Source organism: Scomber japonicus, chromosome 20 (genome assembly GCF_027409825.1).
Source record: "Scomber japonicus isolate fScoJap1 chromosome 20, fScoJap1.pri, whole genome shotgun sequence".
Lineage (NCBI taxonomy): Eukaryota > Metazoa > Chordata > Actinopteri > Scombriformes > Scombridae > Scomber > Scomber japonicus.
This window is the reverse complement of record NC_070597.1, coordinates 6,973,407-7,223,779: the sequence shown is the minus strand read 5'-3', so window position 1 is coordinate 7,223,779 and position 250,373 is coordinate 6,973,407. Positions and strand designations below refer to the sequence as shown.

The 250,373-nt window shown below is 39.4% G+C and overlaps 14 protein-coding genes and 1 long non-coding RNA gene across 18 annotated transcripts; 8 read left to right on the top strand and 7 right to left on the bottom strand.

The window, feature by feature from the left end:
- Positions 1 to 23,234: 23,234 nt before the first annotated feature.
- fmnl1b (formin-like 1b) lies at positions 23,235 to 57,804 on the bottom strand. The gene is made up of 26 exons (XM_053341906.1): positions 57,727 to 57,804; positions 56,746 to 56,829; positions 55,940 to 56,013; positions 55,195 to 55,278; positions 54,832 to 54,975; positions 52,040 to 52,127; positions 51,055 to 51,131; positions 50,868 to 50,961; positions 46,302 to 46,376; positions 43,387 to 43,497; positions 42,324 to 42,473; positions 42,115 to 42,216; positions 41,121 to 41,364; positions 39,861 to 40,121; positions 38,925 to 39,049; positions 37,188 to 37,390; positions 36,504 to 36,738; positions 35,502 to 35,570; positions 34,294 to 34,374; positions 34,025 to 34,154; positions 30,739 to 30,902; positions 28,672 to 28,773; positions 28,357 to 28,449; positions 27,563 to 27,677; positions 26,772 to 26,858; positions 23,235 to 23,335 (listed from the first exon to the last, which is right to left on the bottom strand). The coding sequence occupies exons 1-26, from the start codon at positions 57,802 to 57,804 to the stop codon at positions 23,235 to 23,237; spliced, it is 3,171 nt and encodes a 1,056-aa protein (XP_053197881.1).
- Positions 57,805 to 80,612: 22,808 nt separating this feature from the next.
- On the bottom strand, positions 80,613 to 87,029 carry ccr10 (chemokine (C-C motif) receptor 10). The gene is given in 4 exon segments (XM_053341905.1): positions 80,613 to 81,754; positions 85,577 to 85,630; positions 85,633 to 85,735; positions 86,991 to 87,029. Coding segments are annotated over 4 exon segments (1,338 nt in total).
- A 16,176-nt stretch (positions 87,030 to 103,205) lies between these two features.
- Positions 103,206 to 108,811, top strand: LOC128381883 (C-type lectin domain family 10 member A-like). Its single transcript, XM_053341904.1, has 5 exons — positions 103,206 to 103,293; positions 105,719 to 106,480; positions 107,399 to 107,550; positions 107,639 to 107,763; positions 108,643 to 108,811. Exons 1-5 carry the CDS (start codon positions 103,206 to 103,208, stop codon positions 108,809 to 108,811), a joined length of 1,296 nt encoding a protein of 431 aa, XP_053197879.1.
- A 1,453-nt stretch (positions 108,812 to 110,264) lies between these two features.
- Positions 110,265 to 114,189, bottom strand: LOC128381214 (UDP-glucuronosyltransferase 1-2-like). Its single transcript, XM_053341163.1, has 2 exons — positions 114,086 to 114,189; positions 110,265 to 112,327 (listed from the first exon to the last, which is right to left on the bottom strand). The coding sequence occupies exons 1-2, from the start codon at positions 114,086 to 114,088 to the stop codon at positions 110,714 to 110,716; spliced, it is 1,617 nt and encodes a 538-aa protein (XP_053197138.1). The 5' UTR covers positions 114,089 to 114,189; the 3' UTR covers positions 110,265 to 110,713.
- Positions 114,190 to 115,216: 1,027 nt separating this feature from the next.
- LOC128381215 (endonuclease domain-containing 1 protein-like) lies at positions 115,217 to 118,445 on the top strand. Its single transcript, XM_053341165.1, has 2 exons — positions 115,217 to 115,552; positions 117,627 to 118,445. Exons 1-2 carry the CDS (start codon positions 115,277 to 115,279, stop codon positions 118,245 to 118,247), a joined length of 897 nt encoding a protein of 298 aa, XP_053197140.1. The 5' UTR covers positions 115,217 to 115,276; the 3' UTR covers positions 118,248 to 118,445.
- Positions 118,446 to 120,196: 1,751 nt separating this feature from the next.
- On the bottom strand, positions 120,197 to 121,191 carry LOC128381670 (DELTA-stichotoxin-Hmg2b-like). Its single transcript, XM_053341714.1, has 2 exons — positions 120,997 to 121,191; positions 120,197 to 120,824 (listed from the first exon to the last, which is right to left on the bottom strand). The coding sequence occupies exons 1-2, from the start codon at positions 121,098 to 121,100 to the stop codon at positions 120,374 to 120,376; spliced, it is 555 nt and encodes a 184-aa protein (XP_053197689.1). The 5' UTR covers positions 121,101 to 121,191; the 3' UTR covers positions 120,197 to 120,373.
- Positions 121,192 to 122,007: 816 nt separating this feature from the next.
- LOC128381712 (DELTA-sagatoxin-Srs1a-like) lies at positions 122,008 to 122,677 on the bottom strand. The gene is made up of 2 exons (XM_053341752.1): positions 122,574 to 122,677; positions 122,008 to 122,437 (listed from the first exon to the last, which is right to left on the bottom strand). Exons 1-2 carry the CDS (start codon positions 122,675 to 122,677, stop codon positions 122,008 to 122,010), a joined length of 534 nt encoding a protein of 177 aa, XP_053197727.1.
- Positions 122,678 to 127,192: 4,515 nt separating this feature from the next.
- On the bottom strand, positions 127,193 to 130,572 carry plaub (plasminogen activator, urokinase b). Its single transcript, XM_053341903.1, is given in 9 exon segments — positions 127,193 to 127,387; positions 127,477 to 127,625; positions 128,171 to 128,311; positions 128,394 to 128,542; positions 128,630 to 128,899; positions 129,024 to 129,125; positions 129,432 to 129,585; positions 129,666 to 129,770; positions 130,506 to 130,572. Coding segments are annotated over 9 exon segments (1,332 nt in total).
- A 2,017-nt stretch (positions 130,573 to 132,589) lies between these two features.
- On the top strand, positions 132,590 to 149,935 carry hid1b (HID1 domain containing b). The gene is made up of 19 exons (XM_053341534.1): positions 132,590 to 132,655; positions 135,176 to 135,325; positions 136,783 to 136,953; positions 139,961 to 140,083; positions 143,084 to 143,190; positions 143,810 to 143,926; positions 144,144 to 144,375; positions 144,463 to 144,519; positions 145,161 to 145,301; positions 145,519 to 145,609; positions 145,773 to 145,924; positions 146,400 to 146,478; positions 146,580 to 146,744; positions 146,837 to 147,064; positions 148,124 to 148,272; positions 148,360 to 148,443; positions 148,549 to 148,640; positions 149,484 to 149,642; positions 149,826 to 149,935. The coding sequence occupies exons 1-19, from the start codon at positions 132,590 to 132,592 to the stop codon at positions 149,887 to 149,889; spliced, it is 2,427 nt and encodes an 808-aa protein (XP_053197509.1). The 3' UTR covers positions 149,890 to 149,935.
- A 1,975-nt stretch (positions 149,936 to 151,910) lies between these two features.
- LOC128381881 (proton channel OTOP3-like) lies at positions 151,911 to 155,125 on the bottom strand. The gene is made up of 7 exons (XM_053341902.1): positions 154,744 to 155,125; positions 154,508 to 154,644; positions 153,730 to 153,788; positions 153,435 to 153,577; positions 152,425 to 153,107; positions 152,170 to 152,334; positions 151,911 to 152,081 (listed from the first exon to the last, which is right to left on the bottom strand). The coding sequence occupies exons 1-7, from the start codon at positions 155,123 to 155,125 to the stop codon at positions 151,911 to 151,913; spliced, it is 1,740 nt and encodes a 579-aa protein (XP_053197877.1).
- Positions 155,126 to 157,872: 2,747 nt separating this feature from the next.
- Positions 157,873 to 164,100, top strand: ush1gb (Usher syndrome 1Gb (autosomal recessive)). The gene is made up of 3 exons (XM_053341600.1): positions 157,873 to 158,036; positions 162,431 to 162,878; positions 163,285 to 164,100. The coding sequence occupies exons 1-3, from the start codon at positions 157,873 to 157,875 to the stop codon at positions 164,098 to 164,100; spliced, it is 1,428 nt and encodes a 475-aa protein (XP_053197575.1).
- A 2,946-nt stretch (positions 164,101 to 167,046) lies between these two features.
- Positions 167,047 to 181,002, top strand: fads6 (fatty acid desaturase 6). Its single transcript, XM_053341313.1, has 6 exons — positions 167,047 to 167,788; positions 172,185 to 172,351; positions 173,952 to 174,132; positions 174,343 to 174,530; positions 179,492 to 179,671; positions 180,843 to 181,002. The coding sequence occupies exons 1-6, from the start codon at positions 167,485 to 167,487 to the stop codon at positions 180,990 to 180,992; spliced, it is 1,170 nt and encodes a 389-aa protein (XP_053197288.1). The 5' UTR covers positions 167,047 to 167,484; the 3' UTR covers positions 180,993 to 181,002.
- Positions 181,003 to 185,347: 4,345 nt separating this feature from the next.
- On the top strand, positions 185,348 to 194,707 carry trim16 (tripartite motif containing 16). Of its 3 annotated transcripts, none has more exons than XM_053341265.1 (7): positions 185,348 to 185,510; positions 185,774 to 186,595; positions 189,923 to 190,018; positions 191,186 to 191,419; positions 191,552 to 191,723; positions 192,116 to 192,211; positions 193,846 to 194,707. In XM_053341265.1, exons 2-7 carry the CDS (start codon positions 185,900 to 185,902, stop codon positions 194,451 to 194,453), a joined length of 1,902 nt encoding a protein of 633 aa, XP_053197240.1. In that variant the 5' UTR covers positions 185,348 to 185,510; positions 185,774 to 185,899; the 3' UTR covers positions 194,454 to 194,707. The 3 variants fall into 3 exon arrangements, with proteins under 3 accessions (XP_053197240.1, XP_053197242.1, XP_053197241.1); XM_053341266.1 differs by having other exon boundaries at positions 185,479 to 185,528; XM_053341267.1 differs by lacking the exon at positions 185,774 to 186,595.
- A 1,563-nt stretch (positions 194,708 to 196,270) lies between these two features.
- tvp23b (trans-golgi network vesicle protein 23 homolog B (S. cerevisiae)) lies at positions 196,271 to 201,149 on the top strand. 2 transcript variants are annotated; one of them, XM_053341161.1, is made up of 7 exons: positions 196,271 to 196,343; positions 197,752 to 197,828; positions 198,519 to 198,663; positions 198,754 to 198,843; positions 198,998 to 199,123; positions 200,006 to 200,134; positions 200,238 to 201,149. In XM_053341161.1, exons 1-7 carry the CDS (start codon positions 196,332 to 196,334, stop codon positions 200,262 to 200,264), a joined length of 606 nt encoding a protein of 201 aa, XP_053197136.1. In that variant the 5' UTR covers positions 196,271 to 196,331; the 3' UTR covers positions 200,265 to 201,149. The 2 variants fall into 2 exon arrangements, with proteins under 2 accessions (XP_053197136.1, XP_053197137.1); XM_053341162.1 differs by having other exon boundaries at positions 196,277 to 196,344; positions 197,762 to 197,828.
- A 6,372-nt stretch (positions 201,150 to 207,521) lies between these two features.
- On the top strand, positions 207,522 to 208,586 carry LOC128381415 (uncharacterized). Its single transcript, XR_008323546.1, has 3 exons — positions 207,522 to 207,602; positions 207,804 to 207,943; positions 208,499 to 208,586. It is a non-coding gene; the product is annotated as an uncharacterized LOC128381415 (long non-coding RNA).
- Positions 208,587 to 250,373: the final 41,787 nt, after the last annotated feature.

Genomic DNA, 250,373 nt, shown 5'->3' with positions numbered 1-250,373 from the left:
GCTTGTATTCAAGGATCACATTCCAGCCAAGAGGCCAATCCATTAAGCTACTGTAGCTCTTAGAATTGCCTTTTAACAGCTCTGATGCTACAACCTTTATGCAAGATGACAAGAGTGAAGCACAGGTTGCAAGATTACCTGAAAAAGCAGGGTTTTTTTTCTGTGTACGTTAAACTCAATTTAATGGAAAAAAGACTCAGTTTGTGGATGGAAGAGGAAAAATAAAACGCACACGGAAGCAACGAAATGCACAAGAGTTGAATCTTTTAAGCAACTATGCTTCTTATTTTTTTAATTGTAGTTGTAGTTCAGTTCCCACATAGCTAGTATATTCACATATATTAACATATTTTGAAGTAGATTACATTAGATTAATCTATTTGGCTACAGAATTGAACAAAGAATATAAAAGTACCACTAAAGAAGAAATGAAAAAGAAAAAATATATATATTATGTACACATTGAAAAATATGTGCAAAAAACATATACATAGCAAATAAATCTCAAGGTATCAGTGTGAAGATATGTAATGTGCATAAGAAGACCAAAAATAACAGAATATTTCACTAAATTTCAAAGATTTATACCTAATTGTGCATTTTTATTATACTTTAGAGCTTACTGGGCTTACTAGCATTGAAATATTTAATATTTGTAAAATTTTAAAGCATCAATCTTAACTTCTTTGAAATTCACAGTATTTTTTAGGTTGTGCAATTTCAAAATAACTTTCTTTTTGGTTCACATATTGATGTACAAAATGTGATTGTCTGGGCTCTGAGGATAAATAATCAAGCCTGGATGTAATCGATCAATCCTCCGTTTATCAGATTATGTGTTTTCAGTCACACAGTATGAGTCAAATGACTGAATGAAACTTCCAACAGTAGTGATTTAAATTCAGTATTACGTATTCAGTTGCTTATAAAATTCAAATAATCTTTCTTTGCTTCCAAACTCATATCCATGCTTCCAAACTCAAACACAGGAGGTGCAACAGGATGCAATGTTTGTGGATTGAATCTTCTAGTATCTTGGTGCTAATGATATCGACTTGAGACACGTGGAAGTTGAGATTGAAGGCAAATGTTCTTCATGTTTTTTACATAAAAGTGCTTTAAACAAAATGAATTAAAAGCTGCTTCCATCTATATGAAACAACTTCAACAAGCTAGTAGGAAAATACATTAGAAATCACAAATGAACATCGCTCAGGAGGCAAAGTAGTTCTTTGTATGCTAGTCAAATCAATCAGAGCTCAGTATGTAAATGATCATCTCAGCTCTAAATGCCTGCAAGCTTCAGGCTCATGAGAGGCAGGAGAGAGTCTGTATATGTGAACAGGAGGTTAAAGTCAGTACTTTGCCGATGAACTCTGAAGCACAGCCTTTAAATGTGAAGCTCCACTCATCTTATCTGCTCCTGCAGACACTCCAAGCTGCCCCTGACCCATTGAGTGGAGCAGCCTTGACCCATCCTTGGCCACGGTCCTCTTAAAGAGAGCTTTCAGAAAATGATAACACAATCCAACCAGTCAGTCAGTCTCAGCCAGAGAGCACCTGAGCTGCTCTCACAACCTACATTTTCTCACCCTGTCTGTTACTTATCTCCAAGACTGCATTTAGGGCAGATGCAGGAATCTTTTTCTGATTAATTGATAAACTGAAAAGGTTGTTTTTTTCTTTACCCGTTAAAAATACATGACCTCATCTTTAAGAAATGCGTTTAAGAGTTTATCTTTTTCCTCTCACACTCCAATAAGCAGCTTCTCCACAGCCGCTCAGACATCTTTAGAGACTTCACTCTATATCAGGTTACGACTTCCCAGAGAGGACAGTGTCTTTGACAACACCTCCCATTAGCAGTTACAGCAATTAGCGCATGGCTAACATGGTTGACCTACACTTGACACGGCGAAGCAATCTGGGCGAACGTGGCACTCCCTCCACAAAGAGACGGCCAGTATTAGTATTCATGACCGGTTGTGTCTTGTGCTAAGTCTGCATATCAACTCTAATGTGCAATGTGATATTTTGCACCCTGTTTCCCTCGGTGCTGTTTAAAATTTAATTATGTTTTATATCTAGAGTTACAGAACCTGAAAACAAGCAGCATAAATTCCTTTTTTACACAGTCCGGAGCGACCTCATGGCTTGAGATAATGTCATCAAACATGGTGTTATTCTGTTAGGTATCATCAACATGGTGCAGAAATAGTCACAGTATCTATTGTAATTTAACATACAGATAAAGTGTTTTTTTCTTTCTTTTTTTGGTTCAGCATCAGTCGATGTAAATGCATCTGTTACCATGGTGAAGGATGCATTAAACTTCACACGATGCCTGTTTGAAAATCAGCAGAAGTGGTGCAATAGGTGAACTATACATGGATTGTGAAAGTGTGTGTTACCCAGATGCTATTAGACTAGAACCTCAATCGCTAAAAAAGCTGTCAAAATTATGTGTCCAAATGCGACATGTTCCATCTCAAAACCACACTTGTTTTTGACATGTGTAGGCATGTTTCTCCATCAATAAGCAGCATCAACCGTGCTGCATTCGCAACACGCCTACAGTTTACTCCTGCGGTTGATGGTAACGTAGCTGCTCTGCTGCATAAAAAGAGGCAGTGCGCTTTCTAATTCCTCTTCAAGCCTGGGTGGTGCACCTGTCTCTGCTAGTCCTTTAGTTCCTAGGAGCACTGAGAGTGCCACAGATGCACCAGTGTCCCCCCGAGGCACCGAGCAGCACCTCGGCACCACAAACTGTTTTCTTTTGTTGTTGAACTTAAGCTGTTGTCAGGCTTGGATTGTTCCCTCTTGTACACCCTGTTCTAACACAGTTACACACAATGTGAGCATTCATGAGAAGTGAAAAGCTTTTTAAGACTGTTTTATTACTCCTGGCATCGCAGGCGGGTGTTTATCCTCATGAGGAAGACTCTATATCTTCATCTGAAAACTGTGATTTTTTTACTTCAATTTTTGTCCTCTGAGGGTTCTGTACTTTTAAAGGATACGTCTGGTTTATGACAACTTCACTCTTATTTAGATAGCAATCCATCTAAACTGAATGACCCTAACCCTAACCTCATTGAATCTGCTTTAGTAAATGTATTTAGGTTAAACTTTTTAAACATTTTATATATTAAAAACAACATGGAAAGGAGCAAGAAGAGATAAGAAAGTAATTAGTGCTAAAAGCTACATTCATTCATTTTTTTGGACATTTTTGCAGCAAAAACAAGCTAAAAATACACAAGGCTAACATATACAACATACTGTAGGTTATAGAAAGTATATTAGCATACTGTTGCTTATTTACACATCTGGCATACACAGAATAATATTATCATTCATTCTGAATCATGGTTCTTTCCTCCTAATGGACATACATCCAATATTCACTCCTCTTTGAGCTCTGTTTTTGGTCTCCACCACCTCATGACAGAAATATTAGGCTCTTTAACTCCTTTAAAGCTTCTGTTTCTTCACCAGCTAGTCGCTAACTGTGTTTGTCTGCTGTTTGATGGTTTTATCAGAGCTTCTTCCACTAAAAAACAGCTGCATTTTGCCACTAGAAACACAGTTAATGAGAGCTGCGAGAATGAAAACCAACAAAACCAAAACAATGAGCTGAAAGACGCTAAAATAATGTGTACAGCTGCAGCAGATAAAACTACAAGCAGCTCCTTTCACATTATAACAGGCAGTTTAAGTTTGGATCAGTGCAGCTTTAATGAAGCGAAGTATTCTGTCAGCCTGGAAACTGGAGCTGTCACTGAGTTTCCAGATCTTAGTTTCAGTTTCATCATAACCGAGAGAAACGATGCACCAAACAAGTTGTAATAAACCAGATTTGTCCTTTAAGTTTTGCTGGCAGTGTTGCAGGCAGACATTCCCACAGCGGCAATTCTGTCTCTACATGCTCAGTGCAGCAAACACTCAGTCGGCCATTAATCTTCCTGAATGTAAGATGTCTGTTCTCACAAAACCCCCTTTTTGCCTCACTGAACATTTGGATGGACAAACAGTCACTAGCCATGTGTGATTGTGTGCCCCCTCACACACACACCCCCGTACACAACTCAAATCAGAGGGAAAACTTGTGGTCCACTAATGTGCAGAGTCATTCATTAACCCTGGCAGGGAAGGGGATGGGGAGCAGAGGGGGGAGCAGAGGGAGGCGGCCAAGTTTCGGTTGTTCTTTTCCAGTCGGTTTATTTATTTGGCACCTAAAGGAGCCTCGGAGACTCGTTGTGCTGCTGCTGAGCTGTTAAAGAAAGATCAGTTCAGATACAAGTAAATGTTTTCACAGCAACATCCAAACGAAAGAGCTGCAGTCAGAGAAACTCTCCTCTTCTCCTCTTTCTTCCTCCTGTCTTTCTCTGTCTTCCCATCGCTTCTCTTCTTCCTCCTTCCTCTTTCCTTTTCATCCTCTACATACTCTCCTTTCCTTGCCTCCTGTCCTGATTTTGTATGCTTCCCTTTTTTTGTTTCCTTGCTGTTCCTCTATTCCTCTCCTCTCCCTCTTCTTTTTGATTCCTCCTCACTTTTACATTTCTTGTCTCCTGTCCTCATTTTCTCCTTTCTTCTAGTCAAATTTCTTTTCTCTCCTTATCTCCACTCCTCTTTTCCCCTTAGCTTCCTCTAGCATCTTCTTTTCTTCTCTGTTTCCTCTTGTCCTCTTTACTTCCTCCTGCACTTCCTGCCCTGTCTTCTCTCCTCTTCTACGTCCTCCTCTTCCTTCTCCACCTCTTCTCCTTGATTCCTTTCCCAACCTTCACTTTCCTTGTCTCTCTCTCCTTTATCATTCCCTCTGTTTTCCTCTCCTCTTCCTCCTCATCTCCTACTCCATCACCTCTCCTTTCTATTCCACTTCCTCTCCTCTCTTCTTTCTACTCCTCCTTTTCTTTCCTCTTCACACCTCTTCCTCCTCCTCTTTCCTTGCCTCTGTTCCTCCTTCCTTCCTCTCCTTGATTCCTCCCTTTCTACTTTACTTTTTCTTGTTTTGTCTTTTATTCTCTTTTCTGCTTGTTTCCTCCCTTCCATTCTCATCGCTCCTTCCTTTTTGTCTCTTTCCTACTTTCATTGTTTCCTCCCGTCTCCTTATCTCCCTTTTCCTGTTTCCTCTCCTCATTTCCTATCCTCCCTTCCCTTCTCCTCTGCTATTGTCCTCTCACCTCACCTCTTTTTTCCCTCCTGTCCTTCTTTCCACACCTTCCATTTTCTTCCTTTCTCTTTTTTCTCATCCTCTCCTCATTTCTATATCCCCATCTCTCATTTCCTCTCCTCACCTCTCCTCCTATCAAACTTGTCCTCTGTCCTCTCAGATATCTCCTATTGTGCATTACATTATCCCACCTCTCCAGCCTTATATTTCATCCCTCTCTCCATCCACCCCCCCCCCCCCACCCCCCCACCCTCCTCCTCCCTGCGTCACACAGAGAAGGAGAAGGAGCTGAATAAGGACACATTTTCAGTCCCAGAGTCCTGACAGCAGAACAGCTCTGATCTCAGCGTCATGTCTGCTCGTGTGTGCGTCTCTCCTCGTTCTCTGATCTACACAAGAGCACGAGGACTGTCACGCCGATGCACCAAAACCTGACGTCCCCGGCGGCCAATCAGGAAATCGAAGCAGAGATTAGCGGTAGTGCGGGGGGGAGGGAGGGGGAGGGAGAGGAGAGTAGGGGGTGTACACACACACAGCTGATCACAGATGACAGATTTAAGTAAAAAAAAAACTTGAATTACATTTGTCTGTTTGTAAAATTTTGATTTTTTGTCTTTTTTTTCCCTCCTTTTCACTGCTTCTTGTTTCCATTCAAAAAAAATTCTCGTCTTGTTTTTTTTTTTTGGTGGTCTTTTTTTTTTTGCTCTTTAATCTTCTTCCCACTTCTTGCTTGCTTCGTTGGGGGCACAGCGCTGAGCTTTTGTGATTGACTCTGCTGCTTCTTGTGCTACAGCAGACAACGCTTGCTCATCCCTTCTGGCCAATCATCAACAAGCTTCTCTGACGTCCCACCCCCCCCCCCCCCAACCCCCCTCGCCCCCCCCCCCCCCCCGCCTCGCCTCTTGCCTCGCTGCTGCTTTTTTTCCTAACATCAGTTTGGTCTGTGAAAGCCAGTCTTTTCTTTCTGTTTTCGCTCTCTTCCTTTTGCTTTCTTTCCATTCTCTGTCTGCTTCTCAGGTCTCAGCTGGACTAATTACGTGAGGAGTGAGTACTCGGATCATTCTGGTTGTTTTTTGGACTAAATCCTAGTTGAGATTGTGAAGGCGTGAGATTGTTGTCATCTAAAACAATTTGTGCAGCTAGAGGTCACCAAAATTATTACACAAGGGACGTCATAACACACCAATGAGTCTGTTAAACATGAGATACAGGTTTATACATTTGGAGGTACATGCATAATCTGCTCTGGACCTGCAGTATGGAGATGATGTCACTAACCTAACGTCAATGTTGCAAATCCATCTTCCACCACATCTAACAACCAAACATGATATCTGTGTCCCGATTCCATATTACACACTAATTCTCAGCAGGTTTACAGTCTATCGTGTGTGAGAGAAAACATGGTTACACTAGTATTGATAAGCAGTATATAAATCTTTTAAAAAAGCACTATAATGTAGCTTTAAGCAGATATGAATAACATAGCTCCCTTTGGGCACCCATAGGTGGAGGCTGGTATGTTTACTGTACATTAAGATATATATCTGCTCATAATTACATTATAGAGTTATAGAGCATACATGAAATGTTTATATACGGCTTAAAATATCTAAATTGTGGGACTTAAAGTAAAGTGTTACTGAAGAAAGAGAGATATGATATTTTGAATGAAGCTGTGGTCAAGCTCCAAAAATGATTCCTATTTTTTGTTCCATCATTTTGGAAAATAAAGGGTAGAAATCCTGCGTTCATGTTCCAGTGTTATCGACCAGAAACTTAACGCGATTGCACATATTTGATTGGTCGACGCCAAATGATGTCACAGTGCGGTGTGACTCTGCATCTGAGGCAGCACAGAGGTCTAACTCAAATGAATAATGTTTTTTTTTTATTGGTGTGTTTATCTGTTTTTTTTTAATATGACTGGGCTCGTTACAACTATTAAACTGATCTCCACGTCTGAAACTGGGGGATTACTCCTTTAAATCTAATAGTGGATGGTGGTGAGTCAGTTTAAGAAAAACAGAAAAAGTATAAAATCTTTGAATGATTTGACTTTCTTTTTGTATTTTAATGTCTACTTAACAAAATCAGTCTGATTCCCTTGTATTTCATTATTTCTTGATTGTCCAAAATCATAGAGTACATTGATTTCTTGCGTACTGACAGTATTAACAGTATTAACAGTATTAACAGAAACATTATATTAATTATAAAGAACAGACTGTGTAGAATTACTGTGTTTTATGGAATTGGGACATTTGCTAATATTGAACCTATTTTCCGAGTTTTACCCCTCTATGATTGCTATGTTGAAGAATCAAAGCATCGAAGTGTCAAACCCTGATTTGAAATGTCACACAGGCTCAAATCTGACAAATGTGAGAAAAGAGTTTAGATGAAACTTTGGTGTGAAGCAAATCTAAAATGACTAATATAATAAATAACCCTGCACACAGGCTCTGGAAATCTGAATCTCACACTCAGAAATTAAATTCCAAGAAGATGTTTGAGTATATAATTAATACATTAATGGAATGTATTAGTAGTGTCAGAAATAGCATTAAAAGCTAGCACAAAAAGAGAAATACACAGTTAAATAAAATATAACCTAAACTTCAGATATATTGTATGTATATTATATGACCATTTAGTTTTTGGTTTGGAGAGATCGCTTTATTAACATGTAAAAAAGAAAAATTGTCATCTATGTTTTATATAATCAAGCTTTTTTTGTATTTTTATACTTGAAGAGGATTCATAAGCATGTAACACATTTGATTCTGTAAATTATTATTTTTCCTGTTTTGGAGATTTTTTTAATTTTTTTTTTTCTTCTGCTAACCATGACCACACTTTGTTGTAGAAATCACAGAGACCAAGTGCGCATTTGGAGATGATGGGGGGTAAGATACTCCAGATGGATGTGATGGACTGAACAGTGTAGTACCAACACATTTATTTAAAAAAAAAAAAATCAAACAACAGCAAACAAAAAAAAGCACATACCCTCCTTCCTCTAAAACAATCACCTCACTGATAGGACGCCCCATTTTGTAGCTGTTTTCCTCTATTATAACCAACAGTGTCCGTACACTCCACAGATTATACAGTTTAAACTCTATTGATGGTTTCTTGATGAATGTGTGATTGTTCAAACCATTTGTGGATGTTCAAATCATGTATATAAACCCAGATAATATATTACAAAATTGATTTTATGTGGATTTTTTTTTTAAACAGGAAAAAAATAATCCAAAAATGGCATGCATACTGTATACATTCCTGAAAATCTGCACGCTGGGTCAACAGAGGTCTCATTTTATTGTCAATAATTCTGTGTATACTTGTGAGTGTATGATAGAATAAACAAATTGTACAGTAACATAGATTTTTGTATTATGTTGAAAATGGGTAGGTAAAAAGCCCCTTTTACTGTCAGAATAAAGAAAAAAAAAGATTATTATAACTACTGAGAAAGATATTTGAATGATATTGTATATCAACTAAATCCTGTTTCTCCAGTCTGAGAGTGATGATGCTTGCTGTGTGGGGTAAGTGTTGTTTGTGACTCGTGAAGAAGAATGAATAACCTACTACAAAGTCAGTATAACTAAAGACCAAGTTAACAGTGCAAAAACAACACGCAACTTTGTGTATGGAAAGTAAAAGTTGCTGCTTCATGTGAGAAAAATCAACCAAACGAAAAAGGTTGCTGCTTTTGTACGTTCCTGTTGTGTTTTTGTGACAATAAAAGTGACCCTCTTATACATGACGGCTGTAAGCGCCTCCTCTGTTCATGACTCAGTTGCTTAACTACATTTTCTTCTCTGAATTTTCCTCCCTTCCTTTCTTCCTTCCTTCTTTCCTTCTTCCTCCCTTCCATCCTTCTTTCTCCCTTCCTTCCTTCCTCCCTCTTTTCCTTCCTTCTTCCTCCCTTCCTTCCTCCTTTCCTTCCATCCTTACTCCCTCTTTTCCTTCCTTCTTCCTCCCTTCCTTCCTCCTTTCCTTCCATCCTTCCTTCCTCCTTTCCTTCCGTCTTTCTCCCTTTCCTCCTCCTTTCCTTCCTTCCTTCCTTCCTTCTTCCCTCCTTTCCTCCCTTCCCTCTTTCCTTCCTTCTTCCTTTCCTTCCTTCTTCCTCCCTTCCTTCCTCCTTTCCTTCCATCCTTCCTCCCTTTTTTCCTTCCTTCTTCCTCCCTTCCTTCCTCCTTTCCTTCCATCCTTCCTTCCTCCTTTCCTTCCGTCTTTCTCCCTTTCCTCCTCCTTTCCTTCCCGCCTTCTTTCTTTCCTTCTTCCTCCCTTCCATCCTTCCTTCCTTCCTCCCTTCCTCCCTTCCTTCCCTCTTTCTTTCCTCCTTTCCTCCCTTCCTTCCTTCCCTCCTTCCTTCCTCCCTTCCTTCCTCCCTTCCATCCTTCATTCCTTCCTTCCTTCCTCCCTTCCTTCCTTTCTTCCTCCCAACAGGAGGGTTAATCCAGCAGTTCTTGTATGAGATCTATCATGTTTATTGAATGTGTGAGAGAGAATTGCTCTCCACATGGAAGCAGCCAGCATGAATGTATGAGGTTTACAACACTTAAAGAGTTGAATTGAGAAAATGTTTCAGCCTGTGGGTTTGACACTGGAGAAAGCAGCAATGCCTTATTTTTTTGTTGCTGTTTGTAAGTTTTCCAGGTCAGATTCACCAAAACTTAACCGCACAAACCTGTCATTAAGTTCTCATGTCAACTTGATCATTGGAATAATTAACATCCCCTAAATTATTATAAAAGCCTTTTTATACTGGCATTTAAAATGGTGATTGCTGGTTCTGCAGCAAATCAATTCATTTCAATGGATTTACTGCGATGAGGGAACAAGTAAATGCGTGCAACATTTTCCCAGCATGTTGCACTTTTGTGTCCTATAACAAATGAAATTGAAAGCCTTCTCTGCAGAGCTGAAGAGTTCACAATGGAGGAAGCTATCATTGTTGTGTAAGCTGTGTAATTACTCTATCCAGTTTTATTTAACCTCCTCTGCTGGAGAATAAACTGCTCCATAAAATAGACGTGTTGGAGACGTGGTTTGCAGTTATGAGACAAGAAGTGTCAGGAAATTATGAAAAATGATGTTTATTATTCTTTGAAACCCAAGTGAACATATTCATCTAACTTTGTTCTGTTGGACCAACAGTCAAATCTTCCCTCCCTCCTTCCTTCTTTCCTTCCTCCCTTCCTTCCTTCCTCCCTCTTTTCCTTCCTTCTTCCTCCCTTCCTTCCTCCTTTCCTTCCTTCCTTCCTTCCTTCCTTCCTTCCTTCCTTCCTTCCTTCCTTCCTTCCTTCCTTCCTTCCTTCCTCCCTCCCTCCCTTCCTCCCCTCATCCCTCCTTACTCCTTTCCTTACTCCTTTCCTTCCTTCTTTCTTTCTTTCTTTCCTTCTTCCTCCCTTCCATCCTTCCTTCCTCCTTTCCTTCCTTCTTCCTCCCTTCCCTCTTCCTTTCCTTCATTCCTTCCTCCCTTCCTCCCTTCCTTCCTTTCTTCCTCCCAACAGGAGGGTTAATCCAGCGGTTCTTGTATGAGATCCATTATGTTTATTGAATGTGTGAGAGAGAATTGCTCTCCACATGGAAGCAGCCAGCATGAATGTATGAGGTTTACAACACTTAAAGAGTTGAATTGAGAAAATGTTTCAGCCTGTGGGTTTGACACTGGAGAAAGCAGCGATGCCTTCTAACCCTCCTTAATGAATCAGGAATGTATCATCATTTAATATTGAGTGCAACAGTTTTAATCATGTTGACTCTAAAGACCTCCCAATGGACAAATAAATGTCACAGATTAGTTTGAACCCGGCAACGCCTGAAACTAACCAAATGTATGCTCAATTAGATTCAAACTGTGGTGTGATGAGGTCGGGCAACATTCATTTAGACGAGATGAAAGTTTAATGATTCATGAGGAGTCGTTGCATTAGCAGAAGGAAAGCGGGAGAAAGGTAACATGAATAAATGCAGACGTTTCCCTGCAGATAACGAGGACTCACTAAATGGTTTGATGAAATTTATGTCAATCATATATGCTCAGCGGCCTTTACAGTCAGCATACCTCAACCCAAACAAACACCTGTGGGAGATTTCTTCACTGCTATCATTAAAACACCAAATGAGGGAATGTATTTTGGATAAGAAATGTCACTTTACAGGAAAAGTTCTGTTTTCTGTTCTTTCTTTCTTTCTTTCTTTCTTTCTTACAGCTTTTTCCCTATCTTTCCATTACACAATTCCTGTGGATTTACAGATATTTGTAGTAATTTAATGTTACAGGTAATTAATCGTAATTTCAGTTTTCATGATTAGTTTTTTATTGCATTTGTATGGTTTCAAATGTAATTTTACATAAAATGTGAGTTGGTGCGTAGGTGGGCGAGTGGTTAGAGCGCATGCCATATATGCAGCCAACCCCAGTTCGAATCCCGATCAGAGGTCCTTTGCTGCATGTCACCCCCCTCTCTCTCCCATGTTTCCTGTCGATCTACTGATGAATAAAGGCGTCTATGCCAACAAAATCTTAAAAAAAAAAAAAAAATGTGAGTTAATACTTTACAGATTTGACCTGGTCATAATAATGAAGAAATGCATGTTAAATTACTGAAATTATTCATGATATATATATATATACTAACTATGGGTATAAATATTAAACAGATAGAGTTAGATAGAGGTTGTATTTCCTGACAAACAAGACATAACTCCTTGTAATATTCTGAACAGGTCGTATCTTGTTTGTGTAATGTAGTGAGCTGTAGAAGTGTTTGTTAGCATATATCTGAATTTTGGACAGACTCAGGCTTGCTGTTTATTTCCCTCTAGTTTCTATGCTTAGTGTAGAGGCAGATATGTGTGCATCATAGTAAAATGTGAGAACCATGAGAGAGATGAAAGGTCAACAGCTGAACCAGACGAGGATGTCACAACAAGCCTCTCAGGGTGTTGTTTCTACCATATCGATATCCCAGAAGGAGATCAGGAAGCCAGCGCTCATGACAAAAGTTGTTTAGGCTTCCAGGAAATCGAATCTTGGCTGAACACGTCGGGTCAGGTTGACCTGGCACACACACACACTAACAAATGACACCCACATGCAAAACAATAGTTTAAAAGTGTTCGGAAGGGCGTAGGTCGGGGCTGTTTTTCACTGTTCTACTGATGTCACAGGTTCGTTGGTGTCTGTTGTGTTTGCTGCATCATCAATAAAGTCCCAGTTGGCTGTTGAAGGCTTTTGTTCTCAGTCTCTTATCTTTAGGTTTACTGAAGCTCTGCACTTAACTAGAGACATGATCATGTGGTACTGATCTTCTCATCTTCCTCTTGGAAAATCAATATGTGTATTTTCCAAAGAAAACAAGTATGGTATTAGTGTATTATAATTAGCCTTTATTCAAACTAGTTTGCATTACTATAACTTTCAGCATAGTTGTTGTATTTATGCATGCAGCTCAGTATCAATAGCAATCAGGCATCAGTAACAATTGGTTGCCAGTTGACTTTGAGGGTTTTTAGTGTTCCTAACCATTAATTATGAAGAGCTGTTGTATTTTGCACACAAGCCTAATGAAGTCTATACATATTGTATGAATATCTGTACACTTGAATATGGAAAAATGTTATATGCAACAAGAAGTCAAACTGCAAATGTCTATCATTGGTCACCTTTTTACAGTACCTCCGTTAGTGGGTTTTACAAACATTTAACCACTGAAATCTCACTACTGCATTAGATCCATTGGATATTTTCCATTTCCGGTTTCGGACCCGATGGTGACAGTATAAAGATGGACATAGTGATGAGTGACGCCAACCGACTGAGTTTGGACTCATAGTTGCAGAAATGCCCACCAGTACACTTTTACAAGGCTAAAAGTTGATCGACCGATTGAGACCAGTACAACTGGTTTAAAAAAAACACTGAATTAGTATTTCTATAGAGAAGTTGAGGCTTTATGAATGAGAATCAGTCAGGGCATTTAGTGGCAGACACCACTTCTGCAATGACTTCAGTCTCAAGCTGTGGTAGCTGACACACATCCTCCATATCACTGAGTTACAAAAACTGAGTGAAGTGATAATAAACAGCCAGCACACTCAGAGCATTCAAGATAGGAGCAGGGAAAAGAATAACTATCTGTACTGATGGTGCATATGCCTTTAATACCTTACATGTTTTCTCACAACAGTGGAAAAATAGAGGTATGATTACATCCATTGGAAAGTCAATTTTGCACACAAATTTGATTTTAGCCTTATTAAAAGCTGTACAATTGCCACTCGAAATTGCAGTATGCAAGTGTGCAGCTCACACAACAGGGACAGATTTAGTTACACAAGGTAACCGCAAAGCAGACGAGGAAGTGAAAGCAGCTGCTGCCAGACAAGACTATCAAGACATATACACAGCTGAGGAAGTCACACACATAGACCACGACATATTAAAAGAGCTCACCTGAATCAGAAAAGCAATTTTGGGCAAATAAGGACAAAGCAACATTGTCTGAGAATGAGTTGTAGAAGTGACCAGAGGGCAAGTACTGTACATACTTCCGAAGAATTTATTTCAATTTGCAGCAGTATTGACGCATGGGTTAACCCATACGCCAACAGGGGGATGTATGAACTAATAAATAAATAAGTTATGGATTCCAAAACTACTCAAAACTGTTTTTGTGCATCATGTCTAGTGTGTGGGAAACAGAATGTCCAAGGTAGATTAAGACCAAGATACTTAATGCTCAATATCCATTCCATACAATATGCATGGATTTTATTAAATAAATTCAACTTAAACTTTGATATTTCTAATCCAGTCTCCTTTATTAAAGGTAAATCATTAATTTCATATAACAAGATGCTACTAAATTCTACACACTGCACCTTTGAATAATCTTACATCAAATGTTCCCAATTTATAAACCTGCTCATATACTAGAAGGATATGTTTAAATCATTCCCCAGGATGAAGATGAGATGAGGACATGTGGACAGATCGTTGTAATGATGAGCGAACTACAACCAGACATCAGCAGCTCTATAATTAACTGAGGTTTAGATCACTGTGGAAATGGACACTAATGAGTGTTAAAGTGCTCCCTCGTTTACCTCGGGAGGATAAGCCAGAGGCTAAAGGTGATCCGCGACTGAATCAGCGCTTTAAAGGACGAGTGTTAGTTGTTATGCAGAGTGGATTTCAGTTCGACCCTTAGCCTCTCCTCTGCTCTGAACCTCTGTTACCTTTTATTAGCAGATTGCTCTACTTCCTTAAAGCTGAATTGATTGTTTTTTGGCCACTAGGGGGCAGAGAAACATCACGACCACAAACTGTGACTGTATTGCGCAGAAACTTCATATATCCATATTTCATTATTGTACTTCTGTTTCATAAATGAGTGCTATTGGTCACCTTTTTACATCCGTTAGTGGGTTTTACAAACATTTAACCACTGAAATCTCACTACTGCATTAGATCAATTGGATATTTTCCATTTCCTGAAAAGTAATGGTTTCGGACCCGATGGTGACAGTACTGTATAAAGATGGACGTAGTGATGAGTGACGTCAACCGATAGTTTGGACTCATAGTTGCAGAAATGCCCACCAGTACACTGTTAGATCGATTGAGACCATCACGACTCGTTTTTTTTAAAAAAAAGACTGAATTAAGTATTTCTAGAGAGAAGTTGAGGCTTTTTGAATGAGAATCAGCCGGGGCATTTAGTGGCAGTCACCACTTCTGCAATGACTTCAGTCTCAAGCTGTGGTCGCTGACACACATCCTCCATATCACTGAGTTATAAAAACTGAGTGAAGTGATAATAGACGTCCAGCACACTCAGAGCAATATCATATACTGTATAAATATACTTGTAGAGAACTAGCAGGATTAGAGTTAGCCTACCAGTAATCCTAACCCTAACCCTAGGATAAATCAAAATTGTAAAAACCATTCCTACTCATATATATATATATATATATATATATATATATATATATATATATATACAGATTCTCGAAGTCATTTACCATAAAATCTAAATCTTTTTAAGCCAAATTTAACCTTCTTAACATCACTATAGTTTATCTTTATTGGTCAAATCAAGCACTGACAAAGTAAACCCCCCTGTTTACCGCCCAATAAGGATCTCACTTTGGCTAGTTGCTAGGTAGAAAAATCCCACATCTATTATGTCAGTGAGGTCTGTGACTTGGGGTCTCTGTGTAAACTTAAATAACTAAAGTCCTTGCCATCACTGTACAACAAAATGGCAGAAATCAAAATCACGATTAATTGAACTTTTAACCTCGATTATGATTAATGGATGATTATCTCCAATTATGTATTTTCAGTTTCTTTTTCTTTTGTATTTTACACTGCCCTCACACATTATTTTGTGATATTTTGGCACGAGTATCTTTAGGGAGTGAAAATAAAGATGTTTTAAGACGCTGTGGTTAATGTCTAGTTTACTTGATCAGAACTATGTAAAGATCATAGTTTGGGTTAAAATGATCACTGGAGACAAGTTTTCAAATTCCTTAAAGATATGCAACCTTTGTTGTCATGGCAACAGTGAACACCACGATTAATTGGCATGAGCAAGATTAAGTCAATTGGACTTTCTAAATGTCAGTTTCAATTATTTTTCGATTAATTGCCCTACCTAAAATCCCTAGTGATGTTAAAACTAATCAATCACGTCACCCCTTGAAGAAAGAGGGTTGATTTATCAGATAATAGCAACAATTAAAACCAGTTGGAAGACGTTTCAGAGGCTGTTTGAACTGAGGAATTCAGTAGTTTATTGTAATCGATGCCAGCTTGTATTTGTCTTTTCGAGGTGTGACGATCCCGCCTTCTGTGCTTGTGCCTCTTTGATTCCTTTGTTTTCTTTGTAGGGAGGCAGTCAGAGTGGTTTTAGGGAGGATGAGCCACACCTGAATCGGATCATCCTGACTGCTGTGTAAGAGGGTTGAACATGTCCTGCCACTCTTTTTCTTATCTTATCCCTGCAGACACCTGTTCTAGGTTTGATTCAGTTATGCTGTCTTAAATTTATCTTTACGCCTTTCTTTCACACCTTACAACACACACACACACACACATATTTATCAGTTCATGTATACTTACACCACTGCCCCATAGTGTAATAAACAACCTCTATTCAAATCAAATGGCACGTTCCTTTTTTAATTTATTTTGGCTTCATAAAATATGTTTGGAATGATGTGTCTCCTGTTTGTTGTGGTTAAAGAGAGCTAAAGATACTATCAGCCCATAAATCATGTATAATTAATCCAAAAGTCACAGTTTGCCCCTGATGTGTTTTATGTTGTATATATGTTGTTGAAAATCTAATATACATTCTTTCTTTCTGATTGTATAAAGGTGAAAAAATAAACTTTGGAAATTTAGTTTTACTATCAAAGTCCAACATTTGCTGTGAAAGTCCTGCTTTCCATGAAGCATGTAGTTTTAGCAGTTTGGCATGGACAGCAGATGGAAATTCCTTAAATGGCTTAAATCAGGTACTTTCCAACTTGTAATTCCATTACAAATCAGGTCATTTTACAGATGTCCGATTCACTTTTTTCCCCTCAAGGAATCTAGAAGTGAAACTGAGGTTCACAGTAAGAAGCCTCGCCTCCCCATTGTTCCACTTCCTGCTCTTTGCCCACCAAACATATAAGCCTCAGACTCTACAGATGACACAAATTACAACCACTTCTGTGTGAACCTCAACCATCTACAGAGAAAGTAAGACCAAAGCCATTCAAACAAAGTAAGTACAAATGAAATTTCAGACTCTGAATCTGCTGCAACAAGTTCAAACAGCAACTTAACTTATTTTTAGCAAACTAAGAATCTATTTGATATTGTGTTTTTAATGATATGATCTTTTACTACTGCAAAATGATTGCATTATACTCCTTGCAAGACAAGACAGTAATATTACAGCAGCTTATCATTGCCTCACTGCTACAGGTTGAAACAGAAACAGATTTTAATATCATCTGTATGTTGGAACTTGTTACAGCAAAGAGAGCAGACTTACAGTAGTTAAAGGAAATGAATGCTGCAGTCTTTATTTAGGATTGCAACATACACACATTAGAGCTACAGGTGGCTGCAAGTAAATATTTAATGCAGCAACACCCATTTAAAACCTGCTCTACTGCAAATTGTATGGAGTCTCAAGTGTGCCAAAAATGTTTAAATTGATTAAGTTTAATTGCTGACTATAAAATTAATCAAAACCTCTTAAATGTGTGTCTATACTATGTTGTATTCGTGCCAAAAGATGAGTTTTGAGATGTTTCCTGTTTTAGCCCTTATCTTATTGTCGCTTATCAAACCTCACTCTTTAATCTAGCCTTGATTTCCTGTTCTCTATCATGCCCTAAGGTGTATTTCTGTACATACCTTGTTCCTTAACTTTTCACCAGTTTTTAACCTTTGCAACACCATACTGTTCACTTTCTTAATATTTTCCTATTCCCACTGCTTCACACACATTCAACTGGCGAATCATTACAGAAAAAAAAACTTATTGTAGGTCTAATTTTACAGTTTAATCAAATTAAATTGATATGTTTAAATGACCTTTTTTTAAAGTATATTCTTTGGGGCTTTTTGCCTTTAATGTACAGGTTAGTAGAGAGAGACAGGAAACTGGAGGCTGTAGCCTCAACACATAGGGTGGGTGCTCTACCCACTGAGCTAAACACCACCTAAATTACCTTTTTAAAATAGGCATTGTGTTTTTTACTTCTTCAATATAAAAGTGACAAATAGGGAATGCACAATGTTTTATTTAATGTACATTTATTACATTTTTGACTTTTGGCAGAATGCCCTCAGCATGTTTTAAATCTTTTGTTGTTCATTCATAGGAGGAAACATAAGAACCTGTTCAAGGACAAGCACTCCTGGTTTCCTGTTTGGAGCTTCTCCGTTGATTCATAGATCTCAATCTACTTCAAACACTTCAATGCTCAACCTTCAAGCAGACTTCCTTCGAAGAAAAAAACAAAAAATGGAAAATGTATTTGGTTTTAAAGTAGGCTCTGTTGACAACACACTACCTACCATTCCTACTGATGGAAAAGATGAACTGATCACACACTCAGCATCTTTCATCCAGCTCTACAATCAATACCAAGACGCTCTACGAGGAAGTTCAATGAGCTCCACAAAGGCAGATGTCCAAATTGATGAAAAGGACAAAGACACCGCGGCACTCCAGGTTCTGCTCGGTTTGTTTGGAGGAGTGCTTGGTTCAGCCAGTGGAACTCTTATCGGTGGCGTCTGTGGGGCCTTGGGGACAGTCGCTGCATCAACCTTTATGAGAATTTGCGGAGATATCAATGCAGTCGATGCAACTGTCGGCTTTATTGGTGGTGTATTCGGTGGTGCAGTTGGGGGAGCATTTTCTGGCACTGTTGGTGGTACAGTCTGTGCTGCAGCTATAGCGGCAAGATGTTCATTTAAAGGTGTAGTCAGTGATGTAATATGGTTCAGCATGGGCTTTGCAAGTGGAGGTGCAATCGGAGGTATATTTGGTGGGGAAGTTGGAGCAGCAGGCGGTGCAATGGGTGGTGCCTATGGTGCAATGTACGCTGCAGGATTTGCAGTTGATATAGTCGAAATCATAGTTCCTTTATTCAGCGACACCAAAGAATCAAAAGAGCAGAAAAAGGATATGAAGAAAGAGGAGAAAGATTTCCATAAAATGATCCAACCGCTGGTGGAAGAGCTGAAAACAATTCAAATGATTAGTGACACAATGGCCCCCAGTGTTGCTGTTCTCAGTGTGGCTGAACAAACAGCGACAACTCTGGCGGCTGTGACTGTGATGGAGACAAAGATCAACGAGTCTACCGAAGAGCTGACAAACTGTGTGTCCCGAGCTGATGAGGCAGCGACGCAAGGCATACAAGTCACTGAGGAACTGGAGAAGATGAGAGCAGAAGTGGGAGAACTTTTGGTTTCATTGAGGAAACCTTGATGTGGACAAAACTGATGATACCTCAGAACCGTTAAAAAGGGGATTTAAGGGGTACTTTCACATTTGGAATTTGTGAAATATGCTTATTCATTTCCTGCCCAGAGAATGACATTTATGTGTCTAAAGAAACGATATACTACATGTAAACTACTGAGCTTTAGGGGTAAATGTATGTGGATTTTGTTACTGTTGGAAACAACCAGGCTGGCTGCTTCCTCCTGTTTCTAGTATTTATCCTAAAATAAGCCAACTGTAAGAATGTGATACTGAGGAACTGGAGAAGATGAGAGCAGAAGTGGGAGAACTTTTGGTTTCATTGAGGAAACCTTGAGTCGTCTTAATGTGGATGAAACTGGTGATATCTCAGAACCGCTAAAAAGGGGATTTAAGGGGTACTTTCACATTTGGAATTTGGAAAATAAGCTGATTCGTTTCCTGCCCAGAGAATGACATTTATGTGTCGAAATAGTGCTCAAATAGTTTGGCACATAACATCCCATTGTTGTTTTTGCACTTAATCTTTTATATGACTAAAGAAACGATATACTACATGTAAACTACTGAGCTCTAGGGGTGATTGTAGGTGGATTTTGTTACTGTTGGAAAGAACCAGGCTAGCTGTTTCTTCCTGTTTCTAGTATTTATCCTAAAATAAGCCAACTGTAAGAATGTGATACAGTACATATAAGCATATTCTTCTAATTGTTGAAATGTTTCTCAAATAATTCATAGAACAGGCAGTAATCATTTATGAGGCTGGATGGATGTTAATGAGGGTATTTGATTGATAGTTACTCCAGTAATATTGATATAATTTACATAAGTTGATTACCATTAATACTTTTGTTTTTCTATGTAAAACTTCCTTTTTTACATTTATGAATTGTATCAGAGAAAAGCAACATTTTAACTGTTAATTATCTTCCTTTAAGTGTTTTTATAATCAGTGAGTCAAACCAATTAACTGTATTAATCAAATCTGGTTCTGGTCTGTGTTGTAGATCATTATCTGCATGCATGAGATTATTTGCTGGGCAGAAAAAACGATTGAACTATTTATTGTACTACTTTGTGTGTGATCTCTTTAGATGTGCTATCTTTTTAATAGTGTTATCTCAAGATCAAAAATAAAGTTTCTCATTATCTCATCTTAACAGGAAATGAAACTTTTTGGGTCAGTTTCTTTTTTTAAATTGCATTACATCACATACATTCAGCATGTTTATCCAAACTGATTTACATTTGGTGGTAATTTGGGGTTCGGTGTGTAGTTTTAGGACTCTGCAGTGTGTGGACTGGAGGAATTCAAGGATAAAAACCTGCTTAGCAATAATCCTGATTTCTGATTCTGAACAAGCCCTTGAGGAAAATATAATAAGTAGTAACAGTAGAACCATATTTTCATTATCCATTGTCACAAAGTTCACATAACAGTCTTTGTTTTAATGTTTAATGTCTCTTAACTATAATATATAACTAAGAAAAGCAGCAAACTATCACATTTAAGAAGCTATAATCAGTTATTTGTGGGCTTTTTTTGCTTGAAATTGAGTGAAATGATTGATTATCATAATAATTCTCCTCCTTTTTAATCATTTTGTGATAACTTTCAAGTCAGATTTGAGTAGCTGAGGGAAAAATATCTTTAGTACAAACTGATGAAGCAAATACTCAGCGTCCAGAGTTTAACAATAAGCGGTTGGATAAACCAGAGTAATTGGCCACATAAGAGCAGCGCGCAGGAGAAAATCTCAAGAGGCCTTCTGTCTTCTGTTGTTTTCTTTTTTTTCATCATTGATCGATCTGCAGGGAGCAAAGGTCGAGAGTAGAGAAGCACACACTGTTTTCCTGCCACATTATCTAACAGCTACTCTCCCTGAAGTCGAGAGCATCACATCAAACCTTTTATATTCTGTGTGTGCTCTCAGAAAAGACTTCCTCTCCTCTCCTCCTCTGCATCTGTTACACTCCATTTAATCATCTGCTACAGATTTAACGTTATGGAAGTGTCGTAGCTTCACCGCTGCAGTTCTAGTGTTTGTTGCCCGTGTGCTCGACTGCATCTGTTGTCTTTTATTTGAAGAAAAATGTAAATTTATGCTGCTTTCAACAAACCGTAGCATCTGGTAAACAGTTTCAGACACTCTCAGTGAAATTAACTTTTAAACTGGACGTTGCTGCAACAGATGGCTGTTTAAAACACAAACAGGAGAATATCACAGAAACTACAGAAAGTCATACTTCAGCAGGCCAACGCTGCACAGTTTCTATACTCCCTTCTTTTAGTGTGATTGTAAACTATATTAGGCCCACTGTGGGATTCATTTTTTAAGAACAGGAAGAAGATCAAATTGTGTTTTGTTGAGAATAAGGCAACAGTTAAATCATAAAGTTGTAATATTATATAAAAAAAGTAAAATTAAGAATCAATTATTGAAGTAAAGAAAAAAAGTACCACATTATGGGAAAGTAAGATTTAACATCTTACGAAAATATTTGCAATTTTATTTAAAAATATGCAATTGTGATGAAAAAAAGTCATTTTATAAGAAAAAATTGTTTTAATTTTAAGTTAAGAAGTAATATTTTAAGTTCATTTTACAAGTTAAAAAAAGTGATAATACTGTAATTCTCATAATATAGACAAAAAATGAACTTTATTGGAAAGGATTATAATTACACAAGCAAGTAAAAATTAAAAAAGTAAAGTTCTAACACATTTAATAGAAATTAGTAATTCTCATGAAAAAAGATATGTTGTAGGATAAAGCCATAATGTTATGAGATAAATGTTACTGTACAGAAGTATATCAAGTTTTTTTGTTATTACAAGACATTTTTCTTGTTTTAATGATACTTTTCAAGTTATAATAAGATTTTTATTACTAGTATAATCACCATAATGTTCAGTTTTTACAAGGAATTTGTAACAATACTTTTTCGTGTTTTACATGTTTTATACAAAACTTGACAAAAGACAAAACTTAATTTAAACAAACTTCTCTTTATAACATGATGGTGGTGATGTGAGTTGACTTCAATATGTTGTTGAAACAAGAAAACTGTTAATCTAAACTGACCATAAGAGTGAAAATGACAGCGTTCTTGGGAACAGATAGCGGCAGCAGTGTGATTCAGTCAGGAGAAACCTTTAAGTCTCTTATTTTGAAACATCCTGAGACCTTTACACTCTGCAAGAACACACTTAATCAAGAATGGTATAAAATGCTTTATTTGTTGAAATGCAGAAGCAAAGTAGAAGTTACTCATTCGTACACTTCAGTATTAAAAATAATTTAAATATATTACAAATTTTGTAATTGTTGAGAGCTACTACAGTAAAAGAGAAAGATGGACGTAGGCAATTAATGTTCTATTTAAAACGTAACCAATTAAAAATCACGTCTGCAGCATTTTTTAAGAAAACTATCAAAATGATTTATGCGCTGTGTGTGTGTGTGTGTGTGTGTGTGTGTGTGTGTGTGTGTGTGTGTGTGTGTGTCAGGGTTTCTTTTAATGCCTCTGAAGAGTCATTTTTAGCACAGACCCTGATGTCTGAGCAGCATTAAATGAAGAGCTCTTGTTTCATATTATCTGAATGGCTCACTCTTCCGTGTAATCATTTTAATTAGCTCATGACATCCAGTGTCATTAGCATCAAGTACAGCTAATATTAACTCTCTTAAACATTTTCTTAGTCAAATCACAGAACAGCCCTCAAATCATTCAGGTTGTCTTATTCAGAAAGGTCTTACTGTAATAAAATAGTGTGTGTATATCGCATGATGTATGAAATGATGCAAATGTTTAGTGTTACAGAATATGTTTGTGCTGCCAATCTCTCTCTCTCTCTCTCTCTCTCTCTCTCTCTGGGAAAACATGCAACTTTCACCTCTCTGCATTCTTGAACATGCATGAATGAGAGAGAATAAGATTGTGGCCAACGTTATAAAGTAATAAATCTGATCTTTTGTGCGTGGTGTGTAGCTGGAGCGTTCAGTCCGCAGTCTTTAGTGTGTTTTTTTTCAGAGGGAGATGTCTGAGGATACGTGGAGCTGTTGTCCTGGTTTCCACTTGGCGCTCCGCCGGCCGCTCTCCGCCCGTCTGTAAGGCTGATTCCTCAAGTCTGAGGAGGAGGAACAAGCAAATTAAGGAAGCACCAAAGACAATTCTGGTAAGCATTTGATAAAAAAGTTGCTCCATGTGAATATCAGATCACAATCTCTACAGTTACAGCATCTAATATTTGTCCCTACTGTGTATAAAGTTTATAAAGTGGAGACATTGTTTATTTAAAAGGATCTAAACTGATACGGCAAACCCAGAGATATTATCTTATTTTATGCCATGCATTCTTCTCTTACCCACAATGCAACTCAACAGCTCAAACTTTGGTTGAAATTTGGCATTGTTACTGTATGCTTAATAGCGGCTAATATCGTACTGCTGCTATCTCACAAAAACACAAATAACATGAAGTGATATGGCAAAACTTCACAAAACTAAAATTTCATCTCTTTGGGCACTGAGTGGATAGTTTTCTTGACTGATTAATAGTTTTGGCTATAAGATGTCAGAAACTAGTGAAATTTTTTTTGTAATTTCTTAGATATAATTAGATATAATTTCATGGTGATGCCTTTAAATCTCTTGCTTTGTGTGATCAACAGTCCAAAATCCAGATATTTAGTTTATCATCATGTTTGACATATAAAAGCTTTAGATTCTGACATTTAAGAAGCTGCAACAAGCAAATATTAAACATTTCTCCTCAAAAAAAAGAACTAAAATGATAGTTAGTTCTGTCAATTAATAAAATCAGCTAATCAGACTCGTTTAAATGAGGCAAAGTTCATCCTGAAAAATAAAGAAGGAAATGAATAATAATAAAAACAAAAACCTCAGCAAATATTTCTTTGTCATGTTGGCAGCATTAAACTTCCGCATGCTACAGAGTTTTGAGTCTTTCTAACTCCACACCCTGAAGTTTTCAAATTCTTCAACCCCAAGTGACACCGACTCAAGTGTCTTGGGGGAATTTATCCGACTTCAAACGGCTTCCTCTGGAGACAGAAAAAAGCTTTATACTAGTTTTCACACATATGCAGTAGTCTCAATAGTACTCTCTTTCTCTATGGAGCTGCACTTTAAGGCCTCCATAAAGTGTGATAATCTTACAGGTTCTTTTTGCTGTGAGAGATGGGTCAAATAAAACTGTACAATATCAGTTCGGAGTCAGTTTTGAGGATCTGAGTGATGATGATAAATCCCATCTGCTGCATTTTAAAAGGGGGATAAAAGCAGCTTGGAGCTTCAAATAGGCCAAAAAAGAGTCTACTGTAAAATCTCTGAAGGAAACTCAGAGTTGGAAGGTATAAATATTGTAAACAGCCCCACGCAATATTCTTTCAAGGGCAGACAATGTCCTGTTTTAAGGTTTAAATTTAAATATATCTTTCAGGAGGCGATGAAATCCTTGCCTGTGAGTTAAAAGACAAACTCTGTGCAACTCTATTTAATAGAGACGTGCTGGTTTTATTTCATACTACGGTAAAACTTTCAGATGATAACAATACAGCTAACCTTTAAAGTCTTTATTAGTAGTTTGATTTTGATAAACCACCTTTAATAAATCCCCCTCTTATCAGTCAAACAGCAATACTGGAGAACCAGCCTCCTCCTCATTTGATATGCTAACACGCTATCTACATAGCTAACATGCTACCTACAAAGCTATGATGCTAACATGCTACCTACAAAGCTATGATGCTAACATGCTACCTACATAGCTTACATACATGCTACCTACATAGCTATGATGCTAACATGCTACCTACATAGCATGTTAGCATCATAGCAGGATTTTTGTGCACATTCACAATTATTAATATTAAAAACAAATCAGAATATGCAAATAATCTGCATTAAGAGCCACTGAGCTGCATTTAACCCTTACATACTGTTCATTTTTACATCTAAGATCAGTAAAAAAAAATACTTTTGTTCCTTTTAGCCTGAAATTTGATAACTTAACATACAAAGAAGGAAACATATTCAACACATATTTACCCAAAATGTCAAAAAATGTTAATTCTTCACATTTAATATAATTTGTTGAAATAGTATCTCCTATTTTATGAAGCATTGAACCATTTTATAGTGTTTCTTTTCTCATAAAAGTAAAAATAATTAACTCTTTCTGCTCTCTGAAAGCTTCCTTAAGGACTAATCTCTTTATGAATGATTTGTGGTCAGCTGTCTTAATAAACCTGCTTTTGTTTGTGGCTTGTTTAGCGTTTAGCTTTAGGCAGGATTTAGGATTGTTGAGATTCTTTTGCATTGTTCAGTTTAATTAAAACTGAGGCGTGATGGCATGATGTGAAGGATAGTATTTCAGAAACATTTGATGATTACTATTATAATACAGTAGTACCAATTAACTGATAATTACTGTAATATTTTGGGCCACAATATTCCCAGCATGAAAATATGAGACCAGCACACCCCTAGTGTTATCTATAACTAAGTACATTTTATCATATTAAAATGTTTTCATTATTACTTCTGTGTTTCCTGTAATATTGTTTTTAACCTTTGTGTCGTCCTCCCGAGTCTGTTTTGACTGTTCCTTCTTTCCTCCCTTCCTTCCTTCCCTCCCTCCTCCTCTCTTTCTTTCCTAACCCTTCCTCCCTCCTACCTTCCTTCCTTCCTTTCCTTCCTCCCTTCCATCCTTCTTTCCTCCCTCCCTCCTTCTCTCTTTCTTCCCCCCCACCTTCCTTCTTTCCTCTGTTCTTCTTTACTTCCTTCCTCCTTTCCTTTCTCCCTCCCTCCTTCCTTCCTCTTTTCCTTTCTCCCTTTCTCCCTCCATCCTTCCTTCTTTCCTCCCTCCCTCCTACCTTCCTTCCTTCTTTCCTCCATCCCTCCTACCTTCCTTCCTTCTTTCCTCCATCCTTCCTTCCTTTCCTTCCTACCTTCCTTCCTCCCTCCTACCTTCCTTCCTTCCTTCCTTCTTTCCTCCCTCCCTCCATCCTTCCTTCTTTCCTCCCTCCCTCCTACCTTCCTTCCTTCTTTCCTCCATCCTTCCTTCCTTTCCTTTCCTCCCTCCCTCCTACCTTCCTTCTTTCCTCCTTTCTTTCACTCGAGGACAACAGGAGGGTTAAAGTGATTAAAAGGCAGCATTCAGTCATTTCTGTGTAAATGTAAAAACTACTGCACTACAACTGACATTATTAATCATATCTTATGCTTCATAACACTTTTTTTTCTAACCAGAGCAGGTCATATTCTTTGCATAAATTACATTATAAAACTGTGAAGGTCTCAGCCTGTAATATCAAATTAACACAGCCGGTGAGTTTTATTAATAACCTCTATAATAAAAGCAGCACTGATGTGAGATCCCCCCCTCCCTCCCCCATAAAAGATGAAGCATATGTTATAGGAGCACTGAGAGGAGAAGAGTTGTTTATCGAGCTTCTGTTCCTGCTTAGAAAAACACAACATTAGCACGAGCAGCCGAGCGGAAGAGAAACACAGACCCACAGAGCACCGGGGGATCTAACAGGGACTGTCGTCACTGAAGACGGAGTCGCAGAGGAGACGAGAGGAGCGCTTGCCAGAGCGAGCCGTGAAGGGCACGGACTTTAGAGCTGAAGAGACCAGAGAGACCGAGAGGAGAGGAGAGGAGAGGAAGGGAAGAGAGGAGGGACAAACATGTGAAAGAGAAAAGAGCAAGGACAAATAAAAGTGAGATAAGCCCTTTAAAGAAAGTGTCACATTGAGAACAAAAGCAGCTGATTCTTTTAAAAGAGGGTGAAAGGTTTTAGTAATGCAAATGTATAAAATTTACTGTAGTTTGAATATGAAAGAGTGAAAAGACTGAGTCAGGAAGATTAAGGTGCAACACAGATAATAAACATTTAGTTTGCAGGTAAAATTATTGAAAAAGTGTTGAACTTGGAAAAATGGCAACAACTCTCTTCGTTTTCATCTTAAAGGAATAGTTCAACATTTTGGTCAGTGAAAAAAAGTGAGATGAGAAAATCGATACATCTCATGACTTTGCTTTTAAGTCTGTCTTGAAACAAATTCCCTTCAAGACGTGATTTCAATGTAAATGATGGCGGCCAAAATCCACAGTCCTCATTTCACGAAAAAAGTTTATCTGAAGCTAATATTAAGAAACCGTCCAAATTAGTCAAATCAAGTGGATATCTTCCAAATTTAAAAACCCCTCTTTTAGTGACTATACTTCCACTATAGCTCAACATAAAGCACAACCATAAAGACTATTAAAGCTAAATGCTACAGTGTTTAATTTATTTAGTATTTGTGTCTCCCAGGTGTTGTGTACCTGTGATGATGTCTTCAATGGCTCCGTCCTTCCCCTCCCTCACCAGAGGAGACACCTGCCTCTTCTTCAGCTCCGCTATCAGGTCCACCTGTTGCATTTTGGGTGTCATGGGAACCTGGAACACGATATGTAGGTTAAACATCGATCAATAAATAGATTAATTAGTATTAGTATTTTTTTGTTGTATGGGGTGTTAACAAAGCTGTTTTACCACTATCAAGTTTTTTTTCTTAGTTGTGAGCAGTGCATCGTAGGCAAAGTGTCTTTCAGTCTGCATACATAGAGTTTTTTGATAATATTTCTCCAGTGTCAACTTTATTTAGTTATGTTTCCTGTCAGTCTCTCTTCCACTGACTGTCTAACAATAAAGGCCCAAAAAATTATATTTAAAAAAATAAGCAAAAAACCATTTCCACTATTATTGCTGAGATCTGGGAACATGGTGACATTAACGGAAAATCACCCACATTGTTTGCTGTGTTTATCCATCACAGTTTGTAAATAGTTACTGCACCTTTAAATTTTGGGTTTTTACCTTCAAATAAAGTAGTTTCAATAAATTGCAATAACTTTTTCCTCATTTATCATCTTCCTGCTCACCATATTCCCAGATTCCACCAATCAAATTGATGAGTACAAAGTTACCTAAACTGATATGATGGTCAAACTACAAAAGTACGACCTGTACTAAATCTGAATTATCCTCTGATATAGTCTGTGGGTGGGAGTCGCCCCCTCAGAGAACGAGAGGCTGGCTGTATATATTATATTAAGGAGGACAGTTGGATAATTACCTTGTTCCCTGTGAGTTCAGACTTGGGCGGAGTTGATGGAGCTTCACAGTTCAGCAGCTGTGTCCTCCTCTGCTCATTCTCCTGCTCAGCTTGCTGCCAGAGAACAAAAAACAAGTATTTTAATGGAGTGTACTGTACTAAATAATACTGCTGTGTATCATGAGAGTCCATTTACATCTGAAGGTCAAATAACATCAGCTCACTGTATATAGCAGACTGATGGGACCGTAAGTCTACAGTAATATCTGCTTACTGCTGATAATGAAAAAAAAGAGCTATTTGCAATGTCAGTTCATTCATTAGTTTTTATCTGACCTTGTATGCTTTGATGAATCTGACAAAAACAGGGAAGAACATGGAGGGTGGAGTGATTTTAGGGTTCTCTCCAAAGTACTCCACAGCTGAGTCATACACATCCTGTAAAACAGACACAAGAAAAACAAGCAGCTTCACATCAGCTCATGACCCAAATACTTCTGTGGATACTATAAATATATAAATATATGGCAATCAGGGTTTCAGCAGAGTTTACTGAGTTTAATTTAAGAGTTTTTACTGACACATTTCTCTTATTTAACTACTTTATATACACACTATACAATACTCCCTAGTACAATAATTCATCAATGAACTAGAGATGGAATTAAGGCTTAATGGTAGATTAATTTAAAGGACCAGTGTGCAGAATTTAGTGACATCTAGTGGTGAGGTTGAAGATTGCAATTAATTGAAAGGGACCATTGATGTATGAAGAGAACTGGATACAGGAAGAGCGCCAGGTTTTAAAGCACATTTGACATAGAGATTACAGTCACATGATGTCATTGGGTGCAAAAACACTTTTCCTCATAGACTTACATTGTAAAAGAAACATGTAACGTGTCACAGTGACTCTTAATTATCAGGATGTGTTCCATTTGGGCGCATTGGGACCATAGAGCGTGTGCTGTATGTTTTCAGGAAATGCCATTCATCTCAGCAGCTTTCATAGGAATGAACAGACCCCCCCCCCCCCCCCACCCCCCACCCCCCGACGCTGTCTTTATACATTCATGAAGAGTGAAGAGGATCTGCTCCCTGTCTATATATAAAAGGCTCATTCTAAGGTAAACCACAACAATTCTTATTTTCAGGTGATTATACACTAATTAAAACATTATTATGAATATTATATTCCATTTCTGCCCAGTGTGTTCCATTAGATGCCAATAAACTCTACAGACTGCACCTTTAACCTTTTGCTTAAAGGGAAAGGTTGCGCCCTGGTTCCCAACATCACTATTGATTTATGTTAAATCCACTAATTTCAATCTAGTATCAGTAATGTTACACAAATAATTGAATTCTTAATCCAGTTGTTTCATAGTGTTATATTATCTGTTGAAGAGCTTTAATCCGGCTGTGATGTTTGGTTTTGGTGAGAGTTTTGTGATGGAGGGAAAGATCGCCTACTTAATCAGTGCTATAGTGACAACAGCTGTGCATCATTAGCTGCATGAAGCAGTGAGTCACAGCTCTGTCAGGTTGAGGGAGGAAGGATGAAACTGTTGGGTATTAAATGGCCTTCTGTATAATTTGGTGCACTCATGGATGACTGTAGGAAACTGTGATTGTCAGCAGCAACAGAGAAATTCTGTATTCATGTTGTTCTATATGTTTTGAAAGCTTTGTATCGGTCCATCTCACCCTGTTGTCACTTGAGTAGATGGTACGTTCCACTTAAATGAAAGGTTCAGTCACTGGAAAGTTGTGATAAGCAAGCGAAGAGAGTTGGTTGCAGTAGACTTTATCTGTTTGTTGCTTCAGTTAAAGTTATTTTTTATTAAATTTCCACTTTGGTTCATGTTCAATATTTTTCGGTAATAAATATCCCCTTTTTTTGTACACACTCCCGCCTGTTGACCTGCTTCTTTATCGTCCCTTTAAAGTTTTCTGTTGCCATGCAGACACTTGCCCATTATGAGATGATGAGCTTCGTAGCTCCTGTAGCTAGCGATAGTGACAGTGTTTGCTACAGATCTAATGATGCTGACTGAAACTCAACCAAAAAAAAGGATAAAAGTGTTTCCTGCAGCACAGTCAAATCAATCACTGTCAAAACAATCCAGCTTTAACAACAAACGGAGACATTTTCTATCCAGACTGAACCAAACACTGTAAAGTTGCAGCCGGACAGCTAAACAATGAGCTGAAACTCTATAAAGCTCCTTAAAGCCGAGTGGAGGCTGCAGCCTGATGATAATTCTCTGTAGGTTCATCACGACGAGCCACGACCAACACATTACACACTGAGCAGCTCAGACTTTATTATATATATATGTATAAAAAGAAAAAAGTCATTAAAACCACTTTAAGCTTTATTTTGGGGTAATTAAAGCAGACCTGTGCAGTTTTTCCGTCAGCTATAACAGAGTTGAGCAGCTCGGCGTTGTTGGTGAGGAACGTCTGCAGAACGGGATTATCTTTTTCCACAGAGAACTCCCTCCTGGTCAGCTCCATGCCTCGCTCCAGAGCTCGCACATCCTGCAGGATGCTGTCAAGAGAAACTGGGAGACACGAGAGACTAAGATAAAGCACGACAGAGAGTTCATTCAGTTTTAAGTCAGGACTTTAAATTTTACGTTGGTATCATCGCTGACAGTATGGCAATTAGATTATATGGTATTAACGCTGATTTAGGGGTCAAACTGTGGTGTCAGGGTGAGCGGAAAGATAAAATGATGAATAATGGGATCATAGACTAAAAACAGTCAAACTGCCATTACTACCTATTAAAGATGACATTTAACACTCAAATCTGTTGAAGTGTTTCACTGCCTTTTAATTTAGAATTTATAAACCACTGATCCATTTGTCTCAACACAGAAATATTAGGGGTAAAATAAGCTCGCTGTTACACCCTCTGAAGGGAAATATATGTAATATTAATATTCTGAAAAATGATCAGTTAATCAGATCAAATGAGGAAACATGTTTTAAAATCATATCATGCTCTAACCCAGGGGAGTCAAACTCATTTTCATTCAAGGGCCACATACAGCCCAATTTGATCTCATGTGGGCCGGACCACTTAAAGGAAGGTAGGACGGAAGGAAAAGAAGGAAGAGAAGGAAGAGAATACAGGAAGGAAAGATGGAAGGACGAAAGGGAGGGAGCAAGGACAGATGGAAGGAAGAGAAGAGAAGACAAGAAGGAAGGAAGGAAGGAAGGAAGGAAGGAAGACAAGAAGGAAGGAAGGAAGGAAGGAAGGAAGGAAGGAAGAAAGGAAGGGAGGGAGGGAGGGAAGGGAAGAAGGACAGATGGGAGGGAAGGGAAGAAGGACAGATGGAAGGAAGGAAGGAATAGAAGATCGGAAGGAAGGAAGAAATAAAGAAAGGAAGGAAGGACAGACAGAAGGAAGGAAAAGAGGAAGAAGGAAACTGGGCCGGATTGGACCTCTCGGCGGGCCGGTTCTGGCCCACGGGCCGCATGTTTGACACCCCTGCTCTAACCTCAACAGACTGATCACACCTGCACCATAATAATGTTTAAGAGAAATTAAACCCTAAATTTCCCCAAAACACAAAGACAAAATGTTTTTTCTGTGTTTTAAGCATTTGAGTTTTATGCCAATATAAAACTAAAAGCATGTAAATCTGGGCTTAACAAGGAATAATCACATCTATTTTCATCTTCTTCTATTTTAAAGATTAAATGTATAAATGATAGGCTAGTATGTGTTAAAATGCTGATGTTACAGGATATATACACTATGATTACCAACATCATATTTTACTTTTTGATATTTTAGACTAGGTTCTTGCCTCATGAATATGTCATTCTTTTAAGCCCAAAACAAAATTCCTCATATAATCCATTAAAAGCTGGTGTTATCTTTTTCTACAACAACCAACAATACAATGTATCTCCTAACAAATATTGTGTGTGTATCCAAAGCCTGATATATATCTTCATTCTTTGTGCTATAGAGCTCCATTATTGTCCAAAACCTATTAAAAACAACAAACGCTGCAGACGCTTCATGCACAGCAGGGTCTCGTTGCTGGGCGCCTGCTGATTCAGGGAAAACACAATCATCAGCACACACCAGGATACCAGGACTTTCCTCATAATGAAATATACTGTTACATTTTATTATATATATTTTCTTATTCTTTTCTTTACTGTATTTCATTATAAGAAAATGTGTGCATTTTGTCCTCTGATATTTGTTGTATCTCATTGTCTTGTGGAAATGTACATCCAATTTTGTAAAGTAAAATTATAATAGTTGTTATCTATAGTTTTCTTTTTAAGTGCATTTTTATTGGAAAATGAAATGCTGCATGTGAATCTGTTGATCAGCACCGTACTATTTAAAAGCACAGAGTGACTCTAATGAGAAACATGTAGTTCTCCTCCTTTGTTTTTTTAATATAATTCTTTAATAAAATAGTATTATGATGTCCACTAGTATTCTTCTTGATGAGCCACACTTTAACAATGGGTGACATGTTCTGCTTCTCACTAGAGAATGAAATGTAGATCCTTCCACCGCTGAAAATAGTGCCCAACAAATGCAGTGTCCTCCTATTTGAGTAACATTTTCTAAATACTACAGTGACCAGCTGTTTTAGTAAAATACTGACTTAACCTTCCTGTCGTCCTCCTGGGTCAAATTGACCCTGTCTGTTTTGACTGTTCCTTCCTTCCTTCCTTCCTTCCTTCCTTCCTTCCTTCCTTCCTTCCTTCCTTCCTTCCTTCCTTCCTTCCTTTCCTCCCTCCTGTCATTCCTTCCTCCCTCCTTTCCTTCCTCTCCCTTCTTGCCTCCTTTCCTTCTTTCTTTCCTCCGTCCTTCCTTCTTTCCTTCCTTCCTTTCCTCCCTCCTTTCCTTCCTTCCTCCCTTCCTCCCTCCTGTCCTTCCTTCCTCCCTCCTTTCCTTCCTCTCCCTTCCTCCCTCCTTTCCTTCTTTCTTTCCTCCGTCCTTCCATCCTCCCTCTTTTCTTTCCTCCTTTCTTCCCTCCTTCCTTTCCTCCCTCCTTTCCTTCCTTCCTCCCTTCCTTCCTTGACTCGAGGACAACAGGTGGGTTAAAAATAAGAAGCTATACATTTATGAGCTGTTTTTAAAGATTTACAAACCAAAGAGCTTTGAGAGGAGAGACACTGACAGGGTAGAGAAATCATACATTTTTCAGCTTTTCATGAGGTTTGGTGATAATAAGATTAGATTTATCATTTATTTCCTTCTTATAAGAGTTCTGCTAACATGGAGACAGGTTGAAAATCCAGACATATGCAGAGTAGGTAGAATAAAAGGGATTTAAATCACTGATCGGCACACAGTCTTACAGTCAAACAGGGCAACAAAGCCAACAGAGCGAAGGCAGGAAGATGATGTGAATGACTGACAAGTGTGAGAAACTCTCTGAGGGCGACTGATGGACTGAAATGAGGAGTTCAGGGACTTGAGGGAAGAAGAAAGTCTGTTCAGTGAGGCTGAATGAGGAGATGTTGTTATGATGACAACCTCCTGCTAGAAACTACTGCTGCTACATCCCCGATCACTTCATTTGTCTTCTTCATGTACTTTAAACTCTCATTGCACTTGGTCAGCTACTTGAGACTCAATGTTCTCGCACACTTGATGACAAAATGTAAATGTGAAGTGTTTAAATCATAGTGTGCATACCGAGTGCTGCTTTATCCAGGAAGTGAAGCTCTGTGTAGAAAGTCTGGATCTCTGGATATTTCTCCTGGATGATGTTGACGATGAAGTGGAGCAACGTCTGCTTGCGGTCTGTAGATTTAGTGTCCAAGAGCTTAAAGAAAGGGAAAAATGAGATTGATAATCGTAGGTTGTACAAAAGTATCTTGGATTATTTACAGAGAAATCTAAAGTGAATGATTTTCTTGAAATACTGTTTGATCGTAGGGTTTTATTAAATGTGTTAAACTCACCAAATCTAAACTCTGCAGGCGGAAGCCGTACGCTGCCCCTCGCTTGCCGCTGTTCATGTAGTTTCCAAACGCTAAGATGATCTTTACACCAGAAACAAAGACACAAATTATACTGTCAGATGTGCAACAGTCAAATAATTTATAACAAGGCGACAATGACAAGCAGTGAATCATCAGGATCTGATCTCACTGGATGTCTTTATAGTAATTCATGTCTGGCTGCAGATGTTTTGACTGACTGTTTGATCCTTGATGTTAATGACTTGCAACAACTACTGATTTTATGATTTTGTAATGTATTCTTTATTTTCTTTGTATTGTATTGTTCTATGTTTTTTAATGTCTGCAGTGCTGTTAATTGTGCAGGCTAGGACGCTCTTGTAAAATAGACTTAGACTTTTCCTGGTTAAATAAAAGTTAAAATTGTTTTGTCAATTAAGAGCCCACATGAACTTAAAATAAAATGCTGTTACAGTTGGAAGTGGTGAAATCTTGTAATATAGAAATTATTTAAATTGTAACTAAAGAATTTGTCTCAAGATCTATAAATAAAATCAGCTCAAAAATGTACTTTTCCTTAAAATAAGTAAATAAATCTCCAGTCTTTTAAAATCTTCCAACTAAAAGTCATTAAACAGGAATCCCATTTTCAAAAAAGTACATTAATTAAATTATTATATAATGAAGAATAAAGGACTTCAGTCTCTTTTACATCAGATATCAGAGAATCATTACATCTAGCTGATTTTACAGTTTTAGTTTTTATATTATGTGACTTTTGGTCAAATCTTTTATCTCACAATGTGTTCATGATTTAGATTTAACATTTACAGACTATGTTTCCTTATACATGATAAATAACAATTGAAATATATATAATAATATTTACTTTTAAAGAAAATGAATTCCAAACATTTTATGTGTCAGGACTGAAAACAACAATGTGAAACTAACATCTTGTTACAATTCAATTTTCTGCTTTGAGTTTCCTGTTAAAAAAGATATTCAACTTCAAGAAGAGGCAATTAATATCCAACTGTGCAACTCTATCTTCCATGAATAACTCTTTCTTTCTCCTGCTCAGACATAAACGTAAAAGTCAAGAAACCGAATGAATTGCAAAGGAGAGAGAGACATTACAGCAGCTGTCATGAATGTTGATCATTACTCGCTCGTTCTCTGGCGTTCTCCACTTAAAAGGAACTCACCTCAAGGATTTTCTTCAGCTTGCTGGAGGATTTGATTGACATGGAGGCAGCGATGATGGCATTGAGTTGCTGTCAGAAACAATGTTGTAAAGATTATTCATTTCCAAAGTCTGAGTTGTACAGGACTTCACCCTTACAATATCCTGCCACAATGATTTTCACCCTCTGTTTATTTTACATTATAGGAAATATTCTTATTCTCTTTCTAGCAGCGATGACAGGATTGACACCACTCTTATGTCTGTACGATAAATATGAAGCTTAAAGCCAGAAGCCAATTAGCTTAGCTTAGCATAGAGACTTGAAACAAAGGGAAACAGTTAGCCTGGCAGTTTGACAGTAGCGTGTCAGTCTTCACATCTAACTCTCGACAACTTTTCGCAACAAAATGTCAAACTATTCCTTCATAGTATGAAATAAATAAATAAATGCAGTAATTATTGTCAAAACATGCAGCTTTAAAAAAAAGTAGGCATCCGAATTCGTCTAAGAATCATCACATTTTAAAGTTTTCTTCAATTTTAAAGTAATGCAGTGATAGTTATATCTGTATATATGGCTGCATTGTAAACAGGAGCTGTTAATAGCTAATTCTGTTTACTTTTAATAGGGGCCAATTTGCCACAATGTATAATACAGACAAGTTGAGGCCCATAGTTAACTCACTGAATCCATGGCAACTGTGTATTTCTGTTCACAAACATTATAGGAGCTGCATTTCCAAGACTGACAACATGATTATCTCCCCAAAATAAACTAAAATGAGGAAAATAGAGATAATAATAGAGTCACGATCAATATTTTAATGATGATACTGATCAGATGTCATATTTCCTGAGCACTATCATCCTCTTCTATCGTTTCATATACAGATATTTGTCCTTTGTTGGAATGCCAGAGGTCTTACAGAGTGTCTAACTCACTGTTAGCTTCCTGCAGTCTCAGTTTCTGAAATACAGTTCAGGTTATATAAAGCCACAGATCCCTCCCTTGTGAACTCACAGGCTGTATTAGCTGGACACTCTCGGGGAAATTGCCCATGAAGGTGAGAGTGCTGATACGCTGGGAAAGCCGCGGGATCTTGCTGAAGCGCACCATGAAGCGGTCCTCCTCGCTGAGCTCGTCCAGGGGCCTGCCCTCACATTCATAGTTGTGGATGAGCTTCATTTCATACTCTGTGGGGATGAAACGCTCCAGGAGCTCGAGGAAGTCCAGGCTCAGCGCTTTCCGGTCATACCTGAGGGGATGGCAACCAGTTCAAATGAAAGTATGTCACTTTTGTAACATGATATAAATCATTTTGATATATTATCCTGTTTGTACCGTCACTTTATTCAACCCTCCTGTTGTCCTCCCGGGTCAAATTGTCAAATTGACCCCATCTCTTTTGACTGTTCCTTCTTTCCTTCCTTCTTACCTCTTACTTTAAATTTACCTTCCTTCTTCCCCATCTCCCCTTTTTCTTTGCTCCCTCCTCCTTCCATCCTACCTTGCTTCCTCCTTTCCTCCCTCCCTCCCTCTTTACTCCTTTCTTTCTTTCCTTCCTTCCTTCCTTCCTTCCTTCCTCCCTCCCTCCTTCCTCCTTTCCTTCCTTCCTCCTGTCCTTCCTTCTGTCCTTCCTTGACCTGAGGACAACAGGAGGGTTAAATAAGGTGTAAAACATCAGACTACAGGTTTGATACATACGTCTCAATGGTGCAGCAAATCTCAAATGCAGCCATTCCTTCTTTGCGCAGGGTGATAGCCAGGTTTTTGGCCCTGTTGGGCTCCATTAGGAACACTTTACTGGGGGTCTTGTGGGCCAGTTTCATTTTGAGGGTACCCAGTTCTAGAGGGGCAGATTGGGCCTTCGTCTTGAACCTTTCCTCAAACGCAGCCATGTTTAGTTCCTGATAAGAAATGACCAATGAAGAAATAAAGAGAAATAAACAGAGGGGAATTAAACTGATGGATGAAAACTGGGGAACTGTTTGTTTTAGACTAACAAACATTAGATAAACAAAGTGTGAAGTGAAATAAAAGCTCTTTCTTGCAAACTGCTTTTGAAGCCTTGCTGTCCTTCCACTGAACAATAAACTTATAATTCCCCTGCACGAAAGAGATTCATTATTATTAATTATTATGTTTTGATGATGTAATACAAACAGGTTGTGAAGAAAACTCTCTTTGTTATGATTAGTCTGTCACAGTAGGTTGCTGAGGAGTTGTATTACACCTGTTTAATTACACCACTTTAATCCCAATATTCATGATAACTGTATTAAATGTAATAAAGAAATTAGAGTCAGAGGCTTCAAATGTTTTTGCAAAGATGTTTTAAAGCTAATTTCCAAATAAACAAATCTTTTTGAGGTTTATTACATGTTTCCTGTATACAGATAATCTTACAGTAAATAGAAGGAAATTAACAGATCCAATATGGAACAATTTTGAAAGTCCTAACTCTGATTTAATGAAGCATGAAGCATAGCGTTAGTTCATACAAGACATGGAAGTCATAAGCTATGATCAGCTGACAGCCACTGATTGATCAGCACACCAATCACAGCCATTCTCACCACAAGGCGGCCCCTTTAACCTTTGTGCTGTCCTCCCGGGTCAAATTGACCCCGTCTGTTTTAACTGTTGCTTCCTTCCTTCCCTCCTTCCTTCTCTCTTTCTTTCCTTCCTCTCTCTTTCCTTCCTTCCTTCTTTCCTTCCTCCATTCCCCTTCTTTCCTTCCTTACTTCCTTCCTCCCTTCCATCCTCCCTCTTTTCCTTCCTTCTTTCCTTTCCTTTCCTTTCCTTTCCTCCCTTCCTTCCTTCCCTCCTCCCTTCCTTCCTTGACTCGAGTACAACAGGAGGGTTAAATATTACTTATTACTTTCAGCCCACTTCAGGGGGTTTTGCATTAGGGCTCCCTGTCTACTCCAAGTAACACTGCATTACCATGTGTTGCAATAAATGGTTTAATCTATGACGAGAGTGTTCTTGACTGAACTGTACATACTAAAAGGAATAGTTGAGGATTTCTTTTAAAATTTCATTTCACAAACTCGATGGTGTAGATGCTTACGATCTGTTGGAGCTGCTGCTTTTATTCCAAACTTAAAAATCACTAATGAAGCCAGAGGAACGTGGTTTCAGCTAATGAGAAGAATGAGAACAAAGCTGTACCTTTTTTGTCCTGAACATGTTGTATTATTGGGGAAGAAAGGATTTTTTTGGTTGTTGAACATAGTGTTAAAAAAGTAAATAAATGCATTATTACATTTGGAGACTAAACTGATCTACTAGGAGATATTCATGTGCAGTGGATACTTAGATTACAGGCTCACTGTATGTAATTGAAACAGAGACATCTAGAGGCGGTGATGTAAACTAACACCAGCTGTAGATGAGGATGAGGAGGAACATTTAGAAAAGAACATAAACCGCTCAAACCTCCAACACGTGTTCGTCGTCCAGCTCGTTGAAGATGGTTCCTGTCACCTGGTTGGATTTTAGAGCCTGCCAGTTGAGCAGAGGCATACGGTACTTTGTCTGAATGGGCTTCTTTTTTTTAAAACCTAGAAGAAAAAAATAGAAAAAAACAATTTTACTTTGTTGACATGGATTTCCTCCTGTTTATTGTGACTCATTATTACTGCAAAATATCAAGAGAGAGGTCTTGCTTTTTTGTTCTGAGAGAAAAATAGTAGTAGTTGTAGCACAGTGAACAGTAGCTTAGTTAACTTGAAAAAATTCACATTACGATTTGATTTAAAAAACTATATTTGTGTTGAGGAGGAAAATAAAGGCACACATTTAACTAAGAGTTGGTGTGATGCTAAACTTTATATTTATTGTCACAGTAAACTATCAGCTGAGCCAGGCCAAGTTTCTTACTAGCATGAGTTAGAACAACAGAGGTAAAGTGAATATATATAAAGTATTCAGCTTGAGACAGTCTCATTGGCGGTGCAGACCTGACTAAACCTACTGAAAACCTAAAACCAATCCTACCTCACAAAACACCAGCAAAAATGTTTTAGGCTTTGTTCGAATCTTTTGCTTTATTTTGTGAACAGTGTATGTTTAGTTGCATTTCTTCATGCTTCTAAAATTATTTAAAGAGGAAATAATATGAGTTTTGTTATTTTCTGTAACCTATATAAAGTTATAATATTGAATGTCTGTGTTAAACAATTAAAAAGTTTGAAAAGATAAGGTTAATGTATGTAAGAATGTCCTCCTCAAGTCCAAAGCCAGGGCTTCAGCCTGCTCTGAATGCTTCATTTGCAGAGTTGCTTCTATTTCCCCACCGACCAGCACCAGAAATATGCCTGATTTGCACATTTCCAGGTGTTAGTGCTCAGCCTGATCTGCTTTTGAACTCACCTGAGCTCCCATCAGACACATTCCCCAAAGGCATTGATGTTCCACCTCCAGGAGGCAGCAGGAGCGGTGGAGCTGCTGGAGGTGGAGGAGGAGGAGGAGGAGGTGCTCCAGTTGTGCCTGGAGGTAGAGGTGGAGGTGGAGGTGGAGGAGGAGGAGGAGGTGGAGGAGGAGGTGCTTGTACCAGCTGCACAGGAGCCTCAGAAGGTTTAGAGAGGGACTTTGAGGCCTCATTGTCTCCACTGGTGTCTACTTCATCTTTAACTATCAGGGAAAGAATGATAGAATTAGTTTACTGCAGTTTCTCAAATGTTTTCTTTTCTTTGTACGATCATTTTTTGACTCAGATAGACATGCATTTGTATTTTCACTGTTTTTTACTCTCTACCGACTCCTGAGGGAAATATCTGGCTCTTTAGCTGCTAAATGATCCACTGTGCTCACCAGCTAGTCTACAGCTAACTGTGTCTGTTTGCTGTTTGGTGCTGAGCAGGTAGTGTACAGAAGGTTTTTGGAGCATTGTCTCTGAAAGCAGATGCCTGCTGCGGCCGGAAAATGACACAATGAGACTGATGAGAGGGAACCAAAACAGCAAAGTAGAAGCTAGACAGCTAAACAACGAGCTGAAACTCACTATAAAGCTCTGTAAAGCTGAGAGGAGCTGCAGAGTCACTGATAATACTCTGTATGTTCATCACTACGAACCACAACCAACACATTACACACTGTCAGCTCAGGCATTGTTATTATAAAAAATATTGATTATAGCTGCTTCAAACAACCAGCAGTGATGTCACAGAGCACTCACATATCCTGGACTACATTTCTCCATCACTGCTTTAAGGTGAGTTTACCAAAAACATGATTCTGAGCTGATGTTAAATTCAATCTGTGCTGAATGCTAAGAAATTAGAGTTATCCTGAATACTTTTAGCCAGTTGATGAAACTTAATTTTATTGATCATAGTCGAGACAGGTTGTGAGGTGCAGATGATAAATGATGATAAACTGCTCAGGGTGCAGTATAGTTTTATAAGGCTACGGACACATTAAGAATATACTGTAGTGTTAAATCCTGCTTGCAATATTTCTTCTTTCCCATTGAGATTTTTCCCGGTCAATATCACTCAAATCTCCAGCAAGGCTGTAAAATTAACTTTTTATTTCACATTTAATATTTAACAAGAAGAGTGCTAAAACTGGTCTGGTGGAGTTTGAGACCTCTGCTGTAATTTAGACGCATCACAAGATAACAGCTCTGACCTTCCTGTATTCCCTGCTGGATGACGGGGACCACCTGAACGTCCAGTTGTCCAGAGGAGGAGCGCTCCATTCGGACTAGACCCTGCTCCACCAGAGCCTGAACTTTGACCTCGAGCTCCTTCAGGGCTTGAGTGGATTTCTCTCTGTCTCTCTCTCTTTCTCTCTCCCTCTCTCGTTCTAGCTCGTTCTCTCGTTCTCGCTGTTGCAGCAGAGCCACCTGGGAGCAGGATTCACGTAGACTCTCCTACAACACGGAAACAACCAGGAAACATGAGCGTGAGACAATCCCGTGAGCAGAAACTCTGTCTAATTCTATCTAATCATCACATTATGCTGTATGTATATGCTTCATACATAAATACTGAATAAAAGAAATCATTTTACTCATCTTAAAGTACATTTTTGTGCCCAATATGCTCATCAGGCCTTGATGTCTATTATATTTAGTGTTGTGAGGGGTTCTAAGTATATTCATCACTGGTCTTGCCTTTTTCTAAATGCTGTGTCAGGTTCATGCACAAATGTAACCTGCTAAATATGTGCATTTTTTTGACTGCAATTACCTCTTGGCAACTGTAGGATCTATTTATAGAGACCTACTTAATTTAATATATGCAGTCTTGATAGGGTGGAGGTAAATCTGATTATTGTTATTCAATGTGTATGTATTGATTGAAATTCTGTGAAGCCTTGTTGTGTTTATAATGAAGGATTCTATTTATTTATTGATGCTGTAAATGTCTCCATACAGGTTCATCTACAAATGTGAGGTGCAATATTTGGATATATGCGTCTATTTGAGAACATAGTTAAGCATTTGGGGGCTTTAGAGTAATCTACCCATTTAATGTAAGTATTTATAAGGTACATGTACCATTTGTTACTATACAGAAACAGTGGGTTGATTGCAAGGTACATGATAGCAGATAGGGTTATTTGCACTGATTCACGTTTCAGTAGAAAATAATGTAATGAGGAAAATGTTGGACTTCACCTTTAGCAGCTCCACTTCTTTGGTGGTCTGAATCAGCTTCGTTTCCAGCCCTGAGACTTTCTCTATCGTTTCCTTCTCATTCTCCTGCAGCCTGTTGCTCAGCTGTCACACCAAAAACACAAAAAGACTTCATGAAATACTTTTTTCCCCACATGTGTGTGCATGGTTAGGTGGTTAGGTGGTTAGGTGGAGCATGTTGTTCTTTGCACCTGTGTGTTGTGCTCCTGCAGCTCCTCCATGTGCTCCAGCAGAGCGTTCTTGGTCTCTGCGTCCTCCAGCAGAGCTCCAACATCAAACACATTGTCCAGATACGCCTGAATCTGCACCAGCAGCCTGTCGCTCTCTGTGAACTTCAGCTGCTACACACACACAGTTTTAAAACATCAATCATCATCTTTCAACTCATAAATATGTTAGAACATCCTCAATTGAATGTAACATTTAGTCAAATTTAGTTTTCACTCTTCTTAATTGTATACTGAGTCTAAACATGCATAATAGTTACTCTCATCTGTATACTCCATACTTATAGCATGTCATACTTTTACTCTAATGTCAATCGTTTATGTATTTATAATAATAATAATAATAATAATAATAATGCCTTTCAAAGCACTCAAGGTCACTTTACAAGGCACATATAACACAACAATAGTACATATTTATATACGAAGCACCACAAAGGTCATTAATTTATACCTAATTGTACAATTAAAAAGAGGAATTATATAAAAGGATTTTAAAGGATTTTTAAAAAGTCAATACAAACAGAATTTAAAAATATATGAATGAATTCCCAAATAATTAATCGAATTGCAAATTTGAAAATGCAATGTTAAATGCCTTTTCCATGTGAGTTTCTATTTTGCTTTTTCTTATCATACTAGCGTTATGTCCCAACATCACTGCCCCTCAACTGACTGAATGCACACAGCACTTTGACTGTCACTGAAATACTGCCTATAGCACTTTATGATTTATATTGTTGATATTCTATTTGTCCTTTTTTTTTTTTTTTAATGATGCTGCTCCTCATGCCTTTTAAATTGCCCCTCGGGGACAAATAAAGTGTTTTGAATTGAATCGAATGTCTTTTTCTGTGACCCATGTGGTCCTCCAGATTTATACACTGGTTCCTTTATCTGAAGCACTTTTTCTGTCTTTTATTAAAAACTGTATCATATTGCTGTTGAGTATAATTAGTTTTTCCTGCATTTCATTGTACAGACTAACTGTGGGGGTCAAAGTTTATAATATCATGTCAGAGTTTACCTCCAGGTAGTCGTCCAGCCCGTGACGAGTGAACTCATACTGCAGGTGGACTCTGAAGTTCATGTTTTCTACCGAGTGGACCACGATGTTGATGAACTGCATACAGGCCACCTGGAAGTCAAACAGATACAAACTTTATTCATTTTTACATGCAGCTGTGCAGAGGCTGCTGTCTGATGAGAAGGACATCTCTACGTCTCGTCTACAAGAGGAACAAGAAGTGTCCAACTGATTATTATGACTGGTGATTATTCTGTGAGTCAGATCTGGATGTGTGGGCTAGCTGAGAGGGATGAATAAAACATAAAGAACCAGACTATCATTACTACTTTAAACATAAAAAAAGAAACAGTGAATTTGTTAGAATCGAATTATTTAACTTTATCTCTTTTGACTGTTCCTTCCTTCCTTCCTTCCTTCCTTCCTTCCTTCCTTCCTTCCTTCCTTCTTCCCTCTTTCTTTAATTTTCCCTTCCTTCTTCCCCTCCTCCCCTCTTTCTTTGCTCCCTCCTCCTTCCATCCTTCCTTGCTTCCTTGCCTCCTTCCTTCCTTCTTTCCTTCCTTCCTCCTTACTCCTTTCTTTCTTTCTTTCCTTCCTTCTCTCCTAAATTCCTTCCTCTTTTCATCCTTACTCCTTCCTTCCTTCCTTCCTTCCTTCCTTCCTTCCTTCCTTCCTTCTCTCCTTCCTTCCTTCCTCTTTTCCTCCTCACTCCTTTCCTTCCTTCCTTCTGTCCTTCCTTGACCAGAGGACAACAGGAGGGTTAATGGTCATTTCTCCTTCTATGTCACCTAAGCAGCTTCACTTCTTCTGTACTGTAGCTGTACATTTACTCTTCATTTAACATCATAATTATTGTTTGAATTGACTCGAAAACTCAACAACAACAACAAGTTAGAAACACATTCAGAGTCAGAAGTTCATGCTGGCTAGAAACCATTAAGTGTAATGCTGTAAGCTTTCTGTGAACGTTGGTTTATTATGATTATTATTTCTAAGCTTCTTCACACAGAAACACATCTGCTTGCAGCTGTGATCTCATGAGTAAAAGCTACAGGCGTTAGAAACATTCAGTTGTGTGTCTCTTATTCACTGCACTCTGCACATTTTACATAATTGTGCACAATCTGCTTAATTAAAAGGAAGACTGCCATTTTGTTAATGGCGCTGCCTAAGTGTTTTCTATTATGAGGACTAATTACTCCCATTCTTTTCTCTTTGCTCTTTTTTTTTTGAAGGCATGTTAAAATGTTCATGCATCATTTTTAACAGCAGAACTAATTATTTCCAGACAAGAATCATGAACATACAGCAGTCATATGGTACATATCCACTCTTTTAAATAGTAGCTAAGTCGGTAATTTAAGAATTTCTCATCTAAAGCTCTATAATGATAATTACAATATGATTTCACTGGTGATTATTAGTATTAGATGACCAGTATCAAGTGGAGCACCAATTTATAAAACTCCTCAGTATAAATTATTCATACGAAAGCATTCTTATTGGATGGTTGGCCTGAATAAAGATATGTCTACTAGCATCACAACTCCGTAACACTTTATTTAAACCTTCCCCTGTTTAATATTTATAAACAGTATATAAATATATATCTAGAAGAACACATTATAATACTAATGCAGTTGTAAGAAGATATCAGTATTTCCTTAGCATATTAGCATATAACACATTTATAAATAGTTTAGAAACCTGCAAATGATTTGTAATCAATCAATAAATGCTATATAGCACACTGTAAAATGTGTTGTGTGTGTGTTATCCATTTAGTAACTGTTTGTACTCCAGTTACAGATGCCAGGAGTTGACATATATATGTTATTAAACACATGAAAATGTATTCAAATGTATTTATATTCACTTACAACTATATTCTACTGTATTATAAACCATGAATGCCGATTAAGTGGTTATCCCTCCTGTTGTCCTCGAGTCAAGGAAGGAAGGGAGGAAGAAAGAAGGAAAGGAGGGAGTGAGGAAGGAAAGGAAGGAAGGAAGAAAGGAAGGAAGAAGGAAAGTAGGGAAGAAGGGAGGAAAGGATGGAGTGAGGAAGGAAGGAAGGAAAGTAGGGAATAAGGAAGAAGGGAGGAAGGAAGGGAGGAAGGAGGGAGGGAGGAAGAAGGAAGGAAGGAAGGTAGGAGGGAGGGAGGAAGGAAAGAAGTAGAGAGAAGGAAGGAGGCAAGGAGGGAGGAAGGAAGGAAGAAGGAAGACAAGGAAAGAGGGAGGGAGGAAGGAAGAAGGAAGGAAAGGAAAGGAAAGAAGGAAGGAAAGAAGGAAAGGAAGGAAAGGAAGGAAGGACGGACAGACGGCGGAAAGAAGGAAGGAAGGTAGGAGGGAGCTAGGAAGAAGGAAGGAAAGGAGGGAGGGAGGAAGGAAGAAGGAAGGACAGAGGGAGGAAGGAAGGGAGGAAAGAAGGACAGACAGAACAGTCAAATCAGACACGGTCAATTTGACTCTGGAGGACGACAGGAAGGTTAAACATGTTAAATTGGGAGTGTTGAATTGGATTAAAAGGAGTTTCACATCTCTTATAACCAACCAACACAGACAGAGGATATTAATATATTCAAGGCTCTTTATAAAATATACACTATGTGACCAACAGTAGGCAGACAGGATGTAATTATGGTCTGGGGTGATTTTTATATGGTCATACATTTAGTTTTTATGGTAGATCTTGACTGACCTGACTTCAACTCAATACAATGCATTAGAGATTAACTGTGGCTGCATTTAGAGCAAATCTCTGCAGTCACAGATTCATGCACATATTGTCAGAATGAGGATGCTTAACAATCACATGTGGTTTAGTTGTCCACATACTTCTGGTCATGTGTAACTGGAGACACAATGAGGGTTATTTTCCCTGCATACATCAGGACACACAGTCACAGCTTTACCATATAGTCGATGCTGCTGTCTTCATTGCGGAAATACTCCATGAGCTTCTCAAATCGACTTTTCTCTCCACAAACCTGAAGAAAAAAAAAACACATTAACAGAGGTGAGAAAAGATTAAAGCAGGCACCCAGCATTGTTATGATTGATGCAGATGATTATTGCTTCTGGTCTATTTTATTATTATGTTTTGGGATTAATTGCTGCTCAGTTAAATGTAGGTGAAGGCCTTGGAGACGAGCCTCTGATGAAGGGATAAATAGACTTGTTATTCTTTGAAATATGCCTGCACCACATGCACACACATGGGGGCAGTGTGCTCACACTCAAATGGATCCATCCATCTCAATTTGCAATTGACTTTGCATTCTATTAAATTCATTATGCATTCATCTATGACTCTATGTATAAATGTTCATCTATAAACTCTGAAAACATTCACTCCAAACATATAGTGGTGTACTACTACCTACTACCTGCACAGATAGACTACTTTATTAATCCTAAGGGGAAATCACAGTGTTACAGAAGAAACATAACATTAACCACTAAATACAAAAAATAATGAGATAAATTAGATAAAATAATGAGGCAAAACAAATAAAGAAATACAATTAAAGGCTAAATTATATTCAATAACTCAAATACACAAAAAAGATAAAAATAGAAGTGAGACAAGAGATAGAACTAAACTATAATATGTGCTGAATATACACTGTTAAATTATATTAATATATTATAATAGACTGTACATTAATACACCAGGTGGATATTGCTAAGATAATGATCTATTATGGTTTTTTTGACCAGGATTTAAGACCATTGCATTACTGTATTTGCACATATACTGTACATTTATGTTCAGCATTCCAGGTAATATACTGTATATGTTCTAATTTGATCTTTTTTTGTTATATAGACTGGTACGATATATATTGTTATTATTATGACTTATTTCTCTCTTTATCTGTATCTTTGTGCTCCTATCTACAGTACCTCTCTAATTTCCTCTTGTGCTGTCGTCATGCTAAATTTCCCTCCCGGGATCAATAAAATTCAATATGATCTTATCTTATTATTCTGCACACAAACCATGCAGAGTGTTAGTTATCTGTAATCCTGCCATCTAATTAAACAGTACGAGTCTGAGTGTGAATTGACTGAGGAGGAGAACTCGGCTAGAGGATGTGGAGAATCTGTGTGGGGGTGGTTTGTCTTCAGCTCAGTTTGGGACAAACAACTGAATAATGGAAATACTAAAACCAGTGTGAGGCTTTGCATTGTGCAGGATAATAGTTATACACCCAGTCTACTGCTGTACTCGCTGCTCCACGGGGAAACTATTATACACACAAGGCCTGACTGTGTGTGTGTGTGTGTGTGTGTGTGTGTGTGTGTGTGTGTGTGTGTGTGTGTTGCATGTTTGTTTGGAAGGCAAAGAGAGAAAAAAATGGCCAAATTATTATTGTGTTTCCTTACAGCTCAGCGGATTCCTCGTCTTGTCCATTAGCAGCACCCTGTGTGTGTGTGTGTGTGTGTGTGTGTGTGTGTGTGTGTGTGTGTGTGTGTGTGTGTGTATGTGTGTCTTTAACCCTGCATGCCTCCTCCTTTTTTTTTACCCACTCATGTCTGCTAAATAATGCAGCACACCAACCTGACAGCACCGCACAACCCAAAACAAAGCCCACGTTATGCCATTAAGGGACACACAAGCCAGCTCCTGGCTCTGTGCCCACCTGCCTCTACTTTACAACTACAAGCGCTCTATCGTTTCCTCCATCTTCCTCCGTCTAACCTCCCCCCCGACCCCCCTTCTCTCTCTCTCTCGTTCTCACCCACACACACGCCGGCGCTGCTGTTGCGACAACAAAACAAAGTGCCACTCACTGCGATACTCGAGTCACCGCTGTGGAAACTGATGCTGCACTAATCAGCCAGGTGGGAAGAAGGGATGATGTTGACAGAGGATTTTACAAATTGACAATTTTTTAATTTGTCATTTGATTATGTTCTTTTTCTCTGCTAAACAATACATCTGGTGATCTTCAAAATGTTCTTATTGTCAGTAAATCCCATCAAAGGACTAAAAAAGCCACTAACAAAGTATCGTGTGTGTAGGGCTTATTTAACACTTATTTTCATTATCTATTAATCTGCCAGTTAGTTTCCTGTTTAATCAACATTTTAAACACTGTTTTCCAAACCTTAAACGTCTTGTTTTATCCATAACCAACATTTCATATATCAGTTTACTGTCACAGAGGACTAAAGACAGCAGAAGATACCAGAATTTTAGCTTCTTTTTTTTTTTTTAACAAGGACTCCAAACGATTAATCGATTATCAACATAGTGGCTGATGAATCTCCTGATGATTGTTTATTCGTTGCAGCTTTAACCCTCCTGTTGTCCTCGAGTCAAGGAAGGAGAAAGGAAATGAGGGAGGAAGGGAGGAAGGAAGGAAAGGAGGGAGGAAGGAAGGAAGGAAGGAAGGAAGAAGGAAGTAAAGGAGGGAGGGAGGAAGGAAGAAGAAAGGGAGGTAGGAGGGAGGGAGGAAACAAGGAAGGAGGGAGGGAGAAAGGAAAAGAGGAAGGGAGGAAGGAAGGAAGGAAGGACAGAGGAAAGAAGGAAGGAAAGAAGGAGGGAAGGAAAGAAGGAACAGTCAAAACAGACAGGGTCAATTTGACCCGGGAGGATGACACAAAGGTTAACTGTATGCGTATCATTGCCTGATATATCTTATTCCTCTGAGCCGTAGACCTCTGTTGTTGTCCAAAAACTATTAAAAACATGTCAGTGAGCCACATTTCTGTATTCGGTGACATAATCCTTCATTACAAAGAACACACACACTTTAGTTTATCTTGACTCAATCACTCTCACACCCTTCTGCTGCCAGAAATACTGACTAAAGCACCAAATGTGTATTAACCCTCCCGTTGTCCTCAAATCAAGGAAGGAAGGAAAGATGGAAGGAAGGAAGAAGGAAGGATGGAAGGGAGGAAGGAAGGGAGGAAAGGAAAGAAGGAAGGAAGGGAGGAAGAGAGGAAGGAAGGAAAGGAGGAAGGAAGGAAGGAAGGAAGGAAGGAAGGGATGAAAGGAAAGAAGGACAGAGGAAAGAAGGAAGGAAGGAAGGTAGGAGGGAGGGAGGGAGAAAGGAATAGAGGAAGGGAGGAAGGAGAGAAAGAGAGAAAGAAGGAAGGAAGGGATGAAGGAAGGGAGGAAGGAAGGAACAGTCAAAACAGACGGAGCCAATTTGACCCTGTCTGACAGGAGGGTTAATCCGCCACTGAAAATAGTCCCCAAACATGCACCATTTCCTCCTGTTTAAGAAACTTTCTCTAAAACCTACAGTGCTCACATTAACATCTGTCAGCTTGTTGCAGGGCAGGTTTCTACCATCCATCAAATTCACTAATAATAGACTCTCCTAGTTCAGGTTCACACTCCTTCCTGTCTGCGTTGTTGTAGCCACAGGAGGCGATATCTATGGGCAACAGTTGCTGCTTTCTCAGGCGAAGATGAGAGAAGGCCAAGGGGAGGTCAGAGGCAACTCAACAAGTGTTTCACATATTTACGCCTCTTCAATCAGTTTCGTCTGGCGGTGGGACAACTGGGCAAAGCAGCTGCCAGGGGGGAGGGGAGGGGGCAGGTGGGTTTGGGGTTCCTCTTAACCTGCTTTTCAAAGCAGTAAAGGACAGACTGGTATGTGGGTGCTGAAACACTAACACCGCCTCTATGTTGAGCTTGAGATCAGTTTAAAATTATATCTGAATGTGGGTTGAGTCATCCCTGCTGATGCTTTAAAAATTTAGGTCAGGCTCAGAAACTGAAGCAAAAAAAAAAGGAAATAGTGAACTTTGAGGATGATGATGTTGAATCTGTTACATTTAATGTTTGCAAGGATCCTTCCTGGTTAGAGCTTTGTGTTGAAGACTTTTTTGATACTGACTAATTCATTTCACACCAACTGATGAAATTCTTACTTTTCAGTCTGTCTGCATTGCCATTAGAGAGATATAATATCAGTATCTTGCAATCACTGCTAAAGAAGTTTGAAAGCAATAATAGCAAGTAATAAAGATGTATTCAAACTGTTCAGGCTGATATGAGCAAAGGAAGAGTGATTTGTGCAAACCAACAGCGGATATAACTTGTGTAGGATGATGAGATGATTTCTGTCATCTGAGCTTTTTTTCAGGATTATTTAGCAGTTAGTATAACAGTTAACAGTTAAGTGAGATATAGAACAACAATGTTTGTATAATTGAGTTGGCATTGAATGTATGAGTAGATTAATTTTGTATTTATCTGATCTTCTTTTTTTGTTTTTTTGGATTTAATATTGCCTCCTTCTGAGAGAAAATGTGCCAATTTTTCACAATTTTATGTAAAAATTCTTGTATGGCTAATTGTATTTAACATTTGACAGCTTTGCTTTCATTTTGTTCAGGAGTTAGTGAGAAAAACATTGACTTTATCTCTCAAAGTAAACTATTAAAAATGGTTTCAGTAACATAAAAAATGTAATATTTGTATTAGGGCTGTAAAGGGCTGTGACCCATCTGACCTCTTTGAAGTTGTCAAATGCAGAGAGGATGATGTCATGGCCTCCTCTCACCAAACATACAGCCGCCAGAAGCTCCAGCACCAGAGCTTTAGTCCTGAGAAGAAGAATACACACAATTATTATTTATGTATTAGTAGCATATATTAAGGTTCTCTTAACAAATGATGTGACAGGTATGATGTCATACCTTGGGTTTCTGTTGTTGAGGCTGAGCGTGATCTCGTTGACACAGCAGGGATGCTTCATCACCAGGTTGAACCCGGACTGAGACACACACACATACACACACACACACACACACACACACACACACACACACACACACACACTTTGAACTACAAGACTGACTGTAATCACTATAAACATTTTAAAACGAACTCCATCAAATTTCCTCTTCTTATCATTATCAATTTAACCTCATCAAATGTTTTTGTATTATATGGAAGCCGTTTCTACCACAAAAGGAAAACATGAAATGTTACAAAAAGACAGAAAAGTATGAGACACAACATCAAATTGTTGACTTACTTAAATGTTTTGTTTTTTTTTTACTTTTGAAGTCAGAATTCTGAGCTAAAATTTTGATCTCAGAACTTCTCTTAATGTTAATCGAATACTGAATTTGTATCTGATAATCTTGACTTGATTGACTTGACTGAATTTTGATTTAGTATCTCTTAATTTCTGTCTTAGTTTCTCAAAGAAAAAAAGACAGTTAACACATGATTACATGTTTATAAAAAACACTATAATGTTGTTAAAAGCAGATATGAGAACATTTTTTGAGGGTTTATTAATGTATATCTTTGTGTGTGTGTGTGTGTGTGTGTGTGTGTGTGTGTGTGTGTGTATGTGTGTGTGTGTGTGTGTGTGTGTGTGTGTGTGTGTGTGTGTGTGTGTATGTGTGTGTGTGTGTGTTGTGTTTCACTTTATTTTCTTTCATGTTTATACATCAGCCTTTACTATGGAAGCCCACACGAGGAACAAATATATTAATGAAAATGCTAAAAGTGTTCCCGAAAGTCTCTCAATACTACATTTCCATTTTTTTCTTTTCCTGGCAGTAATTGGCTTTCATACATTTCTGTCAAACATGAGGAATAAATTATAAGCCATGACCATAAAACATTAAAATAAAAAAGATGACATAATAAGTAGGTGGTTGCAAATACCTGATAGTTCATGATGGCACGTAAACACATGATGCAGAGATGAACGTCGTCTTTCTGGCTTACAGCACGAGAGTGTCTCAGTGCTCTCCTGTTTGGGACGTTAACAGTCAGTTACAGTCTGGAAATCTACAGTATTAACCTTTCAGTAGGCTGGCACATTATCTCTATAACAATATATTTCAAGTGTTGCAATGTTGCAATCATTGTATGTGCTTAGATTGTATTACATAAATAATCAGTGGTGTGCACTGGGGGGGGGGGGGGGGGGGGGGGGGGGGGGGGGCTAAAGTGCCTTCTTGGGAGCCAGAACGTGTGCTAGGGTGCCCTCTTGGTAGCCAGAACATGTGCTAAGGTGCTCTCTTGGTAGCCAGAACGCGTGCTAGGGTGCCCTCTTGGTAGCCAGAAAGCGTCCTGGGGTGCCCTCTTGGGAGCCAGAATGCGTGCTAAGGTGCCCCCTGGTTGGCAAAACACACGAAACTGCCCTCTTGGGTGGCAAAAACATGTGCGCTGTTCAGTGGCGAGAACGTGCTGTATGTGCCCTTTTTTTTCTTTTCGCCCCTGCCCTTCAAAAAGTCTGTGCACGCCACTGTAAATAATCCATGTATCAATCATCAATTTCCAAAAATAAACCAGGTAAAGCAAATAAGAGCCACAGGCTAAATGTTCATGCCAAGGTGTGTAATGATAGGTTCAAGTGTCTGTTGATTTATTTCACTCAGACATTTCCCACATTCACGCCTAAACATGTCATACTGTACCTAAACACATGTCACACACACACACACACACACACACACACACACACACACACACACACACACACACACACACACATAGTCTCTGAGCATCGTGTTACCGAACAAGAGGCCAATACACACACACACACAGATATATTCACTATGACAAGAATGCAGCTGCTTCAGATGAACGATTAAATGTCTGGGACTCATACGTTATGTGTTTATATGCAGTGTGACATCTACACAAGAGCACTATTTGTTTTTTCCTCGAGAGTTCATTTCAACCCCGCTGCATTTTCTTAAGCGTATCTTGACAACTGTCACAAGTTATTAAATGATAGTCAGACTGAACGCAGAGCTCCAGGGCTAAACAGCTCTGCAAAGCACATGTTTTTTTGACAGTCGAGACTTCGAACTATGACAATAACTTGACGCGATGTACTGAAATAACTATATATTAACATGAGGGCACCAATATTATCAATTGCATATGTAAATCTCATAAAATTGTACTATATTTTAAATAATTTCTTCATTATTATTTGATCTAATGCATATTAATATTTTTCAGCTTCTAAACATATGTGTTTTAAAATTAAATAAAAGTTATAAATAAAGTTATATACCTGATTTTTGTTTATTTTGTTGATTATTTGATGACTGGACAATACTAGAAGAAAACCTCCTCTAGTTAATTAAAAAATGTGTGTATGTGTGTGTGTGTGTGTGTGTGTGTGTGTGTGTGAGAGAGAGAGAGAGAGAGAGAGAGAGAGAGAGAGAGAGAGAGAGAGAGAGAGAGAGAGAGAGAAAGAGAGTAAGATGAGCCTCTGCTTTGCCTGTGTGTGTGTGTGTGTGTGTGTGTGTGTGTGTGTGTGTGTGTGTGTGTGTGTGTGTGTGTGTGTGTGTGTGTGTGTGTGTGTGTGTGTGTGTGTGTGTGTGTGTGTGTGTGTGAGAGAGAGAGCCTGCTTTCGGTATTGATCTGACTGTATTTGGATATCAAACACAAACCCTGTAACACTTTACAGCTGTGTCATCTGTCCAGAGAGATGGAGAGTGATTTATCAGGAACAATGTTTGTTTGAGCAGAGTTTAATATTTGCTGCAGAGGAAGGATTTATGTGTGTGTGTGTGTGCACAGATGTCTGTGTGCTTTTGTGAAACAACATTTATGATATGTAAGCTGAGTGAAGACAGAATATGTCTGTATATGCATTAAATATTTAATATCTTAATTGTGCTGCCTTATCTAGCATCCTCCCCCTGTAAGGGTTTTCTGCCCAGTTGGTGCATGTACATTGTTTTGTGTACTGAAAAAAATAAAAAATAAAAAGTTAATTACAAAAAAAAAATCCATCATTATCTTACATGATGGTACCAGCTTTATTAAAGGTTAAAATCCTTTAATAATGTTTTTTTGTCTGCTTAACACCATTTTATGTATTGGCCTATCAGTAATTGTATGTTTTTATGCCTGACATCATAGTTTTAAACACTGTACATGTTATTAATGGCTGATTTTATTTTCATGTGAAGCACTTTGTACCATTTTGGATAGATCTAACAAATAAACTTAAAGGGGACATATTATGATGTTGGATGTTAAACATTGTCAAAGTGCCAAATGTATAGAAATGCTGCCTGCAAGTCAAGACCCGGGGCACTTTTTTCGTTTGTCTGTTTTGCTGACAAGCTGACGTTGGTTCATCGTGCATGCCTATAACTTACTGAGGTTGCTGCTCAAGTTTTTCCATGTGTTACTTGTGCTGTACACTCTCATATTTCAGCTCGAACATGTACGGATGCATCTGAGAAGTTGACATTTCAAGTATAGAACGAGGGGGAGGGGCTTAAATGAATGAATGAAGGGCCAGTATAAGATAAATAGGACATTTTTAAACTGTAAATCATTATTAAAAGGTGAATAACATTATACTTTATCTCACTTTTCCTTTTTCAACTTCTTCCTTGGAAAACCTGTAAATATCAATATGTGCAGTATGTGCATTGAAACATGAGTGGTCATTATCACGTTGGGACATTCAGTGTCCTCACCTGACTGTGAAGGCCTTGCTGGCCTTCGAGCTACCGTGAGTAGGTGAGTTGCTGGCACTTTTGCTCAGATCTTCCACCGACAACTCCAAAGTTCTGCTTTTGTCTGAGAGCAGTGTGCCGTTATCCAGACTGTCAGTATCAGACCTGAAAGTCACAGTCACGCAGGAGGAAATCAGAATCTAACCTTCTACAAACGTAATGAACTTCATGACTTTCTTGATACAGGCTCGGTTGTTGAATTGATTAAGCTCCATCACTTTATCAGCTGGTTGTATGAGAGAGATAAGACATACATTACATACCTAAGTTTTGATTAGTACAGGAATGAAAATACTGGTAATAGTATTTGAAGCTGAAACCTACATGACGGCACTGTGGGCAAAGGACAGATAATCCACAAGAACGTCTAAGCCTTGATTCTCCTCGTTTAGGAACTCCTGAGCCCAGCTGGAAGAAGGAAAATACATTGAAACCTTTTCACACTAATGTAAATGGTAACAGATTCCACACCTTTAATATTGTACCATTTCAAAGTTGTGCTAATATACAAGCAAAACAATAATACACATGAAGATAGAAAAAATAGACTGTCTGGTGATAGTAAGGAATAAAATGTTTTATTTTAACCCTCCTGTTGTCCTTGAGTCAAGGAAGGAAGGAAGGGAGGGAGGAAGAAGGAAGGAAAGGGGGAAAGGAAAGGAATGAAAGGAGGGAGGGAAGAAGGAAGGAAGGGAGGAAGAAGGAAGGAAAGTAGAAAAGGAGGAAGGAGGGAGGGAGGGAGGGAGGGAGGGAGGAAGGAAGGAAAGGAGGAAGGGAGGAAGGAAGATGGAAGGAAAGGAGGGAAGGAAGGAAAGAAGGAAGGAACGGAAGGAGAAGTAAGGAAAGAAGGGGGATAGAGGAAGTACAGACAGAAGGAAGGAAGAGAGGAAAGAAAAAACAGTCAAAACAGACGGGGTCAATTTGACCCGGGAGGACGACATGAAGGTTAAGCTTTTGTCAGAATTAATTGACTCAGGTTATTCCACTTCTGACTTTTAGGATATATTCTTCCATGATTTCATTAACACTAAACCTTTTTTCCTCACATGGGATCTGGAGTGAAACTCACCCGATATGATTGGTCCTCAGGGAGATCTCCAGCTCTCTGAGGACCTGCGTGGATTCCTGGACACGCCTCTTAAACTGACAAATCACATGCGAGCCGGTAAATGCTTAATTAGTTAGAAAATGTATAAAAAAAATAATTAAAAAAAAGCTATCAAACTGATGACACAGATATCCTTCATGGAAATGTAATAGTGCAACACATCCTAATGAAGTAATACTGATTTGATCTTTTAATTCACACCACAAACACGCACATGGATTAACTGAAGGGAGGGAACAGATCTGCTACTATCAAAATTTCCATCTGCAATGTATATGTATATAGTTAGAAGCATTTGAAGACTGTGGTGGTGCAAGAGGGCAACTGTATGGGAGTGTCTGTATTGGGAACAGTAAAAATATACAATATGGACCCCTGAATGACACATATATTTAGCTATTTATGCATATGATAAAGCAGTTGTGCATGTAGGATGGCTATTTCTATCAAATACTGGGGCATGTATCCACTTGATGAAGAGGAGGAATGATTACAGTGTCTTTCAGTGATGTTTTAAGACACCTATGAAAAATTGTGAACTTGTCCTTTAATCTCTTACAAATATTTGCGTGGACATGAAATCTCACAGATCAGATTTGAGAGAATCCAAAATATTTGTCGTACTGCCACAAAAAGCTGAAGAATTTTATCTACAACATTTTTCAGGAAATATGATAAGACTCTTTTTTTAAAAACAATTATTTACATACGTATCAAAACTTATCAAACTGATTGGATTGTCAGATGTGAGTTTGTTGGGTTTTTACCTTTCGACTGACCCCTCCGTGATCCAGGTGACTTTTCAGTTTCTCCAAATAAGCAGATGGAGGATTCTTCACTTGGAACCTCTCCTGAAGAAGCAGAGAAACACACACACACACATGCACATACACACACACGCACACACACACAGACCATTAATTATATTTGATTGCAGCACTGCAGTGTGGGGGAAAGTGGACCAGAGGGCAGAGTTTGATTACACAGCTTCTCTTATGCAAATGGATTTGATCTTAACAAGCCTCCAGAAATCATTCTACAGTGTGCAGCAGTCACACATACACACACTTACACACACACACACACACACACACACACACACACGCACTTCCGCTGTACCCATCCCACTCATGTGCTTTAATTAAGCTATCTGACAAATCTTTACATTAATATTCATAATTAACTGCATTTTATCAGTCTTTGAAAGTCTTCGCCTCCATTTTCTTGTGCAATTATAATTATCTTTCAGTTAAGCAAAGCTGTATGAGTCACTGTATGACAGAAACAGGTGTCCTCTGTCACTCTCCCATCAAGACACAGGTTGTGATGAACCTCCCTGTGGTTGCTAAGCGATGTACAATATTGATGAGCTTTCCCGTCGTGGGCGTGTGAGCATTGAGGTGCTTTTATATGTTTGTTGTTATATATTTATTTTATGTTTGATTAGCCGTAGAACTGCAATGATTAGTCAACTGATAAAAGTTCCAGCTTCTCAAATGTGATAACTTGTTGCTTTTCAGTAAACTGAATATCTTTGGGGTTTTGACCCGTTAATTGGACAAAATGAGACTTTTGCCTTGAGCTATAGGAAACTAAATAGACCAAATCATTAAACAAGGATTAAACAATGCAAATAATCATTAGTCACAGCCTTAATTAACTGCACTGACTCAATAGAACTAAAGAGAGGAACTTATTGACCAGCTGGGAAGCATCAGTAGTGTTGATGATCCAGAGAGCAGACCCACCTGGTCACAGATCAGGTCCCACTTCTTCTCGTTGTCATACTGGCCCAGGATCTTCACCTTGTCAGGAGGAAGGTTCATCGTGTTCTGGAGGAAGAAATGAAGACAAGTCAGAATCTGTCTGATGAAAAATGCCAAACTGCTGCATAAAAGTTAGCAATTAGCTTTTTTGCTGTTTCTGGAAAACTTCTTATCCTACTTTTTGTGGCCAAAACTATGTGGTCACCTTAGTATGTGGATTACACTGATATTGGATTGTTGAACATCTCCTTTCAAAAACTCCCTCCAGGTCCAACACTGAAGTTTGCTGATCAGATCTGAATCATAGTCGGTGTTGCAGTTCATCCCAAAGGTTGGATGGGGTCAGATTCAGGACTGGGTGCAGGCCAGTCAAGTTCTTCCAAACCAAACTGGGAAAACTATTTGTAACATTTTTTTTTATTTTTTTTTTTGCAAATTTTGTGAATATTTTAGTGCATTTTTTTTACAGAAAGTAAAAAGTGACAACTGTTTAACTGACAAAATAATTCACTTTCATTGTGTAGTTTTGTGTATCAAACTAGATATTAGCATATTAGATTATTCTAAAAAAAAAAAAAAAAAAAAAAAAAAAATAGAAGTAAAATAAAGTGCTGGTGAAATTGATCATAGATTCATTTTTGGAGGGAAATAAAAGTTAAAATATTTTTTGAAACACAATACAACAAACTTAAAGGTATGTTTTGAATCCACACATGAACATTTGTTGGACCAAATTACACCAACATTTTTGCAAAAATATCATAAAAAATTAACAATTACATATCAGCAAATTACTACCAGTAACAAAGTGTTTTTATGAACCTGGCTTTGTGTGCGGGGGCATTGTTGAAACATTAAAGTACCATCCCTAAAAGTTCCCCCACAAAGTTAAGAGAACACTTATTGTCTAAAATATCATTCTATGCTGTAACATTAAGATTTCCCTTCATTGAAACTAAATCAAACCATAAAAATAGAACCAGACCAACATGACAAGAGACCAGGAGACTCTGGGCCCCCTCGAGGCCCCTGGGCACTTCGTCAATCATTCATGGCTCTGATGTAAATGATTTGTCACTCAGACGGACATCACAATCCTCCTTGACTCACTAGTCCAGTAATTAGTGACTCTGTGAGTCAGGGATCATTGTCTGTGCTCTCTGCCGGCTCTTTATGACTGCTATGTTACTGCTATGTTACTGCTGTCACAACACAATCCTCTGCTAATAATGCACAAAGGCGTCATTCATTACCTTACTTATTTCAAAACTCTACATTAGGGATGTATAGCATTGTTGCAGGCTTTATCTCTAAATCTGTAATATATAGAGTAAGCTGATGCTGAACTGTGATAAGAATAACAAAGCAGTCATATGAAACTCTGTGTCAGCTGTTTTTCCACATAAACAAACTTGTCTTCACCCACATCAGCTCCATCTAAAACATTGCCCCGCTGTCAAAGTTTCATCCTTCGTCACTAAGTTTCTGAAGTGTCTCATTGCACCAGAAACACACACACACACACACACACACACACACACACACACACACACACACACACACACACACACAGCATTACACACACACACATTAATGCACTGGTGTCGTCCCATATAATAACCAGATTCCAGCTTGCAGACTAATTATAACTCTCACACACAAACACACATACACGAAACTGGGCTAGTCGACAGGAGACTCACACGGCTACAGTTCCTCCTCTCTTTGCTTAAATGCTTATTATCCCCCTCATACGACTTATCTGCTTCTTTTTGTTTCAACCTCACACCTCCCGTGTTCATGCTCAGTGACTTACGTTGAGCAACTATGAGCGTGTGTCACAAGGTCACTGAGAGTGTGGAGTCATCAGCACTGACTCAGTCTGCAGAGGAATGTCCAGCAGTGGTTACTTACTGGTGATTTGCTGCGTGCCTTTACAGCTCAGAGATAAGCTTCAGTTGCACCAGATTTACAGTTTGTGAATCTAAGTTTTGTTGTTTTATGGTATGGAAAAATTGGATTATCAACTGTTTGTGTATCATTGTTTCTTTTATATTTTTTTTATTGTCCACAAATCTGATGTGCAGAGCCAAACCAACAATGAATTTGTCTTCTAACAAGTATTTTGTGTGTATCCAAAGCCTGTTATATCTTATTCCTCTGTGCTGTAGACCTCTTTTACTATACAAAAATTATTAAAACACATCAGTGAGCCGTGTTCTTTCATTATGAAGAGTTTGGTCATGGTAGTTTGATTAGAAACGGTTTCAAACACTAATGACGGCCATCACGTTTTCAGTCTCGAGCGAGTTGCTTTTAGAAGTGTTTTTGATGTACGTCACTCACATGTTACAAAGCACAGATATGATCAATTTTATCAAATGTATCATTGACTCAGAGTGACGGGATTCCCCCCCATGGTTTCATGTTCTCATTTTTTTCTCCTCTGATGCGTTTAGTGAAGCATTTTCTACATAGTCAGCTGTTTAAATCACACAGATCTCCTGCTGTTTATATGTTCTAAACCTATGAGCCATACAGTATCTTTAATATATTAAATGATCTAGACTATGTACCAGTGTGACTACGAGTATGCCGATTTCACTATAAGTGGATTCTCTTCACCTGCTTTGCTATTATGAAATTGGTGATTTGTTCCCCTCGAGCAGACATGAAAACTATTTTTGTTCATTCAATTTCTGCTGTCAGTCGGCCAGCTGCTGTCCTCTCAGCTGCTCCTGTGCACAGAGGCGTCTGAATGCAGGTCGGTGGCATATATACGTGTCTCATTTTCTATGTGGATTCCCAGTTAGGCAGACGCCACGGAGCAAGGTGGTTATGTTTACAGAGCTTTGCTAGCTTATTGTGTGCCATAATCCAACCTTTTGACTTTGTACTACACTGTAAATTTCCAAAAGAAGTTGTGTGTAAAGGCAAGAGGTTGTGATTTGTAGCACAATAACCTAGCAAAGCAAACAAAAACCTTTTCTAAACTACCACACCCAAACTCTTTGAATGAACAAATCCTAGCGCAGCAGTGGATCATTGGCATGTTTTCAATAGACCTTTAGTTGACCTCTGTTTTTACAAAAGTGTTAATGAGCCAAACCACTCCATGATCATTCATTATAAAGAGTTTAGTCATGTTAATAAGTTGGAAATGGCTCTAGAGACTAATAACAGTGATCATGTTTTCAGTCGCCGAAGAGTAGTTCTGTGTAAGGTAGAAGCCACTGAGCATATGTGAAAATGCAACTCTATTTACTGTAACTTCACTAGCTTGTTGTGCTACATATCACAACCTCTTGCCTTTATATATACAACAAATTATAGTTACAATGTACAATATATTACAAAGTCGAAAGATTATGATATAACAAGGAATGACTCTCCAGAGACTGAAAATGAGATTGCCGTTAGCCGTTTCTACACAATTTAACATGACCCAATTCTAAACCCTGAAGTTTTTAATAGTTTTTGGACAATGGAGGTCTAAGTCTCAGAGGAATAAGATATACCAGGTTTTGTATGCCCACGCAACTCTATTTAATGAGCTTCACTAGCTTGTTGTGCTACATATCACAACCTCTTGCCTTTATATATATACAACAAATTATAATTACAATGTACAATATATTACAAAGTCGAAAGATTATGATATGCAGCCAGATATAACAAGCTATACCCTTACAAGGAATGACTCTCCAGAGACTGAAAATGTGATTGCTGTTAGCTGTTTCTACACAATCTAACTTTTTTTTTGACAATGCAGGTCTATGTCTCAGAGGAATAAGAAATACCAGGTTTTGTATGCCCACACAATACTTACTGGTTGGGCTCTGCATGTAAGATTTGTTGACGATTAAAGATAATATTGGGGATAAACAGACACATCCTGAGGTAAAAGCTGAAGCTGTTTACATGCAGGATAAAAACATGTGGAAAGCTACTGTGTAGACATCAATTGTGCCATGCTGAAAAACAGGGACACAGCAAACAGTACACAGTTAATCAATGGTGTTACGTGCTGGATGTGAATCTGATAAATCAGGCTTGATAAATGGAACTGCTGGGTCAATAAATGCTGGTTAGATTCATCTGTCTGGATCACTCTTAAACAGCAGAAAAATGGAAGAGAAAAACAACTTTAACAGTAAACAATATTACTGAAGATTTTTATTCTTTGTGTTGTTTAATTATTTGGATCTATGTACTAACAAACTTGCAAAGTAAGCATTCAATGTGCACACAGAGAGACAAGCAAGAGAAAAAAACACTAGCATCTAGTGAAGATATCACAAGGCTGAATCTCAATCCTGCAGCTTTGACCTTCACACTTAAACTAATTTGTTGCAGTTTAAAGTTTCTTTAAAGTTCAAAACTTGATAATCTGTATCATTAGTCACAATACTGGAGAGATTTGGGATATGATTTTTGAGTATCAGTTGGTTTATTTTTTCATTAAGCACAGAATGTTCCTCATGTTTATCCTAATTCTTAAAAGGGACGTATCATGCACACTTCCTGGTGGTCTATATTTATATTCTGGGGCTCCACTGGAATATCTTTGCATGATTTAAAATGTAAAAAACCTCCTTATTAAGCTCATACTGGTCCTTTATGCAGCTCTTCAGTTCAGCCTCTGACTCAAACAAGTCATTTTAAGCTCCTGTCTCTTTAAGGCTGCCCTCCTGTTGAGCCCACTTTGTATGATGTTCTAAAATCTATAGAGCAGGTGGAAGGAATTATATGTAGGATTTCACTTCTTTTTCCACTCTTCAAATACATCTACAGTATACATGTTGGAGCATGAATCAGTTCCAAAATATATGAAGGGACAACCCAAACAAGCAAAGGGAGACACCTTTGCAACAGAAGGTCATTTACGGTCATGTGAAAATAATCTACTGTCATCACGAGGAGGAAGCAGACGTTCATTTGCAAATGGAGCGTTCACAGCTGGCGGAGGTCCTGACTTTTATACTTCAGGAAGCATTTTTACATAAATTCACCCCAAGTTCTGGGTCATGTTTAGCATAGACATCCAACATAATAACAGTGTATAAATGACAGAAATTCACAAGGATCTCATTTAAACTTTTATCACTTGATTTGAGATAGTCAACACTAACTAATAGAGAATCAAATAAGGTCAACTTGTGTGCAGTATTTGTTTATTTCATCCCTCTCATTATAGAGTTTGGAGTATTTAATGTTAGATACTGTACCATTAAATTACCTGCTCGTGCTTTTACAGTGGAAAAACAAAAGTAAACTAGGAAATAATCCGTATTGAATATTCAGAAAGTGTTTCACGTTTATAAATAAACATGATGTGTAAATGTGCATCGTTTCTTCCTCAGAAAGCCACAGATGGACATACATATGTATGAAGAGTTTGACCATGAAAGCATTCTTTGAGAATATATCACATTATAAACAGTAGAGATCAAACTTCCTGCTCACATCCACCAACATGGAAGATTAACTTACTAACTTTCTTTGAAATATATGACTGATGTTATTCTGTGTTAGTCTTTTAGCCCACGTCAGTAAAAGACCAAACCAACAATGCTGTAGTTCGTCTCTCCGTACTTAAAGACCAGGCCTGTCAGATATTAAATATATATATTGTTGTTTTATTTTTTAAAACACAGTTTGGCGTTGTAGTTTTAATGTTACTGAAACAGAGGAATTAGTGGATTTGTTTTGTGGACTACTTTCAGTGGCGGATTAATACACACTCTGTTCTAGTGAGTTTTTCTGGCAGCAGGATGGTGTGTGTGGGATTGAGTCATAATTAACTTCAATGTGTGTGTGTGTGTTTGTGTATGTGTGTGTGTGTGTGTGTGTGTGTGTGTGTGTGTGTGTGTGTGTGTGTGTGTGTGTGTGTGTGGTGATGAAGACACATGTCACCCAGTGTGGCTCATTGTGTTTTTAAATAGTTTTTGGACAACAATGGAGCTCTATGGCACAGAGGAATAAGATACATGAATTTTTAGATTGATACACAACACTTAGTAGTAGATAGTAGCATCAATTTGTTGATGAGAAGAGAAAAAAGAAAAAAAAAACATTCAGTTTATTCAACAATATTAGAGATCAACCCAGCTGGGACTAAGCTCAGCTAGTTTGCTAGAAAAAATTGATTGTGAAAATGAATATTGCTGTTTGGGCTGCATTGAATGTTTTGGGTTTTTGTTATTAAGTGAACAATTACACAGTGAAAGCACCTTAACAGGAAGAGTATGCTTCAGAGTTAAATGTCAGTCAGCATCTAATCAGATAATCACATCATTCACTGCTCTGTTGAGGACAGGATCCACTCGACTGTGGTGTGGTCAGTGGGGACTTCTGTTATCATTGTGACGCTATAGGAAAACCACAGCTATCAAGTTTCAAATGATGCTGTAAGCAGCCTTAAATGACACAGGCTGCATGTCCTTTTCTTTTGGACCGTTTCCTCCACACTGCGTCGTGTTAGGTGTGAAAGTACGCAGCTGCTGTTGTCGCACTGAAATTGGCAAAACCTGCACATCGACTGCCTCACTAATTCCTGTGCTGAGTTATGCAGATTCAGGGGGCATTAATTAGTCAATTCAATGACCTTTACACCTGGTATTAGCATGCATGCTGACTGGACCGTATGAGGCATGAGGTTAATTTTTAACAGTAAGTATAATTTGATGCGTTTCTGAATCCATGTAAAAGAACAAACACTTAAAACAGGAGCAGGAGGAGCAACAGTGGGGTTAATCCAGCAAACAGAAAGTGGGTTTTATATGCAGCTGAATCATGCATGATGATTTATTCCTGAATTTGCTGATCACCTCAGAGCGACGGATCAATGGAATAATCATATTCAACAGAAGCAAGCTGTGCCTGCAGAATAAACACTGCTAAATCTATATTCTTCTGAACTGCCTTGTTTCCACTCTCTTACAGAAGGCTGCCATTGTTTCACATGTCATCTGATTACAAATGAATCATATGCAATCTCATAAAGCAGTGTGCATGACATGACAAGATCAATTCATTTATTTTAGAGGAAACAGTTTGGAATAATTAGTCACTTTGATGTCTATGATTCCCAATTGTAGCTAAATGCACATCAGCGTTTTTTGAAAGGAAAACCAGTGAGATGCTTTCTTCTTATTAAAATGGTATTAATGCAGTAAAAGGCCAAAAATACCTGCACCTATATATAATGTCCTAACCATGGGCATTTATGGCTGCTATAACAGGCTCCACTCTTCTGGTTTCACACTGTTGAATAAGAGGTGTCCACATACTTTAGGCCATATAGTTCACTCAGTGTGCAGGAGACATCAAATCCTAATAAATCATGCAATAAATACATAAATGTAGTGTCAAAATGTTGAGTGCAAAATGTCAAGAAGCAACTATAGTCCATATAATGTGAGTGGATTGTGTCTTTTATATTGTGTTCATTCAGACCAGGCTGAATAATTTAAAACCTGTTAAAATGTGAACCGGTTACAACCATAGAAGTGCTAAACAACCTTTTCTTTCTCTGTCTTTCTCCATCTCTGTCTGTAAATACAGTACACAAATCCACAGATGTACATTTACAATTCCACCCACTGCCGCATTCCCTGTTGGGAAATATGCAAAGTGTTATGTAAAACACGGAGGAACAAGTACTCGACGCAAATTTGGATAGGAGATATGAGTGGCGGCATTATCAGAATCACATGGTGTGCAGATTTCTGCAGCTTTAATATTGATTCTTTCTGTCTTTGAAAACACTGCAGTGACATCAGACACGAGCAGCATAATATGATGAATAAAGCATCAATAAAACACTGTCACTCCCTCTGGTCCCTTTGAGCCTCTACTAAATGAGACCAGTTAAGAGTTTGCAGCATCACTTTCTTCCTCGTCTCTCTCTCTCTCTCTCTCACACACACACACACACACACACACACACACACACACACACACACACACACACACACACACACACACACACACACACACACACACACACACACACACACACACACACACTGCATGAAGCCTACTGGTTTGTATGCAGACAGAGTATCTTCTCCAGTTAGCACACTCAGCAGAAGATATGGAGGGAGACTGGGTGAAACATAATCTATATTTGGTGTGATCCAAAAGCAAATGTGTTCAGCACAAAGAGGGGAGTGAAAGTCATTTTAGATTTTAGATGGAGCATACAGTAAACTGCTGCAGAGTGTTTTTGTTTTATTTCTCATGAAACATTGATACGAACACACACACTGCTGCTTTCAAATGCACCAGCAACAAACACCTGCAGCAGTTGTCGCATTAATTCATTGCTGTGGTCACTGAGAAACACCCAGCACACATTAATCCCTCCACACACCATATCTCCTGTAAATAACAATAAAGCATCACATGCAAACACCTGACTCCAGTCCATGCAAAACAAGTGCAGCCTGCGGTCTCTGGATTTGATTTAAAGATACACTACACAGTTCAGGTTAAGGAAAATACAGTTGATCACTTATTCAATGTGTCTAATAAACATGGTTTTTGGAATCACGTGTGGATGTAATGTTTTGGGCCTGAAATATAGGGCACTTCAGCTCCAGATGGCAAATTCATGCAAATAAATGCTTATTAGGCGTCCAATGACTCAACAGATCTCTACAGCAGAGGATTGCATGTGAGGTCTCACTTTCCAATGTGCTAAAAGCTTCCTGGTTTATTAATTTAGTTGTAATTCATGTGGAGTGCCTCTACAATTTCATATTCAACTTTTAATGATAACTGTAGATATTTCAGCATGCTGCTTTGAGAAAATTGTGATTTTAAGGAAAACTAGACATTCTACTTTCTCTCAAGTTGAAAAACAAGAAATGGAAAGTTGACTGTGGCCTGTCACCTGTGATCTACTACAATGTTAATGCACAACTACCTGTACATACAGAATGACTGGAATGAACTGTCACTGAAAGTATCCAGGTGGGTTTTCTGGAGAGAGCAAAAACAAAAAACCAGTATGTTCAGCTCTTATTATAACACTAAAATCTCTCTCTTGAAAAACATAAACCTCTAAATTATTCTCAGCCTCAACACTATAGGTTGAAAGTTTTGAGTGACAGATGCAACATAGCAGCCGCAATAATTATGACTTTGAGAAGTGACACAGCTCAGAGGTGACAAATTTCCATAATTGGAGGTGATGGGTTGGGTGGATGATGAGATACAGTAGATCGACGCAAAGAGGGGATTTAGCCACAGGCTTTTCACCTCTAAAAAATGAAACCATGATTGTCATGATGTATATTGAGGTAGTAAGTTTAACCATACCATGTTTTAAGTGATCATTTGAACCCAAACCATGATATTTCCCTAACTAGGTGGTTTCTGTGCCTAAACCTAATCAGAACTTAATAATAGCACCATAAAACTGAATTATTCTTGACCAGTGATTTTCACCAATAGAGGTGGAATAATCAAAAATGCTTGTGTGGGTCGTTCTCACTAGAAAAACAAGAGTATAGTCTAAGGTCTAAGTATTGATCTTTCCCTAATTCTAACCAAGTGTTTGTTGTGCCTAGGCCCAATTAGACCTTAACCATCAACATCATTATATTAGAAAAGGGTCCTTAACCCTCCTGTTGTCCTCAAGTCAAGGAAGGAAAGGAGGGAGGAAGGAAGGAAGGAAGGAAGGAAGGAAGGAAGGAAGGAAGGAAGGAAGGAAGGAAGGAAGGAAGGAAGGAAGGAAGGAAGGAAGGAAAGGAGGGAGGAAGAAGGCAGGAAAGGAGGGAGGAAGGAAGGAAGGAAGAAAGGGAGGGAGGTAAGGAGGAAGAAGGAAGGAAGGAAGGAAGGAAAGGAGGGAGGGAAGGAAGGAATGAAGGACAGAGGAAGGTAGGAGGGATGGAAGAAAGAAGGAAGGAGGGAGGGAGAACGAAAGGAAAAGAGAAAGGGATGAAGGAAGGAAAGGAGGGCAGAGGAAAGAAGGAAGGGGGGAAGGTAGGGGGAGGAAAGAAAGAGAAGGAGGGAGGTAGGAAAGAAGGAAAGGAAGGAAGGAGGGAAGGAAGGAAGAAAGGGGGATGAAGGAAGGGAAGAAAGAGAGAAGGAGGGAGGGAGGACCAGTCAAAACAGATGGGGTCAATTTGACCCGGGAGGATGACAGGAAGCTTAAAACAGTTGTTATTCTGAACCCCGTCCATTCCTAGAAGATGCTAAAAACACTCATAGAGGTCATTTGAGTATCATTGGAAACAAAGCTGTTGTGTTGTGTCAGTATGAGGATGCATTGTAGAAAACGCTCCCGTGAATCGTTCTGTACTGCCTGGTGCAACCGACCTATGTGGCTGTTAAATTATAAGGATGTGTGGAGTGATGGCACTGACATCATGTCCTTGGTGTCATGTTGGTTTGTAAAGTATTATTAACCTGAGGAGACATTAACAGCCCACAATTACTCAACAATTACACATATGAGTTTTTAGCGTAATTCACAATAACATTTTAAAATTTGAGTTATATTCCTCGTGATGTCGCCTTACAAAAATTTACAAAAAAACATTTACGCTGGTTCACATGTGGTTTCTAGCTTTCCAGCCAGATGTGACATATCTTAAATTATTAACTAGAACATTTTTAGGTAATTTTAGCGAGAGATACAAATACATGCATACAGGAAAAACACTGTAATATAACAGTCAAATGAATGATTAAACATAATGTGACCTTTTTGGTTGCAGGTTTGCTCAGTATTAGTAAAAATATACTAACTATTACTTGCTTATATATAGGTACAGTATTTATATTATTATACTTAGCAAACCCCAGCTGGCCCAGTATAAATCCTGGAAAGTGCTCTGCCCCAATTTGCTGATATAAATCCTAATATTACATTTTACAGTCAACTCATTGGATCATAATCTTAATAATTTCTTTCTGTTAGTTTTATTAAAATGGGTAAAAATCCATAATCATCCTGCAGATTCTAAAACCTAATCTTTAGTCCTATCAGCAAACATCATAAAACTCTGCACAGATGTTTTTTTACTGAAGAGAAAGAACAGAGTAAGTTAGGATTTACTCTTAGAGCCAGTCTTTTAAGCTCACACACATTGACTGGGCAGCTTCAGAGGAAGAGAAACGCATTCATCACGGCTTTAATCGATCACTCTTCACCTTCAATAGCCTAAAGAAGGAAGGCTGTTTCTCTAAGTATGCTCAATAACAACAAACCTTGGGCTGGTTTGTTCATGCTATCAAATTACAGATCAGCTCGACATGATGTCACATATCATTGTGCACCTCATAGATACAGATGATAAGACTGAGAGAAGAATAAACACAGGAATTCAGCTAATCATACAGCAAGTGGTCGGTCCACATATCCAACATAGCTACGTTGTCAGACTCAAAACTGTCTCTCCTTTGTTTTTTTGTTGTTTTGTGCGTGTGGCTGTCACTACATAGGCATGAGCTCAGCGTGTCACTGCTCGTGTTGTTGTAAACAGGAGACAACAAGCTCAGTGAAGGAAGTAATGAAGAGAAAATCAAGTTACAGATGGTCGAGGAATGCCGGTCGTCAAAGGAGCGGAGATAATGATTTTGTTATTGCGGCTTTGACTCTGACTGATTTCGAATGTCGGGCAATAAAAAGAAAGTCTATCCAGTTACACTACATGTCCATATGCAGACACCCAAATATCACCCTCATATGATTTGTTAAACCATTGCAAAACCATGAGCACCCATCTGCTGCAATTACAGCCTCTACTCTACTGGGAAGGTTTTCCACCAGAGAAGGTTTTTGGAGCCTGGCTGCAGGATTAACTCCCATTCAGCAACAATAGCGTCAGTGAGATCGGGCACGAGACTATCCTGTCCAGGAATAAGGCGTGACATTGTTATTGGCATTGCATTGACTTAGACACATGAGGCTGCTTTTCATTCCCTATTTTACGGTTGTTTTTGTTTTTTGTGCCGAAAACCAAACTTTAAAGGACAGGTTCACATATTTTTCTTCAGTCAAAGTGGTTTTCCTCGCTATAATCATTCCTCTTGTTCATACTGACTATTAAAAGATCTCCTTCAAATGTGCTTTCAGTGTAGCTAAGTGATAGAGGCAAAAATCCACAGTGTGTCCACGCAGTTATTTAAAAGTAGATGTGAAGCTTATATGAGGCTTCAGCAGTCTGAGTTAGTCATATTAAGTGGATATCTGATACATTTACAGTCTTTTTCAGCATAAAATGAGCTGCAGTGGTAGTATAGTAACAAAAAGAGGAACTTTGGCATTAAAAAGACTGTAACACTGAAACATATCTACTTGATTTGACTCATTTGGATGGCTGAAGCTTCATATTAGCTTCAGATAAACTTTTAAATACATTTTTACACAGAACAACTGTAGATTTTAACCCCATCATCAATAAATACATTATGAAGGGATGTTTAATTGGGAACTTATCCGTTAACCATCGCTGTAGAAGCTCTAGATTAAGAAGACACTGGCAGATTAAGTATTGGTGCTGACAGCAGCATCAGATTAGAAATCACTAGTGAGACTTGTGGCTGGTATTGAAAGACATAACATCCTTTTCATATTTTGTCAGTTAGTTTGAAGAACTAGTTTCTAGCCTCTGATGTTGGGTGATAAGGCCAGAGTCAAAGTCAACTTTCCAGTTCATGTCAAGCCTTGGTGGAGGTCATACTAGGACACAAGCAAAATGTCACAGTATCTTCACCAAACAGCTGTTAACACACTATTATCTAAAACATCTTTGAATGTTGTAGCATTAAGACTTAAGTTAACTGGAAAATTAAAGGTGCAGTGTGTACAATTTAATGGCTTCTAGTGGAACGGATTTGGCATTAGTCTAATATAATATTCATAAGTACGATTCAATATTAGTAGTATTGTGTCGTGTATGTTATAACTTGATGAAAATAAGAATTGTTGTGTTTCTGTTGCCGTAGACTGAGCCTTTTATATCTACATAGGGAGCTTGTCCTATTCCACGGAGGCCGCCATGTTGCACCGCCATATTTCTACAATAGCCCAGAATAAAACTGAACACTGACTCTAGAGAGTGACTTTTGTGTTTTTTGGCCACTTACACACTTGTAACGTGGGAGGCGAGGCGGATATTCATTTGGCTGCAATCTGCAACCTCACTAAATCCTAAATCCTACGCACTGGTCCTTTAATGACACTAAAGAGTGAGTCTTTGTAAATAAGGTCTTCTAAACTGTTTTGAATAAGCAATAATGACAAAGTTCAGTTTATTTGCATCTTTTATTAAACTGGAAACAGATCTGACTTCCTCCAGCAGAGCATGGAGTGAGCCTCATGCTGCAGTAAGCCCTAGTATAAAGGACCTCTTATGTATCTTTCCACAGTAGCATTGTGTACCTGGCACTGCGATAAGCTTGCACTGAGGACGTGCACATTTCCGACATATTCCAAATTCTTTGTTTCTTTGCATTGTTTGGCCTGCTGCTCACTACTGTGTGAAAGGTAACATGTAACCCTGACCTGCTGCTGCACCGAGCCATGCACATCTCAACTCACCAGCACTGCACTGAAGCGCTCCTCCAGCTCTTCTTCAGGTGGCATGGGAAGTTTCACACCAGCCGATTGTTTCGGAGCGGTCGTGCAGCCTGGAGGGGCCGACACCGTCTTGACCTCCTTCCCCTGCGGTGCCTCAGTGCTCCCTGCTGCATTTCCCATGATTTTATATCCAATTAGATCCAAAAGACACAAAAAAACCTGCTCTCCAAAATCTGCTACAGCAAAAGACAGTGAGAGCTGGTAATGAAACAAAAAACAGGTTGGATCTAGTTATTCAAAGTTATGTTCAAGGCTATGTGTGGCCTTAGACCTCTAGTTATTTCCATGACCCTCGTCTGTTGAATCATGCCATAGCAGCATTCATCACTCGTCCATATTCTCAAACAAGGATAAAAGATAGAGCAGTGGGATGAAATCCACCCCTGCCTCTGAATGAGAGTCAGACCTCGCACAGATCCCGATGCATTATGAAACCCTAGAAAGAGGGAAGGGGATATCCTGAGAGTGACAGATAGAGTGACAGCTGAGCCAGTGAAAGAGAAAAGGGGAGGGGAGAGAGAGAGAGAGAGAGAGAGTTCAGAAGCTGTAGCTGCCGCACGAGTCCAAGCTGCAGGAGGAAAATAAGTATCACTTCTGTACTTCCCCCTCCACACAGGTGAGGAGGAAACTACTCCAAAAGCTGCAGTGCTCACAGGTAAAGAGACTTAGTTTGGGCTTGCAGGTAATCTACTGAAGTCCTCCATCTGCTGTTGGATGCTGGGAGTCTCTGGGCCTTTGATGTCCATATCCAGAGAGGGAAAGAAAAAAAGGAAAAGAGGGGGGGAGGCAGAGATCCAGCAGGCAGCCACTCTGTCTATCTGAGACAGGGACACAGAGAGACGGACGGCAGCAGCGGCATTACTTCTAACAGCACGGCAGGAGGAGAGCACAGAGACCTCTGGGTCCTAATGCCTGCATATACAGGTTTTGTTGACACTGATGGGGGAAAAACAGGATTAAGGCTGCAACTAGCGATCATTTCCAACATTGATTTATTGTCTTTTTCCAATGTCATGTTCTGTCTGATCAGCTGTCCATAAATATATTCAGTTTACTGTAAGGTATGATATGTAAAAGCTTCAAATCCTCACATTTGAGAAGCATTTTAAAAAAATGATTTTAATTGATTAACATGACAATTATATGCTTTGTGAATTTATATTCCTCTATGATGCCCAAAGATTTTGAGTCGAGAGAAAGATAGAGTGGCAAACATTCAGGAGTTGAAAGTAAAACAAGGCTGAACATATCAAAATGGACAATGAATTGATCTACTAATAAGTATCATCCTGTATAGTTAGTAAAAGTAATGATGGCTGAATTCCATATAGCTCCATCAGTTTCAGGCCTTACTATCATGGCTTACTGGGACACTTAGAAAGAACACAGTAGAGTCCAAATGTCCTCCATGTAAAAGGCCTGTTACATTCATGTATTAAATATGGGATGTTGTAGGGCTGTAACTATTATTTTCATTATTGATGAATCACTTTGTCTAAAAAATGTCAGAAAATATTGAAAACTGTCCATCACATTTTTTCTTACGTCCAGGAGTTGACGCAACTAACTGTGACTGTTTTATTGGATTTTTTTTTTTTTTTTACTATTTTTTGTCATTTAATTGATACTGTAGATAATCATTGTTTGCTACTCTGTTTATGATGATATAAAACAAAGTAAAGACACTGGAGAAGCTGTAACCAAAGAATGTTTGATAAAAAACTATCCTTTAGGTCTGTGTATCTGTATCTTTAAGGTATCGACCAAAATAAGTCAGTACTAAGTAGTATCAAAACTTCTCCAGTCAAATGACATCAGCATTTTTGTACACAGAGCTTGAAAGAAATACTATTTATATGGTTTTGCTGGCAGCGAATCACCACAAACGTTCTTACAATTAAAACTACCCTTACCTTTGTTACATTTTTACACATTTTTTTGTTTAGGTTAAAATGCTATTAATAAGGTAATGACACTCTAAAATGTCCACCAGGCATAGAAACTCATCATTATTCCATTAAAAGAGCTACAGCTACAACCTCATACACTCTAACGCAATATTACTTCATTGTACAGTTTCATACAGTTATTTAATAATTATTTCAATAATTTGAACACTTTCAAAATGTATTTGTAAAATTAATTTGGATGGGGAGGAGTGGAGGCATTTTAGGCAGCTGAATGCTTTTATTCATGTGATTGAAATCAAATAAAGTAGAAAGATAAAAGTATCAGTATCACTTTAAAGGTTCTGTTGATGACTCAGCCCAATGAACAATTGCTGATTGACTTTAGAATATTGTTTGGACCCTTTCATCAAATGAAAGTTATTTTATACAGGTGTATTGATTATAATCAGCTTTAAATTAGAGATGCTTGTTCCTCTCAGTGACTCAAAAGTTAGTTTTATTGGCTGATGATCGTTTTGTGATTGTGATGTGAATCAAACGTCTTGTAACTAACTAACTAGCTAACTAACTAACTAACAAACTAATGAATTAACTAACTAATTAACTAACTATCTAACGAACTAATGAATTAACTAACTAATTAACTAACTAATGAATAAACTAACTAACTAACAAATTAACTAACTAACTAATTCATTAACTAACTAACTAACAAACAAACTAGCTAACAAACTAACAAATTAACTAACTAATTAACTAACTAACTAGCTAGATAACTAACTAACTAACTAACTATCTAACAAATTAACTAACTCGCTAACTAACTAACAAACAAATTAACTAACTAAGTAACTAACCAACCAATTAACTAACTAACAAACTAACAAACTAGCTAACTAACTAACTAACTAACTAACTGACAAACTAACTATTGTGATTTTCAAGTCAAACTAACTATTGTGATTTTCAAGTCAAACTAACTAAAGTGTCCTTGGGTTCTGATAAAAGCTAATCTTTCAGATGTCTCATTGTTATTATAACCTTTTTCAGCTCAACACACAAAGTTCTGGGCATGTATTTTCATTTAGTTACATTATAAAAAGCCCTGAGGTGCAGTTACAATGTGTGAATGAAAACTAAAAGTTGAAGTGGGTGTTTCACATTCTTCCAAAGAATTGCCTTTCCAAAAGAAACAAACAGGCAGCTCACTCAACCAGATCTCTGTGTGATTAAAGCCTCATTCATACAAACATGTTGCATCATCACAAACTCCCATAACACCCTGAATACTAACTAACAATAGTCCGTAATGCGGCTGCCAAAGAGGATCACACACTTAATCACAATCATAAGTTGTGCAGCAGCGATGACATAACTTTTCACTCAGACAGGGTCAAAGGACTTGGTTAATGAGCAAGTTGTTGGCTGAAATATTACTGGAAGGTGGAAGCAGGACGTTAATAAATGATGAGTGTCACATTGATACCTGTGTGTGTGTCTGGCCACACCTGGTCAGCAGCACACAGGACCGGAGGCACATGCCAGGGAACAAAGCGTGACGCGTTCAGGGGATGAACTTTGCTCACATTGAATACTGTGAGTTTAAAATGTAGCTAGAAGTATAGGGAGGTCTGTATAGTGAAGTTTATAAGAAGTGTTTGATTTCTATAAGGAACAAAATGAACAACAACCAACTACTTCTTCTGACTTCAATGCAATAATTTGACCTATGCTATTTTTATAATCATATTTGTAATAATTCAATCTTCTTTAATGCTGCTACTGTTTTTGCACTTTATGTCTGTTTAAATCTGTTTGTTACTTTATTTCTTCTTTTTCCATTGTTTCACATTTAGCTATGACATGCACTGTTTCGTTAATAAAGATTACTTGAACTTGATGTTTTCTGGTGTTTTTGAAAGTCACTGTGAGTGAACGCTCCTGATGCCTTGCATGCTCTTTTTTGGACTTCTATAAAAAAATAATAATAATAAAATATTTTATACACACATTAGGGAATTTTATTTTATATTCTGCAGAACCAAAAAGAAGATGCTGGATGCAAAAAACATCAAAGCATTAAGTAAAAAAAGGCCTTCATGTCATATATTTGATCACATTGATGCAGTCGACTGACATTCATAATTGCAAAGCCTAAAAGGATAGAATTAGGGCTGAAACATGAATCAATAAAAAAGAAAAATCAGCAACTTTTTTGTTATTTGTTGACCTCGTTACAGCCTTTTAAGTGTGAACATTTTCTGCTTTTCTTTGTCTGATATTCAATTGATTATCTTTGGCTGTTGGACTCAGTCAGATAAAACAAACAGCTCGGTGGTGTCACTTCAGAGTCTGGGAAACTGTGTTTGGACAAGACAAAGCATAAATTAATTGTGAGAACAATCAGCAGATGAATCAATAATGGAAATCATTATTTAATAGCAGTCCTATCTTAAATGTCTACTTAGCCTGATTCATTTTATTCTTTTGAATCACTGAACAAATTGTTGTTTCAGGCTTGTGCTCTGAGAGTGTGTGTTTGATGTGAGGCTGCTGTTTGCTCTGCTGCAACTGTAAAATTATTAAAAAGCACATTATAGATGTACAAATATTGCTGTGAAGCCAAACCATATTACAGTTTCTATCAGCTTCAAAGAATATATTCAGTATTGTAAGGCCGGACTAGTAAACAGGGCCTCTGCATCAGGCTGCCCTCTAGTGGTCAAAACATCACAATACAGCTGGAGAGCCCTGTCGTTTCATCCTGGGTTTTTGCATTTTAAAACAAGGTATATACAGGTTATATAATCCTTTAAAGTGTTTAAAATGTTATGATCATAAACTAAAAAACAAAACTTTTCTTGCTTTGAATGCATCTCACTTAGGCTGGTGAGTGAACCATACATCATATGTTGTATTTAAACAGTTGTGCTCAATGGTAGATTTTTTTTTGCACATTTACTACATCGGAAAACATCTGTTGACTGTGATGAATATGGGTACTATAGTGTACATTGGCTTTTTATGCAAATCTGTGTCTGCATTTTCATGTGCAGAGAGGCAGCAAGTGCAGGCCACATCACAGACTCGCTCCACATGACATATGCAGAAGTGAGACAAATGTTTTCTGAAATTTAAGTACCAAAAAGAGGATGTTCATTCCATCATTCTGTTAAGTAAAAGTTAAAATACCACAAAAGCAAAATTAAAAGTAAATTACATAAGTATTATGAGCTTGATGTAGTATGCAGTATTACAGTAAAAGTACTGCAGTATTATAAGTGATGTAGTATGCAGTATTACTGTAAAAGTACTGCAATATTATAAGTGATGTAGTATGCAGTATTACAGTAAAAGTAGTGATATATTATTATATATGACATCATTATATTATTAATAGTGAAGCATCAATGTTAGAGCAGCATGTTACTGTTGTAGCTGCTGGAGGTAGAGCTAGTTTACACTACTTTATATACAGTTAGCTAGTTTACACTACTTTATATACTTTATATACAGTTAGCTAGTTTACACTACTTTATATACAGTTAGCTAGTTTAGTCCAGTGGTTCCCAACCTAGGGGTGGGGCCCCTCCAAAGGGTCAGCAGATAAATGTGAGGGGTCGCGAGACGATTAATGGGAGAGGAAAGAAGAAAAAATAATGTTCTGATACACATCTGTTTTCAGGTTTTGTGAAATCATCTGAACTGTGAAACCACATGAGAAGTTTAGAGGGGAAATGTCTCTATGAGTTATTGACAGTTCCACAAACACCTGAAACATGACTAGAAAATTAAAAACTACATGTATTTTCTGTAAGATGCCATAGGAGTATTGTGGGTTTTTTTAAAAGCAGTATTTTTTTCCGAACTGTAGTGGAGCAGCATAGAAAGCCTAAAAACTTGAGTAGATGGACGTATACAGTAGTCACATTCCTCCACTGTATTCTTGACCTGGGAAACAACCGTTGAGAAAATCATATGACCTTAAAGTCCATTTAGAAACACTTGTGGGGTTTCACATTTTAAAACTGTCTTCAACAGCACACACATCATGTGATAGGATCAAAACACTTGAAACAGGAAGTAGAGGGACCTGGACGTGCAGCCGTAGGTGAGGTTGTTTTGTTAAGTGACAGGAACGGTTTGCTTTAGTGGTTAAGAAATGTGTCACATGCTCGTGTTGCTTGTTTGACATTTTTGTGGCCAACTGTTAGCCTACACGAGCTTTGAAGATGGGAGGGATAGTGTGTAGTGTGTATGTGGCTGTGTGTGTGTGTGTGTGTGTGTGTGTGTGTGTGTGTGGTAGCAGCAGGGTTTACGAAATGCACTTTAATCGCCTTGTGTCAGACAATAATCAAATGTCAAAATCAAATCTTAAGACAGAAGACAGCTTTAGAGAAAAACTGTATCAGATTGTATCTCATGTATTAGTGTGTTGGTCGGTTGAAAGATGAGTCTTTCAAATTTGCACCAAAGTTTCAAAATGATGAAGCTTCATATTAGTTTCAAAATCAGTGAGTGGATAAAAAAAAAAAAAGAAAAACAAACAATTATATTTAATGGTCTTTGAGAAACCAATAAATTAAACAAGAAATTAAACAATACTAGAAATGTAATGTATCTTCACATAATATAGTTTCAGGTGGTACAAAAGTGTGACGAGCAGTCTAGTTTTGTTTGTGGTTCAGGATTAAATTTAGGGTTTGATTAGAAATGAGGTCAGTTTATGGTTGTGGTTAAAAGACAGGTTCATAATTTTAGACCCAAATGAACATCAACCTGTTTTTCTAGCTGTAATCATTCCTCCTGTTCATACTGACCATTAGAAGAGGATCCTTTCATAATGTACTTACAATGTAAATGATGGAGGACAAAATCCACAGTCCTCCTTCTGTGCAAAAATGTATTCAAAAGTTTATCTGAAGCTAATATGAAGCTTCTGGCGTCCAAATGAGTCAAATCAAGTAGATATCTTTAATCATTACAATCATTTTTAGTGCTAAAGTCTCTCTTTTTGTTACTATTCTTCCACCACAGCTCAAAAGGGAAACAAAGAGGGAATTTGATGCTAAAAATACTGTAAATGTGTCAGATATCCACTTGATATGACTAACTCAGACTTGCTGAAGCTTCATGCAAGTTTCACATCTACTTTTAAATGACTGTGTGGACACTCTTGATTTTGGCCACCATCACTTGCAATGAAACAATACTTAAAGATATTTGAATTGTCAGCATGAACAGAAGGAATGATTACAGTGAAGAAAACCTCTTTCCCTGTTTATATAATTGGACTATTGATTTACGACAGACTTGAAAAATTGTGAACCTGTCCTTTAAAAGGTTTTCAAGTATAATTACTAGAAGTTTGAGATACGGCAGAAAGCTGTATGGAACATCTGTTGTTTATAAGCCGATGTACACACACACCAGTGAAAATCTTATAACTGTATTTGGTCATTCTGAGCCTCTCTACCTCTTATTCAAGGTGTCAATCTGACAGTAAAACGTCACCTAATTGTTGTTCAATAAAAGTCTATGGTGCGTTGCATTGTAGTCAGAAGTCTGGAATTTATGAGTTCCCAGGCGAAAAATTTAAACTTGAATGCCCCCTGAAGTAGGATTTCCAACTCGGGAAGGTTGGACGAATCTCATCAACCCCAAACTCAAAATCCAAGATGACTGACCTGTGCATCAACAGTGCAAACGTTGTAGGAATATTCTGTTTATTTGCACTTCAGTCTTATTTGTGTCTCATTAAATCAGTCGTACACACAGCACTGTCCAACTTCTATCTCTGGAAAATGCTGCTACGGTGTTTGTATGCACAGAATATAGTGAAATGTATTTTTATCAACCGGTATTGCTAACAATGGCTACAACCTGTTTTTCGAACTTCTTGAACGGGTACGCTTCAAACTTGGGTGTGATGTCATTCTCAGCTCTAGTTTCCAAAGCATATGAAACCTACCATCAGTTCCCTGAAATAAAAGTGCTGTCTTCATGACCACAAATGAAGTTGTGACAACAATTTTTTAGAGAAGCTGCAGAAAAGCTGACTTGACCATCTGCTTTTTGTCACCTGATATTTGAAAAACCCCCAGGACTTAAAAACGTGTGACCATTACTGCCAAATGAGACTATTTTTGGCTCTATTTGGCATTGTGACTATCAAACCTCAACACTTTTGAAAACCAACTAATCGTAGTCGTAGCAACACGAATTACAAACTGACAGATTACTTTTTTTATCCTGATATTTGCTGACATGTAAAGAGAAGATGACTGCACGATAGGCTCAAATTATTTTATTGTATAAACAACATTTTCACCACATTAATATCCACTTTGACAACAAGACACAACCAAACCATTGTACAAAGCCACAATACAGCATTTGCATATTTATTCAAACCTGACTTAACACCAGACTGACTTTTTGGACATTTTGTTTTACCATTAAAAAAATAAAATAATACAGTTAAAGTTAGAGAGCTGATGTTCATCTAATGCTAGAGGTGGCCATTGCAAGCCTTGGCTAAAGATAAATGTACTTTTTCCATTATAAAAATAAGAATCTGACTTTATTTAACCATTTGGAAAAAAAAGAAAACACTAAGTCATCAACACAGTCATCCAAAAGACCTTAACAGAGGATGCAGGTCCTGCCCAGCTCAAGAAGTTCAACCTGCCTCAGGAGCTGCTGATCCAGTTTTACACCGCGATCATCGAGTCTGTTCTCTGCACATCCATCACTATCTGGTTTGGAGCGAAACCAAACAGGACAGGAACAGACTACAACGAATAATCAGGTCTGCAGAAAAACAACTGGCACTGCGCATTAACCCTGTGCCTACAAATTATACATATATTTAATAAGCTTAAAATACAAAATATATACATTTCACTCATTACTGTATATTTGAACAGGCTGTATTTACTGTACATAACCACCTACTATGTCTCACTCCATGTTTAAGTCCCATAACTACTGAAGTACTTAATCATACTGAAGATATATATGGATTTTTTGGAGGTTGAATAATAAGCCTACAAGGCTTTACAACATATCACAGTTTGCCTGAAAACTCAAAACCCTTTTTTCCCCCTCAGCTTCACCTTTTTAAACATTACATTACAATACATTACATTACAGCAGTATACCTCTTAAAGTGAGGCTGAAAAATGTTTAAACGTCTCAAAAACCCAACTTAAAGAAGGCAATCTAGAAGCAAAGATATACAAACAGACCTGTATTCATTTAGCCATTCCAAGAAATATCCAGTAGGAGGGCCTGGCTTAACAAATCAATAATACAGAGACACAAAAATCAAAAAGGGGAAAGTTCATAGTCCTGAAATATTACTTGGTTACTGAAAACATCTCGTTGCTTGTGTAGATGCGGTCAGGGGATGTTGGCGGGGAAAGCACGGTGAGCATGGTGAGAGCAGGTGAAGAGGGGGTGATTGAGTTGGAGCTCAAAGTCAGTGCGACCAGATGCTTCTTACATGGGCAGCCTAAATCACGGATGAGCCTCTTCACGTCGTTCCTGAAGCGCACGCCTACCAGGGCGTACAGGATTGGGTTAAGGCAACAGCGGGTGTACGCCAAGGAGCATGTGATGTACTCCACCAGGAGGTCGCAGAACTGCCCCGCCATTTTACGTGACAGCACCACGGTGTACGGCAGCTGGAAGAGCAGAAATACCACCACCAGAGCCACCATCAGCTTCAAGGTACGCTGCCGGTGCCACTGCTTCCCCCGCCGATGTGCGTTCCCTTCCCACAGCACTCTAGCGATCGACGAGTAGCATGCCACCATCACTAAGAAGGACAGGCAGAAGACGACGACGATGGCAACATTGGTGATCCTTTTGACATTTCTGTCCGCTATCATTCCGCAGTAGGCATCTTTGCCTGATCCAGATACCCCAGAGAAGAGGATTTCAGGCAGGGTGAGGAGCACTGCAGAAAGCCACACGCAGACAGCAGCTATCTTCCCGGCTGTCAATATCTGGCTACGCAACCTGAGCATCTCTTGGGCTCGGGCCACCACCATGTAGCGGTCAACGCTGATGCAGGCTAGCAGCAGCAGGCCGCTATACGTGTTGATAGCGTAGCATGCACGCGTGGCCTTGCAGAGGGGCGTGAAGAAGATCCAACCCAGGTTAGTATCCACGGCCTGTAATGGGAGGGTGAGGAGCAAGAGGAGATCAGCCAGCGACAAGTGGAACAAGAAGACGTCAGTCATGGAGCGAAGCCGAAGGCGGCGGTAGCAAGCGAAGGTGGCGATCACCAGGCAGTTTCCCATCACGCCCACCAGGAAGATCAGGCAGAAAACACAAGTCTGGAACATTTTGATGGTCATCTCATGGTCACCAGCCTCACACCAGTATGAGTTGTGGTCGTAATCAGTAGGGTCTATGGAGTCGTTCCAATTTGAGTAGTTTGCATAGTCAACGGTGTCATCAGCATCATGAAAACCATGATCGTAGAACTCCATTGCTGGTGGAGAATAAATTAAGACAAATCAGGTTTATGTGTAAACAAGTGAGTGTGTTACAGCTAAGGTCAGCATTAAAGGATAAGTTCACAACTTTTCATATCTATGTTAAAACAAGTAATCATTCCTCCTATTAAAAATATCCCCTTAAAATGTGCTTTCAGTGTAAATGAAGGGGCCCAAAATGTGTCCACACAGTCATTTAAAAGTTTATGTGAAGCTTATATGAGGCTTCAGCAGTCTGAGTTAATCATATCAAGTGGACACATTTACAGTCTTTTTAGCATAAAATTCCCTCTTTGTGTTTCCCTGTTGAGCTGTGGTGGAAGTATAGTAACAAAAAGAGGAACTTTGGCTCTAAAAAGACAGTAATGATTAAAGATATCTACTTAATTTGACTCTTTTGGACGGCTGAAGCTTCATATTAGTTTTTTCAAATGTATAGTACATTTAAGAAGAGTCCAACTGAATTAAATGGTTGATAAAAAACATGGGCTTGTTTTTTAATAACTTTAAAACCCACTGTTATTAAAAGTTTGGGCTTAATAAAACCTATCCTGCACATTAAGAGCTTCTGTAATGTGTATCCGATGTTTTGCTGAGAACAGGGGTAAGCCAGTATAAAAGTAACACAGGATGAAAGCAATGAGGTAATTTTCTCCGAGCCTATATAAATTTGGCACATCTAACTGCGACAGCACGCACAGCACGCGTACTTAAAATAACTGTGAAAAACATCATACTAATATAATTATTGTAATGTTTTATCCAGATTTACTTATCCAGACTTTAAGTACATTCACTGAAGTTGTGTTTATTTTTTTATGAGTCATAATTAACTAAATGACTAAATATTCAGTCATTTAGTTAAATGACTAAATATTGATAAAGTATTTAGTCATTTAACACATCCTGTAGTTGGGTATGTTAGGGTTTTTCAGTATAGAAGTCAGACGTTTAACTGTGAGGAGTTTTTGTCAGGATGACAGTAACAGCTGTTTCTTTCTTCCCCGTCATTAATGTGGTCACATCGAGTGTGTTGCAGCATATTGAAAACATGTGTACGCCATATTGCACCGGCATGCCGAGTCAAGGTGAGAACAACAGAGAGAGCTGGTTAACCATGAAATGTATGAGTCTATCACCTAAAAGTCAGTATTAGAAGTGCAGCAGAAGCTTATCTAAACAGTGTTACTTTCATACATGCTCTCCTATTCTGAGTCACTCTACTAAATGCCACAGCCAGACACACTTGCGTGACAACCTCTTATTGTTAAAACCCCACGCTGTACTCTCAGACACAAAGCCTGGGTTGATTTTGGGCACAATACAGTAATTCTTTTCATTATATTAGGATGCAAATACCAGCTTTTTAGATTTTTTTACAATCAGATTGAAAGTGAGACATCTGCAGCTTTTGTTCCTCAGTTGAAAAGTTGCCGCTTCTGCACCAGGTTGCGTGACACTGGCACCAGGTTGTTGGCACAGGGGAAATTTGTGGGTAGCATAAAGGTCTACAGATCAGTCAGTGTCGCGTGCTAAGAGCCTTTATAGGCAGTTTCCTAATTCAATCTTTATCATTTCAGCTTTCACTGCGTTATTCTGTCACTTGCTGTGGCTGCTCACATGTTAAATTATGCTCTTTCCTTTCTGATATATATATTTTTTTTAATTCCTCTTTAACTTCTTTATTTAGCGGTGGATACAGACATTAAGGAGGTTCCCTTAAAAGGTAAGAGGAACAACAGTAAAGAGGAAAAAATTGTGTAGCTGTGTAGCAGATCAGTGTAGCGTGTTAGAGATATTTATTTCTTATTTTTATAAAGTATTGCTCTACTCTATGTACAGTAATAAAAGGTAAATGAGCAGCAATTTAGTTTAGACGCAGGTAAAATTAAAGCTATGTTATCCATGTTTTGTTGATTTCAAGTTATACTGAGAAGCTTTTCCAATTGAACAGTTAAGTTGAAAAAGGATGAATAGATCTATCAGAAACAACCGGAGGAAGGCCTGCTGGTATATTTTACAGGCAGCTGGAGGAAATGTCTCCTCACAGAGGATATATATATGTGAGTCAAGGTTGGGTTATGATTTCTGCTGAGCCAAATTAGAAAACAGTTCCTAATGTGATCATATGGATTACAGTTACTTCTTTGTGAGCATTAGGAGTTACAACAAGGCAATATTTTTACAGTGAAATTTCAAGTACTGAACAAAAACTACCAGAATCTTCAATTAGTTCACTACTCTGCACCTTTGCTCGCTCATATTTGTGTCAATAGTCAGGTTTTCGCCTTTGTGTTGCAGCTGCCATCTGTTTAATACGAGATATCATTTCCGAGCATAGCAACACAATCTTAACTTACATCTCAAAAGTTGAACCTCGCTCTCTTAAGATCTGTAACACCAGTGCCACCAGGGGTCTATTACTGGGCCATTATTGCTTACAACAAATGTGAATAAGCTTTAACTGTGACTAAAACAATGTATTTTAATGTCTATTGTTATGCTGATGACATTATCTTGTACATCCTGCGTCTCCTTTCCCTCTGACTCATCTTCAGACTGTTCAATCGTGCACTGAAATCCCAGCTCTTCTACTTTCGCACCTTCGCGTCTCCACTCAAGCTGTTAATTCATGCCTATTTATTATAAGTTTCGCTCTCCGTATGCAATACTGGATCTTATGATGTTTACCGTAAAAGGCTTTATTGGTTAGTGGTTAAAGGCTCCACTACTTTAAATCTTGTAATTATAATACACAATCTAATCATTATGCTCTAGCGGATATTCCTTATCATAGCAAGACTGGATGCGGCCTTCGTTCACTTTTTTTTTTTTTTTTTTTTTTACTTTTAATCTGCAAACGGCTCTGTGGTTAGACTTCTAAACTTTATCAGATTTCTTTTATACCGTAACTCTTCTAATAGTTTCTACTTATTCTTTTTTACATTTTTAATATTGGTTGTCTGACTTAATTAGATTGTCATTATTGTTAGTTGTTCTCAGGTTTCTTTTATACATTTTAAACCTGCCCCCCCCCCCCCCCCCCCTCATTTATTAACAACCACACTGTACATTATATCACAATGTTAGGAAATATTACTCTATTACAATCAATAGAAAGTGAAATTCAGTAGCCTTGCATGTATTTGTACAGTTTGAGTGGGTAGCAGCTACATATTTCAGTCATTTTTTCCCAATACAGTGGGGTAAGATGTGAGAAGTGTGTCACTACCACTTCTCATGACTGACAATATTGTATGTGACAAATATACATACCAGACACACCAGAGGAGAGTTTTGTTTAGCAGTCAGGAAATCATAATGGTTATGTCTGAAAGTTTGAGGTTTATTCTCAAACGTTCATTATTTTGTTTCAAAATAAATGTCATAATCATATTTTCTATTAACATTCAAAGTCAGCAAATCCCAGGTTGTACACTTAGACTAACTTGGAATAAATTGAAATAATTTGACAAACAGACTTTTTTTAGGTTTAGTGCTCAAATCATATGATTATTAGTCATATGTGATGATTCCCCAACCACACTGCCACACAGTTTTGCTTTTTGATTTGCTCTGTAGTGACAAAGAACAGATGCTATAATCTATAATGAGTTAATCATCTTATAATGATCAAACATGTACAAATGGAAATGTTACATTTAAGCTCAGTCATGATTATGAAGAGGCATAAAAAAAGTATTATCATAATTATTTTTAATTTTATCTATGTCTATATATTTAATTTCAATTTATAGCGGACATTTAAAAAAAAATTTAATTACATAACTGCCCATATTTTCCCATAAGTTACCTACCAGTGGTGCTTGAGATGTTAAACATGTCCCAGGTCCTCCTCCTTTGTCTGTAGTAGAGACTTGAGAGGCTGGCACTCTTAAAAACAAGCCTGTAGGCTCAGCCTGAACCACCTCCAACCAATGAAACCAGCTCTGTGTTTTGCTGACCGGGACATACCCCTGCGATAGTTGTTTGCATCATCAAGAAGTGTCTGAAACTTTGCTGCTCCATTAGCACTTTCATATCTATGAGACTAGCTCTGTGGGTAATGTCGTATCTAGTACCAAATCTAATCAAGAAACGCTTCAGCTGCATCCTGAAAATGTTGCAACCAGTCAACAGATATCTATCACCATCACTGCATGTATCTGGCATGCCTAAAACACTTACATTGACAGACTGTCTATTTGCCAGTGTTTGTCCTTTGTACAGGCATCAAGCTGTAGGTTCAACGGGCGGACAAAAAGTGCAACAACAAATCTGGGTGTGACTGGTAAACTCAGTTCACAACCGTTACCCGACCTCTTTTTGAGGTTTAGGGTATTTTGTGGAGTCGCCACATAAGGGGTCTAACCCACCAGCCAAACCCCTCCAGGCATCCAAGCATCCAGGCGTGCCCTCCCATAACCTGTGAGTGCACCCCTGACCTAAGAGTCTTTTTGAGTTCAAGCTTTATGTAGTTAGGAATTATTAAGATTAAGTTACAGGAGTCATCACTCATACAGAGAAACGATTGTATTGCTGTAACTTCTGTTTGTTTGTTTTATAATAAAAGGTGCACAGCCGGAAACCGGAAGTTCAGAGCTGACATGAGCAACTTTTGGCCTGCAGACGGCAAAGCAAACACATTCTGCCATCTGGTGTCGTGGTAGTTTTTTCACTTTAAACTCAAGCGAAGTTGTTAAATATGGCCACAGTTTATAAAAAAATGAAAAGGGAAGTATGTTAATGCTTTTTAGATGTCTTGTGTAAAGCATCGAATGGCACCATGGTTTCTATGGCAATGATGCAGCCTGACAAAGCAGTATATATATATCTCCATAATACAGTACAGACAGTGTTATGGACTGTGTAATGGGTTTTTTTTCTGTTTTGAAACGAGGATACAGTTTTTATTTTTGAGTAAGAGGTGTTCAGTGTGAGTTTTATGAAACAATCTACATAATCTAAATACATCCCCACACATTTATAATGAGAGCATAGATCAGAGTAGGAACATCCATGCTTTTTGCTTTAAAATTATCAGGAAGGAAATCTGGAAGTTTTTCAAAAGGCCAAAAGGTGTGCACGCTGGCAATGTTAACAGTAACATGGATATTGCACAAAAAAACGGCCTTTATTTTGAAACTATTGGCAGCAACGATTTGAACTATTGGAACTAACTTATAAGCAATAAGTAAGCATACTCAAATAAGCAATTGGAAAGCCTCTTACCGTATTTACAATAATGATGTGTTCAAAGGTTCTGGACATATCTACAGCGTCTGCAGCACAACTTTCCACTTAATTTAAAAGGGAAAGTTTTACAAAGACGATGACGATGACAATAATATGTTAATTAATGTCTGCGTTTGGTGAAAGTGTGGTTTCGTGCCTCATTAACCCAGACGCTAATTCACACACTGCATATGTGCAGTCTGATCACTGCAGAGATGTTAACGACAGTCAGCATCAAACCACAATGTTTGTTTCAGGGGTTGGCATCAGTGCAGAGGGCATGAGAAACACGAACGCTGACTTGATGTGAACTGATTCGGCTGATGGGAACCGTTTTCATGCTGACAGCTGGGCGGACGTGTTGATAATCCTTGATCCACTGTGTGGTTTTTCTTAACCTGTAGTTTTTACCCTCCTTGCTTGTTTGTATGTGTGGTTTCTGCAAACTGATGTGAAACCGGTGACCTACTACTCAACCTGTGAACACAACAAATCTGAGTTAAATAGTGATTGGCTCCCTGGAATGACTGGCATGACTGACTCCTACTCACATCTAGCGGATTACTTTGGTCCACTTATAAAAAACTAATTATTACTTAAAAAGTACTCGATTTTACAGATAAGTATTTCCTCCTTAAGGACACATAGTGAACGCATTTTAGATATATTTCTTTTCGTTAAGTACTCAATTTAGAAAAAAAGGTTTAAAAGGTTAATTAATGATTTGTGAATGCTTTACAGCTAGTTCAAAAGCAATTCATCACTTCTGAATCATTTATAAAAGGGTTATTTCACTACAATAATACAATAAATCCAAAGTTGTGTTCTTGAATTGTTAAAAATGTGTATGAATAGGTTAATGGAGTTGAATTTGGCATTTACCTTTCAATTCCCAAATCTGCAGATTAAAAGACAAGATGCATCAAAGCTCAAACTAAAATCTGACATTTTTGTGTAATTTTAATTAATTAATTGAAATGTTTTCTGCATATTTTGACCATTTAGTACATTATACACGGTTTAGGACATACTACAACACATTTTAATAACACAGATTAAATGTCTTATATAATATAGGGCTTGGCGACTTACATCTCATATCCTGATATAGGTAATTTCATATCCCAATAATGATACTTAGCCCATTTTAGTACATTTTAATTAATTGAATAAATCATCTGTCCATGATATAATATTACATTATGTAGTATAATACTGTGATATCATCATTATTATCTTATTATAATATCATTATAGTACTTGTTGTGTCAACAGTCTAAGCGTTGAGGTGTAATTGTGATGATATGGAGAGGTAGTGACTCTTAAATTAACTTTTACAAGGCTTATATAAGGCTTAACATGCTTCACTAATTAAAATCACTTCAGTGGCTCCCAGTAAAACACAGAATCACCATTAAAGCTTTTACTGGTTTGTCTCCCTGGTTCACTTTGGATCTGCTCACTTCTTAAGGTGCGGGTTTTCTAACTGTACCTAAAAACCCAGATCTGGTGAGGATGTTTCTAGTTGTGTTCTCTGTAGAGCTGCAATGACAACTTTATAAACCCATCACTTGACAGAAAATTAGTTGGTAACCATTCTGATAAAAGAACAGTTAAGTCAAAAATGCCATTACAAAGCTCTCAAATATGAGAAAGTGTTGCTTTTCTTGGTGTAAATTAAACATTTGGGGGTTTTGGACAGTTGGTTGGACAAAATAATACACTTTCGGATGTTCAGGATGTTTAATTGCAATGATCGTTCTCTTTGCAAACTGAAAACCTTTCTGTTGTCTCAGGTTTAATTTAGTTAGGATTAGTTGTGTGTGTGTGTGTGTGTGTGTGTGTGTGTGTGTGTGTGTGTGTGTGTGTGTGTGTGTGTGTGTGTGTGTGTGTGTGTGTGTGTGGTAGATGCATATTTGTCAATTTCTATTCCTCTTTTTTGATTTCTCTTTGTTGCCGTTTCTACTTCCCTGTATTGTGTTTATAGTATATTCTCCTCTACAAGTTATTTTCTGTTTTTTGTATTAATGAATTCCCTTTCAATATAAAAATGAGTATAAGCTATAGAGAGGGTCATATACTATTTATTTTCTAATAAATCTTAAAATGAAATAGTAATTCTAAAACATTCATAGCAATATATGTCATAATCTTTACTGATTTTAATTTTTTTGTAAAAATATGTAATTTAAAAAGTAAAAATGAGGTTTAAAAACAAAAACACAACAGCACTGAAGTAATGGTGGACTTTCCAACACATAGTCCAGGTGAACTGTAGATAAAGAGACATAGAGTTTATTCTATTCATTAAATCTAAAATAAATCAATCTTTCTTTCAGGGGCAGTTTGTCATCAGGAAGCTTCTTCAGAGCACTACGGCTGTTTTCATATGTTTGAAAGGAAACAACGAATAGGTGAGACAAGGCCAGACCAGAATAGACTTTACAATCCTTGCATCATCTCAATGTGGAGTTGTGAAAAAAGATTAGCTGAAGGTGTGAAGAGACGAGCACTGGCTTTGCTTTCAGACAGAGATGGTGTCATAGTTTAAAGATTTTGTGCAGTGACTATTTACAGCATTTTAGTTTCGGAGCTTAATTTATACCATTTGTCTGTGCTGATACAAAATCTGATTTTACTCTAGTCTAGTATGAAAACTATACATTTGTAAACCTTTCTTTAAGAAATATAAACAGATTTTTCTACAAAATATTCTTTTTTTAATGACCAAAGAAGTCACAATGTTAAATATTATCTAAATCAAGCTGTGTGACAACTGGACTTGATTAAATAAGTCTGATCAAAGAAATCTGACCATTTAATGACAGTTTTAGATCGATATTGGCTACACAGTATTAAGACTCGATACCTAGCCTTAGTAATTAGATATAAATACTAGGGCTGGGCCAAATAAATCGATTTTTATATTAATCATGATTTTTTTCTGGCGATTTTTATTTTTATTTATTTACATAGACAGTGCATTTAAAATAGGGCTGGGCCAAAAAAAAAATTTTTTATATTTATCGCGATTTTTTTCTGGCGATTTTTAAAAATCGATTTTTATTTATTTATTTATTTAATTTTTTATTTTTTTTCTAAAGAGCAGTTAAATGTAGCAGTTTAGTTTATTGTAAGATGTTGGCGGATGAGAATGTTTTTTGTGAGGGCAGGTGCACATTTTTAAAAATAAATCTCACAAACTGATGTGATGTGTGTATTATTGTGTTTAGTAAATATGACTTATGATGTTTTATCAAGTGTTTCGTTCAACCTGTTCTTGTTTAAGGAAAGAAAATCACAATCATTGAAATATAAAATCGCAACACTTGTTTAATCAGAATCGTAATTTAAATCGAACCAGGACCCAAAAATCGTTAGAGAATCGAATCGACACAAAAGCATATCGGCCCAGCCCTATAAAATACTAAAATATACACTGAAATACTTCATATTCAGTCATGTCTTTCATTTCTGTCACTCTTTATTGTGTTTTCTCTTGTAGTTTCAAATACACACACACACACACACACACACACACACACACACACACACACACACACACACACACACAGGTCTTTTAAAGAGGGTTTCTCTCTCAGTGAAACAAGGTTTGTTGTGGTTCATTTGATTAGACTTTGCATGTGTTAATGTTTAGTTTGTGTAATTCTCTCAATGTGTTATGAGTCAGCCATGTGTCAGCCTGTCTCTCTAAAGTCTCGTAAAGTCTATGTGTTCGTACAGTTTGTGGGTAATATTCTCCTTAATTTCATTCTAACTGGAAATGAGCTTACTGGAGTAATGAGTCACATGTCTAATGCTTGAAAAAACATATTAAAAGGAAGTTTTGAGACAAAGAGCTGTGTCTGTCCTGATTACGAATTTTAACACATTGACGTCTTACTTGTACAGGAATGCAAAAAACTGAATTGCTGAATTGAAATTTAATAGTTACTGTAAGAATCCATTGTTACTCTTGTATTTAGGGCAGCAACAATCTGACTCATTTCCATTATCGATTAAAGCTGCAGTTGGTAGTCTTGTCATATTTGCTAAGACTAGATGTAAAGACGGCATTACATGAAACTAGTAATCTGTAAAAAAACAAACAAACAACAGGCTCATTTAGCCCCGCCTACTGCTCCTACTGCAAATTGCCAGAATCCACTTCGACCGGACAAAAAGACCCAAATCAGAGCCAGGATTGTGTCTGATGGAGTGTCTGACAGCTGTCTATCACTGCTCACGCACACAGGCCCCTCCCCCTTCCTCCTCACAGGCCCCTCCCCCTTCCTCCTCAGCTCGGTCAAGCTCATATCTCAGAGTTTCTGGGTAAGGTATAGCCATGTGAAAGTCACTGTAAAGCGTTTTTTATCTAGCTGTGTGGAGTGTAGTTCATGTATTACCGATCACGTGCACACCCGTGGTCGCGTGCACGTCAGCCTCCTCTGGGGGCGGGACTTTGGAGGCAGGGCAGGAGTACAGTGGAGAGGGAGGGGGAGGGATCTGACAGTTGTACTTCTTCAAATTTGATGCTAAAGTCCTCTCTCTCCTCAAAGATACCAACTGCAGCTTTAATCATTGTGTTGTTTGGTCTATAAAATGTCAGAAAATGGTGTCGATCATTGTTTACTAAAGCCCAACGTGACGTGTTCGTGTCTGTAACCCAAAGATAAACAGAAATTATTCACATTTGAGAAGCTGGAATCACAGTTTTTGAACATTTATTTCTTAAAAGATTACTCAAAATAATAAATGATCAAGACAGCTGGCCATTGATTTAATAGGTGGCAACTTAAATCGATTAATTTGACTATTGTGACATCGTGACTATGACATTTTTTGGTCTCGTCCATACAGAAACAACAGGAAGTGTTGTAGAAAGCGTCACGGCTAGACATTATTTGATCATGATGCATTATCCTTTACTGGCAGCTCCGAATTCCAACAGAGTTCCTGAACATCTTTCAACAAGCAGCAAGCCCCCCAACCCCCTCCCCCCTCCCCTCTCCGAATACCAGAACGTGGCTTCCTGCCTCTGCGGGCCAAGGTGTAGACAGAAGCTATTACTAAAGGGCTCTTACTTCCTGTACATTAAAAACCACAAAAGCACAGGAAGTAGTTGCATTTTAGTGGTGTGTATGTGTGTGTGTGTCTGTGTGTCACATTTCTCACATCTTTTTTTTTTTTTTTTTTTTTACATTTTTTGCACAAAACATGGGAAAACCTGGATGTTTCAAGAGTCTATTTGGTGCGTGCATCATTATTTGCTGCAGACATGTCAGAGCTTTCAGTAAGCCAATTGAGATATTGTTTATGTGTTTGGGAAGCGTCTGGCCGTCTGCCTCGTCTCTGTCCGGGCGGCCGCCTTCGCTGCTACTACATGAAGGAGGAAATCCCTTAAGTGTTTTTTCTTCAACTATCTGAAGAACAGCAGGAAACTGGCCCCATTTGCTCACATCACCACCAACATCAGTACAGTCCCCCTCTCCAATTAGGAGATATATCACAGTGACAATATGTGTTTATGTCAGTGTCCACAAGAACAGAGTGAGGACATACCACTACTTCCCTTTATTTACTGAAAAACTGATAAAAATCATAGCTGTTTGTTGTACTGTTCAAAGTTTCGAAAAGTATCTCATTCCAGATGGTTTGGTTTATTTATATTTGGGTTGTGAACTGTTGGTCAGGACAAACATGATATACTAGTTTGTCAATTTGAACTTTGGGAAACAGTGATTGTTATTTTTCTCCATTTTTTATCAACACAAAAACAAATTGATTAATTAATAAAGAAAATAATTAGTAGTAGTAGTAGCTCTTCTAACCATGAAGCGCAACAAATCAGAGAAAAAGGACCAAAACTAACAATGTGTTCATTTGTCTACTTTCTGGTTTCTCACTGCCCCAGATACTGAAGACATTTTTACAAATGAGTCACAAATATAGCTTATTTCATAGAACAGCTGGCTACTGTATTTTAAATGGAAAAGAGGAAAACAGTTCATTTGTTGGGATTTTAAACTGCAGATTAATACACATTTGGTGCTCTTGTGTTTTATATTAGCTTCCTAAACAACTGATTACTATTATTATCAATTAATCTGCCTACAGCTGCAACATTTAGTTGACTAACTACAGCATGAAACTCATTTGAAAATACTTTGATAATCTTTTGATTCATTATTTTACCGTCTGGTTCCAGCTTCTGGAGGCATCGTTTTGGACGTTTCTCTCACTGTAATGAACTTTTCCCTCAGACAGGGCAAATATCAAGGGGCCTTTAAACAACAGAAGAGACAGAACAGACAGTTTTTACTTCAGCGGTTACACAATTAGCTATACGTGATCTAATCTGCTGCATGGCATTTTAGGCAGAAACAGTTGGCTAAGAATAAGAAGCTGGTGACTTTATGATTTCCACTGCTTTTGCTGATAAAAAGGAGTGGGAATAGATGGTTTGATAAGAGACTCATAAGTGTTAGCAACTACTTTGATGACATTTTAATTGTTTCCATCGTTTATCAAGTTTAAATAGCAAACATTGTTTAGCTTCCGTTTCTCAAATGGTCTCTATGAACTGATGTCGTCCACTAATAACAAAATCTGTTGAGTAACACGGAGGGAAGTTAATGGGGGAAGTTTCCACCTCAGTAGCAACAACCTTCTCGCAAGTGTTAGAGAAGATAAAATACAAATTGGTGTTGAGTAAAACATTAAAAAAGTAAAAAAAACAGATGTGATTGTAATGTAATGTACTTATTCCTCCATTTTCCTCCCTGTCTATCTCAATCTTCACATATTAACTCATGATCAGATGTAATTATCCCTCCTTCATCTGCTGTTCTTCTCTCGCTCTGTATCTGTCTGTATCAAGCATATTTCAGCACGACACACACACACACACACACACACACACACACACACACACATACACACACACACACGGTCAGCTGTGCTAAGATAAAGAGGGTTGGGCTTCTTTCTTAACCCCCTCAGCTCTCAGATGTTCAGCTCACAAATGGCACCTCAGGTCAGTGACGGGCCTCGCAGGTTACCGCTGCTCTCCAACATGATCCTGTACCTGCTCTTCCCCGTTCTGATCATCGGTATGTGTTCGACTTCACGCACACATTTAATTTCATGTTCTATGTGGGTTTTTAGGACAGTGAATGGTGTTTTACTCTATTGGTATTTCCTGTTTTTTTGGCTTTACAGCATGTTTCCACCAGTGTCTATTGTTTTCCCCGTGTGTGGGATTGATGGAGGAAAAGGCTGAAGACATTTTTTTGTTTTACAGGATGGTGTGACTGTGAGTGTATTTTAAAATGTGCAGGAATTCTTCTTGTGCTGTTTAAAAATGATTTGTTGAATCTGTGTTTGCAGGTGTCGTCGATTCACAAACAGTCAACAGGACGGAGGGAGCGTTCGGCAACGTTGAGGTGAACCAAACATTCACAGTGTCAACCAACAATCACAGTAAGACTTCATCTTTTTCACAGTTCAGAGCTAAAACTATTTCAATATTGATTAACCTGCTGAATTTTTTCTCTATGCAATGATGAATCACTAAAATGTTCAATGGTGTAAAGTTTCTCTGAACCCAAGTTGACAGCTTCAAACTATATTCAATGTATTATCAGAGAAGAAGAGAAATAGTCCCATTTACAACCAGAACAGAGACTAGAGACACTGATTTTTAGGCATTACTGCTTGAAAATGACAATCAAATCAAATCATGATATATTTAAAAATGTATAATGATCTGTTACTCTTATTGGTATTAATGTATAATTTTGACATGGCAGCAGTCTCAACACTAGTAGATGTAGATTTGACATAATTCACTCACTTATTCTGCATGAGGAAACTCCCCTTCTTATCAGCACTTGGTTTTGACATAATTCATTCAGTAAATGAGGACAATAATGCTAACATAAGAAAAATACAATGTTTGTCTGCAGGTGTGACTCAACCAGAAAATGTGACACGCAGCTTGGACACAGATAAGCTGAATGAATTTAGGGATGAACTTCAAAACAAAACTGTTATCACGGAGGATGATGGTGAGTTTTTCCACTTATTCTTTCACGAGGAAACTCCCGTTCTTATCATCGCCTTTAAAGTTCCTGTACTTGTGAAAACGCTTATTAACAAGTTGAAACATTAACAAACTATGTGGCAGGTTATCAGCAATCTAGTTTCACTTTTGGGTACGAACCAAGACAGAAAATCGCTCTACTGAGCTACTTTATGAGCTGGCAACTCTATGAAACTGGAGTGAATTCAAACAAAGAAGCTACACCAAAATTAATCTATGACTCATTTCATCTGTTTGAATGAAATACAATGCTGTCTCTGTGTATGTGTTACTGCTGTGTTTTGTGTCCCTGACTGAGCCAAGCTGATGTACCGTCTGTTGTAACGTTGCAGAGAGTTTTCAGGATCAGGAAGAGATAGCTCCAGATGGACTCAAACACTGCTATGAGGATGGACTGCTAATATACAGCCGCGAAATTTGTGGGAACGATTTCTACAATGTGATGCTGAACATCACAGAAGACTGGTGTGTCCTGGAGAATATCATAAGGTATTTTTTTAAAGCAAGAAATGCCAAAAATGTGCTGGTTTCAGCTTTTAAAATGCAATTATGTAGAGCCTTTCTTTCTTAATTTTTCAGTATATTTTGCCATTTTATAGACAAAGTTGTCAACTCAGAATATCAGCAGATTAATTAATAGTGAAAGGGCCACATTATTATTAGTAGTAACAGCAATAGTAGTAGAGAAATTAGTAATTACGTCTCACAAATTCTCATCTCAAAGAAAAATTAAATTATATGTTTGACCTCAGTTTTTATTATGTGCAAGTACTTAATTAACTTTATTAGGAGCACCTGTGCAATCTAATGCACTCCAATACGACAGCTCTGCCATAAATTCTGCTTATACATTAACTGTTTTAGGCTTAATAGGTAATAACTAAAATTGCACATTATGTCTACTGGCAGCCAATGGAGAAAGGCCAAGTATTAAATATGTTTTCATCAGAATGACATCAGTAGGCATTTTGAATAGTGAGGGAGTCCATGCATGCATTAGTTCCTTAAAAGCAGAATATGCTTAAGGACAAAGCTATGTTGTGATTAATCTGTCGCTACCACAATGACAGTGTTGATTATGTAGCATGACACCAGATTAAAGGAGTACTGGCATAGCTGCTGTTATTTCACCGAGTGTTTTAAGTTCTTGAAAATTAATCATAACATTTTGATCATATAAAAAAGTAATTCCATGTTGTGCTAAAAGACCATCAATATCAATCAATTCAATATTTCTGGTACTAGCAAAAATTAGCATAAGCATTTATAACTTTTTTATGAATATAAATATATATATTTTTATGAATGCACTGTTTTAACCAAACTAGCAGCGAGTGCCACTGTCAGCTTCACCCATTTGTCCAAATATGGTCACTTCTGGTTTCAATATCCAAGATGGTGACCATCAAATTGCTAAACATGAGGCTTCAAAAATGGCAGTCCACAAACCAGTGGGTAAAGTTACAGTGACTATATCTATGGCTTAATCCTCTAAAATACAAATGTCAATAGTATTTTATGTGAAATCTATGATATGTTAAAAACTCAACACAATTGTAAGCAGCACTGCGAAACATCCACCATGAACACTGAGCGCAGTGGAAAGCTGCATCCTGAATCTGTGCTGAATAACTTTAGGTTTAAATGTGACTGATGGTCGCTTCCTTCGACCCACCCTTCCACATTCTCAATCATCTCTGATCTGTTAAGGTTCACACAGGAAGTAGTTTAACCACAACACTCTCAGTTTTAGTTACATGCACCAACTCATGGTCCAACTGAAGAGCTTTGTTTCAAAAGTGAGGTATCCTGTTTCACAAAAACAATCCCTTCTAACAAAATCATACCCAGTTTCATGTAAAATATCACGAATGATATTACTTTACCTTGCTTTACTGGTTTTTGACCATAATAAATGTCATGTCAAAAGATGGCAAAATATTACATGAAACCCAGAACACTGTAAATTAAAATTTCTAAAACATACAGTATGAACTATAACTTTGAATGATTTATTCTGACAGTTATGTTCATAATTAATCGATTAAGCAGTTGATCACATGCTCAAAACACAGGTGTATTCAATTTACAATGATATAATACAAATACAAACAGTAAACATATTTTAGGGGCTGGAATAAGCAAGTTTTTTTTAAATAAATGAATACAATCAAGGCTGAATGACCAAATGGATAAAGTGGGCAGCTGCCAGCATCCCCCAGACTTTCAGGAAGTTGATCATTCTGTGTATAAAATGTCAGAAAATACTGAAATATGTATATAATTATGGAGTCAACTAGGGCCTAGGAACAAAGATTTGCCCCCTAGGAGGTTAATTCAGCCTTTAATAAAATGATAATTTGGTTATTAAAATGTTTTTTTGTCAATCAACTCGCAAACAACTGTTCCCTATAAGCTGTTAAATTGCCTCAGTTTGTTCATAATACCACAATAACTTTAATCCATCTTTTTGCAGACCGTACAACGTTATGACAGAATGCTTAGAGGAAATCTCTTCTATGTTGGGCTGCTACTACCCACACCCCCGCATTCAAGAATTCTTCCTGGAAATCCACTCACACTACTTCTACAACTGTACTGAAGAGGAGACGCCTTTCGCGGACGCACCTCACGGACTGGTGGTCGCCCTCACGCTCATCCCCGTCAGCCTCATCCCCATCCTGGTTTATCGGGTGGTGTGGAATAGTAAGGTTCAACGCTGACCTGTAGCTGCTACAGCCGAACACATCATAAACCTAAACTCACTCTGAGAATATCCACCAGAAATGACTATATTTAGAAATGTACAAAAAGTGTATGTAAGTTATATCAATAAGTACTAAAATTATCAACCTACTGTAAATGTAATTCACTTAAATCTCAATTAAAAAAATGTAAAAAGTTGTTTTTATACATGTTTAAAATACAGTAAACTCAGAAATTATGACATTTTTGTAGTTTTGGCTCCGTACTTCACATTGATTTTGAGCAGTGTTGCCAAGTAGTTGCTATGGAGCAGAAGCCAGTCAGAGAGTCATAGACCATGATTACAATTGGCATCAACATGCATCTCAGTAAATACAAGTGTAAATGACCTCCAAGATGCACTATGATCTAATTATTCAAACCACTTCTGGGATGCATCTGACCACATATCTCTTGCTAATTCGTCCCGATATGTCCCCGGCATCAGTTCGATTTCCAGCTCCTCCTTACTTAACCCCAATTTTTTCACAATGGCTGCACCAACCGTGTATGAATGTGTGTGTGTGAATATGTGAATGTGACGTGCAGTGTAAAAGCGAATGGAAGTGATGTAGTCGGCAACAAAATCTTGACACAAGTGGTCAGCTCGAGACGCATAACACTAACAGAGCGAGGTGTGAACAGTAATGTGTCTCAGCAGTACAGTTGTGTTCAGATCACCCAAGATGCATGTTTGTGCCAGGTATAAACATGGTGATAAAGGTAATGAATTCAAAAATACTGCATCACTAAAACACAACACCATAGTTAACGATTAATTAACGATCGAATTAACGATCCATTGCTGTAGGCCGAAAGAAAGAAGTGCCGAATGAGAGATGTCATTGAACACTGAGTTACAAACCCAAGTGGAACAGATGTTAAACAGGACGTGACGCCATGACTTTGGCTTAATATGTGACAGTTGAACATTTGATTCCAAAACCGTGGCCATTAATCTGCAGCTGGTTTAGGTCAGGTGTCATGAAGTATGAAGCAGATGGACCCAAATGCAGGGAATGAACAATACATTTATTAAAGCGCTCATGAACAGGACACAGAAGTGCAGGCAGGCCAGACTAAGCAGAACAGAACTGAAAGCCAGAATTAAAAATACCAAACCACACTAATGAGGGTATGTGGGATAGGTGACAAGAATAGGAACAGGCGAGGAGCTGATTGGTTGAAACACTGGGAGCAGAGCAGGGCTAACAAGGTGAGATGCAGGTCAGGTGTGGGGAAACCACAAAAACAGAGCAAGGCAGGGCTAATGAGGGTGAGACAGGTCAGGTGTGGAGCACAGAAACACAGAAAGGGAAACAAAACCCAAAATAACTATGCACAAACTAAACACAAGACAACTAAAATGCAGCAAAAAAACCCCAAAAAAACCCTGAATAACACAATCTGTATTATAGTTCACTTTGTTCCAACCAGAGTCAATATACAAAGCAACAGTTTTTCCAAGTGGTCTTTTAAAGATACAGCCCAAATAAAATGAAGTGCAGCAAAAAACTGTGTGACCAAAAAGACTGGACAACAGAAGTGCAACACAGGAAACCAAAAGAACAAATGTCCAACAACCATTAGCCAAGTCAAGTTCTTCCACATGGAACCGGGAAAACCATTTCTCGACGGGGCTGACTTTATGCCCAGAGGATTTGTCATATTTAAACAGGAAAGGGACAAACACAAACTGTTGCCATTAAAGTTAAAAGCACACCATAGTTATAAAATATGTTGCTGTAAGATTAAGATTTAATTTCACTGGAACGAAGATGCCTTTGAGGATGTGAACGCCTTTGATTACTGAAAGTCAGAACTTTTAAGTTGCAATAAAGCTCCACTAGGTGTCAGTAAAACAACTACTTCCGATGTAAAGATACAGTGGAGTAACGGTGACCTGAATAAAATCCGAAAACATTTACGATGATAAAAAGCCAACGCAGTAACAGAATCTTGATCCATATGTGAGCAACACTGCCTAGTTTGACAGTTTGATCTGCGTTTCCTTGGCTTTTTCAAACTATTGAGTAAATGACGTTTACTTGTTTGTTTTGGTCTATGATGCTGGTGCTAGTTCTTCATATATTGCACCGTTGAAGTTACAGACAGGGCTAAAATCAGAACAAATCTCACAAATCCCTGCACAAAACACTCGATCATTGTTGTTTTAAGTCTGCACAAGATCTGATGATAAGAAAAATACACAGAATTGCCAGCCTGATCCTTCAAAGTTGATGTAAGTTGGGGTTGACCTTTTAGTTGTGATGGTTAAGGTTGGCGATAAGATCCTCACAAGTAAAGAAGAAACAGACTAATCTGCCGTCACAAAGGCCCTGTGATGCCCAGTCCTTCCTGCTGTTTCATGAGAATGCTGAAGATAAGAAACCAACACTAGCTCAGCTTGCCCTCTGTATGCAATGGAATAAGCTCACAGGTCAACTTCCTTCTTCGCACCTTTACCACCCAGCACTTCACCAGCCCTCTAGTTTCTCATCAACCAAAACTGACTTTTTTCACATCCTGTGTGTGTGCCACCATGAAACTTCATACTGTAAAGAGTTTAATATGTATTACTGAGCCTCAACAGAAACTTCCACTCAAAAGACACCTCTATTAACTCATATGTGCATCATTTGTATTTATATTTCTATCCTTATTTTGTATTATCGTCATTTTATTTAACTTATGTTACTTTTTCTCAATTTATCTGTACTTACTTCTTTGTATTTGTGCTGAATGCCCCCCCACACACACACACACACACACCTACAGATCATTAAATGCTTATCTTATCTTACGATGAATGTTGCTTTCTTTAGTAGTAGATTAACTGCAGCATAAACCAATAATTACCAGATTACCTGGCATACAAGGTAAAGTTAAAAAGTCTATCACACACACAGCGTATTTGCTGTATTTTTAAACACACGGAGGATAAACAGTTTATTTGTGTATCTACGATTTAAAAAGGTAACAATTGTGATTTAATTCAGTAGTTCAAGTTTGGTTTATATAGGCTATAAACTGAACATTAATAAAAGTACCCCTAATTACCACTTTAAGTATCAGCCCAATTCAAATATTTGAGGGTTAAAGTAAAAAAAAAACAACACTTTTACTGGTATCACTGACACACACATTTCTGAAGCTGTTTATTAAACTATTAAAAAAGTATTGTTCATATTTTATCTAAAGGTTTTGAATAGAAATGTTGATTTAGACCCTCTAATGTCTCTTTTGGTGCTGGAGATCCAGGAAAAAACTAGTTCAGACTGCTGCAGAGGAGATTATGCCTGTTAAAAAACCCTGATGGCCAGCGTTTCCTTTCACACATATCAGTGGCAGCGTGTTTGTTTAGCTTCCCGGCGATGATTCTCCCTGCAGAGAAAGAGCATTGTCTCTCTTATCGGGACTTTTGTCACTAGAGAACCTGCTGATAGGAGCACTTTTAGTACATCACAAAATGTTAAGTCACACAATTAAATGAAGTTCATTCACAATGCACATTTAACCCTTATATAGTCTACTGATCAGGTCAAATTTGAGCCTTATTTTCATTTGAGACCAGTAAAAACTCTCTAAGCAACTTTCTTTTAGCTGGAAATCTTCTAACTTTTCCCAAAGTAACTCAGAAGAAACAAAAATAGTATATCTTTCTTTATTTCTCTGCAGCTGATACACATTTCTACACTATATAGCAAGTTTTTCAGATTAAATTGGACACATATTTACTCATAAATTTAAATAAATCTGCATTCAAAGGTGTTGCTGCATTCCTCACATTCAGTAACACTCATTGAAATCATGACAGCTGTTATTTCCCTTGCTATATGAAACACAGGACCACAATATAGTGTGAAGTTCAGCAATTTTGTGTCTTCTAGACCCCAGACCAACAGTTCACAAAGGTTACTGTATGATGAAACCTCTGTCCATGTACTTTCGGCCACTTTAACCAAGCAGCAAGCTGCATTGTGCAGGGGCTCATGTCGCCACCTGCTGGTTAAAGAAGGAAAAGAGAATTATTGCTGTTAAGGTGAACACTAACACTGACTTTTTCTCCTTCTACCCATACATATCTCATTAATAAATAGGTGATTATTCCTTCATTAAGCTTTCAGAATGCAGATAATGTATTCTTTAGCTTTTAGATTATTTGTTTATGAAGGAAAAACATATTCACAATCACAATATATTATGGCCCTATGTTACATAAAACAGGAGAACAGATGCATCATCATTTTTGAAAGGTTTTTGAATAAATATGGGTCAAATTTAACATGGGAAACACTTTACATAAAAAAATATGTATCAACTGCATAAAAATACAGAAAAAGTTAAATTATTTATTTATTCTGGATCACTTTAGGATGGTTACATTTTAAATCAAAGCACATTTAAAGCTAAAAAACAGTGTTCAGGGTGTTTTAGTGCTCTCAAATGTAATAAATCAAACAGGAACAGTATGTGAGGGTTAAATGTGTGTCAACCAACAAGCCATGAAAGTAAGAAAATCCAGCTTGATGTTTAAAAGTCAAACAGTGCTACCCTTAGTGACTATTGTTAGGTGAGAGATAAGGTAACATCAAACAGAAATGGTCATTATAGTTTCTCCTCTGTGTTACTTGAAGTAAAACAGCAGGGGGTTGAGATGGCTATAAATGACTTTCAACCAGACTCTTCACAACAGTCTCGCTGCATCTTCTATCAAAACAGCAACCTGAGCCTTAAGAGACGGTTTAGCTTCCCATTCACACAACTGACTGAGAGGCTTTAACTGAGGTAAGTCATCATTTCATGGTTATATCTGTGCAGTAACACTAACAGTAAAATGCTGCTTATATATTCATTGATCGGTGTTTATCATGTTTAGTTTACTTTCAGCAAATTTAACTGAAAATTCTTATGCACTTTTACTTAAGATTGATTTTAAATGCAGGATTTTCATTTGTAACAGTATTTTTTTCACATTGTGATATAACTTTGATGATGCATAACAGGAAAACCACAGAAAGATTTTGTCTGCAGCTTAAAGAAGCTCTTAAAAAATTGTTTTTTTCTGTATTCTGTCTGTTTGAAGTCTAGACACATCTGTTTTAAGATGTATTTGATTTAGAATAAGTAGTGCATTTATGTTTTGTAATATATCACAAGCTCTCAGACAAACAACACAACCACATTTGTGGTCCAAACATACGTCAGACACAATGCATCCTCCTTTCTAGTTAAAAATGCTTTGTTTTCTATTTAACTCATACCTGACGTTAGGAGGGCTTTTGTTTTTAAAAAAAGAGGTCACAAAATGTCACAATATTCCCCTGTTTATCTCCCACCCTGAAGGTTTCTGTGCAGGTAAAATGGTCGGGCATCAGTGGTTCCCATGGATCAATAACCCAACACCAGGAACAGTCTTAATGACGTCAACCAAGCAGGAGCAGGAATTATGTGAGTAACACAATGTACCGATCCATCCTAACTTATACAAAATAATTCTCTGGCTACACTAAGCACTCTCAATTTTATCAAGCCATTTTGACCTAATCAAGTCCTAAAGTCTGCCAGTGTGGTAAAAAGGTTTTAACTAACTAACTCAAAATGGTCAAAGCTCCAAAACTTGAGGTGAAAGTACGTAAAATGCCCTCCTGCAAGTCAAAAGTCAGGGCTTGAACCTGATCTGAAGCACTGTCTTCAACGTTACCTCTACATCCTCCTTGTGATGATGTTGATTGTTCATATATGCCCACAAACAGCTGCTCATGTCACTGCGGTTTTTCCATGCACAGACATATTTGTAAAGACATGTGCAGATATATTTGAGAAGTTTATATTTTAAATAAAAGAGAATTAGTAAAAAAAAAAAAGCAAAATTCAACTGGTGCTGTTTGTTTATGTAACTTCTTCTCAACTATATTGTGTAGCACATTTTCTATTAAATGAAATAAAGGATACTAGAAAGTTTGTATTTATGTGTAGAAAAATAGCTTGCCTTTCATCAAATAGCGTCCTATTCTGCAACTAGTAACAATAATGTTAATATCTGTTTGTTTTAGCTTCAGATTGCCTCGGTACCAGAAAAAAAGTGACCTGTCCTCATCTTTGTCCATTGGTTGGTCTCTCATCACTCTGCCTGTTGCTGGTTGTGACCTGTGTAGCACTCTCTGTCTTGTGTAAGTACTGACTGTAGCTCAAAGTGGAGTTGATTATATTACAATTTATTTTCAAAAGGTTGGAGGTAAATGGTTAACAATAGAACATAGGAAGTGAAAAACATTGTGCTCAACAAAAAACAATCAGATTGTTCTCTTTTCCTTTCCTGTGACCGGCTGCTCCACTGTGGAAACCTCACATGGGCCAAACATTAAATCCCCAAATACAAAACCATACATAGATTTACAAAACTACATAAAGATATACAATAAAACATTAACGTGGGCAATTCAAACCCAACTTCCAACCATAAGCAACAAAAAACATCATGTTATTATAAGAAAGTCTCCTACAAGTTGTTACAATTGTTCATTTGACGCAGAAAACTAAATGAAAAGAACAATATAACTGATTTGGATTTGCAACCTCTATTTGTGCTTTAAAAATTATATCCACATTGTACACGACCTGCAAACATACACAGTTAGCTGGTGAACATTGTGGAGCATTTAGCAGCTAAAGATATTTCTCTCAAAAGTTGGTGGAGAGCAAAAACAGAGCTAAAAGAGTGAATACTTATCTATCAATGGGTCCAGCACAACTATATGACCAATGCACTATTTAGCAGCTCAAAGGCAGATTGTTAAAAACAGGCTTTCACTCACCAAAGCTGATGCCTCACTTGAAGAGAAGTCCTGCAGCCTTCATTATCCAGCATGGCCCATAAGTTGAGACTTTGTTGTCCCATGATAACGCAAGTAAAAGTTTGTTTTTATCCTCCTTAAGGTGGAAAAGTTCTCATGACTCGTCATATGAGTTGTGTTGTTGAACGCACCTGTTTTCCACCTGTTTGCAGTGCACCGTCCATTTGTTTACCTTTCCAATTAAGCACCATTTCTCTGCAGCATTGTTCAGGTGACTCCAGTCGCGTTCATGTTTTGCAGTCTTCTCAGAAAGATGTTTCAAATCTAACCCGTCCTCGACCAAGTAACATTACCATCTCCACCAAACAGCAGCATATTTCACAGTTGATGGGCTATCTATCAGACAGCTAGACTATCAACTGTGAAATATGAAATGACGCAGTATTGGGGCTAAGGGCCCTCTCTCCCCACTTGCCATCAATTTTGTGTGACCTAAATTGAATATTCTAACTTGAACATACATATTTGTAAAGTCCATATGCAGGCCATTACAAGTTGTGGTCACTGTGACTGTGTTGTCCGTTTGCACCCCCTGCTGGTAGGAGGTTATATATCAGCTACGTTTATTTTGTTCAGTCAGGAAGCGGTGTGCATTCAGCTGGCTGCTATCAGGCTACTGCAGACACAAATTGGGAAAACCCAGTCTGAAGCATCAAGCAGGACCAATAAACATGAAGTTTATTAAGATTAAATATTTAATAGACAAGACAAAGGACAATACATATTAGCAGGTGATATCAGGTGGGGCTCTGTCTCACCTGCCCCCAATGACAAGTCACCAGTTGCACTACATTAAGAGGCCAAATGTTTCCCCCTGCCTCCAGGTTTTATGCTTAGCCAACCTCCATCTTCTCATGTCACTGTTAGAAAATATTAAGTGTAATGTGTGTTTTTGAAATGGAAATTCAATTATGCATACATGAAAATGTATGTTTATAACCACTAATCTGTGCTGAAATTGAAATGGTGTTGTTTTTTTAATTTGACAAAAGTAATGACTGTCCATCTTTATCTTTCAGATAACGAGTCAGACAGCAAACCAGAATGGAGAAGCCTCCTTTCTGACTACCAGAACATCAGTGACAGCTACTTCACTCTTTCTAAAGCAAACTATGAGCTGACAGGAGACAATCAAATCCTACAAGAGCACAGTGCCTGGTTGAATGAACAGACCAAACTCCTCAACAGGACTTCAGCTGAGCTCATGTCCATGAATCTTGCTTTGAGTTTGGAAAACAACCAGCTGATGGAGCAAATTGTGAATTTAACGTCTACAAATGTAAAACTCACGCAAGAGCATGACCAGCTGGTTCAGTACACATCTGAGGAGGAGGACAAGAAGCTCAACATGTCTCAAACCATCAAATATCTGGTCAGCTCCAACACTCAGCTACAGGACGAGAAACATCGACTCTCCGAGACAAGCATTCTTCTTAGGGAGGAGCTGTTTCAAGTGGAGGAAAATAATCAAGATCTTCTGGAGATCAACGACAAGTTTCAAAGAGAAATCCACAATCTGAGTGAAAAGATGGGGGCGTTTCTTGGCGACGACTGTGAGAAGGCAACGACACACAATATGCAGCTGCAGGAGACCATAACAGAGCTACAAGAAGAGAACCAGAACCTGAACGTGACACTGGCAGCAGAGAGGCAGGAGGCAGCAGAGCGGCAGACAAACAGGAGAACGGAGATGGACCAGATGATGGCGGATATGCATTCACTGAACGAGGTGTACCACACTTTAGACCTGTACTGCCCTGTGGTTAATCAGAAGACAAAAGGTAGGTTGTTTTCAGCTTTGATGAGGTAAAAACCCCAGACACACACCTGTAGTATGAAGCACAACTACATTTCTAGATTAAGGCAATGTAATTAGTTTAAATATCTATGTTGAGGCCAATGATGGAGAGCGATTCTGCTGATTTGTAGATTTCATGTTTTTTTTAAACTAGTTCAAAGTGCTTTAAAGGTAAGGTAAAAATAAAAAAAGAAGATAAAGTTGATATTATTTTGTATTATTTTCTGGTCAACTAATCCCATCAACGTGTTAGTCTGTCTTTCAATACATCCTGACTTCCCTATCCTGTCTATAGCTGTCAGTCCCAGTCTTATTGGGTCCTACTGACTACAGTAAATTGTTAACAACAAATTACAGATATAGCATTAAAGGCTCAGTAATTTCCTGAGCATTGTTTTTAGCAAACGTTACTCAAAGAGGAGGAAATAGTGCATTCCAGGGACTATTGTTAGCTGAAGATTAATATACTTTTGGTGCTCAAGGGAGTATTTCCTGCAGCAGTGTGTTGAAAATGATAAGGGAAATGAGGAAGAATCAATCAAATTTTTATTTATATAGCACTTTTCATACAGACTTGTGTAGTTCAAAATGCTTTAGAGTTATTTGATTGACAGGATTTGTGCCTCATTGATGCACAAAACATCTGGAATATTTCTATTTGATGAATGCATTATGCAGCCATAAAAATGTCTTGGGTTTGAATATTGCTCTCACTGTATATATATAATATAGCTTCAATAAAATGCTGGAGCAAGCAACAGAGAATAAAGTATATGACAGTCAGTGTGGGATAAGATACAGTTTAATAACTGTATTTGATTTAAGCGTAAGTAGAAATTATTACAGTAAAATGACAACTTTAAAAAGTATATTTTCTCATTTTTAATTACTTTTCCCATAGAGCGGATTTGCAAAAAATGTCCGGACAGCTGGAGACTCTTTCAGACTAAATGCTACTACTTCTCCTCCCACCTGCTCTCCTGGAGCTCCAGCAAAGCCTGGTGCCAGACACACGACGGTGACTTGCTCATCATTAACAGTGAGCCTGAACAGGTAAGACACAAAAAGAAGAGAACACATGACAACTGCTGCACAAAATTTCAAAATTCTGATTAGAAATAATCTCTCTTTGTCTTTTTAGATGTTTATTTTTGATACAAGCCTGGCTGTGGAGCAGGACAGTAGGCTGTGGATCGGTATGACAGATGCAGAGAGGGAGGGTGAATGGCACTGGGTGGACGGCAGCACAGTGACTTCAGATGTACAGTAAGTCACAGCACAAGGACACTGTGATGATGGTTGACATCTGAAAGAAATACTTATGGGGGTTGATTTGATTTGACTCACTGTTTTAATGGCAACCAAGCATCACAATACAAGGTTTTGTTGCTATTGCTAGGAAATATAAGGTAACGTTAACATTTTGTGAGTGGTACCCACAACCTCAATAATAATCATAAAGTAGAATAATTCTAACCTTTCTGACAATGTTAACAAAAGCTGAAAATATATAAGCATTGTAAAAGTAGAATTCATGGCAGCGCTGTTGTATTGGATTGCATTAGATTGCACAGGTGTTCGTAATAAAGTGACTGATGAGTGTTTGTCAGTGTTGTGTTCACAACTTGTTTCTGCTGCCCCCAAGTGGCCAAAAGAAGCAGTTAACTCTAGTTAACAAAGAAAGCAAACTAATGTTCATGAACTAATAAGACAAACTCAAAATTAAGTAGTGGAAAAATTAACTAGACACTATTTTGATACTTATACAATTTTCACTTTTTCAGTGTTGAGTCATCTGTGTGGTGATGATTTCAACCTTTCAGTCAATTAGGAGGATTTGAAATCTTCTACGTGACGCTGTTGTAAAACCAAACAAAATGAGCATAAACACTGATCAAACCATAGAAACGGTTTAATTAATGTGCCACAGTTTGGAGAATGATTTTATTTTAATTCAACCAACTTTTCGCAGTACAATGAATATTATAATTTTGGGATAACCAACTAACTTTGTTTGAAAGGTAACATTAAAGTAAATACATAGTATTCTGCATCACATGTGAAACAGTTCAACCAAAGAACAAATTGTGTTTTATGAGACAGCGTGGAGATTATATAACACAGCTGTTCCAACTCTCTCTCCAGATACTGGCTGAGCAGACCAGGAATGGAGAGCGAGCCTGATGACTGGAAGCTGGATGACCCACTGGGAGAAGACTGCGGACACATTGATACAACTGAAAACGCACTAAAGTCCTGGATGGATGGCTCCTGTAAGATACCTTATAGATGGATCTGTGAAAAGAATGTTTAGACTGTCCCAAGAACATTTTTATTTCCCATTTCATGTTGTAAATATGCCAATAAATAATTTTGAGGTGTTATTTTTACATACACTGTTGGAAATTAAAGATATATAAAATGGTGGAAGATGTATTCAGACCCTTCACTTGAGTAAAACTTCCAATACAGCTATGTAAAAATACTCCATATTCCAAATAAAAGTTCTGCATGAAAAGTCCTACAGTACATAAGTATTATGAGCTTGATGAAGTTATGGTATTACAGTAAAAGTAGTGGTTTGGTCCCTCTGACTGATATATTATTATATATGACATCAATAGAGTATTACTGTTGTAGCTGCTTTATTCAGTTAGCTAGTTTAGTCCAGTGGTTCCCAACCTAGGGGTCGGCCCCTCCAAAGGGTCACCAGATAAATCTGAGGGGTCACGATGATTAATGGGAGAGGAAAGAAGAAAAAAACAAAGTTCTGATACACAAATCCGTTTTCAGTTTTTGGACTCTGATCTTTTATTTTTGGAAAACATTTTAACATTTATTTAAATTTTTAAGGGAAAAATCACTAGATGACCCCGACCACATACTGCGTTCTGTACTTGCACCTGAGTGAATGTGCTTAGTTACTTTCCACCAGTGGAAATATATACATACATACATACATACATACATACATACATACATACATACATACATACATACATACATACATACATATATATATATGTGTGTGTGTGTGAGTGTCACCAATTAATCTGAGTTATAACATTATTAAATCAAGTCAGAGTATTACATTTAATTTCTCTGTCATGGGAAATAAAGATATTTGTGAATTTCTTACTGATTTATTTACATTAATTATACATTTGAAAAACTATATTCATTGAATGGTTGACATGTTGATTCTTATATTAAAAAATAGAACTCTTAATTAAATAAGGCACATCAGATAATTACTTCTTGCCCCCACACGTGTCTGGCAGCTCCAAGTCAACTTACTGTAGAGCTGCCAGTCTAGCTACCAGTTAGAGTTCCCTGAAAACACTGCAGACATGCCCAGACATCATGTTAACATCAGCGTCTACAAAGCAAATGGTCCTGCTGGATTTTACTTTCCCCTGGTAAGACCAGACTGAAGAGGCCAACAAGTGCAAAGGGGATAAATATACAGATCTTGTCACAGAGTGCTGGAGCCCAGTGTGAGCCAGTTGAAGTTGTGTGCCAGGGCTTTGCTGGCCATTACAGCAAAATCTCAAACTCTGTGGTGTAAAAGGACTGTAGTGGGGAGGAGCCATCAAGAACATTCTTGAGGCTGTCTGATGATTAAAGACCCAAAACACCCTCTGACCCGAGGCTGATCACTGAAGATGATCCAATAGCAACAGAAGGTGTATTCCAGTGCCATGAAAATATAAAAACCAACAATGTACCAGTGCATCTGTCAGTACTTTATGATGACTCTACCCAGGCCCAATGTTTCCTACTGTAAATGTAAATGTTTAAAAAGGTCACAAATATATAGTTTCATGTTTTTAAAGGCTCTTTCTTTTAAAACATCTGGGCACAGCTAATTTTACTCAAACAGGAGGAAATATTGCATTTGTTGTGGACACATTTGGTGGATTGAGTCAAGTGTGTGTTCATGGTAATGAAGGAGCATATCACCCACTGCAGCGGTGTGGTTCATTAATTTGTTTTTTATAGTTTTTGGACAACAATTGATGTTTATGGCACAAGAGAATAAGATATACCAGGTTTGGGATACACACACAATACTTGTAAGTAAGGCCGAAGATTTGTAGATCTTTTCATGGTATTTGTTGACAATCAGAAAAAATACACATAAGAATATAACCTGCCTTATCTTTTGAGATGATGACATTTTATTAAAGACTCATCTCGTATGACAAGCCAGTAACTACTCCTGCTTTGTTTTACTCCTCCTGCACAGGCGACAGCACACAAACCGTATCGATCCCACTACGATGGCTGTCAGCATCAATATGACTGCTAACAAAAAACATATAACATCCACAGAATGATAGGTATACCATGACATCTTATAAGACTCAGTGCATAAATGTGAAGCCCCTTTGTGCCTCATAACAAACTCAATCCAGTAGAGGGCAGTGTCCAAAGGATGCATTGGCTTATCCCGATGAAGAGCAGAGAGGCGCTTCATGTTAGCTCTGTATGATGGATTGTGAAGAACTTCTTGTATTGCTTCCAGAAAGTTCTGGCGGGTGAGTTTTGTTGCATCCACCATATTAGCAGCTCCCCGTGCTTCCAATCTCAAAATATTCTCAAACTGGTCAAACAGAAGGGGAATGCCAATTATTGGCACTCCATGGTAAATTGACTCATAGATCCCATTAGTGCCACCATGAGCCACAAAAGCTTTGATCTTTGGGTGACCCAAAAGATCATTCTGGGGCATCCACTTCACAAGTAGGGTGTTGTTCCCCACATTGTCGGGGCGCTCGCCTACATATCTCCATATGACCTTTTGTGGAATTTGGGCAAACGCAGCAGCGATTTCTGAAGTAATGTCTACAGGTAGGCCTTTCACCAGGGTACCTAAAGACATTAGGATGAATCCATGCTCTCCTGAACTTTGGACAAACTCCTCCAGCTCTGATGATAAAGGTTCAGAGGGCTTACACTGAAATCCACCAATGTAGACAATGTTCGGCATGGTGGGCCTGGGAAATTCAAAGACAAAGTCCACCCTCATCAGCCATATGTCTGCTCCTTGTAAGAGGTGATAAAAGTCCACATCTGGACCAAAGTACTTGTCTACCAATTTATCATAGATAGGGCAAACAACACATCTATCAAAGCACACGTTCAAAAGATAGTGGATTATGTTGTTAACCCTTTGCCTAAAGGTCATTTTATCAGTCGCAGCATTTCCAGAAGTTGGAACATAGGATATTGGAGATGGAGCTGCCACAAAATGGCCTTCTCCACTGGTGATCCATCTCACGTTATAAACAGTTGGCAGCTGAAGTTCATGGGCCACCAAAACCCCCACAGGCAATCCAGGGTCCAAAAGAACCACGTCAAACTGAGAATCACGAAGACTCCGCATTAAAGTCTTGTTCTCAAACATTTCTACCGCCAACATGCTGGATTGTTGGTGCATTTTTGACAGTGCAGAAAGCATTTCCCAGTAGAATTGCAGAAAGCCAATAAAAGATGCCCCCTCTTTTTGGATCGCCAGCATCTTCTCCAGGAATTTGACAAAGAAGTCCTGGTCCTCTATGCTGATGGCCTCTGGTAGGGTGACAGTGATGGAGTGATAATGTGGCGCGTTTTCTTTGACATACCAGCTAGTCGCTGAGCGGACCACAGTGATCTCATGACCTCTGGCGTGGAGGCTCTTGATCAGCAAGTTCATATTGACCCAGTGGCTGCCATCCACAGGAAACACCAGGATCTTTCCACCCTGGACGCCAGGACTTGCCAAGAGGAACACACTCACCACCAGAAGCAGTAGAGAAACTCCTGGGATGTTCCCCATGGGTAAACTCTAAGGAAAGAACAATACATAGTTAGTTTAGGGTAAAATAAAGGTAAAGGTACTTTATTTGACACAGTGAAATTTAGTCTCTACCCTAATTATTATGAGCCCTTACTTCATGGTTGATGTTAATTATTTCTATTAAGTTCCCTCCTACTGGCAAAGTTATTCAACCTGATAGGAATCACAACCTGCCACAACAAATACTGAGTTGGACCTAAAGCTGTAGGTATGAGGGCACTGAGGTCCAATATTTGTTGGGGAATTAATTAGGGACTTAAGCACTCACATATGGGAGATATGAAAGATAAGATAAGATAGATACAGTGTTACAGCAGCAAAGTGGATAGCAAACATAGGACAGACAAATGTGCAGTAAATCATGTGTACACAGAATTCCAAGAAAGGAACAACATAGGGAAGTTCAGAAAGGTTCAGTTTAAAAGCGTACTTCACTAATTTAGTATTGTCAGACTCACAATGTTTTTTTTTAATTATCAAAATGAATGAAACAGAACCAGAGATATTGTGTTTTTTAAATTTTATTCAATGCACTCTTTTTTTGTCAAAAACCTGCATTATCCACAATTCAACTTTACTTGATTATTTGTCCATATGAATTTGAGTGCGTTATGTTTGTAGTGGCTAATGTTGCCTGGAGCTGCTGCTGCTGCTGCAACATTTCTTTTACACATATGCAGTAATGCTCCCCAATACCTGGAAACACACTTTGGTTGAGTTCACCTATAATGAAAAATTTTCTCTGGCACACGGGAGGCTCATTTTGATTCACAGCACATTCAACTGCATAAAAGTACTTCAAACTAAAGGGATGGAGACAGCTTCCCAATCTCAACAATAGCACTTTAATGAGTGAACCTAATTTGAATAAGAAAAACAGTGCTTAGAAACACTTATCTTGGGAAATAAACTATCATGTGAGAAAACAATTGCCCAGCAATCAGAGCCAAGAGTTATTTAAGTGCACAACACAAACACACCCATAAGCTTCAGGCTAATGAGAGATAGGAGATAGGAGATAGGCTAAAGAGAAGGATTTTTGTGAGGAGAAAATATTCACACTAAATATATTTGAGCAATTAAATGAATTGAAAAACTGTATAAAATATTTTTTTACATTTTACAGAGCTTTTTATGCCTGGCCATGGGGTGATGTTTTGATGGGGGACTTTGAGCCATGACCCCTGAATTTCTAGAATCTTGGCTCCAGGCCTGTGTGGATTTTTCCAGCATGACCACCACAATAGGTCTCAAAATCAAATTTAATAATTTGATGTAATAAAGAAACACAACAAACAAGGACTTCAATTTAAAAAAAGTTTGTCACATTCTGCAGAAATTCTCCTAAAACCTTTCATCTGCAAATTTCAGACCTGTGGTTAGGATTTACAGATGCATACCCAGAGTGCCTCCTCTCAAAACAAACCCTGAAATGTTGCTTTAACAAATGAAAGTCCACATGAATGCGTGTACTTACTAAAGCCTGGTGTAACTATGGTCTCTAATCTCATCTGCTGCATTGAGCAGAGTCAACACACAGCAGAAGAACATGCCCTCAAGCGCTTACTTTCCTCCCTGCATGTTTATTGTCAAAAACACCATGTTGTCATGCCTGTAAATGAGCTACTTGCAAGAATTACAATAAGTTATTTAGAGTCCTGCACAAGTTTGTCTCATCATTTCAGTAATAGAATCTAACAGAGTTGGTTTATGTATTGTAGAAGAAGGAAAAGTGTTTTAACTCACCATAAATTCCAGAAACAGCAGAGAAATGCACTTTGAGCTCTCTCTGGAGAAGTGAAGTACAGCTTTTGCAGGCAAGAGGACTCATACTCCCCACCCGATTAATGTGTTACATAAGAAAGAAAGGGTAGTGGGGGAGGGAGAGTGGAACATGGGATAGCAAACGGACTTCAGATAAACGTATGAGTACGAGTGGTTTGAGGGGGAGGAGAGGGAAAACAATTTTCCTTCAGAGCCCAGCCCCTCTCTCTTTACTGCATACACACAGGAATGCAGAGGGACATGCACACACACACACACTGCAGTAACACTATATCTTCCCAAAAGTTTTCTGTATCATCATGAAGACAGAGGAAATGCGGATGCACTCTATTTTATGTGTGGGTTTTATAATTGTTTTTATGAAATTAGCATTATTATTATTATCAAATTAGTTCTTTCCCTTCATCTTATGTTACAGTGGTTGTTACATTTGGGTAAAAAGTAGTTTGTGTTTTTAACACCCACAGCAGCATGTGGATGTTTTTCCAGGGCCGCTCCAGGTCGCACTCAATACAGATAAGACCCACAGTGAGGTTGGAAATACATTCTGGGGTAAGCTGAAAGAGGCTTATTTCAGTTAATCAAGACCAATGGTGAGTCTGTGTTTGTTGGGAATGATAAGTTCTGTTTGCTTATGGCTTCAGATACGATTTATGGATTGTGTACACAAGGAGAAACACTTTCTGAGTTCTAGGCCACTTAAGTCTCAAATTACCTCACTGAAGCACATATTCTATGTCTTGTATTCTCATTGTATTTCTATTTATGTTATCAAGAGGGTTTTATTTTACATCTTATATTACATTAATGTTTTTATGTTCTTTTTATGTCCTTTTGATGTGAAGCATTAATTATCAAAATAGTTGCAATGCAATTTTACATAAATGACTAATGGTTGCAGCTCTGTGTAAGAGTTGTTAAATTAGTCTTTGGAAAGTTACATAGTCAGGTTTGAATTGAAAGTTACTGAAGAGTGACGATAATAGCAAGCACATTTAGTGCATTTGTTTCCTGTAAATTGACACTGCTTCTGCTTTTATAAAAAAAGGAACCAATATCAATTGATTCATGCACCACTGGAGTTCACTCAGTTTGAGTCTGAAGGAATAACACTCGACTGCTGGATTTCACCTCTTACAGTCACTTATCAAAATGTCACATTTCTATGCTGTGGCTTTTTTGGCATTTACTGCAGGATGGTGTCTGTGTACAGCTGATGTTGTGGATTTCACTTCATGTCTGCAGTTCTTCTACAGGAATTGGCCTCCTAAAGGCTTAGCAGGGACCCCAATCTGCCAGCGTTATTGCAACCAATATCGCTTTGCCACGTTGTACAGTCGACCACGCCGCTCTCCGTGGTTCTCAGCCTACGTGTATGCTGTACCAGGAGGAAAGAGGCCTACAGCATCATGGAAGTTTGAGCCACAGGTGAGGATATTTTAAAAATATTATGTAGTCTGAATGATTGTGAATGAATTATGAAACATGACTTTATTTAAAGTCAGCCTCACTTTAGTTAGTTTAAAAGTGGGAGGTCTAACTTCACTGAATTGTTAAATTATTTTTATATAAATTACCCTCCAAAAATATATATAATTGGACTGTTTTTGCAGACGCTGAGAAAAGCTTTAGTTTTGTAACATTTCACACTGTGGTAAGCACATCAGTGGTGCTTTCAGTAAATAACAAGAAAATGAGGAAATGGGCCCCAGTACAGGAAAAGTGTCTTGTGTATATATGGTGTGTCAGCAGTATATAGTGCAAACAATGCTTTTATATTTAGCCAGCAGCCTGTCACCGAAATGCATGAGGACAATGACAAATTACACCCATATATGATTGTTAAACCCATGAGCATTAATAAGCTGCTACAACAGCCTCTATAAGGTTGTAGTCTGTGCTGGATGGGGTTTTTTTCTGGGAATAAGGGGTTTTAATCATGTCATACATTAAACAGTTTTGAAGAATGCTTCTAATACTTTTCTGCTTCTGATACTCAGTGTTGATGGTTTTTACCAAAATAATTAATTAATGAATTATAATAAAATAGATTATTTTTGTTTCCACTAGAATTATATCCCTGGCAGTTAATATGTAATAAATACATGTGGAGAAAAATCAACAAATTTCACTTCATTGGTGCACAGTTAAAATTTTCTAGAGGGTTGAGATTTCTATGCTAGCTGTGCCTGGACGGAAACATTTCAACAATTAATGGATACAGTCTCATTAAAGGGGACATATTATGGATTTTCTGGTTTTCAGTTATTTTTTTATACATTTGTGATGCAATCCAGTCCCACAGGAGTTCATGAAATAGTCACAAAATTTAATCAATTGATTCATGTACATGGACTTAAACAGTCAACATGACTTTCAAACTAATGCATTTGAATTGGAGATACCTGTATATTTCATGCCTACAGCATGTTTGAGTGATAGGCACCATCTATGATGTCTATATAAGGTACATATTTCCATGTTTAGAGGTGTGTGTGTGTGTGGGGAGGGGGGGGGGTTGGTTGGATGGCTAAACATATCTATAGATTACATTTTGTGACTGTTTCACAAACTACCGTAAGACTGTTGTACGATGGTGGATATCTATGTTCCACATGGTCAAAGTTAAAAAAGCCTGAGGTTAAATATTCATGTAGAAATGCTCCCTGCAAGTCAAGAGCCAGGGCTTCAACTTGTTCTGAATGCTTTGTTTTTTGTACTTCACACATGCCCACAAAGGGCCATCCATTCCCTAGCGTTGGTTGTTAAGGTTCTTGCAAAGGTTTTTCCACAGGTTGTTTGTGTTGTCCACTCTCATATTTCAGATCAGAATCTGGCTCAAACATCTGTGGATGTATTTGAACAAGATCAAGAAAAAGTAGTGAAACCATCCGACTGCCTTTGTTTCATGGTTTGTTTATGGCGCCTCCTGATCGGAAGTTGGCCGTGACACAGCTTCCTGAAGCTAACTAATCAGGATAGAGGGGTTCATTGGAAGGGGGCCCTTAAAGAGACAGGAGCTGAAATTACCTGTTTCAGACAGAAGGGTTAGACTGTGGGGCTGCATAAAGATAGTATAAGATATGTAAAATATAAATATAGACCTAGAATTGTGCATGGCCCTTTGGTAAGCGCCAATTTTTTCGTCGAGCCAAAGTTATCTCTTATCCAATATAATAGCTCAATATCTTCCGCTTTGTACAGACATTTATGTTTTCCAAGTGGTGTACAAATGACTTGGGTGACTGACTTTTCATGTAATGTTGTACTTCATATTAAGTGCAAATTAGCAAATGTTAGCATGCTAACAACTAAGATGGTGAACTTTCTTAACATTTTACACATCAGTTTGTTAGCACTAGCATGTGACGTTAGCATGTGACACTCTTAAGCTATTATTAAGTTATTCTTGTTATGATGAAATAATGAAGCACTAAGTCTGTAAAACATGTAATTAACTTTAAACCTGGATTAATGTTTTCTTCTACTCTCCAATGAACAGTTAACTTACCCAGGAGCTGATGGCAACATGATCCCCTTCCCTCCGGGCCCTCTGGACCAGAACGTGGTAGAAAGCCAGGGAGTGGAGCCAGACTACATTAACTCTACCTTCTCTCGCGGCCACTTGAATCCCAGTCTTCACCATCACACCCGTGAGGACCGCTATTCCACCTTCACCCTCACAAATGTGGTTCCTCAGAAGGTAGGGTCTAATGACGGGCCTTGGGAAATCCTGGAGCAGATTGTCAGCAAAACCTTAGAGGCCTACTGTCTTGGAGAGGCTTACATAGTGACCGGCATCATCCCTTACCAGGAAGACGATCACTGGCTCAAAAATCATCGTGTGGCTGTGCCTGAGTACCTTTGGTCAGCTTACTGCTGCCCAAAGTACAACAACAGTCTTCCAGAACAACTGAAGGATGCCTTTCCCACATATGCAGCAATTGGCCGCAACGACCGCAACAGCACTGAGGAGATTGTGCCTGTTAACCAGACCGCAAAGAAACAGTTTAGGGGATATGATGTGAGGCAAATGCCACTGGCAACACTTGAGATGTATCTGAAGGACAGGTTCAACACTGTTGTCAGTGTTTTTTATGAGCAGTGCTCTGGATTGGACTGATTCTGCACAGGTGTTTTGTCACAGTTGTTAAATGGTGTTAATGCTAATTTCATTTGATTCAGTCGAAATAAAAATACAAAGTATCAAAATTAAACCTAACACTAAAATATACGTAATTTCTAATTGCCTTCCAATCAACGACATTGCTCGTCTGTGCTTTACAAAACACAGGCACAAAGCTACATGTTTAATATTGAAAAAAACATTGTGGTTATGGTAATACTAACATACTTTTTTGTGATTGTCTTTCATTTATGTACTGTTATTATGTCCATGGTCAAGTCCCAAAACTTGAGGTGAACATCTTTAGATATCAACAGTCAGGACTTCATCCTGCTCTAAAGTAAAGCAAAGTTTGCCATTTACAGAGTTACCTCTACATACTTTTTTTGTGACTTAGGTTGTTCCATGGGTTTGGCACATTGTCCACTCTCATATTTTAGATCAGATTTCGGCTCTAACATGTACAGATGTATACAATAAGTTGACATTTTGAGTAAAGAAACATTTGGAGGGGGGGTAATAAATCCGCAGCAGCTAAAATGGCTTGTTTAAGACAGAGGCTGAACTGAGAATGTGCAGAAAAAGCCAGAATAAGATAAATGAGGAGGGTTTTTTTTAATTGTAAAGTAAAGATATTCTAGAAGAGCCCCAGAATGAAAATATAGGCCTGGATATGTGCACGATATGTCCCATTTAAGACTGAGAAAGATTGTGGTTGCGATTAAAAGAACAGACAAATACCTCATCAGAGGAAACAGGTGCACTTCTACGGTGCTTACTTCCTGTTGGAAGTTCTGTCTTCAAAAAAAGTTCAGCAATGTGTTTCCTCAAAACGAAGTTTGAAAAAAGGCGGTACTCCAGTGGTAAAAGAAAGCAAAAGATTCAGGATATACATTTATTGTTGTTGTGAATTTAACATAACTGACTTCATTGATCAACGCATGACATTATTTTTTCCTTTGGCAAAGTCATGCGCTGCCACAGCTTTCCACACAAACCCTTTCTTCCTACTTTACTTTGCACCTGACAGCAACAGTCAAAAAAAGGAATAGTTTGACATTTTGGGGAGTTATATTACATATTTGTTTGTAAATAAGATGGTGGGGCAAGTAGATGGTTAGCTTAGCATTAAAAAAAACAGGTGGAAACAGCTAGCCTGTGCAAAAGCTCACTTACTAAAATGTAGTATGTTGTTTGTCAAATCTTTACAAAAACCGCAAATAAGTGTAAAAATGAGGAGTTGTGGTGCTACGATGTTAACTGTAGCGTCATATTTAATGTACAGGTATAAGGGTACTGTTGATCATCTTATCTAAGTTTTGGCAACAAATGCATTTGTTTGCTTTCCAAAATGTTAAACTATTCCTTTAAATGTTTAAAGAAATGACTGATGCAGGGGTTTTTTCTAAAGAGGAGAAACCTACAGTTGACCTACATCAGACAGACAGCACTGTGGAGAAGCAACACAGACTTGCAGAGAAAAGTGTCTCAGCTTAGTCACACACAGAAAAAATGATCTATGAATCTCAACATCAACATAGATAGAGAAGAAACAGATGTTCGAGTAGAGTGAATCTGGTTAGTCTTAGAAAATCGATCAGCTGCAGATTTTCAGCCATACATGCACCAAATACTTTTGACCACTAGGTGGTGTCCTTGTTGCTTCTTCAGAGAAACGGCAGACCTCACTGTCTAGTAATATCTTTTATATACGAATTTCTTTTATCTTATGATTCACTTGTCAATAAGCTATATTTAGATTCATATAAAAAACAGAAACCTCACTTTATTTTATTTGCTATTGCAATAATTTGAATAAGGCACTGGTTGTGGAGTGTAAACAAGTAGAAAGTGAGTAGAAAATATATTTGTGGTTCAAATCAAGAATAGAAATTAATATACTGCTGCAGGCAATTCATTTAGATCTCAACTGTTCTGAAGCTTTGCCAAGACATTTATTTTTTGTAATGATCACTAAGACACACTTATCAGACTTGTTAAGGATTTATTCAATGAACAGATGGCACAAAGGCACAATTGTACAGAGAGAGAAACATATCAACACTACACACCGGTGTGTTAAACAGGATTATGTTGACAAAGATGAATCTGCTATTAACAGCTCAGTAAGGGCATTGTGTTATGGGAGCGAAAAGCTTGTCCCACAGCTCCACCTTCATAATGGCCTTGCCCATCGGGGACATGGTGGCCTTGATGTCAAGCTGCTTGCCCTCATACGTGATCCCGCTGCCATGGGCCTCCTCTCGAATGAAACCCTTCTGCTCTTTGTTGTAATACATCTCTTTGTACAGACTCTCATTGCACTCTTTGCCCTGGTCATAGATCCCCACGGCAAACCAGTTCTTGTACATGTTATAGTCGTAGGGCACAGAGAACATTATTGCTACTGTCTCTTTAGCAGAGTTGCTTTTCCTCTCAAAGAGGTCGTAGGTCATAACGCCAACTGCGCCGCATGCTTTGGCGCTGGTCTTGGTGAAGTTGCACACCTCGGTTTTGAGTGGGCGCACGGTGGGCTGGGGTGGACTATGGCAGCATCCACTCTCCAAGAAAACCCTTTTATTTGAAAAAAAACACAGCAGAAACAGATAGGAATGAAAGTAAAAGCAAAAAAAAAATATTTTGTTAAGCTGCACCTTTTTAAAAACCAATCTGTCCATGCCAAGGAATTAAAACATGCACTCATTCAGCCATACACTATCACTTGTCATTTTAGCGTTGCACTTACTTGGGGTCAATCAGGCAGTAGTTATTGGTGAGGTTGGTGATCTCGATGGTGACATTTCTTCGGCTTGTGAGGTTAGCTGCCAAAGCCTCTGCTGATTCACTCATGTTGTTGCTCGTAAAGGCTGTGACAGCACAAGAAGTGTAAAGAAGTGTAAACTGCAGATCTGTATCACAATATAGTGGAGCAGTTCAGTATGCTGTTAACAGATAGACAGATAGTGTGTATAATAATCAAAGATGCACAGTTTTATGTTGAAGTTGAATCACACAGTAAAATCCAAAGAGAGCACAGGAACAACTTACCTGTCCGGATCGCAGATGTGTTGCTCGCTCGTACAATGCCTGATTTGAGACACTCTTGTCAGGGAATGTGTGACACCTAAATTCCACCCAAATGTGTCTCCACCCACAACACACGCCCTGTTGGTCATATCTCAAACTTTTTGTCCTGTCCTCATCTTAGGTATGTTCTCTTTACAGAGGCGTGAAGAAAGGGTGTAGTCAAGAAAAATAACAGTTTTTCTGTTTTCAAGTTATTTTATCAAGCTTGAAGCTGGTTTGTTCAGCTTTAGGTGACATGATCTCATACCTCATTGTCTCCTTATGCACCACACCTTTTGCCTCTGTGTGACATTGCTTTAGCCATCTAGATGTGGAGAGGAGTATGCAGTACCTCTGCATAGCATGCTGTGCAGTCTAACTAAAATAATGTTTGATATATATATATATATATATATATATATATATAATGTATTCATTTTAACCAAAGTAAAGTATTATTCATGTTATGTTCACTGAAAAGATTTTTTCTTTTTGTTCACATTGCCATGATAATTGTGTAAATGTGATAGTTTCTGCTCAAATTAAAGAGTCAAAGACAAGAAATCAATTATATTGTTTTTTATTTGTTTAAAGCATCCATACATGACATGAAGGACATTTGTAGGTTTGCATCAACTGTGTTCTTACAACAACAATGCACACAATTTTTATTGTCACTCAGGTCACACACTCATCTCCCCATCCTGTCATACACCTCCAGTTTAATCATAGCCCTGCCCTGATCAGACATGCAGGCCCTCACGTCCACCACCCTCCCCTGGTACACCACACCTGCACCATTGGCCTCATGACGTGCAAAGTTGGTGAAATCCTTGTCATTGTACATCAGGTTATACAGCTTCTTGTCGCAGGCTCGTGTGTGCTCAAAGATGCCCACCCCTAGCCAGTTCTTGTAGAAGTTATAGTCGAACGGCACAGAGAACATGACAGCTATCAGCTCGTTGCAGTGGCGACTGCGCATATCAAACAGCTCGTAGGTCATGACACCCACAGCACCTGATGCTGTGTTGTCGTCCTTAGTGAAGGAGCACACCTCAGTCTTGGTGGTGCGCACAGTGGGCTGTGGAGGGTTGTAGCAGAAGCCACTTTCCATGTAGACCCTGGATGGAAGAGAAGCGTATGCATTAATGAAGTCAAGCACTTTTAAGACATTTTGATGACTATTTTCATTGGTTCAGACACAAACTAGAACATCAATAGATCATTCAAGCAAAGCTGACATTGACTAACTCTTACTTTGGGTTGACGAGACAGTAGTTAGAGCTGACATTAGTGATCTCTACGGTGCAGTTGCGGTTGGTAGTGAGGGTGGCAGAATGGGACTCTGCAGTCTCAGGCATGGTGATGACAGCTGGAAGTGACAGAGGGAAAGAAAAGAGCTGTGAACAACAGAAATTGATCAAAGTCTGTCATCATTAAAGTAGAAACTGCCATAAAAGTTCTGCATTGAATAGCATCAGGTAGAATCATTACCCATCTTGCCAAAAGGTAGATATGATGTTAAAGGCATGCAAATAACCTTGAGACACACTATATCACAAGGATGAAGTACAATGCATCCAGGACACCAAACATTACATCATTATCACACACAATTATCCTATATAAAATGATTAGACATGTGTTCCAAGTGATTTTAGCTAGATTCAAAGTAAAGGCACTTACTTTGCTTTATGTGACACACACACAGGAAGGCAGAGAGTCTCTGAAAACAGTTCGGAGTTTGGTTTGGAGACAAATGTGAAGTCACGCCCTCCCAGAGAAACACAGTCACACCTCACTCAGGAGACACAGTGGGTGTGTCAGCGCTCTGTTTTAAGAAATCGCCTGCAGGAAGACATAATGTCATAGTTTTCATTGTTAATTTGACTGTTACAGTGAAATTGGCTGAAATGCATAAATATTGTTAAATGTGATGTACAAATGTAATAACTTGATGGTCACTTTGACAGATGATGGAAAAGTACTCTGATCACCCACAGTGGCTTATTGGATGAGACAACTGAATGTCTGGTAAGATTGGAAAAGTCAAGAAAAGCAACCACACCCATCAAACAGTCCATATATCTTCTAAACATGACTCATTTTAGATGAAGCTCAAACCGTCAACACTTCATCTAAAGAAAATCTTTGTGGCAGTTGGTAATACATTCCAATTCATCCCTTCATACATACATTCTTTTCACTACTCCAGAGCAACTATAGGTGTTGTTTTAGCACAGTGACAAATGAGCACAATGTGATGCAACAGGCTTTCTTTTTATGGTCTGGGTGTCTTAACTATAACCCTACCACCACCCGCCCTGTCCTTTTTCTTATTAATGCAAACATGTATTTTTTTTAGGTGGGGTTTCTCTACCTAGGCTGAATCCAGCAGCAATCATCCTGTTCATTCAGGTGTCCAATAATTAAATGGATAATTCAAATTCATCCAAATTTCTTTGGATGCCAGAAGCTGGAGGCCACATAAGCTAGGTCAACCCATCCAGAATACCATGTGATTTCCTAGCAGAAAACAAACAGTAAATAAGTGTGAAGTAAGGGAAATGTAATATGAAATGGCACAATTAACTTAAATGTCCATCAAAGGGAACAGCAGAAACATGTTATACTTCTACTCCACTACACTGCAGAGGGAAAATGCAATGTATAGTAACTGTATTGAAATGTAGTGGTTCCCAACCCTGACAGATCAAGAAAATTATTTGTGTCTTTATTCCATCTTGTGTAAATTACTGTAACTCTCTATAATTCATGCTGAATTGTCTGTGATAAGTCCAAAATGCCACAAAGAGAACACATCAACCCTGATTTCAGCATCTGTTAATTGGCCTCCCATTGTTTCCAGAGGACAGTTCAAATATAGTTAAATGGATTAGCTTCAAGCTGATTTTCTGACCTATATATACAAGGCTGTACAATTAGGTCAGCAGAAAAACCCTCTTCTCACAGTTCTCAAGTCAAGACTTGGGTTAGGGTTAGGGTGTGACAGGTGAGTATTGGCCGTCATGGCACTGAAACTGTGGAATGAATGAATGACTGTTTACAATCAGCTACTTGTGCAACAAAAACCGCACCTGGTTAAACTGGCTTTTAAGAGACTTGTATAACTTTTTATCTCCTGGACAATATTATCTTTTATTTATTACTTTATGTTATATCTCAAGCCATTACACTACAGCTGGACCTGCATTTTACTGCAACAGAAGTCCCACACTTTATTAGAGTATTTTTCCTTTCTGTCTCGATCAAGGGAGGCGACTCAATTTCACAGTTTCATCCTGGGTCAGCTCTTGCATGATGCATGATGTGCAGTATTTCTTGCTCAGTTTTTTTGGAAAATCACTATCATAATTGCAGTCAAAGACCAGTAGAGGGGACTCTAGATTCAGTCTAGTTCAAGATCAGTCACATGTTGATAGAATGGAAAGAGCCGAATCTTCATGCCTGCCAACGTCCTCTCTGATATCAAAACATTGATGAAAACCCTTGTTTGTGAGAAGTAGTTCTGATACTAGACGCCCTCACCTGGAGAAGACTCAAAAATCCATATAGGATCATTTCATTAAACAGGGAAATCAATAAGGAAGCAATGAACAGCAATACATTAGTGCTGGTGGACTTGGAACTGGAAGAACCGGTGGGAAGACAGATACAGAACTACTCTTTATATAAACACTTTATTTAACTGTATGTATTTGTATTTTCAACTTTTTTGCACTGCTTATAATTAATGTAAAAACCAAGACGAATGTCAAAGTTCAACATTTGCAGACAAGGGTCCAACACTTTCATAAAGTCAGTTAAATGTTATAAGATCTGATTGCCTTCATACTATTAACATTGCATGTTTCAGTGTTAATTTCAGTCAACACAAATGAGGCATTCTTGGGGATAATTAAATAATTTCTCATCTGCCTTACCTGTAGTGTCACTGCTGTTTATTTGTAATATTTTGGTGCCATCTTGTGGCCAAATCAAGTACAGCTTCAATAAAACATACTGTTTATTAGTATTCATTAATGTAAATATTTAAAAGATAAGACCCAAATTAGTAGATGGAAGAATGAACTCAATTTATCTGCAAAATTGTTTAAGTTTTGCAGATAAATTGAGTACAGAAAATACAGAAATACAAAAATACAGAAACTTGATCATTCATAGTTATCTGATTTTAATTTTAGACTTTGTGTTTGTGTTTTTTGTCTTAATTACTGTTCAACATGGAAGTACATTTTAAAAGCAAGATTAAAATATATCACATTATTTATGACTATATGTAGCCATAGTGGCATTAATTCTTACTTTATGGAAGTGTAAAACTAAATCACAAAAGTATTTTCTGATCAATTCATAAAAAAGAAGTTTGTGAAAAATCTTGACAACACCCACACAATGAAGTTCCAAAAAAAGGTAATTTATTGAGTACAATTGAAATATTTGTACTTCACGTCTTTATCATGTGAATCCACCTGTTTGGACCCAGGTTGATCCAGTCAATTACATAAACATTATTTACAGTATTTACAACATGAAACTCAAACTTATCAACTCTATATCCTACACAATAAAAAACTACAAAAATAATCTACAAAAATATATGATTAGATCCTATATCTGAAAACAATATGGCATCCCTCTCTAAGACAGAAACAAGCAGCTAGACATTCAGTGCAACGAATACCACAGAACAAATGTATGAATTGAAATACCCATGCACAGCAGAGACAGTTCTGCATTAAATGTTATAATTTCATTTTTTAAAAATTAAAAAGCTTGAACATTTGCTTCCAAAAAAACAAAAAAAATCATTCATTCCAGACAAGCTAGCGATAATGATGATACCTATGATCATGTAACACTGACATAGATTAATGCAGAGTTGAGACTTAAATGAAATTAAAATTGCTAATTGATTTTTTTAACATAATAAAGTAAATGTAAACCAGTGGAATGGTTTGGAAATATATGTACCGTATATCAAAAAATCCATACACAGTTGCTGTGTAATTCGTCTTGAAAAGTTGTAATGTGACATGTGCGTGTTTTAACTGAGGGATTTTCTCTGTTTTTCTCGTTGGCAACAAATCTCATGTTTGGATTCAAACCAACAATGATCTGAGCCACTGACAAGCATTGTGTGTGTATCTAAAGCCTTATATTCTGTATATATACTGTATAGCCCTATATATCTTACTTCTCTGCGCTGTAGAGTTTGGTCACGTTAGTTTGTTTAGCTCCAAAGTCCAATAACAGCGATTATGTATTCAGTCTCCAAAGAGTAGTTCTGTGTAATACGCCACTGAGCATGTGCAAGCATATGTTTTTATTTACAGCTTTACCAGGTTGTTGTGCTACATATCACAACCTCTTGATTTTGTACTGAAGTTGTTTTGCAATTTACAATGTAGCAGTGGTCACCAACCCTGCTCCTGGAGAGCTACTGCCCTGCATGTTTTAAGTATCTTCCGACTCTAAGGCATCTGATTGTAATATTTAACTTGTTATCAAGCCCGTTGACAAGCTTCAGCTGCTTGATAATAAATGAATTGTTAGAATGAGGTGTGTTAGAGTTGGGAAATCATACAGGGCAGTAGCTCTCTAGGAGTGGGGTCAAAGACAACTGAAAATATGATCACTGTTATTGGTCTTTGGAGCCATTTCTAAACAAACTAACATGACCAAACTCTTCATAATGAAGGACCATGTCACCCAGTGCGGCGTTGTGGCTCATTGCTGTGTTTATAAATTGTTTTTGGACAACAATGGAGGTCCACAGGCTTTGGATCGTATAAGATCACAGAGGAAATGACAGAACAGCAGCACTTTCACATCCTCTTGGATCTGCTTGCTGGTCACTTCTGAGGGAACATGTTCCCAGCAGCAATGGATGACAGTCCGGTCTTCTCTTCTATCCATTGGTTGTAATTGGTCACTCTGGTGTAAACGCCAGGTCGAAACTCCTTTGCGCAGCCGTCGCCCCAGCTTATCACTCCAAAGAGGAAGAGCCTGTTGTTAGTCTCGCACACCAGAGGCCCTCCTGAGTCTCCCTGCGGGAATGAGAAGTGCCGTGTTAACGGAAATCGACAAACAGGTCTGCAGATGGAAAGGCTGATCGAGTCAAGACATGTAAAAATACCTCGCAGGCGTCCTGGCTCCAGTCGGGACGAGCAGCACAAAACATGTTATCAGTTATCATGTTTCCATAATAGTCCTTTTGTTGGCACACATAGTCGGCAATGGGGTTCACCTGAGCCTCTCGGAGGTACTGGGATCGATACCACAAACCTGAAAAGAAAAATAGGCTTTAAAACCAGACAATGGAATACCAGAAAGTACCACAAGTAAGTCTGTAATTACTGTTTCTTCTCAGATTTTATTGCCCTAACATGAAATCATGTTTCAGCATGTATGTTAGTCCTTGATAATTTGGGAACAGGAAATGTCACAAATTAATCACTTTCAGCCACGTATCTTGCCTTCTTTAGTGAAAAAAGTGTGGGGCTATAGTTATGTGATTTAAAAAAGTGCAAGACCGTGTTGATTCAAGCATTGTTGTTTGATTCAGATGAAGATGAGCCTTCTACATTTTTCACCAAAACAGGAGCTGCCCATGATGTAGACTTTAGGAAATTTGCACTTTTTGTATTCTCCCTTCCTAACATCTTTTCAATTCAATTCAACTGTATTTTATAAAGCACTTGGCAACAGTAGTGAGGAAAATCCCTCTTTAACAGGAAGAAACCTCAAGCAGAACTGAGTTTTAGCGGTCATCTGCCTTGACTGGTTCGGTTAAGAGAGAAAGAGCGAACTAGAGCACCGACTTTCCTTACCGTGTTTCTCTTTCCCATATCCAGCGATCTCACAGGTGATACCAGGCTGGAGGCTCTGGTGAGGAGGCGGGAGGCAGACAGTCTTCACAGAGTTGCTCTCCTTTGCACACTTGCCATGTTTGGCCTTCAGCTTCACTAAAGCTGCATGACAATAATCAAGAAATTACTTTCTTTGGTCACATTAAATCATTAATACTGTAGCATCAAAAGAATCCTTTCTTACCAATGTCATTGTCGAAGTTCCCCTCACTGTTGTCAAACCCTTCATGGATGGTGATTTCTTCCACTGCAAATGACTGCTCCATAAGGTCGGTCTCATTCAGAGCATTTTTTCCCAGAATTACCGAGTAGCGGCCGTTTTTGGTGTGGGAGCTGAAAGGCAAATGTACAACAGTCCAATTAAGCTGCTGCCATCTCTATGCACCTGCTGTGCTTACAGTAAATGATCTCACTTCTTACCCATCGGGAAAACAGTGGGCGGCTGTCAGGACCCAGCAGGCGGAGATCAGACTGCCCCCGCAACGGAAAATCTTCTCCTTGGATTTGCTGCGCCAAAATATGGCAGCGACCCATGGGTGGGATTCCACAGTGGCAACTGTTCCACCCACAATCTTCATCTGTTTTCTGGTGCGCTCACCACATCTGGACTCTGCAGCTGGAGGGTGAAACAAAGTTCAGAACAGTCGAGGAAAAACATGGAAAGGCTTGACAGGTTCAGTGAAGCGTGAACTCACCTGTTTCGGGATCAACAGGTGCAGGCGAAGGTGGGGCAGGAACTGCAAGATCAGATCTGTTTAGACTAATGAAGCATCTGGTTTATAATGTCTTAGAAGGTAATAAAAAACGGTTACACTCACAAGTTTCGGAGACACAACGTTGAATGTCACAATACTCCCAGACGAGCTGCTGGTGTCTCCGAACGTAACACCACGGGCGCTCTTTATAGTTTAGATTTCTGTAGTAAGCACAACATTGCATCCATCAAACTACACAATATGTGGCATTTGAGGTATGAAATACATGTCTTTCTTTGGGTTTGCTCTGTATCCACCACATTAGACTTGAAGTAAAAAAAATAACAACAGCTTTGAAGACCCTGAAACATATTGGCTTCTTAGTAAGAGTGAAGGAGTCCTAAATGGACACAAGCTTTTCTGCAAAACTTTGAATACTTTTGGTTGTATTACATGACATTTTACATGCAGAGCTCAGTTGATGTTTGCTGTACAGACTGTTTAGATTTAGATTAATATCAGCCTACCTGCAGTAGTTGTGCCTCCCAGAGTTGACATCTCCAACCATGTGAAGCATCCTGGTCTCCAAATCCCAGTCCACACATCTTCGTCCACTCTCTGAGCGGGACACTGTGCCTCTATAGGACAGTCCAATACCCTTGTAGCAGCTGGTGCCCTTCCCTAAAGATAAAGTTGAGTTTTTTTTAAATTAAAAATATGAAAAAGATAAATGCAAAGTTGTTAGCAGTTTAGGTTCATACCTATTTCACAGTTTGTCCCCTCGAAACCATCAGCACATATACAAAACAAGTGTTCACCAGTGGACAAGGATGTGAATGAGGTGCCTCCATTCTCACAGACTTCACCTAACAAATGAAATTATACATTTAATACAGTGTGAACTCAAGACACAGCACCAGAGAGCCTTTACAAATGTTTCTCACCTGAACTTTCAAAGGAGAAAGAGTATGAAGACGAGGAGGAGGAAGAGGAAGAGGAATGGGATCCAAAATCATACTCCCTTCTGTTTCGCCTCAACAATCCCTAAAAATATATATTAAAAAAAGTCAGATAAATTCTCATGAAAATAAATGCAATATTTCAGTACAAGATAAAAATCATCTTACTGCTTCAGTTGTTGAAAGTGCTGCCAGAGTGCAAATTAAAACTCCAAAGTTTATCATGTTTCCTCGCTGCACAGATTAAAATCCAAACAGTATGAAGCGTGCTTGCAGGCAGCAGTGTGGGAGCCTCCTCGGGGTTTGCTCTGTTATGTCTTGCTGGAGAAACGTGCAGGGAGGGGGGGAGAGAGTCATGATTGGCTGAGCCCATAAGTGTGAAGAAATAGAGTTTGCAAGGGCGAGTGAATGAGTCAGAGTTGTTAGACGGTTAACCCAGATATATAAATCCCAGGAAGCATTTCAGTAACTTTGGTATGTTGGACCTGCAGCTGTTTACATAGTGAATTTAACAGATTCTGGATTCAAAGAAGTCTGGATTAAAAATGAAATGATATCATAAAACATGCTTAAGATTGTCCGAATGGCATTAGCCTGCAGTTTGTTGGCCAGTCCACACCCAGTGACACCACACAGCCTCACCAGTGACACCACACAGTTTCACCAGTGATACCCCTCCAGCACCAGTTGGGTAATTGATACCACGCATGGATCACTGCATGAGAAGGAATTGGTTGCAACCCTTAATTAGTGTGTCACAAGGTCTTTGTAATCTATTTTTAAACTTAATCACCATATTTTGCCACATCTTTTTTTTTCTTTGCTTAACCGTCATATACTATTCATATTCTGACTCATAATTAACCAATTCTCATTCATGAATTCCCCATTAGTCATTAATACATGTTTGATTCATCCTTCTGTTTGATTAAAAGGCATTCACAGGTACTATTTTATGGTCCAGGAGAACATTTTTATAGAATATGATGAATACAACATGTTTTAAAGCATAAATAAACACAAGTCAAATTATACATTTGAATATAAAAATGTCCATGAGCCCGCCCACCCCCATTTTTGTAAACTGTGGATCACATTAGGGTAAGTCTGGCTAAAAGAAATGTGTCTAGGGTGTTTTTACAGCTGTCAAATGTAAAAAGTCTCCACTGTTTTCTTTATTAATCAATTAATTTGTAGGTTGTTTGGATGCCAAAAAAAATACATTTTTGGCTAGAAATGTATTTTAATCAATGCTAATCTGCTGTTATTGACATTAACTATACTCACATAGACATTAGCTTGCTAGGTAGCTGGCTAATGTTAAAATACTTGCTTACTAAGTTACTAATTTGCTTTAATTACTGTAGCTACATAATACTGCATATACATGGATGCATTTATTACAGTATACAGTATAAATAAAAAAGAATCTGACATTTTTGAAACAACTGCTGATATGATACCATTACAGAAACTAACACCATACTTATTTTGATATCTTACATCAAGGGATATAAACGGGCTTTTATTCTAATTAAAAATAAAAAAAACAAAAAGGCCAATCTGAAGTGTTAATGTATGAGTTAAGGCGATGTTGGCCTTAAATGTATTTTTTTTTAAGTTTCAGAGGAATTCACTGGATGTCACTGTTGCTCTATGAAACAGCAGAGCTCATTTATCCTGATTGCACCTGAAGTGGCACACTGGGGGTCATCCTCACCTGGGGTCTCGTGCTGGGTTCATCTGAAGCTGAACAGGTAAAAAAAGAAAAGGAAAGGGTTGTGGGGTGGGGGGACGACACATACACACACTAACATATTCTGCATCTCATTTTGAGGCCAGCAGGTAATCTGACACTTGCACAGGTGATGATGTATCAGTTCTGACGATGAGGAGGAGGATGGTGATGAAGATGAAGTATTTTCAGTCTCATTCTTTCCCCTGAATCAATGTCTCATTAATCAATGAAAGCAGTAATACCCAATGAATACTGTGAATGAGAGCAAATATGTACATTAGGATCCCGGAAGTCCTCTGGTTTGGATCCTGCTTGTGTGATGCTGCGTTTATGGGCCGTCGGATTTACCAGACTTCAGTAGTAAACACAGAAACAGAAAAAAGGAAATAAGACCTGCAGTATTGTTATGTGGCCTTCTTGCAGATGCAGTAACATCATCTCAATCACTTCTTTTTTTTAAACATTTTGATACTTAGCATTTTATTTAATTTCCTGTGCTTCTGTGATTTTATTTAAACACTGTTGAGTGGTGCTATACAAATAATAATAAATAATATCAATTATATCTATGATAGGTGTTTTATTTACTGCTGTGTTCTATTGTTGAGTATTTTATTCTATTTAATCTTATGCACTTTTTATTAGTGTGATGTGTTTAATTGCAAAATGTTCTTTATAATTATGAATTAATTCATAGTACTAATTATATGAGGCCCATGTATTTTATTTGGTTATTTTACTATTTATATTAATGTGTAATTATTTGCGAAACTACAAGCTTTTAAACAACTGAAACAATGATTATTATTTGACTTAAAACTGCTGGTACTGTAGTTTACGAGCAGCCCCTGAAGGCAGCAGGAGCGCAGAGCTGTCAGTGGTGGATGAGGGAGATTATCCTCCTTTACTCCACTCACTGTTAACGCGGATCCACACATACACACATACACACACACACACACACATAGGAGGCGGTTTGTGACACGACATGGGAAACGCAGACACCAAACTTCACTTCAGGAAAGCGGTGATCCAGCTCACAACCAAAACACAGGTCAGAGAAATAGATTTAATACAGTTTAAAGAGAATAAAATAAAAGAAATACGCACGAGCGCGTCGGCTGTGCGCTTGTGTTTTTTAAATACAGGCTGTGGAGATAAAGTTGGAGTGCCAGATGGTAGCCTGAACTGCAGCCTGGATGACACAGAGTGGAGAGGAAAGCAACAAAAACACAGCAATCCCTTTTAAATCGAGGTTTTACAGCCATTATATTAAATTATCTCGTGAAATATTCATATTATTTTAAATATTTGTGCTGTTAAGGATGCTAAAAACACTCATTTTGTCCTCTGAGCGTTTACCACTCCTCATTATAATCTGTGAAATGAACCAAAAACGTGCAAAATGTTAAATGTAACGTCAGAGTCGTGTTTTCCTGGCAGGTGCGTTTAAGGTCGAAGTAACTAGAAGCAGTTGATATCAATCTGCACTGCAGGTGCTGTTATCGCGTTTTTAAGCCTGTTTCAGTATGGTGCAAGTATTTGTTTTGTATGCTACCTCCATGTTCTTCAGATCTGACTGGCAACTATTAGATTTCTACTGTTTAGCTCGAGCTGAAAGGATTAATTGATGAGTTGACAGAAAATGAATGAGCAGATATACTCTGGAAATGGTCACTTGATGGTTCCAGATATTAAGATTTTATAGCGAATTTGCTGCTTCTCTTGTCTCACATTATGGCAAACTGAATATTTTAAGGTTTTAGACTGTTGGTCAGACAAAACATGAAATTTGAATTTGGTTCAAGCATATTTTTGGAAGTTTAATGGATGAAAATAACAACTAGAGAATCAGAAGTTTAATCAATATTAAACATAATGATTATAGTTGCAGCCTTATAGTCTTATTATTCAAATAAAATGTACTGGAGCAGCCTTCAGGAAGTGTCCAACCTCATGAGAGAAGTATGGCTGCCACTAACATTCATTGTCATTATTGATTAATCTGGTTAATCATTTTGCCTGTAAAAGGTCAACATTGAAAACTGCCAGATACAGCTCATACTAACATCTTTGAATTCACTCCCCAAACCCATCAGAGACTGTACAGACCCCCATACCTTCAAATCACTCCTAAAAACACACCTTTTTAAATTGGCTTTTAACCTGTGAACTGTTTTTTTATCCTCTTTATGTCTTTTTAACCTTCTACATTGTTTGTTATTTTCATTTTATGTCTTTTTTTTACTTGTAAGCGTCTTTGAGCACTTGTAAAAGCGTGTTATAAATAAAATGTATTATTATTATTATTATTATTATTATTAAATGTGATTTAAAGATATTCAGTTGACCATCATGTATAATGCAGAAAAGCTTCAAATCCTCACATTGGAGAAGCTGCAATCAGCATTTTTGCTTAAAATATGACTGAAACAATTATTCCATTATAGAAATAGTTAATTAATTGTCTGTCTATTAATTAATTGACTGATCAAGGTTAATTGTTGCATAATATTAAACCATATTAATAATACTACACTCAGATACATCAGTCAAAGTACCAATACATCAATGTGAATATATTCCAATACAAGTTAAAGTCCTGCATACAAGATCCTTTATTTAAGATTTAGTTAAAGTATGAGAAGTAGAAGTGCTCTTTCAGCAGAGGAATGGTCCATGTGACTGATTTCTGGTTAAATATGACTATCGTTGTGTAAACAGCAACATTTTACTGCTGCAGCTTTGAACTACAGTACAGTACATGCTAACTGTAGTTTAGTCGCTTCTCATGCGTCACATGATCAATCTGAGAGGTCATGAGATCATTAATGTGATGGGGAAGAAAAAAATGAACATTGGATTTTCTTCTGATATTTGATTTTTCTGTCAATTTTGTGACACTGTTACCTCTTTGGGCCTGAACAATCATTTTTAAAGTCATTTTAGAAGGTTAACTGGCTGCATTTATGTGACAAATTAATTCAAAATGTCTCTCAATTTAACCACCTCAGCATTTGGAGCGATTTTGAGGTTCATTGTCTCAAACCACCAACGTTTCCTTTAATGGGTAATTCCACTATTATACAAAACATGATGACAAGCTGCCTCAATTAGACCCTGGATTTTTGTGAGGGGTCACAACTCAAAAAAAGGTTGTTCATCACTGTTTTTCATGTTTTTTTTTAAATATAGAATCTTAATTTATGAAGTAAAAACATAAATATAATGGTAATATTTTGCTTTTAAATGCTGTTGAGTGAATATAAATACTCAAATAAAGTACCTCAAAGTTATATTAAGTATACTGGAGTTAGTTATGTGATTCACAGAAATAAAACCAGCAACAAATATAACATTGAAGTGAGAGAAACAGTCAAAATAGATCAAATTTAAACCCAAAATGATGACCTAAAATCTAATGTTACTGTGTGTTTTTCATATGACTATATTTAGCAGCTGTGTCATGAATAACTTATTGAATAGCGGCCTCAGAATCACAGCGACTCTCTTCTGGCTGCTGTGGATTGCATTTATTTCTGTCTTCCTTTATGATGTTTGTCCTCTACCGCAGCCCGTAGAAGCCACAGACGATGCCTTCTGGGACCAGTTCTGGGCCGACACCGCCACCACCGTACAGGACGTCTTCGCTCTGGTGCCGGCGGCCGAGATCCGAGCCGTCAGAGAGGAGTCTCCGTCTAACCTGGCGACGCTCTGCTACAAGGTGACGTCCACTCACGAGGATGAGTTTCACAGTGCAGGGCGGTCAGGAGTGGAGTGTGTGTCCATCCTGGAGACAGAGAGAGCGAAAGGAATGCTGCCGTTTGTTGTTCCCACACTTTCACTGTTAAACACATCGGTGGTTGTAAAGGTTAAAGGTCATATGAACTTTAACAGATGAGTTTTTTTGTTGACCTGGCTGGAAATAGAAGTGTTTAACAGACAGAAACAAACTGAATCTGACATTTCCTGCAACTAGGAGCAGATTTATAACAGAGATGTTAAAGCCGTGTATATAAGACAGCTGCAGCGGTTCACTGGTTCCATCTTAGGGGACAGGTCTCACCCCCTGTATAGTGACTTCCTGCTCCTCCCATCTGGCTGCAGGTACACCGTACCTAGGACCAAAACTAAAAGGCACAGGTCGAGCTTTGTCCCTGCAGCCATCATACATCTTAATAAGAACTAGTGATCCCTTGACGATGGTTGTGGTGTTGATGGTGGTGTTGATGATGATTACATTGATGATGACAATGCACTTTGAGGGTAGCCACTTTACATATTAAATGCACTTTTATGAGGCAGCATGGAATGATGATGGGGATGATGATGAATTGTAGCTATTTTACTGTTTTTTATTTATTGTATTGTTTTGTATGAATGTCTCTCACTGCCAGCCAAATTTACCTGCGGGTACAAATAAAGAAATCTAATCTAATCTAATCTAAGAGCTCCACATTCAGACATGTTTTAATACGTATAAATGTCACAATTAAAGAAAACTAATGATTGCACCTTTAAAGATGATCCCCTCCACATGTTTCCAATTGAAGTGAATGGGAAAGTGGTCAAAGACATTTGGACCACAATGTATAATTAAAATGCATACAGTATATACAGTACTGTATGTATATATTTCTGTATTATTACTTTATCAGTGTTAAAAGACTTCAAAATATCATATTTGATGATTTAGTACATTCAGGAAAACTCACGAGGGACACTGGAAATTGGAACAGTACATTTTCACATTTTAAACATTTTATAGTTCATTTTATAGATAAATGATTTAATTTGATTATGTCTATGCTCCTTTATGGGTTCAGAAATGTTGCTGCTTTTTGGCTCTTTCAAACCTCACTGGACCTCCTGAGAAATGTTTTGTCTCTGAGTTTCAAACAAAGCTGTTCTTCTTACATTTGTGTTTCATGCTTTTCAAAAGACAGCTACAAAATGTTATCTTGACAAAGATCCAACTGAGTTCAAATGTTGTTAAATTTGTGGTTTGATGCGTAATGTTACTCTTTTTTATTTATTTGTGCATGTGATGTTAATAATGCTCCTTCTAGAGAGGAGGCCTTTCCATTTTTTATTAAGGGTTCTTTTCACAGCATCTCTTATTTTGAAAGGCTGTCAAATTAAAATCATGTTTTTTTGTTGTTGTCTTTTTTCAAATCCCAGGCGGTAGAGAGATTGGTGCAGGGAGCGGACTCCGGCTGCCCCTCAGAGAAAGAGCGTCAGATCGTCCTGAACTGCATCCGGCTGCTCACCCGCATCCTGCCCTACATCTTTGAAGATGCCGACTGGAGAGGCTTCTTCTGGTCCACTGTGCCCGGCGCCGGCAGATCTGGGGTACGACTCTGACGCCAAATCCTTCACAGAAACACATACGGAGGTCTAATATGAAACGCTCTCTGTGGTGTTGTCATCTCCTGTGTGACTCTCTCTCTTTCTCTTTCTCTTTCTTTCTCTCTCTCTCTCTCTCTCTCTCTCTCTCTCTCTCTCTCTCTCTCTCTCTCTCTCTCTCTCTCTCTCTCTCTCTGCCTCCATGGTTTTCGTCTTCCTTCTGGCTCAGAGAACATGAGCAGTGTGAAGTCTTCAGGGTGTAAACTGCATCAGAGGTCACAGTAGTTCATTATTGATTTCACACCAGAGCTGTTGAGAGAGTCTCTAGTATGATGTTATCTACTAGTGGAGGACTGTAAGAGGAAAGGAACGCATTGAGGAAACAGTGACAGCCCATTTATACAAGTTAAATCACAAACAACAAGTGTGTGTGTGTGTGTGTGTGTGTATAAGTTGTGTTAATGTCCTGAAATCTTCCAGTCTCATCTTCAAGTTTATTCTCTACTATTTTTAATTCTTTTATTCACTGGAAGTCGTTTTCTGACATTTACTGACAGAGATATTTTCTGTTAAATGTGAACACAGCAGCTGTTATCATGATGATGTATCTTTTTTTTTTTTTTAAACATTTTGTTGGCATAGACACCTTTTATTTATCAGTAGCCCAACAGGAAACATGGGAGAGAGAGGGGGGTGTGACATGCAGCAAAGAACCTCCGATCGGGATTCGAACCGGGGTCGGCTGCGTACAGTGTATGGCATGCGCTCTAACCACTCGACCACCTGCATGCCCATGATGATGTATCCTTAATAGTTAGAAAAAACAAAAAAAAATGAATGAGGTATAATTCCATTAAAATGAGGCTTATTTACTATAACTTCAAAAAAACCTGTTGTTGGAATGAAGTTGGCTAAAAAGGTTTAATACAGAATTGACAGGAAGGAACAAGACAGCTATATTATCTTGAGTGACTGTGATATTAAGTAGAGCATGGTTAGAGTCTCTGATCTGATTTGTGCTGCCAAGTCAGTCTTGATGCCGGTTTGAATGTCTGGGAAGAAATGAAGCGCAAGCAAAAGTGTTTTTTCTGCTGTTGAAGTTTCGAATACTGAGTTGATGAGAAGACACTTTGATCTGCAAGCGTTTCTCATCCCTCAAGAGAAACCCTGTTTGTGAGGAAATGTGAGTGAAACGTCCAGATGTTGTCAGCTTAGTAAACGATGACGGATTGAATGAGTCATGAATAATCAGTGGGAGATTTTTGGTAAAACTGCAGTAAGTAGTAGTAAGACGGGGGTGGATTTTCACTCCTTTCACATCCCACTCCCACTCCCACTCCCACTCCCACTCAAATATTCCTGTTTCATCCCAATCCAGGAAAAGTGACTTCAGTCCCATCTCGTTGGCTGACTTTTTTTTTTCGGGAATCCTGTGTATCACGGGATTCCCGAAGGATTCCTGAAGGATTCCCGAAGGATTCCTGAAAAAATATTAGCCAGCTGCAAACCAACCAGCAAACATCACAGCCACAAATATCAGATAAGAGAGAATAAAATGGTCCCATGAATTCACCTGCCACCTGGAATAAAAGCTTAACTTTCAGCACTCAAGTAGTAGAGATAAAAAAAAAAGAAATAAATCCTAAAATTGTTCCATGAGTTAAATCTCAGCTCCAGTTTGTATAAAATCTCTGCTGTCAGGTGTTTGGAACAGTAGACGGAGGAATCCTTTCCGTCTGCAGACAGTTTGTAGAGTTTAATCTGTCAGCAGGCTTTCAGCTCTGCACACATCTGAGGATCTGAGACTCTTTTATGCTCCCAGCTCTAATAATCTACATGGGTTAGGACTGATGGTGCTGTCTGATGCTCAGAGCAGAGTCTGTTAGAGTGTAAGATGAGACTGCTGCTGCTGTCGAGGTCACTGTCCAAAGCCAAACACCCCCCCTCCTCCTCCACCCTCCTCCTCCTTCCTCCCGCTTCCCTCCTGAAGGCTGTTGGTTCTCTGGTTACCTGGTCGGCAGGGGACCGCGGTCCAAACACTGCCCATATTGTACCCTCCCACCCCCCGCCCCTCCATCCTCCTGGCCAGTGGTTGAATTAAGGAGGGATTGAATGTCCCTTAATTAAAGTGTGGGACTGAGGTAAAGTGTAGCAGGCTGATGGGTTTTTGGAAGTCGTATGAATTCTGCTGGGAGACAGATTATTGACTCAGTTGTGAATAATTTATGACGTTTTTATATATATATATATATATATATATACATATATATACAGTGAAAACTGAACTATTATTGACTGACAGTGGAGACAATAACAAAAACTATGCCTGCAACTAACAATTTATCTTTTTTCCATTAACCAATTAGTCTTTTGGTCTATAAAATGTCACAATGTAAAAGCTGCAATGATTAATTGATTAGTCAATAGAAAGTTGATCACATGACATTTTCCTTTTAAAAATGACTCAAAGCGATTCATCAATTATTGAAATAAATGTAATTTTTCTGTTGATGAACTGGTCATTACAGCTTTAGAATGTATAAATATACTGATATAATAATATACTGACGATATACTGAATATATAGTTGGTTTGTTTCATTGTTTTAAAGTACATGTTTTTAATGTATAGTTATTTATAATGATTATATTCCCAGTGAAGTTTACTGTTTCATAGACTGATGAAAGTTTAATATTAAACTGTAAAATTTAACATTACATTAAATATCTTTCTGTTTGTGTTTGATATTTGAGATTAATTCATTTCATTACTGAAAAAAATGTTTTAAAGTTGGCTGATATATTTTTTTTTAATTCTTTTACTCCATAATTTCGGTATCATCATCATCAGCCACAAATCTTAAGTATCATTCAGACTATTTAATAAATAAACGTAAATGTGAGTGATTTTTTATTTTCTGGATCCATATAATGCTCCACATATCTCACAGTCTCCACATGTTTAATTCATATTCAAATGTTACGTCTCCTAACTCGTCCGTTTTATCCTCCAGCGTTTGGATGAAGATGGCGATGATGAAGACGCTCGTCCTCTGGCTGAATCTCTGCTGCTGGCCGTCGCTGATCTGCTCTTCTGTCCAGATTTCACTGTTCAGGGCCACAAGAAGAGCGGCCCGGTGAGTCCTCCTCTACTCCTTACATTTCATTACACTAGTGATTCATATGTGGCAGGCGTTCAAGTCTGGTCTGCTGCCCCCGCCTTATGGCCCCCGCCTCATTACCCCCGCAGTGCAGCTGGAGCCAAACACCTGCCAATATTTAGTTCCTAAGACTTTCCTAAACATCACTCTGGGCTTCTTCATTAACTACCGACTAGGGAGAGACGATATTTCTGCATCTTATACTTATATTTCATGTACAGATTTTTAAAAAAAGACTTTTAATAATACAATTTTGGAGGTGTTGGAAGTGTATATTTCAATTTTATACAGAGATAGCCAGGTAATCGTTTCCCCTTTCCTCTAGTCTTTATGCTAATGTTTTGGGGAATGTTGAGATAAGATATAATTTAAGCTACGTCTTGTACCATTTGGGTGTTTTTCATCAATTTCATCAAGAAATCAGGCTCTCTTCAAGGAGTAGAAACTAAAGGAAAAGTTCAGATTTTTCCTAGTCTTTGTACAACACTCATTCAGCCCATATATACTTTAATTATACTGAGTAGATTGAGTAGAATAAGACTGATAATGACAGAGTTCAACCAGTTCAGCTCAACATACTAATACTGACCATTAAAACTAAATGTCATTTCAGTTTATAGTTTCAGCCTTTTTTTAATGTTCAGTTATTATTCTGATGTAGTTCTGTGATAAAACATCTGTAACACCTGTTTATTTGAGTGAAAACATTCACCATTTTATACAGGATTATCTAAAAAGACTTAATTTTATGATTTCTGTTATACATTTTCCATTATTACACCTACAGGTTTCTATTTTGCCCAATTATACTGATTAAACATTTTGTGAGTCCCATCTGGTGACACAGCATGAGATCCATCTTCTAATCTCTCACTCTCTTAGTTTTTCCCTCAATGTTTCTCTCCACATAAGAAGGAAACAAAAGCTTGCCTCGACTTTTCTGTTTACTTTGTTTTCGCCCCCGAAGCTAAAACAGTGTTAATACGCTCGTGCTCACATTAAAGAGGCCGGTCCCTGCTGTTTTAGCCCCGTGGCGGTGCCTGTTTTCGTGCTGTTATCTCCTTCACACAACCTTCTCAGGCAGTAGCTTGAGTTAATGAGTTACTCTCCATGAGACTGACAGAGGGAGGGAGGAGTGGCTATGTTTGTTAACTGGGCTGAGAAGAAAAGAAAAAAACAGGGTGGACACTACTTTAAGGCACTGAGCAAACACTTGTGGTGCTAAGGAGCAAGAGAGGGGAGAGAAAATGTCTTATAAACACCCCTTTGTTTTATGATTGGACCACTTCTCACACTTCGCAGCCATCCGGAGGACATCACAGTTATCACAGTTAGCAGAGCATGGATAAAACTGTGAGGCAGAAGGTGTGAAATGACCAGTGACTGAAGCTTGAACACACTAAAACATGTTACATGAAGGAAGCAGGGGGATAATCTGAGGGTCATGAAGGACTTGAATTTAAGATTTCTCTTTACAGTAAGCAGTGGCTGTTAATTTGGAGGATAAACAACATCTAGATTCTACAGTGTGATTTTGAGCTGTAACATGATTAAATCTTTGGTCATCTGTCCAAATGTCAATGTGAAGCTAGCATTGTAATTGCTTCTACAACCCACAACTAATCCTCTCAGAGCTGTTAGCATGGCTGTAAACGCTTAGACTTGTTAGTAATGTGGGTGAAACAACACTTTAAAAAGGCTAAATTTGATTTAATAATAAATAATAATACATTTTATTGATAACACGCTTTTACAAGTGCTCAAAGACGCTTACAGAGAACACCAAAAATATGGAACAAAGTTAAAAAGACATAAAATGAAAAGAACAAACAATGTAAAAGGTTAAAAATACATAAAATGGAAAGAGGATAAAAAACAGTTTACAGGTTAAAAGCCAGTTTAAAAAGGTGTGTTTTTAAGAGTGATTTGAAGGTATGGGGGTCTGTACAGTCTCTGATGGGGAGTGAATTCCAGAGGGTGGGGGTGGCAGCGGAGAAGGCTCTGTCCCCCCAAGTTCAGTGCTTGGTCCGAGGGGGTAGGGGATTTAAAAGTGAATGTTTATGTCTACATTATTCAACATGTGATTATGACCTGCTTGACATTGAAACACAGCTCATTTTGATGCGGTTGATAGAGCAGTTATGTAACCCAGATGTTAAATTTAGCCCAGATTTCACTCATTTTAACCTAGTCCAGTGGTTCCCAACCTGAGGGTCTGGACTTTCAATGGGATCCCAAAATAAAACTGATGGTCCATGACATAATCAGAGGGATAAAAAATGAAAAACATGCTGAAACGCTCTGCTCTGTATATCTGTGGAACCTGCTGAAACACCACATCAAGGCTCGCTGGGTGTAGTTGGACATCAGTTGATTTCTGTATGTGTGGCGTTGTGCCCTTTGCTGTCAGTTTACTCTTGAAGAACAATAGCAGCACCTTGTCAGATATATTCATAAAGCTGTAGTTATCAGTGCGGAGGTGTCGCACGCAGATTTTGTCAGCCGAGTACTCGACTTAGTCCACTTGTTGAATCACATGGTGGAAGTAGGTGTTAACACAGTCCTGCTGCTCTCTTTAGACATTAATGAAACAAAGCAGTGGAAAAATATGCATGATTTTGAATGCTGGTTGTGTTTTAAAGAATAAATGAATATATCTCCAGTTGTTATGTGTGTGGAAAGTTGATTTACTTCTTTAGACTATTAAATATCAGAGTTTATAAAGGGAATCAGCCATTGAAGTCCATTTAACACCATTTCTAAGTGTTTTAATACTATAGTTTTAAGGATTGTTTTATGTTTTACACTTTAAAAAAATGACAAATTCTCACCTTTTATTTTCTTCTTCTCTCTTTACACAAATAACAGCAACAGCATAATGCACATCTGATTTATTCTGATGCAATTGTCACCATCGAGCTCCCTGTGTGCAGAACATGAGGATGTTTTTATGCTTAAGTCTGTTTTCTGCTGCAGGATTCAGCAGAGGACGTGCAGGTCATAGACAGCTGTGAGTACATCTGGGAGGCTGGAGTTGGCTTCGCTCAGTCTCCTCCTCTCAACTACCACCATGACATCAACAGGTGAGGCTGACTCTGCTTTTCTTTGTTACCACCATCAAAAATGTGATGTTTTCAGCTCTCTTTCAGCTACTTTTGTGTTAGTTGGTATCTTAGAAATGTAATTTTAGTCTAAATTGGTGCAGAGCTGCATCTACCGGTAGTTGTTATTGTTGTTATCAATTAATCAGCTGCTTAATTGATTTGGTGTATTAAATGTGAATATTGAAACTCAAACCCAAAAATATTCAGATTTCTTTGTCTCATATATGACAAAGAAAATCATTAAATCATTACATTTCAAAAGTTAGAAACAGTAAAATGTTGTGTTCTTGCTTTAAAAAAAATCATTAATCTAAAACATTGTTTTAGATTAATTTTCTAGCTGAACTGATCATTGTACCGGTAGCTCTAAATTGGAGGTAATTTCTAAATATCGCCATCTTGTGGTTATTTTATGTTATGTTTGGATAATTTGAACCAATTTGAAGTTTTTAATTTATTTTGTCTTTTGCCAATTATTATTCCACCTAAGTTGGTACAAAACACATGTGGAGCATGAAAAAATGTTTTTATTCACTTAAAATTAAAAAAAAAATCTCATAAGTTTTATTTCGTCTTGTGTATTTGTTTTACTTTCCAGGACAGAGCTGCTGAAGTTGCTGCTCACCTGTTTCTCTGAAGCCATGTATCTTCCTCCTTCATCTGAAAGTAAAACCCTCAATCCCTGGGTGGCCTTCTTCTGCTCCACAGAAAACAGGTAACACACACACACACACACACACACACACACACATCACTGTCTGCTGTTCATTAACTTTCACCCCACAGAGGAACATAAAGACTCCTCTGAAGAGCCCTTCACTGTGGTCTCCTGCTTACATGGAAAGCTCTGACAGCAAACCATGCGTGACCAGATATACAGCAGCCATACAGCGCTGACTGACCTCCACCTGTCTTTCACTGCTTCCACCCAGACATGCCCTTCCTCTGTTTACCTCCCTGCTCAACGTGGTGTGCGCCTACGACCCGGTCGGCTACGGCATCCCCTACAACCACCTGCTGTTCGCCGACTACCGGGAGCAGCTGGTGGAGCAGGCAGTCCAGATCCTTGTTGTGACCCTGGAGCATGAAAGTAAGACGGCCGCCAGTGCCGCCCTCCAGGCCATGGACACCTCCACGTCTCCTGGAGCTGTGGAGGAGCAGGAAGTAAGAGAGTGGAATTAATGAATGATTGATTTGTTTTATAATAAAAACACAGGTTCTGAAATTAAAGTCATCTTTTGTCTTTTTCAGCCAGTTGGACCTGATAACCTGTTTGTGAATTATCTCTCCAGGATACACAGAGAAGAGGTAATGATATAAGTAGCTGTTTTGTAGTTTTCAAGTTCAGGCCGGATGATGTAAATAACTGTAAAATTACCCTGACAAACAAAGCTTTAGAAGTTTGAACATATTGCAGGGAGGTTTTTGGGCACATACTATATGTTTCTACCCCTCTAAAATTCAAATCTCCTCATTTTGTGGTTGTGCTTGTAAGTATATTTGTTATTAGCTCCAAAGAGTATCTTGAAATATTAAAAAGAGAGATTTTGAGCGGTTTGGTACACACAAGGGTGCCTAAGTACACTTCTTACTAATTGCGCTTTAAAACATTAGTACTTGTACTTTGGTACACTTGTAGACAGGTAGTGTGGGAACCAGGAATTGTACATTTTTAAAGAGTTTTATTAATCATATAAGCTCAGTGAAACAAAAAAACTTGTGTGTTTTTATTTTTTCGAAATAATGTGTATTCCAATGTCCTATATTTCCATTTACATTAATACATTCAGTAATTTATGTTTATACCTTTAATGCTGCAAGTGTCTTCTTCAGTTTAAACCATGAACCACAGTTATGTGATGTTTACATGAGGCAATAAGCAATAAATAGATATGCAGAAATAGGCCCAAAACTGCCTGACTGTAACGTGTGTGTTTTCTGTGTTTCAGGACTTAAGCTTCATCCTCAAAGGTCTGGCTCGACTGCTTAATAATCCTCTGGTCCAGACTTACCTGCCCAAGTCCACCAAGAGGATCCACTTCTACCAGGAGCTGCTGATCCTCTTCTGGAAGTTCTGTGACTTCAACAAGGTGTGGATCTCGACTTTATTTTAATCATTTTGAAGCTATAAGAAAGTCACTTCTGTAATAGACTAATACAGAAACAAAAGCAGGAGGTGGTGAGTATTTCTCTAATGTGAATTGGGAAGCAAGAATTTCCCAGAGAAGTCTTTTTTTGAGAGGCTAGAGCCAGAGAGTGGGCCCAGAATGTAGTAACAAGTCTTACATTTGTGTGTGTGTGTTTTAGAAATTCCTGTTTTTCGTGCTGAAGAGCAGCGATGTGTTGGACATGCTGGTTCCAATCCTCTTCTACCTGAACCACGCCAGAGCAGATCAGTGTGAGTCATTCTCTCTGTATTGTGTAGAGATTAAATGAAGATTAAATATATTGTAATATAGTTTTAGTTTAAATTGCATTGATCATAATTTGTCTTTTTGTGTGTGTGTGTGTGTGTGTGTGTGTGTGTGTGTGTGTGTGTGTGTGTGTGTGTGTGTTTGTAGCTCGTGTGGGTCTCATGCACATCGGCGTGTTCATCCTCCTGCTGCTGAGCGGAGAGAGGAACTTTGGTGTCCGTCTAAACAAGCCGTTCACTCTCCGTGTTCCCATGGACATCCCTGTTTTCACAGGAACCCATGCTGACCTGCTGATTGTGGTAAGATAGTGGCTCTTGATTTTTTGTGTGGAACTCCCTCTTTGTGTTTTGCCCAGTTGTCAAAAGTAATTGAGTTCATTTACTCAACTACTGATAAGTACAACTTTGAGGTATTTGTACTTTACTGTAGTATTTCCATCTGATGCCACTTTATATTTCCACTCCACTACATTTCAGAGGGAGATATTGTACTTTCTACTCCACTACAATTATACATTTGTTTTAGTGACTTTTCAGATGAGACAATGGAAAAAATATAACAAGTTTTTAAAATACAACACATCGAGTGTAGTCTGTAGTTGGAGGAACCACACCCCTAGATTGGGTCAGAATATGAAAGTTTCTTAAAAATATGAGTAAAAATCTGCTGTTTTATGGTCAAAATGTTCCTCCATTGTATTTTCTGATATTCTGTAAATGAATACACATCAACAGATCTGTCTTTAAATACTTCTCTTTATTTCCTCATGTTTAGATCTTCCACAAAATCATCACCAGTGGACACCAGCGCCTCCAGCCTCTTTTTGACTGCCTGCTCACGATAATAGTGAACAGTGAGTATCACAGCTGAAATGTCGCTCCCTGGTGGCTAAACAGGAGAACTGCTCATCTGTGTTTGTGATTTGACTTTTTTCTGCGTCGTCACCCTCCACAGTTTCACCTTACTTGAAGAGTCTGTCCATGGTGACAGCCAGCAAGATGCTGCACCTCCTGGAGGCCTTCTCCACCCCTTGGTTCCTCCTCTCTGCCCCCCAGAACCACCACCTGGTCTTCTTCCTGCTGGAGGTCTTCAACAACATCATCCAGTATCAGTTTGATGGTGAGAACACAGATATGAACTGAGTTATAAAAAATTAAATTTAAAAGTTAAAATAAAGTTGATCTCTACCAACTGTAAAATCTCGCTCACAGGTAACTGCAACCTGGTGTACTCCATCATCCGTAAGCGTACCGTTTTCCACCAGTTAGCCAACCTGCCGTCTGACACAGCGTCTATTCAGAGGGCCCTGCAGAAGAAGAAGAAGGAGAAGCCTGGGATTTCCAGGACCAACTCTACAGAGACAGAGACCATGGAGGGCTCCAGACCAGCTGTACCGGCTGAACCTGGAACGCTCAAAGCCAGCTTAGAGGCCACACCAGGTATGACGTTAGATTACTCCAATCACCAAAAATGTTCATTATAATTGTGTAAGAATTGGAGAAACCTTTTTATTCCATTAATATCTGGTCAGTTAAAGAATTAGTCCACTGATAAATCTTATAAACATTAATCTGATGTGGGTTTAAAAGTTTAAACACATAGTTTGTCTACAGAGAGTAAATGTAAATGTAAATGTAAATGTAGTTTATTTATACAGCCCTTTACAACAGACCTTTCGGTGTACCAAAGTGCTTTACAGCAGGTAATAAATAAAAAGAGGAATAAATAAAAACAATTAAAAGAGAGGATATTTCTAGCTCTTTGAAGCTTAATGAGTTTATGTTAGAGACCCAGCTAATTTTTTGTTGATACCTGCCACTTGGGGGCAGTGCAACAAGCTGTAAACACAGTATGGATTTATATGCATCACCTCATAAACATGAAATCTGCCTCAGCAAACAGTGATTTACATACACACCCATCAGACATGCAGCAACATTATAATTCATATGGAGTTGTGTTTCTGGTGACCTGACATTATAAGTTTGATATTCACTCTGCCTTTAACTCTCTAAATGCTCTGCTCTGTTCACCAGTTAGCTGCTAACATTGTCAGCCATCTGACCCATCGCTAATATAAAAATATTGATTAGAGTAGCTTTAATCCAGTAGGAGACTTGTCTGTTTTCTTGCATGTCATTGTGAAACATTTGTATCATACTTGTCGGAAAAAAATTATCAAAATGTCCACATGTAGCATAATCCTCATCTCAATCAGTACATTCAGGATGTTCCAAACATTAAACATAAATCATTAAATATGCTACTGCAGTTTGAGGAAATAGGCTCAAGAGTTAGACACAATGTAGTGTTTTTATTGAGTGAACATACTGAACATAAAACATATCCATGGATGTTTAGATGTATATTTCAATCAGTGTATTTCATCATTCTCTCTTTAACTCTTTTTATCTTTTGATATTTAAAATACCTTGTCTTCCAGTTGTTCCTTTTGATCAGCAAAGCAGTACCAAACCAGATAATCTTGTGTCTTTTAGGAATTGATAAGATAACAGAGAAGTCCCAGGTGAGTCAGGATGGTACCATGGTCACTGTGCCACACTTAGACTCCCCACAGACAAATGCTGACAGCAGCGCTATAGCCGGAGCCAGCGACACCGAGTCCAACTCAGAGAGAGACAACCAGGTACACGAGAATTCACATCATGTTCTTCTGGTTTAGATCTTTCTCTATGCAGTGAGAGTGACTCCAGGCTTTGTTTTGTGTTATCAGGTCGACCACACAGAGTCTGAGGCAACAAGGAGCCGGTTATCGAGTGTCTCGTCATCAGCACCCTGGAGAGCTAATACAGACTGGGTGAGATGTCTTTTCTGCCTACTCTCATTTATTTTCTAGGTTTTGGCCTCTCTGGTGGTTTCTGTCAGGTGTGTCCTCCTCATCATGCTGTCTGTGTGTTTTCAGGTGTTGTCATGGAAGTCGAAACTTCCTCTTCAGACCATCATGAGGTTGCTTCAAGTGCTCGTTCCTCAGGTGGAGAAAATCTGCATCGACAAGTAAGAAATCAGACATCTTTTTATAATGATAATTATTTAAAAAATAACATTTAGAAACAATAAGCACAACTAAAGCAAATATAAATAATCAATACACTTTTAAATTATAGTAAAAGTGTTAAAACTGTGACTGCTATAAGATAAGATGACAGCACACACTATAAATGTTTTAAAGAGATTTAAATGTGGGGAAATAATCTGCAGTTCAGAAAGAAATGATTACATCATTTCCTTTTTTGTGTGAAATATGTCTTGCTGTATTTCACAAATATCCATTTCAAGAAGGGTGATGGTGACATTCTTTCCCTGCAAGACATCTTGACCTCCGCAGCTGACAGGAAATCACTTGACCTCAAAGTCTGAAAAAGAGGGAGAGAAAACAGCTGCACAGTCATTCAGACACATCCTCTGAATTATTGAATTAAATGTATTTCTAAAAAATTGTGGTTAAATTGCAGTTGCTCAGTTCAGTACTTTACAGAGGATGTAAGATGAAGAAGATTAAGTTCAGTGTAAAAAATCTCCTTACTCCTGAGTAATCAAAATATATAAAATGTATAGGGCAGACTACAAAAACAAAACACATGATCAGTTTATATCTTAATTGATGTCTAAATAAATGATGTCTTTGGAGTATCTGAGAGGGAAGTGGCCACACGCAAAAACTAATGGAAGTGAAAAATTAATGTTTTGTAGTTGTTGAAATAAAATAAGTCAACATGGCATCAATTATCACTTAAGACAAACAAGTATCCAGGCACATCTGGATCAGGTTTCCTCAGAGAGATGGAATTGGCATCCTCCTTTGATCCAGATGTAGATTACTGTCGTTGTCTTCCTCAGGGGTTTGACAGACGAGTCAGAAATCCTGAAATTCCTTCATCACGGGACGCTTGTCGGCCTCCTGCCCGTCCCTCACCCCATCCTCATCAGGAAGTACCAAGCGAACGCCGGCACCGCCATGTGGTTCCGCACCTACATGTGGGGAGTCATCTACTTACGGTGAGCAAACTGAATAGAAACCTTCATGCAACCTGTTTGTTTGTGTTTATTCTATTTTGGATATAACAAAGAAAACAAAGCCTAATCCTAACCCCAAACTGGCTTGGTGAGTCACGTGTTAAATAGCTTTTGGCACTTTTGACAATTACTTGTTTTTCCCCTCTCTGACTCTTGTTGTTACAGCAACGTGGATCCTCCAATCTGGTACGACACAGATATAAGGCTCTTTGAGATCCAGAGGATTTAGAGGAGCTGTCATTGAAGATGTTGGTTCTCTTCACGCGCTCAGCAACAACAAGATCCATCGGTTTGCCGTCCTCACACCAGAACCGTGATGAAGAGTCAGAGGAAGATGAGAAAACAAGCATTGACTGTCCTGTACTTCTTTTTTCTTGCCAATTTTCAGGTTTAGACCAAAAAAAAAGGGAAAATATGTCAATGAATTAGCGAAGACATATCATATGAAATCTGTATCATGAGTGGATGCAGTAGAATAAAATGCCAAATGGTCATTAAATGTGATATAATCATCAAATGTGACATTTACTTGCCAAAAATATAAGTAGAGGTTAAAGTGACAAAGGGAAGTTTTCCACTTTTTGTTTTAGAGCACACTCAGTAATTTCTGTTGTTATTAATATTATGATATATTAGTATATTATATCTGACACAATGCCATAAACTGTATGAAGTACTAAACAAATCACAAACTGTCAGCATGCACCAAAGACTGATTTAGATAGTGATTTTGTAAGGAAGCTTTTCTACAATTTAAAGGCTGCAAAAAAAAAACAGCATGGTCTGATAAAGGATTGAAACCTCAGTGAGATTGGGATGTCTTTTTCTGTCTTTTTTGACAGTAAAGTTGTCTGAAAATATATTTTGTTGCTGAAACAACAAAAAGAAAACCACTTCAATATGTAAAAATGATATTTATTGTCAGTTTAAGGCCAGAGACGTTTCAAAAAATATATTATGGCTATAAGTATGTTGACATGTGAACATAAAACCCAAAAGTGATCGTTGAACATCTTTTTTTCAAACAGCCTCCACTATTTTGGGAAGACTTTCCAATGCATTTTGGTCACAAGAGAGATGATTGCATAATTTCTGGTTCACAGCCGGTGTTCCAGTTCATTCTGAAGATGTTTAATAGGGTTGAAGTCAATACTCTGCAGGCCGGTCAAGTTCTCCCACACCAAACTCATTTGTTATTGGCAGATCTACTGAATTGGAATGTGGAGCATGATACTGTACATCAACAGACAACATAAAAATCCCTCTAATAATCTTGTTTCCTTCACTGTGCTGTAGGTATGTAATTAATATCAAGGTGATGATTTGCTTCTCTTAATGCTGATACAAGTTTCTGTCTTTCCTCCCTGTAGACACTGCACTCCAATAGGACATGTTAAACAGATTCAGGGTGATTACAGTGTGTGTGGTCCAGTTGTGTTTTATTTATGAAATGTTCAATTAAAGGGGACATAACATACTTTTTGTGGTTTTCTGTCTTTTAGATGCTGCTAAGATGTCTTTATATGTTAAACATGATAAAAGTTCCAAGATGTGAGGTGAATAGATGTAAAAATGCTGTAAAACGTCCTGTTTCAGACAGAGGCTGAACTGAGGTGCTGCATAAAGGGCCTGTATTAGATAAATAAGGAGATTTTTAATTATAAATCAGACCTGACCTGCATGTTATGTTAAGTCCTACATGCACTAACCTGCCTGGGATGGGTAGTGACTGTTTCTTCCCTTTAGTTCCTGCTCAGCTTCCTTGCATTACCAACATGTTTTTGTAGAATATAAAGATCTCCTCATGTGTCATTGCTATCCCTGTATTCTTGACAGCATATTGACTGTCTGTGATTTACTAAGTGATTGTTTTGACAGTGTAAATCCTCATTTCCTGCCACATCTACATGGACAGGAGCTCAAATTAAGCAAACAGTCAAACCCTTTACTGTGTAGTCTGCACATAAATTCTTATCTGCATGATGTCCACACCCAATTGAGAAAACCATGTCTTTATGGAGCTGGCTTTGTGCACAGATATATTGTCTTGTTGAAACAGAACAGAGTCAAACACAAACTGTTGCCACAAAGTTGGAAACAGACACACATATATATATATATATAAAATATCATTTAGATTTCCTTTCATTGGAATTAAGGTGCCTAGCCTAACATTTTTGGCCGTATAATTGTTTCTAGATGTGTTGTTTTATCTACTTTAACATTCATAAAGTCAGTGTTGGACGCTCATCACGCAGAGATGAACAGCTCCATTAAAGCTCCCACTGAATGCATCCTGTAGAAGACGCTGAGAGGCTGACCCAGATTCACCAGAACGAACCAAGCGTTGAAGCCAAAAAACTCTTTCCCCAGACCGTTCTCAAACTGAGGGTGGACTCCAAATGCAGGGATGATCCACAGCTGGAAGAAAAAAGGAACATCAATGTGTTATATAAAGTCTGAATATCCTTTTTTTCTTTTTAAAGCCAGCTAATAAACATGACATTACCATGATATTAGAAAGGATGAGGAAAGCACAGATTTCTTGTATTGCTCTTTTGGTCCAGGGTGCTTTCTCATCATGCTGTTGAACAACAGGGGGCGCTGACGTATCCAGTAGTGACATATCAGTCTTCCCCTTCTCTTGTACTGGCACAACACTCTTTTTCTTTAGCTGCGGGGGAGATTAGTTTATCATTAAAACAAAACCTTTTAATGACTGACTCCTGCAAGTTTACAAAACATTCAAATTAAATGCAGGTACCTTGAATATGCTGCTACGCTCCTTTTCTTTCCTCTTGGCGAAGAGACTTGGGTGCCTGTGGAGGCCTTCGATGATGAAGATGTTCTGCAGGATGAGCTCTAGGAGACTGAGGAGGGAGTAGGAAAGGTCAAGTTGTCCCAGACGCCCCTTGGTCCCCAAGGCCAGGGCTGCCACCAGGGAGAAGTAGGAGAGAGCGAGCTGACCAACAGCTGCTGCAACCAGGAGGAGAACGTCCAGGCTCCTAGTGGGGTTGTGCCCCCCCTCAAGAGCCCTCCTCTCCAGCCTGTGGACCAGCAGACCAGCCAGGGAGCACAGAGACATCACAGGCATGACCACTAAATGGTAGCCATAAAAAATGAGGAAGGCAGTGACGCGGCGCTGATTCTGGCTCACCCAAACCTGATAGAGAATGAAGATAGTCGCTCCTGCTATGAGGACCAGGCAACCTACCACAAGGCCATATATTACCCCACCGTGGTAAACTATACGTAAGGTGAGCTTCTGCGCAATGTGATGGGGACCTGGGCTCAACCTGCGGCCCACGTTCTTCCACATCACGTAGATCAGGCAGCCTGCCATCAGGTAGAACTCAATGTTGAAGGGATAAAGGATCTCGAAGCCTTTCCTGAAGACGAGACATTCTGCACTCACACTGCACCTACAGAAAGTTGAATTGCCGGCCTCTGAAATCAAACATGGAGGAGAACAAGGAAGAGGTAGAAGATTAGACCAAGATTGCAACAAACATTATCTTTTAACTATTTCCCTTATCTATTAAACTGTAGATTTTTTACTCAATTGATCAATTAGATATTTGTTCTATAAAAAGTTAGAAAATGGTGAAAAGTGTCAATCACAGTCAACAACCCAAGTTTACGGTCAATGGAGACTAAAGAAACCAGAACATATTCACATTTAAGCTGAAACCTGAGAATTTTAGCATTCTTTGACTCAAAATGATCAGAATACTGATGACGGTTTTCTAGATTAACATTTGTTATTTTATTAACCTGCTAAATCATAGATGTCTTCATCAGATGAGCTTGTGTTGCTGTCTTTTCTTTCTAACTCAATCTCCTCGTGGATGGTGTCCTCTGTCACTGCATTCAGCCACAGAAGCAGGTCAGCACAGAGGATCATCATCAGCCCCGACCTGCAGCAAATACAGCACCCCAATAAAAACAGTCAAACTTTATGAAAGAAACAACTGATGCTAGAAATTACAATCATCCTTTACTATGAACTAATAAACGTGAAAGTGTTTATATTTATAAAAAAGTATTTAAAATATGTAGAGTGAAGCACCTGGTGATTATCTTGTGTCTGTGGATGCAGTCTCTGGAGTGAGCCCACAGTAAATATGTCTACAAAAGAAAGAAAGATGTGTGATTTTCATCCATTCATCAAAATGACCAAGAAGCAAGCCACATTCAGTAATAACTGTTTTTTCTTTGAAGGTGGTGGAAAAACCAGATTGAACCTGAACATTAAAAAATGTGTATCCGCAGAATATGCTGTGAAAAGTAGACCTACATCATCATCTCGTAGAGCAGTCAGGAGGATTATGATGTTAGTTGTAGGCTAATATAAAGGTGAGTAACAAGAAACATCTACAGGTTCTCCTTTGAGAAACAGACCAGAACATTTAAAGTGCACCCCTGTGTATAAACCACATTTCTAATCTAACGAGCATAAGCTAGCTAGTCGTATACTTGTAATTCTTTAAGCACTTGTGCTACTGTTACATTATGTTTTAGCATTTAACATCCTGTTCATTATTGCTTATGGTCACAGTGGCTGCTGTTGAGCAAACGTTACACAGTCATTTAAAGGAGGTATTGTGCACTAATTTGATTTTCAATGGAAACTACTTTAAAAGGTCAGAATTTGCACTTACAGTAGTTAGGAATAATTTGATAAATTGTCATTGAAAGCTGTGATTTCACAAGGTTCAAGCATCTTTTCTCTACCATAAAATGTGGTATAAAAATGTCCTTTAATCTGGTTTTTGCTATTCTATTGTTTCAGCAGCCTTTTTAGTCAGTAAAATAGAAGCAAAACTGGTAAAAATAAAAATCTTTACCTGCAGTCCAAGAAAGGGAGCCTCGATGAAGTTAGAGACAATTGTAACAGCAGGTTTACATTCAACCATATTGATCAAATAACCGGTCCTGCAGATGAACAGCAACAGACTGCATGCAGCAAAGAGCAGGAGAACCACTGAGACATGCAGGAGAAAAGAGAAACACATGAACAGAAGATCCAAAACTACTACTAGTACAGTACATTTTGTCATAATGATCATACATAAGAGCTTACCTGTGACAGTGAGTCCCCCAGCATGGTGGTCTTTATGTGGGCAGATACCGGGCTGTTTCCTGGCCCATAGCAGATACCACAGCATCCAAACTAAACTGATCCCCATCAGCAGCAGCAGGAACACCTGGGGCTCCTGGTGCTTCAGGCCACGGCGGTTGAAAGCCTGCCCTCCAACCAGGGCTGCTCCAAGCAGCACTACATTTATCCCCAGCAGGCCTGAGATGAGACGCCTCCCACTGGGAGCCCAAACCAGCACTGGATCCACCTCTGGATCCTGGTTGAGGTGGTCTGAGTTCCTTACTGGTTCCTCACTGGGGGGATTTCCAGGTGCTGTCCAGGAGGAATGCAGCTCTATGGCACTGGGTTCAGGATCAAGATTCATATTTACCTTCTTCTTCTCTTGTCAAATGCTACGAACCTTCAACTTCTTCTTTTTCCTACTTCCTTTCAGTTTCCAGAGTTTTTTCTCATGCATTCGTACTTGAGTTGAAGCGCTGCAGTTCAACATGTGAAGACATGCGACTGAAAGCTACTGTGTACTTCTCTCGAACCGCCTTCCTGCACTGGAAGGTGTGGTCACAATCTGGTACAATAATAACGACACACCTTTCAGGAAAAGAAACAGGTATGATGTTTACTTTTCATGTTGCCCTTCTTTCACCTGTTGAGCAAAGTTCACTTCATGGCCCTAAATGACCTCGGCAGGCCTATCCACGTTTAATGTGTGTGGGTTTTTATTTTATTGTCACTTTTCTTGAAGTCAGTAGGGTAATTTTACTTTGAGTATAAAGAGTTTATCAGCCAGGCTCTCTGCCCAGTAGTGTCACTGTTTGCGTACAGTCTACACCAGGAACTGACTCTTATCACTGCAGTGCCACAAGCTGCAGCTAATAGTTCAAAACTGATAACTTGCTGCAACTGATAGCATTTAGTTTCAGTCTCAATCTTAAAGGAGCATACAGGTGGTTACTGTAAATCACATGTAATTTAAGTCACAGTTTGTTTTTTGCAAATAATGTTGCAGTGATTTAGAAATGTGTTTCAGGAAGCCATTAGTTTCTATTTTTCCCCGTACAGTATGAAAAACCTGCTCCATTACAGTGAACATCAAGTCTGTTATTTCAAATATACAGTTTGGGAAATAGTCAGTAAAAATACACAATACTCATGATTTGTGGATGAGAACTTAAAACTTTCAGGTTGGTTTGGCCCTTTAAGTTGAGTTGCAGCGTACTGTGCTGGTGTTAGTCAATTTGCTACAAATCACATCTACATACTAAACAAAGCTATAGCAAACCAGAATAAGTGGTTTTACATGTTTTTATTCTTGTTTCAAAAGTTTTGATGCTCACTTATTTCCAGTGAAAGAGAAACGTACTTGAATTGTGACACTGGGTCTGTGTGATTTATCTTTGGTCCCTCACTTGAAGATATTGAGAAGATGGGAAATTGACCTCAGTGGTTTTTGGATGGATTCAAATGGTTTTAAGGCAACTTTTTCACTTTTCTTTCTGTGATAACTGCAACTTTTAGCCTCTGCTTGTTGCCTGACAACAGATCAAGCCAACCCGACCAAGAAATAGAGTCTAGAGTGGCAAAATCTGGACCATTCAACCATTTATTTATTACTTTTTAATCATTTCATCAGTTTATCTGTTATTTTAGCAGCTTCTTTCAACGGTTTACTCATTACTTCTAGCTAACTACTCATTTAGGCATTACTTTATGCTTACTTTTAGATAACTCTTTCAAGGGCTTTTTCTCTAGGAATTGAGTGTTAACTCAAGGCGCCGTGAGTAAACATCATAGATTGGAGCTCCTTTTTTAAACAGGAACTTGACTGTGGAACCGACGTCCACTCAGCATCAAGCTGTCAGAATCCAGAGAAGTTTTTAGAGGTGAGGTCAGATCTTATCTTTGTGGTGAAATGACAAATTAGATAGTGAGAGGCAGGTCCTGTCCGTATATTGGGACGTGATAATTGTGACTAAAATGGACGATACTTGATAGATATTGAAGTTTCATATCCGTTGTTTTATCCATGATTTTATCCTTGGATTCATCATCTCTGATATCATAAATCAAATAAAATCAAACAGTATCAGCTGAATTCCACTTCCTTGCTTCAACAATTAATCTTCTGACACATTTCTTTATTTTAGATAACGGTTTCAACATCTCTGCTTGCTAGTGTTCAAATTAACTAGCTCTGGTTGATAGATAGCTTACTGTTCAATAAAGGTCAGCATCACACTAAAGTCTTTTCTTATTTGATTGTTTATATTATGTGGACATTTTGCAATCAAATTATAATTGCTGTGTTTACTTGAGTTACTTGAGTTAATTGGTTGTGCTTTCCAAATACCTGCAGTAATGTAATTGTATGCTATAATCCTTCTATCTCCTGTTGTAGTCTATTCTTTTCTTGTTTTACTCAGTCATATCCTAATTGTTGTGCAACATATTGAAGCATATTAGGCCTAGGCTATATATTCATATTAAAAAAACAGTAACATAAACAAAGTATGAAGAACAAAATAAAGAAATAAAGTGCCAGGGAATTCAATTATGACATAATAAAATTAAAAAGGGATTTACATTTAATAAAAGCAAAATGATTCATAAGAAAAAAATAATAAAGTTATTAGTCTATAATTTTATATGTCTTAAAAGTTGTTTGGGTCTTTGTGGCTTCTTTTTTTATTTTGCAGCTTTACTAGAGAATTGTGCTAAAACTCAATATTTATTAAGAAACAAGGTATTTTTTTAAATGGTATATTGAATATTGAACTTGCCAAACAGTGACATAAATAATTGGATTAAAAAGCTTAAAAAATGTCTCCATAGAGTTATTGTAAGGATTCATTAAAATATCACTACCATAAACTTTAATCATGTGACCGGTACAGTCTGAGGGGGGCGGGGTTTACCGCCATAGTCCCGCCCCTTCCTGACAACCAAGACGCCAGGTGTTCGTCTCCTAGCAACCAGCCTGTCAGCCAGCTCCGTGCCTCCTGCAGGCCGACCGGGACTCAAAGTAACTTAAACACCGGGGGCAAACCCTCCCAAAACCCTCCATGGAAGCGAGCGCAGAGTGAAACCGGGCTGCCGGAGCCTCGGGCAGCAGCCATGAACGACCGCTACCACCGGGCGGCCCGGGACGGATACCTGGACGTGTTGAAGGAGGCCACACGGAAGGAGCTGAACGCAGCGGATGAAGATGGGATGACACCGACCTTATGGGCCGCTTACCACGGTAACCTGCCGGCCCTGCGGCTCATCGGGAGCAGGGGGTGAGTCTGCATCCACCTGCATGTTTAAAACCATGCATGCGTCACATAATAGTTTCATACATTGTATGCAAATTGAATTTTTGCATGTCACTTTCATATAGGCTATGTCATACACTTCCATATCCAAAACATATCTATTATTTCATTCTGTAAGTTTTTACATTAAATTTGAATACTACTTTGTTTATTTCATGATTATATAACTATTCCTTACTAGTTAACATTACTCTTTTGTTGTATTTTCATTGCTTATGGGAGCAAACAAAGACACTTCTTTAGGCTATATGCTGCATACTTGGCTGATAAACAGATGCAGTGAGGCTAAAATAATCTCACATGTTCTGCTTATTTGACTACAAATCATAATTGCTTGTGTCAAGTGTAATTCTCCATGTGCTAGAGGAGAGATTTCTCTCTTTTGTATCAAGATTTTGACAATGTTTTATCATTTTATCCATTCTTATAAGATTTAGGAAGGAATTTCAGCCACTTGTTTTAAGATTAGGTTATGGTAACTCAATGTAGCATTTATTATCAGTAAAATAAATGGTCTAAAACACCATACAATGTAATTATAATGAGATATAAGGACACCTACAAGTGTTTATTAATGAACAGTAGGCCATTAGTAAGTTCTCATATGAAGATATATTTTATATTATTATGTTTTACTGTATTGTCATGTGTTGATACAGAAGCCTCCCTTTATGTTTGCCCACATGAGGGATTATTGACAAATTCTGCATCATACCAGATCAGAAAGTATAAACCTCTGCAGAAAAGGGGTCATACATTAAGTACATTGATACTGTACTACTGTGTCCTATTACAGAGTAATGCTACGGCATGTTAGTACAGTTCGTAGGAGACTAAAGAGGGACGTTTTTGAGTTAAACTACAGTACAACTTTGCTCTTATTAGCTGCAGCTGTTTGTAACATCAATACTGAGATGCACACACATATTATGTTAGAAAATGTAAGAAAACATGTAATCTAGTATGTGTAAACACTGCAAACAACCATTTATTAACTGTTTAATACTGCTTATGAATGTTAAATAGGAGGACTTAAAGTAAAGTGTTACAGAAAAGTGATTAAAATGTCTAATTTAGCATTGATAATTAAATAATGTTCCCAACTTGCTTTTTAATTTCTCTTATCAGCAATCCTGCAGCTTCATAAAATCAAAATATTTGCATATTTATTGTGTATTATAACTTTACCTCGCTGATGTGCGTCTGCTCATATTAACAAAGAAATAAAAAACATTGTGTGCCACATTTGCTTTCGCTCCATCACTCATCTAATCAGCGCTGCGAGGAGACGGAGAGCAATATATTTTAACAGCCTAATTACAGAGAAAGGTCACTTGCTGCAGGATTTCCCCCGAGTAGCGTAATATGTATCTGAAGCGTGATAACTTTATATTTAATCTCACAGATGTGGCTCCGGCTGATCCGTTACATAGCAGAGCCTGTGCAGGTAATGCTCTAAATCTGATTCAGGTACAATGCAGAAGCCATTTCTTTTTTACTACCAATCAGTTACTGAAAGGTCTTTACAGAAACTGATTGTTTGCTCACAAGCGGCAGATGGACGATATGATCTCTGCTAGGAGATCAGAGAGCTACTGAGTATTTGTAAGAGAAAACTGAGATAATCATAAAGGGTTTTAAGGGTAAGTCTATATGCTGCCACGATAAGTTGCAGCTAATGTATCAGAGAAGTCTTTTGTTTGAGGTTTAAGCAGCTAAACAAAGCAGCCTTTTTATACAGTGTAATATTTACTGCCTGTTTTCTCTACAGCAGCAGGCTAAGAGGAGGGTAGAGAACAGTATGTCAAGCCGCTGGTGGCAGGTTTATAAAGCGTGCATGAGTCTGATGCTGGTGAGTGACTGCAGACACAGATTACGAGCAAAGGGAAAGGTCACTGTGATGGATAGGGCGTCCTCTTCCTGCAGCGGTGCCTGCAGGATGCAGTGCAGAGTGGAGATGAAGCAAAGACAGATGACTAAAGCTGAGCTGCAGATCAGACTTCACAGCAAAAGGTAAATGAAGAAAGAAAAAGATAGTGTTTGGATACATTTTATAGAAAATGTCGTAGGCTTTTCTTAAAAGGCCTGTTCTGGTTATATATATATTTTTTAATTTATGTAATTATTTCTGTCTGTTTGCATTAGTGCTGCACAGGTTACAGCTGGGTAATGAAAGTAAATTCAAATATTTGGGGGTTTTAACACAATACCAGACATTGAGGATTATACATGTTTGTTTTTTTATTCATTTTACTAAAGAAGGCAGACTCAAATTCAAATGTTGTCCAGTATCCATACAAGAACTTTGCCTAGAAACATCCAAAAATTGATGATGATGGATTATCTTAATTTCAGCAGTCACATTTACATCAAATTCCCTCTTTGTGTTTCCCTGTTGAGCTGTGGTGGAAGTATAGTATGGTAACAAAACGAAGGACTTGGGCACTAAAAACACATAGAAGCTTCATATTAGCTTCAGTTAAACTTTTAAATACATTTTTACACAGAAGGACTGTGGATTTAGTCCTCCATCACTTAAACTGTACGTGCATTATGAAGGGATCTCCTAATGGTCAGTGCAAACGGGAGGAATGATTACAGCAAGAAAAACAGGTTTCTACGTTCATTTTAGCACTTGACTGTTGCTTTAAGACAGACTGGAAAAATCTGAACTCTTCCTTTAAGGTCCCACACTCAGCCTACACTACATGTTGCTAGTAAACAGGATGTTTTTTTGAGGTTGATGACTACTGTGTGACTCAGAGCCTCAAACAGAGCTTCAGGTTGTCATGTTACCATTTTAAATAATTTGATGTGATTCCAACTTTGGATTACTACACTGATCCATTTCCTGTTTGTACGTCTGATATATGATCTATGTCATTGGCCTTCCAGATGACACTGAAATAAACAGAAGTTAAATACGATGCTCTGAACATATAATAAACCTCGCTCGTTCTGCTCTAATATCAAATGTCATATCTGCACACTTCGCCAGCGAGTGATGGGAACTGAAATCAGGGTTCATGCTGGTAAAGGTGGTGACCCTGCAGTGTGGTGTGTGGTAACAGTGTCTGTGGGTGTCTGTGAAAAAAAGACTTGTGGTGTGTGGGATAAATAATGCAAGGTCACTTCTGTCATGTTTAACGTGCAGCACTTCAATTATTGATCAGGGCTCAGCCATTGCCCGGCCGTGTGGGTGGAGGGAAAACAGGAAGAGGAGGGTCTTAGATGTGAATTTAGGACATAAACACAGTTCCCAACACATCCATGTAGAAGCAGTTTTATCCACTGTAGCATTTTCAACAAGACATTAAACATGGAAAACAGTAAAGGTCAAAGCATTCATTTCACATATACAATATTTAAATGACTTATTATGTTAAAAAATATATTGATATAACCCATCTTTGCAATTAAATGTTATATTATTTCTTGAGTGAACAATAAAAAAAGGAAATTTCAATATGTTGAATGTGTTTTAGTCAAGTGTAATTATATATATATATATATATATATATATATATATATATATATATATTTGTAAGCAAAATTCCCAAAATCTGATATGTACTGTTGCATAGCATTATTGGTTATATTCTACTTATGTGACATTAAGTATTTTGATGATGTCTATCCTATTATCCAATGTCAACCAATACTGCCTCCTGTGGTGAATATAATACCTGAGTTTTACTACAATTACTAAAAATACTTTGATTTATATTATATTATATTACTTTACTTAAGTAACGTTGTACTGTATCTATGACCAAGGGTCCTTTTGACTGTAGAGAAGATGAACTGACAGGTCAAATGAGTCATCTTACTTCCTAAGTTTAGTCCGAAGTGTAACGGGATCAGCAAAGTGAGGTTGTGTTTCTCTGAGAATTTGGGTGAAGTCTTCATCAAGCAAGATCAGAAATTAGAAACCTGTGCAGAAAGTGGGTCATAAATGTTATAAATTCATACTGTACTACTGTGCCATACTACAGAGTAATGCTACAATATTTTATGTAATACTATATATGTGCTACTATGTGTTATGTTATACTCAACTGACTCAATCGCTACGCAGTGATATTGTAACTTTGACATTAATGAAAGCAGACTGTGAGGGATCACCTACCTGTATCATAAGCACATTTTAAGTGTATGGTGAAATGAATGGAAACCAGTGATGGTAAGTTAAAGCAAGAAGGCAACAAACACCAGAGTTTTGAAATAAAAAGGTTAAAACCTGCAGAAAACAGATGCTCCTTTAAGAATCGCAACATAAATCTTTTACGAAGAATACTATATACGTAAATGTAGTAATCTGAAGATTTAACATGTCTTCTTGTCTGCTCTTCTTCCAGAGGTGACCCAGACAAGTGTGACATCTGGGGCAACACGCCGCTTCACCTGGCAGCTGCCAACGGCCACCACAACTGCCTGTCCTTCCTGGTGGCTTTCGGTGCCAACGTGTGGTGTCTGGACAATGACTATCACACACCGCTGGACATGGCCGCCACCAAGGGCCACATGGACTGTGTTCGCTACCTGGACTCCATCGCTGCCAAGCAGATCACCCTCAACCCCAAGCTGGTCAGCAAACTCAAGGACAGAGCATTCCGAGCCGCAGAGCGCCGCATCAAGGATTGCGCAAAGCTCCAGAAGAAGCACCGTGAACACATGGAGAAAAAGTTCCTGAAGGAATCAGCGACGTTAGACAACTTGGATGCAATGAGCTTTTCTAGCTACACCAGCGGCAGCACACTGAGCCGCAAGTTCAACACTGTGACCTCCAACATGCCATACTCGCAGGTAGTTGCTTGTTTACTTGATGTTAAAGGGGACATACTATGTACATTTAGAAGTCTATATTTAAATTCTGGGTCTCTACTGGAGCATCTTTGCATGATTCACACTTATTATTTATCTTATAGTGGCCCTTGATGCCACCCTTGGATCCGTCCTCAGTCTGAAACAGGCCATTTTAGCTCCTGCCTCTTTAAGGCCTCCCTCCCAATAAACCCACTCTGTTCTAATTGGACACACATAGAAAAACCTTAGCAACAAAGGCTAGGTTGAAAGAACTGTCACAAACAAAGCATTCAGAGCAAGTTTAGGCAGCGTTTTTTGATTTGCAGGGATGCATGTTTGTTTTGTAACTTTTACCTAAATGAAAGGTTACAAATTTTTCTTCTCTAAATGTATACTTTCTCCTCAGGCCACCCTGCATTACACAGCCAAGGGCAAGGCCAAGATTCAGAAGAAGCTAGAGAAGAAGAAGCAGGTTGATGGAACGTTCAAGATCTACGAGGACGGGAGAAAGAGTGTGCGCTCGCTCTCTGGTCTGCAGCTCGGCAATGACGTCATGTTCCTCAAACAGGGCACCTACGCCAACCCCAGGGAGCGATCACGCCTCAACATCCGTGATATGTTCCCCCATGACGATGATGCTGACACCATCTCCCGTGCCATGAGCGATCCAGGCCTCCACGAGGCTGCGTATTCGGAGATCAGTGCTGACTCTGGTAATGATTCCTTGTTCAACCGACCCGGACTTGGGACCATGGTGTTCAGGAGGAACTATTCAAGCGGAGGGATGTTCAGTATTGGGGTACGGGATGAAGGGAGTGTAGCAGGGAGTGAACCTGTGGGGCGGGCGCCTAACGTTCGTCTACGTGGACGCTTGCCTCAGCGCTCGCCCAGTTTTGATGAGGACAGTATTGGCAGTGCGTTGAGCCTGCAAGAAAGAAACCGGCAGGAGTTGCCCTGGGAAGAGACTGAGGTTGGGCTGGATGAGGATTTCGAGCCAGAGAACAGTCCGCTAGAGACCTTTCTGGCCTCGCAGAGCCTCAGTGAGTTCATGACCATCTTCAGGAGGGAGAAAATAGATCTAGAGGCTCTGCTGCTTTGTTCAGATAGGGATCTCACCAGCATTCACATCCCTTTAGGCCCCAGAAAGAAACTACTAGATGCATGCAAGAGACGTCTGGACACCATAGATGAACCAGAAGCCATCGTAGACACTGAGCTTTGAAGGTCAGTGTGGAGTCAAGGTGTGAAGGTGTGAAGGTCAGGGATGAACCACTCAGCTTTCCTCCCAGAAAACCTTAAGCTACATAAGCTACTGTCTTAGCATAGTCATAGCCTCAGACATGCAAGCAAAGTGATACAATACATAAAATGCACACGAAATCAACAGAAGAAGAAGAACTGTGGCACTGGCAACTTCTCCAAGACACAGGAACAACTGACCAGACGACCAACTGAAAAACTGTGTGCAGGTGTAACGAGAACTGCTGCTGCTTTAAAGGCGTTTGCTGCTCATATCAAATACCGATTTCATTTAGGTTTCTGCTGTTCATTTGATTTTGTATGAAGTTACCTGATAAATAAAAACTATTCATGGTATTATTTTAGAAATCATCCTCACTTTACTTGTAGTGCCTAAAACTTTTTCACAGCACTGTATACACATAGCAGCATCCCTCAACTATCCAATGATAAAATTACAAAAATATGTTCAACTGGTGAAAGAAGCACCTTGGGTGAACACACAGCCTTAAGGGAGGAGTAACAGAGCACCTGTGTTGTTTTCTTTTTTCCTGCAGCTCCACAAGACCGGAGAGATTTTGTACTGGATAAACAGCACCATCTAGTGGCGACTTGTGATACAACAAGATAAAGTTGTGTTATTTGTATGCCTGTAATACATTTCCAGTTTTGATGATATGTATTATACATTATTTTTCTTGATTTTTTATTTACATTTAGAGGCAGTTTAAAAAAAAATGTCAAAAAGGTAACAATAAACACTTTATGGGAAAGCTTTGCCACATATACAAACACATGCACACCCCAACTGTAATGTCTTTAAATTGATAATATTCCAGTCTGTTACTCTAACATCAGTTCTCATTATTACTGTATTTATTCATGTATCAATGAATGGTTTATGTATTAGTGGATGTACCTATTCTTAAAATGTTATTTATTTATTATGCTTCCATTGTACAGTTTTATTACTTAACCGTATTAAAAGATGAAATTATACATTTATTCCATGGCACATATACAATGGTGACCTGGTATTTATGACAGATGATAAGACCCACTGCCTGACTGTTGCTCTAAAAGCACTGTTGCAATAGTAAAAACAATGAGGTCATGCTGTGAGGTTACGTGAGTGTGTGCTAGGTAACACTGTTTTCTCAGGTTGCTCTGGGACGTATTTAGTTTCACTGAAGGTCTGCCTGTGCACTTGAAGTATGACTGTGCATGAATGTACACTTTTATGCTGGTAAAAAAAACCTAACAAAATAAAATAAAAAATCTGTTTTTGTATTACCAAGAAAATATCTGAAGATGTATCCACAAACAGAATGATCTTTTATTAAAATAAAGTGGAAATTAATGTTTTTTTGTTGATGTTTTTTTCATATAACCAGCTGCTCCATATGACACACACACCTTTGCATACAAGCTACAACCTCTATGGTACCTGACATGGTACCTTGCCTCTAGGCAAGGTACCAATTTTTGGCCTTGTACAATCACATAATACATTACCACGTGTGATGCAATACTTGACAGGACCACAACATACCAATTTTTTGGCCTTGTACAATCACATAATACATTACCAAGTGTGATGCAATACTTGACAGGACCATAAGTAACCAATAACTCTTTTAATGTGTCATATGACTCTCTGGAAGCCATGCTGAATCCCTTTTTTGCAGACATTTGCTCACACGGATCAGATCAGCCATTTCTCTCCAAAAAAATCGAGAGAAAACATATTTTCCTGGTCTTTTTCAGTCTGGAAAAAAATGATTCATGATGATAGGTGAGTAAAGTTTAATTTCTGTTAAATGTAGTGTTTTTGTTGAGAAGAAGAGAAGAGGTCATGTTGCTCTGCTACCATTTACACCTGTACGTCAGGGCAACACAGACCATTGGCTTGTGTGGGTGGACAAAACGGACCAGTGCAAATATACTGGTTATAAGGGTATAAAAAGTGCTGTGTGCTCAAAGTGTCTCGCTTTCCTGTGCTTCACTCAATTTCCATAAGCATTGAACTACAGATGGCATGGAATGAGACATAATGTTCATGTTTTACAAAAGGTTAATAATTTCAATGAGTAAAATGTTTCCTACAGGCAACATTCAATTTTATTTAAATAGTTCTTTTTCAGTGGTTTTATATTTAAATAGCATGAATTACAACCTGTTGAGGCTATAGTGTATTTTCAATGTGTTTTACATACATTTTAAATGATATCTCTTTTTTCATTCCTTATCTTTATGGAACACACCCCAAAAAGTACCCCCAAAAAACAGTTTTTGACCATTTATTTAGACTGTGTTTATTTAGTCTATTTTATGACCAAACAGCCACAAATGTTTTTTTTTTCCAACTGGCATCATATTGTGTACCATAGAGGGTTATGTTTCATTCTCTGTCCACTCTGGAGAAAAGCAAGGCTGACACTGACAGACGATTAGAGTGCTTGTATAAATAAAAAAAACATCAACCTTGAGGATGTAAGAGGAGCTACCAGACAGCCTGGTGTTCTTATGTTCCCTTCTCTGCAGTATCTGCTGAGTAAAAAGTACACACTGGATCTTTTAAAGAGCACACTGCAGTCTGTGTGGCCTCAAGCCCAGAACACTGGCCTCACTCCACATTACAAAAGCAGCAGCACTGATAGATAGTATATGCATGCAACTCACATTTACTCTCACCTGCCAACACATAAACACACTCCCCAGTACATCATAGTACATCATCCTCCCCTAGTGAAGATACAACAGCACAGTTAATCTCCTCTCCTCAGCCCTCCTTGCTTTTTTTCTTTTTTCTTTTTTCTTTCCCAGGACATATGCCAAGGTTACAGAGATGGGAGGGGAGTGGAGAGGAGCTCACACACAGAGGAACAGAGGGAGGGGGGGTGAGCAGCATGCAGAATGCATGAGACACCAGAGAGGACAGAGAAGTCGACTCTGAGCTGAGCTGCTGCAGTTTTTACAGGAATAATTTGGATCCATCACATCGCAGGGAAACCTTAGGCTACATATTTGTGCTGCAGGACTACAAATTCCTCAGCTGGCAGACTGCACCAGGAGTCAGCTGACGAGTAAAAAAAAAAAAAAAAGAAGCGAGGAAACAGTGTAGTGTTGTGGAGAGATGAGGAGGAAGTAAAAGAGGAGGGTCCATGAGGCTCTTGAAGCAGCAGGAAAGCAGAGAGGGGGCTGGGCTTCTCTGATAATGCTTCTTGCCAATAAGGACTTTCGCAATGCTTACTTTGACCTGTGGACTTTAGACAGCTTCAGCTCCAGTTGCCTGCAAGAGAGGGACACAAAACGCATGGTGACAGTGCAGTGAGGCAGCCGTCAGTTCACCAGCACAGGAGCTGACATGCAGAGTGTACCGGAGGAGTGGAGGGAAGGACGGGATGACAGGGAAGAAGGAGGAGGAGGTGGAGAGGGGATGCATGGGAAGGATGGGGAGATGTTAGTCAAAAGGAGAGTGGATTCAGAAGAGATGAAGGGAAGCTGGAAAAAGAAAAACGGGGTCGAAGAGGTGGAGGTCACAGAGAAAGAGTCGCTGATGATGGAGCTGACCAGGATGGTGCAGAAGATGGTGAAAGAGAGCAGCTGGTGGGAGAGGAGGGGGATTGACTGCAGCATCCTGGCAGCAGCCTTCTTCTGTTTGCCACCCGGTAAGAGACTGCATGCTCTGTGAGGATCAATCAGAAAGTCCTTGAAGTTGTTAGTGAAGACAGAAGGATTAAGAATGTCAGAAAGTTAAGCTGACCTACATTCTTGAAGATATGAGTCGTTTTATTTTGTACTTTTAAGATATTGTTTATGTGTGTACTTGAACCAGTTACTCTGACAGATATGGAAACTTTTTCAAGCAATGACTGTAAACTTTATGCATGCATTTTTCCTCCACATTGCAGATGTTTTTATAATGTAAGAAAACAAAACTTGCATCACAAGCTTTTTTATGGTTAAGACTGTAAGATGTCAGAAAGTTTTTTTTTTTAAATCTCGCAGAGGTGTCCAGGCATTAAACACAAATTAAACTGATGAGGGGATGATGTGCAGGTGGAACAGGAGATTAGGAAAGGAGCTGATTGGCTGGAAAAGACACAGGAAGGCCTAAGGAGACTGATGCAGAGCAGGTGTGGAGGGAAAAGCAGATACAGTAGGAAAAACAGGGCAAACAGACATCTGTATAACAAGCATATCTAAGACTATACACAAGTAAACTTAAATACAAAAGTACTCTATAACCTTCAGCGTCTTATTTGTAATGTCATGATGATGCAGTTCTTCTAACATGGCACACAGAGGCTTTACATGCAAATTATTCATATCTACAGTCAGTATGTGGATAAGAAAATCTGCTAAACACCCTGAATGTATACACAGAGGACATGTGGATGTGCTGCATCTTCTAAGTCCTCAGTCCAGTTTAACAAACAGGGAAAAAGTCTGAGGGCATCTGGTGGACTGGTAGAGGGACACAAACCATGACACATGCAGAGCTCAAAGTAATGTCTTAAAATTGCATTATTTTTTTTTTGCAAGAGTCCAAAACCCAAATGAAAAGCAGAAAATCATCACATTTGAGAAACTGGAAACCAGCTTCAAAAATTATGTCCCTGAACGTCTCATTAACAATTTAATTTAATGTGTCACTTAATAACTTTCTTTCTGTTTCTGAAATCCAAAGGCAGCTCTTTCTCTGTGTCACCCCTCAGTCCAACGCTGTCACTATGAGTTTACACATTCACGGTATCCCATGGTTCCCCGCTATGTGGGTCACTGGTGGCCACCTACTGACCTCAATTAGAACTAATGCCTATTGTGCCTCTTGTCACTCGATCATTGGAGCTGACAACCGACTGGTTCGAGCTTGATAGTAATCTAAACTTGTAACAGCAGCTGCTCCTTTTATAATTGCTTATTTGTGAGTTTTCTTCTAATAATCCATGCAGTATACCCCTGACTGTAGCATTAGTTGATTTTTAAGTCCCAGAGTGCAGCTGAGGAGGTATGTGGCATTGTGTATCACCAAGCTTGTGACTTACCACCTCGAAATAAGCTGCTTTGAAATAGGAGGTGCAGTTTATTAGCACAGTTTTATTGGCTTAAGAAAAGAACATGTCATCTAAACCTCAGCTGTGAAAGCCAGCCAGAGACACTGCACCACCAGCGGCCGGTTCATTCTAGTTAAAAAGTCCAGTGTGTTTTAAGAGTGCAGACACTGCTCAAATATTCTGACTATGCTTATAAAGATTTAATCAGATTTATAGGGATAGTTTCACAGTTTTTCTTAAACAAACAGTCAGGTCAATGAACAAGGCTTTTTCTCGCTGTAATCATTCCTCCTCTTCACACTGGCTATAAAAAGATCCCCTTCAAATGTGCTTTCATTGTGAGTGATGGGGGGAAAAAATCCACAATGCATGTCCAAAATCCATTTAAAAGTGGATGTGACGTTTATTTGAGGCTTCAGCAGTCTGAGTTAGTCATATCAAGTGGATATCTGCCATATTAACAATCGTTTTAGCATCAGATTCCCTCTTTGTCTTTCCCTGTTGAGCTGTGGTGGAAGTGTCGTAACAGAATAAGGGACATTGGCATTGAACATTCAAAGATATCTACTTGGTTTGACTCATTTGGACGGCTGACGCTTCACATTAGCTTTAGATAAACTTTTAAATACATTTCTGCACAGGAGGAGGACTGTGGATTTTGTCTTCCATCACTTACACTGTAAATGAATTATGAAGGGATCTTCTAATGGTCAGTATGAACAGGAGGAATGATTACAGCAAGAAAAAAGTTTTAATGTTAATTTGGGTGCCTGATTATTAGGTTTAAGAAAGACTTGAAAAATTATGCACCCGTCATTTAAGTCATTTTTATTATCAAACTGACTGTTAGCAGGAAGTATACTGTAGTAAAAATGTTTGTGAATGTTGGACTAAAAGATTAAAAATAATGAGATATACTTTCTGCTTCACATTAATACCTAGAATATATAATTAGAGTGTACAGTCTAGCCCTTACTCTATGTGAAAAGTGCCTTGAGATAACTTTTGTTGTAATTTGGTGCTATACATACAATTGAAGTGAATGATACACTGAGAAACTCGCCTGAATAACACAACATGACACAGAATCCATGCAGTGATGTAATCATGTGAGGAACCCCACGTGTGATGAAACAGCGTCAGACACAGCAGCACAGTCGCCTCCAGTGGACGATTAAGTTTCACTCTTTCACCTGATCTCTCTATACCTGTCATGGTTGAAAGTCCCACCGCGTTGCTGCAGCAGAATGAGGTAGTGGAAAGTAACTCACTGTAAAGTACAATTTCAATGTTCTTGACTTTATACTACTTGCTAGTTCATATTAAACTTTTACATAAAATTACATATTGATAAGATTATAAATTACACTGCATTGTTAAAAGTTAAACCAGTGCTTCCCAAACTTTTTGGCTTCTGTTTCAGATGTCTATGAATTGTTAGCACCAAAGAGGCATTTCTCCTCATGTGGTTTAAATAATTACCTGAGGCCCACAGAGGTAAAAGTCTCCAATATTTCACAAAGGATTAAAGAGAAGGTCTGAAAAATTAATCCAGTCTTTTTTTTTCTCCTTTCCTACCAAATCATCTCAAGACCGCAGAGATTTATCTAATGACCCTTTCAAAGCAGTTCAAACTAGCTCTGCCTCAAGATGCTGCAACTGTAAAATGCTGTTTATGTACTCGCTCATCTGCATTATAATGTACTTAGTTAGATTTATTTAATATATCAGTCACAGCCCAATACTCTTTTTACTTGTAATAGAGTGTTTTTACATCGTACTTTTACTTCAGTAAAGGATCTGAGTACTTCTTCCACCACTGCAGATTAGAGATACAGTGTCAGTCAGTTGGTATAAAGGTTCACTTTGGGCCAATTTACTTTGGTCAGCACTCACTGAATAGACCACCATCACACAACACATTTATGGTCTGCAGACAAGTAATTCATGACTTAAGTGATCCCCTGGCTTTTCATGTAGCAACAGTCAAGATTTTCACTGAGCTGTAAATTGAGAACATGCTGCCTGTTAACAAGGTGTACTGTCTTTCTAACTGTAAGATGAGGGTCCCGAAAATTCCCATATATATCTTTCAGTGTCCTCTTCAATGTCTTCTCCTTAAGATACAGTATGTTACACCTGTCCCAGAGCTTCTGCCATCCCTGGAAACAGAGTCTCCTTCATGGTGGAAAATGTTCTACCTTTCAGTCATAGTTTAAGTTTCACCACGCTGCAGACGTGTTTAGTTAAATCTGTATTCACTGATCTTTTTTGGCCACTTAAAGGCAGCAGAACAAGCTACAATCACAACATTGATATTATAATTTCGTCAAGGCTGCATGGTGAACTTTACAAATCGAGCAAACACAAAGCAACATTAGCATTCATTTGAAACTGTGTTCATTGCTACCTGATGATTTTGAGGACATTTTCTGGCTCTTAAGTCTCTAAATGCTTCACTTTATCCAGCAGATAGTCTCTAACTTTGTCTGTTCAGTCTACAAGAGTGACGCACCCTTTCCAAACATTCATAGGAGAAAAAAAAGTAGCTTACTGGACAAATGTTAACACTACAAACAAACCAGAGGGCTGACTCAGTAACAGCTCAGAAGAATTCAAGTTATAAAGATATGACGTTTACTCAGATGAAGTTTAATGCCACTCAACCCAGTGACACTCATGTAAAATCCCAAACTGTACAAAGAATAAACTCCTCTACTGCTGAACTTTCACCTATTTTAAGCTTCTTACAATAGCTTAGTGCTCTGTTCACGTTTTATCGATCAAGCCATTTCGTTTTATAGTGTGTGATGATCTCATGGGAGTGCTAATGTAGACTATGAGTCTTGAGTCTGAGAACTGTGAGAGGTCAGTAAACACATCAGATCAAGATCAGGGATTGAGCAATAGCTTTGTAAATTATGAAATGAGGCAAGTATTTTGAATAAAAATATATTTTGTCTTCAGAGTTTAGATGGAGGTCAAATGTCTGCATTCTGTGTTGCAGCCTTCCTGCTGTTGGCCTCCTCTCAGCTCCTGTGGTTTTTGGCGGGCATGCTGCTGATGGGCGTGGCTCATGCTGTCATCACTATCAAGGGAACACATCTGGCCAGCCACGGGGCTCTGAGCGAGTCGCAGGCCTGGGGGAAGTTCTGGGCCGTCTTCTTCATCGAGGTAAAATGTTCAGATATAAACTGATCATTAACTTCCTGAGGCAAGGCTTATTTTTGAGTTGGTTATAATTATCTCATGCAGCTTTGTAAAAATACTGCTGTGAAAGTGACATTGAGCGAGGCACAGCATGAGGAACAACTTGATGACCAAGATAAATGACAGTCTAAGATAAGTGTGAAGCTACAGTAGGTGAAAGGTTAGCTTAGCTTAGCATAAAGACTGGAAGCAGCTAGCCTGGCTCTATCCAGTGGTAATGAAGTCTACCTTCAAGCACCACAAAACTGCAGTGTTGGTTTTATGGGGGGTGGGGTTGTTAAGTGTCAGATTATTTCCTAACGATAACCACAAGACTCCAGGAAGTCCACCTGGCACTTGGCAAATATAACCCTTCATAAAACCACAACTTCCGAGTTTTACACAAGGCAAGGTTATTAATACAGCACATTTCATACACAAGAGCAATTCAAAGTACATAATGCACTAAAGACATTAAGGAACTACATAAGACTATTTTGATAACTGATTAATTGTTTTTAGCAATTTTTTAAAGAAAAAATGTCCAAATTCTCTGCTTCCAAGTTTGCAAATGTGAACATATACTGCTTTCTCGAATCCTCTATGACATTAAACTGAATATATTTGAGCTGTGCATAAAAAAAAAAACATTTGAGGACTTTACCTTGGACTTTGAGAAACAGTGAATCATCATTTTATAGTCTAAAATAAATAATTGATTAATTGAGAAAATAAAGTCATTAGTTGCAGCCCTACTGTACAGTGCAGTAATGAACTATAAGAGATGAATTCCTATCCAAAAATAAACTATTATTATTATTATTATTATTATTAAAGGCAGCGGAGTTTTCTTAGTTTTAAGGTAATCAGGAAGTTGATTCCTTCTGTACGTCTGCCAACTGACTGCTTTCTAAAGATGTAAGGGCCTCACTGGGTTCATAACAAACAAATACATGTTCATATGTGAGCTTTTGATGTGCTAGCAGTGGATTGTCTTTCTCCTTTTTCCAGTCTATGTGCTGGACTAAGCTTTATTCATGTAAAATATATATATATATCTTTGGTTGTACATTTGAGGACTTCACCTTGGACTTTGGGAAACAGTGAATCACCATTTTATAGTCTAAAATAAATGATTGATTAATTGAGAAAATAGTAATTATTTGCAGCCCTATAGTGCAGTAATGAACTATAAGTTTATCCAAATGCAAAATCTGAGTGTGCTATCAGCCTTCTCATTGAAAGTAAATAACTGTATTTCCTGAAATCTCAAACTATTCCTTTAAATTCCAGCTGTTTCACTGAAGCTTATATATATATATATCTGTGGTTGTACAAGGCAGGTGTGAAAGTTTGTGATGCAGTGAAGCATCATGTTAAACGAAAATACCCTGCAAAATAAAGTCATAATGGGATTGAATCAAGCCAGTGAATATCACAATTTATCATAAAGCTGAGGTGAAGTCAGTTATAACCTTTATTCATTTTCCTTCCTGCTAATTCTCACTTATTCTTTTATGTGTTGCATCATGGTTTTGTTGTTTGGATGTTCATAAACATGCCCATCTGTCCTTCACCCGCTCAGATTTGTGGCTCGTTCTCAGCGCGAGCCGGCGTGCAGGGCCACATTAAGATGCATCATGCTCATACTAATGTCATTGGACTGGGTGACTCCAGCGTATGGAAGGCCCCCTTCCTGCCTCGCTCTGTCTACCTGTTCATAGCTCCCTTGGCCGTGCCTATCATCACACCACTTGTTGCATTAGGTAAGAGGTGCTAAAAGACCGACGGGGGAACAAGTGCTTCTAGCGTTTGTTAATAAAATATTTCAGCATTAAATGTGATTATCAACATAAAGTCGAGATAGATTTTCACCTCCTGATCCTGTTCAAGTTCCCACCTTTACTGCGTCTCCGCCACTGAGGTGTGAGTTTATTCTCATAACCGTGACGTTTTCTGCCTCTCTGATTTTGCAGCTCATCTCAAAGGACACTCTCTGGCTCACGTCGTTCGGACCGTTCTGATGATCACGCTGGGCCTGTACTCGCAATACTGGCTTCTGATCAACGTCTCCGGGTTCAACTCGCCTCTCGGTGCTTTGCTTTGCATGCTCATCTGCAGAAACACGTTCACTGTGCCGTACATCCACGTCAACATATTCCAGGTGAGAAATACTAGCAGCTTGTTCCTTGAAGGGGGCATATTATGCTTTTTCTGGTTTTCTGTTATTTAGATACAATGGCAAGAAAAAGTGTGTGAGCCATTTGGGAAATACCTAGTTTTCTGCATTAATTGGTCATAAAATGTGATCCAATCTGGTCGAACCAGAGGATTCACATACATTGTCTTGCCACTGTACTGTTATAATGTCAAATATTAAACATGGCATAGCAGAGCAGGTACATCCAATTGCAACAGATAGCAAGAATTGAAGAATCAATATTTATTTACTCAACTCAGGAGCAGAACTGCAGGCTAAGCAAAACTGAACAATACTGAACAAAGGGTTCAACAACACTAAACTGAAAACTAGGGCTTAAAGACAGACTAACTGATGAGAAGATGAGGTGCAAGTGCATCAGGAAGACAGCAAAGGAGTTGTTAGGCTGGCAGATGACCAAAACTTCATGCAGGCAGCCTGGAGGTTGGACAGATGGAGGTAGTCACTTGGGAAGGTGTCTAGGAGGCAGGAATGATGGCCAGTGTCGCTCGGGGGAAGGCGACCAGGAGGACGACTAGATGTGAGGTCTGTTACTCAGTCCAGTTCAACGAAGGGACATAGAGCCAGACTGGGACCGAGCCATGACACATGCAGAGCTCAAAGTAATGTCTAGCAAAGATATTCTAGTAGAGCCCCAGAATATCGAGAATATAGATGTCAAAATTTGACATTGAACTTTTGGACATCATTTCTTTTTGAACATTTAGAATCACAGCTTTCAGTAAATGATCACACCACAAGACCTAAAGGCATAGTTTGACATTTTAAGAAATATGTTTATTCACTTTCCTGCCAGTGATTAGAAGAGAAGATTGATATTGCTCTCATGTCGGATACCTTCAGTATGAAACTACAACCAGCAGCTGGTAAAGGCTGGAAATAGCCAGTCTTCCTCTGTACAAAGGGAAGGAAATCCCTTCAGCAGCACCTCTGATGCTCAGACACTTTAAACTGAAGAGTAAAATGACAAGTTGTAGTTTAAAGTACACTAACCATAGATCACCTATCAGTAAAAGATAAAAGTCAGACAGAGAGGTTGGAAACAAGGTTAACTGCACATATCTGGGAGTCACATGATGAAGTTATCACCCAAAGAACATCCAACACAGTTTACAGGATATCTGGTTTAACTTTGACCTTCTTTACTTACTGCAGGTCAGCACACAGTTTACATGAACAGTGAGAGATTATTACAGATATTATAGTAACGCTAATTTTTTACAGCTAAACTAACAGTAAAAATAAGTATATACATGTAAATCTAACGTGTCTGATTCAGTGACTGCTTGTGTTTCTTTGTTATAGAGATTTCACTTGGCTACCATGGTCTTATTTTGATATTAAATAATATGAACAAAACGATTGAAAGTAGAGTTTAATGTTTTAAAAGCAGAATTATCTTTTAATCTATTAATAAAAACACAATTTAGCAGAAGTAGGGGAGAAACTAACTTAAAATTAACAAAATACTATTTATACATTTGGGGAAAAAGGTGAAGATTGGGTGATGTAAAATTATAATAATGTTTTATAAGATTACCTCAATTTAATAATGTAAGAAATGTTGTTGCCAAGGTTACTTAATTTTAAGAAAATACAGAACCATTGAAAAGTCTCGACAAACTTCTTCATTGAAGTGAATGGGAAGGCGTGTTTAAACTTTTGACTGGCATTGTTCAGCAATAAGTCACACGTCTTATAGATTTAATGAATACTTTACTGCCGCTATAATTTCCTGCCAAACGATGATGAGAGCGCCACTTGTTTCGCTGCCTTTTGAGAAGCTCGGTTTCAATGCAGCATTGTGTTCTCATAAACCAAATCAGTCAGTACTTTACAGGGATAAAAAGGAACAATTCATGCATGAGTCTCCCAGATGGAGTCTGAGTCCTGCAGGTCATTGTGCATTGTTCAGATCAAAGAGTGTGAAGGTGGATTAGAAGTCGCAGGTTCTTGATGTGAAGTCAAGAGTCTCACAGGGGGAAATGTTTGTTCTCTCTGGGGGTTTGAACTGAGAACCTGTTCACTCCTGACTCTGTGCTGTTGTTGGCCATTGTCCTGTCTTTCTCTCCTGAACTCTCCTCTATAATTTCTAGGTGAGGATGATCTTTGCTTTGGTTTCTTTTGAAAGCATTGTGTAATAAAACCATTCTCTCTTACACATGTTTTCAACATTTAAATTGTTTAAAAGGTAAATTACTTTATATAGATAGGTATTTTTTCCTGTTACATAAGCAATGGTGTTTTTTTTGTCTATCTGTGTCAAACAAACATTGGAGTTCAGGGAACTGAAATCGTGTCCTCGCCCCTCTAGGAAAAGGGAACAATGAACCTGAAAGTTCACAGTGTATCATTTGGTTCATGATAATTCGGCAAATTTGTTTTAAAGTCTGTGTCAATAAATCACTTTCTCTGATATGATAACAGCCCAATGTTATCCTGAGGCCTTGTATTTTAGAGACATCCTGTTTCAAAACATAGATTATGTTTTGTATTATCAAAACGCTACAGACTTATTTAACAGACTGCACACATGGGGTCAGGCAGTGTTTAGGAGTACTTGTCGATATTAAAGATTACTAAGTATGCAGTAGGCAGATGTTTTCTAAAAAGCCACTGTACACTAAGCACTCAGCACCAAACAGCAGGCACAGTTAGCTGCAGACTAGCTGGTGAACATAGTGGAGCTTTTAGCAGCTGAGAATGTGGGTCATAGCAGTGGGGCCTTTGGGTGCTCAGACAGGGAGAGAAGGAAAACATTGACTGGCTGTTTGCAGATAAATCATCAAGTCATCAATCTTCACCTACATTTAATTAAAAAGGCTGTAATGTATATTTTTATAACAGTGTGTGATTTGTCAGTGTGTAATGTGTTGTTATCAGCGACTCTGCAGCTCCCCTCGGCTTTATGGAGCTTAATAGTGAGTTTCAGTTCATTGTTTGGATGTACGGCTGCAAATTCACTGTTTTGGTTCACACTCAGAGCTCTCGTAGAGCCACAGCAGGCAGCTGTTTGCAGAGAAAAAGCTCTAAACAGCTACTGTACCTGCCCAGCACCAAATAGCAATCAGACACAGTTAACTGTAGAGTAATTTAAAAATGTAGAGTGCGATAACTAAAAGCAACATCTACTGTACTGTATGTGTTAAGTGTTGAAAGAAAACCAAGGGGATCATGGGATATTATTGAAAGCTCCAGAACAGCTACTAAATGAACCTGTTGGTGAGATTTTTTCCCCAGCACCAAATAGCAATCAGACACTGTTGTAGAGTAGCCGGTGAACATAGTGAAGCATTTAGCGGCTAAAGAGATATTTTCCTCAGGAGTTGGAAGAGAGAGCTAAAAGAGAGTGAATATTGGACTTACATTCACCAGGTGGACAGAAACATAGTCAAAATGAATGATAATGGATGTGGAAATAAGCAGCATATCAACCTAAAAGGTGATGATATGTTAGTGCTGTGTTCACTACATGTTTGGGCTGAAAACATGTGGCAAAATTAATCAGTCAATGCAGGTTTAAGCTCTGTTTAATTTGTTAAAAACATTTGACAAATCCTGTAGTTAATATATTGTTTGTTTAAGTGCAAAGTACAAAGCACATAACCTCCCATAAAAGCACAGCAAGTCTCTTTTTGCACAGATTAAACAAACATGAAACAATGTTCATCAATGAGCTTTAAAGGTACTGATAGGCAGATATTTAATATTGAAGAAGTGGACCCAAATGCAGGAAACAGCAGGCAGTAGAAGAATCCATATTTATTTGCTGAACTCAGGACCCTGAATATATGAGCATGGCCCAAAGCGAACCTGAACAACACTAGGCTGAAAACCAAGCCTTAAATACAAACTTAACTGATGAGAAGATAAAGTGCATGTGGAACAGGGCGAATGAGATTGATGCACGGCAGGTGTGGAGAGAAGTGTAAATACCATAAATGCAAATTATTTGAATCTACAGACAAAAAAACCCTAACAAACTCCTTTTTCATAATGTGTTGAGGATGATTTTAATAGATTCCAGCCATTGAACAAACACCTGTCAACCTGGTGGATGAGAACGAATAAGCTGCCTGGTGTTTGACGTCTAACTTGGGGGTGTCAGACTGCTCGGTGATATTTCACAACTGGTGTGAAAGCCAGTTCAAGTCCAGTTCAACAAACAGGGAAAAAGTCTGTGGGCATTTGGTAGACTGGTGAAGGCACGTTGAGCCAGACTGGGACAGAAGCATGACACGAACATGAGAGTGGTATCAATCATCTCATCGAGTCTTTTTAGTGTATTAAAATAAAAATAACAATGCTGTGATTTTGCATATTAAAAAGCAAATTGTGCCCTTTGATAAAAAAGTGAATTCTTGTGCCCTCGTAACGCATGCTATATACCTGCAACGTCCCTTGTTTGACTCAGGGGACTTTTGTTGCATGTCAAACCCATTTCTCTCTCCCCTTGTTTCCTGTTAGCCACTCTGCCACTAACTGTTCAATAAAGGCAAAAAAGCCCCCCAAAAAATATATTAAAAAACATCCATTCAGTAGCCAGACTACAGCTTTCGGTCATATCACATTATCTTCGTCAGCAGATAGAGCGTTCAATGGATGCTCAAATTTCCATTTATTTAAGTAATTTATGAACTTCTTGTCCATGTCAGCTTAAAAAGCTGCAGCTGCTACTGAAGATCATGTGACACCATTTAAAAGCTCCAGAACAGCCACTCAATGGACCTTTTGCTGAGACTGTCTTCTCCAATTATACCCTGCTTTCAAAAACGTCTTCCATAAACTGAAGAAACAAGAAAGTATCAAACTTAATATATAGGCCAGCATCCAGCATGTCATCACTAGTACCATCTTTAAATAAATTATACACTAAACTTATAAAACCTGTGTCTGATCGGCAGCACATTGGCCTCCCCATGTTCTCCCCGACCGGCCGACCAAAGAGGATCTACCAGATGACCCACGGAGTCCTGAACCTGCCGCGTAACCCTGTGCTGGACTGGGTCTTTGGACACTCGCTTATCAACTGCCACGTGGAGCACCATCTATTCCCCTTCCTGTCTGATTACATGTGTCTAAAGGTAAGAAACAACAAAACCCCAAATCAGTATTATATTATCAGCTTCCACACTGTGCTTTAACTTAATGTGTCACTGGATTGATTTTCACTGTAGATGTGTTGGTTTTACAGAAAAACATACATGCACACCCTTTCAAAGTCAAAGTGAAAACACATCTCTACAAATTGATCTAAATTAATTATGAGTATTAAATATGTATCTGTATGTATCTGTTTTAAAAGTAAGTGGTTACTAAGGCTGTGAAGCCATGCAGTGGGGTTGAAGTAGCTTTAAAGTAGCTTAAAATGGAAATTGGGTTTTGTTAACTACTTGTTGATGCTGATTACAGTATACAAACTGTTTTTACATCACTATATTAATTTTGTGTCATAGTTTATACAGTAATTAATGTATTATTATCTGGAAATATGTTAAATTTGCAGTATTCAATTGACTTATTTAAGTTATTTTATGGTAATTACTATTTTTTGTAATAATTAAAGAAACGGTGTATTTAGTGACATCTAGTGGTGAGGTTACAGATTGCAACCAACTGAATATGCCCACTCCCCTTTGTAGACATAAAAGCCTCATTCTAAGGTACTGAAAATACAACAACTATTATTTTCAGGTGATTATACACTAATCAAAACATACTTATGAATATTACGTTCCATTTCCTGCCAATTTAGCCTTGTAAGTCTTACACACTGGTCCCTTAAATGCCAATACTTCCAATCTCTGCAATGCTGTCATTATTCTGTATCTTTTGTTAATTTTGTCTGACAGTGTCTGAAGCTCAACAGGTTGGTAATGACTGCGATTTAACACATTTCAGGAACAACTATACAGGCTGCATTAAAACACAGTAAAGGTGACCACAGAGAGCACTATGAGGTAGTTTAGCAGCCTCAGTTTATTGTGTACATTTCAAACAAGTAGTCTGTGTTTTTATAAACTAGTGGCACTGAGTTTAAAACAAACAGACATTTACCAGATGGAAAGGGTCTAATTAATGATCCTTGACTCAAACCAGTCATGATATTGCTGTCTCTCTTGTCTGTTTGCAGTAGAAGATGTTTAAAATGATTGCCTTTGTTACCCAGTTTCTCAAGAACTGCATTTGACTTGCTAATTTATATTGCATTGGCCTATAAAAAAACACTCATGTCTCTCGTCCACTCCTCTCTAGGTGAAGCCCGTTGTGTCTAAGTATCTGACCGAAAAGCAGCTTCCATATCAAGAGGACAGCTACTTCTCCCGCCTTAGCATTTTCTTCCACAAATACCAGGAGCTTATGGTGTTTGCACCGCCGATCACAGAGCTGGTGGGAGTGCAGTGATGATGACGCAGCAAAGGAGACAAACTATTTCCCCACTTATGCTGCTTTTAAGACTCTAAAAGCACAAGCTCCAGTGTTTTAAGTGCATTTCTGCTGATGTGTGTAAAAAAAACCTCCTCAGTCCCGGTTTGAACAGCCTCATACAGACAGAATGGTAGTAGAGATGTTATAGAGTCATTAATATATTGACAATTAAATAATAATGTAGTTAGATATTAGAAGCTAAGTAACATGACATTCTAATATTTTATTTTTCTATACTTTCATAGGTCTTTTAATAAGTAGCACAAAGGTAAGCGCTCAACCAAAACTGACTTGATTGTATTTAAAGTCACATTAAGAGATTAATCACAGCTCTTGAACTGAAAAGCACATTTTAACTTTAGTCAGGTTCTTTTTTCAGGTATCACTAAACTTTAACAGTGGCGGCTCTGGATTACCGGTCTGACAATCCAGGTTACCAACCGGCTCTGTTAACTCTGGGATAACCAATTATTGTACATTCCCGCTGTGAGATGATGAAATGAATGATTCAGTAAGGTAAAAGCTGCTATAAACAAGCACAACATTAGAATATTAAAATAAGTAACAAAATATGCAACTGTATTGTAAACAATTTAAACATGCTACTGTGGGCCGTAACCAGCGCCCAAAATAATAGACCTGCCAGAAGTTTTGCACTAGCCCTAACCCTCGCTTTGCCTCCCACATACTAACTCATGGAGGAAGGAGTAAGAACAACGCCCTCCACCCACCCCCCAGCCAATTATACATGTCCTACAGATCACTGCTAAAGGTAGCTGTAATGGTTCACTGACACTCTGGAAATGTCAGTACTTCAACTCAACTCCTTCTGTCAGCACTAACATGAACACAGTCCGTACATTATAAATGTATGAATGTATATATTGAACATTTAATAGGTTTAAATACAGGCTTCATATTTTAAAAAGTTTAAAAAAAAATTTATTTTTTTTAACACTTATAGTGATGCTGCAGATAGATGAGTTTCACATTTACAAGCAGATATAAGGAAATGTTCCACAATATCATGATAGCTCATGTATGGACATTTCCAGTATTTAGAAATGAAACCAGTAAAATGACTGCTTTGTGGTGAATTTCTATGCACTCATCCTCCTTTTGCATTTCCAAAACTTTGTTATGACACGCTACAGTGATGAATGGCAGCTAGTCACAGTGATAATACAGATTACACAAGGTTACCTCCTCTCACAGATGGTGAGAAAACGACTGAGCAGTGGGCCAAAAAATGCAGAAGCAAATCCAAAAGCTAGAATTTTTTTGGCTCATGCGCCTCGTTTGATTAAATAGGCGATAGTCTTGATTTCTGGTATACAGTTCTTATAATACATCCATGGTTAATACAGGACAAAATCAGTGTTATTAGGGCTGGGTATCATTTAAAAGATTATACCAGTACCAATCCAAGTTCCCTTAAAGAGACACTGATACCAACTGAGTACTTCATTCAACATCCTGAATGTGAATAGAAGCATTAAATTGCATAAAATACCACCAGTCCTCCAAATCTAAATGATGATAATGATTTTTAACACAAATGCATTTTCAAAGTCTTCAAATTATTAATATTCATATATTGAAGAACGCTTGTGTTGATTGGCTGTGAGCAAGTCTGTACAAATAGTCATATTGTCTAGCTCTGGGTGCAAAAAGGATCAATTGTATAGTTTGACAGGAGATGTTTCAATACTACTTGGTATCGATTTATTTCGGTCAATACCTTGAATCTATCGAGTACCGATACCCAGCCCTAAGTGTTACTCATCAGACACAAAGGATCGTAAAAGAGACTTTTCACACCTGTTTGCCAAGATGTAACAATTTGATGTATTTGCCACCTTGTACACACCAAATTACCAGGCACTGATCACAGAGTCTGACCAACGTTAGCAAGATTCTTTAACCATCCATAAACAAACATAATGAGCTCTTACCTAAACTAAACTCACTACTTTGTACTTTTCTTTTTATATGATTGTCTGTTGATTGAAGAAATCATCTGTTCTTTTTTTCTTTTATTTTCTTTGTATTTTGCTAATTCATGATGTATTTAATAGTTTTATATTTGTTGAGGGGAGGTCCTTTGTATAATGCTGTGTTCATTTCTTATCAGATTATTTTAATTCATTTCAACGTCTTGATTACATCTGGGAATGTGATTTTTCTGAAAGTGCTGATATAGCCGACTGCTGTGTAATATAAAATAAAAAAATATAAATGTAATCTAAAACCAGCTGACAATTAACCACTTTATTTAAATCCAAATCATATGCTAACAACCTATTATGCACTCTGAGCTTTCTTTTTTGATGATTTGTGCAGCTTATGGCGCAAAAACAGTTCTTCATATATACAGGCTGTTCTGTGGTTGCTATAGATACAGGTTGTTCTATGGTTGCTATAGATACAGGCTGTTCTATGGTTCTATTGTTGATCACACTTTCACACTGATGGTGTTAAAAATGTCTGTAGCTCTCACTCATCCTGAACTTGATTTGTAAGTTTCCCCCCTTCCTCTCCTCTCCTCTCCTCTGCTCTCCTCTCCACCAATGCAAGACCAACGATCCAGGGTTACCCCAGAGTTAGCCGACTAACCCGGTGAATTCTACTTTATGAGACCGGCCTTTGTTATGATGTTGTTTATGTTGTTTATGTTGTTTTCTATATAACCTCAGCTCAAAGGCACATCAAGAATTTTCAAGAATTAAGCAATGTTTTATTACCTCTACTGTCTGATTGTCTTCTATTCCTGTATTCAAACATATATGCTGCCTCTGTTAAGTTGCTCTTAAAGTGACATTAATAGTATATAATAGATTATACACACATAGCCTACAATAAAACTATCCATAATTTATTTGAGACCTGGTTCCACGTTTAACTGCTGCAGTATAATTCAAATGTTGAGATTAAATTTAAAAAATATATTGATTTACTCACAAACAAGCTGTTTATCAACTTTATTTTTTGAGTGTAAGCTGTATTCATTACTTCTTTCAGCCACTAGGGGGAAGCAGAACAACCTGTAAATACTGTAAAATGGACAGAATAACATCACACATGAATAAAAAGAGTTTTGTAAAAGAATGAACGTTGTGACTGGAAAGTTTGTTGATGGCTGCCTATTGACCCCCCCCCCCCCTCCCTCCCATATATATGGGAGGGAGGGGGGATCAATAGGCAACCAGGTATTACCTTGGACCCTGAAATGATTAGTTGACTGAAAGGACATTAAGGACACTAATTTAAAACTTTTTTTCATGTAAAAATGTCAAAAATTCTCAGGTACCAGCTTCTCAAATATAAATATTTGCTAGTTTTTACAGTTTTCCATGATCATAAACTCAACTCATCTTTGCAGTTCGGACTGTTAATTGTTGTTTGCAGCCTTACATTATCCCTGTGGGTGGATTAACCCTTAAACAGGCAGGAGTGGAAAATGAGATGTGAAAATTAATTTTGATGTTACTAGTTATCTCATTTGCACCTAAGTAGACATTTCCAGAAATACTTTAAAATAGTTTGGATATTTTGGATTTCATGAGTTGTATCTCCACCAGGTTATATTGCAGCTATTAAGGTATAAAAATGATCATAATGGTAAAAACAACTGATAAAAAGAAGTGACAGATTGTAGCTTTCTCTGGTCATTAATATCACACATACTAGTTCTAACCTGAGTTTTATCATTTCTATCAAAGTGTAGATCTACTGTACCACAAGCTTCAACTCTACCAATCCAGTCCAGTTTTTTTTAACTAATTACAAATACAACAAGGGCACATACATTTAAACAACCACCTTTAACTAATCATGCTCCTAACAGGGTGTTAAAGAGTCTCTATCTCCTGGTGCATTTTTTGTTTTCTGTGTGCACTTTGGTAAAAACGCAACTTTAGAACAAACCTGAGCCCTCTGGAGTTCCTGGGCAGTGGCCTGCTTTGCCAACTTGGAAATCAAGCTTTGAATGTGGCAGACACAAATAAAAATCCACATCTCTGATTGGCTGGTCCTCTCTGCACACACATGTGATTAATCATATGACCGCATCAGAGCTGCTCTGAATGTTACACCCACTCTTCATTGTGAGTGGGAGTGAGTCACTTGATAAAAATGTCTTATTCTTCATTTTAACTACAAAAAGACCATTTCACACATACAGTAAGTTCTCTCTTAAGAGTAAATAACAAACTCAACTTTGATAACAGCAGGGTTTGGTCACTTGGTGGCAGTATCTGCACTGAAGTGTCATTCTCTCAATATTTGCTTTTGCACTGGTTTTCCACTTGTACTTTGGAGCAGCAGAAATGCTCACATGACATGAAAGAGGAAACAGAAGGACAGACAAAAGGCTGTGGTAATGATTTCCTGATCTCCTCAGTTTTGTTTTTGTCAAGATAGTTTAATCATGCTGTGACAGAGACAGAGAACACACATGCTGTCAATGAGTTCATCAGTCAGGTAACAAAAAAAGTATGTAAACAGATAAAGGTAAGTTTCAGTTTCATCCTCATACTTAGAGCATGTGGGGGAATGCAACTCTACACCTCTGTTCCTCGTTTGCAGTGTTGGCTCCACCCTGTGGCTTTATGTTTTCCAGGGAAGGGGAGGGCAGAGATTGTGTGTGTGGACTGTTTGCTTGCATGCCGGCCTGTTTGGTTACATGTGAAGGCTGAAGGGGGCGGATAACATTTAGACTGAAACTATGAGGCTTGACTGACGTTCACATCATCTAGGTGTGGCTTCCAAGGCTCTTCAGTGTGATCCAGGAACCGCTGGCTGCAAAAGTGGCTGAGCCAGTCATTTTCGGAGAGCATAAGAGAGTGGAAGTGAAGCCAGACGGACACAGAAGGACTGGAGACATGGCAGCTACAGCAGCTGAAGAAGCAGCTCCCACCTCCAAGCAGCAGCAGAAACTATGCAGTGTCTGCTCAGGTGTCCTGAGCGGAGACCAGCCGACAGCCTGTGGACACTCTGTTTGTGACTCCTGCCTCGGTGACACAAGCAAAGGATGCCCTGAGAGTCTGAAGAGCCTCGACAAGCCTGAACCTGTCAAACAGAATGGAACAGAAGCTGAAGCACCTGCAATTAACAGCAAAGAGGAGCAAAATCAAGATTCAAAGACAACAGAGGAAATCAAAATACAAGAAGATCTAGAGGAGTCTGAGGATCCAAAAAAGCCTGAAGAGGACAAGAAAGAGGCAGAACCGCAGACAAATGGAGCAGAAGAGGAGGTGAAGGAGGAACCTTTGGGCCCTGACGATGTAGTGTGTGATTCGTGTATTGAGAGCCCCTGCAGAGCCCTCAAATCCTGCCTCACCTGCCTGGTGTCCTACTGCGAGGCACACCTCCGGCCTCACCTGGAGAACCCAAAGTTTCAGAACCACCGGCTGGTGGAGCCGCTCAGGGACATCGAGAGGCGGACATGTGAGAGCCACAAGTGGCCCCTGGAGCTTTTCTGCTGTGCTGACGACTGCTGCATCTGTCAAGACTGTGTGACGGAGGACCACAAAGGCCACAACACCATGCCTGTGGTGGAGGCTCGCAGACAGATAGAGGCAGGTGTTTCCCTTCATTACAACCCCTTAAAACTGCACATTCATACTGTATATCTGTTAATCTTGTACACATTTACCTTTCACATGTCAGTCAGTGGTTCTCAACTTTTATTGGGTTGTGATTCCTTAAAGTTCTGCCCCCTCATCACAGGTTCTAGCTCAGTGAGGACATGAATTATCAACCAAAAAAGTGATATTTTCACCTCTGATGTCTCCTCTTTTTTGGGGTTTTTTAGAGACTTAGAGAAGGGAAACTATTGCTTAGTTTACAAGAGCAAAAGAAAAAGAAGAGTGACAGAAAAAACAGTCTTATGTAACAGATTTTTTCTTTCTCATCTCTTCATAATCAGTCAAATGAAATCTTCAGTTTGAAAACCAGTCATTTAAATAATTTATCAAGCAAAATGTCATCCATTCACTCTCTGCTTCTGTGTTCTAATATCATTACAAATTTAACATCTTAAACAGACAAATTAAGCAATTTGAAGACACCATGTCCCTCACATTGGGACATGGCAAACTGTGACTCAGCATTTTTGATGATTTAAAGAACAAAAATTGAAAAAAGTAGTTATCAAAAGATTAGTGAAACTTGTTTCTACTTGCAGTCCAAGTCTTCCATTCGGTACACTTGAACACGACTCCACAACATTCTCAAATTACAGCAAGTCTTCTGTGTCCTCTTCTTTATCTAACATCGCTAAGCCTCACTGAATGTCTTTTTTGTTTTTCAATCTGTGGTGAGACTAGAGGTGGAGTCCGCCACAGTCTCAGCAGGGCAGGTACATATCAATGAAAAGATTTTTTAGTGGGGGATAAAAAATGAAGCGAAAAGGACAGGGTTTTTTTACATTAAAATAGATGGTGCCATTAATTTGATCTGTGAGCATGCAAATCTTGTTCACAATGGTGCCTCCAAATGTTGAAGAAGAGATATTTATAGAAGTGTCAAACTAAGCGGCTTTGATGGATGTAACTTTTAACACCAGCAGGGAGAGGATGAACTTTGTCCTCCCAAATCCATCACAGTTGTTGTCTGATTTCCTAAATCCAATTACGATTCTAATTCAGCCTCAATATCCGCTGCAAAGGTCATCAAATCATGAGCCCACTCTGACTGATTAACAACATCTTTTAGCTCTGCAGCATTCTGGACACTTAATACTCAGATCTATTTTGCCACGTTGACTACATAGGAAGATCAAGCTTCAGCCAGTGTCATTTGTCTCTTTTTTTGACAGTCAGTGACCCCCAGGTTCATGCATTCCTGCCGAGATTCCTGAGATCTGTAGCTTTTAGCCTACACCTGTTATTTACAGAGTGGGTTGTTGCAAAACCTCAAACATCTTCATTAGAGCTGCAAGGTAAACACTGTTCAGAGGACTGTACAGTCACTTGGATGGTTAAAAATCCTGCAACAATCATTCAGTACATGTTGCATTCACTGTCCTGCAAAATGTTTTTAACTGACATCAGATCGTTCCCTTTATCCCACGTCCATTCTGTTGTCTGTCTTGCTGAGGTTGTTCACGTTGGCCACTCGCATATTTCAGATGAGATTCAGGCTCAAACATGTTTGAATGTATTTGAGACATTTTCAGCAAAGATGAGAAAAAGAAGTGAAGTCATATCACTACTGTTCATGTAGCCTAACTAACCTCATTGGGAACGGGGGCTAAAACGACCTGTTTCAGACAGAGGCTGAATTGAGCTGCATAAATGGCCAATATAAGATAAGTAAAGAGTTAATCATCCAGAAATCCTGGAATTAAGCATGAGACGTCCACTTTTAAAAATGTTTAATTGTGTATGAATAGAAGAAAATAAAAATGATAGTAAAGCTGAGAGATATGCTCACTTCAGTTAAAATGAAAACTAAAGGAGGAAATTAGCTCTCGAAAATTTCCCACTTCCCTTTTTAAAAAAAAGAGCTTTATATTCAAAGGGATTTTCACACGACAGGTAAGGGAAACACAAAGCAATATAGTGAAATAACTTCTCATTTGTTCATTTCAAACTAAACCTGACGCACCAATTGGTTTGTTACATAACCATCTGAGAAGAAGTAAAAACAATACATGGCAGGTGGTTGATGAACCAGCCACCGTCTATCGGCTCTCGCTGTCATCACTCCTTAAACCATGCTCGTAGCTGTCAGTAGTTCTAGGACCCTGATAGGTCTGAACCACTGCAAGGTAACTCCAAACCCTCCTTTTAGAAAACTATAAACAGTTAGTTGAATCCAGACTGTCTGTTGTTGATTTGGTTTCTGGGGCTTCAATCGTAACGAAGCATAAACTTTAGTAATTAATTTTAATTGGAGATGCCACAAAGTCCTCCACTGATAATTGATAGTTGTTGATTTAGTGGTTGTGACGGGTATCTGTCATGGTGCCAGACAATGAGGATCTGTTTCTGGTACTGGTGATGGCAGCTCCCAACTGTCATCACCGAGCTTCTGCTTTGGAATCAACTACAGCATGAAAACAAGTTATTCAGGGCTTGTCACTGATGAAGAAACCCTTATAATTAGGTAATAGGTATTCCCTTTTAGTGGAGATAAGTATCAGATAATATAAAGAATATACTCAAAGTGAAATTTATTATACCTTTTATAGTATTTATAGTCTTTGCATATTTAATCATGCCACCATCTTCTGATCGACATCCCTCTCCCGTCATATTACTATTTATTCTGCAATCATTTTTTATAATCTGAGATGACTGAGTGTTGGAATGAATTTCTATAAATTTATTAAATATTTCAAAAGATCATCTGCAAATGAATGATCTTTATATCAGTGTTAACATTATTCTTCTGTAAAGCACTTTGTAACATAGTTAAGAAAAGTGCTATACAAATAAATTTTATTATTATTATATTAACATGTATAAAAACTCGTAACCTGGGGGATCTTTCTGAACCAAGACATTTGGTATTATATAATAATTCTACGTAGACTTGATGCCCATCGTGCTGTCTCAAGCAGAAGTGCTCCCCTCAGGGTCCAAACTTGACTGAAGTGAAGTTTGCCTTAAAATCACTGTGAGCTTCAGAGCTGCCTGAACATGCCAGAGGAATTCAGACTGGAAACACAAAACAAGTCAATACATCAAAGAAAACACAATCGTCTGAGCAAAGGAAAGGATGTGTGACCCCCATAGAGTTGAGGAAACACAGTTTTCCTGAAGAAACTGCCTACATGTTTACATTTGCTGGATACAAGTGCTTTCTGTTAGGATCTGACATATTTCCAGCATGACCGTGTGTGTTGAATTTGTGAGGAAACATGCTTTTAAAGTGCTCTTCTCTTGTTATAATCACAGAGGGAACTGAAGGACAAGCAGACTGAGATGGTGAAGACAGTGACGGCAGCGGAGAACGCCATCAACAAACTGCAACTCAACACAGTCTCCATTGAGGTAAACACACCATGTGACTAATCTGATCTAATGATCTCACCGAGCGTGTCACAAGAATGTCACAATGTGTGTTTTACCATGTGAGTTGGTGGCTTCTATTTTTAGCTTGAGAATCCACCAGCCTGTGTAAGCCCTGAGGTATCGTGAGCCTCCCAAACCTGTCAAGTTTCCCCAAAGTAGTCAATTCAGTTCATTTCAGATCATCCCAAAATGAACCAACCAGTAATACCATGAAAGACATTAGGAGTGCCGATACTACAGTATACACGCAATTCAAGACAAGAATGTATGATAAGGGTTAGGCTGACAATTTAAACTCTTGAAACAACAATCAGGTGCCCTAATGAATACTGAAACAAGTTTGTCTAGCTATAATCCTTCCTCCTGTTCCTACTGAGCATAAGAATATCTCCAAATGGGATTCCAGTGTATAAGTGAGGACGGCCAAAATTCTCGTTTTGGGCAAAAATGCATTTAAAAGTTGATGTGAAGCTTATATGAGGCTTCAGCAGTCTGAGCCAGACATATGAAGTGGAAATCTGACAGACTTTTGTCAGACTTTTGTTAGTAAAAAAAAAATCTCTTTTCGTCTCGAGAGTTTTTCCCTTTTTAACTGCGGTTGAAGAAATTCCTTAATAGTCTTTATGAACAGGAGGAATGATTACAGCAAGAAAAACATGTCAGTATTCAATTGGCCACCTGACTTTAATTTTGAAGGCAAGGAAAACCGCAAGAAAAGTAATTAAGTTTTTGGAAACCTGTATGTCTGAGTAGAGGGCAGGATATCAAATTCCTTAAGAGCATGGTCTTGATTTAGCTTTCCGTTGTGTAAATATCTGAGAGAGATGGTTGCTTTTACTCCGTGCCTTAACAATGTTTCCCAATTAAATCCTGTTGTGGAATATTTAAATTCCAACAGAATAGTGAGAAGGTAAAGACTGATTCTCCTATATAACAGATGTGTAAAACAACACTAGCAGGATGGAAAATGTTTCTTTCATGTTGTTGAGAGACATGGTGAAGCAAGAAAGCACTTCCTATTTGAGCTTGCACTAACAGGTTATGCTTCAGCTTTAATATGCATCACTTCCTCTTGCATAATGCAAAGAATGTAAAAAATGCTCAGTCCAATCGGCAAGATCTGACATCAAAATCTCAATTCCACAGCATTCTGTGACCGAGGTACGAGCAGTGATTGAAAGCCAATTCGAGGAGCTGCAGGCGGTGGTGGAGAGGGCCAAGCGGGAGGTGGCGGAGATACTGGCGGGTGAGGAGAAGCAGGCTCTGAAACAAGCTGAGGGTATCCGGGTTCATCTGGAGCAGAGATGCACAGAGCTGAAGAAGACACAAGCGCAGGTGGAGAAGCTCTCCAAAAACAAAAATGATGTGGACTTCCTGCAGGTAACACCACCAGGATTAAGTCTTAGATGTTGGGGTTGAAGTTGAAGGAGAGCTAAATGAGAAAGTCATGCCTGAAGGCTTCATATATCCTCATGTTCTTATCCATTAAAGGGTTCTGTGTTTGTTTTCCAGGAGTATTCACAGTGGAAGAAAGAAGCCACTGATACCTCCCTGCCTGGGGTCTACATCGGACTTATGGACCGTCTGAATTCCTTCAGTCATGTGATCGTCAAGTCTACGGAGGAGCTGTGTGCCATGCTTGTGTCTTCATACATAGACAAAGTTAAAGAGACGTGTAAAAATGGTGAGTTTATAATAAATGGAACATCAGCACAAAAAAAAAAGGCTCCAGATGGAAACAACATTCCAGCAGTAAATCCTAAATGCACAAGTAGCTGGCTGTTGAGGCGTGTTCACACATGTGGAGAATTTTTCACCTGTGTGTCATGGCTGTGGAGCTCAGGTACGCGGTGATAAACCTTAACCTGAGTCATAAAAGATGTCTAAATATGGAAACTAAGCTAAGTGTGTGTTTCATGTGTCACAATTTAATGCAAACTAGGCCATTTAAAGAAGCTGCTCAACTTGTTTCCACCTGATGCATTTTTTTATGCTTGTGAAACAAATTTTATGCAAATGAATCCAAACTTTAATTTGTTATCAGAGAGTAAAAAGAAAATATTTCTTTCATTTCAGATAAAATGGGGATAAAGACAACAGTCCAGGCGATTGTTGCAGCAAAACAGAACATAACGTTACCAAATCCAGAGACTCGTACAGACTTCCTCAAGTGTAAGTGCTTTTTAATATGTTTGAATAACATCTAGTTATCCAATATGGCCGATATTTGAATATGGGCCTTTAGACTTAAATACTGCAATGATGGCTACAGTCAGGATGTGGCCTTGAGTCTCAGCCCTCCCAACCCACATCATAAAATTTGTGAAATGTGAAAGCCTTTTGAGAGCAGTAATTATCCTTCATAGCATTCAGCTCCTCCATTAGGCCTTCCAGATAGGTTCTAGTTTACATGAATTAAGTTATGAAGAGTGATATGGTTCAGTTTTATGGCTGAATGAAATTTTGTTCCAGTCTGGGTTTGATTAGACATGCAGTTCCTTCACCCTTTTCTAACATTTTTTTTAATTCCTAGCTTGTAAATAAAATATAATGACCAGTTTGAAGAAAAATAAAAGCTTTATATTTCTCTAAGAATAGGTGCTGGTATATATAATGCATTAGGTAACATTAGGTGATTTATTAAGAGTTCACTTATCACATCCTGCAAAGTCATTATGACTTGATTATTTGTTAATGGTGAGCCACAGGAATTCATCATGAGTCATGTATTAGTTAAAGTCCCCTCCAGACATGTTTTAATGTGTATATAAAATATTCTACTTTGAATAATAATTTGTGTCTGATATGGTTCTAAATTAAATTATCTTTAAATCCTTTAAATAACTTCTACTCCCTCATTAAAAACGCCCAACATTTATGAATATGCAATTAGATTGTATTTGAAAAGTTTAACTACTTGACAGAAGATGTTTCCTACTTTTAATGTAAAGTCCATTCTCAGTGTCTCAGTGCACTGGAGACTTCACGTTTCCACAGTGTACTTATGTAAGTTGACTATTTGACTACGATTTGCTTCCATACTATTTGGATATCACAAATCATGCTCGAAGGCCTGCCCCCTTAAAATCTGATTTTTCAATGAGCTCAGAGAAACTTTCTACTTTGGTGTCAAACTCTGTCTCATACATCATTCTGAACATTAAAGCTAAAACATCCAACTGTAGAAGCAAGAAGAAAAACATATTTTTGAGTTGAGAAGGGACTTTAAACATGCTATTATAAAGTGTTACCCTTTTCATTTATTTTGTGCAAATCAAAAATGCACATTTAACTTTGCCCAAACTGTCAGTTTTCACTTACAGAAGCCACAAGTTTCTTTCAATATACTGACTGTGAATTCAACAGACTGATTGGCTTCTTCATATTTACACATTTCCACCTGTATTTGCTCGATTAACACCTGTTTTTCTTTCTCTTTGTTCCCTATCAAACGTCTGGTTACCTGAAACAAGATATTGTGCTCTGTTTGCTTTCTGAATAGATTTTGATAGCTTGAATCTTGATAGCTTTGCATGCATTAGAGGACTTGTGTGGTTGGTTATTGTTCCCAAATGAATGTTCACTCAGGGACAATCTGCACATTTCCTCCTTGGCAATCGCCCAGTATTCCCAGTTTGGAATCTACTGGTTTAGGAATTGTAAACTGTGCCTCTTGTTTCTATAAAAATAAACATCTTTTTAAATTCCCAGAGAAAATATTCAGGGTGTGGCCTCATTAGTAGACACAATCCTGACTGTAGTCTTATGTAAGAGCACGAGTAAACATTCTTACAATCCTCTACCAGATGCCGCCCAGGTGACTTTCGATGGTGACACAGCTCACAAGTTCCTGCGCCTGACAGAGGAAAACAGGAAGGTGACTAATACCACACCCTGGCAACATCCTTATCCTGATGTACCTGAGCGCTTTGAGAACTGGCGTCAAGTGCTGGCAACAGAGAGCTTCTATCTGGGGCGGCACTACTTTGAGGTGGATATCGGCGGCGAGGGCACACACATCGGCGTCACCTACAAGAGCATCGACCGAAAGGGAAGTGAAAGCAACAGCTGCATCACAGGTAACAACTTCTCCTGGTGTATTCAGTGGAACGGACGCACCTTCTCCGCTTGGCACAGTGATGTAGAAACTCCTCTCAGTGTGGAGAAGTTCACCCGTATCGGGGTGTATGTGAACTACCAGCAAGGCCTCCTGGCTTTTTACGGAGTGAATGATACCATGACCCTCATCCACGAGTACAAGGCAGAGTTCCTGGAGCCTCTTTACCCAGCTTTCTGGTTGTCTAAGAAAGAGAATATTGTTGCCTTGGTTGCACCTGGAGAGCCATTACCGCTCAAAAGCCCCTCTCCTCCCACCTCACCTGCAAATGGAATTGTTTCAAAAACAGCAGCATAGTAATGAAGTTTCCCTGCATCGTTCACAATTGTTCAAGTTTGTCTTAAAGCTGCAGTCAGGTTATATGAACAGTGAAAGAGGTTTTCTGTACTGTAATCAATCCTCCTGTTCATATTGCATATTAAAAGATCTGCTTCAAATGTGCTTTCAGTGTAAGTGATGGAGGCCAAAATCCACAGTGTATGAGGCTTCAGCAGTCTGAGTTAATCATATCAAGTGGATATCTGACACATTTACAGTCTTTTTAGCATCAAATTCCCTCTTTGTGTTTCCCTGTTGGTGGAAGTATAGTAACAAAAAGATGACGGCTTAAGCTTCATATTAGCTTCAGATAAACTTTTGAATACATCTTTGCACAGGAGGAGGACTGTGGATTTAGTCCCCCATCACTTATATTGTAAGTGCATTATGAAGGGATCTTCTAATGGTCAGTATGAACAGGAGGAATGATTACAGCAAGAAAAACATGTGTCAGCATCCAATTGGACACCTGACTGTTGCTTTAAGATAGACTTGAATATTTGTGAACTCATCCTTTAAGTGAGAATTATGAGAGTCTTGTATAGTTGTATAAAATGTTTAACTTCAAGCAAAGGACATCTTATGAAAATTTAATATAAATATGGAAAGTCTTGCCATAGTAAAACGTGTTTACAGCAGCCTATCTTTAAAATGTTTGGCCTCAAATCATATACTCCTGCGTATGTTTGGGATCACTGTTACTGTTCATCACACTGTGAATCCAGAAGTTTCTGTTCTTTCCTGTATGCAAAAAAATAAAAATACAAAAAACAAACAAACAAAACGGTTTGCTTTTGTTATTTTGGCATCAAAGAGTTCAAGAATAAAGAATGTCATCATCAAGTGAAGCTGCCCTGAGTCCATCTCATTATGACATCCTACTACTAATGTCCAGGAGCAGAGTATATCATAACCACATACATAATGTTAGTAGTTGACGCATAATAATTTGAATCTGTCAGTCTGTCTGTACAGTATTCAGTATATAAGGGAGTGAAATTGATTTCCTTCAGTGCCCTGTGCAAACAGTACAAGCAACAAAAATAGGTAAGAAACATGTAAAAAAAAGGAGTACAGTAGGCACAGAAAGTAAATTACTGATGATAATCCTCTAGTTTTTCATTGTTTGAGTGGGTGATAATAAAGTGTAGTCTCCATCATAAGCATGTGCTGTGTGAACAAATGAATGTGGAAAATTGAATTTAGTCCTTCCATGCATTAATTTAAAAAAAAAAATTCTTCATACTTAAAAAAGCTTATTTCAACTTCGACAACTTTGGAAAATGGTGCAATTAAGCGCGTTGTGTTCCCAAAGCCTAAACAAACATGCAATGTTGTATATCTATTAAATGACACTGTGCAAGTACAGACCTGAAGGTGGTATCAAACAAAAATCAATACAGTATGTAATAATGAATAACAAAACAAACAAAAAGGCTCAGCAGTTCAGACAATTGGGGTTAGAGCTCAGCACCATTGGTGATCAGCCTCCTCGTCTATGAAATGCCCTCCTACCAAAGACTACTGAGAGGTTGTTGTTGTTTTTAGTTTTTAAAAAGGACTTTTAGAAGAACCTTTAACTTTTAATTAACCTTGCTATTTGCTGCTTTTATGGTCTTATTTTTATTATATTTTATGTAAGTTCAATATACTATTATTATTATAATTATTATTACTATTATTAGTAGTAGTAGCAGCAGCAGTAGTATTAGTAGTAGTATTATTATTAAATCTTCGTACGTAACCACGACAATGACGTCAGAACGCACGCTTCACGCTCAGTCACATGACCAAAGTGTACCGTGACGCGTTGTCCAACTGAGCATGTAACCAGGAAGTGGCTGCTCTAATTTCAACATGTTAACAGAAGTAAGTGACACATATTAACATTAATCTGCTACATATAAGACATCAAACTGCTATTGTGGCGTCATTTACTGTTGCTAAAAAACGTCTGGAAACACTATTTATTATGTTGTCCTCGTTTTCAACAGCTGTCGTGAAACTGTTGCTAAGCTACCACGCTAGCTTTATGTTAACTTAGCTTCACATCAACGCTCATAAAACACACATAATGTTCTATTTCATGTGGGTAAATATGTGTTATCACATTTATACATATATATTCACACTTTACCTCGGTGCTCAGCTATGCTAACATTTGAGTAGAAGTTACACGTCGACGTTATTCATCAATAAAGTCACAGTCTTAAAATAATCTATTATCTTCTATTTACTCAACTAACTTAATGCTGTGACAGAACTACAGCAGATAAAAACAACGTAGGTCTGCCATCATGGACATGTACTATATTTAGTTTGAGTAGTGGTAGTTAAAGGACATGCACACAGTTTTTCATGTGTGTATTAAAACAACAGCCAGAAGCACAAATGAAGACTGAAACCTGCTTTTCTTGCTGTAATCTGTTTTCCTCCTGTTCATACTGACTATTAGAAGATCCCTTCATAATGTACTTACAATGTAAGTGATGGAGGACAAAATCCACAGTCCTCCTCCTCTTGTATAAAAATGTATTTAAAAATTTATCTGAAGCTCAATATGAAGCTTCAGCCGTCCAAATGAGTCATAGTGCCAAAATCCCTCTTTTTGTTACTATACTGCCACCACAGCTCAACAAGGAAACACTTTTGATGCTAAAAATACTGTAAATGTGGCAGATCTCCACTTGAGACTAATTCAGACTGCTGAAGCTTCAAATAAGCTTCACATCTACTTTTCGATGACTGTGTGGACACATTGAGGATTTTGGCTTCCATCACTTAGATTTAGAGCTGCAACAGTAAGATGATTAAACAATAAGCTGCCAACTATTTTGATACTTGATTAATCATTTTGAGTCATCTTTTAAGACTCTCAAACTTTAATATTTTCTGGTTTATTTAGTCTTGTTTGTAGACTGGATATATTTGGGTTGTTGACTGTGACTGAACCAAACAACTAATTTTAATTTTAATTGAGAAAATAATCAACAGACTGGTTGATAATGAAAATAATTGTTTTCTGTTATTGTGCAACCCTTCTTACATTGTGGGAGGTATATTTTAACAGCAAGTAGGAACAGGAGGAATGATTACAGCAAATTAAATCTCTTTCACAGTTCAAGAGGTGTTCAAGAGATTCTTGATTAAAACACGCAGTTAATGCTCAAGCTCATATGATCCAGGACCAGTCCATGTGTTCATATGATGTATGAAATTCGCTTTTTCAGTGCTGTGAGTCTCTAAGGGTTTTGTCTCTTCCTTATTGATCCCTCAGGATACTAATGATGAAGATGTGTCTCTGTTCGATGCAGAGGAGGATGTGGGGAAAAGGTCGAAGAAGTCGAGTATCAAGTAAGTCAACAGAGGACAGCTGATTTTAAACATCCATCAATGTCTGCAGAGCAAGTAAATGACAGTGGACAACCCTAACACTAACCCTAGTAGAGTATCAGAGTTGGAACCAGCTGTTTATATAGTAATCTTTTAAAAACTTTTTTGATAATTGAATAAACATTGTAGTCATTTTTTAAAGCAAAAACACTAAAAATTTGCTTATTGCAGCTTCTCGAATGTGAAGATTTGACATTTTTCTATGTTATATATGATGGTTTGTTGACTAAAACAAGGAAATTATATATACTATGCTGCACTGTGAGAAAAAGTAATGGCCTTTTTCATTATTTTCGGACACTTTTTAGACAAATAAATAGATCTGTAATATGCACTATTTTCACTATAGATTAATTGTTTTAGTTGTTTTAGAGCTGCAAAAGTCACTCGATTAACTGATAAGTCAGTTGATGGAAAAGTATTTTGAAACCATTTTGATAACTGAATAATCATTTTGGTCATTTTTAAAGCAAAAACCCTAAAATCTGCTGGGTGCAGATTCTCAAATGTGATAATTTGATGTTTTTCAGTGTCATACATGATAGTAAGCTGAATATCTTTTAAATGTTGGACCTATTGTAAAGAATGAATCTGCCTTTTAGATAAAACTTGCTTAACATTGGATTTAATATGTTGAATATGTGTTACCAGGCATCCAGTGGCGTCCTTCTTCCACCTCTTCTTCAGAGTCAGCGCCATCCTCGTCTACCTGCTCTGTGAGATCTTCAGTAGAAGTTTCATCGCCTGCATGGTCACAATAATTCTCCTGCTCTCATGTGACTTCTGGACAGTAAAGGTGATTAACTTACATGATCAGTTATGTCAAGTTTACAGCAGGAAGTGGGGATTATTTAAGGCCAACAATATCCTTTTTATATTTTTACAGAACATCAGTGGGAGGCTGATGGTTGGTCTGAGATGGTGGAACCAGGTGGATGATGATGGACGAAGCCATTGGGTGTTTGAAGCAAGGAAGGTAAGATGCTTTGATGTTGCAGTAATTGTTCTGTCCCACCCTTGGGTCTTTAAACCCCTCATCATATACTGACCTCTTGTACACTTGTTTACTGTCGGCGAGCTTTATGGTATTTGCAGATGTCCTAATGGTGAGAATATCCTGTTTTGTTCAGGGCACTGGGAAACAACAAGCGTCAGATGCTGAATCACGAGTCTTCTGGCTCGGACTGATCGTTTGTCCTGTCATGTGGGTCATCTTCGCCTTCAGCACCCTCTTTTCTTTCAAGATTAAATGGATGGTAAGTCCTTAAATGCAACAAAAGAAGCTTATTGTTCTTCAAATCTCATGAAAACACCAAAACAAACAGTGTTAGTCCATCTATGGACTAAACTAAACTTTCTAGCTTCCCTTCCTTGTGTGTGGCACTCAACCCCAAACACACAAATTCCTTCTGAAGATGTAAATCTTTAAAACATTTAGAAATATGTAGATTAAACTTTTGGTTCAGTAGTTTTCTAAAACAGCTGGGCACTGTAGCGTTGTAGCAAATGTTACCCAAAAAGGAGGAAATAGTTTATTTGTTAGGGACTTTCTTCAGTGGTGGAAGAATCCATATTTGGAGTTCCAGGGAGTATTTCTGGCAGCAGGGAAGTTTGTGTCTTTTCTTCAAAATGTACTTAAAAGCACCAAAAATAAAACTAATATATATGCAGAACGGCTCAATTCAGAATCATGATATATTATTGTATTAGAATCCAATTATTGATGCATACATGCTCACTAAAGTCTTATGAAAATTGATATTTGGTATTATTGATCTGAATCTGCAAATTAAGTAGTAACTAAAATGTTTAAATACATTTAGTGGAGTAAAAAGTACAACATGTTTTCCTTTAATATTTAAGGCAGAAGTCGAAAGTAGCAGAAAATGAAGGTATTCAATTAAAGTACATGTACCCCAAAATTGTACTTAATTAGTACTTGATGACTTTCCACTGTGGTTTTCAGTCATTTTTGAGGAATAAGAAAAATAATACACAGTCAATACCTTTTTAATAGGATGTACTCATTGTTTGTTTTCAATAAGAACAATGAAGAATATCACCAGGCTTATTCTTACTCAAGTTTTCTGTGTTCATAAATCATGTATGTTAAACCCTGCCTGTGTTCCTCCACACAGCCTGTAGTGATCATGGGTCTGGTGCTGCAAGGGGCCAACCTCTACGGCTACATACGGTGTAAAGTGGGAGGCAAGACCAGCTTAAAGAACATGGCGACTAATTATTTTGGACGACAGTTTCTCAAACAGGTGACTTTTTTTTTTTTGGAGTAAAACACATTAATAATGATGTCATTGTTTGTTATTTTGTCGCTCCAGAAAGTCTTACAGATGTTTTGTTTTTCATCCACAGGCGCTGTCTAAAGAGGAGGAATCATAGAGTGCGTCTCTTCAATTTTTTTTACATTGTTCTTAATACTATATACTCCTTTAGCAAGTGGATACATAGACAGAAACTAGGGCTGAACAATTTTGAAATATCTAATTACACTTGCATTATTATTTCCATTTTAATTGAAACGCATATTAAAATGATTATGGTGTGATTTTTTTTTTTTTACCAGCATCTGTACCAAACACAGATGTCTGTAGAATATAATGTGTAGGCCAGCACGTCTCTGCAGCATGACGATATATATATAATTTTAAATGATATTTTGACACACATTTTACATTTCTTTTAACAAATGACGCACCTCCTGTGATATTTGCAACGGGCCACATTGGGATTCCGATAAAAACTCGATTAAATGTTCAGCCCTAACGGAAACCTTTTTTTCATCATGAACTGAAATCACATTTTTGATTTTTTTTCTATTGTTTAGTTTTTTCCTCCTCTTGCCTGACTCTGCATCAGCTCAAAGGGTTTATAATGGCTAGATATTCTGTGGCCCTTGTACTCTGTATTATCTGAGATTTAAACCCTCTAAAGACTTACTAATGTCACCTGCGTGCTTGGCGTTAATGCATGACGGAAAAAAGAGTGAAAGGACTTGAGATGTTAAACTGAGTGTAGTTTTTCATGTGTTAGTAGTCTCAGAGAAAGTTCAGATATCTTAGTTTATTTACTTTTCCTCCTTACTCTAACCTTTATAATATTAAAATGATGTTTCCGAATGGTATTGTGCAAACGTTTTTGTTTGTATGATATGCGAGATTGTAAAGTAACAGTGTAAAGTATTCCAGGAGATCTGTAAATATGTATGTAAAGAAACAACAATATGTGGAACATCTTCTTTTTGTGCAAATACATTTGTAACATTTTTCCGAACAGTGTGGAAGTTTTTATTTATTATTATTACAATTTTCAAACTTGGAAATCCAACTTCAGTGACTGTTTCGCTGCAGGTTTCCGTGCCAGAGTTTATTTTCATCCCAGTTCCAAGTACAGTAGATTACATCATGAGCGAACAGTTGTAGATGTATTGGGCATTTGCAAATCAATGAGCAAAATTGCATTATGGAAATAATTGATGACATTGACAAATGCCATTGTGCTAACTATAGCCAGCTACGCCTGGTGATGTTTATCTGTTTGCTGCTCAGAAGACAAAGAGACATAATGCCATCTGCTCAAGCTTGGAGGATGATGTATGACTGCAGCATTCTACTGTACGCATACATTGTCCATTTTAGAGCGCAAAATTAAGTTATTTGTCCAAGAAATAAAAATAGTGTGGCGAATCAATATAGGCAAGAAATGACTCAGAGAAATATGAATTATTTAAAAAATGCCAAAATACACTGGAGTCTGACTTAAAAATACTTTCAAATCAATGTGATTAAACCAATACAGACATTGCACCTGTCATTTTATGTATTATAACGCCTGTCTGGAAACATGCTACATGAACTTGTGAAGAAATGAAACCACTATCAAACTGAATGAATCATTTCAGTGATCCCAATCAAGTTTAATTCATAACATGATAGACCTTGAAGACTATTACACGCTTTTAGAGTGATTAGCGGTGCTATGAGTGAGATTATTTCATTATTAATTATTTTCAGAGGGGGATATTTTATTTGCCCCAACGAACATGGCGTCTATTTGGTTCCAAACTCCCTATTTCCCGTTCCCACCCGCATTCAGAGAAGACCCGCCGTACTCTGCCTCTGATTGGCTACTACTTGTTGCCAACGTTCTATTGGTTAAGGTTGGGGTAGCGTTCAGGATCTAAGCCAATCAGAGGCAGAGTAGGGCGGGTCTTCTCGGAATACGGGTGGAGAAAAAAGAACGCCTCTCAAACACGTCACAAGGCGGATACGGAAGAGAAGCCTCACCTTTTTGATTACATCTGTCACTACCTTCTTTTTACAGTCTATGGTCACTACCCGATGTTTTTTTTTTTTTTTTCAATAAACTTTATTATCATTTCCATAATATACAAAAAACTCTCGATAGGAAAACATGTGCATTCTTTTTACCAAACAAAGATATCTCCATTATAAATAAAATCTACAAGGCTATAGACATAAAAGGATATAATTATAAAAATATATATATATATAAAAAAATAAAATAAAATACAAGGCATTTCATATCATTAATAAAAACAAAACCTTCAAAAAAACAAATATTTCGTTGCAGTTTCACTCAATTTACAAATTGGCTTGTATACATTTAACAACTTCAAAGAAGAAAAATATTTATTTAGTTCATTTTTAAACCAAACTATTGAGGGGTGTTTATTTTTCCATTTGCTTGAATGGATGTGATATTTACCCAAAACTATAATAATATTGACCAGTTCTGAAAATTCTTTGGAAAGATTATCTTTATATAAAAGAATCTGATGTTTATCAAATGGTGTGATGTTTTCTATTTTATTACCTATCCATTCAAACACATCCTGCCAAAAAAGTGATGTCACTGTACAAGAATAAAAAAGATGTTCAGTAGTTTCACACTCCGCATTACAAAAACAACATGGCTCAACCTCAAATCCAAATCTTTTCTTTAATGTTTCTGCTGCTGGATAATAGCCATTAATAATTTTAAATTGCACTTCTTTGGCTTTTGGGCTGATTGGCCATTTCAGATATTTTGTAAATTTGTTTATAATTTTTAGATTACTCTCTCTTATTCTAACGTTTGTTGCCCTTGTATGACCATAAAAAAGGTTCTGCATGAACATCTTTCGTATTATTTTATTATTGCATTTTTTATCAGTAATTAGCATTTGTTCAATTTTTATATCTGGTAAGACTATCTGTACACTGGAATGAGATAGAGTATTCTTAATCAATTGTATTAGTGGAACTGGAATAGCTTTACAAATTTTGCTATATTCCCTATAAGAGGACTGCATATTAAATTTTTCATTGAAAGAGTTGAGTTGTAAGATTGAACCATGTTCATCCATCAGGTCAGCAACAAAAATTATTTTCTTATCACACCATTTTTTGTTGTACAGGGTTTTTCTATTTGATGTAATTGCTCTGTTGTTCCACAATGTGGATCCATGTGGACTAAAGTTGTGTGTAAATATCATTTTCCAGTATCTTAACACTTGTTCATGAAATTTTGACAGTTTCAGAGGTAATTTTGTGATTTCAAAATCACATTGTAACAAAAATTCAAACCCTCCTACTTTTTTAAAAATATTTTTGGGAATATGAAACCAGATAGATTCAGTTTGTGACAGAAAGGCTTTTATCCAATTTACTCTAAACATCCCTACCATTGATTCTATATCTAATGTTTTTAAACCTCCTTTATTAGTATCTTTGACCAAATGTGACTTTTTAATATAATGTGTTTTATTTTTCCATATAAAATTGTAAATTATGGAATTTGTTTTCTTAATGTTTTGAGAAGTAACATATAAAGATTGGCATGGATAAACCAATTTCGATATGCCCTCCGCCTTAGATAATATGTTTCGGCCAAAAATTGATAGATCTCTTATAAGCCAATGATTTAGGGTTTTCTTCATCATCTCTAGTTTTTCATAAAAATTTCTTTCCTCCCTTAATTTGGCATCTTTAATTAGTTTTATTCCTAAATATTTCACCTCACTTTTTACAGGAATTGACATAATCTCAACCTCTTTACAAGGATAAAGTGGCAATAGTTCGCATTTGTCCAAATTTAAACTCAAACCAGATGCTTTGGAAAATATGGAAATTACATTTAAAGCTTTTTCTATTACTGATTTATCTTTTAGAAAAAATACCGTATCATCAGCAAACTGACTCACTACCCGATGTGAGTCGTGTCACTACCCGATGTGAGTCGCCTACCCGATGTGAGTCTGACATGCGCAGTAGCGTTCTCGATCGTCCGCCATCTTGGACGGATATCTACGGCAACACCGCTTGGACAAACTACTGCTACCATAGGTAAGACTGGTTTTTTGTGCGTTGCGTTTCTCGCGCATGCGCCATGACGCTACCTGACGTCAGTCTACCGCGCATGCGCGTTGTGTTACCCGATGTGAGTCTGGTTACCCGATGTGAGTCTGTAGCGCATGCGCTTTGTATCTATCCGCGCTGTTACCCGATGTGAGTCGCGCATGCGCCACTTTTCAATCTTGCACCGTCAATTTCAGCGGATTGATTAAAATGAGCGATTTTGAATATTTCAGTCAACTCCATGCTTACCTGCAATCGGGACAGTTTAATCCCAGTTGTGGAAAAGCTGTGAAGTGGAAGATTACTCGTTCTCAGAGTAATTACATCTTGAAAGGTAATTTGGCTAGCTAGCATGGTAATTTGATAATGATAATCATGGTAATCATTTGAATTATAATAATAAAATAATGAAAATATTTTAGCACAACATTTCCTATTTTCCAATATTTTTTTTTCATATTAATCATAAATTTTATTTTTAATCTCTTCACGAAAAAATGTTTTAAAAAGTGTTACACATGGCTCATTAGTGACAAAATATGTCTGTTTCAAGAGGTTGTCATAAATCAATACATTTTGTAATCAACATTATTTTAATGAAAAACATGAATATATATTGCAAGACAGATAGAAGACACAGACAGACACACACAGAGAGAGACAGACACACACACACACACAGAGACAGACACAGAGAGAGAGACAGACAGACACACACACACACACAGAGAGACAGACACACACACAGAGAGACAGACAGACACACAGAGAGAGAGACAGACAGACACACAGAGAGACATACAGACAGACACACACAGATAGACACAGACACACAGAGACACACAGAGAGAGAGAGACACACACACAGACAGGCACACGCAGAGAGAGACAGACAGACAGAGAGACAGACAGACACACACAGAGAGAGACAGACAGACACACACAGAGACAGACACACACACAATTGTAATTAAAGAATTGTTTTCTACACAGATGGCAGACTGTTCTACACTGGCCCAAACAAACTGTACATGCGGCTGGTGGTTATGTCTGAGGAGGAAAAGAGCGCTGCTCTCAAAGAGTGCCACAACCAGCAAGGCACAGGCAACCACAATGGTGTCAGAGGCACCAGAAACCGTTTGGTGGCAGGATACTACTGGCCCACCATCACGGAGGATGTTACTGACTGGGTAAGGCAAAGTTTGTTATCTGGACGATAGAACTTCCAACTATATTTTTATTTCAAGAAAAACTAACTAACATGAGATATCTATTCAAGTACATTGACCTCTGTTTCAGGTCACGCGCTGTCACCAATGCCAGTTAAATGATCCAATAAAAACAGTGGCACCAGTGCTACACTCCATCAAGGTAGTGTTGAACACCAATATATAATGTTCTTTTCAACATGTGTCAGATGACTCTGTGATAAACTATCGACATTTATATTTGCAGGTGAAAGAAAATTGGAGTGTGCTTGGAATGGATCTAATTGGCCCATTAAAGGAGACTGCACGCAAGAACAAATACATTCTGACAATGACTGATTTATTCAGCAAGTTTGTTGTTGCTGAACCGCTACAGTCAAAGTCAGCTGTGGAGATTTCCGCTGCAGTAACTGCCAAGTTTTACATGTTTGGCATGGTCAGCAAAATCATAACTGACCAGGGGAGGGAGTTTGTGAATGAGGTATGATGAATACAATATTAGATAAACCGTGATCATCTTCATAGCTGCAGATCATTCATGTATTGTTTTTCTATTCAGTCGATGCTTACAGACTTTGTTGTATTGCTCTTGTATACATATTTACAGCTCAACAAAGAGATCTTCACACTGCTAAACATGATGATGTGGTCCTGTTGGCTTCATCAGACCGTGACCTCCTCGGTTCGCAGCCAAGTGTGAAGCGGCCGGGATGGGAATCAGCACCTCCAAATCTGAGTCCATGGTCCTCAACCAGAAAAGGGTGGAGTGCACTCTCCGGGTCGGGGATGAGATCCTGCCCCAAGTGGAGGAGTTCAAGTACCTCGGGGTCTTGTTCACAGTGAGGGAAGGATGGAGCGTGAGATCGACAGGCGGATCGGTGCGGCTTCTGCAGTAATGTGGACTCTGCACAGATCCGTCGTGGTGAAGAGAGAGCTGAGCCGAAAGGCAAAGCTCTGGATTTACCAGTCGGTCTTGGCAGAGGCGGTTCTGGATGGTTTTGCGCCCTGGGCGGACCGACTATCGGCGCCCCTCCCTACAAATCCTTCATAACACAAAAAATAAGATAAATAAATGAAATATATGTAAACACCAAAGTAAATTACACACATCCGTCATCATACAAATGAATAAAATAAAATAAATAAATGAAAAATACTAATAATTAATGTAATCTGACAGACTTTCACCCTTTTTACAACTGGCATTAAAATGTTTTGTGGGTGATTAGATTGCTATCAGGGAGTGCTTGACCACATGAAAGTGCAGGTGTAAAGTTATTTATTTATTTATTTATTGCATTTTCCAATAACTTACATGTAGCTATAGCGGGTCTGCATTAATTTTATAAATGTATTACTATTTATTTGGAAGCAGCAGTTTGTGTTGTGTGGCCTGGGCTCATAATCATCACAGGTCAGTCTATCCCCCGCCCCCCTCCCCCTTGCTTTTCCTCTGAGAGTGAGACTCACTCACAACCTGCTCACAGCCTCTGCAGTCGCAAGTTGATCCCCCGCCCCCTCCCCTTTGCCTTTTCTTCTGACACACACAACCTGTATACATGACTCTGAGCAGCAAGTTGACGTGATAGTAGGGGCGCCTCATCGCCCACTGCACCAACTTGATGTGGAAATGAGCGGTATTAGTCTAGAAAACTGGCGATTTTTTTTGAGGGCGCGCTTTTCTTTTTTTGAGGACGGACTTTTTTTTCTCTTTTTTTTTTTTTTTTTGAGAGCGCTCGTGCGCCCCCAAGTAGATTGCGCCCTGGGCGGTTGCCCACATTGCCCATAGCAAAAACCGCCACTGGGTCTTGGTTCCTACCCTCACCTCTGGTCATGAGCTTTGGGTAGTGACTGAAAGAACAAGATCGCAGGTACAAGCGGCTGAAATGAGCTTCCTCCGTAGGCTGGCTGGGCTCTCCCTTAGAGATAGGGTGAGAAGCTCAGTTATCCGGAGGGAGCTCGGAGTAGACCCGCTGCTCCTCTGTGTTGAGAGGAGCCAGATGAGGAGGCTCGGGCATCTAATCAGGATGCCTCCCGGACGTCCACCGGTAGGAGACCCCGAGGAAGACCCCGGACACGCTGGAGAGACTATGTCTCTCGGCTGGAACGACCTGGAAGCGAGGATGAGGACAATCACAGACCTCAATGAAAAGGTAGTGAGGCACAAAGCTCATGTATTGAAGTTGTTGTATTTTTGTGTTTCATGTTATTTACTTTATTTGTGGCTTTGGCCAATAGCTTCTTGCCAACATAGAAAAGGCCCAGGAGAAGCAAAAGAGCTGTTACGTAGCACGCAAAAGGAAGCGCTGCAAAACAGTAGAAATTAACACAGGTGATGACATTCTCCTTTTCAGGCATGGCCTGAAACATATGCATCAAGGCCCCTACAAAGTCCTTGATATGTCAGAAAATGGCGTGGCCACCATCCAAAAGAACACTGGGTCCTTGCAGAAGGTGAATATCAATCGCCTGAGGCCGTACTACAGACAGAAACGTAAGTGTTTTCAGTATACTGCTAAACTGTTGGTGTGGCCATTGTTCCATTCTCCACTCTTGGTAACAACCTGATTTGGTAGTTTGTACTTTGTCTATGGGATCAATGCCCAACTTCAATTTCTTGTCTTACTTCAGATTGACAGTCTAGAGGACTGTCTAGGAGAGAGTGATCAAATCTGAGCTGGACATCTACGCCAAATACAGTAAAGTCATCCTCATCATCCTCCTCAAGTACCTGCCTCCCCATCTACGACACCCTTTCAGTCTCCACTCTCGGTAAGAGCCTGATGTCAGTAGTTTGTACTTTGTCTGTAGGATCAACACAATACTTCACTTATTTCCATCTTCTTGTTGTCTTAATTCAGATTGACAGTCTAAAAGACTAGGAGAGAGTGATCAAGTCTGAGCTGGACATCTATGGCAAACACAATAAAGCCAATTGTGTTTAAATGACACCTGTTCTCAGTAAGAAGCTGATTAGGTAGTTTGTACTTTCTCTGTGGGAGCAATGCCTAACTTATCTTATTTTCAATTTCTTGTTGTCTTATTTCAGATTAACAGTCTAAAGGACTGTGTAGGAGAGAGTGATCAAATCTGAGCTGGACATCTACGTCAATTGTGTTTAAATGACATCGTTCCAGTCTCCACTCTCAGTAAGAAGCTGATTTGGTAGTTTGTACTTTGTCTGTGGGATCAATGCCTAACTTCAATTTCTTCAAAAAACTTCTACTACTTCCAACAAATAACAACTACCCAAGTGAGAATGATACAAGAATTAACATTTGAACACAAAGCTTGAAGTAACATTTCACCTTGTATTCAACAACCATTTTTCTAACATTTCTTTTCTTTCAACACTGACGGCATCAATGACAAGAGGTGCAGTTCCAGGGAAGGAAGCTCTTGAGAGGAGAGTGCAGCATCCCAACACAAGACACTGAGGTAAAGTTAACTAGTATGAGGTAGAACTGGTGCTTAATTTGTTTTATTAACTGTAATATCTACTGAGTGTGTGGACACATGTTTAAAAGACAGTGCCATATAGTTTCAAGTTTACTATAATATCTGTTGTACTAATATCTTTATTTTTGTGCAATTTCAGGAAAAGATGAAGATGATCGGGAGACTGCACTGTTGACAATCATCCTTCTGCCTTAAGCACCTACATACCTGTATGCTCCAGATTCAGATTGCTTCAGTCTTTCTCTCTCTCTTTCTCTATCAACCCCAACCGGTCAAGGCAGATGGCCGCCCACCTAGAGCCTGGTTCTGCCTGAGGTTTCTTCCCGTTACGGAGTCGCCAAGTGCTTGCTCATGGGGGGAATGTTGGGTCTCTTTAAATTAAAGAGTACAGTCATAACTTATGTCCATCCATCCATCTTCTTCCGCTTATCCGGGGTCGGGTCGCGGGGGCAGCAGCCTAAGCAGGGAAGCCCAGACTTCCCTCTCCCCAGCCACTTCGTCCAGCTCTTCCCGGGGGATCCCGAGGTGTTCCCACGCCAGCCGAGAGACATAGTCTCTCCAGCGTGTCCTGGGTCTTCCCCGGGGTCTCCTACCGGTGGGACATGCCCTGAACGCCTCACCAGGGAGGCGTCCGGGAGGCATCCTGATTAGATGCCCGAACCACCTCATCTGGAACTTCTTATGTGATTACATAAAATTGTCTTTACTTGAATATATGCACAATCTTTCATATAGCTATGTACATACATGTGTCTTTTGTTTCTTCCATTGTTTATATTAAATTTTTAAAGCATGTGGTTAAAATTCAAGATTTAAATTCTTTGACAATACTGTTTAAGCTCTGTCTTTTGTTTTTCCATCTCTGACATCAATTTGATGGAAACACATTTTTGTATCTTTAGATTAAAATGTTTGGTTCATGTTCAAAATGGAATCCTTTGGTCCTTCAAAGTTATAAACTAAAAGTTAACAAACTTTCAGTATTGGCTTGAGCATTCATTCATTTGAAATGGTCTTGTAATAGTGTGTCAAACAGAGGCATGCATACCACAGTTTAAATATCTGTCTGCATCAAAACAACAGCTGAGGAAGTCCATCAGGTGAGTGGAGGAGCTGTGACAGAACTAGAAAGGATGGTACCTGTGTCTATAACAAAGTATAAAAGAGTGCACATCACACATCAGATAAATCTTGGCCTCTTTTTTGTTAACAAAACTGTTCCAAAATCAAAGCTCTATGAATGTAAAATGGATGTAATGTAATGTTAAAAACTTCAGTTAGTTTATACCATTCTCAATTGAAAAAATATAAAATATATAATATGTTTATAGTACAATACATCTATATGTACATATATATAATAAAATAATATTATATAAATAAAAAGATAGATACATAAGATAGTGTGTATATATCTATATATAATTATATATTGTATATATATACTATCTTATCTATCTATTTTATATATGTATATAATAAAATAATAATACAATATAAATATATCAATAAAAATATAGGTAGATAGATAAGATAGTGGATAGATAGATATAATTATTATTACTATTACTTTGTATTATTTTATTTCCATGTCTGATTTCCAGATAGTTCCATGATATGTATACTTACTCTTAACCTCTGACAACTATTTATAAACAAACTATTTATATTCATTCATATTTATGTATTTATACTATTGATTTATTTTATTTATATTTATACATGTCTGATTTCCAGATATTTCCATGATATGTATACTTACTCTTAACCTCTGACAACTATTTACAACCAAACTATTTATATTTATTCATATTTATACATTCATACGATTGATTTATTTTATTTATATTTATATGTTTATACAACTGATTTATTTCGCGTATCGCGTTTTGAGTCTGGGGGCGTTTTTTCCAAGCGGAGTTGCCGTACATGACCGTCCAAGATGGCGGACGATCGAAAACACTACTGCGCATGTCAGACTCACATCGGGTAGTGACAAGGAGAAAAAGAAAAAGAAACGGAAACGGATTTCATATTTCACCAGAATGGATACTTGGCGAGCTGTACAGAAAGTCCTGAGTCATAAGATGATCGTTGTGGATAAAGGGAAGACATTGAAGGTATGTAGCATTATAGCTTTTCTTACTTTAGCTGAGTGGCTAGCCGAGCTAATCGCTAATACTATTACGGCTGTGAGCAACCATATAAGTCGTGAGTGGTCTTGAATGAATCAGGGCAATCTAAGCTTTCTAACAATGTATACAACAATATATATGTTTAAGGGTTGGTGTTTAAACAATTCAGAAGAACTTGTCGCTACCTCCCAACCTCCGACCCGTCCCGTAGGCGGAACACAATGCCTTCACGGTGCTTGATTTTACACATTTTTAATTCAGGCCGCCCCTCTGGCCCCTTGTAGCAAGTTTTGGGACAATCCCCCACCCTTCCCATTTTTTACTTTTTCAACACTACCGGCCCTGTCATTTTTTTCAATTTTTGCCCCCTATGGAAAATCCTTGACAATTTTCACACAATGCCTTCACGGTGCTTGATTTTACACATTTTTCATTTAGACCGCCCCTCTGGCCCCTTGTAGCAAGTTTTGGGACAATCCCCCACCCTTCCCATTTTTTACTTTTTCAACACTACCGGCCCTGTCATTTTTTTCAATTTTTGCCCGCTTTGGAAAATCCTTGACAATTTTCACACAATGCCTTCACAGTGCTTGATTTTACACATCTTTAATTCAGGCCGCCCCTCTGGCCCCTTGTAGCAAGTTTTGGGACAATCCCCCACCCTTCCCATTTTTGACTTTTTCGACACTACCGGTCCTGTCATTTTTTTCAATTTTTGGCCGCTTTGGAAAATCCTTGACAATTTTCACACAATGCCTTCACGGTGCTTGATTTTACACATTTTTCATTCAGGCCGCCCCTCTGGCCCCTTGTAGCAAGTTTTGGGACAATCCCCCACCCTTCCCATTTTTGACTTTTTCGACACTACCGGCCCTGTCATTTTTTTTCAATTTTTGCCCGCTTAGGAAAATCCTTGACAATTTTCACACAATGCCTTCACGGTGCTTGATTTTACACATTTTTCATTCAGGCCGCCCCTCTGGCCCCTTGTAGCAAGTTTTGGGACAATCCCCCACCCTTCCCATTTTTTACTTTTTCGACATTACCGGTCCTGTCATTTTTTTCAATTTTTGGCCGCTTTGGAAAATCCTTCACAATTTTCACACAATGCCCTCACGGTACTTGATTTTACACATTTTTCATTCAGGCCGCCCCTCTGGCCCCTTGTAGCAAGTTTTGGGACAATCCCCCACCCTTCCCATTTTTGACTTTTTGGACACTGTCATTTTTTTCAATTTTTGCCCGCTTTGGAAAATCCTTGACAATTTTCACACAATGCCTTCACAGTGCTTGATTTTACACATTTTTCATTCAGGCCGCCCCTCTGGCCCCTTGTAGCAGGTTTTGGGACAATCCCCCACCCTTCCCATTTTTTACTTTTTCGACACTACCGGTCCTGTCATTTTTTTCAATTTTTGGCCGCTTTGGAAAATCCTTGACAATTTTCACACAATGCCCTCACGGTACTTGTTTTTACACATTTTTCATTCAGGCCGCCCCTCTGGCCCCTTGTAGCAAGTTTTGGGACAATCCCCCACCCTTCCCATTTTTGACTTTTTCGACACTACCGACCCTGTCATTTTTTTCAATTTTTGGCCGCTTTGGAAAATCCTTGACAATTTTCACACAATGCCTTCACAGTGCTTGATTTTACACATTTTTCATTCAGGCCGCCCCTCTGGCCCCTTGTAGCAAGTTTTGGGACAATCCCCCACCCTTCCCATTTTTGACTTTTTCGACACTACTGGCCCTGTCATTTTTTTCAATTTTTGGCCGCTTTGGAAAATCCTTGACAATTTTCACACAATGCCTTCACAGTGCTTGATTTTACACATCTTTAATTCAGGCCGCCCCTCTGGCCCCTTGTAGCAAGTTTTGGGACAATCCCCCACCCTTCCCATTTTTGACTTTTTCGACACTACGGACCCTGTCATTTTTTTCAATTTTTGCCCGCTTTGGAAAATCCTTCACAATTTTCACACAATGCCTTCACAGTGCTTGATTTTACACATTTTTCATTCAGGCCGCCCCTCTGGCCCCTTGTAGCAAGTTTTGGGACAATCCCCCACCCTTCCCATTTTTGACTTTTTCGACACTACCGGCCCTGTCATTTTTTTCAATTTTTGGCCGCTTTGGAAAATCCTTGACAATTTTCACACAATGCCTTCACGGTGCTTGATTTTACACATTTTTCATTCAGGCCGCCCCTCTGGCCCCTTGTAGCAAGTTTTGGGACAATCCCCCACCCTTCCCATTTTTGACTTTTTCGACACTACCGGCCCTGTCATTTTTTTTCAATTTTTGCCCGCTTAGGAAAATCCTTGACAATTTTCACACAATGCCTTCACGGTGCTTGATTTTACACATTTTTCATTCAGGCCGCCCCTCTGGCCCCTTGTAGCAAGTTTTGGGACAATCCCCCACCCTTCCCATTTTTTACTTTTTCGACATTACCGGTCCTGTCATTTTTTTCAATTTTTGGCCGCTTTGGAAAATCCTTCACAATTTTCACACAATGCCCTCACGGTACTTGATTTTACACATTTTTCATTCAGGCCGCCCCTCTGGCCCCTTGTAGCAAGTTTTGGGACAATCCCCCACCCTTCCCATTTTTGACTTTTTGGACACTGTCATTTTTTTCAATTTTTGCCCGCTTTGGAAAATCCTTGACAATTTTCACACAATGCCTTCACAGTGCTTGATTTTACACATCTTTAATTCAGGCCGCCCCTCTGGCCCCTTGTAGCAAGTTTTGGGACAATCCCCCACCCTTCCCATTTTTGACTTTTTCGACACTACCGACCCTGTCATTTTTTCAATTTTTGCCTGCTTTGGAAAATCCTTCACAATTTTCACACAATGCCTTCACAGTGCTTGATTTTACACATCTTTAATTCAGGCCGCCCCTCTGGCCCCTTGTAGCAAGTTTTGGGACAATCCCCCACCCTTCCCATTTTCGACTTTTTCGACACTACCGACCCTGTCATTTTTTTCAATTTTTGCCCGCTTTGGAAAATCCTTCACAATTTTCACACAATGCCTTCACAGTGCTTGATTTTACACATTTTTCATTCAGGTCGGCCCTCTGGCCCCTTGTAGCAAGTTTTGGGACAATCCCCCACCCTTCCCATTTTTGACTTTTTCGACACTACCGGCCCTGTCGTTTTTTTCAATTTTTGGCCGCTTTGGAAAATCCTTGACAATTTTCACACAATGCCCTCACGGTGCTTGATTTTACACATTTTTCATTCAGGCCGCCCCTCTGGCCCCTTGTAGCAAGTTTTGGGACAATCCCCCACCCTTCCCATTTTTGACTTTTTCGACACTACCCGCCCTGTCATTTTTTTCAATTTTTGCCCGCTTTGGAAAATCCTTCACAATTTTCACACAATGTCTTCACGGTGCTTGATTTTACACATTTTTCATTCAGGCCGCCCCTCTGGCCCCTTGTAGCAAGTTTTGGGACAATCCCCCACCCTTCCCATTTTTGACTTTTTCGACACTACCGGCCCTGTCATTTTTTTCAATTTTTGCCCGCTTAGGAAAATCCTTGACAATTTTCACACAATGCCTTCACGGTGCTTGATTTTACACATTTTTCATTCAGGCCGCCCCTCTGGCCCCTTGTAGCAAGTTTTGGGACAATCCCCCACCCTTCCCATTTTTGACTTTTTCAACACTACCGGCCCTGTCATTTTTTTCAATTTTTGCCCGCTTTGGAAAATCCTTGACAATTTTCACACAATGCCTTCACGGTGCTTGATTTTACACATTTTTCATTCAGGCCGCCCCTCTGGCCCCTTGTAGCAAGTTTTGGGACAATCCCCCACCCTTCCCATTTTTGACTTTTTCGACACTACCGGCCCTGTCATTTTTTTCAATTTTTGCCCGCTTTGGAAAATCCTTCACAATTTTCACACAATGCCTTCACAGTGCTTGATTTTACACATCTTTAATTCAGGCCGCCCCTCTGGCCCCTTGTAGCAAGTTTTGTGACAATCCCCCACCCTTCCCATTTTCGACTTTTTCGACACTACCGACCCTGTCATTTTTTTCAATTTTTGCCCGCTTTGGAAAATCCTTCACAATTTTCACACAATGCCTTCACAGTGCTTGATTTTACACATTTTTCATTCAGGTCGGCCCTCTGGCCCCTTGTAGCAAGTTTTGGGACAATCCCCCACCCTTCCCATTTTTGACTTTTTCGACACTACCGGCCCTGTCATTTTTTTCAATTTTTGCCCGCTTAGGAAAATCCTTGACAATTTTCACACAATGCCCTCACGGTACTTGATTTTACACATTTTTCATTCAGGCCGCCCCTCTGGTCCCTTGTAGCAAGTTTTGGGACAATCCCCCACCCTTCCCATTTTTGACTTTTTCAACACTACCGGCCCTGTCATTTTTTTCAATTTTTGCCCGCTTTGGAAAATCCTTGACAATTTTCACACAATGCCTTCACGGTGTTTGATTTTACACATTTTTCATCCAGGCCGCCCCTCTGGCCCCTTGTAGCAAGTTTTGGGACAATCCCCCACCCTTCCCATTTTTGACTTTTTCGACACTACCGGCCCTGTCATTTTTTTCAATTTTTGGCCGCTTTGGAAAATCCTTCACAATTTTCACAGAATGCCCTCACGGTGCGTGATTTTACACATTTTTCATTCAGGCCGCCCCTCTGGCCCCTTGTAGCAAGTTTTGGGACAATCCCCCACCCTTCCCATTTTTGACTTTTTCGACACTACCGGCCCTGTCATTTTTTTTCCATTTTTGGTCGCTTTGGAAAATCCTTCACAATTTTCACACAATGCCCTCACGGTGCTTGATTTTACACATTTTTCATTCAGGCCGCCCCTCTGGCCCCTTGTAGCAAGTTTTGGGACAATCCCCCACCCTTCCCATTTTTGACTTTTTGGACACTGTCATTTTTTTCAATTTTTGCCCGCTTTGGAAAATCCTTGACAATTTTCACACAATGCCTTCACAGTGCTTGATTTTACACATTTTTCATTCAGGCCGCCCCTCTGGCCCCTTGTAGCAGGTTTTGGGACAATCCCCCACCCTTCCCATTTTTTACTTTTTCGACACTACCGGTCCTGTCATTTTTTTCAATTTTTGGCCGCTTTGGAAAATCCTTGACAATTTTCACACAATGCCCTCACGGTACTTGTTTTTACACATTTTTCATTCAGGCCGCCCCTCTGGCCCCTTGTAGCAAGTTTTGGGACAATCCCCCACCCTTCCCATTTTTGACTTTTTCGACACTACCGACCCTGTCATTTTTTTCAATTTTTGGCCGCTTTGGAAAATCCTTGACAATTTTCACACAATGCCTTCACAGTGCTTGATTTTACACATTTTTCATTCAGGCCGCCCCTCTGGCCCCTTGTAGCAAGTTTTGGGACAATCCCCCACCCTTCCCATTTTTGACTTTTTCGACACTACTGGCCCTGTCATTTTTTTCAATTTTTGGCCGCTTTGGAAAATCCTTGACAATTTTCACACAATGCCTTCACAGTGCTTGATTTTACACATCTTTAATTCAGGCCGCCCCTCTGGCCCCTTGTAGCAAGTTTTGGGACAATCCCCCACCCTTCCCATTTTTGACTTTTTCGACACTACCGACCCTGTCATTTTTTTCAATTTTTGCCCGCTTTGGAAAATCCTTCACAATTTTCACACAATGCCTTCACAGTGCTTGATTTTACACATTTTTCATTCAGGCCGCCCCTCTGGCCCCTTGTAGCAAGTTTTGGGACAATCCCCCACCCTTCCCATTTTTGACTTTTTCGACACTACCGGCCCTGTCATTTTTTTCAATTTTTGGCCGCTTTGGAAAATCCTTGACAATTTTCACACAATGCCTTCACGGTGCTTGATTTTACACATTTTTCATTCAGGCCGCCCCTCTGGCCCCTTGTAGCAAGTTTTGGGACAATCCCCCACCCTTCCCATTTTTGACTTTTTCGACACTACCGGCCCTGTCATTTTTTTTCAATTTTTGCCCGCTTAGGAAAATCCTTGACAATTTTCACACAATGCCTTCACGGTGCTTGATTTTACACATTTTTCATTCAGGCCGCCCCTCTGGCCCCTTGTAGCAAGTTTTGGGACAATCCCCCACCCTTCCCATTTTTTACTTTTTCGACATTACCGGTCCTGTCATTTTTTTCAATTTTTGGCCGCTTTGGAAAATCCTTCACAATTTTCACACAATGCCCTCACGGTACTTGATTTTACACATTTTTCATTCAGGCCGCCCCTCTGGCCCCTTGTAGCAAGTTTTGGGACAATCCCCCACCCTTCCCATTTTTGACTTTTTGGACACTGTCATTTTTTTCAATTTTTGCCCGCTTTGGAAAATCCTTGACAATTTTCACACAATGCCTTCACAGTGCTTGATTTTACACATCTTTAATTCAGGCCGCCCCTCTGGCCCCTTGTAGCAAGTTTTGGGACAATCCCCCACCCTTCCCATTTTTGACTTTTTCGACACTACCGACCCTGTCATTTTTTCAATTTTTGCCTGCTTTGGAAAATCCTTCACATTTTCACACAATGCCTTCACAGTGCTTGATTTTACACATCTTTAATTCAGGCCGCCCCTCTGGCCCCTTGTAGCAAGTTTTGGGACAATCCCCCACCCTTCCCATTTTCGACTTTTTCGACACTACCGACCCTGTCATTTTTTTCAATTTTTGCCCGCTTTGGAAAATCCTTGACAATTTTCACACAATGCCCTCACGGTACTTGATTTTACACATTTTTCATTCAGGCCGCCCCTCTGGTCCCTTGTAGCAAGTTTTGGGACAATCCCCCACCCTTCCCATTTTTTACTTTTTCAACACTACCCGCCCTGTCATTTTTTTCAATTTTTGCCCGCTTTGGAAAATCCTTCACAATTTTCACACAATGTCTTCACGGTGCTTGATTTTACACATTTTTCATTCAGGCCGCCCCTCTGGCCCCTTGTAGCAAGTTTTGGGACAATCCCCCACCCTTCCCATTTTTGACTTTTTCGACACTACCGGCCCTGTCATTTTTTTCAATTTTTGCCCGCTTAGGAAAATCCTTGACAATTTTCACACAATGCCTTCACGGTGCTTGATTTTACACATTTTTCATTCAGGCCGCCCCTCTGGCCCCTTGTAGCAAGTTTTGGGACAATCCCCCACCCTTCCCATTTTTTACTTTTTCAACACTACCGGCCCTGTCATTTTTTTCAATTTTTGCCCGCTTTGGAAAATCCTTGACAATTTTCACACAATGCCTTCACGGTGCTTGATTTTACACATTTTTCATTCAGGCCGCCCCTCTGGCCCCTTGTAGCAAGTTTTGGGACAATCCCCCACCCTTCCCATTTTTGACTTTTTCGACACTACCGGCCCTGTCATTTTTTTCAATTTTTGCCCGCTTTGGAAAATCCTTCACAATTTTCACACAATGCCTTCACAGTGCTTGATTTTACACATCTTTAATTCAGGCCGCCCCTCTGGCCCCTTGTAGCAAGTTTTGTGACAATCCCCCACCCTTCCCATTTTCGACTTTTTCGACACTACCGACCCTGTCATTTTTTTCAATTTTTGCCCGCTTTGGAAAATCCTTCACAATTTTCACACAATGCCTTCACAGTGCTTGATTTTACACATTTTTCATTCAGGTCGGCCCTCTGGCCCCTTGTAGCAAGTTTTGGGACAATCCCCCACCCTTCCCATTTTTGACTTTTTCGACACTACCGGCCCTGTCATTTTTTTCAATTTTTGCCCGCTTTGGAAAATCCTTGACAATTTTCACACAATGCCTTCACGGTGTTTGATTTTACACATTTTTCATCCAGGCCGCCCCTCTGGCCCCTTGTAGCAAGTTTTGGGACAATCCCCCACCCTTCCCATTTTTGACTTTTTCGACACTACCGGCCCTGTCATTTTTTTCAATTTTTGGCCGCTTTGGAAAATCCTTCACAATTTTCACAGAATGCCCTCACGGTGCGTGATTTTACACATTTTTCATTCAGGCCGCCCCTCTGGCCCCTTGTAGCAAGTTTTGGGACAATCCCCCACCCTTCCCATTTTTGACTTTTTCGACACTACCGGCCCTGTCATTTTTTTCCATTTTTGGTCGCTTTGGAAAATCCTTCACAATTTTCACACAATGCCCTCACGGTGCTTGATTTTACACATTTTTCATTCAGGCCGCCCCTCTGGCCCCTTGTAGCAAGTTTTGGGACAATCCCCCACCCTTCCCATTTTTGACTTTTTCGACACTACCGGCCCTGTCGTTTTTTTCAATTTTTGGCCGCTTTGGAAAATCCTTCATAATTTTCACACAATGCCCTCACGGTGCTTGATTTTACAAATTTTTCATTCAGGCCGCCCCTCTGGCCCCTTGTAGCAAGTTTTGGGACAATCCCCCACCCTTCCCATTTTTGACTTTTTCGACACTACCGGCCCTGTCATTTTTTTCCATTTTTGGCCGCTTTGGAAAATCCTTCACAATTTTCACACAATGCCCTCACGGTGCTTGATTTTACACATTTTTCATTCAGGCCGCCCCTGTGGCCCCTTGTAGCAAGTTTTGGGACAATCCCCCACCCTTCCCATTTTTGACTTTTTCGACACTACCGGCCCTGTCGTTTTTTTCAATTTTTGGCCGCTTTGGAAAATCCTTGACAATTTTCACACAATGCCCTCACGGTGCTTGATTTTACACATTTTTCATTCAGGCCGCCCCTCTGGCCCCTTGTAGCAAGTTTTGGGACAATCCCCCACCCTTCCCATTTTTGACTTTTTCGACACTACCGGCCCTGTCGTTTTTTTCAATTTTTGGCCGCTTTGGAAAATCCTTCATAATTTTCACACAATGCCCTCACGGTGCTTGATTTTACAAATTTTTCATTCAGGCCGCCCCTCTGGCCCCTTGTAGCAAGTTTTGGGACAATCCCCCACCCTTCCCATTTTTGACTTTTTCGACACTACCGGCCCTGTCGTTTTTTTCAATTTTTGGCCGCTTTGGAAAATCCTTCATAATTTTCACACAATGCCCTCACGGTGCTTGATTTTACAAATTTTTCATTCAGGCCGCCCCTCTGGCCCCTTGTAGCAAGTTTTGGGACAATCCCCCACCCTTCCCATTTTTTACTTTTTCAACACTACCGGCCCTGTCATTTTTTTCAATTTTTGCCCGCTTAGGAAAATCCTTCACAATTTTCACACAATGCCCTCACGGTGCTTGATTTTACACATTTTTCATTCAGGCCGCCCCTCTGGCCCCTTGTAGCAAGTTTTGGGACAATCCCCCACCCTTCCCATTTTTGACTTTTTCGACACTACCGGCCCTGTCATTTTTTTCCATTTTTGGCCGCTTTGGAAAATCCTTCACAATTTTCACACAATGCCCTCACGGTGCTTGATTTTACACATTTTTCATTCAGGCCGCCCCTGTGGCCCCTTGTAGCAAGTTTTGGGACAATCCCCCACCCTTCCCATTTTTGACTTTTTCGACACTACCGGCCCTGTCATTTTTTTCAATTTTTGCCCGCTTTGGAAAATCCTTGACAATTTTCACACAATGCCTTCACAGTGCTTGATTTTACACATTTTTCATTCAGGCCGCCCCTCTGGCCCCTTGTAGCAAGTTTTGGGACAATCCCCCACCCTTCCCATTTTTGACTTTTTCGACACTACCGGCCCTGTCATTTTTTTTCCATTTTTGGTCGCTTTGGAAAATCCTTCACAATTTTCACACAATGCCCTCACGGTGCTTGATTTTACACATTTTTCATTCAGGCCGCCCCTCTGGCCCCTTGTAGCAAGTTTTGGGACAATCCCCCACCCTTCCCATTTTTGACTTTTTCGACACTACCGGCCCTGTCGTTTTTTTCAATTTTTGGCCGCTTTGGAAAATCCTTCATAATTTTCACACAATGCCCTCACGGTGCTTGATTTTACAAATTTTTCATTCAGGCCGCCCCTCTGGCCCCTTGTAGCAAGTTTTGGGACAATCCCCCACCCTTCCCATTTTTGACTTTTTCGACACTACCGGCCCTGTCGTTTTTTTCAATTTTTGGCCGCTTTGGAAAATCCTTCACAATTTTCACACAATGCCCTCACGGTGCTTGATTTTACAAATTTTTCATTCAGGCCGCCCCTCTGGCCCCTTGTAGCAAGTTTTGGGACAATCCCCCACCCTTCCCATTTTTGACTTTTTCGACACTACCGGCCCTGTCGTTTTTTTAAATTTTTGGCCGCTTTGGAAAGTCCTTCACAATTTTCACACAATGCCCTCACGGTGCTTGATTTTACACATTTTTCATTCAGGCCGCCCCTCTCGCCCCTTGTAGCAAGTTTTGGGACAATCCCCCACCCTTCCCATTTTTGACTTTTTCGACACTACCGGCCCTGTCGTTTTTTTCAATTTTTGGCCGCTTTGGAAAATCCTTCATAATTTTCACACAATGCCCTCACGGTGCTTGATTTTACAAATTTTTCATTCAGGCCGCCCCTCTGGCCCCTTGTAGCAAGTTTTGGGACAATCCCCCACCCTTCCCATTTTTGACTTTTTCGACACTACCGGCCCTGTCGTTTTTTTCAATTTTTGCCCGCTTTGGAAAATCCTTCACAATTTTCACACAATGCCCTCACGGTGCTTGATTTTACACACTTTTAATTCAGGCCGCCCCTCTGGCCCCTTGTAGCAAGTTTTGGGACAATCCCCCACCCTTCCCATTTTTGACTTTTTCGACACTACTGACCCTGTCATTTTTTTCAATTTTTGCCCGCTTTGGAAAATCCTTGACAATTTTCACACAATGCCTTCACGGTGCTTGATTTTACACATTTTTCATTCAGGCCGCCCCTCTGGCCCCTTGTAGCAAGTTTTGGGACAATCCCCCACCCTTCCTATTTTTGACTTTTTCAACACTACCGGCCCTGTCATTTTTTTCAATTTTTGCCCGCTTTGGAAAATCCTTGACAATTTTCACACAATGCCTTCACGGTGCTTGATTTTACACATTTTTCATTCAGGCCGCCCCTCTGGCCCCTTGTAGCAAGTTTTGGGACAATCCCCCACCCTTCCCATTTTTGACTTTTTCGACACTACCGGCCCTGTCGTTTTTTTCAATTTTTGCCCGCTTTGGAAAATCCTTCACAATTTTCACACAATGCCCTCACGGTGCTTGATTTTACACATTTTTCATTCAGGCCGCCCCTCTGGCCCCTTGTAGCAAGTTTTGGGACAATCCCCCACCCTTCCCATTTTTGACTTTTTCAACACTACCGGCCCTGTCATTTTTTTCAATTTTTGCCCGCTTTGGAAAATCCTTCACAATTTTCACACAATGCCCTCACGGTGCTTGATTTTACACACTTTTAATTCAGGCCGCCCCTCTGGCCCCTTGTAGCAAGTTTTGGGACAATCCCCCACCCTTCCCATTTTTGACTTTTTCGACACTACCGACCCTGTCATTTTTTTCAATTTTTGCCCGCTTTGGAAAATCCTTGACAATTTTCACACAATGCCTTCACGGTGCTTGATTTTACACATTTTTCATTCAGGCCGCCCCTCTGGCCCCTTGTAGCAAGTTTTGGGACAATCCCCCACCCTTCCTATTTTTGACTTTTTCAACACTACCGGCCCTGTCATTTTTTTCAATTTTTGCCCGCTTTGGAAAATCCTTGACAATTTTCACACAATGCCTTCACGGTGCTTGATTTTACACATTTTTCATTCAGGCCGCCCCTCTGGCCCCTTGTAGCAAGTTTTGGGACAATCCCCCACCCTTCCCATTTTTGACTTTTTCGACACTACCGGCCCTGTCGTTTTTTTCAATTTTTGCCCGCTTTGGAAAATCCTTCACAATTTTCACACAATGCCCTCACGGTGCTTGATTTTACACATTTTTCATTCAGGCCGCCCCTCTGGCCCCTTGTAGCAAGTTTTGGGACAATCCCCCACCCTTCCCATTTTTGACTTTTTCAACACTACCGGCCCTGTCATTTTTTTCAATTTTTGCCCGCTTTGGAAAATCCTTCACAATTTTCACACAATGCCCTCACGGTGCTTGATTTTACACACTTTTAATTCAGGCCGCCCCTCTGGCCCCTTGTAGCAAGTTTTGGGACAATCCCCCACCCTTCCCATTTTTGACTTTTTCGACACTACCGACCCTGTCATTTTTTTCAATTTTTGCCCGCTTTGGAAAATCCTTGACAATTTTCACACAATGCCTTCACGGTGCTTGATTTTACACATTTTTCATTCAGGCCGCCCCTCTGGCCCCTTGTAGCAAGTTTTGGGACAATCCCCCACCCTTCCTATTTTTGACTTTTTCAACACTACCGGCCCTGTCATTTTTTTCAATTTTTGCCCGCTTTGGAAAATCCTTGACAATTTTCACACAATGCCTTCACGGTGCTTGATTTTACACATTTTTCATTCAGGCCGCCCCTCTGGCCCCTTGTAGCAAGTTTTGGGACAATCCCCCACCCTTCCCATTTTTGACTTTTTCGACACTACCGGCCCTGTCGTTTTTTTCAATTTTTGGCCGCTTTGGAAAATCCTTCACAATTTTCACACAATGCCCTCACGGTGCTTGATTTTACACATTTTTCATTCAGGCCGCCCCTCTGGCCCCTTGTAGCAAGTTTTGGGACAATCCCCCACCCTTCCCATTTTTGACTTTTTCGACACTACCGGCCCTGTCGTTTTTTTCAATTTTTGGCCGCTTTGGAAAATCCTTCATAATTTTCACACAATGCCCTCACGGTGCTTGATTTTACAAATTTTTCATTCAGGCCGCCCCTCTGGCCCCTTGTAGCAAGTTTTGGGACAATCCCCCACCCTTCCCATTTTTGACTTTTTCGACACTACCGGCCCTGTCGTTTTTTTCAATTTTTGGCCGCTTTGGAAAATCCTTGACAATTTTCACACAATGCCCTCACGGTGCTTGATTTTACACATTTTTCATTCAGGCCGCCCCTCTGGCCCCTTGTAGCAAGTTTTGGGACAATCCCCCACCCTTCCCATTTTTGACTTTTTCGACACTACCGGCCCTGTCGTTTTTTTCAATTTTTGGCCGCTTTGGAAAATCCTTCATAATTTTCACACAATGCCCTCACGGTGCTTGATTTTACAAATTTTTCATTCAGGCCGCCCCTCTGGCCCCTTGTAGCAAGTTTTGGGACAATCCCCCACCCTTCCCATTTTTGACTTTTTCGACACTACCGGCCCTGTCGTTTTTTTCAATTTTTGGCCGCTTTGGAAAATCCTTCACAATTTTCACACAATGCCCTCACGGTGCTTGATTTTACAAATTTTTCATTCAGGCCGCCCCTCTGGCCCCTTGTAGCAAGTTTTGGGACAATCCCCCACCCTTCCCATTTTTGACTTTTTCGACACTACCGGCCCTGTCGTTTTTTTCAATTTTTGGCCGCTTTGGAAAATCCTTCACAATTTTCACACAATGCCCTCACGGTGCTTGATTTTACAAATTTTTCATTCAGGCCGCCCCTCTGGCCCCTTGTAGCAAGTTTTGGGACAATCCCCCACCCTTCCCATTTTTGACTTTTTCGACACTACCGGCCCTGTCGTTTTTTTCAATTTTTGCCCCCTTTGGAAAATCCTTCATAATTTTCACACAATGCCCTCACGGTGCTTGATTTTACAAATTTTTCATTCAGGCCGCCCCTCTGGCCCCTTGTAGCAAGTTTTGGGACAATCCCCCACCCTTCCCATTTTTGACTTTTTCGACACTACCGGCCCTGTCGTTTTTTTCAATTTTTGGCCGCTTTGGAAAATCCTTCATAATTTTCACACAATGCCCTCACGGTGCTTGATTTTACACATTTTTCATTCAGGCCGCCCCTCTGGCCCCTTGTAGCAAGTTTTGGGACAATCCCCCACCCTTCCCATTTTTGACTTTTTCGACACTACCGGCCCTGTCGTTTTTTTCAATTTTTGGCCGCTTTGGAAAATCCTTCACAATTTTCACACAATGCCCTCACGGTGCTTGATTTTACAAATTTTTCATTCAGGCCGCCCCTCTGGCCCCTTGTAGCAAGTTTTGGGACAATCCCCCACCCTTCCCATTTTTGACTTTTTCGACACTACCGGCCCTGTCATTTTTTTCCATTTTTGGCCGCTTTGGAAAATCCTTCACAATTTTCACACAATGCCCTCACGGTGCTTGATTTTACACATTTTTCATTCAGGCCGCCCCTCTGGCCCCTTGTAGCAAGTTTTGGGACAATCCCCCACCCTTCCCATTTTTGACTTTTTCGACACTACCGGCCCTGTCATTTTTTTCCATTTTTGGCCGCATTGGAAAATCCTTCACAATTTTCACACAATGCCCTCACGGTGCTTGATTTTACACATTTTTCATTCAGGCCGCCCCTCTGGCCCCTTGTAGCAAGTTTTGGGACAATCCCCCACCCTTCACATTTTTGACTTTTTCGACACTACCAGCCCTGTCATTTTTTTCAATTTTTACCCCTATGGAAAATCCTTCACAATTTTCACACAATGCCCTCACGGTGCTTGATTTTACACATTTTTCAATCAGCCCGCCCCTCTGGCCCCTTGTAGCAAGTTTTGGGACAATCCCCCACCCTTCCCATTTTTGACTTTTTCGACACTACCGGCCCTGTCATCTTTTTCAATTTTTGTCCGCTTTGGAAAATCCTTCACAATTTTCACACAATGCCTTCACAGTGCTTGATTTTACACACTTTTAATTCAGGCCGCCCCTCTGGCCCCTTGTAGCAAGTTTTGGGACAATCCCCCACCCTTCCCATTTTTGACTTTTTCGACACTACCGGCCCTGTCATCTTTTTCAATTTTTGTCCGCTTTGGAAAATCCTTCACAATTTTCACACAATGCCTTCACAGTGCTTGATTTTACACACTTTTAATTCAGGCCGCCCCTCTGGCCCCTTGTAGCAAGTTTTGGGACAATCCCCCACCCTTCCCATTTTTGACTTTTTCGACACTACCGGCCCTGTCGTTTTTTTCAATTTTTGGCCGCTTTGGAAAATCCTTGACAATTTTCACACAATGCCCTCACGGTGCTTGATTTTACACATTTTTCATTCAGGCCGCCCCTCTGGCCCCTTGTAGCAAGTTTTGGGACAATCCCCCACCCTTCCCATTTTTGACTTTTTCGACACTACCGGCCCTGTCGTTTTTTTCAATTTTTGCCCGCTTTGGAAAATCCTTCATAATTTTCACACAATGCCCTCACGGTGCTTGATTTTACAAATTTTTCATTCAGGCCGCCCCTCTGGCCCCTTGTAGCAAGTTTTGGGACAATCCCCCACCCTTCCCATTTTTGACTTTTTCGACACTACCGGCCCTGTCGTTTTTTTCAATTTTTGGCCGCTTTGGAAAATCCTTCACAATTTTCACACAATGCCCTCACGGTGCTTGATTTTACAAATTTTTCATTCAGGCCGCCCCTCTGGCCCCTTGTAGCAAGTTTTGGGACAATCCCCCACCCTTCCCATTTTTGACTTTTTCGACACTACCGGCCCTGTCATTTTTTTCCATTTTTGGCCGCTTTGGAAAATCCTTCACAATTTTCACACAATGCCCTCACGGTGCTTGATTTTACACATTTTTCATTCAGGCCGCCCCTCTGGCCCCTTGTAGCAAGTTTTGGGACAATCCCCCACCCTTCCCATTTTTGACTTTTTGGACACTACCAGCCCTGTCATTTTTTTCAATTTTTACCCCTATGGAAAATCCTTCACAATTTTCACACAATGCCCTCACGGTGCTTGATTTTACACATTTTTCAATCAGCCCGCCCCTCTGGCCCCTTGTAGCAAGTTTTGGGACAATCCCCCACCCTTCCCATTTTTGACTTTTTCGACACTACCGGCCCTGTCATCTTTTTCAATTTTTGGCCGCTTTGGAAAATCCTTCATAATTTTCACACAATGCCCTCACGGTGCTTGATTTTACAAATTTTTCATTCAGGCCGCCCCTCTGGCCCCTTGTAGCAAGTTTTGGGACAATCCCCCACCCTTCCCATTTTTTACTTTTTCGACACTACCGGCCCTGTCGTTTTTTTCAATTTTTGGCCGCTTTGGAAAATCCTTCACAATTTTCACACAATGCCCTCACGGTGCTTGATTTTACAAATTTTTCATTCAGGCCGCCCCTCTGGCCCCTTGTAGCAAGTTTTGGGACAATCCCCCACCCTTCCCATTTTTGACTTTTTCGACACTACTGGCCCTGTCGTTTTTTTCAATTTTTGGCCGCTTTGGAAAATCCTTCATAATTTTCACACAATGCCCTCACGGTGCTTGATTTTACAAATTTTTCATTCAGGCCGCCCCTCTGGCCCCTTGTAGCAAGTTTTGGGACAATCCCCCACCCTTCCCATTTTTGACTTTTTCGACACTACCGGCCCTGTCGTTTTTTTCAATTTTTGCCCGCTTTGGAAAATCCTTCATAATTTTCACACAATGCCCTCACGGTGCTTGATTTTACAAATTTTTCATTCAGGCCGCCCCTCTGGCCCCTTGTAGCAAGTTTTGGGACAATCCCCCACCCTTCCCATTTTTGACTTTTTCGACACTACCGGCCCTGTCGTTTTTTTCAATTTTTGGCCGCTTTGGAAAATCCTTCATAATTTTCACACAATGCCCTCACGGTGCTTGATTTTACAAATTTTTCATTCAGGCCGCCCCTCTGGCCCCTTGTAGCAAGTTTTGGGACAATCCCCCACCCTTCCCATTTTTGACTTTTTCGACACTACCGGCCCTGTCGTTTTTTTCAATTTTTGGCCGCTTTGGAAAATCCTTCACAATTTTCACACAATGCCCTCACGGTGCTTGATTTTACACATTTTTCATTCAGGCCGCCCCTCTGGCCCCTTGTAGCAAGTTTTGGGACAATCCCCCACCCTTCCCATTTTTGACTTTTTCGACACTACCGGCCCTGTCGTTTTTTTCAATTTTTGGCCGCTTTGGAAAATCCTTCACAATTTTCACACAATGCCCTCACGGTGCTTGATTTTACACATTTTTCATTCAGGCCGCCCCTCTGGCCCCTTGTAGCAAGTTTTGGGACAATCCCCCACCCTTCCCATTTTTGACTTTTTCGACACTACCGGCCCTGTCGTTTTTTTCAATTTTTGCCCGCTTTGGAAAATCCTTGACAATTTTCACACAATGCCTTCACGGTGCTTGATATTACACATTTTTCATTCAGGCCGCCCCTCTGGCCCCTTGTAGCAAGTTTTGGGACAATCCCCCACCCTTCCCATTTTTGACTTTTTCGACACTACCGGCCCTGTCATTTTTTTCAATTTTTGCCCGCTTTGGAAAATCCTTGACAATTTTCACACAATGCCCTCACGGTGCTTGATTTTACACATTTTTCATTCAGGCCGCCCCTCTGGCCCCTTGTAGCAAGTTTTGGGACAATCCCCCACCCTTCCCATTTTTGACTTTTTCGACACTACCGGCCCTGTCGTTTTTTTTCAATTTTTGGCCGCTTTGGAAAATCCTTCTCAATTTTCACACAATGCCCTCACGGTGCTTGATTTTACAAATTTTTCATTCAGGCCGCCCCTCTGGCCCCTTGTAGCAAGTTTTGGGACAATCCCCCACCCTTCCCATTTTTGACTTTTTCGACACTACCGGCCCTGTCATTTTTTTCCATTTTTGGCCGCTTTGGAAAATCCTTCACAATTTTCACACAATGCCCTCACGGTGCTTGATTTTACACATTTTTCATTCAGGCCGCCCCTCTGGCCCCTTGTAGCAAGTTTTGGGACAATCCCCCACCCTTCCCATTTTTGACTTTTTCGACACTACCGGCCCTGTCATTTTTTTCCATTTTTGGCCGCATTGGAAAATCCTTCACAATTTTCACACAATGCCCTCACGGTGCTTGATTTTACACATTTTTCATTCAGGCCGCCCCTCTGGCCCCTTGTAGCAAGTTTTGGGACAATCCCCCACCCTTCCCATTTTTGACTTTTTCGACACTACCAGCCCTGTCATTTTTTTCAATTTTTACCCCTATGGAAAATCCTTCACAATTTTCACACAATGCCCTCACGGTGCTTGATTTTACACATTTTTCAATCAGCCCGCCCCTCTGGCCCCTTGTAGCAAGTTTTGGGACAATCCCCCACCCTTCCCATTTTTGACTTTTTCGACACTACCGGCCCTGTCATCTTTTTCAATTTTTGTCCGCTTTGGAAAATCCTTCACAATTTTCACACAATGCCTTCACAGTGCTTGATTTTACACACTTTTAATTCAGGCCGCCCCTCTGGCCCCTTGTAGCAAGTTTTGGGACAATCCCCCACCCTTCCCATTTTTGACTTTTTCGACACTACCGACCCTGTCATTTTTTTCAATTTTTGCCCGCTTTGGAAAATCCTTGACAATTTTCACACAATGCCTTCACGGTGCTTGATTTTACACATTTTTCATTCAGGCCGCCCCTCTGGCCCCTTGTAGCAAGTTTTGGGACAATCCCCCACCCTTCCCATTTTTGACTTTTTCGACACTACCAGCCCTGTCATTTTTTTCAATTTTTACCCCTATGGAAAATCCTTCACAATTTTCACACAATGCCCTCACGGTGCTTGATTTTACACATTTTTCAATCAGCCCGCCCCTCTGGCCCCTTGTAGCAAGTTTTGGGACAATCCCCCACCCTTCCCATTTTTGACTTTTTCGACACTACCGGCCCTGTCATTTTTTTCCATTTTTGGCCGCTTTGGAAAATCCTTCACAATTTTCACACAATGCCCTCACGGTGCTTGATTTTACACATTTTTCATTCAGGCCGCCCCTCTGGCCCCTTGTAGCAAGTTTTGGGACAATCCCCCACCCTTCCCATTTTTGACTTTTTCGACACTACCGGCCCTGTCATTTTTTTCCATTTTTGGCCGCATTGGAAAATCCTTCACAATTTTCACACAATGCCCTCACGGTGCTTGATTTTACACATTTTTCATTCAGGCCGCCCCTCTGGCCCCTTGTAGCAAGTTTTGGGACAATCCCCCACCCTTCCCATTTTTGACTTTTTCGACACTACCGGCCCTGTCATTTTTTTCCATTTTTGGCCGCATTGGAAAATCCTTCACAATTTTCACACAATGCCCTCACGGTGCTTGATTTTACACATTTTTCATTCAGGCCGCCCCTCTGGCCCCTTGTAGCAAGTTTTGGGACAATCCCCCACCCTTCCCATTTTTGACTTTTTCGACACTACCGGCCCTGTCGTTTTTTTCAATTTTTGCCCGCTTTGGAAAATCCTTGACAATTTTCACACAATGCCTTCACGGTGCTTGATATTACACATTTTTCATTCAGGCCGCCCCTCTGGCCCCTTGTAGCAAGTTTTGGGACAATCCCCCACCCTTCCCATTTTTTACTTTTTCGACACTACCGGCCCTGTCATTTTTTTCAATTTTTGCCCGCTTTGGAAAATCCTTGACAATTTTCACACAATGCCCTCACGGTGCTTGATTTTACACATTTTTCATTCAGGCCGCCCCTCTGGCCCCTTGTAGCAAGTTTTGGGACAATCCCCCACCCTTCCCATTTTTGACTTTTTCGACACTACCGGCCCTGTCATTTTTTTCAATTTTTGCCCGCTTTGGAAAATCCTTGACAAATTTTCACGCAATGCCTTCACGGTGCTTGATTTTACACATTTTTCATTCAGGCCGCCCCTCTGGCCCCTTGTAGCAAGTTTTGGGACAATCCCCCACCCTTCCCATTTTTGACTTTTTCGACACTACCGGCCCTGTCGTTTTTTTTCAATTTTTGGCCGCTTTGGAAAATCCTTCACAATTTTCACACAATGCCCTCACGGTGCTTGATTTTACAAATTTTTCATTCAGGCCGCCCCTCTGGCCCCTTGTAGCAAGTTTTGGGACAATCCCCCACCCTTCCCATTTTTGACTTTTTCGACACTACCGGCCCTGTCATTTTTTTCCATTTTTGGCCGCTTTGGAAAATCCTTCACAATTTTCACACAATGCCCTCACGGTGCTTGATTTTACACATTTTTCATTCAGGCCGCCCCTCTGGCCCCTTGTAGCAAGTTTTGGGACAATCCCCCACCCTTCCCATTTTTGACTTTTTCGACACTACCGGCCCTGTCATTTTTTTCCATTTTTGGCCGCATTGGAAAATCCTTCACAATTTTCACACAATGCCCTCACGGTGCTTGATTTTACACATTTTTCATTCAGGCCGCCCCTCTGGCCCCTTGTAGCAAGTTTTGGGACAATCCCCCACCCTTCCCATTTTTGACTTTTTCGACACTACCAGCCCTGTCATTTTTTTCAATTTTTACCCCTATGGAAAATCCTTCACAATTTTCACACAATGCCCTCACGGTGCTTGATTTTACACATTTTTCAATCAGCCCGCCCCTCTGGCCCCTTGTAGCAAGTTTTGGGACAATCCCCCACCCTTCCCATTTTTGACTTTTTCGACACTACCGGCCCTGTCATCTTTTTCAATTTTTGTCCGCTTTGGAAAATCCTTCACAATTTTCACACAATGCCTTCACAGTGCTTGATTTTACACACTTTTAATTCAGGCCGCCCCTCTGGCCCCTTGTAGCAAGTTTTGGGACAATCCCCCACCCTTCCCATTTTTGACTTTTTCGACACTACCGACCCTGTCATTTTTTTCAATTTTTGCCCGCTTTGGAAAATCCTTGACAATTTTCACACAATGCCTTCACGGTGCTTGATTTTACACATTTTTCATTCAGGCCGCCCCTCTGGCCCCTTGTAGCAAGTTTTGGGACAATCCCCCACCCTTCCCATTTTTGACTTTTTCGACACTACCAGCCCTGTCATTTTTTTCAATTTTTACCCCTATGGAAAATCCTTCACAATTTTCACACAATGCCCTCACGGTGCTTGATTTTACACATTTTTCAATCAGCCCGCCCCTCTGGCCCCTTGTAGCAAGTTTTGGGACAATCCCCCACCCTTCCCATTTTTGACTTTTTCGACACTACCGGCCCTGTCGTTTTTTTCAATTTTTGCCCGCTTTGGAAAATCCTTCATAATTTTCACACAATGCCCTCACGGTGCTTGATTTTACAAATTTTTCATTCAGGCCGCCCCTCTGGCCCCTTGTAGCAAGTTTTGGGACAATCCCCCACCCTTCCCATTTTTGACTTTTTCGACACTACCGGCCCTGTCGTTTTTTTCAATTTTTGGCCGCTTTGGAAAATCCTTGACAATTTTCACACAATGCCCTCACGGTGCTTGATTTTACACATTTTTCATTCAGGCCGCCCCTCTGGCCCCTTGTAGCAAGTTTTGGGACAATCCCCCACCCTTCCCATTTTTGACTTTTTCGACACTACCGGCCCTGTCGTTTTTTTCAATTTTTGGCCGCTTTGGAAAATCCTTCACAATTTTCACACAATGCCCTCACGGTGCTTGATTTTACAAATTTTTCATTCAGGCCGCCCCTCTGGCCCCTTGTAGCAAGTTTTGGGACAATCCCCCACCCTTCCCATTTTTGACTTTTTCGACACTACCGGCCCTGTCGTTTTTTTCAATTTTTGGCCGCTTTGGAAAATCCTTCACAATTTTCACACAATGCCCTCACGGTGCTTGATTTTACACATTTTTCATTCAGGCCGCCCCTCTGGCCCCTTGTAGCAAGTTTTGGGACAATCCCCCACCCTTCCCATTTTTGACTTTTTCGACACTACCGGCCCTGTCGTTTTTTTCAATTTTTGCCCGCTTTGGAAAATCCTTCATAATTTTCACACAATGCCCTCACGGTGCTTGATTTTACAAATTTTTCATTCAGGCCGCCCCTCTGGCCCCTTGTAGCAAGTTTTGGGACAATCCCCCACCCTTCCCATTTTTGACTTTTTCGACACTACCGGCCCTGTCGTTTTTTTCAATTTTTGGCCGCTTTGGAAAATCCTTCATAATTTTCACACAATGCCCTCACGGTGCTTGATTTTACAAATTTTTCATTCAGGCCGCCCCTCTGGCCCCTTGTAGCAAGTTTTGGGACAATCCCCCACCCTTCCCATTTTTGACTTTTTCGACACTACCGGCCCTGTCGTTTTTTTCAATTTTTGCCCCCTATGGAAAATCCTTCACAATTTTCACACAATGTCTTCACGGTGCTTGATTTTACAAATTTTTCATTCAGGCCGCCCCTCTGGCCCCTTGTAGCAAGTTTTGGGACAATCCCCCACCCTTCCCATTTTTGACTTTTTCGACACTACCGGCCCTGTCGTTTTTTTCAATTTTTGGCCGCTTTGGAAAATCCTTGACAATTTTCACACAATGCCCTCACGGTGCTTGATTTTACACATTTTTCATTCAGGCCGCCCCTCTGGCCCCTTGTAGCAAGTTTTGGGACAATCCCCCACCCTTCCCATTTTTGACTTTTTCGACACTACCGGCCCTGTCGTTTTTTTCAATTTTTGCCCGCTTTGGAAAATCCTTCATAATTTTCACACAATGCCCTCACGGTGCTTGATTTTACAAATTTTTCATTCAGGCCGCCCCTCTGGCCCCTTGTAGCAAGTTTTGGGACAATCCCCCACCCTTCCCATTTTTGACTTCTTCGACACTACCGGCCCTGTCGTTTTTTTCAATTTTTGCCCGCTTTGGAAAATCCTTGACAATTTTCACACAATGCCCTCACGGTGCTTGATTTTACACATTTTTCATTCAGGCCGCCCCTCTGGCCCCTTGTAGCAAGTTTTGGGACAATCCCCCACCCTTCCCATTTTTGACTTTTTCGACACTACCGGCCCTGTCGTTTTTTTCAATTTTTGGCCGCTTTGGAAAATCCTTCACAATTTTCACACAATGCCCTCACGGTGCTTGATTTTACAAATTTTTCATTCAGGCCGCCCCTCTGGCCCCTTGTAGCAAGTTTTGGGACAATCCCCCACCCTTCCCATTTTTGACTTTTTCGACACTACCGGCCCTGTCGTTTTTTTCAATTTTTGGCCGCTTTGGAAAATCCTTGACAATTTTCACACAATGCCCTCACGGTGCTTGATTTTACACATTTTTCATTCAGGCCGCCCCTCTGGCCCCTTGTAGCAAGTTTTGGGACAATCCCCCACCCTTCCCATTTTTGACTTTTTCGACACTACCGGCCCTGTCGTTTTTTTCAATTTTTGCCCCCTATGGAAAATCCTTGACAATTTTCACACAATGCCCTCACGGTGCTTGATTTTACACATTTTTCATTCAGGCCGCCCCTCTGGCCCCTTGTAGCAAGTTTTGGGACAATCCCCCACCCTTCCCATTTTTGACTTTTTCGACACTACCGGCCCTGTCGTTTTTTTCAATTTTTGCCCCCTATGGAAAATCCTTCACAATTTTCACACAATGTCTTCACGGTGCTTGATTTTACAAATTTTTCATTCAGGCCGCCCCTCTGGCCCCTTGTAGCAAGTTTTGGGACAATCCCCCACCCTTCCCATTTTTTACTTTTTCGACATTACCGGTCCTGTCATTTTTTTCAATTTTTGGCCGCTTTGGAAAATCCTTCACAATTTTCACACAATGCCCTCACGGTACTTGATTTTACACATTTTTCATTCAGGCCGCCCCTCTGGCCCCTTGTAGCAAGTTTTGGGACAATCCCCCACCCTTCCCATTTTTGACTTTTTCGACACTACCGGCCCTGTCGTTTTTTTCAATTTTTGCCCCCTATGGAAAATCCTTGACAATTTTCACACAATGCCCTCACGGTGCTTGATTTTACACATTTTTCATTCAGGCCGCCCCTCTGGCCCCTTGTAGCAAGTTTTGGGACAATCCCCCACCCTTCCCATTTTTGACTTTTTCGACACTACCGGCCCTGTCGTTTTTTTCAATTTTTGCCCCCTATGGAAAATCCTTCACAATTTTCACACAATGTCTTCACGGTGCTTGATTTTACAAATTTTTCATTCAGGCCGCCCCTCTGGCCCCTTGTAGCAAGTTTTGGGACAATCCCCCACCCTTCCCATTTTTGACTTTTTCGACACTACCGGCCCTGTCGTTTTTTTCAATTTTTGCCCGCTTTGGAAAATCCTTGACAATTTTCACAGAATGCCCTCACGGTGCTTGATTTTACACATTTTTCATTCAGGCCGCCCCTCTGGCCCCTTGTAGCAAGTTTTGGGACAATCCCCCACCCTTCCCATTTTTGACTTTTTCGACACTACCGGCCCTGTCGTTTTTTTCAATTTTTGGCCGCTTTGGAAAATCCTTCATAATTTTCACACAATGCCCTCACGGTGCTTGATTTTACAAATTTTTCATTCAGGCCGCCCCTCTGGCCCCTTGTAGCAAGTTTTGGGACAATCCCCCACCCTTCCCATTTTTGACTTTTTCGACACTACCGGCCCTGTCGTTTTTTTCAATTTTTGGCCGCTTTGGAAAATCCTTCACAATTTTCACACAATGCCCTCACGGTGCTTGATTTTACAAATTTTTCATTCAGGCCGCCCCTCTGGCCCCTTGTAGCAAGTTTTGGGACAATCCCCCACCCTTCCCATTTTTGACTTTTTCGACACTACCGGCCCTGTCGTTTTTTTCAATTTTTGGCCGCTTTGGAAAATCCTTCATAATTTTCACACAATGCCCTCACGGTGCTTGATTTTACACATTTTTCATTCAGGCCGCCCCTCTGGCCCCTTGTAGCAAGTTTTGGGACAATCCCCCACCCTTCCCATTTTTGACTTTTTCGACACTACCGGCCCTGTCGTTTTTTTCAATTTTTGGCCGCTTTGGAAAATCCTTCATAATTTTCACACAATGCCCTCACGGTGCTTGATTTTACAAATTTTTCATTCAGGCCGCCCCTCTGGCCCCTTGTAGCAAGTTTAGGGACAATCCCCCACCCTTCCCATTTTTGACTTTTTCGACACTACCGGCCCTGTCGTTTTTTTCAATTTTTGGCCGCTTTGGAAAATCCTTGACAATTTTCACAGAATGCCCTCACGGTGCTTGATTTTACACATTTTTCATTCAGGCCGCCCCTCTGGCCCCTTGTAGCAAGTTTTGGGACAATCCCCCACCCTTCCCATTTTTGACTTTTTCGACACTACCGGCCCTGTCGTTTTTTTCAATTTTTGGCCGCTTTGGAAAATCCTTGACAATTTTCACACAATGCCCTCACGGTGCTTGATTTTACAAATTTTTCATTCAGGCCGCCCCTCTGGCCCCTTGTAGCAAGTTTTGGGACAATCCCCCACCCTTCCCATTTTTGACTTTTTCGACACTACCGGCCCTGTCGTTTTTTTCAATTTTTGGCCGCTTTGGAAAATCCTTCATAATTTTCACACAATGCCCTCACGGTGCTTGATTTTACAAATTTTTCATTCAGGCCGCCCCTCTGGCCCCTTGTAGCAAGTTTTGGGACAATCCCCCACCCTTCCCATTTTTGACTTTTTCGACACTACCGGCCCTGTCGTTTTTTTCAATTTTTGGCCGCTTTGGAAAATCCTTGACAATTTTCACACAATGCCCTCACGGTGCTTGATTTTACAAATTTTTCATTCAGGCCGCCCCTCTGGCCCCTTGTAGCAAGTTTTGGGACAATCCCCCACCCTTCCCATTTTTGACTTTTTCGACACTACCGGCCCTGTCGTTTTTTTCAATTTTTGGCCGCTTTGGAAAATCCTTCACAATTTTCACACAATGCCCTCACGGTGCTTGATTTTACAAATTTTTCATTCAGGCCGCCCCTCTGGCCCCTTGTAGCAAGTTTTGGGACAATCCCCCACCCTTCCCATTTTTGACTTTTTCGACACTACCGGCCCTGTCGTTTTTTTCAATTTTTGGCCGCTTTGGAAAATCCTTGACAATTTTCACACAATGCCCTCACGGTGCTTGATTTTACACATTTTTCATTCAGGCCGCCCCTCTGGCCCCTTGTAGCAAGTTTTGGGACAATCCCCCACCCTTCCCATTTTTGACTTTTTCGACACTACCGGCCCTGTCGTTTTTTTCAATTTTTGGCCGCTTTGGAAAATCCTTCACAATTTTCACACAATGCCCTCACGGTGCTTGATTTTACACATTTTTCATTCAGGCCGCCCCTCTGGCCCCTTGTAGCAAGTTTTGGGACAATCCCCCACCCTTCCCATTTTTGACTTTTTCGACACTACCGGCCCTGTCGTTTTTTTCAATTTTTGGCCGCTTTGGAAAATCCTTCACAATTTTCACACAATGCCCTCACGGTGCTTGATTTTACACATTTTTCATTCAGGCCGCCCCTCTGGCCCCTTGTAGCAAGTTTTGGGACAATCCCCCACCCTTCCCATTTTTGACTTTTTCGACACTACCGGCCCTGTCGTTTTTTTCAATTTTTGGCCGCTTTGGAAAATCCTTCATAATTTTCACACAATGCCCTCACGGTGCTTGATTTTACAAATTTTTCATTCAGGCCGCCCCTCTGGCCCCTTGTAGCAAGTTTTGGGACAATCCCCCACCCTTCCCATTTTTGACTTTTTCGACACTACCGGCCCTGTCGTTTTTTTCAATTTTTGGCCGCTTTGGAAAATCCTTCATAATTTTCACACAATGCCCTCACGGTGCTTGATTTTACAAATTTTTCATTCAGGCCGCCCCTCTGGCCCCTTGTAGCAAGTTTTGGGACAATCCCCCACCCTTCCCATTTTTGACTTTTTCGACACTACCGGCCCTGTCGTTTTTTTCAATTTTTGGCCGCTTTGGAAAATCCTTCATAATTTTCACACAATGCCCTCACGGTGCTTGATTTTACAAATTTTTCATTCAGGCCGCCCCTCTGGCCCCTTGTAGCAAGTTTTGGGACAATCCCCCACCCTTCCCATTTTTGACTTTTTCGACACTACCGGCCCTGTCGTTTTTTTCAATTTTTGGCCGCTTTGGAAAATCCTTCATAATTTTCACACAATGCCCTCACGGTGCTTGATTTTACAAATTTTTCATTCAGGCCGCCCCTCTGGCCCCTTGTAGCAAGTTTTGGGACAATCCCCCACCCTTCCCATTTTTGACTTTTTCGACACTACCGGCCCTGTCGTTTTTTTCAATTTTTGCCCGCTTTGGAAAATCCTTCATAATTTTCACACAATGCCCTCACGGTGCTTGATTTTACAAATTTTTCATTCAGGCCGCCCCTCTGGCCCCTTGTAGCAAGTTTTGGGACAATCCCCCACCCTTCCCATTTTTGACTTTTTCGACACTACCGGCCCTGTCGTTTTTTTCAATTTTTGGCCGCTTTGGAAAATCCTTCATAATTTTCACACAATGCCCTCACGGTGCTTGATTTTACAAATTTTTCATTCAGGCCGCCCCTCTGGCCCCTTGTAGCAAGTTTTGGGACAATCCCCCACCCTTCCCATTTTTGACTTTTTCGACACTACCGGCCCTGTCGTTTTTTTCAATTTTTGGCCGCTTTGGAAAATCCTTGACAATTTTCACACAATGCCCTCACGGTGCTTGATTTTACAAATTTTTCATTCAGGCCGCCCCTCTGGCCCCTTGTAGCAAGTTTTGGGACAATCCCCCACCCTTCCCATTTTTGACTTTTTCGACACTACCGGCCCTGTCGTTTTTTTCAATTTTTGGCCGCTTTGGAAAATCCTTCATAATTTTCACACAATGCCCTCACGGTGCTTGATTTTACAAATTTTTCATTCAGGCCGCCCCTCTGGCCCCTTGTAGCAAGTTTTGGGACAATCCCCCACCCTTCCCATTTTTGACTTTTTCGACACTACCGGCCCTGTCGTTTTTTTCAATTTTTGGCCGCTTTGGAAAATCCTTCACAATTTTCACACAATGCCCTCACGGTGCTTGATTTTACAAATTTTTCATTCAGGCCGCCCCTCTGGCCCCTTGTAGCAAGTTTTGGGACAATCCCCCACCCTTCCCATTTTTGACTTTTTCGACACTACCGGCCCTGTCGTTTTTTTCAATTTTTGGCCGCTTTGGAAAATCCTTGACAATTTTCACACAATGCCCTCACGGTGCTTGATTTTACACATTTTTCATTCAGGCCGCCCCTCTGGCCCCTTGTAGCAAGTTTTGGGACAATCCCCCACCCTTCCCATTTTTGACTTTTTCGACACTACCGGCCCTGTCGTTTTTTTCAATTTTTGGCCGCTTTGGAAAATCCTTCACAATTTTCACACAATGCCCTCACGGTGCTTGATTTTACAAATTTTTCATTCAGGCCGCCCCTCTGGCCCCTTGTAGCAAGTTTTGGGACAATCCCCCACCCTTCCCATTTTTGACTTTTTCGACACTACTGGCCCGTCGTTTTTTTCAATTTTTGGCCGCTTTGGAAAATCCTTCACAATTTTCACACAATGCCCTCACGGTGCTTGATTTTACACATTTTTCATTCAGGCCGCCCCTCTGGCCCCTTGTAGCAAGTTTTGGGACAATCCCCCACCCTTCCCATTTTTGACTTTTTCGACACTACCGGCCCTGTCGTTTTTTTCAATTTTTGGCCGCTTTGGAAAATCCTTGACAATTTTCACACAATGCCCACACGGTGCTTGATTTTACACATTTTTCATTCAGGCCGCCCCTCTGGCCCCTTGTAGCAAGTTTTGGGACAATCCCCCACCCTTCCCATTTTTGACTTTTTCGACACTACCGGCCCTGTCGTTTTTTTCAATTTTTGGCCGCTTTGGAAAATCCTTCATAATTTTCACACAATGCCCTCACGGTGCTTGATTTTACAATTTTTTCATTCAGGCCGCCCCTCTGGCCCCTTGTAGCAAGTTTTGGGACAATCCCCCACCCTTCCCATTTTTGACTTTTTCGACACTACCGGCCCTGTCGTTTTTTTCAATTTTTGGCCGCTTTGGAAAATCCTTGACAATTTTCACACAATGCCCTCACGGTGCTTGATTTTACACATTTTTCATTCAGGCCGCCCCTCTGGCCCCTTGTAGCAAGTTTTGGGACAATCCCCCACCCTTCCCATTTTTGACTTTTTCGACACTACCGGCCCTGTCGTTTTTTTCAATTTTTGGCCGCTTTGGAAAATCCTTCATAATTTTCACACAATGCCCTCACGGTGCTTGATTTTACAAATTTTTCATTCAGGCCGCCCCTCTGGCCCCTTGTAGCAAGTTTTGGGACAATCCCCCACCCTTCCCATTTTTGACTTTTTCGACACTACCGGCCCTGTCGTTTTTTTCAATTTTTGGCCGCTTTGGAAAATCCTTCATAATTTTCACACAATGCCCTCACGGTGCTTGATTTTACAAATTTTTCATTCAGGCCGCCCCTCTGGCCCCTTGTAGCAAGTTTTGGGACAATCCCCCACCCTTCCCATTTTTGACTTTTTCGACACTACCGGCCCTGTCGTTTTTTTCAATTTTTGCCCGCTTTGGAAAATCCTTCACAATTTTCACACAATGCCCTCACGGTGCTTGATTTTACAAATTTTTCATTCAGGCCGCCCCTCTGGCCCCTTGTAGCAAGTTTTGGGACAATCCCCCACCCTTCCCATTTTTGACTTTTTCGACACTACCGGCCCTGTCGTTTTTTTCAATTTTTGGCCGCTTTGGAAAATCCTTCATAATTTTCACACAATGCCCTCACGGTGCTTGATTTTACACATTTTTCATTCAGGCCGCCCCTCTGGCCCCTTGTAGCAAGTTTTGGGACAATCCCCCACCCTTCCCATTTTTGACTTTTTCGACACTACCGGCCCTGTCGTTTTTTTCAATTTTTGCCCGCTTTGGAAAATCCTTCATAATTTTCACACAATGCCCTCACGGTGCTTGATTTTACAAATTTTTCATTCAGGCCGCCCCTCTGGCCCCTTGTAGCAAGTTTTGGGACAATCCCCCACCCTTCCCATTTTTGACTTTTTCGACACTACCGGCCCTGTCGTTTTTTTCAATTTTTGGCCGCTTTGGAAAATCCTTCATAATTTTCACACAATGCCCTCACGGTGCTTGATTTTACAAATTTTTCATTCAGGCCGCCCCTCTGGCCCCTTGTAGCAAGTTTTGGGACAATCCCCCACCCTTCCCATTTTTGACTTTTTCGACACTACCGGCCCTGTCGTTTTTTTCAATTTTTGGCCGCTTTGGAAAATCCTTGACAATTTTCACAGAATGCCCTCACGGTGCTTGATTTTACACATTTTTCATTCAGGCCGCCCCTCTGGCCCCTTGTAGCAAGTTTTGGGACAATCCCCCACCCTTCCCATTTTTGACTTTTTCGACACTACCGGCCCTGTCGTTTTTTTCAATTTTTGGCCGCTTTGGAAAATCCTTGACAATTTTCACACAATGCCCTCACGGTGCTTGATTTTACAAATTTTTCATTCAGGCCGCCCCTCTGGCCCCTTGTAGCAAGTTTTGGGACAATCCCCCACCCTTCCCATTTTTGACTTTTTCGACACTACCGGCCCTGTCGTTTTTTTCAATTTTTGGCCGCTTTGGAAAATCCTTCATAATTTTCACACAATGCCCTCACGGTGCTTGATTTTACAAATTTTTCATTCAGGCCGCCCCTCTGGCCCCTTGTAGCAAGTTTTGGGACAATCCCCCACCCTTCCCATTTTTGACTTTTTCGACACTACCGGCCCTGTCGTTTTTTTCAATTTTTGGCCGCTTTGGAAAATCCTTGACAATTTTCACACAATGCCCTCACGGTGCTTGATTTTACAAATTTTTCATTCAGGCCGCCCCTCTGGCCCCTTGTAGCAAGTTTTGGGACAATCCCCCACCCTTCCCATTTTTGACTTTTTCGACACTACCGGCCCTGTCGTTTTTTTCAATTTTTGGCCGCTTTGGAAAATCCTTCATAATTTTCACACAATGCCCTCACGGTGCTTGATTTTACAAATTTTTCATTCAGGCCGCCCCTCTGGCCCCTTGTAGCAAGTTTTGGGACAATCCCCCACCCTTCCCATTTTTGACTTTTTCGACACTACCGGCCCTGTCGTTTTTTTCAATTTTTGGCCGCTTTGGAAAATCCTTCATAATTTTCACACAATGCCCTCACGGTGCTTGATTTTACAAATTTTTCATTCAGGCCGCCCCTCTGGCCCCTTGTAGCAAGTTTTGGGACAATCCCCCACCCTTCCCATTTTTGACTTTTTCGACACTACCGGCCCTGTCGTTTTTTTCAATTTTTGGCCGCTTTGGAAAATCCTTCATAATTTTCACACAATGCCCTCACGGTGCTTGATTTTACAAATTTTTCATTCAGGCCGCCCCTCTGGCCCCTTGTAGCAAGTTTTGGGACAATCCCCCACCCTTCCCATTTTTGACTTTTTCGACACTACCGGCCCTGTCGTTTTTTTCAATTTTTGGCCGCTTTGGAAAATCCTTGACAATTTTCACACAATGCCCTCACGGTGCTTGATTTTACACATTTTTCATTCAGGCCGCCCCTCTGGCCCCTTGTAGCAAGTTTTGGGACAATCCCCCACCCTTCCCATTTTTGACTTTTTCGACACTACCGGCCCTGTCGTTTTTTTCAATTTTTGGCCGCTTTGGAAAATCCTTCATAATTTTCACACAATGCCCTCACGGTGCTTGATTTTACAAATTTTTCATTCAGGCCGCCCCTCTGGCCCCTTGTAGCAAGTTTTGGGACAATCCCCCACCCTTCCCATTTTTGACTTTTTCGACACTACCGGCCCTGTCGTTTTTTTCAATTTTTGGCCGCTTTGGAAAATCCTTCATAATTTTCACACAATGCCCTCACGGTGCTTGATTTTACAAATTTTTCATTCAGGCCGCCCCTCTGGCCCCTTGTAGCAAGTTTTGGGACAATCCCCCACCCTTCCCATTTTTGACTTTTTCGACACTACCGGCCCTGTCGTTTTTTTCAATTTTTGGCCGCTTTGGAAAATCCTTGACAATTTTCACACAATGCCCTCACGGTGCTTGATTTTACACATTTTTCATTCAGGCCGCCCCTCTGGCCCCTTGTAGCAAGTTTTGGGACAATCCCCCACCCTTCCCATTTTTGACTTTTTCGACACTACCGGCCCTGTCGTTTTTTTCAATTTTTGGCCGCTTTGGAAAATCCTTCACAATTTTCACACAATGCCCTCACGGTGCTTGATTTTACAAATTTTTCATTCAGGCCGCCCCTCTGGCCCCTTGTAGCAAGTTTTGGGACAATCCCCCACCCTTCCCATTTTTGACTTTTTCGACACTACCGGCCCTGTCGTTTTTTTCAATTTTTGGCCGCTTTGGAAAATCCTTCATAATTTTCACACAATGCCCTCACGGTGCTTGATTTTACAAATTTTTCATTCAGGCCGCCCCTCTGGCCCCTTGTAGCAAGTTTTGGGACAATCCCCCACCCTTCCCATTTTTGACTTTTTCGACACTACCGGCCCTGTCGTTTTTTTCAATTTTTGGCCGCTTTGGAAAATCCTTCATAATTTTCACACAATGCCCTCACGGTGCTTGATTTTACAAATTTTTCATTCAGGCCGCCCCTCTGGCCCCTTGTAGCAAGTTTTGGGACAATCCCCCACCCTTCCCATTTTTGACTTTTTCGACACTACCGGCCCTGTCGTTTTTTTCAATTTTTGGCCGCTTTGGAAAATCCTTGACAATTTTCACACAATGCCCTCACGGTGCTTGATTTTACACATTTTTCATTCAGGCCGCCCCTCTGGCCCCTTGTAGCAAGTTTTGGGACAATCCCCCACCCTTCCCATTTTTGACTTTTTCGACACTACCGGCCCTGTCGTTTTTTTCAATTTTTGGCCGCTTTGGAAAATCCTTCATAATTTTCACACAATGCCCTCACGGTGCTTGATTTTACAAATTTTTCATTCAGGCCGCCCCTCTGGCCCCTTGTAGCAAGTTTTGGGACAATCCCCCACCCTTCCCATTTTTGACTTTTTCGACACTACCGGCCCTGTCGTTTTTTTCAATTTTTGGCCGCTTTGGAAAATCCTTGACAATTTTCACACAATGCCCTCACGGTGCTTGATTTTACACATTTTTCATTCAGGCCGCCCCTCTGGCCCCTTGTAGCAAGTTTTGGGACAATCCCCCACCCTTCCCATTTTTGACTTTTTCGACACTACCGGCCCTGTCGTTTTTTTCAATTTTTGGCCGCTTTGGAAAATCCTTCACAATTTTCACACAATGCCCTCACGGTGCTTGATTTTACAAATTTTTCATTCAGGCCGCCCCTCTGGCCCCTTGTAGCAAGTTTTGGGACAATCCCCCACCCTTCCCATTTTTGACTTTTTCGACACTACCGGCCCTGTCGTTTTTTTCAATTTTTGGCCGCTTTGGAAAATCCTTCACAATTTTCACACAATGCCCTCACGGTGCTTGATTTTACACATTTTTCATTCAGGCCGCCCCTCTGGCCCCTTGTAGCAAGTTTTGGGACAATCCCCCACCCTTCCCATTTTTGACTTTTTCGACACTACCGGCCCTGTCGTTTTTTTCAATTTTTGGCCGCTTTGGAAAATCCTTGACAATTTTCACACAATGCCCTCACGGTGCTTGATTTTACACATTTTTCATTCAGGCCGCCCCTCTGGCCCCTTGTAGCAAGTTTTGGGACAATCCCCCACCCTTCCCATTTTTGACTTTTTCGACACTACCGGCCCTGTCGTTTTTTTCAATTTTTGCCCGCTTTGGAAAATCCTTCATAATTTTCACACAATGCCCTCACGGTGCTTGATTTTACAAATTTTTCATTCAGGCCGCCCCTCTGGCCCCTTGTAGCAAGTTTTGGGACAATCCCCCACCCTTCCCATTTTTGACTTTTTCGACACTACCGGCCCTGTCGTTTTTTTCAATTTTTGCCCGCTTTGGAAAATCCTTGACAATTTTCACACAATGCCCTCACGGTGCTTGATTTTACACATTTTTCATTCAGGCCGCCCCTCTGGCCCCTTGTAGCAAGTTTTGGGACAATCCCCCACCCTTCCCATTTTTGACTTTTTCGACACTACCGGCCCTGTCGTTTTTTTCAATTTTTGGCCGCTTTGGAAAATCCTTCACAATTTTCACACAATGCCCTCACGGTGCTTGATTTTACAAATTTTTCATTCAGGCCGCCCCTCTGGCCCCTTGTAGCAAGTTTTGGGACAATCCCCCACCCTTCCCATTTTTGACTTTTTCGACACTACCGGCCCTGTCATTTTTTTCCATTTTTGGCCGCTTTGGAAAATCCTTCACAATTTTCACACAATGCCCTCACGGTGCTTGATTTTACACATTTTTCATTCAGGCCGCCCCTCTGGCCCCTTGTAGCAAGTTTTGGGACAATCCCCCACCCTTCCCATTTTTGACTTTTTGGACACTACCAGCCCTGTCATTTTTTTCAATTTTTACCCCTATGGAAAATCCTTCACAATTTTCACACAATGCCCTCACGGTGCTTGATTTTACACATTTTTCAATCAGCCCGCCCCTCTGGCCCCTTGTAGCAAGTTTTGGGACAATCCCCCACCCTTCCCATTTTTGACTTTTTCGACACTACCGGCCCTGTCATCTTTTTCAATTTTTGGCCGCTTTGGAAAATCCTTCATAATTTTCACACAATGCCCTCACGGTGCTTGATTTTACAAATTTTTCATTCAGGCCGCCCCTCTGGCCCCTTGTAGCAAGTTTTGGGACAATCCCCCACCCTTCCCATTTTTTACTTTTTCGACACTACCGGCCCTGTCGTTTTTTTCAATTTTTGGCCGCTTTGGAAAATCCTTCACAATTTTCACACAATGCCCTCACGGTGCTTGATTTTACAAATTTTTCATTCAGGCCGCCCCTCTGGCCCCTTGTAGCAAGTTTTGGGACAATCCCCCACCCTTCCCATTTTTGACTTTTTCGACACTACTCGCCCTGTCGTTTTTTTCAATTTTTGGCCGCTTTGGAAAATCCTTCATAATTTTCACACAATGCCCTCACGGTGCTTGATTTTACAAATTTTTCATTCAGGCCGCCCCTCTGGCCCCTTGTAGCAAGTTTTGGGACAATCCCCCACCCTTCCCATTTTTGACTTTTTCGACACTACCGGCCCTGTCGTTTTTTTCAATTTTTGGCCGCTTTGGAAAATCCTTGACAATTTTCACACAATGCCCTCACGGTGCTTGATTTTACACATTTTTCATTCAGGCCGCCCCTCTGGCCCCTTGTAGCAAGTTTTGGGACAATCCCCCACCCTTCCCATTTTTGACTTTTTCGACACTACCGGCCCTGTCGTTTTTTTCAATTTTTGCCCGCTTTGGAAAATCCTTCATAATTTTCACACAATGCCCTCACGGTGCTTGATTTTACAAATTTTTCATTCAGGCCGCCCCTCTGGCCCCTTGTAGCAAGTTTTGGGACAATCCCCCACCCTTCCCATTTTTGACTTTTTCGACACTACCGGCCCTGTCGTTTTTTTCAATTTTTGGCCGCTTTGGAAAATCCTTCACAATTTTCACACAATGCCCTCACGGTGCTTGATTTTACAAATTTTTCATTCAGGCCGCCCCTCTGGCCCCTTGTAGCAAGTTTTGGGACAATCCCCCACCCTTCCCATTTTTGACTTTTTCGACACTACCGGCCCTGTCGTTTTTTTCAATTTTTGGCCGCTTTGGAAAATCCTTGACAATTTTCACACAATGCCCTCACGGTGCTTGATTTTACACATTTTTCATTCAGGCCGCCCCTCTGGCCCCTTGTAGCAAGTTTTGGGACAATCCCCCACCCTTCCCATTTTTGACTTTTTCGACACTACCGGCCCTGTCGTTTTTTTCAATTTTTGGCCGCTTTGGAAAATCCTTGACAATTTTCACACAATGCCCTCACGGTGCTTGATTTTACACATTTTTCATTCAGGCCGCCCCTCTGGCCCCTTGTAGCAAGTTTTGGGACAATCCCCCACCCTTCCCATTTTTGACTTTTTCGACACTACCGGCCCTGTCGTTTTTTTCAATTTTTGCCCGCTTTGGAAAATCCTTCATAATTTTCACACAATGCCCTCACGGTGCTTGATTTTACAAATTTTTCATTCAGGCCGCCCCTCTGGCCCCTTGTAGCAAGTTTTGGGACAATCCCCCACCCTTCCCATTTTTGACTTTTTCGACACTACCGGCCCTGTCGTTTTTTTCAATTTTTGCCCGCTTTGGAAAATCCTTCATAGTTTTCACACAATGCCCTCACGGTGCTTGATTTTACAAATTTTTCATTCAGGCCGCCCCTCTGGCCCCTTGTAGCAAGTTTTGGGACAATCCCCCACCCTTCCCATTTTTGACTTTTTCGACACTACCGGCCCTGTCGTTTTTTTCAATTTTTGGCCGCTTTGGAAAATCCTTCATAATTTTCACACAATGCCCTCACGGTGCTTGATTTTACAAATTTTTCATTCAGGCCGCCCCTCTGGCCCCTTGTAGCAAGTTTTGGGACAATCCCCCACCCTTCCCATTTTTGACTTTTTCGACACTACCGGCCCTGTCGTTTTTTTCAATTTTTGGCCGCTTTGGAAAATCCTTGACAATTTTCACACAATGCCCTCACGGTGCTTGATTTTACACATTTTTCATTCAGGCCGCCCCTCTGGCCCCTTGTAGCAAGTTTTGGGACAATCCCCCACCCTTCCCATTTTTGACTTTTTCGACACTACCGGCCCTGTCGTTTTTTTCAATTTTTGCCCGCTTTGGAAAATCCTTCATAATTTTCACACAATGCCCTCACGGTGCTTGATTTTACAAATTTTTCATTCAGGCCGCCCCTCTGGCCCCTTGTAGCAAGTTTTGGGACAATCCCCCACCCTTCCCATTTTTGACTTTTTCGACACTACCGGCCCTGTCGTTTTTTTCAATTTTTGCCCGCTTTGGAAAATCCTTGACAATTTTCACACAATGCCCTCACGGTGCTTGATTTTACACATTTTTCATTCAGGCCGCCCCTCTGGCCCCTTGTAGCAAGTTTTGGGACAATCCCCCACCCTTCCCATTTTTGACTTTTTCGACACTACCGGCCCTGTCGTTTTTTTCAATTTTTGGCCGCTTTGGAAAATCCTTCACAATTTTCACACAATGCCCTCACGGTGCTTGATTTTACAAATTTTTCATTCAGGCCGCCCCTCTGGCCCCTTGTAGCAAGTTTTGGGACAATCCCCCACCCTTCCCATTTTTGACTTTTTCGACACTACCGGCCCTGTCATTTTTTTCCATTTTTGGCCGCTTTGGAAAATCCTTCACAATTTTCACACAATGCCCTCACGGTGCTTGATTTTACACATTTTTCATTCAGGCCGCCCCTCTGGCCCCTTGTAGCAAGTTTTGGGACAATCCCCCACCCTTCCCATTTTTGACTTTTTGGACACTACCAGCCCTGTCATTTTTTTCAATTTTTACCCCTATGGAAAATCCTTCACAATTTTCACACAATGCCCTCACGGTGCTTGATTTTACACATTTTTCAATCAGCCCGCCCCTCTGGCCCCTTGTAGCAAGTTTTGGGACAATCCCCCACCCTTCCCATTTTTGACTTTTTCGACACTACCGGCCCTGTCATCTTTTTCAATTTTTGGCCGCTTTGGAAAATCCTTCATAATTTTCACACAATGCCCTCACGGTGCTTGATTTTACAAATTTTTCATTCAGGCCGCCCCTCTGGCCCCTTGTAGCAAGTTTTGGGACAATCCCCCACCCTTCCCATTTTTTACTTTTTCGACACTACCGGCCCTGTCGTTTTTTTCAATTTTTGGCCGCTTTGGAAAATCCTTCACAATTTTCACACAATGCCCTCACGGTGCTTGATTTTACAAATTTTTCATTCAGGCCGCCCCTCTGGCCCCTTGTAGCAAGTTTTGGGACAATCCCCCACCCTTCCCATTTTTGACTTTTTCGACACTACTGGCCCTGTCGTTTTTTTCAATTTTTGGCCGCTTTGGAAAATCCTTCATAATTTTCACACAATGCCCTCACGGTGCTTGATTTTACAAATTTTTCATTCAGGCCGCCCCTCTGGCCCCTTGTAGCAAGTTTTGGGACAATCCCCCACCCTTCCCATTTTTGACTTTTTCGACACTACCGGCCCTGTCGTTTTTTTCAATTTTTGGCCGCTTTGGAAAATCCTTGACAATTTTCACACAATGCCCTCACGGTGCTTGATTTTACACATTTTTCATTCAGGCCGCCCCTCTGGCCCCTTGTAGCAAGTTTTGGGACAATCCCCCACCCTTCCCATTTTTGACTTTTTCGACACTACCGGCCCTGTCGTTTTTTTCAATTTTTGCCCGCTTTGGAAAATCCTTCATAATTTTCACACAATGCCCTCACGGTGCTTGATTTTACAAATTTTTCATTCAGGCCGCCCCTCTGGCCCCTTGTAGCAAGTTTTGGGACAATCCCCCACCCTTCCCATTTTTGACTTTTTCGACACTACCGGCCCTGTCGTTTTTTTCAATTTTTGGCCGCTTTGGAAAATCCTTCACAATTTTCACACAATGCCCTCACGGTGCTTGATTTTACAAATTTTTCATTCAGGCCGCCCCTCTGGCCCCTTGTAGCAAGTTTTGGGACAATCCCCCACCCTTCCCATTTTTGACTTTTTCGACACTACCGGCCCTGTCGTTTTTTTCAATTTTTGGCCGCTTTGGAAAATCCTTCATAATTTTCACACAATGCCCTCACGGTGCTTGATTTTACAAATTTTTCATTCAGGCCGCCCCTCTGGCCCCTTGTAGCAAGTTTTGGGACAATCCCCCACCCTTCCCATTTTTGACTTTTTCGACACTACCGGCCCTGTCGTTTTTTTCAATTTTTGGCCGCTTTGGAAAATCCTTCACAATTTTCACACAATGCCCTCACGGTGCTTGATTTTACAAATTTTTCATTCAGGCCGCCCCTCTGGCCCCTTGTAGCAAGTTTTGGGACAATCCCCCACCCTTCCCATTTTTGACTTTTTCGACACTACCGGCCCTGTCGTTTTTTTCAATTTTTGGCCGCTTTGGAAAATCCTTCACAATTTTCACACAATGCCCTCACGGTGCTTGATTTTACACATTTTTCATTCAGGCCGCCCCTCTGGCCCCTTGTAGCAAGTTTTGGGACAATCCCCCACCCTTCCCATTTTTGACTTTTTCGACACTACCGGCCCTGTCGTTTTTTTCAATTTTTGCCCGCTTTGGAAAATCCTTGACAATTTTCACACAATGCCCTCACGGTGCTTGATTTTACACATTTTTCATTCAGGCCGCCCCTCTGGCCCCTTGTAGCAAGTTTTGGGACAATCCCCCACCCTTCCCATTTTTGACTTTTTCGACACTACCGGCCCTGTCATTTTTTTCAATTTTTGGCCGCTTTGGAAAATCCTTGACAAATTTTCACGCAATGCCTTCACGGTGCTTGATTTTACACATTT

What these genes read in the sequence shown, in the direction of transcription:
- LOC128381881 (XM_053341902.1), bottom strand. Translation starts at nt 155,125, where the DNA reads ATGAATCTTGATCCTGAACCCAGTGCCATAGAGCTGCATTCCTCCTGG. An exon ending in TGGGGGACTCACTGTCACAG is followed by an intron (nt 154,645 to 154,743) that starts GTAAGCTCTTAT and finishes TGCATGTCTCAG; the next exon opens with TGGTTCTCCTGCTCTTTGCT. An exon ending in AGACACAAGATAATCACCAG is followed by an intron (nt 153,578 to 153,729) that starts GTGCTTCACTCT and finishes TATTTGCTGCAG; the next exon opens with GTCGGGGCTGATGATGATCC.
- tvp23b (XM_053341161.1), top strand. An exon ending in TCGAAGAAGTCGAGTATCAA is followed by an intron (nt 197,829 to 198,518) that starts GTAAGTCAACAG and finishes ATGTGTTACCAG; the next exon opens with GCATCCAGTGGCGTCCTTCT. An exon ending in GTGACTTCTGGACAGTAAAG is followed by an intron (nt 198,664 to 198,753) that starts GTGATTAACTTA and finishes ATATTTTTACAG; the next exon opens with AACATCAGTGGGAGGCTGAT.
- fads6 (XM_053341313.1), top strand. Translation starts at nt 167,485, where the DNA reads ATGCAGAGTGTACCGGAGGAGTGGAGGGAAGGACGGGATGACAGGGAA. An exon ending in GGGCCGTCTTCTTCATCGAG is followed by an intron (nt 172,352 to 173,951) that starts GTAAAATGTTCA and finishes TCACCCGCTCAG; the next exon opens with ATTTGTGGCTCGTTCTCAGC. An exon ending in CTGATTACATGTGTCTAAAG is followed by an intron (nt 179,672 to 180,842) that starts GTAAGAAACAAC and finishes ACTCCTCTCTAG; the next exon opens with GTGAAGCCCGTTGTGTCTAA.
- fmnl1b (XM_053341906.1), bottom strand. Translation starts at nt 57,804, where the DNA reads ATGAACCTTCCTCCTGACAAGGTGAAGATCCTGGGCCAGTATGACAAC. An exon ending in ACGGAGGGGTCAGTCGAAAG is followed by an intron (nt 56,014 to 56,745) that starts GTAAAAACCCAA and finishes GTGATTTGTCAG; the next exon opens with TTTAAGAGGCGTGTCCAGGA. An exon ending in CCAGCAGGGAATACAGGAAG is followed by an intron (nt 40,122 to 41,120) that starts GTCAGAGCTGTT and finishes TTTCCCTGATAG; the next exon opens with TTAAAGATGAAGTAGACACC.
- LOC128381670 (XM_053341714.1), bottom strand. Translation starts at nt 121,100, where the DNA reads ATGAGTGAATCAGCAGAGGCTTTGGCAGCTAACCTCACAAGCCGAAGA. An exon ending in TACTGCCTGATTGACCCCAA is followed by an intron (nt 120,825 to 120,996) that starts GTAAGTGCAACG and finishes TTCAAATAAAAG; the next exon opens with GGTTTTCTTGGAGAGTGGAT.
- LOC128381215 (XM_053341165.1), top strand. Translation starts at nt 115,277, where the DNA reads ATGTCACATTTCTATGCTGTGGCTTTTTTGGCATTTACTGCAGGATGG. An exon ending in CATGGAAGTTTGAGCCACAG is followed by an intron (nt 115,553 to 117,626) that starts GTGAGGATATTT and finishes TCCAATGAACAG; the next exon opens with TTAACTTACCCAGGAGCTGA.
- LOC128381712 (XM_053341752.1), bottom strand. Translation starts at nt 122,677, where the DNA reads ATGCCTGAGACTGCAGAGTCCCATTCTGCCACCCTCACTACCAACCGC. An exon ending in TACTGTCTCGTCAACCCAAA is followed by an intron (nt 122,438 to 122,573) that starts GTAAGAGTTAGT and finishes TCTTCCATCCAG; the next exon opens with GGTCTACATGGAAAGTGGCT.
- trim16 (XM_053341265.1), top strand. Translation starts at nt 185,900, where the DNA reads ATGGCAGCTACAGCAGCTGAAGAAGCAGCTCCCACCTCCAAGCAGCAG. An exon ending in AGGCTCGCAGACAGATAGAG is followed by an intron (nt 186,596 to 189,922) that starts GCAGGTGTTTCC and finishes TTATAATCACAG; the next exon opens with AGGGAACTGAAGGACAAGCA. An exon ending in ATGATGTGGACTTCCTGCAG is followed by an intron (nt 191,420 to 191,551) that starts GTAACACCACCA and finishes TTTGTTTTCCAG; the next exon opens with GAGTATTCACAGTGGAAGAA.
- ush1gb (XM_053341600.1), top strand. Translation starts at nt 157,873, where the DNA reads ATGAACGACCGCTACCACCGGGCGGCCCGGGACGGATACCTGGACGTG. An exon ending in CGGCTCATCGGGAGCAGGGG is followed by an intron (nt 158,037 to 162,430) that starts GTGAGTCTGCAT and finishes CTCTTCTTCCAG; the next exon opens with AGGTGACCCAGACAAGTGTG. An exon ending in CCAACATGCCATACTCGCAG is followed by an intron (nt 162,879 to 163,284) that starts GTAGTTGCTTGT and finishes CTTTCTCCTCAG; the next exon opens with GCCACCCTGCATTACACAGC.
- LOC128381883 (XM_053341904.1), top strand. Translation starts at nt 103,206, where the DNA reads ATGGTCGGGCATCAGTGGTTCCCATGGATCAATAACCCAACACCAGGA. An exon ending in CAAGCAGGAGCAGGAATTAT is followed by an intron (nt 103,294 to 105,718) that starts GTGAGTAACACA and finishes TTTATCTTTCAG; the next exon opens with ATAACGAGTCAGACAGCAAA. An exon ending in ACAGTGACTTCAGATGTACA is followed by an intron (nt 107,764 to 108,642) that starts GTAAGTCACAGC and finishes CTCTCTCTCCAG; the next exon opens with ATACTGGCTGAGCAGACCAG.
- hid1b (XM_053341534.1), top strand. Translation starts at nt 132,590, where the DNA reads ATGGGAAACGCAGACACCAAACTTCACTTCAGGAAAGCGGTGATCCAG. An exon ending in CCGGCGCCGGCAGATCTGGG is followed by an intron (nt 136,954 to 139,960) that starts GTACGACTCTGA and finishes TTTATCCTCCAG; the next exon opens with CGTTTGGATGAAGATGGCGA. An exon ending in AGTTCTGTGACTTCAACAAG is followed by an intron (nt 145,302 to 145,518) that starts GTGTGGATCTCG and finishes TGTGTGTTTTAG; the next exon opens with AAATTCCTGTTTTTCGTGCT.